Raw genomic sequence first — 239,718 nt, forward strand, 5'->3', positions numbered from 1 at the left:
ACTCCCAGACTGTCCATCACTCAGTACCAGCCATTCTACTTTGAAAAATATTAAGGGCCCATTGACCTCTTTGCATCTCCACTTAGTACAAGCTGCCACAAACTGTCACCCGGATTTTGGCAGCAGACTTCTAACTGGTCCTCCTGCATCCTCTTGCCCTCTTCCATCCTTCCTGCACACTGTAGCTTGAGTGTTCTTTTAAAAACCCAAATCTGATCATTCACCATCTCTAAAACCCCAGTGGCTTCCCACTGCTCTTTAAATATAGAGGCAGATATGAAACAGAACTCCTGGGGGGCCAGGATCGCTGACCGGGGACAACTTGCTTTTAGTTAATTTAATGCATTCTTGCTGTAACATTTTTTGTAATGGTTAATACCTTACTTTTGTTTCTGTGAAAAGGAGACTTGATTATTTTGATTTCTGGTAACCAGAAAACTGCAACCCATATCATTCAGGAGGGGATAGTCTTTTTAACAGAAACTTTTCAAATACCTTTGCACAGGGACACACATAACTTCCTAAAGATCTTGTAAAGAACATCTTGAGCCAGATGGGACCCTGAAGACGAATTAGCCAGAGCAGAGGTTGGCCAACTATGGCCTATGGGGTATATCTGGCCTGCCACCTGTTTTTATAAATAAGTATTTGTTGGAACACAGCCACACTCATTTATGTATTGTCAATGCCGTTTGTAGTCCAACATCAGAGGTGAGTAGTTGCAATAGAGATTGTATGGCTTGCAAAGTAGAAAATACCTGCCCATTGACAGAAAAGGTTTGCTGACCATGCTCTAGAGGTTCTTCAGTATGGCTGCACATTAAAATCACCTGGGGTGCTTTTAAAAGGGATCACCTCAGAGATTCTGATTAAATTGACCTGAGGTGGGGGTCAGCTGGATGGCTCAGCTGGTTAGAGCACGAGCTCTCAATAATAAGGTTGCTGGTTCAATTCCCGCATGGGATGGTGGGCTGCGTCCCCTGCAACTAAGATTGAAACCGGCCTCTGGACTTAGAGCTGAGCAGCGCCCTCCACAACTGGATTGAAGAACAATGATTTAGAGCTCATGGGCCCTGGAGAAACACTCTGTTCCCCAAAATTCCCCAATTAAAAAAAAAATTGATCTGAGGTGGGATCTAAGCATTGGAACTAAAAAGTAAAATTTTCCTAGGTGATGCTAATATGATGCGAATATGCAGCCACAGTTGAGAATTACCGATCTAATCCAGTGCCTTCTCACAGATGACGACTCAGGTCCAGATGACAGGATTTGTCTCTTTTTTGTGATGAAAAACAACTATTAATATCGACAAAGCTCTGTAAAGCACATCCATCTACATTATCTCATTTGATCCTTAGAACAAATTTGAGGTTGAAAGAGCAGGAAGCACTGCTGTCCCTGCTTCACACATGAAAGAGTGGAGGCTCGGGGAATTTAAGTCATGCCCCCAGTCTCCTGTTTAGTAAACGGGAGCTAAGACTCATGTGCAGGTCTTTTGACTCAAGTCCACTGACCACTGATGTTAACTACACAACTTACATATTTATATTTATTTTGGCACAGAAGTCCTATTTGCTTTCAGTATCTCTAGACATGGGACCATACCTACCATCCGCAGAACATTTCGAAATCTGCCTTCCTAAAGCAGACTACGCTCTGTGGAGCCCCTAGGATTCCTCAAGCTCATTGCGAGGGTACAGTAAGGAGAGGATATGTCCAGATGTGTAGATTCAATCTCCATGCCCTCACTTCCACCACAGCAGGTATATTTTTTTACCCGTTCTGGTGTTAGGATTCCACATACAACTTTGTTTGAATAGAGTTTCACTTTTGAAGACCACTGATCTGGTTTAGACCTTTGTCCACTGTTTTCATCCAAGATGGCATGGTCACTCTGTCCCCCAATTCCTGTCACTTTTTACATCAACAAGTTCTTCCCTATTGATCTAAATGAAGTTCAAAATAATAGTTTCTCACAATAGCACTAGTGGTATTGTTTTGTGAGAAATGAAGGACAACACGTTTAGCAGACCAGACGTGCCACGTTTGTCAGGGTAACTGAAGTTCTCCATTACTGCTTCTTGCCTACCTCATGCACACCGTATCCTCCGTATTAGGAAAGCACCGTCCTCGTCCACTCTCTCGCTGGGCCACAGCATTTCTCCTGCCTGCTCATTATGTCTGCCTCCAGCCCAGTACACAGGCTCTCCACCTCGTTTCCACTCTTAGGTTTTGCTTTCCTGTGGAAGTGAGGCATTAATGACGGGGGTGGCGTGGGATGGAGGGAAATAAGACATCTTCTTGCATTTCTTCATGTTTCCAGAGAGGAAGGAAGTTTTATTCCCCTCTCCACTGAGGTGAGAAGACCCACACTGGGCAGGACACATCCAGCTTCTGATTCTATGACCTTATTACACCTTTCCAGGGGAGAAGGAGTGGCTAATCTGATTGGTCAGAGTCCAGGACATTCAAAGGACTGAATTTTTATCAGGACTGGGCACGAGGTATGCTGTGGTCCCGAACTGGGTCCTGGTTAGTCAGGATCTATTCTCAATGTTGGCAGGAGGACTACAGTGAGAGGGAGCAGGAAACCCCAACTGTGTATCTATTTTTAGTTCTAAGAATGACAGAGACACCCAGGATCACACACACAGCATGACCTCATACTTCAACACTTATTTGAGGAGGCAATACCAGTGAATCCTGGAGCCAAACAGCCAGAAGCACCCTATTGCTCAGGAAAAGCACAGTCCCTAACGCTTAATGAAAGACGTTGTGGCCTTAAATAAACATGAGACACCTCCACCTTCTCTTGTTAACAGTCATGTCTCTCACTTTACTAATTCACAAAATATATGGTTCTTTCTTACATACATACACAAACACTTTTAAACATAATATCAAATTCAAGAGAATCAGATGGGACAGATAAATAAATTTAGGAAACGAAGAGTAGGGAAGAAAAGGCCAGTCACCAGATTTTAAAAATGATCATCTGAACTCCTCTGGACATTCAACTTGATATATTATCCTAAATATCCCAAGTCACATGGTCCACAAGGTCTTCCTTTAGGATTCTGAAGCAATCAATAGCCATACTTGTCATTAAGATGGGTCCTGCCATCTCCACTTTGGCCTAGATCAGAGTATAAAGAAAGAAAGAAATACATTCATTTTTCCAAAGTCAGGTGGGAAAAGATATCTAGACATCAGTGGGCCAAAAAGTAAAGCAGATAAAGAGGTTTCTTCTATGATAGAAATGTGACTTTTTGTATATAATTTCAAAATATGGTCCTCTTTTCACTTCGACCCTAACATTTATTAGCAGATAAAGAAGCAAACATTTCTAGGACCATATTTTGCCGTGTATACTGCTCCTGTCTATTATGCGCACCCACGTTTTTGGCCCAAACTTCTAGGGGAAAAAAAATCTTTCATTTTAATTTTTTAATTCAAATTTTTATTTGTTTATATTTAGGTACTTGTTTTTTTGTATTATAAAGGAATTTTAGCATTAATTTATTTATTTACTTATTGCACTTTTAACTCTTAAGCATAAATAAAATAATTTAAAACATTTATATAGTATGGAATTGATATAATACTACCCATGTATAATGTGCATCCTTATTTTTCCCTCACAAATTTGAACAAAACAGTGCGCATTATACACAGCAAAATACAGTAATTACTAAATATATTATAAACTCAAACCAGAGAAAGAGCAATTGTGATCTTTACATGGGAAAACAAGCATCTCCTATATTGCCGTAAGGGTATATGTATGAACATAAACTGGGACAATCTCTATAGAATGCAATTTATAATACCTAAAAATGTTCATAGCCTCTGATCCAGCATGCTAACTTTACGAATTTTTTTCTAAACACACACCTCCACACTTGCACAGTAACATATGTTAGAGGTTACTTATTGTAGAGTTGTTTTATAATATGGCAAAAGACTGGAAACACAGCAAATATTCATTGAGGGAACTGATTAAGTAAGTAAAGGTATATCCACACCATAAATAACTATGCTACCATTAAAAAAAAGAAAAAAGTCTGTAAGTAACTGGGGAAAGGTTTCCATAGACTGTTAAGTGCAAAAGAACAAGGTATAGAATATGCTTCCATTTGTATAAAAAAAGTGGTGAGATATTATGTATGTTACTGGTTGATATATATCCTTAAATCTTCTAATCTACCTATTCCCCCATAAGGGAGCTTTTTCCACTACAGACTCTCGTAACTTTCTTATTATGTACCTTCAATATGTAATACATACTCATAAATATAAATAAATAAATCTTAGAGGAAAGAAAAGTACAAACAATCTACCTTCAGGTGGGACCCACACACAGTAGTCTGGGTCATCTTCTGGATATTTGGAGGAGAGTGTTGATAGAAGCTACAAAGAAAAGATAGGTTCTTTTATTCAGAAGAATTTTAACTCTAGGAATTATTGTCCCTACACCTGTCAGCAAACAAAAAATAAGACAACAGTTTCCATTAATGATCTTGACATAAGTAATCAAAATGGGGGAGCATTCCCTCTGAACCTTGATTTTTTTTTTTTTCTGTAAAGCCTCACTGAGCAGATTTTCAGCCAGTGAGAGTGAAGTGGTATTTTTTAAAAGGAGCAGTTAACACAGATCTGAGTTCTAAATGGTATAACCCCCATAGAGGGAAATTTGGCATTTGCCTTTTGATCGAGATGCAGAAACAAGTTAGCGTAACAAGGCTGACTGCTACACTTTGAAAGGCCTGCTTGCAAGTTGGCCTTTAGCTGACATCTGGGAACTTGGATTTCAGGAGGGTTCCACTACCCTAATTGCTAAGAGCGGCTCCCTGTGCCTAAACTGTTTGTAAAAACAATGTGGTTTATGCTGAACACCTGCCTTCCTTCTGGGGGAATGGAGTTTGAGTACATGTCATGCAGAGGATAATCACGTGATCAGGCCTCACTAAAAATCCTGGGCACTGAGCCTCTAATGAGCTTTCCTAGTTAGCAACATTGCAAACTGTCACAACTCGTTGCTACGGGAATTAAGCACATCCTGTGTGACTCCACTGGAAAAGGACCTTTGGAAGCTTGTGCCTGGTTTCCCCCGACTTCACTCTCCATGTGCCTTTTCCCTTTGCTACTGTGCTTGGTATCCTTTTGCTGTAGTAAATCACAGCTGTGAGCACAACCACATGCTGAGTCCCGTGAGGCCTCCTGAGTGATCTAGCCTATGGGTGGTGTGAAGACCTGCCAACAAAAGCTAGCAGTCCCATTTCTGGGAACGTGCTATATCCACAAGGTTATTCATCATAGCCCTGTAGTGATAAAGGACTAGAAATGATCCAAGTGTCCACCTATAGGGGACTGGTTAGAGTACATCCACACTGTAGGAAGCTCTTGGTATAAATAATGATTTCCACAAAAAATGAAAAAACCAAGATGTAGAATGCACTACATTACATTCTAGTTTTTATGTACTAAAAGGAGGAAAATAAAAATATATTACTCAAATGTCTTTGTATGGCATACTAGAATATGAAAAAAAAATTCACAGATTAATAAAAGAAGTATGTGAAAAGTTATAGGAAGCAGAGTGGATGGAGACAAGAATAAAGAATTCAAAAAATAAAAATAAAAGAGAGCCCAGTCTTCTAGAAGAGGAGGTATAAGGCAGTTGGGAACTCTGCTAAGATAATCCCTAAAGATTCACTCCTCTGGATGTGCTCCATGACATGGGGATTCATTTTTACTTCCAGAGAAGTGAAGATTATGACTAATGTACTTACTTTGCCTGGACCAGCAGCTTTCTTTTTCTTCAATTCATCTCTGCTTTTCTCATATGCATCCTTTGATGCTAATTTAAGAAAAGGAAAAAATAAATAAATAAAAGAAGCAATAGCTATTTCCGAAAAATTAAAACAGAAAAGAAAAATTCCTTCTAAGATAGCACTACAATTATTGAACAAAACATATAACAATCCAATTCTCAAAAATCCCTCTACTATTGTAAAGACTATATATTAACAGAGAATTTCCCCTTCACTAATAACCCTAGTTTTCAAATGCTAAGGCTATTCTACACTTGAAATATAATCATACCATTTTCAAAGGTAAAGGAAAGTGGGTACTATTCTAGTTTAACCATTACAGTTAAAAGCAGTAGAAAACCAGGGGGAAAAAGTCCTTTTAATAGGCCAAACTTTCAACAGATTTCTTTTAATAGTTTTGGGATCGCTCCCATGATAGGCACATATTAACTCCGGGAGATGTAAACTGTGTAGGGCTTTGCATGGCCAGAGGGAAGCCTAAAGGCATTAGGTGCTCTGTGGGTCAGGGAGAGGGAACACAGGAGGCAGACGAGGAGTAAAGAAAGGCCAGTGAGATGGCATCAGACATTCCAACTCTGTCCAGGACCCTGGCAGCAGCATCCACCCAGAGTCTTAAAGACTGTTCTCTGTGCTGCGTCAGGCTAACTGCCACCTCTTCTGCGACACCAGTGGCTGCTGTGTGCAGAGCACGAATGGAGCCGGCTGTGCTACTTGCCTGAGGGTTCCTCACATGATGATGCAGCTGTTTCACGAATCTCTCGATAATCTGTGTTCTGTTTCTCTTGGCTGAGTTGAGACATGTTTTCTATAAAATGCAGAACCAAAGCATACTGTTATTATTTAATTTGTGGTGGGGAAATAATGAAACAGAAAAGCAAGAAAAGCTGAGCACATACATAATCATCCAGTTTTACTATCAGTAGCTTCAACTAAATTAAATTTTCAATAACTGTGCCTGCAGGCATCTTTCAGAGAAACACCGACTTTCCACTTTAAAAACTGGCCACCTCCAACAGGTTGGGGGAAGGAGTCCAACAGGTTGGGGGAAGGAGGTTATCACTTTGTGAGGGGTGAAATGTCTAACCTACTGCATTGTTTTGTACACCTGAAACCAATAAAAAATTGGCCACCTCTGAGATAACACATTTCAGTAATACTTACCAAAGCCTTAAAAATATACATATTCCTAGAAATTTTATTTCCAGGAACATATTCAAAGAAAATCAGATATGAGCACCAAGATTTATTATATACAAGTATATTTATAACAGCAAAAGTTAACAAATAATTTACATAAGAACTCCAACAATAGGGAGCTGATTAAATAAATTATGGCATAAACATGCGATGAACCATTATGTCCCTTACTAAAACCAGATTTTATAAGAATATTTTAAAACAGAAAAAACAGATTCTAAAACAGCATGTATAATACGCTCCCAATATTGTAAAAACAAACAAAAAAGGCCTGGAGTAATCCTAATCAGCTGCAGATTTACTAATTAATGTATTGCATAAACCAAATTTTAAAATCTGCTGTTTTCATACATACATATTTGTTTTGGCCCCTTAAAAAAATTCCTGACCTACTTATGGGCCCTCATAATGTACGGCTCAAAGACCAGACTCAGAAAAAAGTATGTGTAAGTATTTTTTTTGAAAAGGCCAAGCATTTGGAAAATGCAAACAACAAAAATTTACCTCTCACCGAGAAGGAAATGGGGTTGTTTTTTGGTTGTTTGTTTTTTAAATAACTGAAGGTGATTCAAAAGAAGGTCTACAAACCAGGCCTGGTGTTTTACACAGACAAGCCTGGTTTGTTTTAGAAGAAGACATGCACACAATTAATGCCAGTTTTTGTTTGTTTGTTTGTTTGTTTTTTCCTTATGTTCCCTATTTTCTGTGCAGTCTTAATCTTGCTAAGTAGTTTGGGTAACCTGCAGGAAAATAACCCCTGCAGCTGACAAGGGATAAGAGGATACTAAAAAGAGAAACATCACCTTTCGGGATAGGAATGTGGGAGATTTCTCTTTTCTTCTTTAGGCTTTTATGTATGATTCAGGTTCTAAGTGAGCATATATTCCCTTTATAATCGAAAAAAAAAAAAAACATTTAAAAAATCAATCAATTCCCTTTTCCATCATTTTTCATCAAACCTTTGCTGAGGTGGGTGACTTCTATGTGCCAGGTTCTCTGCTAAGTACCATGTACAAAAAGATGCATAAGGCGTGATGGTTCCTGAGAAGTATGTCCAGTGGATACAATTATGCTTAGCGTCTGTTTTAAGGTTGAGGGGTAAAAATGAGTAACGGAGGCTTATCCTGAGACCACATGATCAGGCCCCATCATCCACCATATTCCACTGCTCTCCTATCATACAGTGGGAGCAGCTCAGGATTGTCCACAGCAGCTGGGGTTACAGATTTCACAGCTTTCAATTTTCCATAATTCTGGAATAGACTGGAAATACCTGCCCTTATTTTCCAATGAGAATAAACAGACTGGCAGTCAAAGAAGGACCAAGAAAGTACGGTTCCACAGAGTCGACTATATCACATATCACTACGTATTATACAGTCAAAATGCACAGGCAAGAATTGGCTTTGCAATACATAGATAATATAGTATACAAATGTATACTTGAAACCTATATACTTTTACTAGCCAATGTCACCCCAATAAATGTAATACAATTTAAAAAAAAAAAGAAACTAAACTACAAAGTTATGTATTATTATTCCCATTCTACATACTGTAGAATTTCTCCTGGTCATTTAATAAATTTCATTTTTGCAGAGGTTAAAAAAAAATGACTTTGCTTTTTCAAAGCTTTCCACAATTAATGCAAACATCCCACTGAGTATCACAGGAAGGAGAAGAAGAATGTTACCATGGTGTTTTGTTTCTTTAGAACATGTGACATGTGTGGGAGGACTTGTTTCCTGCACTGCTTCTGCTGGCTCTCTCTCCTGCTGTGGCCTACTGCTTCCAGCCTCCAATTTTTCCTTTTCCTGCTCTTCCTTTTCTTTCTCCTCTTCTTCGTCCTCTTCCTCCTCCTCTTCTACTTCGGGCTCATCCTTCATTCTCATTAGAGTTGGAGGGAGTTCAGGACGTTTTGGGGGCAACTTCTACAGAGGAAACAAAACCATGAACATGCAGTTCTACATAATGATACTGAGGCCAATCTCTTCAAGGGGGTTAAGCGAAACGTGGAGAACGTCTAATCTCACTAGGTTGACAGACCCTGCAGAAGTTTGGTGGAAGTAGGGCTTTCACATAAAATTTTATCCATCTATGGACCCTTTAATATCTTTATTAGTTTCTAGAGTCAAAAGAATATTAAATACGAAACACTTGAAACAGCTTGTAGGGAACTAAATAATTTCCTCCAGGTGAGTTCTGCTGCAGGAATTCTGTCCTGTCACCCCTTTGTGATGTTAAAAGATCTTAATTCATTACAAAATCTTCTAGGGAATAAATCAGACATACATTTCTAAGAAATAAATCATTTGTGCAGCCTTTTCATTTTAGATTTAACACAATTTCAAGGAAATAAGACATGTAGTTCAGTAAAACAGACCTGAGGAAAAGGAAGATATTTCTTGAAGAATAAGGCCATATATTCTAATCAAGACCTTTTAATAAAAGTAATTATTAGAAAAAGTTGATCGCAGCTTAAGGAATAGAGAAAAGGTATCAAAGTATATGTTGGGTATATCATGTTTTAAATATAGAATTTAGTTCAGTAATCCTCTAAGAAGAGCTTTTTAGTGAAGAGTTTTTCTTCTAACTAAAAACATAAGTACCCCCACCCACCCTCACAGAAAAGCTTCCATCTCTCACTCAGTAAACCACACTCACTCAGAACATGTGGCTAGGATTTCAGACCTCTGCCACCAGAGGGCAGTTTCCCCTAATTTCCTAATTTAAGCTGCTGTGGGCTGAACTGTGTACACCTAAAATTCACATGTTGAAGTTCTAACCCCAGTACCTGAGAATGTAACCACACTTGGAGATAAGGTCTTTAAAGAGGTGACTAAGTAAAAATAAGGCTGTTAGGATGGAGCTCTAAACCAATATGACCGGTGTCCTTATAAGAAAAAGGGTACAAGTGCACCAAGGGATAACCACGTGAAGAGGCAGAGAGAGGGCAGCCACCTGCAAGCCAAGGAGAGAGGCCTCAGAGGAAACCAACTGTGTTGGCACGTTGATCTCAGACTCCTAGCCTCCAGAATTAGGAGAAGATAATATCTGTTATTTAAGTACCCCGTCTGTGGTATTTTGTTATGGCAGCCCTAGCACGCCAATACGCAAGGCTTAGCTCTTTGGAGTGATGAAAACCTTTTAAAAGCTGAATGTACAAATAGGGACATACATAAAGCAAAAAATGTATCAGTGAGGTATTAGAGGATAGTAGAAAGATCACAAAACTCAAGAGACAGAAGACCTGGATTTGATTGCCAGTCTAATTACTAACTGACGGTGTGATCTTGTATATACTCTGACCCTGTTTCCTCATCTGTGAGAGGTAACAATTCCCATATATCATAAGGTGTTGGAAGGATTAAATGAGGTAAGGAAAAACCACATGGCAGTAGCAGGTGCACAGCCTATGCTACTAACCAATGTTAGCTGAGTCTGAAAATTACATCTATCCACCAGGAGAAAATTAATGCAGGAGACCTTTCTTAAGTGCAACATTCATCACAAATTAATCAATTGGTACTCTAATTTACATAATCAGTTACATGCAAATTCATTGGCATGAATCTATTCTCCAATACTTGATCACCCTAAGTGGAAGAGATATCTCCAAGAACCAACTCCTAGGAAAGATGTGATCATATCAACCCCACAGCCCTTTTTCACATTACTATGAGAAAAATGACTCATACTATGGAATGAGTCATTTGAGCTTGGAAAAGCATAGAGAAAAGAATTAGCTCAGGTAACTCAAGAGCGAAAAGTTTAACACCCTGACCCACAACTTACCCCTACTGTTCCAGTTTTTAATTTGAATTTGCTTCCTCCTTTCATGGCACCAAAGAGAGGCAATGTAAGCTTTTTAGCTTTGTTTTCAGCATCTGTAGTCTGAGTTTCAGCCCTGGGAAGAAAGAATAATTATATGTTATCTATTCCAGTGAGGCCAAGGATTTATCTAAAAACATCATGACACTGACAAACTTGGCAAAACAATTTCCACAAAATGAGTATATAAGCATACACCAGTAAGACAGAGGTAGTCGAGCCAGCAGAGTCTGAACAGATGACACTACAGATTGTCACAGACACAGATTTCTTAAGTAATGGCAAAATAAGCCTACTACCTTAGTCTGGTAATGTACATGTTACATTACTTCACTTTCATAAAATGATGCCTACAGTACAAAGGTCACTGGTAAAGGAGAATAGGTAGGCACGACCCCCTCTAAGTGGCAGGAAATGGATCCATGGTGTAAAGCCCTATTTTCCACCTACCAACCTCTGAAAAGGACACACAGTGCCTTACTTACCTGAAGTCCACACTTTTCATAATCACACACAACAGCTCTGGGCACAGAATTTTTTTTTTTTTTAAGTGTGTGGATGAAGGGGGTGGAAGGCAAAATACGCCATGTAGTGAGTAATGATAAAGACACAATGAGAGACCCCACAACATTCTCATTGGCTGAACAGAGTTACAAAAGCCAAGCCCACTAGGGCAAAACTGAGGCAGAGCCAAAATGAAGAGATTGTAGAAATAAGAAAAAAGTGGGGGGAAAAAAACAACAAAAATGAAAAGGATGGCAGCTGAGTTGATGAGGCACTCAGAGTAGACAGGTGACAATGACAAGATAGCCTGAGGCAAAAGCCCTATGCTTTTCTTTCACCTTGACCATAGGACAGCCCTGCGTTCTAAAATATAAAAACAGCAGCAGCACTCCTGACTCACAGTGATCCACACAAGAAACTGACGACCTGAAGCCCCATCTGCCACCATTGTCTTCCTTTATCTAAGTCTTACCCTCTCAGTGGTGCTCTTGCGCCTAAACTCACCATCCCCTCTCCTGCAGGGACAGACCCATTGCTTTACTAAGGCCAGAAGAATCCTGCCTGCTTGGTCTTAAATACCCTTTGCCAAATCATTATTCTTCACAGCCCCTCCCCACTGGCCTCAGGAAGGTGTGTGCATAGAAGGACAAAGGCAAGAGCAACACAGTTCTTTTTCAGCTCCATTAAATAGCTTGGCTGGCCTGGAGGACATAAGAAGACGCCCAAAGGAGAAGACAAAGCAGAAGATGGAATCACAATCAAGACTTGCCTGTGTGGGGGAAAAGTGGAGTTAGGTGGAAAGTTTGGAAGTTCAACCCTCAGGTGACAAGAGGGGGGGAGATACACATCACTTGAAGGCCACCATCTAAAGTAGAAAAAGGGGGAGAAACCAGGCAGACACACAGACAGCAGAAGGGGTGGTTCTGGGGGAAGCTGATCAATGTCTCCTGGCTCAGAACACCTCAAAGGGCTGACTTATCAAGTTAAACAATTACAGAGTTGTATTTAAAACTCACTGTTAATTTGTTGACCCTGGATTATGCCTCCTGAACTTTTAACTTTTCTCCACAAAAATGACGTTACAAATAATTGCTAGGTATAAAAGAAATAATAAAAATTTTGAAAATTATATATATATATATATATATGTATATGCGCTAGTACTTTGTTAAGTGCTATTCATTTAATCTTTCCAACATCATTATTTCTAATTTATAGATGAGGAAAGCAAAGATCAAAGAAGTTCCATAATTTGCCTCAAAATGCCCAAAAAGTAATTGATAGAGCTGAGAATGAAACCCAGGAAGTCTAACTCTAGTGCTAACCTACCTTCTCACTACCGGTAAGGTAACTCAAATATCATTTGGGTCAAGCAGAATTTTGTGGACTCATCTATGAATCACTGTTAAATATCCAAATTGCGCATCAATCTTTGAACAAACCTGTTAGTATTTGGGGATAAACTTTCTGTACAGATGATCCAGGGCTCCAGAAATATTTTATCTTTACACCTCTATCGGAAGAGGTACCTCTCAGTATCTAGACATTCTTCTGGGAAATATCCCCAGCATCAAGTTGTAGGTTTCGTGCTCAGGGGTGAGGGGCTGAATAAACGCTTACTGACGACCTAAAGCAGTAACGTCCAACAGAACTTGCTGCAATGATTAAGATGTTCTATATCCCCATCGTCCAACACAGTAGCCACTGGCCACATGTGGCCATGAACACAGGAAATGTGCCCATGTGACTGAGGAACTGAATTTTTAATTTTATTTAATTTAAAGAACAAATGTGATTATTGGCTGCTGTACTGGACATCACAGATCTAACGAAAACAAGAAACTTTCTATAGTTAACTATCTCCGTAACTGAGTGAGCTCATCTAGGCAGTACCACTTTTTGAGATGTCCACCGGGATTCTGCTCACTGAGGGTTGCTTATCGCTAAAACAACCTACTCAACATTTTCAATATTTGTTGAGACCACATAGAACAAAATTTTAAAATATTGTCAAATTGAAAGACTGGAAATCTCTCTCTCTCTCTCTCTCTCTCTCTCTCTCTCTCGAACACTAGCCAATTCTAAGAAAAATTAGTCTCAAAACCTTATTTACAAATTACTCAAAAATCTTCTAGATGTCTACAAATGGAGTTGAGTTAATCTCTTCGAATAATCTCCCAAATATCAAAGTTAACGTTAGAATCAACTTTAGGGGATTATGCTTTTCCCTCTTTAAAGGAAGAAATCACACTTTAGAAAAAGTATATTAAACAGTTGTCAACTGGTTCTTAGGAATGACAGATACAGGTGTTAAAATGACAATCTGCACTCATATATTTTATCTGTGGTTTTAAAATCATATAAAAATGGCATTACATTGTAGTATTTGTATTTCTCTTATGCATGAGGCTTAGCATCATTTTAATGTCATTAAGAGCTATTTGTATTTCTTTTTCAGTGGCCTGTCAGTTGACATCCTTTGCCCATTCTTCTCTTGGGTGGATGATTATCTACTTACCATTCATTGGTCTTTACCTACCACGTTTCCCCGAAAATAAGACCGGGTCTTAGATTAATTTTTGCTCCAAAAGATGCATCAGGGCTTATGTTCAGGGGATGTCATGCTGAAAAATCATGCTAGGGCTTATTTTCCGGTTAGATCTTATTTTCGGAGAAACACAGTATTAGGGAAATTAGCCTTTTACATATGTTGCTCTTTAAAGAAGTTTACCCTGCACTAAAAGATGAAGTAAAAAATCCAGAGGCTTCCAATGAAAGAGGAATCAATACAGTTTTCTCTAAAAATCCTATAGTAGTCTATATTTCACAGATTAAGTAGATTGGTAGTTACTCGATGCAGTTACTGTCTTCTGTGCTTTAAAGGGTTTCTTAATGTTCTATTTTTATTCAAAAATGATTATCTAAGATAAAGATATAATTCAAAATGTTACCCATGCAAAAATGCTTATTTAAAATTCCAAGTGTGTATCAGAGCGAACACTTTGGAGTTTATATAAATGTCGCATCATTGTGTTATACACCTGAAACTAATATAATCTTGTATGTCAACTGTAATTGAAAAATAAAAACATTTAAAAAATTTTTAAACAAACAGTGATTACACAAGAAAAAAATGTTTATTAAAATTCCAAATATAACTAAGACTTACTTTTTCAGTTCTGGAATCTCTGCTGGCTTTACAATTTTTATCAACCCTTTAAGTCTTTGCTGTTCTTTCCTCAGTTCAAAAGTTCTCAGGTGAAGTTTCTTCCGGGACACACCATCTAATGCACTCCCTGATTTCATTTCTGACATGAACGCATCTAAAGAGTCTTGAGATGGTGACTCTGATAGAGCTGTCAAGAAAGGGATAACACATGTTTAGAAGGATGACCCCAAATGTTTTAAAATTCAGCCACAGTTTCAATAGAAAAATCACCGACACAGAGCTGGACGAAGGACATTACTGATATTAGGAAAAAGGAAACAGGTCATATATAGCTGAGAGATCGTGGGGAGTCACCTGGCCTCAATGCGCCTCATTCCCTTCATCTATTAAAGCAGTTACACAAAATAATTTATAATGCTCTTTCCAGTTCCCAAATGCTGTTGCTCCTAAGAAAGGCTCCATATTCTATGCGATGTATCTTACTAACCAGTATAGCCCAGTGCCTAGCACAGGGCACTGTATATGGCAGATGCTCAGTAAATGTTTGTCTAATAAGTCATTGTCTTACCTTTGCTTGAAGCTTTCAGTCTCTCAGAAATTTCAGTGAGTTCCCTTTCAGCATCATTTAACTTTGCAACCTGTAACAGTCAAATTAACAAGGTTAGTAAATATTTTTCTCCTTTCATTCAAAATATGGTCGCTTTCTTCTCTCATTTTCACTGTTGTTATAAAACTTTAAGAGAATTAATTCAGAGTCCAGTTAAATTTGTTCCCTATGGAGTTAACATTTTCATTTATTTAATTCTAATTTAATTAATTTCTGAATTAAACGACTAAGAATTAAACAGAATGAACGTATAGAACACTTATTTTACTCAAAAGAAAAAGCTCAAGGTATTTGACAAATCAAAAGGATAGATGCTGGGTAATGTTTTAAGCTCGAATACTACTTAATACAGTGAATACTACTTAATACCTGCTACCTTATGATAATTTAATGAAAGACATACTATTTAATAAGACTATCATCAAACTATACTTCTCAAAATTCCTTTCGCGATATTTGACTTCCAGAAGTTTAAATTCAATTCATCTTAGAATGTCCCAATTTGGAACTTTTCCTTTCTTTTTTTTTGTGGGGGGAACATCACATCCAAAGAATGCACCCTAATGGACCAATATCCACCTTGAGGTGGATAGAGTCTCTGGCAGCAAGCCAAACTTTTTTTCCAGCTTGCATAAGACTAGTTGTCTGTTACCACCAAATTTGCAGATCACAAGTTATACTTGACTATCAGATGTCAATGATACTGCTTTAAAAATTTTAATAATACGTTATTTTATTCAAAAAATTAAACTACCATAGCTATTTCTATAAATAAAACTTGCCAATGATTCAAAGGTCTCTGGCTTCTCATCAATCTTCCCAGCCTTCTTCATTCGATTCAGACGCTTCTTCTCAACCAGACCAGTCCGATCAAGAAATGTGTCATCATCACTATCATAAAAGTCTTCATCTTCCCAGTTCTTGGCTTTCCTTTTTCGAGATACTAAAGTAGATAAAATAAATGATAATGAGTTTTTTAAAAAAGAAAAAGAAAGAAGGCAAGCAAACAAGCAGCTTAAAATATCACCATCGATTATTAAAAGACAATATTCACCAAGGTGCCAAACTGCATATGAAAACAAAGAACTAAACCTGGAAGACACTATGCTAAGTGAAGTGAGCCAGACACAAAAGGACACACATTGCATGATTCCTAACTAACACGAGGAAACTAGTCAAACTCAGAGACACAAAGTAGAACAGTGGTTACCAGGGCCAAGGGGGAAGAAGAATGGGAAGCTAGTGTTTAATGAGCAAAAAGATTCAATACAGAATGATGAAAAAGTTCTGAGATGGACAGTAGTGATGGCTGTACAACAATGTGAATGCACTTAATGCCTCTGAATTATACACTAAAACATGCTTAAAGTGGTAATTTTGTTATGTATATTTTACCACAATAAAAAATTAAAACAAAGGGCTAATTTATTTAATAATAAGCAAAAGGCTCTTAAAAATCAATGAGTAAAAAAAGAAAAAACAAATAAGGAAAAGGCCAATAAGCCAAAAGAAAACTTGAAAAGGAATAAGAAAAGAGTTCATAGTAAAAGAACTACAAATGGTCAACAACATTTGAAAAAAATGTTAAACTTTTAAAAAATAATCTTTAGAAATACAAATTAAAATAATGAGAAACCACTTCTCACCTATTACACTGGGGGTAAAAAAACACAAAAAAGATTAATAATAACCAAATTGTCAAGGGTACGGAGAAAGGGACTCTCAAATAGTTGGTAGGAATGTACATTGATATAACCTTTTTGATGTTCAATCTTATATCTGTCAACATTAAAAATACATCGATCTGGCAATTCCACTTCTAGGAATTTATCCTGTAAATATCAATGCAACTTTATTTGTAACAGTAAAAATCTGAGCCCATCAACAGGAGACTATGGTAGCTATTAGTTTTTTGTCTACCCTACACCATCTTACTCCACTTGTAATGGTAAAAGTACCCCCTTTCCTCTAGAAAATTCCTTCCCCGTTCCATCTGGATTAGGGGTAGTCATGTGACCAAAGTCAGATCAATCAGAATCCTTCCTTCATATTTATATTTAGATATAGGGAAAAAGAAGCTCTCTTTCAAATGAGGTTATTAAAGTGACAGGGTATAAGCATCCAGCTTTTCCATGGTGTAAGAATCTGTCTGCAAAATAAAACCACACACTCTTGAGACAGACTTGTGCACGCACACGACACACACACACACACAGAGTTATATGTGTCCTGGTAATACTGAGTTCCGGTTTGGTAGGACTAAGTTCTGGTCCCAGAACTTAAGGCCCCAGTTCACACAGTTCTTCCTTCAATCCTGTGAGTTATTCTTTCCAGCTTCTGAAGCCAATAACCTTTCCCCCCAAGCTATATGAATTGGGTTTCTATTATTTGCAACCAAAATAGTCCCTTTTAGTATCAGCCTGATAATCTCAAGGTTAAGATGGTACATTGAACATACATAATGAATTTCACTCTCTCCCCAGGCCCCACTAAAGAGATCCTTTTTTTAAAGACACTTTTTTTAATCCAGAAAGACAGGGAGGAGAAGGAGCAGCAACACCAAACTTTTGGATATTAGAAAGCAGGCAGATGAGTGGAAACTAACTTAGCAGAACTAAAAAAATGAATCCCAAAGCAACAGTGGGGAAAGTTGAGAAGGAATCTGATTATACTGCAGAATCCTCAAAAGGATCTGGAAGTAGTGCTAAAATGAGGAGGACCAGTAAAAGCTGGGTAAGAAACCTCAGCTCCTCCCCACTGCCTACTCACCTCCTTCCCACCCCTAGAAATGACCAGAGGCTAATCTCTAGAAAGCGTAGGACAGAAAGTCTCTGGACTGTGGGTTGACTAGTCCAGTTGAGGGCATGGGTACTATATTCCATAAACAGTACTGTCCTGAAAATAGCTGAATGCTGAGAAATGGCTCAGCCATCTTCTACCACTGAGCTCTAGGAATGCTGGCAGCCAGTCCTTTCCTGTCATGCAGGAGAAGAGTACTCTCTGGGGAATTTTGACAGCAGAAGAGGAATACTCTACAAATGCTTACATGAGGAGTTCCCCAACAAAAAGTCCACCCATACTATTCTATAGTGTTGCTCAAAATTAATGAGCCCCATCTATATATTACAAATATATATATTTTGTCCCCAAATGAGAATCTACAACCAAGAATTACATGACACCTGAGAAAAACCTCTAACACGGAGCATAGATACCAAAACACACAAAAAAAGCAACCTGGAGAAAACAGATTAGCAGAGAGGTGAGATAATTACAATCCATGAAACAACAAGATATTATGTTTTAGGGGCGGCCGGATGGCTCAGTTGGTTGGAGCGCGAGCTCTGAACAACAATGTCGCCGGTTCGATTCCCACATGCTCCAGTGAGCTGCACCCTCCACAACTAGATTGAAGGCAAGGACTTGAACTTGGAGCTGAGCCACCAGTGGGCGGCCAGTTGGCTCAGTGGTTGGAAAGCAGTGCTCATAACACCAAGGTCACTGGTTCGAGTCCCATGTGGACCAGTGAGAAGCAACGGCTTGAGCTTGGAGCCAGGCCGCCAGTGGGCAGCCAGATGGCTCAGGAGTTAGAGCGAGGTGCTCATAACACCAGGGTCTCCAGTTCAATTCCCAGTGAGCCAGTGAGCTGCGCCCTCCACAACTAGATTGAAAAACAACGACTTGACATCCTGGAAAAACACACTGTTCCCCAATATTCTCCAATAAATAAAAAAATTTTTTTCAATAAAAATAAAGACAATATGTTTTAAAAATGAAAATTCAAAGAATGAGCTTTGGAAATTAAAATCTTGATAGCAAAATAGATTGAAAGTTGCAGAAATCTCCCACAAAGAACAGAAAGACAGAGATAAAAACAGAAGGAAAAAAAGACAAAAAACTTAGATGGTCAGTCCAAAAGGTTCAATATCTAACAAAATTCCAGACAGAACAAACAGATGAATTAAATGATTAATAGTATAATTTCACAAATGCTCCTAAACTGCTAAGATTAGAATAAAAAGACAAACAAACACCCAGAAAACTAGGTGAATAGACCCAAAGAAAGGTACATCCTAGTTAAATTTCAGAACCTTGAGAACAAAGGGAAAATCGTACAAACTTCTAGTGAGGGGTAAAAAAAAAATGACACAATAAATCAGGAATCCGAACAGTTTAGGACTTTTATAGCAATGCTGGATGTAAGGTAATAAGAGCAATGCCTTCAAAATTATAAAAAAAAATTATTCCCAATTTAGAATTCTATTTCCAGCCGGACCCTGAACTGAGAGTATAGCTGTAATAACTATATTTTCAGAATGAAGGGTTTAATAGTGTACTTGCTATATACCCTTTTTCAGGAATCCATGAGGGAATGTCCACCAAAACAAGAAAGTAAACAAAGAAAAATGAAAGATGTGAAATCCATTGAAGACTATTATCATCCATACCCTCTACTGTTGTACCAGCTTTTTAACTTGCTAAATCTACGAGGGGCATGCACCACTAAAACAAGGGAATAAACCAAGAAATTTGAGAATATGAGAATCAAGAAACAGAAATTCCAACCCTGGAGAAAGACAAAGGAAATCTCAAGGATGACAGCAAAGTTCCAGATGACAGCTCTACAGCAGATCTAGACAGCAGTAAGCCCCAAAAGGAGAACAGTACTCTTCGGGAAAAATGTCTCCAAAAAAATTGGAACTGATAAATTACTTAATGTGATTGACCACGTGGAAAAACATATTGAAAGGCTGTTGAAAGTTGTAGGAAGAATGAGTAAGAGGTATAAAAAAAAAAAAACAGGGGCGGCCGGATGGCTCAGTTGGTTGGAGCCTGAGCTCTTTTACAACAAGGTTGCCGGTTTGACTCCCCCATAGGATGGTGGGCTGCACCCCCTGCAACTAGACTGAAAACGGCAACTGGACTTGGAACTGAGCTGCGTCCTCCACAACCAGATTGAAGGACAATGACTTAGCGCTGATGGGTCCTGGAAAAACATGCTGTTCCCTAATAAAGTCCTGGAAATACACACTGTTCCTCTTCCCTTCCCCAATAAAATCAAACACATGAAAAACAAACATGATTCTTTTTTTTAAGTTTGTTTCTTTTTTTTTAAAGATTTTAATGGGGAAGGGGAACCGGACTTTATTGGGGAACAGTGTGCACTTCCAGGACTTTTTCCAAGTCAAGTTGTTGTCCTTTCAGTCTTAAGTTGTGGAGGGCGCAGCTCAGCTCCAGGTCCAGTTGCTGTTGTTAGTTGCAGGGGGCGCAGCCCACCATCCCTTGCGGGACGGGCAACCTTGTGGTTGAGAGGATGTGCTCCAACCAACTGAGCCATCTGGCCACCCAGGAGCTGAGCGGCAGCTCATTGACTTCATTCTCGTTGCAGAGGGTGCAGCTCGCTGGCCCATGTGGGAATCGAACCGGCAGCCCCATTGCCCAGAGCTCGCGCTCTAACCAATTGAGCCACCTGTCCGCCCCACGATTTTTTAAATTAAAACATAGTTAATATAAAATATATTAGTTTCAGGTATACAAGACATTCATTCAACATTTACATACCTAATGAAGTGATCACCATGTAAGTCTAACAACCATCTGACACCGTGCAAGGTTATTACGAAATTGACTGTATTCCCTATGGTATACATTACATCCCCGTGGCATATTGATTTTTTAATTAGAAATTTGTAATTCTTATTTCCCTTCACCTTTTTTGCCCTTCCCTTCACACCCTTTCCCTCTGGCAACCATCAGTTCATTTCCTATGTCTGAGTCTATTTCTGTTTTGTTTTGTTTGTTCATTTAAAACAAACACAATTATTATCTTTAGGAAAAACAAAAAGAATTAAAAATTGCTCAGTTGTTACTAATATTTGTACAAGCATAATCACGTAAATACTAACTTAACAGAGTCAACAGGGGACTAGATGACTAGGGAAGAGGGCTGAGGAGGGATAGAGCAAGCAGTAGGTGTATTTTGTTATAAGCCTTTGTTTTATACTATACATAAGTTACTTTACAATAATAAAAGTTAATTTTAGAATAAAAATATAAGTCTCACTAATACATAATGGTATAGCCAGCCAGTTTTTTAAAAATGAAGTAAACTTAATGCAATGATATGGATAATATCCATGACACATTCTTATGTTAAAAAAGTAAGTCACACACACACAAAAAAAAGTAAGTCACAAAAGAGTATATATAACTGCATTCATGTAGGAGTTTTTGTTAAACGATATAGTTCTGAACAAACATCTGTATGCACAGAAAATGTCTGAGAGAATATAAATGGCTATCTTAGGGTATTGAGATAGGGACTTTTTTCTTCTCACTTCATAGAATTGTGTACAATTTACATTTCCCCCCTAAAAAGAGGTTTTATTATCTTTTACATGTTAAAATTTCCTTCAATTTAAAAAAATTTTTTTTTTAAGAAAAAAGTGTTCTCACATACTCACCTGCCTCCTGTCGCAGCAATCCCAAGGTATCAAGGATTCGACAAGCTTCCAGTGAGCACTGGATCATTGCTTCTTTTTTCTTTCCCGAGTGAATGGCCTCAGCCACCAGCTGTTTTCCCGTTGAATCATCCACAGGTAATCTGCATTGGTTTGAAGGGAATTACAGCACAGCACTAAGCTCCAATTCTCACAAACAAATTAATATGTTCTGGTAACAGTCATGTTTTTCTGAGATGGCTTTTCAATCTTTTGGTTCATTTTATCCTATTCCTGCCAAGGTTAGATTGCAAATCTTTTCCTTCCACCTCTTACCCATTCTACCCCATTCTCCAATAATATAAGTGTTACTAAACTATCAAGGCCCACGATCAGGAAGAGCCTAAAATTAAAACTAAAGTTACTCTTTGAGTTGTTGTCTATAACCATAAATGAAACCTGAAACTGGCCACTTTCCAGAAATGGACATTAATGAGAAAAGAACATACCTCACCCTGCAGAGCCAAGTGCTATGTCCCTGTTCATCAAATTCATACTCTAATTCTTCTCCTGTGGGAAGAAGAAAGACAAAACAATTTTAATAGGATCTGAAAATTACCAGTTGATACAAAGGGAAAAGAGAACAAAAGTTAGATAAAAATATCAAGTTCCCCTACCACATTGAACACTAAATTCCAAAGCATTTCAGTTCTCATTCCTAGGGATTATCATCTGACAATAAAGTTAGGATGAGCTTGAGGCAGAAAAAAGCAAACTCAGATCAAAACAATCAGCTCTCCATACATAGCTTTGTCCATTGTATAGTAGCTTTCACATTTTTTATAAGTTGTAGACTTAAATTGTTAATTTGTCACAATTGCCTGGTTTTTCGAAGCATAAATATGAAGCACAGACTGCAACTAGTTTTTACATACACATATATATATTCATACACTCATACACACATACATATATGCATGCACACACATATACACTTAAATGTTCTCTCAAAGTATCTCTACTGAAACAATCTTCTGTGGAAACATTTTTTAAATACTATAAAGTCAAAATCCATGTTAGAAATTACAAAAGATCAGGTGATTTAGAAACAAAAAACTACAAGAAGTTGGTTCAATCTCCCACTACCAAAATCCAAAATGTTTTGAGAAGCATGAGTCAAGTCAGGAAAAAGTACTTCCTTTCTTCCAAGATGAGAAGAAAGACTAACAAAATTATTACTATTTTCAAAATAAACCTGAAGCAACTGAACACAAGGGCAAGTACTGTACAAGGGGGACAGTAGATAAAACACAGCATTTCTTAATATCTGAAGAAGCTAGAAAACAACACTGTTGTGGATACATTTTACTAGTGGGATCAGAATGTTTACATACCTTCTCGGTCAAAAAAACCTTGGAGGGCCTTTTTTGGATCCTTTATATAGAAGGCCTCCCTTTCCTGCTGAAATTCTAAGACAATGGGGTTCTCTTCAGCCTCATCCTCTATAGCATCTTCTCCTACAGGTTATGGGAAAAGAAAGAAAAGATGATCAGACGTAAGAAGAAACTATCTGAATGACACCCACTATCCTTTCAGGCTACATAAAGATACAGTTATTAGTGATGAAAAGAAGGGGAGGAGGGAAGAACAACCAAAACACGACCAGTATTAACATCTTCAGGTTTTCTAAATTGTGTGACAAGTTAAAACTTGTTTTCATGGCACTTTTTTTTTTCTCCACCACTATACTTTAAAAGCAAAATTACCTACCACATTTTATATGGAAAAAAAAAATCTAAGCTCCTTAGCCTGGCTTTCTCATTCTCTCACACCAAAGTCTCCTACTTTACCTCCAATATAATTTCCTAATACTTCTCAAATGGACTGGTCTATTCATTATTCCGTTAAAATCATCAGTCACTGCCCTGAACACTACTCCCAGTGCTCAGCTTCATAAGGGCTACTACTCCTTTCCTTCAAGTTCCAGCTTCCCAAAGGTCTAAGTCAATGATGCCCAACGGAAATATAATGAAAGCCATATACGTAATCTAACATTTCCTAATAGCCATGTTAAACGAGAAAAACGGGTAAAATTATCATGTAATCAATATAAAAATATTATGAATGAGATATTTTACATTCTTTTTTCACACTAAGTCTTTGAAATTCAGTGTGTATTTTACACTTAGGGCACAGGTGGACTTGGACTGGCCACACTGTAATCGAGGCACCTGGCATCGATTGTATCCACTCACCACTGACGATGACATTGAACATAGCTAGCTTATTTCCATCACTACATTTTTTTGAGCTTGTTCTTATGTTTTAAGAGGTGCCAGGGGTACATTTTTGCACTGAAATCTAAAGTGTTTCAAAAAACACTTCACAAAAATAAGTCCTTTGTCATTATTTACTCATGTGTTTGTACATTTTTGTATGTTAACTTATGAATGATTTTTTTCAGTAAAAAATACATATTCAAGAACCAAAAACAAACAAACAAACAAAAAGCGCAGCTACTGTCTACCATATTGGACAGTGTAGGTCTAAGTTCTCAGTGATTGCTCCCTTCTCTAAACGCTTACTCTAGCACGGTTTCTAGCTTTTGTTTGGCATTTACCACAGTAATTTCATAATGTATATCCCATCCTTCCAACATATTAAATCCATTTTCTATCTTTTTGTATTCCTAGCTCCTGAATATCTGTTCCTAGCTCCTTTGGCTAAGGGACCAGCTTTCTCTGATTAGATATTTCATATTTCAGGATATTTACACAAAGTACACAAAATTCAAGGGAATAGCCTATATTGAATAACATTCCATTTTACTTGTTTGAATGTAGTTCCAGCCCCTCCAGTGATAATCAAGATCAGTACTTAATAAAAAACATTTTTTTAATGGTAAAAATACCAAATTAATTGTATGATGAAGAAGAGTTTTCTAGAAGGGAGTGAACTGTAAAACACAGTCAAAGAAATCCATAATGCCCATAATTCAATTTTCTGACATCAGAAAAGTTAATGAATTTCTCTGGGTTTTGGTAACTTCATGTGCAAATTGTATTTGTCCCATCTATTTCAAAGAATCATGAAAAGCTGTATGATTTAAAACAAAAAAAAAAAAACCATTTGAGGGTACCATTTGAGGGTAATGAATTTAAAATAGTAACATCTGGCAGCAGTTTGCAGCTCTTACCCATTCCCCAGGTGCAGCCCATTTCATCCTCTTGACTACTAGCATTTCTCTTTCTTTCAGTGGTATCCATTTCCTCTTCTCCATCTGAGTCTTCTCCTAGCATATTCTTCTCCAACATCATTTGTTGCTTCTTGCGCAATTCTTTCAATTGCGTTACTGTCAACTCGGATTCTGCCTCTCGGTCTTCCTCGGGTCCCTGATGAACCAAGTGAAAGAATTCTTTTAGAGTTCAGGATTGTTGAAGTCACTTTCAGAAATATGGCACTGTGTCCAGAGGTCTGGAGGTAAGGGACCAGATTCCTTCACTTTTGTCATCGCTAAGAGAATCTCCTTCCTCAGCGAAAGCTGAAGGAGCTCAGGGAACCAACCCGGCACGCTCCAGAGATTTCAATTCTAGGTTTTTCTACTTACCTGAAGAAGAAAGAGCCGGGTGCTGCCACCAAAGCGAAGAACATGCCCGACGTGAACCCGACAATATGTGGAGGGTGGGATGCGGGTTTTGTTGAGAAAAGTGCCGTGGGTGCTTCCCAGATCGTAGAGGTAGAAGCCAGGCCCGCGGCCGTCGCATTCTCCGTCGGGGCCGGACGCTCCGTGCTGCAGCACGGCGTGGTACCGAGACACCGAAGGGTGCTCCAAGCACACGTCGCAGCTAGACAGCCTCCCGAAAAGGAAGCAACTCTTCCCTGTCAAGCTACGCGTGCCAAGGATGGTACCGCCCTTCAGGGTCTCTAGGCTGTAGGGGCCCGTGGCGGGGCCACCCCACGGCGGCTCTCGGTAAGGGGGACCCCGGGCCGGGCTGCCAGGGACAGGAGCTGCTGTGGGGGGCCGCGGCTGCTCCTCCGGTGGACTCCTAGTCTCCGCGCTGTCCGGCCGGGCCGGCGGGATGTGAGGCTCCCCGGAATCGGGGTCCGGCGGCGCCGTAGGCCTCTCCTTCACCTCCTCAGGGTTTGAAGGATTGGTGGCCGGGAACTTGCCCCGCACCACCGACGGCACAGGCAGGGCTGGCTTCTTGAAGTCGCCATTAAGTTCTTGCAAAGCCGTTGGCTCGGACAGAGGAGGGCTATCGGCCATCCTTAATCGGGTGCCGTCTGGAAATTTGATCCTGGGAAACCTCACCCTTCGGTCTCTACGTTCCTCTCCACACCTCCCTCTCCCCAGCTCCCAGCGGCGTCTCTGGGCCGCGATGGTGGAGTTGCTGGGTCACGACCCAGAGCGTTGTGAAGAGCTGCGTATCACGGGAAGGTCACAATAAAAGAAAAACAAAAAGGCAGTAGGGGGTGCTGCCAGAACGGGGACATGTTTAGAGGTTACACATCGGGCTGTAATGACTTCCTATGGCATAGCCTGATTGGAAGAAGCGCTTCCGGCAGCCATGGACCACTAATCAACAAACCAGCCTTCCGGGCCAGAAGTGATCCTCGCCTCAGGCCTCTCGGAGTCGGGCTGCCGCCTAACCCCGCTCCCGCGACGCGGCAGGGAATAGTGGAGTCTTCTTACCTCGATCGCGGTCCAGGTCCAGACCTCCTCGTCTCCCAGCTACACCGGGCATTAGGCGACTCCAGAACCGTGTGATTGGCGCCTGCGCTTGCCGAGGAGCTCCCGAGGGACCGGGGTATTCCTTGGGCTTGGTCCCTGTTCTTCGTGCTTCTTTCGGTGAAGTTAGGGAAGAGGGCGATTTTTTTTTTTGTCCCTTCATTTATTTATTCGTTCATTCTTTTATTCTTTCAGAAATCAATTGTTGAGGCAGCATAGTGTAGTGGTTAAGATTGCTGACTCTGGAGCCTATCTTTATTTCCCCCCTTGGCCATTTAAGACAGTGGGCCTCTTCCACATATGAAAGATGGGATAATAATACTACCTACTTCGCTGGGTAAATTGAATTAAACAATTAAGGCAAAGCCTGGCACATACTAAGCACTCAGTAAATTCCAGATATTTCTGTGAGCCAGACACTGTACTAAGATCATAGTTTTAATGATAAATGGGAAAATAAAATCAATCATTTGAAATAAGTACTAGTTTAAGTCCAAGGATAAATGTTGTGATGGAGACATGCAAAGTGCTATGAGAATATAATGGAGGGAAATGTCCTGGGGAGGTTATGGAGGGTGGTGACTTAAGCTGTACTTAAGAATGAGAGAGTAAAAATCTACCAGGGATATGATGGGTGGCAGGGAATTTCTGGCAGACATCTCTGACAGCTTAAAGGGTCAACCGTGCAAATGCATGGCATTGTCAAGAAACAGTACTATGATACTGTTAGAACTAAGTAGTATGATATTGTTAGAACTCCTGCAGGAAGCCCCTCTGTGCTTCCACTGCACCGTGCCTATGCCTCTAGAGCAGCACTTACCACACATTTTCATATTGAAATGTTTTTTTTTTTTTATGTTTTTCTCCTTCATCTCAGGTCAGGGATCTTGCATTGGTCTTTGTCTCCTCCCATAATGCCTGGCATTTGGTTAATGTTTGTTGAATTTGAAGAGACATATGGGCAATGAATCTGGAAAGGTGGGTTGAAGCCAGATATGAATTTCGTTGAATGGTAGGCCAAAGAATCCTGACTGGCTTTTTCCAATAGGTAATGGGAAACCATTAATCTGAGTTTTTAAAAGATTAAGTCTGGCAGCACTGGAGAATAGATTAGATACAAGGAGAGACTACAGGAAGGGATACCAGGTAGGAGTCGGCAGAAATCTCTCAGATTCTTCCTATACGTATATTGGAAGTTGGACACATTAAAACCATTTAGATTACTGGTCAATACATTTTCCACCAGAACCAGGTAAAAGGTTCCCATACCCGACTCACAGAATAACAATCACCTCTTCCTCATTTTAACTACTCCCTTTTGTCCTACTGATGCAGAACGTGTGTCAAGATATTCTGAGAACTATTCCAGGTCTCATTTAAGTATCTGACTTTGCAAATTGTTCAGAATTGGGAATGATAATTCTAGGATTGAGTTAGTGGGATAAGATGGAAAATAAGGACACTAGAATCCCAGATACTATTGTAGCCATTAGTCTACTAATGACACAAATTCCACCTTGTGGTTCAGTCCAGTAGGAATTGTCATTGTGTGAGATTTGATGACTGTCATCTAACAGTTGTATTTCTCTTAATTTTTTCAGGGAGAACATCTTTGGTCCTATAGTGTTGCTAACACATTTTTCTAAGTGGTCTTGAACAGCGTACTTTTTATGTAAACAACAGGCTAGAGCTCCTATTTTTCACTTCAGAAGCCTATAATCTACCGTTGTCAGATTTAAAAACGCTACTTTTAGGCTATCACCTATATTTAACTTGAAAGCTCTTCCTTTCTTATTCCACAATGTTGAGATATTGGGGAGAGATACCAATCTCATCAAGCCAGACCAACAGAAGTTCCTTTGATTTGCTGCCACGGGAGTTCCGTCTGGTGGAAGTCCATGACCCACCCCTGCATCAACCCTCAGCCAATAAGCCCAAGCCCCCCACTATGTTGGACATCCCCTCAGAACCATGCAGCCTCACCATCCATACCATTCAGCTGATCCAGCACACCCGACGTCTGCGCAACCTCATTGCTACAGCTCAGGCCCAGAATCAGCAACAGACGGAAGGTATAAAGACTGAAGAGAGCGAACCTCTACCCTCTTGTCCTGGGTCACCTCCTCTTCCTGATGACCTCCTGCCTTTAGATTGTAAGAATCCCAATGTACCATTCCAGATTCGCCACAGTGACCCAGAGAGTGACTTTTATCGGTAAGTCAAGGCTTTGCTATATCCTACTTGCCTCAAAAAAATCTTCCCAACAATCCTGTTAAGCATGTAATAAGATTACCTTGAGGAAACTGAGAATAAGAGTAATTGACTAAAGTTGCTCAGCTAATTAATGGAATGTCTAAGACCTACAGCCTGATCTTTGAAATCCAGTCTGTATTTTTTTATTTTCTGATGCAACAAATATTTATTGAGTGCCTACTATGTACCAAGCACTTTACTGAGAGAAAGGTACTACACTAGTATGTGAAACAGATGATGGCCTCATAGTTCTCAGAATCTAGTCTTTCTCTTTCATTTAAAATGTATATTACGGATTTAGCTCAGTGTCCTCAAATTGAGATTCATGACGTTATTCTGGTATTATTAGAACTCCACAAGAATTTCTTAATTGTGTATTTTCATTTTGATAACACAGTTTAAGAAATAATAATACAAAAATGTTCTTTATCCTTGCTACTCAAAATCATCACCTAGACTGGCAGCATCAGTATTACCTGGGAGCTTGTTAGCCATGCAGTCTCAGGCCCCACCCAGACCTACTGAATCAGAATCTTCATTTTAACAAATCTCCAGGAGATTCATGTGTGTATTTAAGTTTGAAAAGCCATGCTTCAGATCCTCTGAATGACTGACTTATAACCTACTGCTTTTACTAGATTTAAGTGTATAAGTTTGCATTTGGTACCAAATAATTACTTTTCTTTTCATTTTGAAATTTGTCAGACCTACGGAAAAGTTTAAGTAATAGTACAATAAAAACCCAAGCAGCCTTATCCTGGATTCACCGATTGTTAACATGCTGCCACATTTACTTTGTCCCATATACACACAAATATGCCAATATATATAAACACTTTTTTGCCAGATATTTTAAAGGTACAGACATCACAATATTTCATCTCTAAATTCTTCACCTTATCTTAATAAGGAAATTTTCCTACATAATCCCAATATCATTATCACACCAAAGTAAATGAACACTAGTTTTAAATATTATACAATAAATCCATATTCAGATTTCTCCAGTTGTCCCCAATGTATCATTTGTAGATAGATTTTACCCAGTTGAGGACCTAACAAAGATACATGCATTGCATTTGGTTTTATGACTTTTTAGTGTCTTGGAGCCAGAATAGCTTCCTTTTAAAAAACATGGTACTATTATTTTTTAAGAGTTCAGGTCATTTGTCTTGTAGACTTATCCCACTTACTGGATTTGCTGATATTTCTTCAAGATTAGATTCAGGTTAAATTTTTTTGGCAAAAATACTGCATCAGTAATATTGTATATCACTTACTGTATCTGCCCATTGATGATAATAGTTACTACTATCTTAATAGCCCCAAACTAACGAGAAAAGAGCAGAAATAGCCTTAATATGTAAAAATTGCATTTGGGCCAGATGATGTCACAGTGAAATCACTGGAATAGTGAATGGGAGAGGGATAACTGTCATTACATGCATGGCACATGTTCTTATAGATAATGCCCAACTTAAAAACTCTTGCTCTGTAGCAGTCAGTACCGTATTTACATTTTGAGGGCAATTTAGTTGAAACAAAATAATATCCACCATATTAAATTGATGGTATTATTTAGAATTTTGTAGTTTTCTGTCAAATTTCTAATTGTTAAGAGCTATAAACATCAAAAGTTTATACCCAGTTTGTTTTATACATATTTAAGAAACTGTGTAACAAATAACTTGCAATACCTCTGGGGATGCCAAAAGAATTATTTTCCTTTGAAAATATGTAAGTCTATGTATTACTCAAGTAAAGCAATACTGATTTAGCCCTCTATTTATTAGGTAATTTTAAGGCCTATAGCTTTTGGCCCAGAGAGACCGTCCATGGGAAATGATGATGGGAATAGTCAATGAAAAGTTATTTGGCAGTTGGTTTTCTTATTTTCCAACTGTGATGTGAATTGCAGTAGTTGCTACTGAGTAGATAATAGTAAAGTGGGCGGATAGCTCCTCAAGCACTGCGCAGCACATGGTGACGATGCCAGGTACGGACCAGCGAAGAGTAATTTTCTGTCCCCTATTTTATCTATTTTTATCTATTCATTTACTTCCTTTGTCAGAGGCAGAAGATGGATAGGAAATTTCAGGAAACTGGTAAATTATTAGAGGCTTATTAAAAGGTATTTTGAGGAGATGAGACAGCTTTTTGAAATTTTTTTCTTTGAAAGGTGAAAATTTCTACAATAATGATTAGGTGCAAAATGGTGTACTATGAAGAGATGGGGGCTGGAGTCAGAAGCTCCGCCACTTATTAATGATAATCAACTTTCAGTAAGTCAGCCCTCTCTAAGTCAATTTCCTCACCTGCCAAAGAGGAATAATAATATGGACCCTTCCCTTTTCACAGCATAGGACAGGGTAAAAATGCTTTGTAAGCTATAAATTGCTTTTATAAAATTGAGTCGCTTTCCCAGTTTTACAAATGGTCTGCTGTTGTTATATAAGCATCTCCTAATTGGGACTGATTTTCTGAAAGGCCATATATTGCCCAGCATGTGAGGAAACTATGTTCTGGTAAAACAACTAGAGCACCATTGAGTAGTGTGTCTGAGCTATACTGTTAAAGTTAATCAGATCCTAAAAGTGATCAAAATTGAGCAGGTGGTACAAGAAGGAAACTTCCTTTTATACCATTTATTGTAGGCATTTATTACAGAGCAGCTCAGAGCTATGACTGGGTTGCTTAAACAAGCCCTGACGGCAGCAAAGATGAAAGTGGGCTATGTAACCTGCATAGAATTGCCCTGGAAAGCTGGGCCAGTGGTGTGATGGGAATTGTAAAGCTCCTAGGAAGACAGGACGGGACAGCCCTTTGCAAGAGCACTAATAACACCACTCCCATGTCTCCACTTTCAGTGGGAAAGGGGAACCTGTGACTGAACTCAGCTGGCACTCCTGCCGGCAGCTCCTCTACCAGGCAGTGGCCACAATCCTGGCCCATGCAGGCTTTGAGTGTGCCAACGAAAGTGTCCTGGAGACCCTAACTGATGTGGCACATGAGTATTGCCTGAAGTTCACCAAGCTGCTGCGCTTTGCTGTGGACCGGGAGGCCCGCCTGGGGCAGACTCCTTTCCCTGACGTTATGGAGCAGGTATTCCACGAAGTGGGCATCGGCAGTGTGCTCTCCCTCCAGAAGTTCTGGCAGCACCGCATCAAGGACTATCACAGTTACATGCTGCAGGTGAGGGGCCCCTGTGGAGAAGTGGGTAACGATGTGTCATCTAGGGGTGTTCCGCAGGATCCACAACACTTGAGGTAGAATGCAGAGCACAGGGTCTTAGAACAGAGTGGACGTAACCTACTTTCTTCATGCCCTTAGCTGAGATTCACTGGCCTCATCTCTGGCCTGGCCAGACCCAGGGGTCTCCTTTAGTCAGTGAACTGTTGATAATACTTCCTCTGGAAGAAATTATAAAGGCAGATATATGGAGTCAGAATGTGGTTAGCAAGCTTTTCCTCAACAAACATGTATTGAGTGCCTGTTGTGAGTCAGGCACTGTGGGATAAAGCAGCTAACAATACAAGTTCCTTGAGCTTGCATTCATATTGGAGGGAAACAAAAACAAATAAGTAATCAAAACAATTTCAGATGGCACTAAGTGCTATGAAAAACAAAACCGAGTGAGGTGATACTGCCCAACAATGGAAGAGAGAGGAAGAGACACCATTTTTTGGTTAGAACCAGAAATCTCTCTCTTCAACACTTGTGGCCTTATGCAACTCATTTGTTCACTGTTTTGGTTTCCCCAAATCAAAATATCATGAGGAATTTTTAACACCCAACAAAAAAGTATTTGCTAAGTGATCCAAATGTCCTACACCATTCATTATCCACCTAGGGTACATATGTCAGCTATTAATTTTTATAGCCAAAAATGTGATCTTTGGTCCCAGTTCTGATTTATCTTTAACAGTCTACTTTTCACCTTTATATAACACTTAATGACACACGCACTCTGCAAACAAATTTTCTTTACATGTCTGTCATTTAGAAATGCAAACTCAACACCTTAAGCAAATTCCTTCATTGGCAGTGAATGCTTTATTCATATTCATATTCTGTTGGCTTTACCATGGGATGTCACAGACTATCCAACTTGCTTTTAACATTTCCTTGGAAAATTGTCTCCTGCTTGCCAACAGATTAGTAAGCAACTCTCTGAAGAGTATGAAAGAATTGTCAATCCTGAGAAGGCCACAGAGGACACTAAACCTGTAAAGATCAAGGAGGAACCTGTGAGCGACATCACCTTCCCTGTCAGCGAGGAACTGGAGGCTGACCTTGCTCCTGGAGACCAGGCGCTGCCCATGGGAGTCCTCGGGGCTCAGAGTGAGCGCTTCCCATCTAACCTGGAGGTCGAGGCCTCACCGCAGGCTTCAAGTAAGAGAAACAACTTACTTTGATGCTGGGTGATCCACCAATGTCGGTACTTTTTGCATTGTGGAATCATACTCTGGAGATGGAAGAACAGAAGTGGGAGTGGGCAGGAGAGTGAAAAGTCTAAAAACAAATATAGCTTCACTTAGAAATACCAACATTCTTCTCTTTGTGATTAGAGGACTACTATAGCTTTACAGGCACTCTAAAATAATTCCTGGTTAGAATTGTGTTGTCCTGCTGATTACCAGTTAATTCAGCTGACCCAGCTGGGTGGGCAGGTGTCCCCTTCATTCCTTAGTTTATGTGTTGGTTCTTCCTGGTACTTGTACTCAGTTGATTAATAAGAACTTCCGGATAGATGGAGGAGTGTTAATTGCTCAAGGACATTTGAGTAGTTGGACTTCTTTGCTAGAGTAACAAATTGGAGCAGAAAGGGATTGAAATAGTGGAGGCAGCTGGCCACTTCTTCCAGATGGACTCTGATAACCTTAGGAACAGGATGACTGGATCCTTAAGTCAGTTAGATTGTAAATTAGTCTAGACACTTGGTTCTTTATCAGTTGTCATTTCATCAATGCACAAATGATGCAAATAGTAAATCCTCCAGTGTGGCCTAAAGAGGCCACAGTTTTTCAAGTGTTGGGCAGAGAGCCTTTCACCATGAAAGAAGTAATAACCACAGAACAATATTGCTAGAACACAGAGACAGGAGGGCCTTGTTGCAGACTTAGGGGCCATGTTGCTTTTCAGCAGTATGGGAACTGCCAGCATTTGGTAGTGACCATTAACTTTTCATAATGTGAGAGAAGACTAGGGTCCCAAACAAAAGGCAGGAAAACAAGACAGCCCCATAAAAAGAAGGAAGGCCAGGCAAACTTAACAAGAGTCCATGGTGGTGCCCGCCTCTGGGCCATGAGACAGGAAATCGTTCCACATGCATAGTTTTACTTCCCTGGTTTAGAAAAATGTAGGTGGGTGAAGCAGGGTAAAGGAGGGTAGAGGAAGTGGAAAGGAAGATATATTCAGAGTTGGTAACTTTTTGAAGCAAAGAATTAAACCATATTTTCCAGCCAAGGAGAGAGTCAGTATAAACTGAGCTCAAAGGCTGTCACTCTGCCCTGGATGGTATGTTCATTTACTTGGTGCCAGCCTTGGCTTACCACTAGTTATATCTTCTTCCATTTCTAGGTACAGAGGTAAATGCTTCCCCTCTTTGGAATCTGGCCCACGTGAAAATGGAGCCTCAGGAGAGCGAAGAAGGCAATGTCTCTGGGCACGGGGTGCTGGGCAGTGATGTGTTTGAGGAGCCCATGTCGGGCATGAGTGAAGCGGGGATCCCCCAGAGCCCTGATGACTCAGACAGCAGCTACGGTTCCCACTCCACTGATAGCCTCATGGGGTCCTCCCCTGTTTTCAACCAGCGCTGCAAGAAGAGAATGAGGAAAATATAAAAGGAAAAGAGGGAGATTTTGTCCGAACCTACAAACCCAACCGAAAACCTTGATGTATTCAAATGTTTCCATCAATAGTCACTTAATCACTCTTATTCCTAAGCGCAGTGGATTTTCCTGATTTCAGAGAAACTGGACTTAAGCAAACAAGTTTGCATTTTATCTTTGCATCCAGTTTTTGTAGTTTTCCGCGGCAACCAAGCCACATTTTGCACACATATGATGCTGGGACGGTCATCAGGAGACCAAAGCCCTGTCCCCGACTGCCGTCTTTACTGTGTGACAAGACAAGTTGCTTCGCTTCTGTAGAGCCATTTCTCTTGTACAATTGAAAACAATCATATCACCGACTTACCTTGCAGGGACGTTGTGAAGATTGAGATATTATTAAACCTCAAAGCTGTGCTTGAACAGACTCACTAAAGTAAATATATGCTGGTATTAAATGTCAGTTTTTCCATTTGTTTCATTTTTGGTTCAAGTCATTGGGAATCCAGTCTCATACCTAACAGGAAATAGCTAAATTCTGCACAATTTATCTATCAGTAGCGTTTTTAAAATGGTTTTTATAGTAAAATAAAAGTTTATTATAGTAAAATAAGACCGGGTCTTATATTAACTTTTGCTCCAAAAGATGCATTGGAGATGATTGTCCGGCTAGGTCTTATTTTCGGGGAAACGTGGTAGATGTCAGCATGTTAAATACTGCTAAGGTTTGTTTTTTGGGTGCAGAATACCAGTCATCTAATATTTAATTCATTCAGTTAGGAAACATCTACTGAGTACTTATCATGTGCTAGGTGCTATGCAAGGGATCCAGGGGTGAGTAGACTTTGTGCCTGCCTTTATGAAGCTTGTAGCATAGGCCAGACAAGTTACTCTTTAAGAAAAAAGTAGTCAAAGGCACTATGGGGGAAAGCAGGTATTTCAGAGTTTTGCTGTACAAATGGTTTCCTCTTAAAGAACAGGCTTAAATTTTTAGACCAGTGGTTCCTACTACAGAATATTGAAATCCATACTTCATGGTAAAATAAAGTACTTTTATTTATTTTTTAGAATATTTTAAATCTCCAATTTAGGAAAATAGGCACCAGATGGCCCAGGTTAGGGGTCTCTGACAACGCAGGTCATGTGAAGTTTGACACCTGAGATTCATCTGGCCTGGAACTGTCACAGGCTGTTGGTATTAGAACTGATGCAAACAGATCCGAGTTTCTGAGTCAGGTCTTCAGCGTCCCACTTCTAACAATTTCCCAGGTAATGCTTATGCTTCGGGTCCAGAGACACACGTTCAGAACCACTGAACTGAGTACAGATTAGGCAGGGAAAAGGTTCCCTAAGAGGAATGTGCTACATTTTAAGATAACTGAAGAATTTGGGGGTAGGTACACCCTTACCATGATGGTTATATATGGAATGTACACCTGACCCAAATCCATGGCCTTGGAGGACATCACCAAGGATACTTTGCATTAAGTTCAAGTTACAACACCAACAGCCTCGCTCTATACCTGGTTACTAGGTATGTGTACAGGGGAAACAAACATCACCTTACCAAGACATGTTTGGACGTGTAGTTTTAAACCTCTCTTGAAAAGAAGTGAATCTATTTACCATTATATAATTTTCTTATTTGAGATTATGATAGGCAGGCTTACAACAAAGTTAAAATTAAAAACTCTTCATCCAAGTCACCATCGAAAACAAAATTCTTATTCATTGTTTTGCCTACTTTCTTCAACAAACGTGGTGTCTTGCAATGAGCTACCCAGTGTGAGGCACATTTCATACCAACATTGACTGATTTCCAAGGAGACTCCAGTGCCACTCTGGACAAGCTCATGTCTCCCCTCTCTGCTCTTATAAAAGGAGAGGAACTTGTAGGTCAAGGGCAAGGTGCTACGAAAGTAGAGGCTATAGATCCAGCCTAATAATAGAGATCTGAAGAGAATAAGTTCTTTCTATTCCATCTGTGAGCAGCAAAAGTACGTGAGTTCAAATCATAAAGCTTGAAGTTGTACACCTGAAGGAACATCAGCATCCAGGAACAGGTAGAATATCCTTCCTTGCCAAAGTCCCAGGGAAAGGCCAAGGGGAATCGGCATGTACGTGCCAGGTCCAAACGTCTTTTATCCCTCGCTTCATCTGAGCCAGATTTCCCTAGTAAGAGAGGCTGCTATTCTGAACACAATCATCCTTTATAGTAAGCCCCAATCAAGTAAGGACAGCTTCTTCACAGAGTTCCAAACTTTGGGACTTCTAGAAACTATTTGTTGTTTCTCTTCCAGTACTGTGCCATTGATTCTTGCATAAAATTCTGGAAAGCTGGCTCTTCGTGGCTTTCCTCTGTAACTACAAGGAAAAAAGACGGTCAATTCTTTTTAAACGCTCCCATTAGGTGGATTAGAGTTGCTGTCACCCATCGTCAAGAAACTACCCTATTTCTAAGAAACTGTTTACTCCCAGAAGCACACTGTATTTATCACGTTGCCCAAAATGTACAATTTCTTTTATCTGTAAGTGGGAGAATACCTCCCTCATAAAATAACTAAAATGTCCCACTCCTAAGTATTTTTATCCAAGAGAAATGAAAACATACATCTACACAAAGACCAATTAATGACTATTTACTGCAGCTTTGTTTACAATAGCTAAAATCTGGAAACAACCCAAATGTCAATCAGGTGGTGAATGTATAAACAAATTATGGTACATCCACATAATGGAACATTACCCAGTAATAAAAAAACCACTACTGATACACGCAACAACATGGATGGGTCACAAAAGCAATACACTGAGTGAAAAAAGTCAAATGCAAGTGCTATACTGTGATTCCAATTATACGACATTTTGGAAAGGCAAAATTATAGGAAAAGAGATCAGTGATTGCAAGGAACTAGGAGTGCAAAAGGGACTGAATAAAAATGGGCATGAGGGTCTTTTGGGGCAACAGAAGTACTCTATCTTGATTGTGATGGTGGTTACAAGACTATACATATGTTAAAACTCATCAAATTACTTTAAAAAGGTGGGTTTTACTCTATATACTTCAATAAATCTAATTAAAAGAGGCAATTTACATGGTAGCATCCAACACACTGGAGTAAAGAGATATTTGCTCTTGGTCGTAGCTAGGACCTAAAAGGGTTTTTCAAGAAACAGATTCTGTCCATAGCCCATAAAACTATGCCAAATGGAACCCTTTTGGGTTTCCAGAGCCATTTCTATCCTCAGTGTTACAGTCCTTTCTGACTTGTTTAGATCTGAGGCCTCTTTATGTATTCTTAAAACAATAATTACAATAAATAAAATCCTAGATTCCTCAAATTGAGTTAGGACCCAATGAGAAGACAGAGACTCCTAAAGGCTGTAATCAGCTCAATATTAACCACTCAGTAGGAAGGCCAGGAACTCTCAATACAGGGAACTCTCTCCTGGTGCTGCGTCCTTTACCATCTCCTCTCCCCATCACTGGAAGAAGTAAGGTCTTCTCCCAACAAGAAGCTCCTGAGCAAACGATGTGAGGAGAAGCAGCTCGTGTGCCTTCATGAGCCATCTCAGCCACCTCTTACCTCTGTGGTCAATGTCATCAGTGTCACTGTCTGCTTCCTCATCCTCTGCATCCAAGGTTCCCCGAGTCAGGATCAAGTCAGAAGGGTCCCGCACAGGAGATAATCTATCTACAGAGACAACAGCAGCGGCATGTCAGGAACACATGCCTCCTCAAAAGGGTGCTTTTGAATCAATAAGTAACTATGATTATAAACTTGACAGGTTGAAAGTGACATTGACAAAATGCAGGATCCTACCTCTTTTAAATATATCTTTAATGCCACTTAACATTTCTATTAGTAGTTTAGTTCACAAAGTGCTTTCACCACCCCAATAACCCAAGGTCTCATTTTTAAGCTGAGGAAAATCATTCTCAAGTAGCTAATCTTGGTAGGAATGTTTTTACTGACTTACAGCTTGGAAGAGACTATGGTTTTTCTTATGAAAGCTAGACATTTGAGCAGATCCAGTGTGCTGGTGAGTCAAGGGGAAAAATGTGGAGCAGTGAGGAAGCTTCCTGATGGAAATTAAGTTCAGAGAGGGTCTGAAGAGAACAGAAGTGAAATACTCTAGAGTGGAGGAGCCAGGGTACTATTCAAAAATACGAGGGATGGGGAAGAATGGAAAATTGAATATACTAACGTAGGCAAATTCCCTACACAGGGAAAGGGAAAAAGGGCTGAGCACCAATAACCAGGAAAAAATCTAATCAGATAATTCCTGGGCAGGGGATTCAGCCTGCGGGGGCTGGGTGCTACGAGAACCACGCCAAATGGAAAGCCATGGAGGACATGATTACGCTCTCCCTAGGAGCCTAACAGGTTAACAGGCCTGAGCAGGGGAATAAGGGTGGCTAATAGCAGCAACATCCAGGGGCACAAATCTCAGGTGGCCTATGGCCCGAGGAAATGATGATGACATGGTGTCTGACAGTCAATGCTTCCTTCTGTGCCCAACTAAAAATGTCACAGCTATACTTGTGATTTTCCTCAACTAATTTACTGAAACTCCCCCAATCTTTAACGGGTTATTTGAGTACAGGAAACCCTTTGCAACAGTAGACTGAACAGCTGCCATTTCACGTAGTCATGAGTGAGTCCAAAGGACCACAGCACATAGAAATTTATGTTGCTGAAGTATGCAACTAGGGTGACATGGGCGAGATCACTTAGTGGACCCAGCCAGTTTCCAGCATCTCCCCCTCCAAGAGGCTTTGCTGTTCTCCACTAGACATCTAGCAAGAGCTCTCATGAACAGAACTTCACTCCTTTAAAAGCCAGTCCATCAATAAGTGTGAATGGGTGGAGGTATATATATTTAAATATGAGCACCAACCTAGAAACCCCTAGAGAATCAGTAACAAAACTCAAACAGTAAAAATAGTAAAGTAGCAGAATAAAAGACCAACGTACAAAAATTAAGTCTTCATAAATACAAACATAACCAGTTAGAAGATATAATGGTACAGAAAAGCCCATTTTCAACAATAACAAAGAAGACAAAATCCTTGGAATAAATTTAACAAGAAATATGCAAACCCCACATAAGGAAAACACTCCTGAAAGACACAAAGTAGACCTTACATATTCCTTGTTCTTAGACAGGAAGACTCAACATCATAGAGATGTCAGTTCTCCCAAATTAATGAATATAACACAATCCCAATAAAAATACCAAAAACTTTTTTAATCACACTAGATAAGTAGATACTAAAGCTCATGTGGAAAAATAAACACGCAAAAATAGCCAGGGAAACACTAAAAAGAAATGTACGAGAGGGACTAGCCCTAGCAGGTATTAAAACATACTATAAAGCCTGTACATAATTAAAACACCATGGTATTGGCACACAGACAGTCCAGAGACTAAAACAGGTAGTCCAATATACCCAAGTATACACAGAACTTGAGTATATGATACCAGTAGCATCTTAGATTACTAGGGCAAAGGCCAATAAGTAGTGTCAGTACAACCATTTATGAGAACAGTTAACAGACCTATATATCTCACACCATACCCAGGAATAAACTCTAAATGTAGAAAATGAAACCATACAAGTACTGGAATAAAACATGAGTGAATTCCCCTTTAACAGAGATGCAGGTATAAACGATTCCCAACTGAGACTCAAAATCCAATTGCAGTAAAAGATAAATAAATTTGACAACATCAAAACAAAATTAAAAGTTGTACATGGCAAAATAACACCATGAACAGGGCAGTTGACAAAGGGGAGAAAATATGTGCAACATGCATCACAGAAAAATGGATTCTATCCGTACTACATTAATGGGTGTTAAAACTAGTGAGTGACCATTTGAGTATTAAAAGGATATTTATATAGTCTCAAAGCCTCAACCCCATAAAATATTTATTACGAAGGGAAAAATAATAACTTTACGTTGGAAAAAACCTGGAAGACACCACTTCAAGCAAATGATCAAAGCTAACATCATCAGTAGTGAGACAAATCAAATCATGTGCCTCCTGATATGATGTATGGAAAACAACACAATTTCATTTTTGTAAAGTTCTGCCAAAAATGCACCACCTGAGGAAATATCCTAAAACACAAATTGAAGAACATTCTATAAAATAACTCACCTGTACATTTCAAAAGCGTCAATGTCACAAAATACAAAGAAAAACTAAGAAGCCATTCCAGATTAAAGGAAAATAATTATTTTTAAAAATAACAAAGTAGTCATCAACAATCTTGCCAAAGTAAAGCAAAGAAAAGGAAGAAACCGAAGTGATATAGTTTCATTCAACTGTCACAGGTTTGCTTTTCCAAATCACTTTATATACAGAGGGTGCCAAAAAAATGTATACACATTTTAAGAAAGGAAAAAACTGTATTAAAATTAAGCTGAGGGTAACCACTTTGAGCACCTCTTGTAATTGCAGAAGTCAAATGTGACTTATATTCAACTTTTATTAATCGGTATATACTATAACAATTTTAATGGTAATACATTTCCTTTCTTAAAATGTGTATACATTTTTTTGTCACCCACTGTATATATAAAAGATAAAAATATATAAATGCAAAATGTACATATATAAATATATACATATAAATAATAAATATGGATAAAGTGAATGTGGTAAATACAAAGACAGACTAAAGAACCATTCCAGATTAAAGAAGACTAAGAGATATGACGACTAAACGCAATGCAGAGCCACATAGATAGACCTAAAATATAACCTTTACTTTATCCTTTTCTCTTTCTCTCTTAAATATGAATGCATTCCTGCTGAGTAGAAATAAGAGCACCCTCCTTTTAGTTCCTAACACCAAGAGACCCTCTAATACCTGTGGCAGTTCCTGAGTCCAAGGTTACAGAGCCCATGTCTTTCCGAAGGCGTTCCAGTTGTTCTTTCTGCTGCTGGCTCTGTGCACTGGCCTGTAGAGAGAGAAGTACCATCATACGGAGAAAGAAGCTCCAAGTTAGATGCCAGACTTCTAACTAGAGATGACCGATTACACAAATACTAGAGACTACTTAAACATTGAGGCAGGTAAGCAATGGCTGATAACGGGAACAGAAACACTGAGCATTATGGGCCCAGATTAGCAGAAGTTCGGGCTGGAGGGCTCTGCAGACTGAATTAGAAGTTTCAGAAACTGGACGTAAAAAAAATCAAAAGAAGCCTCAAGTAGACACAGCAGGAAGGCTCGGTGATAAGGAGCCCACAGCGGCCGCTGGGGACAGGACACCTGATCACTTGGGATATGAGTTGTGAAGCCCCTCTCTGTTCCTAAACACAATTCTAATGGGGCACACTAAGGACTGAGCACATAAAACAGGAAAAACCTCATTTTTAAAACTTCAAATAAAGAGAAGAAAAATAATTAAGGGGCTTTTCTGCATCCAAACAGCATACACAGAAATTTACATTTACACATTTAAATTAAGAAGTATCTAAAAGATACATTATTGTATTATTGGCAGGAGAATCAGAATATGAGATTGCTTTTTAATGACTCTAAAATACACAAACAGCCTCCTTTCTTACCAGTGATTTCTTCAGACGTTCATATTCAGGACGATACTCCCTGGAAGAGAAACACGTTCTAAATTCCTGTGCTTAATCATCTCTCCTGCCCGCCTCCATAGCACTTCTATTTTCCTAGGACTCTGACGATATAGAGAGACCTTACTTCACTGAACATCAGACATAATAAGTGATACTCACTGAGATTCTGTCCCTATGGAATTAAAAGCCAAGGTGCCTGCCCTCACCCTGAAACTAGGAAGAAAATAAAGTCTGACTGCTGGGCTGGAAAGATTAACTCTGGAGACCATGATTGATAAGCTTATCATTCATCTGGATAAACATCTGAGATGAATAAAAGACGCTAGGCCTGTTAGGTCCAGGAAGCCCAATATATAATTATGTGGTTTATCAGGGCAACAACAAAAGTATACAAAACAGAGTCTAACCCGAGGCTTTGATCACACACACACACACACACACCCTTCTGATGAATCAAAATAAAAATAACGTGTCTGAAAACTACAATGTGGTTGTTAGGATCTTGCTAAGTATGAAACCAAAGGAACATACTAGTATGCAGCCCATTAATAGGCTACGGGCCTAAGGAAAAGTATCTACATGCTCTGACTCTACTTTCCTTTGGGAAAATGGAATTCCAGTATTAACCATGACAACAGTTGCAACAACCATTTATTATGAAATGTGCTCACTATGTGTCAGCAATTGCACTAAGTGCTTCAGATGTTTTCCCTAATAATCCTCACAACGACCTTAGCAATAAATGTTATTATCCCTGATCTACAAATGACGAAAACTTGCTAATGTCACTCATTTATTAAGTGGAGGAAACAAATCTAACTCATCCCTGTCTGACTCCAAAGTCTATGTTCTTATTCGAGGGTCAGCCCATGTGGCAAATGGGCCAAACCAAGCCTGCCGCCTAGTTTTATAAATAAAGTGTTGCTGGAACACAAGTACGCCCATTCATTTCCAAATTGTCTGCAGAGGCTTTTGTGCTACAATGACAGAGTGGAGCAGTTGCAAAAGAGATCACATGGCCCACAAAGCCTAAAATATTCCGGCTTTTTACCAAAAAAGTCTGATGACTCCTGTTCTTGATTGTTTAATACCGTGAAGATTTTATATTCTTATTAAAAAAAAAAAGCTATTGGGGACTTTTTACCACTAAGCGTGGTCAGATCTAGTACACATATACATGGCAAATACATACACTAAGAAAACCAAAACGTTTTGCCTGGCACAACTGCTATCATATCAGAACTGTGGGTTATGAAGAATGTCATCAGTAGGATTTTCCTTTACCCTCACCTTTCATATTCTTCTGCAGCACTGGTGACTTGCACGAAGAATTCGTCCAAGCCTGTACCCGCAACAGCAGACACGCCCACCACCTGCCGAGAGCAACACTAATGCTACTGAGGAGTCAAATATCTGATTTTACATGGAGGATATTATTTCGTTCAAATGTCATAAAACTTCATAAAAGAAGTTTCGATACTTCAAGAAGTCTCTGGCAAAGAGTAAAGGTAAAACAAAACAAAGCAGCATGCCTACTCAAAAGTCATGGAAATAAGCCTATGGAAAGTAGAGAGCTGAAAAGGAACGGTAATTAGAAGCAGGACTTTTTTCTATTCCCCATCAAATCAAACCACTGTCTGTTCTCTATAAACATTTGCTTGGGCAATTAACATACTCTCTGCCACCCATACCCGCTTTTGCTTATACAAATCTTACCTTTCCTTCAAAGCATACCTCTAACACTGTATTCTCCGAAATCTCTCATTTCAAAAGTGATCTGCCCTCTCACCACCATCAGGCCCAACTTCCCATCTTTCTTAAGGTACTTATCACAGTATATCATGTTTCAATTCTGTGTGTAGCCCTCTCTTCTAACTAGACCATAAACTCTCTTAGGGCAGGGTCTCTATCTTATTTATCTTCTAAACCTCCAGTTTGTAATAGGTGATGCTTTAAAATGTACTTTTCAGAAAGTAATGAACTTCCTTTCTAAGAGGTTTCAAAGCCAGCCCTGTGGATTAAAAGGTAACCTGAAGAGAGTGTCAGAATGAGAAGAGAAAGTGTACCCTTAGTGAGCTGTAAAACTCATCCAACACCAGGCTCATTGAACGAGTCAGGTTACTGACGTATGTGGTCTCTTGATTCAAAGCATCTTGGAAAGCCTCGAAATCTTGCATCCATTCCACTGCAAAGCTGTGATCAATGATGTCGGTCTGTACCAGAGAGAAGTCAACCCGTCAGCAACCAGAGATGCATGTAGACATCAAACAACTTTTTTTAAGTGGTGACAGGAAAAAGCAATTATTCATAGATTTTCTGTCTCTGCTTCCCCCATTTCCTCCTCCACTGCAATAAGCCACAAAGAGCCAAGACTGTTGTATTGTGTAAATAATTCAATGAAGATATGTGTTCTCTCGGATGAAGGAGACTCTTTGCTATCCACTGCCAAGTGACCACAGCCACAGTGGATGCCAGCACATGCCAGGCCCTGAAGTCAAGCAGTCTCTTTTATCCTAGCCATCAACCAACAGGGAAGTTTTGTTTTTGTTTGTTTTGCTACTTTCAATAGACTACCAGTTCCTTTCCCCACTCCCCTCTTTACCCCGTCCTTCTTGATTCAGAAGGAAAACCTATATGCTATGGTTGAGGGATTGCTCTATCTAGGCTAAAATAACTTTGGATGAGAGTCAGTGATAAATATTCATTCAATTTGATTGAATCTTCTTCCTAGAAGTGCTCATGACTTTGTTTCAGTTAAGCTTGAATCTGTTCTCCAGCATCTGAAATAATCCTTTTCACCTACCTAAATCTTCCAGTAACACAAGGTTCTGATGAAAAAGAAATACAGTACTGAATCACAACAGTAAAGATCCACTTACTTTATTCATGACCACAATGAAAGGCAGCTTGGTTTTGTACAAGATGCTGAAAATCAAACATTAAGACATTAGCAAAGGTACTTAAGCTCGTTTACCCACTGTCCATCTGCTGGAACCGAGTAAAGAGAACAGGAATGGGTTCAAATTCTAAATACAGGTATCCATTCTTACCCGCCACATATTCTCCTCTCCCAAGAGGCAAACCGTCACCACCATCAAGTAAACACACACACACACACACACACACACACACACACACACACACTCTCTCCTCCCTCTTTCTTGGACTAATAATGCTTGGCTACTGATCTTATTTTCTAAGAGATTTTACTCACAGAAAACAGGATCAGTAGCCAAGCATTATTACTCCCAACAACCAAACAAAAAAACTGTCTTTTAAACAATTAATATGAAAATGAACAAATGCTGTCAGTCATCAGATATCTATTTGGACTAGGATTTCTTGCACCTAATAAAAAGGGACATCCCTAGTCGTATGAGAAGGGACAAATGGTGACGGCTTTTGTGTACACCCAAAATCAAATATTCGCAGCTTTAAGTATGGTCTGCCATGCTCCTAGGTTTAATGCATTAACATAACTTAATGGGCACGTCCTTCCTCTCCTCGTGGCGCCACACTGGAGGCAAAGCTGTGCATTTTAGAATCATGGCTAAATCTTCCTATTCATAATCTCTCTTCGTGTTATACTTTCACTCTCTCTATCGTAACACAGAAAAGGAGCTCTATTCGATATAGACTTAGGTTTCATGCAACTGGGAGCAACTACCAGAAGATTCACATTCATAAACCACCTATTTCTGTAGCAAAGGAAGAAGAGGAGCAGCTGCTGACAGAGAATGCCAGCAGCACATGCACCCCTTTTCTGACTCCCCAACTTACAACCACTAAACTGAGGCGCAAATCTGAATGAGCACAAATCTAGGGGTAAGTACTCAGGACTCCAAAACAAAAGAGAAGATGACGACTCAAAAACATACCTTGATGTAATATCATGAAAACCAATCATCATTTACCTGCAGGCATAGAGCATATTGGACATGAAGGTCACTGGGTTGGAACTTCTCGACGTGTCCATCACATAAATAACAACCGTTGGAAACGAAGATGCCTAAACCACAAAACATTCAAAGCTTTAGCCAGAGGGCTCCTGATCTGTACCCCAGACTTTTCCTACTTTCCTTAGCTAGAGAGAACCACTGTAGGCAGGGTGTACAGAGCTTCTGGAACTCTCTTCCACGTAAGATCCCAGGCAATAAAAAGAGGCTTATCCAATCTAGCTCTCAGTAGTAAGTCCTACAATACTCACCAGGGCCTCGGTGATGATTGTCCCAGAGGCTGACCACGTGAAGACTTCAATCTGTCCAGGTGTGTCAATCAAGACATATCTGAATCAAGAAAGACCATTAAAGAAGTATTATACTTGTGCAATGCTGAAAATATTCCATCACACAAAACACCAAACATCTGGTTATCCAAAATTGGGATAACCTCTTCACACTGCCAAGTCTAACTTCCTCCCATTGCCTTTAAAATGCACACGCCACTCCCCAGGCTTTGTTCGATGTCTACTATTCATGCTAATGGACAAGAGCAGCAGTCTATACATTCCTGCAAATGATCACAGGGAAAACACGGTGCATTAAAAACGAGAGATAAGCAAAATCAGAATGTAAACCTCTTGGGAAACCATCTGGTTGCTTAGGGGTGGGGGTGGGGAAAAGTGGAGGGGAGGGAGGACTAGAGGGATAGGCGAGTGATAGCTAAACACAGGGTTTCTTCTTGAGGCGATGAAAATTGTCTAAAACTGACTGTGGTAATGGTGGCACAATTCTGTGAATACATTAAAAGTCACTGAATTGTACACTTTAAACAGGTGAATTGTATTGTATGTGAATTATATCTCAATATAAAATTGTTTTTAAAAATGAGCAAAGAATTTGAATAGACATTTCTCCAAATATATACCAATGGCCAATAAGTATATATATTTCAATAGGTACATGAAAAGACGCTCAATATCATTAATCACTGAGGAAATATTAATCACTGAGGAAAGACAAATCAAAACCACAATGCAATCCAACCTCACGCCCACTGAGATGGCTAAAATAAAAAACAAAGACATTGACAAGAATGTGAAAAAATCGCAACTCTGGTGCACTGCAGTGGGAATGTAAAATGGTGCAGCCAGCAGGAGCTGGGAGAAAGGCAGAATAGGGAATGACTGCCAACGCGTACAGGGTTTCCTTTGGGGATGATGAAATGTTCTGAAATTAGATAGTAGGGATCAATACACAATTTTAGGAATATACAAAAAACCCACTAAATTGTATAGAGTGCACTTTATGCTATGTGAATTTATGTCTCAACGAAGCTATGAATTTAAAAAACTACCTGTACTATGATCCCATTTTTGTAAAACCCCTTATCCATCCAATCCATCCATCCTTCTATTTATGTATATATTCACAGAAGCAGGTGGAACGATAGTCATTGATAATAATAATCATGGTTATTTCTAGTGGGAATCTAGTGAATGAGTTTCATCTTTTAAATGTTATGTATGGCTTAATACTCTTGTAATGAGAATATATCCTTTTTTACAAAAATAATGAATTAACTTTCTTTTTTTAAAAAAAGCAAACCTATCAAAAATTGAATTGTGGGTGATACTAAGAACAAATATTTTATTTTGATACTTTTTAAATAAAAAACACTTATTCTCTCTGATTTATGTAAATTATATTCGTTGAAACAAGGGGTAGAACAGTGTTTCAGAGACTTTAATGCCCACAAGTATGGTTTCCCAAGAGGAAGCAGGTAGACAACTGAATCTGGACAGTTTCAAAATATCTCCTAAGACGCCACGGGCATATACCAAAGTAACTGAGGGTGGGATACTACTAAATATAGCTCTACACAGCAGCTTAATGATTTTCTTGCCTAGCTTTTTTTCACATCTAAGTTTCATCTCAGTCTACACCCTTTCAGAACTTGATGCGATCCCGAAATCCTTCACAAAGTCTAGGATATGTCCGCTACAGAGTAATAACATGGTGCTAAAATGAAATCACTTACTTATACATGTTCTGGGCCTTCTCAATAAATTTCATCACCTAAAAGAAAAAGAGGCCAGTTACAACAGGATCTAATTTCAACACAAAATCACAGGGCCTTGTCCAGGGTGGCCTGCCTCCAGCTATTGAATCTTTGTGTTCTCAATCTTAGCACCAACCAATAAATCCACTGAACCAAAGAAACACCACCATATCAGTGCTGCAACCCCCTGAAGCACAGAGCAAGGACCTGAGACACTGAAGACTTGATCTACCACTGTTAAGTCACTTCTCCTGGTGCTTTGGCAAAATGTTAAAGCCTGTCTCATGGAGTGACAATCAGGGCTAAAAAAATCGATTTCAAAACACTCTTATAGAAGAAGGTGAAAGAAAACCTAAACAATGACAAGTACTTGTCACAAGTTCAAAGTCCCATTATTTTTCCATTCCGTGCCTGCTAGCCCATCTCATACACCCCTTTTCCCATCCCTCTTCTCCATCCTCAGGGTAACACTACAAGCCAATGACAGATCAAGAAATGAACTTAGGTCTCTTGGATTTTCGTATTGTTGGCTGTCACAAATATTAAATGTGAAGTGTTCATAACTCTGATCATCCTCTCATAGCCTACTTCTCTGTTTACCAAAATGCCTACTTATTTTCTGTATTTATATCCCTGTTTATTGCCCTTCTTCCGCAATGTTATCAAGCTAAGGCATTTCAGAGTCACAGGTTTTCACACAGTCATGCCTATGTAAATAAAAACAGACATACCTGATCAAATCTGGTAGCAAAGAGATTGAGTGAGGTCACGATGCCACCATTGGGCCCAAGTCCATATCTAGACACTAAGTTGAGGATTTAAATTGCTTACAGATCAATTTAGAAGATAAAGCTCACACCTAGGATATCAGTCACACAAACAGCCTTATATTAGTGGTCCATTAATGGATACTGGCAAGCGAATCCTTGACTGTTATATGCCACACAACCTTAACTTCATAGGGAAACATTCATCATCAAAGTTTTCCTCATTTATTTATTGCTTTAGGGATGGCCAGGCAAAAGGACGAAATTAACTGAGCAAAACGTAATAGATGCGTCATGCAGTGACAGCCTGCTGGCATTAGCAGTTAAGGTCATCTATATAAGGCTCCTTGCTCTGACCCTCGCTAATCAAGCAACCTGCTGATTATAATTAGTCTTCTGACCTAAATTTACCTATAGGGAAAGTATGTATTTCACACAGGAACATATTTAGAATTGACTATACTTACCCTAACCTACCCATTCCTGAGTTTCCCAGTCTGAAAAGGTGGTGACCAATGGATCCTTAAGGCAACAATACTTTCTGGAATCTAGGCACACTACCAGCTAGCCTCTCATTCTGAGCTCTCTACAACAGCCTGCAATCTAGGAAGATGGTAAGAAAACTGAAAACACAAGCTAAAATAGTGTTTCTAATCACTTACAATACTTCTCCCCACATCCATCTTCCATCCTCCTAATAAAATTACTTTGAAGCACTCAAATGCTTTTGTTAGTATAGTTCACAAGGAAATGAAAAAACACTCTTGCAAAGCCACAAAATATACAGACGGTAACTACCCAGAAATGAGTCAATACCAAAGTAGATGTAGAAAAGGATACTGTTTCATGACTTCTTTATACTTCACAGTGTCACGAATATCTGGACGGGAAAGAAAGAATTAACTGGAATTCAACATATATGAAATAATACAGCATGAGACCTTCCACCAATAATATTCTAAGCAATAGGTCTCTCAAGTCATCTCTGCTTCCTCTGAGGAAAAAAAATTAAGTTTATCCCTCAGCATCTGAGTTACTTTTTAAATTTGTTTCCTAAATTTTTAAGCTAAGATCATTGAATTACGATAGCAAAAGAAGCAAGATTTTGAAAAGAAGCAAGATTTTGAAGAGAAGAATAGAAAGGCAAAAGGTGTCCTGTACCTTCTCTACCAGCAAGAAACTGAAACTAGACTCTTAGGATTCGCTTGTCAGCATCGTCTTCTAATTTCCCCAGCTTCACACTGGTTTCCTCCCTCGTAAAGGATAACTGCCAGGTAACCCAGGAAGAATGTTAGGCTAGGAGCTCTCAAGTTATGGTAGAGACGGTCAGAGACCAGGAGAAGATTTATGCAACTTAAATACCTTGTCAGTGATCATAAGCATAGAAAAAGGGAGCTGAATCAAGGAAAAAAACGTTTATTTCTTACTAATTCCTTAGTGGTAACAAAGGTAATGCAGACATGATTTTTAAAAAAAAGAATGAATCTGTCCAGTAATATCTAACTAAACCCATCTACCAGTCTGTAAACCTATCCCATCAACTATTAGAATTAGAATTCTATCCTTTGAGTAAGATGAACAATTTTTCCCCAAATTCTTCTCAAAACAATCTCTGCTTCTTGATACAAGGCCCTCTATTAGTTTGTGCGGGGTACAAGCAGCTTAATAGGTTTAAGAAGAATAAGAAGAGGATTGGCACACAGTGATAGTCTAGAAATCAAGAAACCTAGATCCTATCTAGAATCATGACATTGAATCACATCCATTCTTATTTAGAGTCACAGATTCCTCTTAAAGTCTTATAATTGGGAAACTTTCCCCAAAACAATGTACATGTGCATATATACACACATTTTCCCATGTAACTTTGAGAGTGGAAGCAAGGTTCCTACAAATCAGTAAGTGAACTACCACACAAAAACCCTTATACTCTAACTTTAAGAAAAGAAACTAAAAAGGTATATGTATGTATCAAAGCCTTTTGAAGGGTTTATGGCCTAGAAGTGAGAGGACTGACTTCCTGTCACTTCATTTTCCCAAATAACAACAGCCTGACACCCTAGGGTCAGAAAGAGGGGAGAAATAATGCTGAGTGGTAAGGAAATACATTTGGGAAAGAAGTAAACAAAGAGAAAATGTGAATAAGGGAGAAGCCTGTTTAGGGATTCTAGCAAATCCAAGCAAAGGAGAGTAGATACCGTGTTTCCCCAAAAATAAGACCTAGCCAGACCATCAGCTCTAATGCATCTTTTAGAGCAAAAATTAATATAAGACCCAGTATATCGTATCGTATCGTATCGTATCAGACCCCGTCTTATATCATATTATATAAGACCTGGTCTTATATTAATTTTTGCTCCAAAAGACGCATTAGAGCTGATGGTCCAGCTAGGTCTTATTTTTGGGGAAACACGGTAGTTTAGAAAAAATGAAAGCATTGAAACTGGCAAGCTGGAGGCTTTCCATTCTGAGGCAGTTTACTTACCAATATTGGCAGGAAAGGGAACTTCATGCACAGCCGGGTCCAGGTTGATCACATAAGGTGGAGAGCCTTGGCAATGCAGGTGTCCCGTGAGCCTCTGCAGCAATATGGGGAGAGGGATTGAGTGAGACAAAGAGGGCATGATAAGGGGATAAAGGACATTTCCTTCCATCTGAAACATTCACTTCCAACGTTGAACTCTGTTGAAATGCTACCTTTCTTTATTACCCACTTAACAGAGCCTCCCCTACTCTTGATCATTTACTTGTTTTGTGTGGGGGTTTTCTCTATCACCCCCAGTATAACAGTAGTTTCCTGAAAGCAGGAACCTTGTCAACCTCATTTTCACTGAACACGTACAGAATATTTATAAGAGTTTATTTGACAACAATTGCCAGGAAGCAAGATCTCAGATTCTCCTGAGAATGGCAGTTTTACAGTTTCTTTTATGCATTTGGAATTAAGAAGGTAAACATAAAGAAGATTAAATAACTAAAAGTGGGAGAAGGCGGGGTGTCAGATTACAGGATAGTTAATAAGATTACATGCTCTCTCGAAAAAGAGGCATTTCAAAGGTGTGTTGTTAACCAACCTAGATGCACAAAAACAATGGACAGGGCTTGCTTAAGGCAAAGATAAACCTTTTACTAAAGCAGTTATATGCCTGGGCCATCACTACTCACCACGACCTGCCCCATTAGGAATTTATGATCAGATCACCCTGTGAAGTTACTTTTCATCCACATCTAAAATATTATATAATAGGCATGCAAGACATATGTAATTCTTTAGAAATCTACACTGAAAGTCTGGGTGGTAGCACTGTATTAATCACTATTTACTTGTAAGCCTCTGCCTCCCAGGAGTTGGCAATATTATCGCTAAAACAATTCCAGTACAACTACTTAAGTTGTACCAAGTACTACGCACCGATAGTGTACAAAAGAGAGCGTTAATTAACCCAGGCTCAGGTCGAGAAGGCTTCGCTCAGGAAGGAACCGGAGATGCTGGCAAGTCCCCAAAGCCACGCGCTGCTCCCCTCCAACACCCCAGAGACCTCCCTCCCATTCCCCCACCCGCCACAGACAACCTCAAGCACACCAACTACGCCCGCGCCGTGTACGTCACCTGTACAAAAGTGGTTTTCCCAGATCCCGCCATTCCCAACACCAACAAACACACTGGGGGCCGAGGACCCCCCGAAGCCTGCGGCGCAGCAGCAGCCGCGGACGCCGCCATCTTTCCCCTGGCCCCGCCCCCTCTACCATAGCGACGCAGCGTGGCTAGAGAGACTTCCGCAATGTTCTGGGCTGCGAACGAGGGTAGATCTGCACCTGCCAGAAAGGGAAGAGCGAACGAGCGCCAGAGCATCTTCCTGTCCCGACCTGGCTCGGGAGTCAACTAGTGGCAATGGCGGGGAAGTGTAGAGTGTGGGAAGAGGACTGGAGTGGGCCAGAAAAATTGGAGCTCATGGTCTTAGGATTGGGCCTGGGAAGGGCAAAGCTCTGGTTCCCATGGAAACAAGAGGACCTAGGATCCCAAGGGCAGGACCCCCACACTACGAAAAAGAGAGTGCGTTTCACTTTTCGCCCACCAGGAGCGGGGAACACAGCCTACCGAGAAACGAAGGCTAAGGTTTATTCGGCGGAAGTTAAGCAGCCCAGGGCTGGACCGGCCAGGACTGGGTACCTACGGGGTTGCTGGGCAGCGCCCAGACCCGTTGAACACAGAACCGAGAAATTGCGAAAAGTTTCCTCAGCGGGACGCTGTATCCGTGTGTCGCAGTCCCCTGACACTAGCTCCTTGGCAGTCACCCTCAATGAACTACAGCTAGACCTTGGGGAGAAACGCTGGGATTCCAGTCGCAAGTAGGTACTAAAGGAGCGCTTCCCTCCACGGAAGCGTCCTGGGAAACCGAAAAGGTGGTGCTAGAGCCGAGACGTTTGTTCCTGCTCCCGACCACCGAGTATGTGCTGGTGGCCCTTTGTAGTTGTTAACTAAGTCATAGATCTAAGTTTCACACCTTGGCTGGCTCTGCCACTTGCTAGCGGTGTAAATCGTGGCCAAGTCATAAATTCCCTGAACCTGTTTTCCCTTTAAAATTGAGGTAAGTGGGGATGAGGGAGAAGGTGAGGGGATTAGAAAGCACAATCAATAACCACAAGATTGGCACCAGGATACAAAAGACAGTTGGGGAATAGAATCAATAATGTTGTAAAGATTTTATAGGGTATCCCACGGACACTTGTCTTATTAGGGAGACTGCTTCATGGACGGTGTGTCTGACCACTGCAGTGTACATCTGAAGCTGAATAATATCAATTATATATATATATATGTGTGTGTGTGTGTGTGTGTATATATATATATATATATATATATATATATGGTCACAGGATGTGGAGTACAGCATAAGGAATAGAGGCAATGGAACTGTAACAGCTATATATGATGTCAGAGGGCTAGTAGATTGGGGGAGTGGGGGTTATCACTTTGTGAGGGGTATAAATGTCTATTACATTGTTTTGTACACCTGAAACTAATAATAAAAATGAGATACATTACAGGGCGGTACTGAATGCATATTGTAAATTGTAAAGTACACTCCCTCATCTTTACCCAAGCTATATCATACCCCATGCCTCCTCGCAGTGTCACTAAATAAGTGCTCAAAATATTTTCTTGTATGAATTAAAGTACAATTGTGCATTTTTTATTTCCTAAATTTTAATGAAGAACTGATGGGGGAATGTCTCACTTGTTCTTCCTTCAGGTTTGTTGAGGACTCCAGTGGTCCCCCTCCACCGTATCTTAGTTTAATAAATAATTTTTTTGAGCCAGAGAAGCTAACAATGGCACTGATGGGGCTTAAAGAAACGACAGTGGAAATGATGACGCTGGACAAGCAAATAAAACAAGCTCAAATTTGGCAAGAACCGCTAATGAAGGAAACTTGGCAGCTACTCAGTGAAAAGTTACATGTCCAGGCTGAAAATAAATTCTTTCTGGAATACCTGACCAACAAAACTGAGAGGTATAGAAGGCAATTTGAGAAGCTGTGGAACAGCTATTTGCAAAGAAGTGGGGAGACTGAACAAAGGAGACAAGAATCAGCCTCCAAATATGCGAAACAAACATCAGAGCTTAACACAGAGCTCTTGCAGAAGGGCAAGATCCAATCTGATTTGAACCAGCAGTTGCAGGCATTGAGGGACGTTTCACTATTAAAGGAGAAACAGGAGAGAGCAATGCAGACATTAGAGGAGGAGAAAAGAAAAGTCCAAGCTGAGACAACTGGAAAGAAACAGGAAATCCAGGTCCAGTACCTCCAGGAAAAAGCATTACTGGAGAAACAACTGAGTGAGCCAGATGTTAGGCAGTTGGGAAAGAGAAAAGGAAAGAAGCTTAACAGGAAGATCCAGGCCTTAGAGTTGGCAGCAGAGAATTATACTTTTGAGTTGTACCGCAGTGTCCGCAGAGAGAACCAGCAGTTACAGAAGGAACTATTGCAGCAAACCTGGCAATGCCAGAAGTTGCAGACTACTCAAAGACAGTTCAAAACTCAGAAGCGGCAGCTGCAGCAGGAACAGTGGTATGTGGAGGGCTTAATCCGGGGGAGGCAACGACTGCAAGGCATGCGCCAAAAACAAGAACCCCTCCCATAGGCACCAAAATCAAGGATTAACCCACAGTAATTCCTAAAATATCGCTGATTAAATAAGGACTAGAGCAAGTGTTCTTAGGTGCTGCATAAACTTAGGAAGGCTTTTAGATCTCATTGCTATGGTAAAATAGCCATCATGATGTTTTAGTGTGAAGGTTGGCTAATAAAGATGTCTACTTTCTGCTGTGCTATGAAGGAAATTAAATAGGGTGATGTTACAGAAAGTGTGTTCAGGTGGAAAAGACCTCTGACGTAAACTTCAGTTTGAGACTTGAATGAGAAAATGAAGTATACAATGCAAATGGGGTAAAAATCATTCCAGGAAGAGGGAAGAGTGAATACAAAGGCCCTAAAATGGGAATGAGCTTGGTAGGTTCAGAAAGGTAGTGTGGCTAACATGTTGTTGGGGAATAATAATCAGAGAACATGGGTGGAGCAGAGGAAGATGAGGCTAAAAGGTCAGCAGTAGGAACACAAAGCGCCTTGTAGAACAAGGAAAGGGAGTGACTTAGATTCTAAGTGCCCTGGGAAACCATTAGGCTTTTAGCACGTGAATGAAGTCTGATTTACAGTTTTAAAAACTCACTACAACCTTCTTACGTGGAGTGAATCCAAGCCAGTAAAAAGCAGAAAAAAACAATTAAGAAGCTCCTACTGTAGTCTAGGCAAGAGTTGATGATGGTTCCAACTGGGATCGTAGAAATAGAAGTGAAGACATGGGGGGAGCAGACTATTGGGTGAGGGAAAAATCAAAGGTTAAGATGAAGCAGAAGAAAATGTTCTAAACTTTTCCCTTTGAAGGAGGTAAGCAGAATATATTTTTTTGATTGTTAACTGATTTTGAAAATGAAATATTTCAGACATACAAAAAAATATAAAACTATGACAAACTTACTATACACCTTAAGAAATAAGAACTTCCAAATTCACTCGTAGTCCCTCTGGATGCCAGCACTATACTAAATTTGGTGTTTATCATTCCTGTGCATGTTTCCATACTATGTTTATATATATTAAAATACATATACTAAATATAAATATTTGTATATACTGTACTTTTATATTTACATATATCCATAAACAATGTAGAGCATTTTCGTGTGTTTTTAAATGTTATAAAAATGGTACACTTGATGTATTCTGTAACTTGCTTTTCCCAGACATTATTTTTGAGATATATTCATGATACAAGAAGCTCTAGTTAATTTCATAGCTGTATAGTGTTCTACTATAGGACTACGTCACAATTTATCCCTTCTCCCGATGATGGACAATTAGGTTATGCATTAGAGTAGGTTAACAGAGACCCGAGAATGCATAATGTCTCAAATAACAGACTTTTATTTCTTGCTCATCTAATAGTTTGATAGATGTTCCTGGTTGGCAAGTAGTTCTTCACGGAAGTAGTCTTCAAGGAGTTAACTCTCTTCCTTTTTGTGCTCTGCCATCCCCTACAGCCCATCATCACGTGCATCTAACCCAAGGAAAGGGAAAGCAAACATGGAAGTACACTCACTCACTTAAAAGTTGTAGCATGGAAGTGACACATGTCACTTCCACTCATGTTCCACTGGAGAGTTGGCTTCCCCTTCCCTGCGGTGAATGGCTGGGAAATGGGGTCTAGCCATTTGTCTTATAATCCTATAATTTTGCAAGTTGAGTGCAGATTTTGGTGGACAGCTAGTAATCTCTACTACACATTGTTTCCAGTATCTATTATAAACTGTACTGCAGTAATCACTCTTGTTTATGTCGCCTGGTACACCTGGGCAAGAGGAGTTTCTCTATTATATACCTAGAAGTGAAACTGCTGAGTTTTTGGGCATATCTTCAATTTTGCGAGCTACCACCAAATCATTTCCCAAGTGACTGTATGAATTAACATTCCAAACCATGCATTCGAGTTCACATTGTTCCAAAACCTAGCGGTACCTGATACTGTCAAACTTAAGTTTCTGTTATTCTAATGAATTTAAAAACTTAAAAACTCAATAGTATGATCAGGAGAGTCTATACTGAGTCCTGCTGATCACTGGCCTGATCAGAAAAATGAGTGCCTGCAAGGACCCTGGATGACATTGGGCAAGTTTCCTATACTAATTCACTTTAATCGCAAATTATTCATTTTACCCAGCAGATTTCAGGAGCTAAGGAATGACTGAGACAACTGCATTTGGTACTTAGTTTAAACTCACTCCCATCCCTAGCCATCTTTTTACCTCCATACACTGTATCAGCAAGGAGTCAAGTAGCAGGTCGGAGTCAATGAACAACTGGAAACATCAATCTAACAGAGTTGTTTATTTCTTTTGTCATTGCCAAACATTTCCCAAGTCTTACTCACCAGAAATTAACACAGCTTCTTCACTTCTCCTCCCTGACAATCCTTATCTACTGAAAGGGCTCTAAGGGCACAAATGCCAATGAAAATGTAGAGTGGATGAATCACACCATGTCCTTCACTTGTTTCAAAATTACCTATTTTGGCAATATCCAAATAAGGTTTCAATGCCACCTTATTTGAAAGTGGTCTTCACAAAAGCCCACATTTAAAAGCTATATGGAAGATCACACAACAGTTAGAGTGGTAATAGCCTTTCAGAATTTGAAAAGGTAGTACTTGTCAATATCAGGGTTAAGGGTCCCTTTTTAATATGGCCTATGCCACAAAAATTGGCAAGAATATATAAGACCAATATGTATGGAAAAGGGAAAGAGAATCCAGAAACACGACAACAGAGCTGCTCTAACTGATGGTCCAGAGCAAGTCAGCCTCAGAGAGAAACAGCCCATTAGACATTATCAGGTAGGCATGAGGTACAGAAAAAGAACATTTCTTTCCAACTCCAGATAACTATCTACATCTGGTGTCAAAGTCTCAGGATATAAAGAGGATAGGACACATAAAAGAGGATAGAGGACGATATTCTCAGAAAACTCAGAGGTTGACTAAAGGGAGGGTCGAGGACTTAGCAGGGTGTAGACTAACGAGGGAGGTCAAGTCCAGGAGGAAAGGAATGTGACCTTGGCTACCAATCTTAGTGGGATTATCAGGAACACTGGGATTCTGTGTCAAAACATCAGGGGCAATCAATGTGGCATTTCTCAATTCTTAAAGCTGAGGGAGCACAACAAACTCCAGGAGGGCACTGATGATAGCGAAAGATGAGACTTCCAGGCCCAGGAAAGCTAAGGCAGTATTTATTGCTTCTTCTAATTTCTTCTTTCCAGTCATTTTAATGTTTGGGACACATTACTCCCAAGACTGCTTTTCATGCCCGTGGGTCTAGTTAATCACTGCTACTTGGGACACACAAAACATTTCCCAGTAAACTAGTGTAGGGAAGTTCTAGCTTTTTCATCCTAAGTCCATTTTCTTACTTTCAATCCTAAAACCATACTGAAAGAACAAAACAGCCTCCACACAGTTTGTTTCCCAAAGAGACAGGGTAACCTTATTATATATGAGTGACAACATTTCCAGCTTCTAGGCTTGTTACGTCACAGATAGAAAATAATTCATCAGTGTGGTTTTTAAAAATTAATTTGGAATTGTTTTATAAGCTAGATGATGTTTTGTGACTACTAAATCAATGGAGTTTCCAAGAACATTCTACACCCCAGGAAGGAAAGGACAACCCAACAGGTTTCTTAGTCTTGTATAGGGCAAGAGGGGCCTATAGTTGGCCTAATGAGGGGCTCTTTGGGCAAGATAAGAGAAAAACAAGAGGACTCCAATGAGGAACAGCAGGAAAATCTACCAAAAAGGGTGGTAGTGGGGGGGGGGGGTGTCAAAATGAATAAGTAGGGAAAACAGTGACATTTATACAGGAGGAAGGAGCTGAGACAGTCACGGCCTCACACAAACAGCTGAACGAGTACATTTCTCTTCACTCAGCGCCCCCTCTGACCCCGTCGTCCCAGCACAGGTCCCTGTGACAATAGCACTCGCATCCCCTCTCCTAGGAGCACGTGCACACTGACTGCCTATTTCCTTCCTCGTTTGTGATTAGTCTTTGGGGGCTTTCCTTTCTGGAACTGTGCTGGCACTGGCCCCTGCTCTGGTTCTTTACAGGAGGTCGACACTAGCAGTTCCTCATTATTCCTCCTCTGATCCTTCCCTACTCTAAGACTCCGCTCTGCCTCAGGAAGCTCGATGCTAGCCTGCTGCTGCCTTCTGAGAGACCGTCGGCTCCTGTGCTGCTGCTGCCTCCGCTTTTCTTCTTCTTGCTGCCGCTGCTTTATCTTCATCAGCTTTTCAAAGCTTTTCGTGGTTGTTGGGTTTACAACAAACCAGTCCTACAGAGGCAAAACAGAAACATCATCCAGTCAAAACACAGTGGAGAGCATACAGAAGGGGTATGGTAGGAGTTTTTTTGAAAAGGCATGATTAGGGCAGAACACAATGAGGAGGAAACAGACATGACACCATAGCTTAGAACTCTGTATTTTAAACTGGAGAAAATCAATTCAGAGCAATCATTGTAAGTATTGAGACCTGTGTCTTAATCATGTGTAAGACCTGATTTGGGGTACTTCAGTAAGTGATCATCCTACCCATTTACCTCCTCCGTAAAAATCTCATGAGATGTAAAGCACTGGGCCACAGATTTTTATTTCATGAGAGTATAGTGGTTCAGAGTATAAATTTTGCAGCCAGACCACCTGGGCGCAAATCCCAGCTTTGTTTCTAGCTCCGTGACCATGGGAAAATTACTTAATCTCGCTGGGCCTCAGTTTAAAAATTAACGGTTGGGAGACATACAATCCAATTATGAAGTATTTGCACAAAAAAGAAAAACAAAAAAAGAATGTCACTCTACATCAAGTGATCTGATCAGTCTTCCAGGTCTAACTACCAATTTATACGAAATACCCAGGACAGAACACCACCACCACAGGAATGCAATCGGCAAAATCCAGAATGTAGGTAAACGTTCATGACAAATGACCCAGTTTCTTCAACAAAAAAATGGAGGAAAAAAACAAAAAGGGAAACCGTCTAGACCTGCATTGTCCAATGAGATAGTCACTAGCCACGTGTGGCTAATAAGGTCTTGCAACGTGGCTAATCCAAATTGAGATGTTTTCAATGTAAAATATACACTAATTTCAAAGACTTAGTATGAAAAAAATGTAAAGTATCTCCATAATTTTTATTGACTACATGTTAAGAAGATAATTTAGATACTTGGTTAAATAAAATATATTATTCAAGTTAATTTCATCTGTTTATACTTTTTAAAATGTGATGACTGGAAAATTTTTAACTACATGGCTCACATTACATTTTTATTGGATAGCACGACTCTAGATTAAAATAGACAAATGCAGTACATAAACCTTTTTTTGTAGATCCTGATTTGAATAAAATAACTGAAAAAAAATTATGAGACAATCAGGGAAATTTAACTAATGCCTGGAAATATGATGATGTCAAACAATCATTGTTAATGTTTTTTAGATGTAATGATAGTTATGGTTTTATTTTTTAAAAATCTTTATATGTTTAGACACATGTATTGAAATAAGCATTTACAACTGACATGGTATGTGGAATTTGCTTTAAAGTAAGCCTGGAAGGGCTAAGAAAAGTGAGTTATAAATGAGACAAAATTGGCCATAAACTGATGACTGTTAAAGCTGTTCGTTATACTATTCTATCCATTTTCATGCATTTGAAAATTTATTAAGAAAATGTGAGGCAGAGAGGAACAGGATAGAGATGTTTTACCACCACAAATAATTCATAAATACAGCCATAAATCATTGAACAAATGTTTGGGGAGCAAACCCCAGTGAAATTTGTTGTTTCCAACTTTTTAGGAAGAAACTAGAGAAATAAGTGAACTATTGGAAGGCCATATTTTGTCAGGAGATATTTATCTTTCAAATACTTCTTGAAGCATAAAAAGGTATGCTGTTATTATAAAAAAGATATGACTGCCTTCCGAAAAGAAAATCTCAGATACAGAGAGGGATTCCCAAAGTGTAAACCAATAAAGCAAAAGGAACCACGTTTGATGACACTAACCAAAGCCCACGTGGTTAAGAACTATTAAATTTGACGGCAGACAACAGCTGAAGGCACTCGCTATTTTTCCTCATCAGGCAACAACAGTTTCTGCAGTGAGACATTCCAAGAGAATACTGACTATATCTGGAGCTTTTGCAGAAAGGATATTTAATTACATAGTAAATAATTTCTCTGTTTACCTGTACTACTGAAAAAACTTTCCCCAAGAGAAAACTCTTTACCTTCTGAACTTTATTTATTTTTTAATTTTGAAAATTTACAAACCTTCAGAAAAGTTGTAATAGTTTAATAAACACCTAGATTTGCCGTGTTCATCTCTCTTCCCTCCCTCCCTCCCTCCCTTCCTTGCTGCTAAACCACTTGCAAGCTAGTTGCAGCCATCGAGCTACTTCATCTCTAAATACTTCAGCATGTACCTGCCTAAGAACAAGGGCTTTCTCCTGTATCACTTCAATACAATTATCATTGTATTGGGAATATTAACATGGATACATTACTAGTATTTAATATAGTCAGTATTCTCAATAATGTCCTTTATAGTTGTTTCTATGCAGTATTTTAAACAGCATTAAAAACACATTGCTTGAAGATGTTAGGACTCTAGAAAACAGAAGTATAGAGATTGTGAGAAAGAAGAATGACAAAGGTGTAAATTCACCCTAGTTCCCCAATGCCTGATTTAATTGGCTTTAAGAGAATTAGCAGAGCTCAGGGATTCTCACACAGTGATTTCAAATGCTTTCACAGAAAAACATAATTATGCATCTAGTTCTAGAAAGTATTTTAACCACTTTAAGAGTTACTTTCCTTGACAGTCCGGGATCATAAATACAGACACAGAATCCAGCTCTCCTGGGGCGTATGTATGGGGTCCATGGAATTACAAAAACACTGTGGGAAAGCACGGACCTCACCTCAGCATGGACAGAGTTGATGTGATACTTGACACCACTCTCTGACACAAATTCTTTTTGACATAGAAGACACTTGTATTTTCCAGCCACAAAGTTTCCCTATTTTCAAGAGAGAAAGAAAAGGGAATTATTGGTTAAATTCAGGAATACATACCTGGGCCATATGTGGGAATTGTTCGAGATGAAAGGCGGGGATTCTACCTTAGCAAAGGTAAAAAAGTAAGAAAATCCAAAACAACAATATATTTAGGAAAACCAGTTTGGGCAGACTATCACCACTACAAATCTATCCTAACGCAATTCTATCCCACCCACCCTCCACCCCCTTCAGTACGACAAGTTCTCCCACTTATGCAGCACATTTTTTCTATCTTCCCTTGTTTCTTTCACTTCACTTCCAGGTTCTCTTGGTTCCTCCCCCAAAATAATTAAACTACTGAAGTTCACAAAAGACACCAACGTGCAATTCTTCCCACTCTAATCCATTGCTGCAAAGAGTGCCTTGGAAATCCAGAATTAAAAGTACTATCCTTAACACCTAGTTTAAGGACTGACTCAGAAACTAAGATCAAGATGACAGACTCCTAAGCATTGCTGGATAGATGTGCTTTGGATGCCTCCAACTCCCTGGTTGCCTGAGAATTCCGTTCCCTCCTGAAGCTCCAGGTTTCTATAGTGCTCACTTTGTGTGAGGACATACTTCTGAAAGGAACTGGAACGAGGCAGCAATCCCCATGGCTGGTGGGTTGTAGGGCTCAGGTGGAAGAAGTTAAATCCCTGGTAGGGATTCAGAACTGATATATATTCTCCGAATTCTTTAATTGATTATGATTTATGGCTAGGTTTTGGCCTTTTCTGAATCTTGGACATACCCTGGCATCCCATCCAATAACAGACCAAGATTCTTTGGGTCATAAAAAACTAAACCAGTCTCTGAAGATAAAAGAAAACAGGACAGCTGTTCACCTAAACTAAATTCTGTATCAGACTATTTTAGAGGTCATGTTAAGGTAAGTACTTCAGAAAGTTACAAACCAATGTACAAGAGCCCAGGTGAGCTTTAAGGCCAGATACACTACTGTAGACAGCCTCACAACCCTGAAAAAAAGAAGAAATAACGTGAAGACTATATGAAACAGCATCCTTCTCTTAGCAATCGAGTCACTTACACTGACCAACTTTACATATGGCAGAGGAAGCCCAATAAATTGTATCACAAACCAAACAAAAATAATTCACATGCATGCCACAAAAGCAAGAAGAAAAACCAACAAAAGGTAATAGAAAAAGAGATGAACAAGTTGTTTACAAAAACTGAAAACATTCCCTTCCCTGGTACTTTCTCTGATAAAGAAACACAGAAAATTACATAGTTAGATTTTTTTTTCTTTTTTTTTTAAATCTGCTTTCTTTGGTACAAATGTGTCTTCTATTTCTTGTATATCTACTCCTCACCATAATACTGCATATACAGCTAGGGTAGATTCAAGATGGCTGGAAATTCTCCGCCACTCTTCCCATGAAGAAATGGAGTCTATTTACCTTCTTCTTGAATCTGGGTTAGTCCTTTGATTCCTTTGACCAATAATATGCCATGGAAAGATGCTGAACAAATTCTGAAGCTAGGCCTTAAGAGATCTTCAGCTTCCACTTTCATGCTCTTAGAATACTCTCTGAAAAGTCTGTCACTATGTACCCTACTGATAATCCAACCACCCTGCTAGAGAGAGAAGCCATGTGGAGAACCAAGCTCCCAGATGAATTAGCTGCATAGAAGCCATCGTGGACACTCGAGTCCCAGTTGAGCTTCCAGCTGAATGCACCTCTGAGTGATCCTAGCTGATGCCATGTGCAGAGGAGAACTACCCTGGGCCCTGACAGAATTACTGATTTACAGAAATGTGAACAAATAAAATACTTGACGTTTTAAACCACTAAGGTTCAGGTGCTTTGTCACAAAGGAATAAATAACTGGAACAACAGCAGATGCTTGATAAACATTTACTGAATAAATGAATGAGAAAAAAACACCTGGTTAGGACACTGAATGCGATGATACTTCTTGATATCTGACTTCCATTTATGTAGTACTTCCTGGCTGAATGTTGGCAGCCCAGGGCGAGTATATTTTAGCTACAAGAAAAGAAACAAGACAAGAAAAAAATTCACTACAAATAAGACCTTATTATAACTTTCCCCCTCTGCCCCAGCAAAGGAATCCAGTTTCCAACCAAAACACCCCAAAAATTCACATCCAACTCTTCAGGTTATATAACTCTGGAGTTCCACAAGTATATTTTCATATGCAAAACAAGTGTAATATGTAAGACCCTTTCAAGTTCCTGAAACTGGTAGGTATAATTGTCTATTGTTTAGTCTTAGAATACTTTGATTTTCAACAGAGGGCAGGAAACTTCATCTACAGTTGGAAGAAAAAAAAGCTAGTGATAGAGCATTATACAGTTACAATATTTGTTACAAAAAAAGAAGGGGATACAAATATGCACTAAAAATATAATATGTAGTATGCATATATATATATATATATATATAGAGAGAGAGAGAGAGAGAGAGAGAGAGAGAGAGAGAGAGCGCCAAATAAATGTATACACATTTTAAGAAAGGAAAAAAACTGTATTAAAATTGTAATACTCAATATATACTAATAACAAAAGATAAATACAAATCATGTGTATACATTGTTTTGACACCCTCTGTATAATGCACAATACATATATATATACACACACATTTAATATATTCAATAGAAATATATGTAGATGAGTAAAAGGCTAAAAGGCTATAAATCAAAATGTTAACAGTAGTATTCTCTGGTAGAAGTTTGAGTAGTTTTAATGTTTTCTTCCCTGTTTATCTGCATTTCTCATTTTTCTTCAATGATACATTAATTTTTGATATTTTTAAAATTCTAACAAAAAAATTAAGGTTCAATATAAAACAAGATGTGAGCAAACTCAGGGAACAGAATGCAAAATCTTTGCATATACTGCAAAAGTAGGATTATTCTTAGCACTTCCTTTCACGTGCTTTGATACAAGTTAGTCTCTTCTTACAACTATAACTGTAGCTTCCAGAAAAAAGTGCCATAGAGAGTTCTTACAAAGCCCACCATGGGTAACAGTTATCTTTCCGGTGAACAAACAATCCTCCTGCTGGGGAAATAGAAGTATCTGAAAAAGGCTGATTCTCTGAGACAGAAAACCAGAACCAAAGTCTGCAGGTAACGTGCGAAGTAAGGAAGGCAGCTTAAAGAAACTCTGGTGAAGCTATTATATAAAAGAAATCAGAGCACAGAGCTGGCTTTAATTAATAAGCATTTCCTCTCCATTGCAGCTAGCATACATGGGTCCATCTAAAACCCTTTCATGCTGACAGAGAAATATTTATATAAACTATTATATTCATATAATAAACTCATATTTATGCAGCTATGAAAAAGAAATAAGAATAAGCTCTATGAGCACATTTAGAGTGATTTCCAGGACACATTTTTACGTGAAATAAAGCAAAATACAAAAAAGAAGGAGATACAGAAAATATTCATGTATCTGATCATCCATCCCATAAAAACATAGAAAGGATAAATCAGAAACTACTGAGTCTGGTTATCTTTGGGGTCAGTGGGTAGGAATAGGATGGAAATAAAAGGGGACTTGGAACAGGAAAGTTGGGAAGAGGGACAGGAACACTTCTTTGTGAAGACCTTTTTGTATAGGTCTGACTTGTAAGACTATGATAATGCTTCACCTACCCCCCAAATAAATGAATAGTTTAAATTACATAGGATGTAGGGGGAACCCAACATTAATGAGAGTGACGTGTGAACCTAATTATTACACACAAGGAACACAATGATGGGGTTGGGGGACAAAAAGCAACCTAAGTAAATGGAAAATAGTACTTTGACTATATTTATACTAGTAAGGCTAAAGACGAAAAGAACTACACACAAATATTGTTCTCTAGTTAGCAAATCTAAATTTGTTTTTTACAGGGGTATGGGTTAACAGTTCTGAAACTACTTTATGTTATACCAGGATTGAGCATAGTACATATTGTAGACAACGAGAGCCAGGTTTCTCACTGTAGGAGAAAGGAGTTACAAATAAGGAGAGGAAGGCGAGAATGAAACTTGCAGTGTTGGACTGGAATTAAAGGTATCATGGCTTTAAATATATAGAGATACACAAAGAAACAAATACGGAGTGTGTATATGTGTCCACGAATACACATACATACATACATACATACATAGACATATACATACATATATATCCTACCTCTATCCACCAAGAGGGCCCAGGAACATGATACCCCAGTAAGAATGAATACACCTAGCGCTCAAATCTTGGTTTCTAAATGTATTCTCCAATAAAAGGAACCAGAATTCCATAAAAAAATGGTTTATTCCAAGGCTAGGGCATGAAAAATGCAACATGAGCCTACAGTATCTCATGGTGTCTCAGAGAGTAAAGAAAAGCTCAAAAAAATGACAGGGGGAATATCGAAAAGATATAGGAAACCACTTTAAAGAGATCTTGATGGCCAAATCTGGGAAAATTTGAGAAGCAAGATAAGTAGTAATAGCATTGGATCATAGGCCATAGAGTAAATATCCATTAACTCATACTAATATAAAAGAAGTTAACTGAAGGACAGATCTGTCTCACAATAGAATTCCAATTAATAATTGTATAAGAAATGGTTGAAACAAAAAATCATAAAACAAACACCACAGTAATCATTGTTACAGGCATTAATCATTGATGGATGCTAAAGTAAATAGATAGAAGTATGATAAAACACAGTCTCAATCTTCCCACAAAATATTCACTAATTACAAAGGGGAAAATTGTAATTTTTGCCATGGATGAAACTGGACAACACACCCGCATCAAGGGTTTAGCATTCACCTAAACTAAATATAAACTACTATATATGAACTAACAAAGTGGATACACACTAGGCAAGGACTAAGGAAAAAACCCATCTGGGAATTCAGGTTCCCTCTGGAAGTAGTCCAAAATTAAGAGGCTCCTTAAGGAACTTCGGAAACCAACTGTTTCTCTAGGACATACATGAATCGAAACACTGAAGCTGGATGAGATGTACTCCATCTTCAAGGATAAAGAAACAAAATATCGTTTATCGTGTACTCGCTCAAGTGCATTTACTTTTCTGCATGTAGTAAGCACAGTGTCAGACATAAACCACCCAAATGAACACAAGTTTCTACCTTACCTTCCGATCATCAGGTACCAGATCCTGAAGAACCTTCCTCTTAGGCCATTCCTTGGCCAGTTCAGCGGAGGCCAGCTCCTGCAGGTGGTATACAGCTATCTTGGCAGAACGCCTCTGAACTCGGCCCCCACTCTTTGACTCCAGGCTCATCTCCTTTAAGCACTCTGGCTGCCCTGACTCTGGAAAGAAGGAGATCTGCAAGAATGAGACATAGCAAAACACAGGTCTGAGAAGTGGCTTCCATCAGAGCCAGTGACGGAAGGCTCCCCTTCCTGCCAGAAATCAAAAGAGCTATTTATTAGCTTGCTACCCAGTAGCATGAAGCTCCACCATCTTAATGTACATTTTACTGGTAAAAAAGCTTCTTAGCAGTATAAAATCTATTCCGTTGTAGTAAGTGAAAATGGATCAAAGTCAACACATCGATATGCAAAGAAATGAACCTTGGCCTCATAATATATACAGGAACTCATAATACATACAAAAATTAACTCAAAATGGATAATAGCCCTAAACGCAAATAATACAACTTCTAGAAGAAACCAAAACTTTTGAAAATTTGGGGATCTTGGGGTGTGGTTCTTTTTTTATTTTTTAATTACAGTTGACATACAGTATATTAGGAGTGTGATGATTCTTTCATGTCTCCACTTGGCTAGGTTACAGTCATCAGGTTCTCAAACACTAATCTAGGTGCTGATATGAAGGTACTTTGTAGATCTAATTAAAGGCCATAATCAGTTGACTTTAAGTAAGAGAGATGTCACAAAAGAGGCGGGCGAGATTCAAAGCACGAGAGAAAACTCGACACAGCTGCTGACATGAAGAGGAAGGAAGGGGATGCTGAGCCAAGGAGTGCAGACGGCCTTTAGAAGCTGAGACCCACTCCTGGCCTACAGCAAGCAAGGTACTACAATTGCATGGAACTGAATTCTTGAACAATCTTCACGAGCCTAGGAACAGATTCTCCCCTTGAGCCTCCAGAAGGGAACAGCCCTACTGACACTTTGATTCCCGCCTGCTGAGGCTCCACGCAGGGGAGCCAGCTGAGCTCTGCTATACCCGGACTTCCGGCCTAGTGAGCTGTGAGATAATACAGTTGTGCTGCTTAAGCCATTCGTTTTTTGGTGTCTTTCAACAGCAGAAATAGAAAATTATACATTGGGTTGGGCAAAAATATCTTAGATACAACAAAAGCATGATCTATAAAAGAAAAAAAAGATAAATTGAACTTGATCAAAATTAAGAACTCTGCTCTTTGTGGGAATGCAGACTGGTGCAGCCGCTATGGAAGGCAGTGTGGAGGTATCTCAAAAAATTAAGAATATAATTACCATATAACCCAGCAATCCCTCTCCTGGGTATCTACCCAAAAAATCTGAAAACATTTATCCGTCAAGATGTATGTGCTCCGATAGTCACTGCCGCTTTATTTATGGTGGTCAAGACATGAAAACAACCAAAGTGTCCTTAGATAGATGACTGGATAAACAAGATGTGGTATATATACACGATGGAATAGTACTCTGCCATAGTAAAGATGAAATAGTGCGATTTGCAACAACATGGATGGATCTTGAGATTATTTTGCTAAGCGAAATAAATCACACAGAAAAAGTCAAGAACCATATGATTTCACTGATATGTGGGATATAAAACTGAAACAAAGGAACAAAACAAACAAACAAAAACTCAGACACAGACAATAGTTGTGGTTACCAGAGAGTAAGGGGGTAGAGGGGTGGTAGATGAGGATAAACGGGATCAAATATATGGCGATGGAAGGAGAACTGATTCTGGGTGGTGAACACACAATGTGATCATAGATGATGTATTACAGAATTATACACTTGAAACCTATGTAATTTTACTAACCATTGTCACCCCAATAAATTTTAATTTAAAAAAAAAAAAGCTCTGCTCTTTGAAAAACACTGAAAAATAAAAAGACAAGCTACAGACTGGGAGAAAATATTTGCAAAACATATCTGATAAAGAACTTGTGTCCAAAAAATGTAAAAATTTCAGAATATAATCAAAACTTAGTAGTAAAACAACAAAAACTCCAATAATAAAATGAACAAAGGCTTTCCATAGATATTTCCCTAAAGAAGACATTTCACTCAAGATTGACATTGCCAATAAACACACAAAAGGATGATCAATATTATTAGTCATTAGGGAAATGCAAATTTAAATCACAGTAAAATACCATTACATACCTATTAGAGTGGATTTTTAAAATGGAACTGACAATAATAAGTGCTGACAAAGATGCAAAGTAACTGGAATTCTCACCCTTTGCTGGTGAGAATGCAAAATGGCACGACCACATTGGAAAGCAGTTTGGCAGTTTCTTATTAAAGTTAAATATATGTTTATCATATGACCTAGCAATTCCATTCCTAAGTATTTACCCAAGAGAAATTAAAACCTATTCTCAACAAAAACCTTTAAGTAAATGCTCGTAGCGACTTTATTTATAACTGCCAAAAAAATGGAAACAAGTCAAATGTTCAACTGGTAAATGGATAAACAAATTGTGAAACACTCATACCATGGAATCCTAGACAGAAATGGAAAGGAATAAACTAATGATACATGCCAACACATGAGTGAATCTCAAATGCATTCTGCTAAGTGGAAGAAGCCAGACTCAAAAGGTTCTATACTGTGTGATTCCATTTATATGACATTCTGAAAAAGATAAAACTATAGGGACAGAAAATAGATCAGTGGTTGCCAGGGTTAGGGGTGGTGAGAAGAGCTGACTACAAAGGGACACAAGAGAATTTTGGGAAGATGATTAAATTGTTCTACATCTTGATTGTGGTGGTGGTTACATGACTGTGTATAACTGTAAAAACTCTTATACCTGTACACCAAAAGGGGTGAATATTAATTACCATATGTAAATTATATTTTGAAATTTAACTCTTAAAAAAACAACATGAGGTGGGATAGTACAGAAATATAATCATGAAAAGAAAAGTCAAGACAAAAAAATTGGTATACAAAAACCAGCCTGACAGATTACCACAAAAGTTGAAGCTAAGGGGAGATGCACTAAGCTTTAAAAATGAGTTTGCTTCTATCCAGACTATACAATGAACTTTGATTTCTCTAAACTAAGAATGTTCAAAAGGCAGAAATAAGAGAACAAAGGAAGAACAAGGAAGAGAGAACAAAAGTATTCAAAGATTAAACAAGAATGCAAATGAGGAACCAAGGACGTATGGAAAGATGTAGGGTAAGCAGTTACCACAGAATATATCCCCAAACAGGGTCTGGAAAGTAATCAGTACTCACAGGCCCATGTTCTGACCTCAGGTGATACGCAAGTCCAGCCTTCGATCTATATGGCTTTCCACAGTGGTGACATTTCAGGGTCAACTTCTCCAGCTCTGCAGCCCCTTTGCCACATTTTCTGACATGGTACATATATCCCATGATGCTTGTGAAGGTACTAGAGCAACTCTGAACACAGGAGAGAAAGACCCAAACCATAACCTTACATCTTTTGACATGACCTCTCAATTTCTAAACAGCCACAAGGCACTGAACCACCACTCCACACAAATTGACCTTTGGATGTTATTAGACCCTCTCCAACATTTCCCATTGGCGCAACCCTTCCTTGTCCCTGGTCCAAAGGCTGTCCTATCTACCACCAAGCATCATATGCAGTGTTTCGTCAACATTCAATAAACTAGAACTGTGCGCCTCCTCCTCTGTGTCAGAGCTCCCTCCTTAGTCTCCGATGCAATTCCACCCCAGTATGAAATACCCAACCATATCAAAGTTCCTCACGGTGAGGATCCTCTTCATCACTCCAAAGAAAGGATGGTAAAGCAACCCCTTCCAACAGGGAAAAAGAGAAACAAATACATTTTTGGAGATGAGAGAGAAAATAAAGAGCTCTTAATGATTCAGGAGACCCAGAAAAACAGGATCTCTCATGCTGGAAGATGATACAGAACCAGGTCTACAAGGGAGAAGGAGGAGAATGGAAGAGAATGACAGAAAGACATGGACCCAAGACTTCCGGGATAAGGAGCTTCTGTCCTTGGGCTCTTACCTCGCGCATGCACCTGAGCTTTCCCAGTCTCTTCAGAACTGTTCGGAGCCGTTCCCTCTCACTTGGCTCATCGATTTCATCTCCAGCCTTCAAAATGGGCTAGAAAGCAAGAGAAGCAAACAAGCAGATGATTCATGGAAAAGGCAGATCCAGAAAAAAAGTTGTGTCATAGAAGAATCAAGGTCTGGACTAGCACCTAAGCTGCTGATCATGAAGTCTAACTTATCAGACTCCTAGCTGTCTGCATCTTCTCCTAGACAGACAAGGAAGTGACTGTAATGGACCTGAGAGTTCTAAGCCTCTACCTCCCCGGATATGAACGTTTGGGGCCAACCTAAACACACAAATACCTATGTATCCACTACAAAGGTTTCACTGGATGTAACTCTTCTATGAAAAGGGTCTTCTTACCCCTCTATGAAGTCCCAGAGCCTGAGTCATCTCCACTGAGTTATCTACAATCTACAGTCATTTAAGACATCAAACACCAAGTAGGCTCATATAGGACAGAAGACACTCTTACCAAACTATTATGATTTGCCATGACATGATACTTCATCCCTGCCAGTGAACGAAGTTGTTTCCCACAGTGATGGCAAGTAAACATTTCCTACAGAGAAAAAATACTGCTCAGGGCCAGACTGTTCAGAGAAATAGAACGTCCCAAAGTCCTACTCCAGTGTTCCGGTCTGTATCTCCTGTATTTCCCAAACTCCACAGTCAATGAATCTCAAAATCCCACAAGCTCAGTGTCATGTCCTCCAGGGCAAAGAAGTAAAGGCAACTCATTTTTTAAAAAAAATAAGAACTCCCATGTACTGAGTGCCAATATTTTCCAAGTAATGGGGAAGGAACTTAGCATGTATTTTTTCTTTCTTATCCTCTTATGGACTACACGAGGTAGTCCTCATTTAACTCTATTTTACAAATGAGGAAACATAGAAAGCCAAAGGACAAAACTAGTAAGTAGCTGAGTGAAGACTCACATCCAAGTCTGTCAGACTCCAAAGCCTATGTTTGCCATACGACACAGTGATGCGTCTTCTCCACAGTACTCAGCATATCCAGTACAGAGCCAGATGTCTCAAGTTGGAGTAAAAGATCACGATATAATAGTTATGAAATGCCGCAAAATAGCTAACCTGTTTGCAGTTTTCCATGTGTTTCTTTAAGCCCTCTATAGTCTTCCTCCCCACTGCCTGGCAGGTAGGACAAGAGACACTGCCTTTATCCACGATTTCTAAGTACCACTGCTCCTCTAAACTGCCTACAAAGAAGAGAAGGGAACATGGTATAATCTGTAGTATTCTCCAGAAACAAAAAGCACAATCCCAGAACTTTGGAAAAGTATCACAAAATGGTATCACAAAACTTCTAGAAATAATTTTTTTCAAACTGAGAAGTTTCTGAAAGCCCTAATCGATTCCCCAAGTTAAAAACCACCTGAGAAACATCCACAGCCCAAGGACTTAAAAAAACTGGACAACGTTTTTTTCCAGCTATATTGAAGTATAACTGACAATGGGTAACACTTTTCACAGCAGCATATAGTAACGCGACAGTGAGATACGTAACCGCCAATATGCTGAGTGCTTCCGTATGTGCCTGAGACTTCACTAACTGTTTTTATCCCATTTAATTCTCACAATTCTGACTACCTTTATTATCCCTATTCAGAGACAGGGAAACTGAAGCTTGCATAAATTAAGTAAATTGAGGCAGATCAGAAAATTGATGGAAGCGCCAAAACTTGAACAAGGGTCTGTCTGATCTCCAAACCCATGCCCTGAATACCTGCTTCCTTAAAGAAATGCTTTGGTACATCGTTCCTGTACCAACAACAAAAATCAGAAAGGAAGAACTAGATCCCACAAAGCTTCCAACAGAAAGCATACCTGCTGCATAGGCTGGTGGTTCCTTCCGAATACGACGAGCCTGGGGTTTGGGATTAGGCTGTGTTTTGGGCCGTTGCTTCCTCCCTGACGCAAGACAGAAACTTGAAGCCCAACATATCAACTTTGCTAACCCCTGTCAAGTACCTAAATCTCTTCCCTCCTCTTCTCAATACCCTATACCCCACTCCCTCAACCAACAGATTCCCTGAAATCATGACATCCTCCCTTAAAATAAGGCGGGATGGAGGCCATGCCTTGCCAAAATAGTCAAAGGGTTCAAAAGTGCTTCGAGGGCCAAAACCTAAGGTCTGTCTCCCTCAAATAAAGCCCAGACACCCAGGTAAAAAGAATGACCGAAGTTTCTCCCTTACCGTAAAGCTTATGCTTCTTCTGAGGAAATTCTCGATAGTCTTCATCTTCTTCCTGCCTGGGTTTCCTTCTTCCTTTGGTTGATACTCCACCTGACCCTGAAATACCATCCAAAAACAGAAAAAACCCTCCATGTGGTTTATCGGGGAACAGCTGAGCCTGCCTTCGAAACATTAATCACAAGACATCAATCACATTAATCAAAGGGAAAGATCATCAGCAAGCAGGGCCCTCATAGCAGCGTTTGTGACATTTTTAGGGAAGTTGGTATAACTTTTCATTAATTGACTCAGCTTCCCCTTTGCCTTTTGTTCTGTTCTCCATCCCAAGTGATCAGTTGTTCCCTGGGAATAATAAGGGCCTTCAGGCAGGGTGCTTTGTGTGATCTTGATTTGAGGCTAATGTTGAAGCAGAACTGTCCAAGATAAAGGACTACTAGTATGGACCCTTGAGACTATGACCAACAAGAAAATTCTACCCAGAATAACTCTTACACCAGCCCCTCAACCCTCAACAGACAATCAAACTAGAACAATGGGAGAGAAGTTCAAATCATGAAGAAGAAAGACTGATACGAGTATAACCTAGAGAAGTAAGAGCAGCAGAATTTCCCTCTGTAACATAGAGGAACAGTTCGCGAAGCAACAGTAAGTGATAGCCTAACACCTTTAAAAAATTTGAATCACTAATGAGAAACACATATGTGGTACTTAACACTTTAAGGTACTTAACAGCTACCGCAAAATATAAGTTTAGAGAGTGCTCTGTCTTTGGAATAAGATACTAATACCTTCAACATGGGGAGTAGCAGCTGGCTTGATCCTTCTCATCTTCATCCAGTAGGTAGATTTTCGGAAGGATGCTGGGAAATCACTCACTGCTTCACACGAAGAGGCAGACGACGAACCACTGAAGGAGTCATCGTGAGGAATAGTGTACTGGAAACTATTATCCTTTATGGAGCACTGGGTCCTGCTACTAATAAGACACAAAGATATATACCACAAAGGAGTGTCTGGAGTAAGGTTCCTATTCATTATTTTATATCATAAGAAGATAACCAACTTGGTTACCTGTGCAAAAAACTAAGAAGCCTGATAATAAAACAGAATTTAGATTGTAATCATCAATTACAATGGTTGATCTAACACAACACATACAACTATTATTATAGTTCAGTGTAATCAGGAAGAGAAAGCAGTCCACATAAATGATCACTCTGCAGCCCAAGTAGGCATTCCTTACTAGATTCATCAAAGAGAAGAAAGGCATCAAATAGGGTGTCCTGTGGCCAGAAGAGCCCCTGGATCTGTAACCAGGTATGTCCAGGCCTTCCCATTTCTCTAACGAGACAGTAACTAAGTAATATGCCTCAGAATAAAGAGGGAAAAACCAGTTTGTAGGCCCTAGTCTGATCCATCGTCCTTCTTTCTTAGCCTCCTCCCTAAATCCTGACGTCAGGGCCACCCCATCTTACTTAGGCCACGATACTTAGCTCCCATGGCTAAAGGAAGGGTGCCATATTGTCTAAGTTAAGCTGGCCAGATAAGTCTGGTATACAGTTGGAACCAAATTCCCAAATCTAAGATCAGTCAGTATGTAGTTAAGAAACATTAGTGAGTAACAGCAAAGCATCTTCTGGTGGCTCAGGAAGTCACAGAGCAAGAGTTCTCAAAGCCTGAAGCCCACGTTAGACTTAGGGTTTAGAAAGGTCATTCTGGATGTTGTATGGAAGATGACCCACGGAGGGAGAATGAAGGAAGGAAGAAGAGTTAGCAGCTTGTTGTAATCGTATGGATAAGAGATGATGAGGGATTGAACTAAGGTTTTATAGTCAAGATGTTGACAGATTCACAATAACACTTTAGTGATAGAGCTGATAAGAATTACACACAGAGGTTTGTAGGAGCAGAGAGTTGGAAGAAATGCAGGTGACCACTCTTAGCAAAATATGTAAGTAAAATGTGATCACTGCCTACTATGGAATATTAGGTAGTAGTCAGAAGCAATAAACCATTTCTACACATAGAGACGTGAACATAACTGAAAAGCATACTGTTGAATGAAAAAAGACACAGACCAAAATCTATAGTACAAGGTTAATTTAGTAAATTCAAAACAAATACACATGTAAACAGCACTAGCTATTTTATAAGAATTCATAAGTATTTAAGGGTAAATATCAAAGTTGTTAACATGTTTGTCTGTGGGAGGAAGGGGATGGAAATGGGGATTAAAAAACAATAACAGGGACTAATGATGTCAGTATGCGACAAACGGGAAAGAATGATTTCCAGCTAATCTGCACGAGGTCTAATAACACAAACTTAATACAGAGAAGTCCTGGTTCTGGCATGGTGACATAAGCCCACCGCAGCGCATCCCTCCTACAGATTACAACTTAAAAACTCTGGACTCGGAAAAGTAAAAATCAGAGACTGACAGAGTAAATAAAAAAGCAATACCCTACTATATGCTGTCTCCAAAAGGCACACACTTTAAACATAAGGACATATAGATTGGAAGTCAATGGATGAAAAAATTAAACGATGCCATCAGCAAACACAAGAAGGCTGGAGCGGCTATTTTTCATATCAGATAAAACAGACTTCAAGACAAAGAGTACTGCCAGAGATAAAAAGAGACACTTCATAATGATAAAAATAGCAAATCATCAGGAAGACATAATTACCCATTGTATGTGTCTATAATAGAGGCCCAAAGTACACAAAGCAAAACTGACAGAATTAAAGGGAAAGAGAGACAATTCTACACTCTCAGCAGAAAATTTCTCCTCCTCTCAGCAATTGATAGAACTGGACAAAAATTCAGGAAAGACATAGAAGATCTGAACTGCACTATTAGCCATCTTGTTCCAGTGGACATTTACAGAACACTACAACATCCAACAATTACAGGATATACATTCATGTCAAGTATACACCTTGCATTAACCAAGATAAGTCATATGCTGGCCCATAAACTTTAAATTTTAAAAGATGAAAATTACACATGTAGTCTCTGACCACATCAGAATTAAATTAGAAATCAAGACTAGTAAGATATCTAAAGTAAAAAATAGAAAAATCTAGAAATAATCAACTTCTAAATAATTCATAGGTCAAAAACGAAATCACAAGGGAAATTTGTAAACTCATATTTTGAAGTGGTTAACAAAAACGCACATGTCAAAATTTATGGGATGAAACTAAAGAAGTACTTAGAAGGAAACTTGAAGCTCTAAATGCTTCTATTAGTAAAGAAGATCTAAAATCAATGACTTAAGATTTTATCCTAAGAAACCCTAAAGAGAAGAGCAAAGTAAATAAAATGAAAAACATAATAAAGAGGAGAAATTCATGAATTAGAAAACAGACAATAAAGAAAATCTGGTTCTCTGAAAAAGATAAAATTGACAACCTTATAGCTAGACTGATGAAGAAATAAAAAAGATACCACAAATAACCAATATCAGGAATGAAAGAGAGATTATCACAGATCATACAGGCATTAAAATAATGAGAGTACTTTGAACAACTTTATGCCAATAAATTGACAAATTAGTAACAAGCTTCTTGTAAAATACAACTTACCAAAATTGACACAAGAAACTGAAAATCTGAGAAGCTCTATCTCTACTAAAGAAATGCAATCTGTTATCCAAACCTTCTCAAAAAGAAAACTCCACGCCCAGAAGGTTCCACCGTTAAATGCCGTTGCAATAAGGTTTTTATGAAAGGGAATAGGAGGGCATAAGGATCAAAAGGGAAAATGTAAAACTGCTCCTACTTGCAGATTATGTTTTCTTACAAAGAAAATCCCAAGGACTATATACAACAATAACTAGAACTGAAAATGAATTTAGCAAATGGCAGGATACAAGGTTAACACAGAAAAATCAACCATATTCTTAGATACTAGCAACGAGCAACTAGAAAATGAATTTTTAAAAATAATACCATTAGTAACATATAAAACACATAAAATACCTAAGAACAATTCTAATATATACAATGAAAACTACAACACAATGATGAGAGAAATTAAAGACGTAAATAAAAGGGGAAAATACAGAATGCTCATAAATCAGAAAACTTAATATTGTTAAAATGGCAGTTCTCCGCAATTTGATCTACATATTCAAAATAATACCAGTTAATACTACAGCAGGTTTTTATAGAAATTGACTGATTCTAGAATTTATATAAAAAGGCAAAGAACCTAGAATACACAAAACAATTTTGAAACAGAACAACAAAGTTACCCTATCTAACTTCAAGACTTACTGTAATGCTACAATATCAAGACAATTTAGTATCAGCAAAAAGACAGTTATATATACATCAATGGAACAGAATTAGGAGAGTCCAGAAACAGACACACACATATATATGTTCAATTGATTTTTGACAAAAGTGCCGCAACAATTGACTAGGGAAAGGGAACTCTTTTCAACAACTGGATATACAAATGAAAAGAAATTAACACTGACCCTTAAGACACACCAGGCACAAAAATAAATGAAGTCACAGACCTAAATGTACAACCTATAAAATTTCTAGAGGAACACAGAGTAGAAAATCTTTGTATTTAGGGATGGCAAGGTTTTCTTAAATAGAATATAAAAAAGCATGAAACATAAAAGGAAAAAATGATAAAATTTAAAACTTTTGCTCTTCAAAAGGCGCCATTAAGAAAATGAAATGCAGGCAGTCCACCTGTCTTGAGAGTCCGGTAGTTCCAATTTAAATGTGAGTCGGCATCAGGATAGCCCCCGTTGCTCATGTCCCGAGGGCCGCAGCATCTCAAGCTCTGCGACATGTCAATGTTGGCTGAGTGTCGGCGGAAGCAGAAGTGGGCTGTGGATCCAAGAAACACTGCATGTAGTAATGATGATTCCAAGTTTGGCCAGAGGATATTGGAGAAGATGGGGTGGTCTAAAGGAAAGGGTTTAGGGACTCAAGAGCAAGGAGCCACAGGCCATATAAAAATTCAAGTTAAAAATAACCACCCGCGACTTTGAGCTACAATCAATAATGAAGACAACTGGACTGCTCCTCTGGATGATTTTAACCAGCTTCTGGCTGAACTGAACACTTGCCGTGGGCAGGAAATAAGAGACTCCTCAGACAACAAGGAAAAGAAATCTTTCAGCCTTGAAGAAAAGTCCAAAATCTCCCAAAACCTTGTTCATTATATGAAATTCACCAAAGTGGAGGATTGATCATCTCGGAGCAAAACAGATCTTGACTGCATTTTTGGGAAAAGGCAGAGTAAGAAGTCTCCCGAGGATGACTCCAGACCCGCCACGCCAGATGGGAACGAAACCTCCGCTATGACGACCAGTGCCTTAACCATCCAGGAGTACCTTGCCAAGTGGATGGCAGAGCTAAAGAACAAGCCACCGGTCACGGCTGCAGAGCCAGAGACCCAAATGGAAAGGCAAAGGAGGAAAAAAAAAAGAGGCAAACGATAAAAATGTAGAGAGTTATACCCAACCCAAGATGAAGAAGAGAGACCAAGATGAGCAGCAGCTCAGAGACCCTCACTGGGATGAGAATTCTAAGGATAGAGTGGATTGTGTGTGGCCACTTGGTAACCAGAACTACCACCAAAGCCCAAAAAGAGGAGAGGAAAGAAAAAGCTACAGAAGCAAATTGAGGCAGCAATGCATGCTACACTAGATGAAACAGCAGTGAAAAGAAGAAAGGTTCCAAATAAAATTCTCTGGAGCCAGGGCCTTCCAACCACTCAGACGTCAGGGTGCTGCTGCTAGGCAAACAGATACCTTTGGCCTGAAGTCAGAGCAGAGATCACCCAAGAGTGTGTGCGTATCTTTTAACAAGCCCGTGGATCGATGTGTCTCGCCCTCTCACCACATTTTTCCCACATCATATTCCCAAAAGAACGAACTTTGTACTGTTCCAAATCATGGCTGTCATAAACAAACTTTCTTTTTAGACTCTGAAAAAAATAACAAAGAAAGAAAATGAAATGCAAACCACAGACTGGTAGGAAGTATTCAAAACACATATATCAAACAAAGGAATTATATTCAGGATCTATATTTTTTAAATACTTATACATTTAATGGGCAAAGATGAACGGACCCCTCATAAAAGAGGACACATGAATGGCCAATGAGCACATGAACAGATGTTCTACATCATTATTCATCAAGAAAATGTGAATGAAAACCCAATGAAACACCCCTATCCACCCATTAAATTAGCTAAAATTAAAGACTTACTCTCATACACTGCTGGTAGGAATGTAAAATAATACCACCATTTTGGAAAATAAGCAAATGTCTTATAAACATACTCCTGACACATGACCCAACCATCTTAAAATGCTAAATACCACCTTAGTAAATAAATACCATCATTGGTACTTATCAAGAGAAACAAAAACATTTTCCCCCACAGAGACTTGTACATGAATGTTCATAGCAGTTTTATTATAATACCCCCAAACTGAAAATAACCCAAATATGCATCAAGGTAGAAGGCCAAACATGTTATGGTATATCCACAATGGAATTCTCGTCAGCAATAAAAACGAATTTTCATTCAAAATCATTATTCTGAGTGAAAGAAAACATGCAAAAAGACAACATACTACATGATTTCATTTATATAAAACCCTAGAACATACAAACCACTGTACAGTGACAGAAAACAGGTCAGGGGTGTCTGGGGACAGGAGTAGAGCGAGGAATGGATTGCAAAGGGACATGAAAAATCTTTTGGGCAAGATGGAAATATCTTGGTTGTGGCAACAGTTTCACAGTATTTGACATACTTACATACGTCAAAGCTGATTCTATTGTATACTTTAAATATGTGCAGTCTATTGTACTTCAATTATACCTCAATAAAAGTATTAAAACAATTTTAATGGGAATTGGCAGTTCTCTAGGGCCAAAATCCACCATCTCAAACAATGAGAACAATCTCTACCAGAAAGACTTGATAATATGAACAGGCTATTAAGAAGAGTCATGTCGCATGTGACTCCTCTTAGGAAATTACCCTCACAGAAATTTCTTTACTGTCAGTGTAGGACTCAGATATAGCCATGTCCCCTCTCATGAACAAGCATGAGCACAGCAAAACAATCAATAGTTCATATGATCAGCATAGTTAACATCTTGGGGTTTAAGTCCACATGATTAAAGAATGGCCTCCCTCCTGGTCTCTGACTTTTATTTTTAAAGGACTCAACAAAAACAATTCTTAAGTATTTTATACTATCTGTAGTTCTTAAAAACAAGATTAACCTCAAATTTCCTTTTCCGTAACTATGGTGGGAAAAAGCTTCTGGTTCAAACAGTAACTATCATAACTGTAGTGACTTTATAATTTGTCATCTGTGGCACTACCTTTCAATCTCTGCTTCTGATCACCAAGATGAAAACTTTAGCCTACTTTCAACTCCTTCCTGATCTACCAAGAATTTTTAAGAACCCCTAGTTCATTCTCTAGGTACAAATATTTAGATTTCATTAGCAAAGTATTTGAGTTCATCTCAGTATCCTTTGGAGCCTCCTTTTATTCTACCCAATCCTTAGATGCTGATATTCTCTGTGGTTTCATCCTCTACTCTCTTCTAGTCTCATTTCTCACCAATGGTTCAAAGATTTCACAATCTCCTAGGGAGCCAGTTAAAAATAAAAATGCCAGCGCTCTAACCCCAATGATTCTGATTCAGATTAATAGATGAGAGCCCATTAACCTTTATATTTTTTAACAATTACCCATTTGATAGCCCATTAAATTATCTTACCTGTTCACATCCTATTCCCTCTTCTGAAAAAATACCTTTCCTTTCTGGCTAACTGCATTATTCCTTGACTCGCAAGTTTGTTTAGCAGTGACGTGCTCTGCAACCCTTCCATTCCAAACCATCACTCCCCTTCCCCAAAGGCTATATTCAATTCTTTTTTAAAAATACTAAATTACACTGTGTTGTGTTGAGTTCCTTGCCTATCTCCCCTTTTAGACTGTTATTTCTTTGTTTTTCATGTCTGTATATCTAACCTACTACACAGTTGGCACAAGGTAGATATTTAGTAAATGGTATCTGAATGAATTAATCCTTTACAATGAGTATCTAGTTAACAACAATCGTTTTCGTATTAACAAACATGGAAAAGCCGCTTCGCACATTCAGTATACAAAATAATACACCAGTCTTGAAACCAAGTGGTTTGAAAATACAAGGATTTCTTAGTCATTTTTATCCGTCTTTCCCAGGTTCATCAGTAGTACATTCATGAACATATAAATGCAGGTCTACACTGTGTCATACTTTCCATTTTCATTATAATTCATGGGGTTTTTTGCAAGCTAGGTTTAGACCTGCACTGTCTTATCAGGTAGACATTAGCTACAGGTGGTTATTTAAATTTAATTAAAATTAAATACAATTTAAAATTCAGTTCCTCCCACTAACCACATTTCAAACACTCAAATGCCAGACATGGCTAGTGGCTACAGTGCTGCACAGTGCGGATACAGAAAATTTTCATCATCACAGATAGTTCTATTGGACAAAGCTGGAGACACAATTATAAATGGACCTCAGAAAAACCTCACTTACTTCTTAGCTCCCCCGATCCTCGTGCTCCTCTGCTTCTTAAAGGATGTGGGTCCCGAAGTCTAGCAAACGCAAGCATACGAGTGAACGCTAGGGACCCCTGAACCTGGACCACAAAAAGACAAATCCCCGTGTGCCCAGAATAAATGAAGCTCTCCCGGGGCAACTACCTCCCACGGAAGGCGGCATGACTTTTCAGGAAAAGTGTGCCATCCTATCTTCCTACAGAGTCACGGCAGGTGACAATAGCAGAGCCTTCATCTCCCGCATTCTCAAAGCCCTGTCTGGATAGAGGCTCTAAAAGGCAGGCGGAAAGAAAGGACAACGGATATGGGAGACACTGGAGATGGAAAAGGAATAGAAACGAACGGCAATCTGGCGAGGAACGGAGTCCAAGGAGGTGAGGAACAGGCAGTGGAAAGTGGGGGAGAAAAGAGGGGACAAGTTAGATCTGACCTAGAAGGGTGGGGCCTACGATGGGCTCTGATGAAACCAACTCTGAGCCTGGGACAAAAGCGAGGGACCGCGTGTTACGGGCTCAAGAGCGCTACCCCTGAAGCATAACGGTCAAAGGGAGGAACTCACGGCGGGGACTGCACCGAGTCTGGAAGACATCACTCCCTCTCCACGCCTAACAAATACACCCAAAGGCTCCGGCCAGACCAACGCCACTTCCGTTCTCCTCTCCCCTCCCGGATGTGCAGGCGGCACCGCGGATCCCAATTCTGAACGTTTACTTCCGCTTAGCAGCTTCCGAGGGGGCTGCGGTCGGAGTGAGTCACGTGACGAGTCACCGTCGGGTTCCTCTGAGACCCCGCCCCGGGGTTGCGTAGTGGGACCCCGGAGACTGTGCGTGGAGGCGGAGCATTACCTCAGGACTCCTCCCTCGCCTTCCAATCGTTTGCGCACCTTATGTTCCTCTACCCTCCATTCTCCACCCAGCACGACGAGTAGTCTTTCGAGATGCACAAAGAGATCGATTATCGCCCCTTTATTTATTTTAGAGAAATTGCAGACCCATCCCCTCCCACTCTTCCCTCAGGTAGAAGAGAAGTTCTTTCACTGCTGAGGGCGCTACAATTGGAGGCTGTGGCTGAGCAGGAAAGGAGCCAGGAAAGCACAGCTCGTTGAAGACTTGAGCAAATAAATGAATAATGGGGGCGGGAATCATTTCATCTAGTATAAGCTTTAGGGCTCCAAACTTGCTCTGCTTTGGGGTTTTTTGTGTGGTCCCTAGAAGACAGGGTGGAGTAACTCAAAATCTTTAGACAAATGATGTCTGGGTGTCTCCCTAGGGGAGCTGTGCTGGAGTCTCTCCTTTGAGAGACTATGATGGATTCTCTCAGAGGGACTTCTGTGCGTTTCCTCCAACAGATTGTGTTGGCTCTTCTCAGAGGGCCTGTGCTCTCTTCTCTCAGAGAGAGTGTGTCCTCTCCTCTGAGAGAGACTGCGATGGCTTTTCTCAGAGGAACTTCGACATCTCCTCTCAGAGGGGCTGCGACATCTCCTCTCAGAGGGGCTGCGACATCTCCTCTCAGAGGGGCTACGACATCTCCTCTCAGAGGAGCTTTGATGGCTCCTCTCAGAAGGACTGCAATGGCTCTTCTCAGAGGGACTGAGATGGCTCTTCTCAGAGGAAGTGCATAGAGTTGTTTCCCTACAGAAGCTGTGGGGGGTTTGTTTCTTATTTGTGAGTTTCTCTTTGAAGTGACTGTGTGAAGTTCTCTTCACAGGGGAACCATGCAGGCTTCTCCCTCGCACCGGAACTCTGGTTCTTCTTTTGGAGTTCTTGGACTCCTGGCTAGAGACTTCTTTTCTGTAGAAGTTTTTCTGAGGTCTACTGAGACTGTCATGTTGCACAGTACCCAACGACTGTCTGATTGTGGTGGTTTCGAAAGTGGCACTTCTTTGGGAAACTATGAGCCTGGGCACTTGGAAAGCGCTATCCCCTTTTGGTTGTTGAGCTGATCTGAATTGGTCTGTTTCTTCCCACAACATGCTCTCCTGCTTAGTGGTTGGGTCTGTTGGCCTTAGCTTGACAAAGGGCACCCTGTCTCTTTTGCTGTCTCTGGCTTTTTGTTTTGGATGACAGTTTTTGCTTGACCACAAACGATCCGGCTTTGTCCTCTCCTCAGGCTTCTGCCCCACAAAAGCCATAATTCTTTGTGCTGTTTGGATTGCCTGCTTTAGGCCCCGAAAAAGCAGTTGAACGAATTTGGGTTGGGAGGATTTCTTACGTTGTCTTTTTAAAGAGGCGGTAGTTGTCTGAGGTGCTCCACTCCTTTTCCTTCTTAACTGGGCTGGTAATTCCCTAGAGGGACTGCATATTATGGTTCTACTGTTCGTGTAGAACTTCTTGTGTTGGGTTCTAATTCCCTTGGGAATTCTTTTCATTGGATACTTTGAATCACAGGTCTTTCTGATTCTCATTTTAGCCCACTTTTCATCCTGATTGCTTTCAGAGTCACTCTCTGGTAGAGAATGAACTTGAGTGAATTCATAGTGCCCAGGATCTCCGATATCTGTCTTTCCTACGAGGTCAGGGCCGCCACACTGCTTTCGCCTAATGTGGACTTGTACAGGAGCAAGGGACTGGGAAGACCCAGAATGGAAATCTATTGTAGAAGAAGGACTTTTGGAAGCTCGAGTACAGATTTTCGCTTTCCTTAGCAATGGTGATATAGGGCTCCTTGGTGTGATAGGCCTGTCTTTTCTATGATACTTTGGGACTTGGGATCTTTTCCCAGTTTGCAACCTAAAGCCAAGATGCAATCTAATCTCTCCATGGCCTTCAGGTGTGCTTACAAGGTACAGCTGTGGAAAGACAAGAAGATAAGGCCCCAAAGCGGCCTGTAATTTATGACTGCAATTAAAGCCTGAACATCGGCCACACTGTAGGCAGACAGGATATTTTAGGACCAGACCTGACGCTGGTGGTGGAGGTGCACTGGGGGGTATTTGACTCCTTAACAGTTTGGCTGCTATTTTTAGCTGCAGATCTTGTAGCAATTGGAACTGTTCTGAGAAGTCAGTCTTGGTCAGAGAAAGATGACTTGACTTGAGGGAGTGTTGGGACTCCAAAATCCTTGTCTTTGAATCACTCTGTGAATTCTCACTCTCTTCCACTAGAACAGGATCTTTCATAGTGAAAAATACATTGAAGGAAGACTCTGACTTGACTGGGGCAGGAAGCTGGCCCCCTGTATATGAAATAGGCATGTGCTGAATGACTTCCTGGGCTACATCACTGAGCTTTGAGTTTGTTTTCTTTATTCTCACTCTTCTTCCAGAACATTGCTGTATGATGGAGGACAGGGAAACACGTGTCCACATCCTTAAGGCCATTCTTTTCTCATGACCATGGCATGAAGTACGTCTCTGAATGTAGTTTTTGACCACGGAAGGCTGAGAAATAGTACCTTGACCCTTCTCTAGCAGACTCTGGGAAAATTCCATCAATTCAGCGGGAACCCCAAATAAATTCTGAATAGACTGACAGGTATCTGCAGTGGCGCTTTCTGTTAAAGATGTTTGAGAACAAAGATTTCTTTCCATAGTAGTCCCCAAGACATTCCCCAGCATTAGCATACTGGAGAGATATTGTCTAGGTAATCGCTGCCTCCAGGAGTGACTCTCACAGACATTCTGTCGTCTGCCCAAGACAGACCAGATAGGGCCTCTTTGAGCCCCTGATCCTGCCTGGAAGGTCCTAGATGACCTCCAGCTTTGTGGTGGGTGTTGGGAGATGCCCTGCAGTGAGTTCTCCGCCACCTGCTTCCTCTTAATCCTCTCCTTAGATATGACATCCACTCCCAGGATCTCAGAATGTAGGGTTCCTACAGTGTTAGCTGTCTTATCAGAGGGTTGATTATGGAGAGACAAAGGAAAGGTTGAAGACTGCATCATAGCAGGGACTACCAAGTACTCTTCAGGCTGCAAAATATCTGTCCAAAGGCTTTTTATATCCAAGGCTCTTGATAGCTCTGTCATCTCAGAATCCCAAGGGCCTCCTAATTCAGATGTTGTTTTGACAGAACTCGAGGTGACTAAGTTTGAAGAATTGTGTAGAAACCTAGAGAAATAACTCCCTATTTGTAACTCTTCTCCTGATGTTAACACCTCAGATTCCCTATTCTGATACACCTGTCTTTGATGCAAATCTTCAGATTCCATAACTTCAGGAGTTCCTATTTTTATCCCTATAGATTTCACAGCCTGAAGCCCTTGTTCATGAGTCAACCCTGTAGGATCCTCTAACAGAGATGTTGGCTGTAAGGTTAATTCTGCAGATTTCACTTCAGTATTTGGCCTTTCCGTTAATTTTACAGGTTCTACCAGTTCTTGAAAATGTGACCTGGGGAGTAAATCCAAACAATCCATGACCTCAAGCCCTAATCCTAGAGCTACTCTTATTGGTTCTACAACCTGAGGAATTGGTCCTGGTGCTAATTCCTCAGATTTTACAATTTGAAGTGATGGCTCTGGGATTAACATAGTCTTCACAATTTGAAATCCTGTCAAGTCCATTATTTCCAAAATTTGGTGTGTTGGTTCTGGGATTAATTTCTTAGATTTCACATTTTGCAACCATAGCCCTGAGGTAAACTCTGAAGGTCTCCCATCTTGCAGTTTTGGAGTCAATTCAACATAGTCTGCCATTTGAGTGGTTGGCCCTGGTGTTACTTTCACAGAATTTACAAATTGAAGTGGTGGCCGAGGAGTCACTTTCACAGGTTCAACAACTTTTGGGGGGGCTACTGGGGTTACCTCTACTGATTGATCAACTTGAAGCTGTATCTTTACAGATTCTGTGGCCTGATCTAGTGGCTTTGGTCTAATCCTCTTAAATTCTGTAATTTGACCCACTGGGACTATCTCTGAATATTTCTTACTTTGATTTTGTGACTGTGTTAGCCCCGTTGATGCCTCCCCTTGCTGCCAAATCTCAGAGCTGAGCTCTACAGATTCTGCATTTCCTGCAACTTGGCCTGATCGCTTTGGGGGCAACTCTAATGATTTCTCCCTTTGAAGCCATTGCTTAGAGGTCAAACCCACCGGTTCTGGGACCTGATGTTGTAACCCTAATATTATCTCTGAAGATCTCACATGATGCTGTGACTTGGGGGTCACTTCCATAGGTTCCCTCACTTGCAGCACTGTTTTAGAAGTCAACTCTGCAGTTTCAGGAACTGGATATCCTAGCCCTAGAGTCATCTCTGAAGATTTTGGGACATGATATAATGACTTAGTAATCGAAGCTACAGATTCTTCCTTTTGCAGTCTTTTCTGTGAAATGACCTCGACCGATTCTAGGACTTGAGGATAGGGCCTTCGAGATCTCTCTGCAGAACCAGTGGCTTTACTGATTGACTTTGGGGTCATTTCAAGGAATTCCTCTTTTTGTAACCTTGCCTTGGAGGCCAACCTCGTAGTTTTCGTAATGTGATTCTTGGGCTCTGGGGCAATCCCTTCAGATTCCACAATTTGCTGCGGTGGCCTTGTACATAACTCCCCTGAATCCTTCACTTGAGTCCATGACTGAGAGATCGACTTCAGAGTTTCTGGGATTTGATAGCTTTTCTCTGGGGTTAATTCTAAGGATTCCAAGTCTTGATCCCTTAGCACTGAAGGCAGATCAACCAATTCTGGTACTTGAGCGTACCAGAGCTCCAGCGGCATCCCTGATGATTCCATGGCTTGACCTGTAGGCTTTGGAGTCAACCCCACAGATTTCTCTACAATTTCTGTACCTTGATGTGCCAACCTTTGTGCCATTTCTGAAGATGCCATACCTTGATACATTGGCATTGAAACCAAATTCACAGATGTAGGGACTCGATGCCTTGACTTTGGAATCATCTCTGCATATGTTGCAAATTGATGCCCTGGACTAGGGATTATCTCAGAGGAGTCTGTGATTTGATAGCTTTTTCTTGGAGTTAGCTCCTCAGATTTCACTCTTTGAAGCAGTGATCCCAGTGCTAACTTTACAGATTTTATAGGTTGCTGCAGAGACATTGAAGACGATTTCATGTGTTTTATATGTTGCAACTTAGGTTCTGAAGGAAACTCCAAAGATTTCACATCTTGTTGCTGTGATTCTGGAGACAAATTTGAAGATTTGACACTAGTCAGCACTGGTCCTGCTACGAACTCCTTAGTTGGCTCTGGTGCCAACACTACTGATTTTACACCTTGCCATGCTGAAGTCAACTCTTGGCCATTCATACCTTGCTTTGGGGACCCTGACATCAACTCTGCAGGTTTCACTTCTTGAAAATATCGCTCTGGTGCGAAAACCTCAGATTTAACACATTGTGACCTGAGGCATGATGTCAACCCTAAAGAATTCACACTTTGAGGTGGTGGGAATAGGTCTGACTTCATAGATTCCACATCTTGAGAACATGGCTCTGGTATGAACACCTCAGATTTCTGCCTGAGGCAAGAAATCAACTTCTTAGAATTCATATCCTGAGGTTGTGGCCCTGGATTTAACTCCACAGATTTCTCTTTTTGAAAACATGACTCTAGTGCAAACTCCTCACATTTCAACTCCTGTAGCTCAGAGCCTGAAATCAATTTCACAGAATTTGCACCACAAAGCAATGGATCTTTGTTCATCTTCACAGACTTCACATCTTCAAGCAGTGGCTCTGGTAAAAATAATGCATATTTTGTATCATTTAACTGAGGGCCCAAAACAGATTGCCCAACTTGTTGCTCTGACCCAAGATGGTTCTGTAAAACTTGGACTTCTGGATATTTTGTCCCTGGAGTTAACTCAGAAGATTTTACACCTTCCAAGAGTGGCCCAGGGTTGCATCCCGTACAATCTACACATTGTGATTTTGACCCTGGATTCAACTCAGAAGAATTTACACACTGCAACTGTGGTCCATTGTTGTATTCCATAAAATTTATACACTGAAGCTGTGGCCCTGGATTCAGTTCAGAGGATTTCCCACCTTGTAACTTAGGCTCATGCTTCAGTGCCAGAAATTGCTCATCTGGAAGCTTCTTCTTGGTGCTCAATTCAGATCTTATTTCTTGCAGCTGTGGCCCAACACTGAACTCTAATGATTGCATACTTTGAAGCCTTGTTTCCAGGCACAACTTAGAAGATTTTACATCTTGCAACTGTTGCTCAGGATTGAATTCGGTAAATTTCACATCTTGAAGCTTTGTCCCTTTGCATAATTCTGAAGATTTTGTATGTTGTAAATGTGACCAAGGATTCAACACCATCAATTTTACATTTTGAAGCTCTGGACATGGATTCAACTTACAAGATTTCTCATCTTGCCCCTGCTTTCCAGCGTTGAACTCAGAAGATACAATACTGTGAACCTTTGATTTCAAGGCCGACTCAGAGGGTTTTGCAACCTGAAATTTTGGGCCACCGTTGACCTCTGTAGAGTTCACTATTTGAAGCTTTATTGGCTCAGAAGATTTTGCACCTTGCAACTTTGCAGCAGGGTGGGACTCCACAGATTTCACACCTTGAAGCTTCCTCCTCTGGGTTAACTCAGAAGATTTTCCACCTTGTAACTTTGGACCATGATTGAACCTTAAGTAGTTCACATCTTGAAGCTTTGTCCCTTGAATTGACTCAGGGTTTTTACTTTGTATCTCTAGTCCAGAGTTGAAAAATGATTTTATTTCTTGAAGCTTTGTCCTTAGGGTCTTTTCAGATTTCATACCTCGAAAAAGAGGTTTAGAACTGAACCCCTCAGATTTTACATCTTGAAGCTTTATACCCATGATCAGGTCAGAACATTTTATGTCTTGTAACTGTGGACCTGAGTCCAACTTTACAGATTTCACACCCGGAAACTTCCTTTCCAGGGTCACATCAGATTTCACACCTTGTAGCTTTTCCATAGGGATCACTTCAGAAGATGTCACACCCGGAAAGTGTGGTCCAGACCTGAAATTCATAGATTTTACATCTTGAAGCTTCATGCCCATGATCAACCTAGAAGGTTTCATATCTTGCAACTCTGGGCCTGACTTGAATACCATTGATTTCATTTTTTGAAGCTTTGTCCCCAGGATCAGCTCAGAAGATTTCACAACTTCCAACTGGGGACGGGGGCTGAATTCTTTATGTTTTACATCTTGAAGCTTTGTCTCTGAGGTCCCTTCAGAAGATTTCACACCTTGTAACGATGACCCAGGGTTGACATCTATAGATTTGACACCTTGAATCTTTGTCCCTACAGTCAATTTAGAAAATGTTATACCTTGCAACTGTGAGCTAGGGTTTGACTCAGTAAATTTCATGTCTTGGGACTTTTTCTCAAGTGGCAACATAGAAGATTTTATACCTTGCCACTGTGACCCAGAGTTGAAATCCTCAGATTTCACACCTTGAAGCTCTGTCTGAAGAGCAAACTCAAACGACTTCATATTTTTCAAGTGTAGTGGAGAGTTCATCTCTACAGTTTTATCACTTTGTAATTGTGACCCTTGGCTTAATACCCCAGATTTCATGTCAGGTTGCTGTGGTTCTTGTGTAAGCACTACAGAGTTTACACCTTGAAGCCGGGCTCCTGGGGCTAACTGTAAGTGTTTCACTTCTTGAAGCTGTAGTCCTGGGGTCAATTTAGGAGATTTCTCATCATGCAAGTGACACCTTGATTTGAACCTTGAAGTCAGGTCACGTGATTTCATACTTCTACACTGTTGACAGGGTTTCAAATCACAACTTTCAGGCTGATGTTTCTGGAGTGATGCTTGGAGCTCTGGATTTGGAGTCAACATAGATGACTTCATATCTCTTACCTTCATATCTCTAACCCGCAAAGGTTTCACCTCTGCTGGTTGGACACGTTGAGATTGTAACCCAAGATTTAGCAAAGATTTCACACATTGAAACTCTGGTACAGGTATCCACTGAACAGATTTCATACTTCCAAGCTGTGGCTCTTGGTTTAAATCCACAGTTTTTATACCTTGAAGCTGTGGCTCTGATGTTGATGCCAAACATTTCCCTTTTTGCAGTTGTGGTCTTGGGGACAACTCAGGGGTTTTCACACTCTGCAACTGTGGCCCAAGACTGAAGCCCATCTTTGTTGCACCTTGAATTTTGGGCCTTAGAGTTAATTTAGATGACTTCACTACTCTTGACTGTATGAAGGATTTCGACTCTGCAGATTTAACACCTTGCAGTGGTAACCCAAGATTTAACCCTATAGCTTTTGCACCTTGGAACTCAGGTCCTGGTATCCACTGAATACATCTCATACTTTTAAGCTGGGGCTCTTGGTTTAACTCAACAGTTTTCACCCCTTGAAGCTGTGGTCCTGAAGTTGACACCGAGGGTTTCACTTGGTACAACTGTGGTCCTATGGTTAACTGGCAAGATTTTATGCTTTGCAACTGTAGTTCAGGTTTGAATTCTTTAGATTTTACACCTTGAAGATTTGATTCTGGAGTCAATTCAAATGATTTCCTACCTTTCTGTAACTGTAATTCAACATTGACGTCTACTGATTTTCCATCTTTAAACTTCAGCTCTGGCATGAACTCCAAAGACATCCCATCTTCTGACTTAGACTCTCTCTCCAATTGCTCTGAGTTCACATGTTGCTGCTCTAGTGAGATTACAGATATCTCACAAAACTGTTCTGGCGTTGAAGGTAAATCCACAGATTTTACTCCTTGAAACTTTTGTATTCTGGTTACATTCACAGGCTTTACTACCTTCTTCTTTAGCCTTGGTGTCAATTTCACAGGTTTTACATACTGCAGCTCTGGATCTGAACTCGCCTTTACAAATTTGAAGCTTTGAAGCTTTAAATATGGGGTAATATCTACAAATTTCATGTTTTGCATTTGTAACTCTGAAGTCAATTCCTCAGGTTTCATACCTTGCAATTGAGGCCCTGGGAGCGATGGCCCTGGTGCAAAAGGCACAGAAGTCTCACCTGGCATCTTTGGTCCAAGTTTTAATTCCACAGCTTTCACATCTTGCGGTTGTGTTCTTGGGACCAACTCCACAGTTTTGAATTCTTGAGTTCTTGAATGCATAGTCAACGGAAGAGATTTCACACCTTGAAGCTTGGAATCTGGGGTGACTTTCACAGATTTGATATCTCTTTGTGGCCCTGAGGTTATCTCCACAGATTTCTCACCTTCCAGCTGTGGACTTGGGATTAGCAATGTAGATTTCATTCCTCTTAGACATTGCCCTGGAGTTAAGGCTAAAGATTTCATATCTTCGAGCTCTGACTCTGAGATCAACAAGTCAGATTTTGAACCTTGCAGTTTTGAGCCTGGGGTCAGCTCCACTGGTTGCACACCTCCCACCTGTGGCCCAATGGTTAACACCAGAGATTTGACATCTCCCAATTGTGGCTTTGGTGTTACCTGCATAGATGTCATACCTTCCAAATGTGACCCTGGGGTTAAATCCACAGACTTCGTATCTTCCATCTGTGGCTCTGGGAGTAGTGCCTCAGATTTTAAACCTTGATGCTTTGAGATTGAGGCCCACTGCACAGGTTTTACACGTTGCGACTGTGGGCCTAGGACCAATTCCAAAGATTTCATACCTTGTAACTGTGGTCTTCCGGTCAACTCCGAATAGTTTACACTTGGCAACTGTTGCCCAGGAGTCAACTCCATAGATTTCACATCTGTTATCTGTGGCTCTGAGACTAACGTAGGAGAAATGTCACGGTCAAAGCTTGACCTTGGGCCTACCTCTACACATTTTACACCCTGAAACAGTGGCTCTGGTACTAACACCTCAGGCTTAACCCCTTGCTGTTCAGGTCCTGGGGTCAACTCCATAGAGTCTACTCCTTGCATCTTTGGCTCTGGGGTCAATTCAAAAAATTTCACACATTGTAGTTGTGGCCTTGATTTTAACTCTGAAGATTTCACACCTTGAGGTTGTGTTCCTGATGTCAGGTCAGAAAATTTAACATCTTGCAGCCATGGTCCTGAATTAAGCCCCACCTGTTTCCTACCTGGAAGCCCTGGAGACATCTTTGCTAATTTAGGCCCTTGAAGCCCTAACTCTGGAGTCATCTTCACAGAGTTTACACCCTGAAACATGGATGCTGGGGTTTGCTCCCCAAATTTGACACCTTGAAGCGTTGGCCCTGAAGTCAATTCTGGTAATTTGACATCTCGCTGCCTTGGCCCTAGGTTCAGTACCTCAGATTTCACACCTTGAAATTCTGTTTCTGAGATCAATTTCGCAGATTCCGTGCTATGAACTTGTGGTCCTTCGATAGACAGAAGAGATTTCATATTTTCAACTGGGAGCCCTTGGTTTAACTGCAAAGGTGACTCTGTGGGTTCTATAAACCCGGCAGAATTTATATCTTGAAGCTGTGTTCCTGGTATAAACTGCACATGTCTGAAACCTTGATGCTTTGGTTCTGGGGTCAAATCAGAAAGTCTAATATCTTGCAAATATGGTCCTGAGTTTCGTTCCACAAATTTCATACCTTGAGGTTGAGATTTAGGAGTCGACTGTACAGATATAACACTTTGATGCTTTGGCTCAAGGATAAAATCTGACAATTTGATTTCTTGCACTGGGGAACCTGGGGTCAGTTCATCAGATTTCATACCATGGTGTGGGGGCCCTGAGATTAAAGCTAAAGGTTTTTCTCCTTGAAGAAGTGGCCCTGGAAATAACTGTGAAAATCTGACACTTTGCAATTGTGGCCCTACAGTCAATTTCACACCTTGGAGCTGTGTCCTTTTAGTCAAATCCTCTGATATACTTTGTAGCACTGGCTCTTTAATCAGTTTCTCAGGTTCTACCGTTCCAATTTTAGTTGACTGCTGGGTTAAATTAACATATTTCACATCCTGTAATTGTGGCTCTGGATCCAAATGCTTGGACTTTACTCCCTTGGGCTGTGGCTCTGGAGTCAACTCCATAACATGTGTTTTTGGTCCTGTAATCTGTTTAGATCTTACCACGAATGGGGATGATTCAGAGGTTAACGTTACAGATTTCAAATTTTGCAGTAGTGGCTCTGATTTCTCATACTGCACCCCTGGTCCTAAAGTCAACTCCAGAGATCCTTTTTCTGAATATGGTGAAACTGACATTGCATCCTGCATGTTTTCAACCGGAAGCAATGGCAACCCCACAGTTTCTGTGTTTTCATCTCCTGACCTTAGGGGAATCTCTGACAACTCAGTAACTTGAAGATGTGGACTTAGAGTCATTCTTGCAGATTCTATAACTTGACCTGTTGGCTTTTGTGTTAATGCCACTTGGAGTAAAGCCTCAGAAGTCAACCTCACAGTTTCCGTGTCTTGATAGCCTAGCTCTAGAGTCGTCTCTGAGAAATTTTCAGAATGTGGCCTGGGCATCATCCCAGCAGTTTCCGTGATTTGCTGTGGGATCAACTTCACAGATTCCTCCTCTTGTGACCAGAGCTCAGAAGCTAACTCTGCAGGTGCTGTGTCATGATGCCTTGATCTGGAAGTTAGACCCACAGATTTCATTGCTTGTAAATGTGGTTCCATGTTCCTTGATTCAACACGTGGTAACTGTGTCCCAGGAATTAGCCTTTCCGATTCTTCCAGTGGTACAGTTAAATCCACAAATGTATTAACATGCATTAATGGCCCTAGAGTCAACTCCTCAGGTTTTGTACTTTGGGGCTGTTGTTGTGAAGTCAATGGCACAGATTTCATACTTTGAAATTGTGGTTCTGAGATCAACTCCTCATAGTTCGTAACTTCTGTATATGGTCCTAGATTTAGATTAACAAACTTCATACCTTGGGACTCTGGGGTCAACACCTCTGATTTTATACCTTGCATCTCTGATCCTGGTACAAACTCCAGAGATTCTTGTATTGTGTGTTGTGACCCTGGAGTCTCCCCCAAGGCTTTTACACTTTGGATCTTTGTGTCAAGAGTACCTTGGGATGACACTGAGTTCCTCTGCCTAGATCTGAAGTCAGCCCCACACATTGGCCCTGGGGTCATTTCCACAGTCTCCATGATTGTACATTGTGGCCTTGGACTCGTCTTTCTTGGTTGTTTGGCTTGATGGTCCAACAATGTGTTCATTTTCACTGACTCCATGACTTGATATGGTAGCTTTGGAGTCATTACCACTGATTCTATGATAGGTAGATGTGATTTTGTAATAATCCCCATAGAATGCATGACTTGAAGCAATGCTGCAGGAGTTATCTTCACAGTATCTGTAACTTGAGTCCATGGTCTTGAGGTCATCTTCTTTGATTCCATAACTTGATGCGGAGACCTTGGAGTTACCTCCACTGATTCAATGGTTTGATATGCTGGTTTTGAGCTTACACTTACTGTTTCCATTGTTTTCATTGGTTTCACAACTTCATTTGACTGTGGGCACAAACCCACAGATTCTATCACGTCTGAATGTGATGCTGGGATCATCCCCATTGAATCCATGACTTGAAGTAATGCCAATGGAGTTATCTGTATGTTACCTCTGCCTTGATGCGGTAGCCTTGGTGTCAACTCCACATTAGTCACTTGGGTCTTAGGCTGCTGTATGCTTTTTTCTGGAAGACCTATGACCCTCTGCTCTATACTAAGCTCTAGCACATGTTTTGGGTCCTTCTGCAGTAAAGTAGTTTCCTTTTGAATTATGCCAACTCCTAAATTTGTGAGAGGTGACATGGTCGTTGATGTAACTGAGGGTTTGGATCCAAGGATTTGGTGGCCATCCCCAGGTTGTGACTGCTTACCTGGGATAAGTGACTGTGAAATTTTTGTTTCTGTTCTATTTAATCCAGATTCCACTCCAATGTTCACATGGAGCTGAAATGATGGAAGGTCTGGCGATTGATCGTTGATATTCTGATCAGTGCTTTGATGAATGGGCATAAATAACTGGATTTGGGGTTTCTCTGGTTCAGGGACTCCTCCTTGTACCTCAATTAAATAATTCAGAATTTCCCATGATTCCCTCACAGGCAGAGGTACTGTTTGTTTCCGCAAAGTACAAACCTTCCAAGCCATATGACCCTCTAACTTCCACCTAGCCAAAGGAGAGAGCTGGATTGAAGCCCATCCTGGGAATTGTGGTCCCTCCTTGAAAATATAATGTGGCCAATGATCTGTTGTCAGATGATTCTTGCTCTTTCTCTCGTCCTTTGTTTTCACTTCTTGTTTACAGAAATCTGGGGATTTAATAACAGAGTTGATAAAAAAGCTTTGAGTGCCTAAGGGTGAAAGAGCTGTCAAATTCTGAAAGAGTTTTGATTTCCCCAGCTTTGAGAGGCAAACAGGAGGTAAGGATGTGCCTTGGTTTAACACAGATGACTGCTTTTTGGATAAAATAGGTAAACTATGGCTTCGGAATTGCTGGGTTGTTCCTTCAGAAAAGACAGACTGGTGAGACAGGCTGGAGCTGTTGCATGATGATTCAGAGGAGGTGCTGTGGTTTGTAGATTGTTTTGCCTTCTTACAGTCACAACTGGGTAGGAAAGGCTCCTGAGCCACAGAAACAGAGGAAGTGGAGGAAGAAATCATATCCTGTGGTTCAGGCAAACACAATTCCCTAAGAGTTGATCTAAGGAATAAAGACAAAAGTTTTGTTTAGCTTTGAAGCAGGAAAAGGTAGGAAAGGGGAAAGATAATGGCCATTACAAATGCAAAATATTTTGGCCTGAGGGAGAACAAAAAAAAAAAGGTAGCTTTCCACAACATCAAGTACTTATGGAAAGAATTCCTCCACCAGGACAAAGGGAGGCATTTGTCCCCATTCCAATCAGACGTGATCCATAAACAGTGCTTCTTAAACTTCCTTTGAACCCAGAACTTTCCCCCATTGCCAAATCTAACTCTCCTTTCCTCCTCCCTTCTTCCTTCCTTCTCTTCCTCCTCTGTCTTTCCCTCCCTTCCTTCCTCTTTGTTAAAAGCTCTACCACCTTCAATCCCTACTCAGAAACTACATTTCCTGACCTTGCACTTTGCAGATGTTGGAAGATCTGTTGAAAACTCCTGTCCATTGACCAGAACATATATTCCTGGGCCCATCCCATAGGGAGTCCTGAAAAGCTGGATGCAAAAGAGTATGTCAGTGTAATTGAAGTGATATTAAAGGTACTGGTAAGGAAATCAATGAGAAGAAAGACTTAACTTAGAAAGGAGACAGCTATGGTAGTGAGGGAAGCAAAACAGAGTCCCAAGTATCTTACTCCTGACTTTTTTACAGTTTAACAGTAGGATAGGCTGAAAAGAGAAAGAATAGACACCATAAAGATTGATTTTACTCACCATGTCAAGTTAGTTTCAAAGCAACCCATCCTGAGGTCTTCTTCCCACTGTGGAGCTAGAAGTGAGGGTAAAGAATCTATTAGTATCATGACAATTGACATCACCTTATCCAACCCCCTTGTTCTGCAAATAAGGAAACAAAGATGAAGTCATGCCCAAGAATGTACAGCAAATTAGTGAAAGAGCTCAGATTTCACCTAGATCTCAAGTTGGTTTTGTAAACTGCCTGCACCATGTAGTAGATGTAAGCCACTGGAAAGAGTAGGAATAATCGTGGTTGTAGGGAGTTGGAGTGGGGGAAACAAAGGTCATAATTCATATTGTTCCTCCAAAGGAGTCTAACCAGTGTCTATGGTAGAGGAAAAAGGTACTGAAACCTCCTACACCAAATTCTTGGTACAAGTTACCCCTTCTCCATTCTCCACTCTCATCAAGTTTCTTTCCTGATACTTTGAGCTTTACACAAAATGAGATGAAGAAAGGATGTATGGAAAGAATTATGGAGCTATTTATATCTCTTTGGAGGTAGAGATGATAGAAAGAATATGCACCTTTCTTTCAATTACATCATTTTTTTCAACTTCCCTCCACTCGCTGTTAAAGGCTAGAGTCTTAAATCAACCCACAGCTGATCTATCATTAGCCTTGAGCAGAAAAACACAGGATAGACTCTTTCTTACCTGTGAATTTCTGGGTCTTTTTCAATTTATGCTGCTTTGAAGTCTAGAGAGGCACAAACAGAAAAAATAAAATCAGTTAATGTTCTAAGTTAGAGAATTTATTGACAGTGCATTTCATCTTATAGACACAAATGTTGATGTAATTAGCACCCATAACTTCAGCCACAACTACCACTTCATTCATTTATTCATGAATCATTTATTGAGTACTAAGTTCTTGGTGCTGTGTGGAGTGCTAGGGCTGCGAAGATAAATATGACTCCTGTATTCTAAGAACTTACATTAGTAGGGAAAACAGATATCTACACAGACAGTTACAATACTGTGTGGTAAATCCTGTAACGAAAATGAGTGTTAGGGAATACAGAGGATAGTCATGAACTATTTGGGAGAGAAGGAAAAGTTACACAAGAAGTTGCCATTTGAAGTGGAGTTTGAAGAATCAGCAGAAGGTTTTTAGGTGAAGAAAGAGCATTCCAGGCAAGTGGGAACATCACCCAGATTAAAACGTCATGATGGTCAAGTGCACTTTTGCTAAGTAGTGAGAGATGAACATGAAAAGGTAGGTAGAAGCCAGATTATGCCAAACTGTAGAATTTTTATTTTGCCCTGTAGGTTGGAATTTCCCTACCAATAGTTAGTAAACTCCTGGGGTTTTTTGCAAGGGTGTTCCAGGTCATTTCAAAGGCAGAAATGACATTTGCTACAATTTCAAATACTAAAACAATTTTTTATTTCTTCCTTTAAATCAGAACATCAGTGTCTGAGCGTATATTAAAAGAGAGTGTACAACAATTACTAGGGAATTCATGAATATGTTCATGATTCAGTCACTTATTTTATTACTCAGTTGAATACCCCTAGCTCAGCGGTAGCTTTAACTTTTAAACAGTTTTAAATTGACTTTATGCTTAATCATACATTATTTATGCCCACAATGGACCATTGGTTAAAAACAACAAGCAAAACGAAAACTGATGTTGAAATACAGGTTAATATATTTACAAATGATCTTTCTATATATTTATCTCAAAATGATCTCTACATATTATCACAGATCTAAATAATCCCCTACTACAAAACACTTGGAAATGCTGAATACAATACAACAAATACCCTTTCAAATGCAGAATTTAGGTCTTTACAAGAGAGTAAGGGAAATCTCTAGGCCAAAAGTAAAGAGAAAACTGAAAAACAAGAGTGGAAAGTCAGCTGATACTTCAATACCCTGGGTCATTTGCAGAGTCAGTCACTAAGGGACTTGGGATAACAGCAACGTAGGGACAAAACATAAGGCCCTTGTGAAGTGAGTATTTGGAATTGAGACACTGTGTGTGGGGGGAGGGGGAAACCAGGATTCTTACATTGGTACACACTCAGTAAAAAGGTAGCTAGAGAAAAATCTGCCCCCCAGACAATGAAGCTTGACCTCTGTGGGGAGTATGGGGGAAGCCTTCTCTGAGAATTTTAGCCAAGAGTCTATCCTCATACTAGTTTGGAATACTAAATTATACTCACTGTGTAGCCAAGAACCCTCAAACAGAAAATAAAAGTGGTCCTGGATTGGTAACGCCCCTAGTGCAAAAGGCAAAAGTAAATATAAAATCTCTTTGGAAATTGAAGTAGAAGAGGAAGGAGAAATAAAACAGTTTGAATAACTATACAATAATAAATGAGAAATACCTAATGAAATGGTTAAATTATTAGAAAAAAATATAAAATACCAAAAGTGGTCAAAAAGAAATAGATCATTTGAGTAGACCAATCAATATGAAAGTAATTGAAATGATAATCAAAGACATTCATAAAAGAATTCACCAAAGTTTCTAAATACCAGAACAACTTACAAATATCACTAGCATTTCTCTACTGCAGGAAAAAAACTAGAAAAATATAATTTTCAATAATAAAAGATACATCCTTCACAATAGCAATAAAAATGACAGAGTATCAAGGCATTAAGTTAACCAAGAATATAGAAGACCTTCATGTAGAAAACTCTAATAAGGGACATAGAAGACAATCTGAATAAATGCAGAGACATTCCAAGAGACAGTCTCTTGGTTAGAATAATTTAAAATTATACAGATATGAGAACTCCCCAAATTATACTTTAATGCATTCCCAATCTAAATTTCATTTGGAATGTTTCAAGAACTTGTCAAACTCTCTAAAATTTATATGGCAGAAGAAATGTCCACTAACCGCTAAGTCAACCTTATAAAGAAGGGCATAGAAAGAACCTGCTGTACCAAACACTAAGACACTACAGATCTATGGCAATAAATGCAGGAACAAACAAAACAATGGAACACAATAGAGAACTTAAAGATGGACTCATGTGTATACAGCAAATGGATATAATAAAGGGAGTTCCACAAATCAATGGGGAAAAGATTCTTTAGCAAATAGTGATAAGAACACTGGCTCACAATTGGATCATTTCTTTATACTATATATAGAGGTGGACGTCAAATGTATTAAAAACTAACATGTGAAGCACTGGAACATTGAAAAACATGTAGGAGAAAATCTTTGTGACCATGGGCACAGAAGGACTTCTTAAAGAAAACTTCAAAAATACAAAGAATAAGACCAAAAATATATATATAGTACAAGACCCTACCACATTTAGCTGAAACCTCAAAATGACAAAACTGCCAGTCACTCCTAACCCCAGGGAACTGCAAGGAAAGTTGTCTTGACACTGAGAAGTTCAGAGGACTGAAGTGAAGTCCCTTGGAAGTCTTAACCACAGGTTGACTTCTGTGTAATTTGCAGCTCAAGTTCACATCATCCACATAGTCCCAAAAAATCCTCAAGCCATGAATTTAAAGTGGTTCTTGCCTGATAGTGCCACAGTCAAAAGCAAATGAAATACTCTCTGAGGAAGATCTTCATCCTAGGCTTCAAAAACTCCCACGGATATTGCATTTCATTAAACCTAAGATGTTACTGATTATAAAATGTACCATTATTTTACAAACCACTAGGCATGAAAAAGAAAACACTGCCTAAAGTGTTAAATATTTTAAAATAAGCACACGTGTAGATACAATAGAAAGCAGAAATAAACCTACACGATGTCAGGTGTTGAAATTATTGGATCTAGATTAGAAAACAACGAAGTATACTACAAGTAAAGAAATAAAGGCAAGACTAAATATATTTGGAAGGAACAGAAATTCGTAAAAGGTGATCTAGCAGATTTAAAAGAGAATCAAATGTCACTTCTAGAAATTAAGAATGCAGTACTGAAATTAAAACCTCAATGGGTGGATTTAGCAGCATTAATAAAATACTTCTGAATAGAGCATTAGGTAAGTATGCATATTAAAATTCTTGGAGTAACCACTGAAAGAACAGAATGTATAACTTCGAAGGTAGTAGAAGGGGGAAAATGGAGAGAAAAATAAATAAATCCAGGATTTCTGTTTATAACAATGGTTTGAATCCTCCTAATGAAAACTAGAAAAGCTGGACAAAAAAAATAAATAAAATTAACATCTATTTTGAAGTCATTGGAAAGCTATCAAGGCATCAAGAACCAGAGGACTCAAGATTCCAGAGAAAAAGGAAGGGTAGAGAAGTGAACCCAGATTTCCCCCTCAAAGCATTTGTCAATTCTCAAGCCATGGCTGACAGGCTGAAAAGCTAAGCAAAATCTTCAGTAGCTTTATGAGCTAGATGAACGAAAAATGACTTTAGGGACCAAGGAGGAGTGGCCTTAGTAAATATCTCAAGCTTTCGGTTGAGACCCCCAAAGGGTTATACTTTGGAATAGGAATAAACTAGAACTAAACAAAGCTCAAAAGTTGAAGCTCAGCCTCTGATGATTTCAATCCCTGATTAAGATGAGTTTACTCTAAATAATACTTCCAGAAGCAAAAATAACTACTGTCTGGAGGAAAGTAACTTTACCCAAAACCTTGAATTATCTCTTCAATTGAATATGTCTGTATTCAATTAAAAATTGTCATGTGTACTAGAAGACAAGACTGAATGATTGAAAACTAAGAGACAAATATGGACAATATATACAAACTTATAGGCAATCCAGATATTGTTAAAAGATGTGGACTTTAAAAATATATATAATTTTTTATTTTTTTTTGTAGAGCTGAGCGACCGAGGCTGCGAGCGAGATGCCGGTGGCCGTGGGTCCCTATGGACAGTCCCAGCCTAGCTGCTTCGATCGTGTGAAGATGGGCTTTGTGATGGGTTGCGCCGTGGGCATGGCGGCCTGGGCGCTCTTCGGCACCTTTTCCTGTCTCAGGATCGGAATGCGGGGTCGGGAGCTGATGGGCGGCATCGGGAAAACCATGATGCAGAGTGGCTGCACCTTTGGCACATTCATGGCTATTGGGATGGGCATCCGATGCTAATCAAGGCGATGGTTGTCCACCTCTACCCCCTCCCATCAGTCCTGGCCCATGTACAGTAATAAAGACTTTGAGTAGCAAAAAAAAAAAAAAAAAATATATATATATATATATATATATATATATACATATATATATATATATATAATTTTTATGCTCAAGAAATCAGATGACAAGATGCAGAATTTTAGCCAAAAACTAGAAAGTATTTTCTAAAATCTAATGGAAATTCTAGAACAGAAGAAAAAAAAAATAGAGACCTGAAAATCGGTATACAGCAGATTAGACACAACTGAAGAGATTCTGAATAAAATATCTATATTGAAGCATGGAGAGAAGAAAGGAGAGAAAATAGATACAAGAACCAAGAGACAGGGGACAAGATAAAGGGCATTTATGAAAAACCCACAGCTAATATACTTAGGGTGAAAGACTGAAAGCTTTCTCTCTAAGCTGAGGAACAAGATAAGGATGCTTGCTTTCACTACTTCTCTCTAACATTGTACTAGAAGCTCTGACTAGTGCAATTAGGTAAGGAAAGGAAATAAAAACGCATCCAAATTGGAAAGGAAAAAATAGAACTATCTCTATTCATAGATGACATGATCTTATTTATAGAAAATCCTAATGAATAGAAAGAGAGAGAACTATTAGAGCTAATAAATGAATTTAGCAAAGTTGCAAGATACAATATCAACACACAAAAATCCGCTGTATTTCTATTCACAAGCAGTGAACAATATGAAAGCAATATTATTCACCTAAAATTACTTATCATATATTATGAAAAAGGGAAAAAATGATTTTCAAATTCCTAAGGGGGTTGACAAATTTTGACAATGAAAGAAGTCTGAGAGTCAAAAAAGGTCGGGAAATGCTGCTGCAGGCAGTTGGCTGGTTGTTAATTGTTTTAGTTACTTTTAGCAGTGAGACAATTAGCTTTGGGAGGTTTTGTGTGTGTTGTGTTTTTGTTTTGTAGAGGCAGGGACTATGCTTCAGGCTGGAAAATGTTTGTAGGAGACCAGCAAGGAGACTGTAAATAGTTCGAGAGAGGAATTCCTAGTTAAGAAAATGACACTGGATTGCTGTACTTAAGAGATGTTTCTGAGGAAAAAATTGAACGAACTTTGTGGCCAAATACGTTGATAGCCACACATATCGCCAAGATCTAAAGTCTAGGCTAGCATTCTGTCCAGTAGAATTTTCTGTTGAAGGGAATATTCTATATCTGCTCTGTCCAACAAGGTAAACTCTAGCCACGTGTGAGCACTTAGAACGTAGATAGTACAATTAAGGAACTGAATTTTAAATTTTATTTAATTGTGATTAATTTAAATTTAAATGGCCACATGTGGCCAGTGGATACCAGAGATACAGATCATTAATTTGAGCTGCTTGATGAATATCTCCACATACATTTTACAAGAACTTCAAATGTCGTAGTTCATTTTCTGCCTCCTACCACACTTGCAACTTCTCCTGTCTAATGTTTCCTATTGTTTAAAATGCCATCATCTTGTCAGTCATTCAGGGTTAAACTAGAGATGTCCTTCATTCATTTCACAAACATATGGGAAACACTTACTTCTCTCAAGCAATAGGCTAGGCACAGGGGATACAAAGATGAATATAGTCCTTGTAGGAAAATAATGATAACGTTTATAGTTAACGCTTTGTGTTTGAGGTCCAATCAGGAAAAGAATACTCAGGCTCTTCTTTCTTTTTCTGCCTCACCTCCCACATCCAAACGTTCACCACACTACACCCTTCGTCTTTCATATCTCTGAGGGCAGAGATTTGTGTCCCTTCCATTTACTGTTGTATCCATCACGGTGCCTTGTACGTGGTCACGGTGACATGTGGGAAACATTTGGAGAAGGAAGCCATGTCCTCTTTTCCACCTTACTGTTCTGCTTCTTACATTTCCTTTTCCCTCCTTCATACTAAGTCATTCCTATGGCCTCCTATTGGCTTAGCTATGCCAGGGAACTACCATATACACTTACTGGAGTGATTTTCAAGTCTCACTCTCAAATTGTGGTCCTCGGTCCAACAGCAGTAGCGTGACCTGGGAGCTTGTTGAAAATTCACTCTCAATGCCTACTCCACACCTGAATCAGAGTCTGTGTCTAACAAGACCCCCAGGTGATTCATATGCACATTAAAGTTTGAGAAACATTGTTCTAATGCACAGATCTGAGCACATGTTTAGCTGGCTTTAAAATCTTTGATGTCTTTCAGGTGCTTAGGGAGTAATATTTATACTTCAAAGTATTCAGCCTGGCATTTGAAGCCCTCTGCAATTTGAACTCTGTCAATTTTCTAACTCTTCCTCTCACTGAATTCCCTACATTTCTACACTCCATCCAGATAGGGGTCTTCACCTCTCCTCAAACACATCCAACACTCTTTTGCTCCCCATGCTTTTCCCCAATCTATTCCTTCTGTCTGGAGAAAATGTTCCACTACCCCCCCCCCCCACCAAATCCACCTTCAAAAACCCTTTCTCTGAAGCACAACTGAAAGTGAGCTCTCCCAGAAGGCATTTTATAGATTCCCCCTAGTTCAAAAATACTCTCTTCACCTCCCATCTCTTTAGCAATATTTATACCCCTATTACCTCTTATCACTTTCTCTTTCCTTGAGTTATGTATATATCTGACTGTCTCCCCCACTTCACCTCAAGTTCCTAGAAGGAGACGATGGTGTTTTATTCTTCTTCAATGTCTAGTATGCTGTCATATAGTAGGGGCTGAAGGTTTGTTGAAATGAATTGAAGGGAAAAGGATTGAGAGTGACTTATAGGAAGATATTCAAAAGCACTATCTCAACTCCTCTTCCCCCCCCCCCCCCGTCCAATTTCCCCCATGGCCCACAATGTAGGAGTTTCTGTGGCTTCAGGGGTACGGGCAGGGAGCAATGAGTTTCAAGAGAGTGTTGCATCACATACCTCTGAGTTTGACTCCGCTGCCACCTGCTCCCTGCTCTGTTCCCCAGAAAACAGCACCCAAAACCCCAAAACAAGGAGACCAAATAATAGTAGAAGGCTGACATTTGGTGGCAGTGGGATGGCCAGTCCCCAAATTAGTGCCATTACTTAACGCCATGCCCCTCTCAGCCCAACAGTTTTCTCACTCAAGTCTTTGATTCCGTATGACATCACAATGGGCATTCCAAGGTAAACCTGACAGGGTCTAGCCATCCTTTTCCTGCAGCTGTCCATGGCTTTGCTTGGACAGTCAACGCGCAGGGATGAGCCCCTTTGCAACTCTTCTAGGATCGGGCTGGACAACTTGTCCTACAGTATAGAGACAAGGATTCAAAGGAATGGGACTTCCAAATGGCCTGGCCTGCCCTGAAAGCATGTTCTCTGGAGCCAGTCATTCCCTAGAGGTCCAGGTGTCTTATGTTCCGAATCACAAATTAGAATGGGTCGAGTACATGTAAGAAGCTGGGATATTTTACGTAGGCATTCTCAGAAAATCTGAGATACATGGTTTCCTACCTCTAATGCTTGACACATTTCCTAGTTGCTGTTGCATTGAGACAGAGAAGAGAGGTCACATAGGGAATTTAAATGACCTTAGAGGATCCCTCTACTCCACAACCCCTGGTCTAATTTTCTAAATCTAGAGCATTTATTTTGTCATTACACCCAGAGTTGACTGCATTTTCAAGGTTTAATTCACTGTAAACAAAATTTACAAGGAATCAAATTATGCTATAACAAAGATAAAAAACTGGCCAGGACATCTTTTTTCTTATAGGAAAGTTAATGTGGAAAATAAATTCTATTAAATAACTATTGAATAGCAGGCACTGTCTTAGGGGAAAAAAACATGGTCTCTTACCTCACAGAATTTTCAGTCTATTGGGTCAAATATTCTTGAAAAACCCATTAGCAAGGAAACGGTTAAGTAAATATGCTAAATCCGTATTAGGAAATACTCTGCAGACACTGTAAAGATTATAATTATAAGGAATGAGACCTGTCATACTGAGCATGCATTATGTGGCAGGTACTAGTTATATGCCAGCCTGGAGTTCTAAGAAAAGATTAGGGCTGGATGTACAGTTTGGGTTCTTAAAATATATAGGTACACTTTGACATGCACCTTTTTCTATATGTATGTAAAAATGTATTTTTTTTTCTTGAGAGTCATTCATGCTATTTTCTATAGCTGAGATTAATTCATTTTTACTACTTCATTGCATTCTATAACCATGCCATAACTCACTTATCCATTATATTGACAGGTATTTGTCTTGTTTTCTGTTTGTGGCTATTACAAACAATGTTGTTTAAACATCCTTGTTCATGCATCTTGGTGGAAATATATTCCTGTTTCTCTATGGCAGTGTTTCTCAAGCTTTAACATGCCTCAGAATCATCTAAAGGGCTTGTTAAAACACGGATTGCTGGGTCCTCCCCAAGAGTTGCTGATTAAGCTTGGAGTGAAGCCCCAGAGTTTGGCACTTCTAGTAAGTTTCCAGGTGATGCTGATGCTGTTGGTCCAGGACCACTTTGAGGATCCCTGCTCTAGGGTATCTACCCAGGGGTAGACTTGCTAGGCTATAGAATATATGTAACTTAAAGTTTAGTAGACAGTGTGTCGTGCGGGGGACTCTGCTCGCTGGACCATTTATCACGCGGGGCGGCCTGCGGGGTCTCTGGTCCCACTCCCCACACAAGAACGCAGGATATGGCTAGGCCAAAAAGGAACACCCATGGGGCCATAGGTAGCGAAGTCATACCACTATACTCTCGCTGGCGGCTGGGTTGGAGACACAGGAAGCAGGAGCCACACTGTTTGCAACCCTCACTGCTCCACTTGCAGGCTCAGCCACCATCTTCTTGCTAGCCCCCATTTCCTGCTAGCGTAGCCACAGCAGTTATATTAGTGCCCAATGGCTCACTGGTTACAGCTGACGGCCAACTAGCCACAGCTGATGGCCATTTGATCACAGTCGATGGCCATTTACTACCTGAGCCAGCACCTTTCTATGTGAGGCCAAGAGCCTGGAAACTGCTTTTTGGGGCTCTGTCCCCACACAGTGGCAAACTGTTTTTCCTAAGTGGCTATGTTAATACTTCCACCAGTGGAGAATGACAGTTCTTGCTTTATTCTCATGTCAACATATGGTATTGCCAGGCTATTTAATTTTAGCCAATCTGGTGTATGTATCGGTAGTGGTATTTCACTGTGGTTTTAACTTAAATGCCTCTGATGAATAGTAATTGCTAACTTGCGAACACATTTTCATAAGTTAATTGGGCATTTGTCTTTAAATATGTTGCTGCATTCCAGTTGCTAATATTTTGTTTAGGATTTTTGTTACCTATTTTCCTGAATGAGGCCAGCCTGTAATTTTCCTCCCTTGTTCTGTCTTTATCAGGTTTTTGGTATCAAGGTTAAGCTAGACTCATGAGTTGAGGAATATTTCGTCTTTTTTTATACTCTGAAAGAGTTTGTATAAGATCGGAATTATTTGATCCTTCAATGTTTGATACAAATTGTCAGCAAAGCCATATCAGACTGGAGTTTTCTTTGAGTGAAGGTTTTTGACTACAGATTTCAATTTATTTAAAGGTTATAATACTATCGAGAATTTGTAGTTTTTTGAATCATCTTTGGAGAGTTTCATTTTCTAATAATTTTTCCATTTAATCTGCATTTTCAAATGTACTGATATAAAGTTATTCAAATGTCTGCTTTGTTTTTATGATATTTGTTATTTGTGTCTTCATTTTTATTTTCCTTTTCCTTGATCTATTTGGCTAAAGATGTGTCAATTTTAATTAATCTTTTCAAGGAGCCAACTTTCTGTATCTCTGTGTCCTATTTCAATAATTTCTGCCTTTGTCTTTATTATTTTCTTACTTCTACTTCCCCCACCCACAGCTTTATTGAAATACACTTGATATATAACTACCTCTACTTTCTTTGGATTTATTTTGCTGGGGTTTTTTTCTAACTTCTTGAGATGATTGCTTAGATTATTCACTTTTAGCCCTTTCCCCCGATATAGGCATTTGAGGATATAAATTCCCCCTTAGTACTACTTTAGCTTCATTCCACAAGTTATGATACGTAGATTTTTTGTTCTTTTCCAACTATTATCTAATTTGTATAATGATTTCTTCTTTGATTCATGGGTTACTTAGTAGTTCATTTTTTAAATTTCTAGATATATGTGGATTTTCTAGTTATCTAACAGAGTTGCATTGTGGTCATAATATATACTTTAATTTCAATCCTTTGAAATGTTTTAAGACTTTATTCCCAGTTCAACTGAAAAAATTTGATGTGTGCTTAAAAATAAGATGTATTCTACTGGTGTTAAAAACAGTGTCTCTTCAGAGCTTCTTCTTCTGTGTGTGTGTATGTTGGGGGCAGTGGAAACAGTATATCTGTGCCCATTTGGTCAAGCGTGCTAATCTTGATGTTCAAATCTATATTATCCTAATCTTTTCTCTGTTTTTTTCCACCAATTACTAAGACAAGTGTGTAAAATTTCCCACTATGGTTGTGGATTTGTTAATTCTCCTTTGAGTACTGCAGATTTTTGCTTTATATATTTTTAATTGCTATTTAAAATCATAATTTACTCCTGATGAATTAAATCTTTTATCACTATGAAAACCCTCTCTATCATTAATAATACTCTTTGCCTTAAGTTATTTTGTCTGATATTAGTATTACTATAGCCATTTTCTTTTAGTTGGTATTTGCATGGTGTATCTTTTCCCATTCTTTTACTTTCAACCTTTCTGTATCCCTTTGTTTTAATATTAGATAGAAAATTTAAAAAATCTAAATATAGGCTATTTGCAAGAGATACATCTAAAACAAATAGTTTAACAGAAACATGTATTCCATTTACATTTAATGTAATTTCTAAAGTACTTGAATCAAAATCTACCCATTTAGTTTGTGCCTTTTATTCTGTCCTGTTTGATACTTCTTTTTCCCTCTTGCTTTTTACTTAGATTACTAAATATTTTTTAATTAACTACTCTATTTTCCTTTCAACTTCATAATTAGAAGTTATACTCCCTGTTTTTGTTCTTTTAGTGCAGGGATTGGCAAACTATGGCCTGTGGGTCAAATCTATCTTGCTGCCTGTTTTTGCAAATACAGTTTTACTGGAACACAGCCACACCCATTTTACATTTTGTCTATGTCTGCTTTCATGCTGCAACAGTAGAGTTGAGTAGTTACATATAACAAAGACCATAGGGGACCTGCAAAAACTAAAATGTTCACTATCTATCCCTTTACAGAAAAAGTTTGCTAACCCCATATAAAATGCAATCTGGATAATTAACTTATCAAATTCTTGAATGAATCAAAACCTTTATCCTCTTTATGGATAAATCAAGGCCCTTACAATATTTTAGCCTTATTGACCCCTTCCCACATATATGTTATTATAGTCAAGAATTTTTATTTTTTTTAATAAACTTTATTTTGGAATAATTTTAGATTTACAGAAGAGTTGCTAAAACAGCACAGTGGGTTTCCATATGCCCGTCACCTCATTTTAGCTCATGTTAATATCTTACATAACTTTGGTACATTTGTTAAGTCTATGCAATTAACGTTGGTATATTTACTATTAACTCCAAACTTCATTCAGATTTTACCAGTTTTTCCACTAATGTCCTTTATCTGTCCCAGACCCACCACAGTGTACCACGTTGTGTTTAGTTGTCATGCCTCCTTTGTCTCCTCTGGTCTGTGATAGTTTCTGTCTTTCCTTGTTTTCTATGACCTAGACAGTTTTGAAGCATACTGGGCTGGTCTTTTGTACAATGTCCTTAAATGTGGATTTCTCTAATGTTTTCCTTAAGCTCAGACTGAAGTTATGTGTTTTGGGAAGAATACCACAGAGGTGACGAACCCTTCTCATTATATCATATCAAGAGGCACACGGTATCACCCGGTGATGCTAATATCCATTACTTGGTTAAGGTAGTGCTTGCCAGGTTTCTCCACTGGGAAGCTACTATTTTTCTCTTTCCATACTCATTCTTTGGAAGCAAGCCCCATAGTCTAGCCCAGCCTGGGGTTGTAAGGAGTGGGATAATATTAAGCTCCATCTCCTGGAGTCGGGTCCATCTACATATACGAGTATTAGTTGGAATTCTTGCAAAGGAAGATTTGTCTCCTCCTCTTATTTATTTATTCAATTATTTTGTTATAACAGTATGAACTCATATATACTTACTTTGTACTTTGTGTTATAGTCCAATACTACATTACTTATTTTGTGGATCAAATTGTTCCAACTTTGGCCATTGGAAACTCTTTCAGATTGGCTCCTACGTCCCTTTGACATGACCCCACCCTTTTATTTTTATGTGCACTTCTTCACTTCCTGGCACTACAAGACGCTCCCCATTCTTCTTCCTGTCTCTTTTTCCCACATCATAGTATCTTAACCGCTAGTTTACAAGTAAGCCCAAGTCTTCTCTCTCCTAGGATGGAAGCATTTCACACTGTCTACATGCAGTGCCTGTCTTTTCATACCTAAGATTTGACCCAACTATCCAAACCATACCTGAATTTGGATCGATCTTAGACATTTTGCTGTGCTTGTAGGGCCTATCCCTGGAGCCAAGTTGGGGCCCCTCTATCTCCTACCTGGTCTCAACATCCTCCTTCAACCTTACTGTCCCATGTGACCTGGCCACAGCCTGGCTAATATACAAGACCACCTTAGTTATGAAAAGAATAGCTGATCTGGAAGAGAGATCATAGAGATCATGGGTTGCATTTTTTACATATTAAGTCTGAAGTATATGCAACATCCAAATATTTTCTGCTTCTTCACCTCTTACTTTTAATCCAGCATATACCGTGTTTCCCCGAAGACCTAGCTGGACAATCAGCTCTAATGCATCTTTTGGAGCAAAAATTAAGACCCAGTCTTACTTTACTATAAGACCGGGTCCATAATATAATATAACACAATATAATAAAATATAATAATATAACATAATATAATATAATACTGGGTCTTATATTAATTTTTGCTCCAAAAGACGCATTAGAGCTGATTGTCCGGCTAGGTCTTATTTTCAGGGAAACGTGGTATGTGTAGTGAAAAATGGCTTCCTTCATCTTCCACAATCCAACCAAGTTTTCTGGGATAGACTCATTAGTCATTTCAGCATAATTACTGCCTTGTGTTAATAATAGATTACTCTCTCGCTGTTTTTGCCCTCAGATCTTTGCTTTCTCCAAATAATGGCAGAAGTTCTCACCCTACCAATTGCCTCTGGATCGTTCTTTAAAAATCTTTGCACTCCTTTAGCTCTGCCTGGAGCTCAGGTAGCATTGACAATAATCTGACTCTCTGATATTGGATTCACACACCAGTGCAAGCCACCAAACATTCTCAGGTTTTCTTCCCCTCTCTCCACCCCCACCTCCTTTCTTCCAACATTTTCCTTGATTCTTGGCCTGCCCTGTAACCTCCCAAAACAGTGCTGGCAGCTCTCTGTACCCAGCGTGCTGTTTCAATCCACTTCAACTCTCTCTGTCTTGTATTGGAATTGTTCATACGTGCCTGTGAGCTCCTAGGGGGCATAGAGGTCAGATCTCAGTCATCTTCATCTCCTCCACACTGCCAGAATGTACTCAGCCTCTAACGTCCCCCACGGGGAGCCGTACTGCACCTTCTTCATAACACCTGAACATCATATGCAACTGTATAAGAATTGAATTCACTTGATGTCTTTGTACCATCCAAGTAACTGGCAAGTAAAACAAAACAAACAAACAAAAACCTCTGGACTTCTAGAGTCCTCCTGCATCCAGCCTTGGGTAAATCTGGCCCTGTCTCATCAGCCCACATGTGGGAGCGGGGCTGCTGCACATGTTGGCCTCATCAGTAGGATCAAGGGGTGCTTCAACCCACTCCAGCCATGGGGAGCTGGGTCTCTTCTCTGACTTGACCCTGCTCATGATGCCAAAATGAGAGGGGAATTTACCCAATGAAAGCACATGGGAGACGGTTGTGGGTAAAGAGAAGAGAGCCTTTGCAGAATCCTTTCCTGACTTGACCATCTCAAGTTGTAGCATTAGGAAGAGGTGTTTGTGGAGGATGAAAACCAAAGGGATGACACTCAGATGGCACTATGGGAGTAGTGGTTGAGGAAAGGGGCTTTGGTTAAAGATCTAAGATAGCAATGTAAACATAGATGTAGAACAAGAAAAGAGAGGTCAGATAGAGGCTGAAGGCCCACAGATATATAGAGGGCCTTTGAAAGGTCGATTACTTTATCCTCGTAAAACCAAAATCTGTTTGACTTGGTAGTCACCCTCGAGCCTAAAGAAAGGTTCAAGTGAGCTTCAGAGAGATTTTGTCCAAAGGGCTCCTGGGTGTCTATTAAGCTGGATATTTCTTAGGCACAAGGGGGAGCCAGTTCTCTACTATCAGAGTAATACAACGTCATCTGCCCAGAAGAGCTGGCATGGGTCAGGGATGAGAAAGGGTGACTTTGACTTGTCAAAACAGGTGACAGCTGAGGTCTAAAATGTACAGACTGGGGTTTCTAGTGTTTATTGGGTCCCACCACCAAAGGCTGTTCAGCACCCCCCGATTTCCTCATGTCCCTCTTATAAACACTGGACAAGGGATGCAACTCTGGTCTAATGTGTGGATGTAGCATTCATTCCAAGGATAAAGAACCTGCCTAATAGGGGTTGTCTTTTTCTGGGTGTCCTATGTTGGGGTCACAACTTCTTCCCTCTTCCCCTGGAATTATCTAAGTTCCTACTTCTCCTTGTTTATGTGCTTCTGTGTAGGAGTAGAGTGTGTTACGTATGTTATGTATGTGTGCGCTTACAAGCATCTACATGTTGGAGACGGGATACAGAGATGCTGGAAGAGGTTTGGGGTAGTGGCCATGAAATGGGGTGGGGGGGTAGGGGAGAAATAAAGAAACAAACCTGATGTTGGGGACAACCCATGCCACCCATCTTTTCCCACATCTGATCTATTGATTCGGATCTACTGAATTCGGAAAGTTAACTTTCCAAGGCTGACATTTAGTTTTTTTAATTTCTGAAATCAGAATATGCCAGTGAAAGTGGAGACCACCGGGTCAAGAGCATGAACTTCCCCAAAGTAGAGACTTTCCCCCACCCTGGGCTGTTGGTGCCCCTGGAAACTGGGCCTCTCCTCCCACCACATGGGCTTCTGGCCCAACAAACTCCATGGGCTAGGCTGGGCTTCACTGCCCAGAAGCACCAGTTCACTGCAGGGCAGGATCTGGGCTCTCCAGGGGGTCTGCGCTGTGCTTCCGACCTGGCCCAGTGAGGGCGCTCCTGACAGCTTCACAGAGGGAGCAGCAGCCAGCTGTGCCTGGGCGTCAGGGATAGAGCACCAGCTATAGGAGGCTTAGCAAGGCTACAGGGATCACCTGTGGGGAAGAGGGAGGGAGAACTGGAGCTTGAAAACGTGAGGTCATCTGAGGAAGAACGCTGGAAAAGCTAGAACATTCAGTGTGCAAGTCAGAAGCCACCACATTGGACGCAGAAATAGAAGGGAGTTATCAAGACCACAAATTGTAATGAAGTGGGTGGGTCAAGAGCAGAAGCCTTCACCCTGACCCAGAAAACTCCTATTCATCCATTAAGACCCAGTTCAAAGACCCCTTCTCACTCTCTTTCCTGATTCCCCTCATAGGCATGACTGAAGACCCTTTTCTGCACCCCTGTAGGACCCTTTTCATACCTCTGTGACTATTTGTCACCATCATGTCTCCTCCAGGAACAGAGAGCTCTTTGGCAGACTGTCACTGAGATTTGTAAACCCAGTGCCAAGCAAAGTTCCTGACACATTGAAAGTACTTTAGTATTTGCTGAATGACTAACAGTCAGCAGAATACCTGTTCCTTCTTGTGTGCAACCTGGATGTGGAAGAAGATGAGAGCAGCCCGAATATCATCTGACAGTGGCTGAAGGAAGTGGATCACCTGGAGGAGGCTCTCCATACATGAAGCCTTGGGCTGTCCAGAGAACAGCGGTGGAAGAAGTGGTAAGGTCAGTGTTAGGCCAGAAGACCAGGGGAGCTGAGAATGGTGTTAAGGAAGGAGAAAGAAGCAGGACTGGGGGAGTCTAGGAACCCAAAGACTAGAGGCTGTACAGAATTTATCACTATAGGCAATCCGAAACTCACAATCCCAGCTATAAAGAAAAATCAGGGTAAAGGGGTTGGTGCTGGGCCTTGACTGGCTGGTTTAAACTACAGAATTAATGGCAAGTTGGTCACATGTTCAGCCATGTCCCATTAATCCCATGAATTGGTAATCTTAAACTGAACTCATTCCCTCTGATTTCCTTCCTAATCATATCCATCCTTTATACTGCTGTCAAGACCGTTCATCTGCAAGCACTGCTTCTGTTTTGTCACACCCTCCCCTGTGTCTAGCTCAGCACTGTCCAACAGAAATGTAATATGAACCACAGAGGTAATTTAAAATTTTCTAGTACTGCATTATAAAAAGAAACAGGTAAAATAAATTTTAATCATTTTATTTCATCCAATATCTCCAAAATGTCATTTCAACATGTAAACAATATTAAAAATTATTAGTGAGGTGTATTTGACAATATGTTTGTACTATGTACTATGATTGTAAAATACACACTGACATAGTACAATCACGGCACATCTCAATTCAGTATGCTACATTTAGCCTAAGAGAAAAAGGGATTTTTTTTTTCCAAAAAGAAATACAGCAGAGAACATTCAAATACTAATATGGATATGTCACAAGGACACAGGGGCCAGCTTGAAGGAGCTCTCATTTTGAGCATTAAAATGAATAATGACAGGAATGGATTAACACACATTTACCAACAACAAAAATGCATGAGTTCATACCGATACTAAACAAATGTTTATGGGGCGGGAAGGGAAGAGAAAGATTTTCTTTACAGAAGAACGCCAACTAATAAATATAGACAGAAGGATAAAAATAGAAAAATCACCATTTTAAAACCACCATCTCGTAGCAATAACTGAGTCAACCAAGAATCGTCAGTGGATGCTAAAACCACTGGGTGAAAGACTACTGAGGAATAAGATATGAAGAAATCTAACAGACACCATCTTGACCTAATGATGAAACCAATAAAGGGACAAACTGAGATCAGACACCTCCTAATGTGGTACACTGATAAAGGCACAGCCTCATCTACACCATACTCCTTGCCAAAAATAATTTAACCTGAATATAATGAAGAAAGAATCGGGCAAATCCCAAGTGAGGCACATTCTGGATAACAATTGGTCTAGACTTCTTAAATATCACTGTCGTGAAAGACATAAAAAACGGCTGAGGAACTCATCTGGATTAAAGGAAACTAAAGAAACCTGGTAACTAAATGCAACGTGTTATCCTTGATTGGATCCTGGATCTAGAAAATGAAAACAATACAGGGATAACTGGGGAAATTTGAAGAGTCTGTGTATTAGATAATTGTATTGTCTTGTCATTTTCCTGAGTGTGATAATTATATTGTAGTTATGTAGGCAAATGCCCTTGTTCTTAGTGGACACAGTAATTTGTGTCAAGTGTCATAATATTTCCAATTATTTTTCAAATGATTCAGTGAGAAAAGAGAGATGAAGCAGACGAGGCAAAATATTAATGATTGGTGAATCTAGGGAAAGCATATGGGTATTCATGGTCCAATTCTTGCAATTTTTCTGTAGGTTTGAAATTTTTCAAAATAAAAGTGTGTGTGTGTGTGTGTGGGGGGGTTACATCAAAAATATTTCTACAACTAAAGATTTACAAGCCTTGATGGAACTTTTCTTATTTCAAATAATTTCAATATGTTTAGAAAGATAAAAACCGGAATTGAGTAAAAGACAACACCACCAAAAAAAACCTGATAGATTTAACTACGTAAAAATATAAAATGTCTCTATATCAAAAACATAGAAATAAAAAATAATCAACTGGGGGAAATATAGAGCAGAAAAAAAAAAGCTACTGTTCTTGTTATGTATACTTCCTCTTACAAATTAGTAAGAAGAAAAATATTGCCAAAAGAATGGATGAATGTTCCTCAAAGGTATGAAAAAGCAGTACAATGAAGAAGAAAAAAATCAGTGGCTAATATGTAGCTTTAAGCAGCCAATCTCCATAGTAATTAAAGAAATATAAATTAAAACAACACTGAACTGCCTTTTGTTTTGTCTTCCTTTTTTTGCTTTGCTGATTAGTGAAGATTAAAAAGAACAATGCTACCCAGTATTTTAAGGTGTTGGGGAACAAGCAATTTCACAATTTATTTATAAACCTCTTTGGAGGTTAATTTGACCATGTATCAAAAAGCCATAAAATTTTACACACCCTTTGACCTAGCGATTCCACTTTTGTAGGTTTATCCCAGGATTTATCTTAATGAAATAGTCTAATGTGTGTATAAGGATGTGAAGCATTTTAATAAAAGCCATAATATTGAAATTATCTATAATATCTGACAATTGGGGTTAGAGTAAACAAATTATGGTATATCCAATTTGGTGAAATAATACATTGACATTATAAATGATGATGTAGATATTTTGGTACAGAAAGGTGCTCATAATTTGAAATGAAGAGAAGCAAGTTAAAAATAGCATGTGAAGCATGGCCCTATTTTTGTATAAATATATTTGCATATGCATAAAGAAGTCTAGAGGAACATTTTCCAAAATTTGTCTAAGAGTGGATTTTTGGAAAAAGGTAGATTATGGATGATTTTTCCTTCTTTTGATTTCTGTGTTTTCTAAAAATTTTACCATACAAATGTGTTGCTATTATGATTACAATTTTCTTTAAAAATACAGTTTTTTAGAAAAGATCCCTACCCTATCCCCTATCCCTGGAACAGTATCTAGCATGAGATAGGTGTGTAAAAAATATTTGTTGGATGAAGGAATAAAAGAATCTGGCTGAACTCACGGATATGGTTGAAATTTATGCTGTATGGTGAAATAAACAGACCTGGGTTCAAGTCCTGTCTTAGCTGTGGGGCCATGATTACAATCCCTCAGTCTTTTAGCTTCAGCTTCCTCATCTGGGAAATGGGGACATTAAACATACAATCCTTAGGTGATTGTTCTGAGAACTGAGATAATAGATATGAAATATTTTGTAAAGTGTGAAGTCCTATATATGTATTAGATATTATGACTGTACAATGGAACCTATAACATAGATATATATACCATCAATATACAACATAAAGGAGGGGACTAGATAATGTGGGTTTCATTGGAGAAGACTTAGAAGATGTGAGATCTCCATGGAGACAATAAATGTAGAAAGCCAAGGAGTAGGGATGTGACCGATGAACACCATTTGGAAGGGAAGATGAAGATACATGATGGAAGGAGCATGGATTCCTTGCTCAGGGAAGAGGGGCTTCCATTGAGTTCTGAGTGCATGTAAGGTAGCTGTTGTCTAGTAAGAGGTAACACACAAGGGAGGCCATAGCTTAGCCCAGGGCTGGGAGTTCAGGGATCAAGGACTGAGCAGGGGTTCAAAGAAAGGAGCATTTGACTGAAATGCCTGTTTAGATAGGGCAGGATGGACATTAAATGAAGAACCTCCATGGGTTGGGAGTAGGAAAGTGTTTGGATAGTAGACCAATTGGTTTGGATCAGGAGGAATCAGCAAAAAAGTCTGGACTGGGGTCCCACCAACACCCAAGGTGTGGATGCACTCTACTCCATCCATGATGACAAATGACGCTGAAGGAATGCCAGCCAACCAGATACTCTTGGCCTTTTTTCTCCAGGCTGAGAATGGGCCAGAGGTTAGGACGTGAGAGGAGAGATCACAGTGAAAAAAGGCCAGAGACCAGAGAAAGATGCACATGGAGCAGCACAGGAATATGCTAACAAAAAGCCTACCATGACCTTCTAACTTGCAGACCCATTACCCTCACCATGTTAACATGTCTCACAGAGCCTCCCCTGCTCTCAGGACATTCCCCATCTGGCCACTTCCCCCCTCCAAACGCACTTCCACATACCTGGTGCTGGGTTGCTTCATCAGGGCGGCAATCTTGGGGCTTTGACTACAGGTCACCTAATGAACCCTCTCAAATGTCCACAGGATTTCCAGAAGGCATCTAGGAGAAAGGCCACAGCTAGGTCCCAGCATGGGCCTATGCCCTCTCAGAAAGCCTGGGCATCTCCCTCCGCAGGGAAGGCACAATTAACTCCCTTAAAACTAAGTTCAGCTGGTCCCCAGTGGAGGTGTAGTGAGTAGAGCCAATCTGCCTTCAGGAGGGGCAGAAAGGGCTTCAGTGAGCAGAATACCAAAGGGCAGAAAGACCGCTGGGAGGAGGATGGGATGAGAAAGCTGGTGGGGAGGGAAGTGAGCAGTCTGGCAGCTAGTTAGAGGCCCTGGGAAGGGAGTAGGCGCACAGCAGGATGAGCTCTACCCTGCATGACCTGGACCATCCCCAGATCAAAGACTCTCAGAAGCTAGGTTAGCTTTGGATATCCCAGGTGGGCACAGGGATTAGTTCTGGACCTGAGGAATCCAGGGTCCGTTGGAAACAATCCAGACTGTGACTGTGTGGTAGGAATAGCAGCATGGCCCTGCTAGCTCCTTCCCTGGGGAAGCGTGGCAGGGCATCAGTCTTGCTGCCACCAGCCCAGTCTCTGAATTTGGACTGGCCATTCCCCGACCCACGCCATCCCACCCTTTGCCTCTGATCTCTCTCTTGTCCAGATCCTTCCTACCTCTGCGATGCTGCAATGCCCTGTTCCACCGTCTTGTGGGCTGCCAGTAACAGGGTCTCCAGCAGGGTCTTGTGGTGCTTCCACCATTCAACTGAGAGGAGCTACTGAAACGCTCGGGCGGAGGAGCTGGTGAAACCCAGAGGAACTGGGAGAGGAAGGAGGGTCTTGGAGTTCACGAGTTAGTGGCTCCTGGACATGCGCTCTGGTTGGTGGCCGCCAGGCATGCATTTGGTAATACTGGTGGCCCTGTGTGCTGTGGGGAGGAGTGCGAGGTTGAGGTCTTAACTGAGAGAAGGGGAAGAGAGAGGGAAAGGGCTACCTCTGGTCATTTTTATGGTACATTCAGGACACCGGGGGGGAAGCCACAGTGATTGGGTCTCCTATTAGCTGGGGATGAGGGTTTTTCAGAGAGCCCCCTCACCTGGAACTTTCTCTCCACCCCACTTTTTAATAGCCGTTTGTCCATCCAAACATCACATTTCACATTCTTTGGACATTCTAATGCTACACATATGTAACACGACACACCAAACAGAGAGTACAGTAAAAAGAATGCTAAAAGCAGTGTCTGAGGAAAGGAGAGTAAAAGAAAACTGCAGACAGGAGAAGAGAGGAGCGTCTGGGAGATGAGAGATACAGAACTTGTGTGTAAAATGGAATTCCTGCCTTCCTATCTCACAAAAGGAGGATGAAGGAGAATGTCACAGATGTGCCCATTACTGGCACAGAGGACAAGGGGCAGGGATTCGACTAAAGCCCTGGTAAAGTCAAAGGAAGAGCAGAGGACGCTAGTGACCTGCATCCACGATCCAGAGGATAGGAACAGGAGCACTGGAAGCTTCGAAGGCCCACCCCAATTTTGGAGAGGATCAGAAAGGCGGAAGAATGAAACTGCATCCGGTGTTTTTTTTTAAGTGCATATTTGAAATTTAAACATAGAAACGAGACATAAAGCAATTCACCATTCCCTTTAATACTTTCTACACACAAATGCACAAAGCTTCTTTAAACAGAAACTGCCCTAGACCATTTAGGTGTTTTATGATTACTGATTTAAGAGACAGGATCAGGATGGGGAAAAAACATTTTAAGGTAAACAAGGGAAATGAGAAAATAGGATATGATTTACAACATTTTAGTTGACACAAAATAGCAGGGGTTTAGACAAGATGTAACAGAACCTAAAATCAGAGGCCCTCAGGAAGGGACAAGCAGGTGGGGGCAGGGGGTAGGATTGGGGGCAGAGCCTACCCCAATAGCAGGATTAAGCACAAAAGCTTCCTGTTTTTCTTGCAGTTTCTGCATCCACTCTGCTTTGTTGGAATGTTGAACTCGGGTCTTCAGTGGGGTCCTTTCTGGGGTCTAGAGAAAGACAGAGGTGGGGAATTGTATGTGACCATCTAAAGGGCCTCAGATGGGAGACAGGATCAAAGACCATCTTGGGGTTAATGTCAGAGGTCAACAACTTTCTAGAGAGATGTACTTTAGAGCGCATAGGGGCCCGTGTCCCTGAACTGCAAGGACAAGGGTTAATAAAACATTCAGCAATTTAATCCCACAGCAAACCCAACACTCAAATTTAAAGTTCCAGCCCAAGACCAGAACTTTATTGTACCCCGGTCCTTTCACATGTCCCACTGCCATGGCCACACTAGCTACACACTCTGGTGGCCTCTGAAGGGAATGCCTGTCATCTGAAAGTCAAAGTTGCCACCGTATTTTCAGTCTTAGGGTCCATCAGAAGCCCTTCCCATTCCTGGAAACCTGGAAATTTCCCCCTTCACTACCTGAGAGAGGGATCACAGTTCCTACTGGAAGTAACCAAGCTGCAAGGGAGCACCTAACAGTTGGCAAACATTTCTTGAATAAATTAACCAGGAACAAAATACCCAATGTGCTAATGAGGCAAGAGAGCAACAGGCTTGTTATCTGCCTAGGTGCAACCATGGAACTCAAAGAATGGGGATCTTCTGTAGTTGACCTCTACTAGCTTTGCTAGGGGATAATCTGTGAATCACCCTTTGTGTCAGGACCTCAAAGAGTTACCTCTGCACTTCTATCATTCCATCCCTGAAAAGTTTCTATCCCTTCTGGAACTATTTATTTATTTATATATATATATATATATATATATATATATATATATATATATACACACACACACACACACACACATATATATATATTTTTTTATTTGTATTACTTCTAGGGCAAACAAGTTTCACATATTACATACCCATTGTGTAAAGTATTTTCCTAAATTTGTCCTCAAACTACTACTGAAATTTCCTAGAGTCCTAAGACAGAGGAGACCTGAGCAAAGAACAAAGGCAGTGTTTATCATATGGTTTAAAACCGAGATTCCCAAACTTGGCTGGTCACCAAAATCACCTGGGATGTTTTGTTTTTAAAAAACTATCCATTTCTGGGCACCACCCCCGCTAAGAGTCAGCTTCAGTAGTTCTGGAACAGAGCCCAAAAATCTGTATTTTTAAAATGCTTCCCAGACGACTCTGACGATCAGCCAAGTTTGGGAGCCACTGATTTAAGGAACAACTGGAAGATCTCCACGCCTACACTGTTTGAAAGCCTTCATTTCACTTAGTCACGGTGCCTGAAATTAGCATCCACTGCAGCAGATACATTTTTGGTGAAGGAGAGGCCTCCATGAAAAGGATCAGGGTTAAGCGTATTTTGGACTCATTTACACTTTTGCATGAATTACGCGACAAGCTTGGAATAGAGCTGAGAAAAGTACCTCAGAAAGAACCCAGCTCATCCCTGTCCCAAAGACCACCACTAAATACACAAAGCTGCTCTTGAGGAATCAACAAGCCTCCAGCGACAGGAAGCCCTCAGCTTCGTCAGGTGGCCCACTCCAGTGGTTTCTTTAGCAGTGTTCCCTAAGCCTGGCTGTGCATCAGAATCTCCAGGGATGCTTTAAAAAAATAGATAGTTGAGAGCCTCACTACAACATCAAAGCTCCCACACCAGGGGCTGGAATCCTTTTTTTTTTTTTTTGACATTCCCAAGGCAGCTCATCCACAGAACCACACCGAGCACTACTGGTTTCATATGCTGACCTTCTCTGAGATCAAAGTGGCCACTGAGACAGAGAATAAGAGGGAGGTGATTCGGAGGCACAGGGCTCTCAGGAAAGTGGAACAGAGTGCGGGATTTGAATAACCAGAGGGGACCAAAGGGGTGCCTGAAATGATGGAGAATGAGCACTAAAATTAGGGAGCTGGGCAAAGGAGAGGAGGCCACTCAGCACCCATTACTCCTTCTTTGAAAAGATGCTTGGGGCCCACCTCAAAGGAAAGTACGGATTTTTGTGGTAGGCTTTTTCCTGACCCCATTCTATCTCCTGGCCCTTGTTTGCCTTTTCTCTTCAATCCGTTTTAAATGTATGCTTTCTTGTATTTTATGTATCCTTTGTAAGCTGCCTTCAATCGTTTCTGAAATGAGAGAAGAATTAAATAAACCAACCAACAACAAAAACAACAAAACTCAGAAGCTTAGGGACATCCCATATTTACTTTAATATTCTGAGATTTGGTGAACAAAACCATATTCTCCCTGACCTCTCCTTTATGATTGTACTATAGATTTTGACAGGTTCCCTCCCGGTCTCCACAGGGGCCTGGCCAGTCACCACCTTTCATTACCAAAGACTCACCTAGCCATGCTCACTGGGTTGAAACCAACCAGGACTGGCAAGAAGACAGCTGGGTGATCCATGCAGTATCCATCTGGCCTGCCACAAAGGAAGCCTGAGGGTAGGGATAGAGAGGAGGGCCTGATGGGGGTGGGTAGGTTACTCTAGCATTGCCCAAGGCTCATATGTATCAGAATCTCCCAGAATGCTTGTTAGAAATGCAGATTCCTGAGCCCAGTTAAGATCTACTAGATCCAACTTTAACGGGGAGAGCTCATGGACCTCCATTTTAAACAAGTTCCCCCAATGGAATCTTCTGCATGGTAAAAGTTGAAAACTACTGAACTAAATTGTAAGCTCCTCGAGGTCAGTGTCATGTTCTCCTTCCATATCTAGCACGGCTCATATCTAGTTTCTGTTCAAGGAATTTGTAGAATCAGAATGCTGCAGAGTTAAGAGGAAACTTGCGGTCATCTGGTCCAGTGCTTCTCAAACAAATTACCTGGGAATCTTACTAAAATGCAAATTCAGACTCAGTAGGTCTGGAGTGGAGCCTGAGATTGTGCATTTCTAACAAATCCCAGGTGATATTCATATTGCTGGTGCAAGGACCCCACTTTCAGTAGCAAGGAACTAGTCCAGGGGTCAGCTCTTTCTGTAAAGTGCCAGAGAATAAATATTTTAAGCGTTGGGTTCCTACGATCTCTGTCCAACCACTCAACCCTACCACTGTAGCATGAAAGTGGTTATAAACAAGATGCAAACACAAATGGCAGTGTTCCAATAAAACTTTGTTAAAAAAAAAGCAGGCAGCAACTGGACTGACCTGCCAGCAGAGTTTGCTGACCCCTGGACTCGCCCATCTATCTCGGTTGTTGAATGGATTGATACATAGTTATTCTGAAATAGGATCCCTTTCCTCTCGACCCACATTCATTCAACTGGATCCTAATTAGTGAGAGTAAATTGAAATTCCTAGTGTAAACCCTTTCTGTTTTCTAGCACCCACCTTGTCAATCTTTCATGCTATTCCATTCCCACCCACTTCCTCCCCGTAAAATTCATTGATCTACCCAGTCCATCTTCACAGTTGCCGAGTCCCACCGAAATGCCCGAGATGATCACCCTCTTCTTCCAGCAGCCACCTCGGAGAGCAGGATAGGTGAGGTAATGCCACCAGAAGGAGTCCAGGGTACAAACTTGTTGTATGGGGATGTCAGGGCCAGAACCAGGGGAGGGAATGGGCTTTGGCTGGATGTTGGGTATTTCATGTCCCCATGAGAAGGAGCAGACAGAAATCTCTCATTGAATGTCAGTGGAACACATAGACCTTCTTCAGTTTTCCTTAATCCTGTGCAGGGCACTATCTTCTGTCCCTTCCTAGAGGCCATCACAGACCTATGAGGACAGACTCAAGGTCAGTGGCACTGGTTGGGAAGTAGAAGCCTGTGGTCTATTAGGGCAGGCTGCTGTGAGCGAAGGGAATAAAGAGAAAACTATCATTGAATGAGCACCTACCACTCGTTGGGCACCATGATAGATACTCTGTAAGGTTGAAAAGATCCAATGCCTACAAGGGTAATTTGGCAACAGAATTATGTGAAGTGGGCCGAGTGTACGGTAATAAGGAATTGTAGGGCCAAAGCAAACTGGACACAATCTCCATCTGAAAGCACTCAAACTTAGTTTCTAAAAAACACTATTTAGGCCAAACAAAAGATTCATTGGCCAGCTGGGCTTACCTGTCATCTCCTGCAATGAGGTAGGTGTAGGTTTCTCTCCCAGACCTTTCATCAGCTGGTTAAATGGGGAAGAGCACATGAAGTAGTAACAATAGGGAAGGAACAATTCGCTTGGATTTTCTGAGAGTGCATAGATGTGGAGATGCTAGCAATGGACTGGTGGGGGTTCAGATGAGCTAAGAAGAAATGGGACTCCCTGGTAAGATCTAGCTTCTGGAGGAGAAGGGCTGGAGGCGTCCACCTAGGAGTTTAGCTATGATGACCCTGATGGTCCTGAGGGTCACCCCAAAAAGGAGGGGGGAGGGAAACCAGGAATTAGAGGACTCACTGACATGAGGAATGCCATCCTTCCAGACATGCCCCCTTCACTCAGCACCGCCAGCCCCCCTCCCCCTCGGGCTCCTGAAGAAGGAAAAATGCCCGGGTCACCCAGGCCCAGCTCAGGTTGGCGGAAGCATACTCTTTTCTTTGTCAGTAACAGAAGAGGAATTGGGGAAACTCCTTAATTCTCCTCTTGTCACAAAAGTGAACAGAACATAGGCAGTGTGATATAGCAAAGAGAGTACTGGATTTGAGACAGAAATTTCAGCCTGACTCCCAACTCTGGCTTAGCTATTTATTCGATGGCGATCACTTTCTTCTTATTCAGAAAGGACTGAAAGCAGCTTCCTCATTTAAATATCAATAAATAAGCAAATAAATTAAGAAAACAGCTTTATCTAGCAATTATTAGTTGGGGGTATTTGGGCAAACTACTGTGGTTATCCTCAGTCTTTGTTTTCCCAGCTGAAGATGAAAACAGACAATAATACCAACTTTACAGGTTTTGGTCAAGGCAATGGGTGTGAAATTGCATTGTCAGTTATAAAGTATTATGCAGATGATAATAATTATTAAAATTACTATTGACTAATAAGATGACAGTAAGGATCCAAGAGGGAGGCCTAGGCGAAAGGAGAACTGAGATTTGTAAAAAAGAGAAATGGAGACCAACAAAAGAGCAACGTAGAGGGAAATAGAAGTTGAGGCAGAGAGCAGATGGAGAGTTCGTACCTTGAGCACTTCTTGAAATTTTCCAGCCACTTGTACCGTGGAGTCAGAACTGATTCTCTGTGAAGTTGCTGTAGGGAACAGGCCAGAATCAGAAGACAAGAAAAGGACAGTGGATTTGGGGTAGGGGTGAGGTGGAGGGGTTCTCTGGGTTTCCAAAATTAGGGAGTGTGGTCTGAAAGGGCAGAAGTTGAGGTGGGATTGGGGTTGGCAATTTTATTCGCAGTGTCCGGGGCATGGGGATGGGCCACCTGGTATGGGGGCATGGCTTGGCCCTCCGCCTAGAAGATCTCAGCATCACACTGCCCAGCAATCAAACAATTTGCTCAGTATCTGTTTTGTCCAGGTCCCAGGTCGGTGGGTTTGACTTCTCCATGGTTGGCACTGCTGCCTCATCCCCAGACAACTAGAGGGAAGGGGGACAAGGATATAGGCAGGAAGCCAAAGCCTCATTTATGCCCACTGAACTGGAGATAGGAGTGGCACAGTGTTTGCACTTATACACACACACACACACAACACAAACCATGGACTTAGCTTACACTTGTACTCTGGGCCTATTAGTGAAAGAAGATCAGAAGGGAAGATGGGAAGGAGGAAGGGGACAGCAGAAACCCAGGGTGGAGGGACGTCCAGATGAGAAATGATTCTAGGAATCATGCAGAAGGTCAACATGAAGAAGAGTACATCGGATGTGGAGATGCTAGCAATGGACTGGTGGGGGTCAGATGAGCTAAGAAGAAAGGGGACTCCATGGTAAGATCTAGCTTCTAGAGGAGAAGGGCTGGAGGCGTCCACCTAGGAGTTTAGCTATGATGACCTTGATGGTCCTGAGGGTCACCCCAAAAAGGAGGGGGGAGGGAAACCAGGAATTAGAGGACTCACTGACATGAGGAATGCCATCCTTCCAGACATGCCCCCTTCACTCAGCACCACCAAGCCCCCCCGGGTTTGTGTTTGTCGGGCTCTAGGGTCTCCCCCCGGGCTCCCATTTGCCAGGCTCTAGGGTCTCAATCACATGTTGAAACCGTTTTGTGCCCAGCATGGTCCCACGCTGTAGACACTGTCCTGCCTGCCTCTTCAGCCACACAAACCCTTCTGTCACACCAACTCGGTTTCCAGTTGGCAGGGCCTTATCTGAACCCAAGTACCCTGGCCTCTCTGAGCACCTCTCTCTGCACCCTTTCCTGGTCTCTAGGCCCCTGGCTATATGGTAACCCCGGGGGGGAGCACCAGGGGTCCTTGTCTGCATGAACCTAGCCTCCCCAGCCTCTGCTTTGCCCCTGGAGAGGGAGAGACATCAGGTTCATTATTCTTGCCCTGTGGGTACAATGCCCTCTTCTCTGGATGGCGTGCAGCCTGGAGGCGCAGGAGCATACTCAGGCCCAGTCGCGGGCAGTGAGAATCCCCGGGGAAGAATGCTCTGGGACCAGGATGCATCAGGAGGCCAGAGATCAGGGTCTTCGAGGTCAGCAGGGGTCAGAGGACCAGGGCCATGACTTGATCACATGCTCAGTTCACACAGTCCTCCCTGCCCCCACTTGCCCCATTTCACTCTCTCCTCTCAGAAGGAAGACGACAGAAGCTTTAGAGCCCCAGGGGCACGCATACTGACCTGGAAAGCGCAACACAGAATGAGAAATACTGCAATGAGAATTAGAACCCAAAGTACCTGCCCTAAATAAATTAGCCAACATTTATTTACATTGAACAATGCACTTTTCACATACAGTATCTCATTAGGGACATTAACACTAAGACGACAATACTAACACCCTCATTTTTCAGATGATTAAATTGAGGATCAGAGAAGTTGTCTATTGCTAAAAATCACACAGCTGACAGAACTGGGACTCACACCCAGATTCTAACTGCAGGTCTCATGCTCTGCCAAAGCATGAACTAACGTGAGGATTTATAAAATGTTTATTGAATTAATGAAGTAACTAACAAATTGGTATAAATTAATAATCTCTCACTTACACAGTGTTGTAAGATTTGTCAAGCTCATTCCCCAACATTGTCTCACTTGATCACCACAACAGCCCTGAGGCACTTTGGATGCTCTGATTTACAGGTGGGAAACCTGAGGCTTAGATTAACCAGTTTCCCCAAAGCCACACGGTAAGTCGCAGAGCTAAGACAAGACACATAGGTCGTTGCGCTTAAAATTCTTCCTCTGTAAAACCAGTCAGTACTCTTAATAATCCCAGTATCTCCAGCTCTTAATATGCCAGACATATGGGAGACACTCAATAAATATTTGCTCGATAAATAAAAGAATGAATGAGAGAGTGAAGGGAATCAATATCACATTATAAATGAGGAAGAGACTTAAAAGCTGACGCAGTCTACAAGTAGGAGATTGTTAAAACAGTTATTATCTCGATCATTCTGTCCCCTCCCGCACTGGAGATGGCATTCCTCCTCCCAACTTGGCTAATTCCATCCAGGAGGGAGGGGCCTTCCCAGGTACCCAAGACCCTCGCACCTGTGCCTCTCCCATCGCACCCGCGGGCTCATGGGATTGAGCCGGGATCGAAGGGATGGGGCTCCCGGGGCCGCCAATGGGAGGGTCGTGGGAGGAGCCCCGAGAGAACCGGGTGGTGGGACGGGAGGAGGGATGACGGCGGCAGGAACCCCAGCGGGGCGGGGCGGGCCCGCACGTCCCGGCCAGGCTGCGGCGGAGCGAGCGAGGCCAGCTCTGCAGAAGGCGGCGGCTAGTTCGCCGGGACGGCCACATCCCGCTGCAGGGGCCAGCGGAGGCAGCCGCACTGCCTCCCGCCCCGGGTACCCAGGCCAGCGGCCAGCCGCGCCGGAACCGCCCCTTGCTCACCGACAGACAGCACCGCCGGTCGGAGCTCTGGGGGCCCCGCAGCCCCGCAGCCCGCCCCCGCTACGCCTCCGCCCTCTGCTTGCAGCTCGGTCCCGCGCTGCCCGCGCTGGCGGGCCCGCTTCAGAATGGGGTAGGGGCAACATCACCAAGTCGGGCGATGGGCCGCCCACTGGGCACCGAGCAGCCCCCCGAGGCCTGACCGACCGCAAGGACCGGCGGAGGTGGGTGTGGGTAGGGCAGAGCCAAGCACTGGGGGAGCCCGGGTGATGCGGGGGCAGGGAAGGCGTGGGGAAAGAGGGAGCTCTGGGGCTGCTCTTGGCCATGGGGGGCCCGGGAGAGCTGCTGCCCACCAGTGCGTTCTGGGCAGTCCTCGACCCTCGCCCTGCCACCTTCAGGAGCCCCGCCTGGATGTCAAGCGGATGCCCCAGTGCCTCCTAGCGGACTCGGTGGGGACCATGGCTTCGCTGATGCCCCTCTCCCCGTATCTAAGCCCCACCGTCCTCCTGCTGGTCAGTTGTGACCTGGGCTTTGTGCGAGCAGGTGAATAAAGGGGGACGGAGTGGGGATTAACCAGAGCTGGTCAGTGGGTGGAACCTGTTAACCTGTTAACACACTGGCACTCACAGACCGGCCTCCATCTCCTGTGAATGTGACAGTCACTCACCTCAGAGCCAACTCAGCCACTGTGTCCTGGGACGTCCCAGAAGGCAACATCGTCATTGGCTACTCCATTTCCCAGCAAGTATGAATCACCCTTCTGCTCCCCCAACTTGTGTCCTTGGATCTCTTAACATTCCTTCAGTAATCTCCCTTCCCCCCCCACCCCCAACTTCCCTGGAGAATCGGGGGAAGAATCTCCCAGATCTGGGAGAATCTGGAAGCTTGTGTTCCCTGGCTCAAACTGCACTTTTTATCCTACTCCCTTGGAGCGCTTGGATGTTCCAGAGTCCTGGTTGAGTCTGTGGTCTGGGACTGGGGTGAGGCTGCCCTCCTCTCTCTCATTGGCTCCTTGCAGCGACAGAATGGCCCCGGACAGCGTGTAATCCGGGAGGTGAACACCACCACTCGGGCCTGTGCCCTCTGGGGCCTGGCTGAAGACAGCGACTACACAGTGCAGGTCAGGAGCATTGGCCTTCGGGGAGAGAGCCCCCCAGGGCCCCGGGTGCACTTCCGAACACTCAAGGGTTCTGACCGGCTGCCTTCAAATAGCTCAAGCCCAGGTGAGGGTCTCAGCTATTCCCCCACCTCCTAAGGCTTTGCATTCTCTGGCTTTTTATTTGGACTTTAGCCTCTTGTTTACTTCCTCAAAGCAAGCAACAGTCTAGCTTAGATGAATATAAGGATGACTTAATTTGTTGTACTGCCAGGAAACGAAGGAAAGGAGGCTGGCAGGAGATCTGGTATAGACAGGCTGGTAATGAATCGTTTGGGGGAAGGGCTTTTAAACTTCCTTTTACCCAACCTCAGATCACAGCAGCTTCAGCCTGACTGAGTACCTGACCTGCAGCCCTCCTGCTTTTTGGCCTCTGACCACCTGTCCACCAACAGCTTCCCAGAGAGGGACTACCAAGGGCAACCCTGTGATGGGTCTACGCTGACTCTAACCCCCAGCGTCTCCATCCTTGACTGTCTCTCTAGCTACTCTGCACAACCTGGAGTCTGTCTCCTTCCTTCTCAGGTGACATCACAGTAGAGGGTCTGGATGGAGAGCGGCCACTGCAGACAGGGGAAGTGGTCATTATCGTGGTGGTGTTGCTCATGTGGGCTGGTGAGTAGGCAGCGGGACGGGGACCAGTGATTGCGAGAATGGGGCTCAGTGAAAGCAGGAGGTGGTGAAGGTTGTTGGGAGAAAGGAGGGTGGGAGAAATGGAGTGGGAAGATGCTTAGTTGAAATTTGAAGAGAGGGAGAGGAGGCTGTAGGAAGCGCAGAGAAGAAGATTAAAAGGGTGCATGGGTACCAAGAATTCAAGGATTTTCTTCTCAGATTTTCTTGAAACTGTGGCTGTCTCACCGCCCTTCAAGGCTGTGAGTGGGGAGGTCGGGATCAAGCTCAGATTGTATTGTTGTGTTTCAGCTGTCATCGGGCTGTTCTGCCGTCAGTATGATATCATCAAGGACAACGATTCCAACAACAACCCCAAGGAGAAAGGGAAGGGGCCAGAACAGAGTCCTCAGGGAAGGCCAGTGGGGACAAGACAGGTGATGTGGGGCCAGTGAGGGAGGGAAGGGCGATTTTGCCTCTAAGAGCAGCCAGGGAAAAGGAGAAAGCCAAGAAGGGGCAGGAAAAGAGGGAGAATGGAAATTTGGGATGGAGGAAGCTATTACCTTCCTGCAATTAGAGACTCAAGCCATTTTCTTTCACAGAAAAAGTCACCATCCATCAACACCATTGACGTATGAGTGAAGAAACAGAACCAGAAAAGAGATGCACTACGAACCTGGGGATGGGGATGGGGCCAGGGAGAGCCTAAGATGGAGATCTGCCCAAGACTAAAGGATCCCACAGTCTCCCAGAAGATAGTGACACTTCCACAATCTCAGGCCTGGTACCCATCCTCTTTCCACTGTGAGAAGGGCCAGAAGGTATGTCTGTTAGGGTCTGTGCCTCTGAACCTGGGGAGTGGATATCAGATGGGATAAGTCCTTCCATTCCCCAGGTCCAAAGGAGAATCACTTGTTAAACCCAATCCCATTAGGTCCCAAATGGGGCCCCCATTTCACTTGTATCACGACTCTCAGCATCCTCAACTGCCCCCACATCTTGCCTCTGGATCTCAGAGAGGGGTGTTTCTGTGGGTACTCCTCCTCCCCAGCAAATAAAAGGAACGGTCTGAGCTTAGAGACAGACGCTGCACTGCACTACTCCAATGTCTTCCATGGAGCCTCAGGTGCTCCCCTGTCACCTGGCAGTACCCCCAGCTGCTGGTGATCTCACCCCTTGGACATTTTTCCAATAAAGGTTCTTGGACAAACTGGAGCTGACTGTATAGTCTACCGTATAGTATGCTGAAGAAATTTCCCTACCTTCTCTCCTCTGACTACAAGGGCCCTTCACACCACCAACCTGACAGGAGCAGAATCTCATTTAAAGGTGTTTCCGTTGATTCTCCAGCCTGGAATGGGTGGAGAGGGGCCAGAGAGGGGTGTAGAAAACTAGAGCCCCAGTTCCTTTGGCTTTGTTGAGTGAAAAGGGTAAAAAGAAGATATAAATTCTTCCCGTACCAGTAGAAACTATGGTTATGTTACATGAGAGGGCCAGTAACCTTTTTATCTTCACTGGCCACGTCGGCAGTCCAGCTTCTCACCATTTATTCCTCTGACTCCTCCATCAACCCTGAGCTAATTTTCAGAAAAGGACTGAATGGTGTCTTGGGACAAACGAAAGAGCAGCTACACTAATGGGCCCCTTCATGCCACACACTTCTTTCCAGTGTGTTCCTGTGCCTATTCTTCCCTGCCCTCGCTTTCCCTTTTGTCTCTGTCTCTGTTCATTCGGTCAAAGTCAATAACTGTAAAGCATAAATGACTTTATGTTCACTCTTTGCCACTAGATCCAGAAGAGGATTCTGGAAATAAAGCTGAAGGGTTGGAACTCCCCTATCAAATAATTTGGGCTCTGGGACCTACTTGTTTCCTGTGAAAATAGGGTCTGTCCTCAACTCTTTCCTAAGTTCCAAGGGCATTTGGTGCGAGTGAGAGAAATACCTGTTGACATTTACAACTACTGTGGGGGAAGGCTTCAGAACTTAGAATCTGTCTGGACAGAACATACTATGCTTTCTGGAGGATTTCAGGTCTTCTCAACTTTGGATCTTTCCAGAGGCTTATGAATAATGCTCCTTTTCTGCATCTTGATTTCTCTGATATGTTACAGGAAATTAGACCAGTAATTCTGAAAGGGACCCAAGAAGTCAATATCTGGGGCGGCCGGATGGCTCCGTTGGTTAGAGCGCAAGCTCTGAACAACAGGGTTGCCGGTTCAATTCTCACATGGGCCAGTGAGCTGTGCCCTTCACAACTAGATTGAAGACAACGAGCTGCCACTGAGCTTCCAGAGGGGTGGCCGGATGGCTCAGTTGGTTAGAGCGCAGTGCAAGCTCTCAACAACACGGTTGCTGATTCAATTCCCACCATGGGATGGTGGGCTGTGCCCGCTGCAACCAAAGATTGAATATGGCAACTGGACTTAGAGCTGAGCTGCACCCTCCACAACTAAAAGGACAATGACTTGGAACTGATGGGCCCTGGAGAAACACACTGTTCCCCAATATTCCCCAATAAAATTTAAAAAAAAAAAAGTCAATATCTTTTCTACTTAACCAAGCTCCAATCCCAGGTATCACAAGACTTAACCTTAACCTATCAGGTGAGGAAGCTCTGGTTTGCCCCTCCCCAACTATGAAAGTATCCTGATCTAAGCAGCAGTCTTTAATCCACCATTACCCAATTTGGAAGTAGGTTAACTGACCTCTTCCTGGCCACTGGTTCCAAAACACTCATTCATCATCATCATTTCTTGGGATGGGAGTGTCACAGGGTGTGGTAGCATGGCTTCAAGATAGGGAGCTAGGAGTTGAGAAGGAACATAAAGGGTGTTTAAATGCGCCAGCTCTGGATTGAATCCAGTTACAGTCCTTAACTGACTTAGCTTGGGATAGTGACCCCTCTAATCCCGAGTCTCCTGTTACGTAAAATGGGACTAATAATGCTCTCCTTTCAAAAGGTGGCTTTGAGATTAAATGAGATAATGCATGTGCAACACTTACACCTGGCAGACACATACTGAGTATTCACTGTTAGCTATCATTAGCCTTGTGATCCCCTGCAAGTCATATAACCTATTTGGGTTCAATTCCGCCAAAGTAAAAGGCCTAGAATAGCAACTGCCCTGCTTTCCTTCAGGGTTGTGAAGATTAAAAGAACGCATTCTGCCACGCTATCGTACATCAAAGAGCAAGAAAGACTGCGATTACGTAGTCCTGGGGTTTGCAGAAGGCTTGGGCGCGTGGCTTCAGCTTGAGTTTGCATGCAGCGACGGGATTGGCCAAAGAGAGGAGTCGTCAAGTCCTGTCTGGGTCCCGCCCTAAATATCACTGCGCCTGCGCACTTACTGGTTGCTTCGCCCCGAACCTACGTGATGACCTTGCGGCGTGCGTTGCGCTCTGATCGTGTTTGCGTCAGCGGCGTAGCTGCGGCTGCGTGGTGGGTTGTCCAGGTAACCACGGGAGTTGTCGGTGTCTGGTGGCATCTGAAAGACAGGTGTTCGTCATGCAGCTGAAGCACCTGAGGACCCTGCTGAGCCCTCAGGTGAGGAGTTGCGTGCCTTTTCCCTCCGTCGCCCGCCTTAACTCTCCAAAAAAAAAAAAAAAAAGTGAGGGACTGAAGATTAATGTTGAGCGCCTACTGTGTGCAGAAGACTGAAAACTATAGCAATGATTCGGACTCTGCTCGGTCGACAGTGTTCAGTAGGCGAGATGGGATCGCTGTTGGGTTTCCTCTAAATCCGTTGTGTGCCAGGCCCCGTGCAGGGGCTCGGAGGGGTGCAGAACTAGCTCAGTTTTGCCCCTGCTTTCAAGAGGCTCATTCTAGAGGGAGAAACGCACATGTAAACAACGAACATAGATCTACACCAGATTAAAAAAGCGCTTTAGGCACAAGTCCCAAAGGGGGAATGCGGAAGACCGCACTGGTCGTTCTGATGGTGAAGATCTCAGATTTAGAAGAATTTGGGCACTGGGTGAGGAACCCTGAAACATGGTGAAGAAAAGCTGGGTTTTGGAGTTAAGAGAACAGGATTCAAGTCCTAGTTCCACCACTACTTTGAATAAATGACTTGATACTGCTGCCTTTAGCCCTTCTCCCACAATCTCTCTCAGCACTCACCCAACTTCTTCATTTGGAAAATGGGAGTAATAATAATAGCAACCTTAGGGGGATTGGGGAAGAGTTAAAGGAAGAAATATAAACAAAAGAACATTGTAAACTGAAAAGCAGTGTAAAAACTGATAGACAAGAGAGAAGCACATTCAAAATTCAAGGGACAAAATAATACAAAGCTAATAAGAATAATCTGTCATAACTGTCCAATCTGTACCAGGACAGCATAAGAAAAGAAGTTAGAATTGTGATTTATGGAGTCAGGCTTACATGGATTTAAATCTTGGGCCTGCCACTTACAAACTGCATGTAAACTTAAGCAAATTACTTAACCTTTCCATGCCTCAGTTTCCCCATCTGTAAAAGATGTATAATAAACAACATCTATCTCAGGTGGTAAAACGAGATGATGCATATGGAGCTCTTATCAAAATGCCTAGTCTATGGTACCAAGTGCTTGTTAAAGGTTAACTATTATTGTTCCCTCTCTCATTTAGTCCTCATGACAGTTCTATGAGGTATATATTGCAGAGAAAGGAGAACTGGTTGATTATGGGAATCAGGAAGGCTTCACAGAGGATGTAGCGTTAGGAGAATAGAAGGAAATTAGAAAAAAAGAACGATGCGCTCATTGCTCAGGAAACTGCCCTCTGAATCTAATTTAAAAATTCCTTTAATGGAGTAGTAATTGAAAATGAAATTCTCCTTCTTCAGTCTTTCAAAATAAGATGATATTATGATGCAGGAAAGGGCTGAATGCCCAGGATTGGACAAAATTATGAAGGAAGATGATGGGCAACGGTTGTTGAGGAGCCTTCAGCCCTTCTAACCTAAGTTAATCAAGAACCGCAGGGTGATAATGGTGGTTCTGTGCCTATTTTCTGACTTTGGTTTGAGGAGATAAGTGGGTTAAGAGTGAAAAGTAATGTTTTAAGCCAACGTTCTAGAGTCCAAGTCATTAATCAAACAATTGAAGCAGAAACTAATTTTTTTGTTTTATATTTTCATAAATCTTTTTTATTTTTCAGTTATGGTAGACAGTCAATATTATTTCATATTAATTTCAGGTATACAGCATAGTGGTGAGATATATTCAGAGGGTGCCAAAAAATATATACACATTTTAAGAAAGGAAAACTGTATTAAAATTATAATACTCAATATATACCGATAACAAAAGATGAATACAGGTCACGTTTGACTTGTGCAATTACAAGAGGTGCTCAAAGTGGTTACCATCAGTGTCCAGACACTTCTGATTATGACGAACTACCACTTGAGCAACGTTTACCCAAGTGTCCACTTGTATACATTTTTTTGGCACCCCCAGTATATAATTGATGAAGTGATTCCCCTGGATTAGTCTAGTACCCACCTGGCACCATACTTGGTTATTGCATTATTATTGACTATATTCCGTATGCTGTACTTTACATCCCCAAACTAAATGTTTTATTTCAAGGAGGGAAATCCTTAGGGTAGAGCCACAAAGGACCAGGGACAGGTGGTGGAAGGGACAGACATGGCAAGAATAATTCACTGGGAGATGATTGCTTCTAACTTGGACTTTTGTGAAGTGAATAGTTAAGGAAAAAAAGAAAAACAACAACAAAGTGACTGTTCATCCTAAGTCTCAACTCTGATTATTTTATTCCCTGTTCCAGAGCTTTCACTGTCTCTCCCTTTCCTACCAAATAAACCCAAACTGCTTAGCCTAGCTTTGAAGATCCTTCTTGAGCTGGCCTCAGTGTTTTTCCTACCTTACCTCCTCGATTCTTCTGTTTATAATATAGTTTCAGCTAAATTAAATTACTATTTCTTTTTTTTTAAAACAGGATATTTACAGAAGCTCAAAGTATCTCTTTTTTTTATTTTATTTATTTATTTATTTTAGATTTTATTGGGGAAGGGGAACAGGACTTTATTGGGGAACGGTGTGTACTTCCAGGACTTTTTTCCAAGTCAAGTTGTTGTCCTTTTCAATCTTAGTTGTGCAGGGCGCAACTCAGCTCCAGGTCCAGTTGCCTTTGCTAGTTGCAGGGGGCGCAGCCCACCATCCCTTGCAGGAGTAGAAACCAGCAACCTTGTGGTTGAGAGGATGCGCTCCAACCAACTGAGCCATCTGGGAGCTCAGCTGCAGCTCAGCTCAAGATGCCGTGTTCAATCTTAGTTGCAGGGGGCGCTGCCCACCATTCTTTGTGGGACTCGAGGAATTGAACTGGCAACCTTGTGGTTGAGATCCCGCGCGCTCCAACCAACAACTGAGCCATCCGGGAGGCAGCTCAGCTCAAGGTGCCGTGTTCAATCTTAGTTGCAGGGGGCGCTGCCCACCATCCCTTGCAGGACTCGAGGAATTGAACTGGCAACCTTGTGGTTGAGAGCCCACTGGCCCACGTAGGAATCGAACTGGCAGCCTTCAGAGTCAGGAGCATAGAGCTCTAACACCTGAGCCACCGGGCCGGCCCAAATTACTATTTCTTGACCATACTTGCCATTGCTCATGCCATTCCTTCTACCTCAGATAATTTCCCTCACTCAGCTGCATTCCTTCTTCAAAGCTTAATGTTGTTCATATAAACATAAAATTATCTTAGGCTTCTTCAAACTTTAGGTTGGTACAAAAGTGATTGTGGTTTAAAAGGTTAAAACTTGCAAAAACTGCCATTACTTTTGCACAAACCTAGTATTGTAATGTTTTGCACATACCTCTCTTAAGGACTTTTCCTGGTTTTGCACCTTCCTGTTACACCCTGGGACAGGGTCCATGTTTTGCTCCTGTCTCCCTCTCAGCCCTTGGCCACATGCCTTTCTCAGTAAGGTACTCCAAAAATATTAATTGAATGAATGGCCAAAGACCAAAACTTACATTAATTGAATTTACTTCAGTAGCAGACGTAGGGTATGAGGGAACAAGGTCATTGCAGGAACACATTGGTACGATTGACTAAGAATGTCACCTCTTAGTGCATTTACATTATGGGTTTCTAGAAGTGCCTTGTTCTCACCGTCTAGGATTTTATGGCCCTAGAGACCAAGGTGGATCCTGGGTATCTCTTTGTTTTACGGACTTTTTAAGCAAAGTTGACCAGTCACACTAGAAGCAATGGAACTAGAAATGCTTTTGGCATTCTAGACCAGCACCTTGGTTTATTTTTGCCCCCTTTACCTCTGCAGGATGGAGCTGCAAAGGTGACCTGCATGGCGTGGTCCCAGAACAATGCCAAATTTGCTGTGTGCACAGTGGACCGAGTAGTGTTATTGTATGATGAGCATGGAGAGCGGAGAGATAAATTCTCCACCAAACCAGCTGACATGAAGGTGAAGAGGGTACTCATGTGGGCCTTAACTTGGGGCATTCCAGACCTGGGAAACTTCCTAATTCACTTCCTAGCCATACACACAGGAAGTGGCCTGCCGCTGCTTTTTCAGTGTAAATCCCTGAAGCCCACAGTCACAGGTGCACCTTTTCTTCTCTTTTCTCTTTCACATATACTCATTCGTTTTCTTTCATGCTTCTCTCTCTCTCTCTTTTTTTTTTAACTCTTAGTATGGCAGGAAGAGCTACATGGTGAAGGGCATGGCGTTTTCTCCTGATTCCACTAAAATTGCCATAGGACAGACTGACAACATCATCTATGTCTACAAGATTGGAGAAGACTGGTGAGGATAGAGGCTGGGAAATGGGTGACCCAAAGAAAAGGGGGAAGGCAGGAAGAAGTGCCTCCCTGGGGAGGGGGGATAGAGAGGACGAGGAGCCACACTGGGGCATGGCAGGCAGAAGCCAGCAGAGTCTACAGTGGTTGCCTCCCTAGCTTTGTCCCATGTTCCACAATCCCATCCCTGGAGGAATCAATTTAAGGTCAACAGGAGGTCCTGTGAGAACCTAGGGAGCCGCGGGTGGTGTCGCATCTTTGTTACTGGTCCAAAGCTTTCAGGGCCTATGGAGCGGTAGGAAACACCAGTGAGCCAGGAGAGTATCTGCTCTTTCTTCCCTGCCCCCAGCATGATGTGTGTTGATGTATTTACAGAAGTGGTTTTTAATACGCTGTCTCTCCTTTTATTTGGCAGGGGTGACAAGAAAGTCATCTGTAACAAGTTCATCCAGACGGTACAGTTCAGACTAGTCCCTGGGAAATTAGGCTGAACAAACGTGTATTAAGATACCTGCTTATAACTTTAACCAGGAGTTACCTTTTGTAACATCTGTATCTGACTTTTCCTGCTGCAAGGACGGTGCCCCCTGCCTGCTCATCCTCATCCACTTCCCTCCGTAGAGCCCCGCTGTCTCCTCCTCTCCTTCCCTGTAGGCAGCTGGGTGGTGGCATGTGGCAGGGTGTCCAGGTTGTTCAGGTGCAGGTTGTTATAAGTGTGCTGACCTCCATGGACAGGGTTATCCTTTCCATTATTTCTTCCTTACAGAGTGCTATTACTTGTCTGCAGTGGCCAGCAGAGTACATCATTGTCTTTGGACTGGCCGAAGGGAAGGTAAAGGAGGAAAGAGAGACACAGGAGAGGTGGTGGGTGGAGATGATGGTTCTGGGGAGAGGAATATGGTTCATCTTCTCCCTTAAGGGACAATGCATAGGCACCCCTTTTTTGTTTTTTTTTCTTTTTCTTTCCTTAGGATCTGGGTGAAATTGCAAGTAGCCTAACCAGACTTGTGTTCATTCTCCCATTTTCAGGTTCGTTTAGCAAACACTAAAACTAATAAGTCATCTACCATCTATGGGACAGATTCTTACGTGGTGTCACTGACAACGAAGTGAGTAAGGAAGAGTGGGAAATCCTGAGAGCTGAAACATTGTAGGAAAAAGCCATGGGGAGGGACATCTGGACTGGGAGACCATAGTACAACAGGTGGGAAGGACTGGTAGCAGGAACCACTGGTAGGGTTGTCTTTGACAGAGAAAGGGGACGCTCGGTGAGACAGAATACTCTAATCTCTTCCTGTGTTTCTCTCCTTCCCTCTTTTTCCGCCTTTTTCAGTTGCTCTGGGAAAGGAATTCTCTCTGGTCATGCAGATGGCACCATCGTTAGGTATTTCTTTGACGATGAAGGGTCTGGAGAGTCACAGGTATGAATAAAGGATGCTCTGGGATAGGGAATAACGAAATCCCAAGAGCTCTCCTAGAGTAGGCTGAACATTAAGGAATTTAGATTGAGGTGCTGGGGGCGTTGGCTAGAGGAGTGATACCTCAGAGAGAGGGATGGTGGGATTCAGGCACAGAAAGGATCTGTGTTTAGGAGGCTAGAGCTTAATATTTATGGGCAAGTATGAGTCAGGTGGAAGGGACCTTGAGACAAAGGGAAATAAAGACTCTGAGGATAATGAAAAATGAGAATTATTCTCATTTTTGTAAAAAAAAATAATGTATATAAATTCATAGAAGAAAGTTGTTTACTCTTGAGAGGGAAAAGATGGGAGATAAAAGGAATGTTCATGTTTTACTCTATATAATTCTCTATGGTTTGAATCATTTACATTAAGCATTATGTGTGTAATAATTAAATGTATCCCTCCTTAAAAACAAGTGTAAGGAGCCATAGCTCCCTGTGGGCCCACACAGTGTTGGTTCATGGGTCAGACATCTCCCTTTGGAGGCCCTCATTGGCTGCCTTTAAAGATCTCCGACACACAAGTATTGTGCAGTTTCCTCTTGAACACAAGCAAGATCAGTAAGTGTGTATACAAGTTGGACAATTAAGTTTGTGAACTTTCCACCATGTATGCATATATGTCTTATGCATGTGTGTGCCCCTATACCACAGAAAGACAGTTTGTGAAGTCTTCAGGATTAGGAAGTGATGGGGTGGAAAAACATTGGGAGGAAGACTTCTGCAGAGTAGGCTGGTCAAAGTGAGTGTGTCGGGTGCTAGGAATAAGAAATTTCCAGGGTGGCGTCCACAGAGTCAGAGCGATTAAAACCCTCGTACTTCTGTCTTAGGGGAAGTTGGTTAACCACCCATGCCCACCCTATGCCTTGGCTTGGGCAACCAACAGCATCGTGGCTGCAGGCTGTGATCGGAGGATTGTGGCCTATGGCAAGGAAGGTCAGGTGCTACAGACTTTTGATTATAGCCGTGACTCTCAGGAGCGGGAGTTCACCACAGCGGCAGCAAGTCCTGGGGGCCAGTCTGTAGTGCTGGGAAGTTATGACAGGTGGGTCCCCCTTCCAATTGTGTCTTCTGCCTACTGTTCCCGTGTGTACTCTTTTGCCTTAGCCCAGTTATTCTCAGCCAGAGTGGGAGACTAAATCAGAATCAAGTGGATGTTGAGATTCTCAGGTTTTAATTCATGCACTTTCCTCTCCCTGCTCCTACCATCCATTGGCATGCTGGCCGTTCCCAAATGCGCATGCTCTTAAGTCTATGCATCTCCCTGGGATTCCACAGCAGAATTTATCTCCACTTTCTTTGTGTTCCTAATGCCCCTTTTCAGACCACTGGGTTAGTGTTTGTCACACTGTACTATACTTTGGTGTTTATATCTTTCTGGCTAAATTGAAGAGCCCTTGAGAAAGGGGCCTGTTGTTTACTTTTTTTATCTCCAGTGCCTAGGTTAGCATCTAGTACGTAATATACGCTCATTTGGTGAATGAATGAATGAATGAATGAATGAATGAGGGAAGAGTAGATGAACAGCTAGGGTCTGGGTCCCATCACTTCCTTGGAGTGCTTTTAACTCCAACTTTGTCAGGTCTGTCTTTCTATCGCCTTCAGTCTCATTTGTGTCTCTTCCTGTTCCTTTCTTTCTTCTCTTAATCCTACCTTTTCCGTATTTCTTTATTGCTAACAGCTCATTTTCCTCACCAGCCACAATCTCCTTTTGTTTTTTCCACTCCCATCACTCTTACTCCATTTTACTTGTGACCTGATTTTCCCAACTAACTTCCTTTGAACCTTTTTGTTCTCTCCTACTACCTAGACTCTGTAAGTTGTCGGTTCTCTTTTATTTCCTTCCTTCTCTGATTTAACAAGACTAATTTTCTTCAGCTACCAGCCCACTTTTGCTCTTTCTCTCATCCTTCATCTCTTCTAAAAGCCACATCCTTTATTTCAGACTTCGGGTGCTCAACTGGAGCCCTCGAAGAAGTGTCTGGGAAGAGGCGAAGCCCAAGGAGATTGCCAACTTATACACTGTCACTGCCCTGGCCTGGAAGCGGGATGGCTCCCGACTCTGTGCAGTATGTCACTAGTTAACCCCTTTTGGCATTGGTGACTTTCTCCAGACTAGGAAACATCTTGCCTCATCCCAAAGCACGCTCTCCTGACACTAGAGACTCTCCTCCTCCCTTTTCACCCCATCCTAAAAACCTGACTTTACAGACAGGAAATAGAAATTCATACTTTCTTGGAGGCCGAAAGGGACAAAGAGTTGTATTGGATGATTTCTCCCTTGCATCCCATCACTGTGTGATGCCCTTAAGTCCTGTGATTGCCACCTCTTTTCCTACTGGTACTTCCAAAGACTACCAGCCTTTTTATTGCCACCTTGTCTGTAGAGTCTAGAAGCTAAGTTTTGAGGGTGCCTCTAGATACCTTCTCGTGCCTGTGTACCATGTGTGTTCCCCTCTGTGCTGTCACTTTCCCTTCTAGGGCACACTCTGTGGTGGAGTGGAACAGTTTGACTGCTGCCTCCGAAGGAGCGTTTACAAGAACAAGTTTGAGTTGACATACGTGGGACCCAGCCAGGTGAGCAGCTAAAAGTCTGCTGACCAAGATCTTGCCGTGGCTCATTCATCCTTGGAATATTTCCCTGCCTTCTGGCCACAGCCACAATGTCAAATTTAACCTCTGGCAGAGCTGTTCTGGGGAACAGAGTATGTCAGGGCAACTCTCTGGCAACTTTCCTGCTGTAGTTCTTCCAGCTTATTATAAGAAGAGGTTTAAACACCAGACTTAAGAGGTGTTTATTGCCACTTACATCTTCCTGGTTTAAAACGTCACTGCCTGCGTGACGTCAACTAGGGAAGGTGATAAGTAAGATTACAAGGGTGAATTCTGTGGTTTTAGAGCCTCTGAACTCACTGTGTATGATGTTGTAAACTTATTTCTTAGCTCCAGAGCCCACTTTTCTCTTTTGTCTATCTCTACATTCCTTTCCTTCCATTTATTATTCATTGATTCCTGCATTCTTTCCTTTTCTCCGGAAACATTTATCCATTCTCAGTGTGTCAGCACTGTTGGGCATTGAGAATTCAAAGATAATGCATTCTTCCTTAATTGAGAAGATCGTTCCAGCAAAGGAGACAAACATATCAAAAAATAATATAGTACACTGTGGTAAAAGTTACCATAAAGCTTTGTACAAATAGCTATGCGAACATAGGGAGAGTGACAGGTTTTACCCAGTGGAACTTGCAGAATCGTATGTATTATAAGCATCAAAAAAGATAACATAGGAAAGCAGTTCATAAATAACAAAGCATGATTAAGAGTGAGGTGTCCTTATTACCAGCAGTATCCTAGGCCAGGTGAGGAACAAGGTATTAGCTTTGTTTGGCACTGTGGAGGTGGATGAAGGGCACAGCACGTTCACGCCTCTTCTGAGTTGGGGGAAGCCCAGGTAGCTCAGACATGTTCCCTACCAAGGTGATTGTAAAGAACCTGTCATCAGGGACCCGAGTGGTACTCAAGTCACACTATGGCTATGAGGTGGAAGAAGTGAAAATCCTGGGAAAAGAACGTTATCTGGTGGCCCACACGTCAGACACGCTGCTGCTGGGGGACCTGAACACGAATCGCCTTAGTGAGGTAGGAACTATCTTGAGTTGCTACTTTGGGGGAGCCAGGGTTCCTAGGGGGGAGTTCTCCATGGGAGCTCTAACATTCTGGTGTTGGGGACCTGGATTCAGGCAATGTGACCCAGGAGGTTTAGAATCCTGGAATCACCACTGTTGGACTTTTTTTACCCCATCTCTCAGAAACATAGGGACTAGGGCAAAATCTGACATAGCACCTCTTTTGTGCAATGTCAAAAGCCTCCCCCAAATCGATCTCTCTGCCTCCCCGCCTGTCATTCTTTCAGCATTGTCTTGGATAGTTATCCACATTGTTTGTTATGTCTTCTCCCCCTTTACAGGTAGCTTGGCAGGGATCTGGTGGCAATGAGAAGTATTTCTTTGAAAATGAAAATGTGAGTAGAGCTTGATCCACCATCACCATCTCATTAAGCCTCCTTCCAGCTCCCTTGTCAGAGGATGGCAAGTGTCAAGGCATCGAGGAGACATCAGATAAAGGAGGGGTGGGGGTGAAATAGGCAGAGGAACAGAGTAGACAGAAAAGTGGGAATCACTCTGAACTGACAGAGTACCTCCCTCTACTGTTTTCCTCCTTGTTCGTGCAAGCTTTCCGCCATATAACGATTCCATTCATCCCCAGGTATGCATGATCTTCAATGCCGGAGAGCTAACCCTGGTGGAATACGGGAGCAATGATACCCTGGGTTCTGTCCGTACTGAATTCATGAACCCTCACCTCATTAGGTAACCCCACAAGGTTCTCTCCATTTTGAAAGGCAAAAGAATTCCTTTTTGACTTTGACCTCCTGTGTCCTCGGGTTAATCTGAACACTTTATCCCATGTGGTACTTCAGAGCCCTGGATAAACATCCTAACTGCCTAAACCCATTTTGCCTCATCTCACCCTTCATGTTTCAGTGTCCGTATTAATGAGAGGCGTCAGCGAGGAATGGAAGAGAATAAGAAATTGGCTTATCTTGTTGATATTAAGACTATTGCTGTAGGTAAGATTCTCTCATAATTGAAATAACAAAGTAGATGTTTATAGTACACTTCCGTATCACAGGATTGTGTGCAGTAGAGGACCCAGGAATCTGAGAGGCACCAGGTAGATGAGTGACCCCACTCTGCCGCGGGTGTGTGAAATGTTCACATATGGGCGTGTGTATATCTAGATGTCTGGATATAGATAGATTGGTATGTATACAGCCGCCCACATAATTATTTATGTTCTCTAGGTGTATATCTTAGGGCCAAAAATGTGTGAGTTGTAGAGAAGAACAATTAGCAAATTTATGAATTTTCCTGTTTAGACTTCACAGGATCATAGACTCTTGAAGGGGCCTTATTTTCTATACATTTTGTCATTAGTAACTAGTGATGACAAACTTTATTTTCATTTCACAGATGTTTGCGTTTATAAATCTCATTTTATCTATTAATTGTTCATTTTTTTATCACGAAATGTTTCAAGCATAGAAAAGAAATATAGAGAATAGCATAGTATTCTCTAAGAAGTATAGAGAATAACATACCTATATAATGTAGTTGTAAAGAAGAGAGTTCTGGAGTCAAACCTCCCCACTTCTGTACTTAGTACCTGTGTGATCTTTGGTAAGTTACTTAACTTCTGTATCTCAGTTTCCTCATCCACAAAATGGGAACAAAACTAGTACCTACCTCATATGAAACGTACTTAGACTAGTGCCCAGTGCATAATAAGAGCTTAATAAAAGTTGGCTGTTATTAGTAGGAATATTTGTATACTTGTATACCTAGACCCAGTTCTGTCAAATCCTAACATTTCGTTGTATTTATCTTGGATCTTTTTGATGGACAATTAAGTTGTTGGTTTTTCACTGTTGCAGTGTTTCAGTTCAGTACGGTTTTTACCTAGAGAGGAATTGCTGAATCATAGAAGAGACACATCTTCAATTTCACTAAATATTTCCAAATTGCTCTCCAAAGGGGTTGTACCACTTTACACTCCTACCAGCAGTTAGAGTTCCAATTCCTTTCCAATACTTGGCTCAGTCTGATTTATGTGAAATAATATCGCATTGTATTAGTTTTGTTGTTGTTGTTCATTTGTTTACTGGCTGTTTAGACTTCTTTTCCTGTGGATTGCCAGTTCATATCCCTTGCATATTTTTAAAATCAGGTTGTCTTTTTTTAATTGACTTGAAGGAGTTCTGTGTGTGCGTGTTTATCGCCTTTGATCATTATTTGCATTGCAGATATTTTATCTCAGCCTGTGACTTGTCTTTTTCTCCTTTTCAGCATCTTTTAGTGTTGAAATATTTTAAATTTTAAATGTCCATTTTATTACTTTTTAAGAAATAGTTTGTGACTTTTGAGGTCTTATCTAAGAAATCCTTCCCTCCTCCCTTGTATATTTTAACTTTTTTTGTTGTGTTTTTCTTTTATTTCTTCTTTTTTAACATTTAAAATTTTGCTTTTCACTGAAATTTATTTTTGTGCATGATATAGGTAGGGATCTAATTTTGGTTTTTTTCCATATGTTTAATCTTTTATTGAAAGTCCATTCTTCACCCACTAATTTGTAATGTCTTCTGTCATAAATCAAGTTTTCATATACAAATATCTTAAGATATTTTTACATTTCGTGAATTTTATGTTTCATATCAGATTGCTGAGCTCAGAGTTGTATCTATAATGGAAATAATAATATTATTATTACTTAGTCCAATGGACTAAGTTCCAGTGGCAATAATGAGCTATGAGACTTTGGACAAGTCACCTCCCTCTGTAGGTCTCATCTTCAGTGTATGTAAAATGATAGAGTTCTTCTGGGCCACTGATCCCTTTGAATATCTAATGAAAATTATAGATCCTTTCCCAGAAAAATATATATAACAGATAATTTTGTATATAATTTCAGTCTTCACAGAAATAGAGTCCCCACAGCTCTACTTATAATTGGGGCATTAAAACATGGCTTTATTGTTTTGCTTTTTAATTAAAGGAAAATTTATTTTTAAGTTGGTCTTCCCAGTTGTAGACATTAGCTGGCATTTGGTTTTTAGAAAAGCTTCAGCATATATACCAAAGGCAGGTACCGTTGCTTGTTAATAATGTATATTAGTAAGAGTTGTGAATGGGCTTTGTTCATGAGACTCCCTGAAAGTATCTTAGCGAGTCCTGGGTGGTCTGTTCTAAGTGTGATCATTTCTTACTTTGTCTATAACATTCAGACCAAACACAATACCCACCCTCTGCACTGATCAGCCTAACCTTAGACAGAGGTTCCTGTGATTTTTGTTTGTGTGCCTTCACCACTGTTTACTCCTCGGTGCTCTTACATCAGAGGCACTCAAATGTGCAGGTAACTCCTTGGAGCAAATATGATCCTCCAGGTCATTTCATTCATCAGCTCTCTTGCTGGTGGGCTGTAATTGGGGTATATCCTGAATGTGCTCAGTACTGCCTTCCAGAGGATTTTGTGAGTAATAAAAGCCAATTGCTCTGGAGTTCTGATCTACGAGGCGACAACTCCAGGGGTCCCAGAGAGGAATCACATTTTTTGATGGGTCTGGACCTTTTGAGTTAACTACAGCGTTAAACAAAATGTGTACAATTTTGGAAGAAACCCAACATCTTAAGCGTCTTAGCAAAGTTATGTTGTATTGGTCATTTGTGTTCCTCAGGACGTAGTCTAGATGCACACAACATTCTTAAAGCCCAACATACGATTGTAAGGCCAGACTCCTGCAGACTGCCTCATGCCCTGTATAGGATGATGTGGAACGTCTCTTCTTAACCCTGTCTCCTTTATCTCTAGTCGATCTGATTGGTGGCTATAACATTGGCACCATCAACCATGAGAGCCGTGTGGATTGGCTGGAACTTAATGAGACTGGGCACAAGCTTCTCTTCAGGGACCGGAAACTTCGCGTAAGGAGGGTTACTGAGGCCTTAGCCATTGACTGGTCCATAGAGGATGTGGTACTAGTCGATACCAGGGATTGTGGGAGGCAGGATGGGACCTAATTTCTTGGTGCTATGCCATTAGCATAACAAAAGGCACAGAATCAACATTTTTTGACTCTGATAGCATCCCTATGTTACCCTTAAGGAGATTGTATCTTGCTGGCACCAAGGTCAGTAGGGAAGTTTGCGAGTTGGTTTGTCTGTTACTTTTCACAAGTCTGTGCCCTCATGAAGCTTCCTCAGCCCTGCATTCCTCTTCCGATGCCTAGCTGACCTTTACCCACACGTACGGCTCCAGTGCTCTTCAGCTACGCTTGTCTGACAGCATTGCAGCTGACTGGAGGACAGTCTCCTACTGCCCCTGTGGATTCTGGTCTCAATGTGGTATCACCAAAAGGTTCAACCTCAGGGGCAAAGAGACTATCTGGTGATTTTTCATTTTATTTTCATTGTGATGTGAAAGCCACGTCACAAATTTCCAGACCATTTAATTTGTCTGATGGCCTATCTTTTGTAATCCAGGCTGGTAACTGCGGCCCAGAGCTTTGCTAAGAATGAAAGTCTGACCTTCAGCTAACTTAAATTCCTAGGGTGAAGGCCAGAGTCAGAATATACCAACTCAGCATAAACTTCAAGGGTTGCAGGTCAATACACTTTGAAATTCATCATGTACCTGACCGGTGGGTTAGCTCAACACATTTCACCGTTAGGGAAATGGTCAAGATCGGAAGACACCCCATAACCCCTTCTCATCGTGCTGTCTTCCTCTTCCTTCTTCAGTTGCATCTATACGATATTGAAAGCTGCTCTAAGACAATGATCCTCAACTTCTGCTCCTACGTGCAGTGGGTCCCAGGAAGTGATGTGCTGGTAGCTCAGAACCGAAACAGCTTGTGTGTGTGGTACAACATTGAGGCGCCTGAGAGGGTCACCATGTCCTCTATCAGGGTACGTCGACACCCAGGCTACCTCAGACACAGTGTCAGGCTGATTAATTAGAATACTGAGGCAGCTCCAAAGGTTAGTTGGTTTTCTCTGCCCACCACCCATAATCTCTGTGATCGAGTTGGTAAGTAAAGCTTAGACTCCTTCCCCACAGTGGACCAGGCCCTGCGACCATTCTTGTTCAGACTCCTGACATTCTATTAGACCCTTGGAGACTAGGTCTCTATTATAGTGGCCCTGGAAATTCACCAGGTCATAATGAGGAGTTTCCTTAAGCTGGAAGATTCAGCTCGGAGGGGCAGGGCTATGTCACTTTCTTGTGTGCTGATTCTGTTATGAGCCATTCAGAGTTCAGTTCCTCTGTTTTTCAGACTGTAGATGAGACCCTGTCCCACTGTATCACACACACTCAAAGGAATCTTCCAAAATCTGGGAGGAGCCTATGAAAGCAGAGAAGACAGGCTCCTGTGCCAGGCTAGGATGCCTGGTGGGTGTGGATAGGGCACGTGATACTTTCTTCTTGTTCTTTTTCTACATCTCTTTTTTTTCTCCTTTCTTGTCTCATTTTAGACTGAGTAAGGTTGGGTATTTTGGTTTGTTTCGTCTTTTTTTTAAACACCATTTTTCACTATTTTGCTTTGGAGTTATGCATCCTATTTCGATAGTATCACCCTTGAAAGTTTACCTTGTACTTAAATTGACAAAGTCTAGAGGTAGTCAGTATCATCCCCTCCCCTACAGACAATGCAAGGACCTTACATGGCTTCAACTTTGATTACTTCTTTGTCATTGTCGTCCAGTATTTTAGATCTCTTTTGTTATCCCCAAAGTTAGACATTATTGTTTTGTACAGACAGACTGTTCAGATTACCCGTTTCTCTGTTTACCTTTTCTTTTTGCGTTGCTAATCTTCCCTCTTGAAGTTATTTTTCTTCTTGAAAGAAAGTCTTTTGGTGATAAACGCTCAGTTCTGATTATCTGAAAATGTTTTTATTTAGCCTTTTTCTTGAAAGATTCTTGGACTCAGTACCCAATTCTAGATTGACAGTTAATTTTTCTTAGCCTTTTGCAAATATTGTCCCATTGATTGACTTCCTTTGTTGTTCTGAGAAGTTTATTAACAACCCTTTCCGTACAGGTGATCTGTCTTTTCTCTCTGGTTGCTTTAAAACAAAATTTTTTTTTAGGTGTTTTGAAGTTTCACTACAATGTGTCTGAATATAAATTTCCTTTTATTTATCCTGCTTGGTATATATTGTGCTTCCTGTATTTCTGACCATACATATTTTCATCAATCTTGGAAATTTTTCATCCATTACCTTTTCAAACATTGCTGTTTTCTTGCATTCTCTATTCTCTCCATCAGAACACTAATTAGGCACATGTTAGATTTCTTGTCTTTTATGCCTTTTTAACCTCTCTTTCACATTTCCTTTCTCCTTCTCGCTCCATGCTACATTCTGGATAATTTCTTTAGGTACATTTTCCAGTTCATTAATTAGCTTTCATCATTGTCTAATCTGCTATTTAAACCGTCCATTGAGGTTTTTATTTTAAAAATGTAATTTTTCATAAGGTCCTGTATTTTTTTTTTCAATCTACCTGACCATTTGTGATAGTTTCTTGTTTCTGCTTAACTTTTCATTTCATCTTTTAGATCTTTAAACATTTCACACATAATTATTTTATATTTCATAACTGTTTTTATAACAACTGTTATTTTAATATGTGAAATCCTTGGAGGTCCAAAACTGTTATTAGTTGTTATTGTTTTTACTCCTTTATATTGGTTTGTTTACTTGTATTTTGTTTTTATTATTATTATTATTATGAGCTCATGCCACATTGACTCTTTTGGAATCCTGAAGACCTAAAATGGACATTTTCCTCCAGAGATGATTTGTGTTTACTTCTGCAGGAATTAGGCATATTAATGACCTGTACCACTTTTATTCCCTTTACTGAAGAGAGCATCCCAGGTTTAAATGCGGAATTCTCAGATTTGGCCTCCTCATCCTGCTGGAGGACCCAAGGTTTATTCTCCTGACGCTAGGTTTGCCTTCAGAGCAACTGTATCCTTCCTACTTGCTCACCTTCCATATTTTTCTGCTCAGGTTTTTGCTTATTGACCTCTTTTCTTCTCTTTTCCTTTCCTTCCTTCCTTTCTTTCTTTCAGGAGAAGGTAGGGGAGAGGCTAGGAAGCTTTCCTAGTGATTTCTGTAGTTGAACTCAGCAATGCATTAAGAAGTATGCCAGCTTCAACTTGTATTTTAAGGGGCGGATCCTTAAGAATACCTGGCTATGGTACTGCTGGAAGCAGAAGTGGATGCCACGCTTTATCACCTTACCTCCATGCATTAGTGCCCTCACAGCTAGGAGTGTACTTTAACCCAAGCATAATCCCATAGATAAGGAATTTTTATCTTCTTGAGAGAAACTAAATGTTAGGAAAACAAAGGCCACCGTAATTCCCCCAGTGTGTGAGCACTAGGGTTGGGTGAGGGTGGGTCGGTTCTGCAGTTCAGTCCGTGGAAACACTAATCAGGAATTCGGGTCGGGGGGAATTAAATTTCTCCAGGGTGATGTTGTCGGTCTGGAGCGGGGCGGGGGCAAGACTGAGGTGATGGTGACGGAAGGTGTGACTACAGTGGCCTACACACTGGATGAGGGCCTCATTGAGTTTGGAACCGCCATCGATGACGGCAACTACACCCGGTGAGGGGCTGTGCTGCTAACCAGCAAGGTGGTGGCAAAGTCTGGTTCTGAGAGAGGAAGACCTGGGATGGGTTGTAAAACAGGCCCTATCTAAACAGGACTTGGTGATCCAGGGAGGAGATGAGACAAAAAAGACAAATAATGGCCTGGACTTCCCCTCCCCTGCCCCATCGCCCATATTCCTTGGTATCTTCCTGACCCTGGACTCGTTCTTTGTGCTTTGGTTCCTTCCTTCTTCAGGGCAACGGACTTCTTGGAGACTCTGGAAATGACCCCAGAAACAGAGGCAATGTGGAAAACTTTGAGTAAACTGGCGCTAGAGGCAAGGCAGCTACACATTGCTGAGAGGTGAGGGGGCCTGTAGAGCTGAGGGGCGCAGCCACTAGGAGGACTGACCCCGTGGGTGTTTTAAATGTGGGCAGCTCCTACCCAGTGTGAAGGCACTGCTTCCCTTCCCATGCCAACAAATGTACTAGAACCCTTCCATAGTACAGTTATTCCAAACATCCTCCATCCTGGATTGTAAGAGTATGTCTTCTACTACCGTTTTTTTCCTCCCCTTCTGGTAACTAGGTACCCCTTCAAAGTTTTTAATACCCATCCATGCGTTGATGTGTGTAGTCCAAGTAAGGTATAGGAGTGAACATCTCCCAGCCTTGGTTTCTCAATTTTCTCTGTAAAATGGGGATAATAATAGAATTCAAAGGGTGGTAAAGAAAATGGTAGTGGTCGTGAAGAACAAGTGAGAGAATCTATGCAAAGAGTGCTTTGTACAGATTTTAAGTGTGCAACAAATGTCAACCGCCGCTGTTGGGTTGAGTCACCTTCGATCCCTTTTCCCCATGCTTCCTACAGCTAGACTGTCAGCAAGTCCTAGGGACTCTGTTCCAGGGTCTTCAAAACATATATTTGAATCTCTTACCTGCCCAGCTGCACCGTCTCTACCTTAGAACTGGCCACCACCATCTCCTACCTGCAATGTTGCAAAAGCCACTTAAGTAGTCTCACTGAGACTGTTCTTATACCCCTAAGATCATATACCCCATAGCAACTGATAATTTTTTAAAACATAAATTAGATGATATCATTTACTTGTTCAGCACCTACCAGTAGCTTACTGTAGTAGTAGAAAATCCACACTGTTTGTCACGTCTTAGGGCCTCACAATACCTGGCTTCTGCTTCCTTTGCTTACCATGTACTGACTTGCCCATCAGTCTCCAGCTGCACTGGTGTCCTCTTGGCTATTTGAGCATGTCAAGTCCACTCCTGCCATAGGCCTTTACACGAGCTGTTCCCTCTGCCTGGAATAATTTGTCCCCATCTTACCATTACTTCCTCTTTCGGGTATTCAGGTCTCAGCTTAAATGTTAGCTACTCAGACAGGCCTCTTACCAACTTAAATAGTCCCCTCAGTTACTGTCTGATATCACTCATTTTATTTTATTTTTCATTCTCTCAAATTATCTTTGTTTACTTGTTTACTGAGTGTTTGTTTCCACTAGAAAGTGAGTTCCCTGAGAGCAATGCCCTCATCTGTCTTATCCCCTTTGTGTCTCCAGTTCTGGTGAGAACAGTGCCTGGCACATAATAGTATCACCTACTGAACCAATGAATTAATGATGCTCCTATAATAATATGACTATTGTTGCTTCCATACTGCAGGTGCTTTTCTGCTTTGGGCCATGTAGCCAAAGCTCGATTCCTGCACGAAACCAATGAGATTGCAGATCAAGTGTCTCAGGAATATGCAAGTATTATCCTCCTGATTCATTCGGTCTCTCCAGCTGAGATTTCTCTTAGTCCTCAGCTCCATGATTCCTAGCTTTCCAGCCATGGCTAATGTCCTCTACCCTGCCCACCCCACCTGCACCTTCAACTTGGACCATTTTGGAGGTGCTTGCCAAATCTCAAGCCCCTAAGCCCCGTGAAGGTTTTCAGCTTCCCAAATCTTTTAGTGTCCACGTCTCTCTGGCCTTCCTGTCTCAGCCTGCAGACAGAATGGCTCCTGTAGCACTGACAACATAACCAGAACCTCCCTTTCCCCTGCAGGGTGGAGAAGGAACAGACTTTTATCAGGTCCGAGCACGTCTAGCCATGCTGGAGAAGAACTACAAGCTGGCTGAAATGATCTTCTTAGAACAGGTAACGGGAGAAGAGGGATTAGATGGAAGAGGGAATCAGAGCAAAACAAGAGGCAAACTCGGGAGGAAAGAGCACTGGGCAGCTGGGCTTCCAAAAGTTTGGGGAGGACTTTTAGAAGTTGATACCAGTAGTTTCATTCTCCAATTTCCTCTTCTGTATTAGTCCTTACAATTTCTCTTTCACTCATAAAAAGTCTATACTCCAGAACCTGTCTTTGTAATTCTTGTGCATGGAGATAGCTCCCGGTTTTGTGGGGCCCAAAGCTTCTATAATCTGAGGAGCTCTCTTTAAGAAAAACTGCCCTGGAAGGGGCCCGTGCAGATAAGGTGCCCTGAAGCTTAAGTTTTTTTTAGTTGCACAATAAATCCACCTCTGCTTGTGTATGAGTAAAGGCCACATGGGCTGGCATCTTAGGCAGGCTGAGGAGAGCTTGCTCATTTCTGATCCTCATAGCGTCCTGGTGTCCCTCTTTCCTCTGCCCGGGTTCCCCTAGAACGCTGTTGAGGAGGCCATGGACATGTACCAGCAGCTCCACCGTTGGGACGAGTGTATCGCCGTGGCGGAGGCCAAGGTACCGGTCTGTCTTCTCCACAGTGGTTCAAACCTTGGTTCCACCAGTATCAGAAAGCGCCTCTTGTCAAGGAGGCTGCAGGAACTGGAACCGGGGAGGGGCTGGGAGCTGATATGGTGAGGAGTTAGGACACGTGTTCAGGAGGATTTCCGTTGTTATAGTGGGATTGGAGAAGCATGGCATGGACCGTGGCAGGCGGGAGGGATGTGAGTCCTACTTCTTCTGTTGCATGTCCAGGGGCATCCCACGCTGGAGAAGCTGCGCCGAGGTTACTACCAGTGGCTGATGGACACACAGCAAGAGGAGCGAGCAGGTGAACTGCAGGAGAGCCAAGGGGATGGGCTAGCAGCCATCAGCCTCTACCTCAAAGCCGGGCTCCCTGCCAGAGCTGCTCGGCTGGTGCTGACCCGAGAGGAACTGCTAGCCAACACCGAGCTGGTGGAACACATCACTGCAGCCCTTATCAAGGGGGGACTGTATGAAAGGGTATGGCTGGCTTCCTATTCCTATCCCAGAACCCCAGGGCTCAGTGCCCCGATCCTATCTTGGAGTGTATAGCCCTCCCTGACTGGTGGCTGATTCTCTTCCTTTTGGGGCCGATACTTGATTCTTTGTGTAGTGGGGGTATCATTGTGACATCGTATGTGTTACCAGGCAGGTGATCTCTTTGAGAAGATCCGAAACCCACAGCGGGCCCTGGAGTGCTACTGTAAAGGCAGCGCCTTCATGAAAGGTACGGCCCTGCCATCCCCGGCCGCCGCCGCCATAGGCTCTGCCCAAATACCTGTCTCGGTGCATCTGTTCAGGTTGACTGGCTTTAGTTCTCCCTTGCTCAACTTCTCACCTATTTGCCCCTCCTCATTTCCCTGTCTTACTTTTCCTGAGTCCCGTCTATGGCAGTCTGAGCTGAGTTCCCTCTCCATCTCTGGCAGCGGTGGAGCTGGCTCGATTGGCGTTCCCAGTGGAAGTGGTGAGACTAGAGGAGGCGTGGGGGGACCACTTGGTACAGCAGAAGCAGCTTGATGCAGCCATTAATCACTATATTGAAGCCAGGTATGGACGTCCGGGGGTGCAAAGGCAATTGGTGCTGGGGCAAGTAAGGGCACCAAGGACTAAAAAAAATGAGATCTCAAAATACAGAGTAGAGTATGCTTGAGGTGTCTGTTTACCTCCATCCATCTTCCTCTTTCCTCTGACATATTATGTCTTTCCCAACTATGCCAGGTGCTCCATTAAGGCTATTGAGGCTGCCCTGGGTGCCCGCCAGTGGAAGAAGGCAATTTATATATTAGATCTGCAGGACCGGAGCACTGCGTCCAAATATTATCCTCGTGTGGCCCAACACTATGCGTCTCTGCAGGAGTATGAGGTGAGGAAGAGCCCCTTTCTGCAGCTTGAGGCATTGCAGTACAGATAGCAAGGAGAGAGCCCAGAGCAGGAAGTGGGGCCATCGCACCAAATCCTTCTTTCTGGGGCCCAACAGCATCACCACCCTGGATGGGAGAAAAGCCATTTACTGACCCTATTTCATTCTAACATGACACAGACCCCTCTCCCAAATATATGAAGCGAGTCTGTAGCTCTCCTTTGTCAGCATGAGTGATTCTTCATGTATAATTCCAACTTAGTTAAAGTACAGAATTGCCTTGCCTTGCAGAAAGGCCAGGCCTTTTAAAAAAAAATTTTTTTTTTTCAATTACAGTTGACATTCAGTATTATTTTATATTAGTTTCAGGTGTATAGTACAGTGGTTAGACATTTATACAATTTATTGATCTGGCAACCATCAGTTTGTTCTCTGTATGAGTCTGTTTCTGTTTTGTTTATCTTGTTTTTTAGATTCCACATATAAGTGAGATCATATGTTATTTGTCTTTCTTAGTCTGACTTATTTCACTTAGCATAATACCCTCTAGGTCCATCCATGTTATGGCAAATGGTATGATTTCTTCTTTTTTTTTTTTTTTGTATGGCCAGCTAACTTTCCATTGTATAGATGTACCACATCTTATTTATCCAATAGTCTATTGTGGCCACTTAGGTTTTTTCCATATCTTGGCTATTGTAAATAACACTGCAGTGAACATAGAGGTGCACATATCTTTTCGAATTCGTGTTTTGGATTTCTTCAGATGAATACCCAGAAGTGGGATTGCTGGGTCATATGGTAATTATATTTTTAATTTTTTGAGGAACCTCCATGCTGTTTTCCACAGTGGCTGCACCAATTTGAAATCCCACCGACAGTGCACGAGGGTTGTCTTTTCTCTACATCCTAAGGCGAGGCCTTTTTAGACTCCCGTCCTAATGTCCTCATACTGTTTTCGGCTGGTCTTTTTTCAAAACAGTAGAAGGTCTGAGACACCCATAGTCATCTTTTCTCCTCTGTGATTGTACGACAATGGTATCCCACGCTCTACTCCCTCCCAGCTGAGTTTGTTCTTTCCTCCTACAGGGTGCTTTAACTCTTGCTCTGACCTTTTGTATCTGCCTCTCTCAACCACAGATTGCTGAGGAGCTCTACATTAAGGGGGACCGGACAAAAGATGCGATAGACATGTACACCCAGGCCGGCCACTGGGAGCAGGCCCACAAGGTAGAGCAGGGGGTGAAGTTCACGATAAGAGAATTCCGCCTTTGTGGTTGTGGTGCCACTTTTCTTAGTCTCCGATCTCCCACCTCCATGGGTTCCCAGAAAGCTAAGAAAGTACCAAAATATAGTCTGGGTAATTTGGGTCCTTAGCCACAGGGAGAGGTAAGGATGAAGAGAGGCCCATGTTCCCACACCTGTAAATCTGAAGAGCAGAGGGGTTTGGGAGCTAGGGAATCTGGAATACCACTCCTGACACCATAGTGACATGGGGAATTGTGTTCTCGCTCCTGCTCTCAGAATCTGGTGGGTAAGGTAGGAGAATGGAAGTGGGAACATGTGCCCCCAACACAGGGCATCTCTGACTCTCCTGCCTTAGCAGAATATAGTTCTTAATTTACTCCTTATGGACTTGGAATTCCCTGAGCTAACTAGGAGAGTGGCAGTAACCAAAGTCCTGTGGTTGACAATTCAGAGTTCCTGAGAAAACAGGTTCCCTTAAGCCCCACTTCCCTGACTGCTCTGCATAGCCCTCTGCTTCCCTTGGGAATTGGCACCTGAGGCTACGTTTGCTCTGTGTGCACAGCTGGCGATGAAGTGCATGCGACCAGAGGATGTGTCGGTGCTGTACATCACCCAGGCTCAGGAGATGGAGAAGCAGGGCAAGTACCGAGAGGCGGAAAGGTGAGCCGAGGCCCCACAGGAGGCGTGGAGGGAGATGAGGCTTCAAGGCTGGAGAGAGGGATGAGGTCTGAGGGTGTGTGCCCTCTGCCCAGAAGGTAGAAGAGACCCACAGGACCTCTTAGGAATGATTCTAGCAGCAGGAATGTGGGTCTAGGAGGCCCCAGCTGTATCTCCGTCTCTTCCCTAGGCTGTATGTGACAGTGGAAGAGCCTGATCTTGCCATCACCATGTTCAAAAAACACAAATTGTATGATGATATGATCCGCCTGGTCGGGAAGCACCACCCAGATCTCCTCAGTGACACACACCTACACCTGGGCAAGGTGAGCCCCTTTGTCCCTGCCCATCGCTTCCTCAAACAGGCTCCGTGTATCTCCCCGCCTCTCCATCCTGACCCACCTTTCCCCAGGAGCTGGAGGCTGAAGGCCGACTACAGGAGGCTGAGTATCACTACCTCGAGGCCCAGGAATGGAAGGCAACAGTGAACATGTACCGATCCAGCGAGCTTTGGGAAGAGGCCTACCGGGTAAGGAATCCAGGCTACACTGGGGGGCAGCCATCCTTCTGTGCCACTCTCAAGTGACCATCTAATTCTAAACCAGCTGTGGTTTTCTTTGAAAAATGTCTACACCTATACAGAATTTCTCATGCCATTTTAAGGTTTTATGACAACCTGAAATCCATCCGTGGACCCTAAACAGGTTGAGAGACCCTGCAATTTAGCTCTCTTCCTGTTCTAGCCCAGGTCCCTGATCTTGACAAAGCTGAGGTCAGGTCAAAGATGAGAAGGGAGCAGCTATGTACCCCTGCACGGGAGGACTGCTGAGTGGCTTTGCTTTGCAGGTGGCCAAGGCTCATGGAGGAGCTAATGCCCACAAACACGTGGCCTATCTGTGGGCAAAGAGCCTGAGAGGAGAGGCTGCAGTCAGGCTGCTGAATAAGCTGGGACTCCTGGAAGCTGCTGTCGACCATGCTGCCGACAACTGGTGAGGCTCTAAGCCTTCTCTCCATGGACCCCGGACCGGGTCCAGACCGAGCCTCCACCTAGAGAAAGGAAATTGATGTGTATCTCAAAAGCAGTTCTAAAAGCTGAGGCAGAGTGAAGAAATGTGGTAAGGAGAGATCCCTGGAAGGACTTGACAGAGAGGCAAGAATGAATTAGGAACTCTGTCTCTATTCCCTGGGGGCTTAGAACAGTGGTTAATCTTTGGGTGTTCCAACTAAGGAGAAGGGTGGAGAGAGAACAGCTTTTAAAGGTCAAATGCACCCAGCCCATAACTTACTTCTGAGGAATGGAAGCGTGATTCCCTTAAATGCAAAATGAGCTTTTTTAAGCACATGTTTGGAATGCGAGAGTAATCCTGCATCAGGTCCGTGCTGAGCGAGCGCAGGCAGGCTTCCTCTTTGGGGGAAGCTTTTCTGCTACTGTAGCTGTGGCTCGGGATAGGTGAAGGGAGCACCAGGACCCGCAGTACTGTGAGGCTCGCTCCTCTTTTCCCCTCCCTCCTGCCCATCTCCCTTCCTCGTACTCGCAGTGGAAGCACAGGCTTTTCCAGGTGTCTCCTGACATACGTGATGGCGACGTGGTCATCACAGCGCTGCCTGCCTGTCTTCCTTTGCGTTTCTCTGTGCGTCTCTATAGATGGTCTTTCTTAATCGGTCCTATTTCTTCCCCTTAATTCTTCCCCTTTTCTCTCGCCCTCTGTTTTTCTTTTCCTCTTACAGAAGGAAGTATAGAGTAGGCAAACTTTATCTGCACCTTCCTTTTCAGCTCCTTTGAATTTGCTTTTGAACTCTCTCGGCTGGCCCTCAAGCACAAAACCCCTGAGATTCATCTCAGATACGCTATGTACCTGGAGGATGAGGTATGGATGTGATACTTCTCTGTTGCTTTTGGTCCTGACCACAGAGCCCTCCTCTCCATCCCCTAGCCCACTGCTGCCAGGCGTTCACACCTCCTGTCTCATGGCTGCCTGTGATGCCAGTCTCCTTCTCAACATACAATGATACCTCGGTGTTCGAACGTCATCCATTCCGGAAAACCGTTCAAGTTCTGAAACGTTCGAAAACCAAGGCACGGTTTCCCCATAGAAAGTAATGCAAAATGGATTAATCCATTATAGACCTTTAAAAATCAACCCCTAAAACTGCAAATTTAGTATGAATTTTACTATCTAATGATACCATAGATCCATGAAATTTACAGCATTCATAAACCGAAATGTTCATCAACAGAGAAGTTCGAAAACCGAGGTACTACTGTATATGGCTGCCTTTCTCTCCCTATAGGGTAAATTTGAAGAGGCTGAAGCTGAATTCATCAGGGCTGGTAAACCCAAGGAAGCAGTTCTCATGTGAGTTACCGCATAAATTCCTTCATCCTGTCCTCCCAGGCCTGGCCAGCCCCGTGACCTTTCATTGTCATCTTCACCTTCATCTCAACCTAGTACCAGTGAATCTTACATGCCCTCCACCCCCACCCCCACCAGTGACATGGCTGTTTGCCTCCCACTGTTACGGCCTCAGTCCTGTACTTAGCCTTTCCTGTGTCCCCATCTGGGAGCAGGTTTGTCCATAACCAGGACTGGGAGGCCGCTCAGCGTGTGGCCGAGGCTCACGACCCTGACAGCGTCACGGAGGTGCTGGTGGGGCAGGCCCGGGGGGCCTTGGAGGAGAAGGACTTTCAGAAAGCGGAAGGACTGCTGCTTCGGGCCCAGCGACCAGGCCTGGCCCTCAATTATTATAAGGTGGGGAACCCAGATTCAGGGCCATGAGGGGAGGGTGAGAGCCCAGAGCACTACGCTGACCTCTGGTACTGAGAAAGCTCAGAAGGTTAGCATTGGGGAGGGGAAGGGGCGAAAGAGGAGGGAGACGAGAGGTCCAAACACCCAGGAAGCAGTGGGCCATGGCATTGTGTAGCGGTAGGAAGCTGTCATACCTGCCTCTGCCCTGATACCTGGAACTCCGAATAGGAGGCTGGATTATGGAGCGATGCCCTGAGGATTTGCAAGGACTATGTACCCGGCCAGCTGGAGGCTCTGCAGGAAGAGTATGAGCGAGAAGCTACCAAGAAGGGGGCCAGGTATGAAGCCAGGGGGCCAGGAGATGTTGGCAGGGCTGGGGATGGGTCAGAAATTGCACACAGGATAGGCCATGCTGCCCCTCCGCCTTCCTGGTCACAAGCACTGTCATCTCTACAGGGGCATGGAGGGACTCGTGGAACAAGCCAGACAGTGGGAGCAGGCTGGAGAGTATAGTCGTGCTGTCGACTGTTACCTCAAAGTGCGGGACTCAGGAAGCAGCAGCCTGGTGGAGAAGTGCTGGATGAAGGTGAGACCTACCACACCCTCCCTGGCCCCCTGCTTCCCCGGGCCTCCAATCACACCCAGCGTTCCTTCTCAAACACCCGTCTTTTTCCTCCTGTGTCTTTGTTTTCAATCAAGTAGCAAGTATCTATTGAGTGCTTGCTGGATGTTAGATCCACAACCTATGAAGGCTATAAGACAGAAAGAACCCCGACAGCCAGAAATTGGGGGAAGTCAGACTAACATGTGGCTCCATTAATTAATACTGTATCTGAGTGATCACTACAGTGTGTGATTCAAACTGAAGTTCAGAGAAGGGTGAGATCTCCGCAGGCCGGAGGGTTAGGGAGGCTTTGTGAGGGAGGAGGCAGACCTAGGACCAGAACTGGGAGGGCAAATCAAGACCCTGGAGCTGGGGCCAGATGAAGGCCATGAAGAAAGCAGAGGCTTCTCTACCCAGCAGCTCCTGAAAAGAATCCTCTAGCAGATTAAGCCAAGCCAGTATGTTTCATCAGCTCTAAAACATATATATATAATACTCATGTTTTAGTATCTTTGGATTCAGGATACATGTACCGTTTAAATAATGCAAGGCAATGTGGTATTAGGATTTATGAAGGGGCGAGATTGATCAGCCCTCTAAATAAAATATTCGTCCAATGATACCCTTGCAAAATTTCCTGTAGGCCCCTGAGGCCTTGTAATTGAATAGCCCCTAAAAATTGGAGGGGAAGAAAGTAGAAAGAAGGACTGATGATTGGTTATGAGAGTTTAGCAGATTTTAACCAGCAAGTACTTATTAAGCATCTGCTGTGTCTTACTCTGGAGCATTGTTTACTTGGGTCTGTGCATGACCATACCTTCTTCAGATTAGTCAGAGGATGGCTTCTTGGATGGGGGCACTTTAAGCTTTGAAGGGTTTGGCCGGTAAAGAAAGAGAGGCAAGAAGGCAAGAATAAGTTGGGTTATTCACAAGACCAGGAGGTTTAGCATAATCTGTAGCTAAACTAGACCATGTGGAAATTAAAGTCTGGTGAGGATGTCAGCATCACAGTGGAAACAGAGGGAGCTTATACGACACTTGGGTTTGTGAAACTACTGAGTTTTAGGGTTGGAAGTTGTCTCCAAGATCATCTAGACCAGCACTGTCCAATAGAAATTTAGTGCAGGTCCCAGAGGTAAGTCACGCATGTCATTTAAAATTTTCTGGTAGCCACATTCAAATAAGTAAAAAGGAACAGATGAAAATAATTACAATATTTAGTGTAACCCACTAAACCCACTATATCTAAACTATTATTTCAACATGTAATCACATATAAAACATACACATTTATTGAGATATTGTACATTCCTTTTTTCTTACTACGTCTTTGAAATCCAGTGTATACTTAAGCTTACAGCTCATCTCAGTTGGGACGAGCCACATGTCACTAGTGGCTAGTGCTCTGCACAGTACAAACCTAAACCGACCATCACTTTTACGCACGAAGAAACTGAAGCTCAGAAAAGCCCAACACAAACATTTACAGCATGTCCTGGACTCCTATTTTAGGGTTTCTTTCTCTATACCATGCTACCAAAGTTCTATTGGTGACAAAGAACTTGAGAAACTAGGTTGTCAAAGGTGGCAGGGCCAAATGTAGTGACCTTAGACAGCAAAGAGAATGTTGGAAAGAGGGTGAGCTAAGAGATACTGGATGGGAACTGTGATGGTCATTTAAAGGCTCTGATGGACCAGGAGGCAGGTTTTTCCCAGGAGGGTGGAAGGTGAGGAAGAGTTTAAGAGAGAAAGTTGGCAACTGGAGGGAAACCACAGATCAGGCCGAGGACCCTCAGCAGTATTTGTCTCTCCAACCCATTTCCATCTCCTGTTCAACCACTCAGGCAGCTGAACTCTCCATCAAATTTCTGCCTCCCCAACGTAGCCTGGAAGTAGTTCGGGCTGTAGGACCCCAGCTGATTGGAATTGGAAAGCACAATGCAGTAAGTAGGGTGCTGGGACTGAAAAGACGGAGATTCCACAGATGGGTGGGATGGTGATACCTACACCCAGGAAGCTGTGTGAGGTGGGCCTCTTGGCAGGTATGGCATGCAGTTCGGGGCAAACGGGAGACTAAGTAGAGGGGAAAGATGACCTCCAGTCTCTGATTTCCCACTGCAGGCGGCAGAGGTCTATCTGAACCTGGACCTAGTCAAGGAAGCCATCGATGCTTTCATTGAGGGTGAGGAGTGGAACAAGGCGAAGCGTGTGGCCAAGGAGTTGGATCCCCGGTATGCTCACGCCCCCTTCTCACGGGGAAATTCTTCCTTCCTTCCTTCTGCAAAGACTCGGGGAGAAAGTTCTCATGGGCAGGGTGTGCATCCCGGGACCAGGAAGTGTGAGATCTCTGCACATCTTCACAGGTATGAAGACTATGTGGACCAGCATTATAAAGAGTTCCTCAAGAATCAGGGCAAAGTGGACTCGGTGAGACTTGCGGAGTTAGCAGGAGGCAGAAGGCATGGAGAGGCTCAAGAGAGTCTCTCCCGCTCCTCCCCCTCATGTCCTCTCTCCTCATGTAACTGTCTTCACTTGACCCATAGCTGGTGGGTGTGGATGTGGTGGCTGCCTTGGACCTGTACATGGAGCAGGGCCACTGGGACAAGTGCATCGAAACAGCTACCAAGCAGGTACTGCTCTCTCCCTCCCCTTCCCAGCTCTGCCGGGCATGTTCTCTGGACTCCCCACCTGCCCCACAGCTGTTCCCTCTCTTACTGCCTCCAAAACCCAAAGATGCCTGATCAGCCTTGGAGAGCTCAGTCTCCCACACTCTGAAGTTTGGGTCAGAGACCAAGTTGGGCCTGGCTTGCATGTGCCCTTAGCCTCAAATCCATAGCCTCAAGTCACCACCCACCCTCGCTGCCTGGTCTCACTGATCCCAACCTCCCCCCTCCACCGCTTTTCCTTCACCCCTGGACAGAACTACAAGATTCTGCACAAGTACGTGGCTCTGTATGCGACTCACCTGATCCGAGAGGGTGACTGTGCCCAGGCACTGGCCCTGTATGTGCAGCACGGAGCCCCTGCGAACCCACAGGTACCCGCTTGCTCCCTGGGATGACTGTTTCCTCAAAGAAGTTGTTTCCTTCTCCTCGAGAACCGCCCGTCCCCTTAGGGACTGTCTCCTCAAAGGATTCTTTGATCAGCATCATGCCCAGCGACCCCCCCCCCCAAATCTCTTCTGAAATGTACAACCTCTTGGGAGGGTTTACCCTTTGAAGCAGCACCAACAACCTCCTCAGCTCTTAGCCAACACACAGGGGACGGTCTGTCAGAGATGGAGCCAGCTCACACCGCTAGGGCCTTAGTAATTCCTCCAGTGAGTGAACGCCCCTCTCCTAGCTGAGCCTCACAGCTCTGGAGGATTAGCCCATCCGCGCCATGTGTGTTCGTGTTCACACATTTGCCCCAGTCAAAGCACCGGTGAGTAAGAAATAGTTATCTTCTTACTCTTCTTTCTCTGCCCTAAAAAATCATCCGCTTTCTCCATCGTTGGCCCCTAGCTCCTCCCACACACACACATTTGCAGCCTGTTTGACTTTCTTTGAACCCATCTGCACTGACTTTTTCCCATAGTTGTCCCCTTCTCACTCAGCTCTGTCTGCCGTCTACCTTCAGAATTTCAACATCTACAAAAGGCTCTTCACGGACATGGTGAGCTGCCCTGGGACTAACAGTGCTGAGGCGTACCATGGCTGGGCCGATCTTCGGGACGTCCTCTTCAACCTGGTGAGCAGCCGGGTCAACAACAGGGAGGAGCCTCCTCCGCCCGTCCCTGGCTCCGGGTCTTCTTTCATGCACATAAAGCTTTACCCTCCGATGGACTGTACCTGGCTCTGTGCAGGTGGCCATCAGGGGACCACTCTGTGGCCCTGCTACTCCTGACCCCTGGCCGGGCTGTGCTCTTTTCCTGCTGCAGTGTGAAAACCTGGTGAAGTCCAGTGAGGCAAACTCTCCAGCCCATGAGGAGTTTGAGACGATGCTGCTCATCGCGCATTACTATGCCACTCGCTCTGCAGCCCAGAGCGTCAAACAGCTGGTGAGAGGGAGCAGGGAGGCCACCCACTCTGAGGGACGCCACCTGCAAATGTACGGAGTGGAGTGAATTCCGGTTCTGGATTCTCAAGCTTCTCTCCTAACTTTGCTTCTGTTTAAGTAAATCTTTAACCTTGCTGAGATGGTTTTCTGCCTGCACTCCTTTGACTTTCTTAGGTCTCTGTGCCCACATAGCTCTGCCTCATTATGCTTAAATATTCAAATCGCATGACTCTGTATTCACCTCTCTAATATACACATACCTTTGGCTTATTCATGATAGTAATTGTGTCATTATCTCATGTACTTGAATGATAGAATTCTAGAAGTAGAAGGAAATTTAGAAATAATCTATTCCCAGTTCTACCTGCAGATGAAAAAACCTAAGACCCAGAACTGCTTGAGATCCAGAGCAGTTTAATATTGATTGTTGCTTTTCTGGTTCCGTGTCTGCCTTAGTTATAAGATCATTAGTCTGGTAGCTCAGTCACTATGCCAGGATCATAATGCTTTGACTTTAATCCATAGGAAACTGTGGCGGCCAGGCTTTCTGTTTCACTCTTACGTCATACACAGCTGCTACCTGCAGACAAAGCCTTCTATGAAGCAGGCACTGCTGCCAAGGTAAGCTGGGACGCAGAAGAGTGGGGTTGAGGAAATAAGGAAACCACAACTCGGAAGGTATCCCATCTGCTCAGGTAGAGCAAAGCTGAGTGTGGGGCTGATGTTACGGAGAATATCGTTTTCCTCTATCTTCCTGGATTCTTTCCCCGGCATCCTGGAGAAGCAGCATCCATGCCCAGCAGCTCACTCCCACTTGCAACTTTTCTTTGTTGCAGGCAGTTGGCTGGGAGAACATGGCATTCATCTTCCTCAACCGCTTTTTGGATCTGACCGATGTGAGTAGGAGAGTTGTGCCCAGAGGTTGGGACTTTTTGCATGTCACCAGCTGTTCCTATCCCATGGCTGCCCACTCTGCCACAGGCAATCGAAGAAGGGACTCTGGATGCGCTTGACCACTCTGACTTTCAGGATACAGACATTCCCTTTGAGGTGCCACTCCCAGCCAAGCAGCACATACTGGTAAGGCCGCGGGACTGGAGAACGGGAGGCCTCACCAGAGTTGAGTGCATTGAGGAGAACACTTCGGGTTGGTCCTCCAGCCCTTTGTACCGGGCATCAGTCAGCAACGTCTTTAGAAGGGCCTCAGCCCTCACTGTTCCTTCAGTAAAAGTAGAAGTAGAGGGGAAGCTAAGGTGTAACTGTGACCCCCAATCCAAGGGGGATCATTTATGGGTGAAAGTATGATTGATGGCTTAGCAACACGCCCCCACTCACCACCCTCCATGTGCCCTGGCCTGCTGTGCATGAACCTGCTGCCCCCTCTGCCCTTCCCAGGAGGCTCAGAGAGAAGAGGTTCGAGACTGGGTGCTCACAGTCTCCATGGACCAGCGGCTGGAGCAGGTTCTGCCCCGGGACGAGCGTGGTGCCTATGAGGCTTCTCTGGTGGCGGCGAGCACTGGTGTTCGGGCACTGCCCTGCCTCATTACAGGTACAGAACCCGTGTCATGCAGGGCGGCCTGCGGGGTCTCTGGTCCCGCTCCCCACATGAGAGCGCAGGACATGGTGAGGCCAAAAAGGAACACCCACGCAGCCACAGATAGGGGAGTCATACCACTATATTCTTGCTGATGGCTGGGTTGGAGACACAGGAAGCAGGAGCCACACGATCCACAACCCGCTGTCCTAACTGCAATCCGCTCTCGCCAACTCAGCCACCATCTTCTTGCTAGCCCCCATTCTTCTGCTAGCGTAGCCACGGCAGTTATATTAGTGGCCAATGGCTCACTGGTTACAGCTGACGGCCAACTAGCCACAGCTGACGACCATCCAATCAGTTGATGGCCATTTACTACCTGAGCCAGCAACTTTCCACGTGAGGCTGAGAGCCTGGAAAAGGCACTCCTGGCTCTGTCCCCACAACCCGACGGCACCCCACTTCTGTAGTGGGTAGAAAGGAGGGGAAACAGCAGAATCAAGGAACTATTTTACTGATTGAGTCAAGGATGCAGAAAACAAGAACATCCTATTTTTCACCCCTAAATGACTGTTTTCCCCTTACTCCCTCTCAAACCCCAGCTCACCGTTTCTTCTTCCAACATAGGCTACCCAATTCTGAGGAACAAAATTGAATTTAAGCGGCCCGGGAAAGCAGCTAACAAGGACAACTGGAATAAGTTCCTCATGGCTATCAAGGTTTGAGCGCGACTTGAGGGGTGGGGCAGGGAGAGCAGCACTGAGGAAAACAAACCACGAGAGGGTGGGCGGGAGTGTCAAGAAGGCAGCTGCAGCTTCTGAACCCTGCTGCGCGCACCGAGATGGAGCCGCTTTCCTCTATAGCAGGAATGTTTTTCTCAGGACTGATGCGTTCCTCTGTGTTCTGTTTGCTCACAGACCTCCCACAGCCCTGTGTGCCAGGATGTGCTGAAATTCATCAGTCAGTGGTGTGGAGGGCTACCCAGCACCAGCTTTTCCTTTCAGTAACGCTCAGGAAGAGTTCTCTTCCTTATTAAAGTCTTGTAAGTAACTGAGACCACTGTATTTCATTAAGGTCACCCCCAGCACCAGCCCAATGCCCTTTCCCCAAAAATCAGAATCAAGTAGAAGAGAAGTTCTTTTATTACAACCATTTATATCATCCTAGGGGGCAGTGGAAAACCGTAGACTGAGCCTCTGGATCAGGAGCTGCTTGATGAAGGGAGAGCCTGGGTCAGAGGGCAAGCAGCACAGCAAGAGATTAGACCCGTTCTAAGAGCAGTTCCCTGCCCCCACCCTTTCCCAGGCCACAGCCCTGGTGGCCATTACCTGTCCTAAGCCCAACTTTTCTGTGATGCCTGAATTTCTTGATGTTGATCTAGTAGCTGCTCATTATCCTGCCTTTTATGTTTAAGATGTTCAAGCTCTGTCAGTTCCTCCAGCTGCAGGAGAGGCTGGGGTTAGTACTCTGTCCTGAATTTTCTAGTTCAACATCTTTACAACAGTCAGTCAGTCTGTACTGAACGAACCCTTCCTGTTTGTCTTCCTCACCTGCTCCTCCTGTAGCCCTTCCTTCCTGCAGGGCCCAACCCCACGGAGAGTGAGTGCCGCCACACAGCAGTAACCAGATAGAACAGCCTCTGCGGCAGACATGAGCAAAGAAGGGATCCAGAGAGCCAAGGCTGTGTCCTAAAAGGTGGAGAGGAAGGATGGGGGACCAGTAGGAGCAGGGCAGGAGTGGCAAGTTGGGGCGATTAGAAGGGCAGACCAAGGCTTTGTGGACTGCAAAAAAGCTGAGCACCCACTTACATAGATTCTCGTGGGGTCAAAGGGGCAGTCCGTGTGTCCAGGCCCCTCGTCCAGTGGTAGCAAGGGATTCAGCAGTCCTGGGTGGCAGTCGGCAATGAGAAGGCGGCCACCATTGGCCACAGTGAGTGCCACAGCAAGGAGGAGGCCCAGGGAGCAGGCCGTGGACAGGAGCAGGTTGGCCACAGCGAGTACCAGCAGGGCCCAGTGCTGGCAGGGGCAGAGCAGGTGAGCAGCTGGGGACGGCTCCGCTCCCACGGACTAGATACCTCGGCTTCCCTATCTGAGGCTCCTCCTCCCCACTTAAAGAAGAAGCCGTGTCAGCCCCCATTTCCCTGACTCAAGGTCCCCTCATTAAAGCGCCGGAAATCCCCCCTCACCAGTCGTGGGTGTAGAAGATTCCTGGATGCCAAGAGGGCCACAAGTCCCACGGAAACACTCTGGAAGACACAAAGCCTGAGGCCGCAGCTGCTCTCGGCTCTCCGCCCGCCCACGACCCGGCCCCGCCCGCCCCGCTCACCAGCAGCCCCGAGCCCACGGAGATGACATTGGCTGTGGTGTACTCCGGCGTGACGGCACCGCGGGGATTAGCTACGTGCCGCAGGACTGTGCCGTGCAGCACGGCCCCCAGGAGGAGGTTCACGTGGCCCACCAGGATCAGTGCGAGGCCCACGCGCATAAGCCGCCAGGGGCCCCGGGCTGCGTCTACGAAGCATGGGGAAGGGGCAGACCTGAGCCGAGAGAGGAACCGGGAGAGCCCTCGCGGCTGCCCTAAGCTAACCAGGGGCCACAGGACACGTCCAGGGTGGGTGCAAGGGACCGAGACCCAACGAGCCGGAAGTTACCGAATCTGCAGAAGCGGCAGGACCTCATCCCGTCCCTCTGCGCAGGGCCGCCGGGCAGCTCTACCTGGCCCTGGCCCCTCCCTCGCTCGCAGGCCAGTTCCGCCCGATCACTACCTGAAGGCCCAACCTCCGCGCCCCGGGCGGGGCTCCAAGCCCCCGCTCCCCCTAGCGGGGAAGGCGCAAACACACAGGAGGCTTTTAGCAAAAAGTAGACTTTTATTACAGCAGCAACTGAGGCGAATCGAATGGCCCCCTAGGGCCACAACTGCAGCACCACCCATCTCTCCCGCCCTGTCCGCCCCAGCGGGATTGTAGAATTCAGCTCCCCCAGCGCCCGTGGGCCTCCTTTCCACACAGGCTGGGCAGGAGCCGGCAGATCAGCTACTAGCCCCCAACTAGAAGGCGGCTGCTGAGAGGGCCCAGGCCCACGTCTGTGCAAAACAAGTAAACAAAGTGCAGAGGGGAGGAAGAGAGGGGGAAGGGGAGGGTGATGCTCAGAACCAGGGAGCCCCAAAGCCCTCCTGAATAATAAAGGAGGGAAGGGGCTTCACAGGGTAATACTGACTGGGGGCAAGGGACAGGAAGGCCGCAGCAAGTCTAGGGACTGCCACAGCTCAGATGAGGGGCCTGGCCCGAGTGAGCTCTAAGAGGAAACGGTGACAGCGGCTGAATTGAGGGTGCTGTTCCTGGCAAAATTGAACTTGTTCAGGGTCTCCTCTAGCAGAGAAGTCAGCCGGCTCTGGTCAGCCTGGGGGAGAAGAACTCGGTGAGCCGGACTTAGAGAGCAGAACAGAGGCAGCTAGCGCCGCTGAAGGCAGAAACCTCACCTCACTAATGAAGCCCAGCTGTACCAGCTCAGCCGCCAACTCAGGGATGTTCTCATCTGACAGAGAAACAGGAGAGGGTGAGTACAGGGTAGGAGTGAGGGGCACAGAGAGAGCCCCCGTCGGGTTAGCCTTGCTGGGAAAGACCGATACAAGCAAAATCGTCAGATCCACCCTTACACTTTAGGGGCTACTATATCCATTTTATGAGTCAGTGTGTTATTGCCCTGTCACCTTCCCCACCCCTGAATGTGTCCCTCACAGATAAGGCTCACAGACTCTCCATCCTCTGAGGGAAAGGAGACACTCACTTGGCATCAGGTCACAGCTCAGGTGCCGGTTCAGTTTGTCCTCCAGCTTCAGTAGAAGCGTCAGCTGGAGAATAGGATAATGAGAAAATGAGGCTCCTCTACCCCACCCCCTGGCCACCCAGCCATGTGCAGCCCTGGCCCTGAGTCTTACATGGTGTTTGACTCCCTCCTCCACTGACTCAATGTTGCATTGCATCAGCACCACCTAAGTAGAGGGGACAGAGGGTTACTAGAGTAGGGACCAGTGAGTGACAAGGTTGCCAGGGTGGAGAAACAAATTCTTCCTCTAACAAAGCCTCATCTGAGATGTCCTCTCCCTTCCACCACGACCGCACCCACATCCAAATCCACATGGCCCCACCTTGCGCGTCTCCACCTCAGCTGGTTCAGGTGTTGGAGTCTTGACAGAGGGGGGCACCACAGGTGATGTCACCTCCTCCTGCTGTGGCTGCTGGGGCCGAGGCAGCCCAAAGGCTGTCAGGGGGTAGATCCCATTCCTAAAGGGAGGTCACACAGGTCACGTGGGCTCTGTGGATGCCTTAGGACACCCGCCCCCATTTCATCAAGGAAGCCTTCTCACTCTTCTCTCACCTGACATCTTCAAGGAATTTGTCCAATTCCAGAGCTGGGGACTGAGAGTACCTGGAGGAGAAAAAAAGTAGAAGGAAGGAAATAAGCAAGACAGCACAACCATTCCCAGAGAATGAAGAGCTGACAGAAACTGCAGGATGGCAGTGACCAATCTGTCCCTTTCAGACCCTCTCAGTTAGTTACTCACAAAGTCTGAACTGGTTCTCTTCCTGGTCCTGCAGGGATTTCAGCCAGTACAGCACTGGTATCCATGTTTTTGGTGATCTCCTCCAGTGCGTTCTCTGGGATCATGTCTGAGGGCATGATGGGATGGGAAGTTAGGGAGAGCTAGACAGATTAATGTCAGAGAAGGCACAAAGGTCCTGGAAGTAAAAGAGGAAGGACAGCGTGCAGTGATAGGTACAAGTTTCCAGACTGGAAGAAAATTCCTAGGAAGGCCAAGGGGACTCACGTTGGTGTCCCACAATGCAGTGGGCAGCAAGGAGTTTGAGTGAGGGCACTTCAAACAGTGCTGGGTGGAACAGAAGTTCTCTGGCTGTTGGTCTGCGAGCAGGCTCAGGCTGCAGGCACTTTTGAATGAACTCCTAGAAAAGGGAACAAGGAAGTGGAGCAGGCATTTGGCAAGCACCCTACTGTGTTCATCTTTATCACTCTCACTGGACTTAGCACAAGGCTTTCTACATACCAGGTGCTCAATACTGGTTGAGGGAACAAATTGCTAAATGTATCAGAAAGACTTTGAAAACCATAAGTATCAGATGAAAGGTATCATTCACTGTCTTTCTGGTTTTAATTATTTTTCTGCTCTCCAAGTTTTCTCTTTTCCTTACTATTCAAACTTGTGTTGTCTGTTTCCTTATTTTCTGCTTTATTAGTCCACTCATTGCCTGCCTCCCTTCTCCAACCCTCACCAAATTTACCTTCTCTCTTCCCAAACTTATCCATTGCGGTCACCATCTGACCACAACTTCCTTTATCCACTACAATCATTTAGTAAATGCACTGGATTTCCCCATGCTTCCTCTAAACACCCCCTTTTCCACCTCACATAGGTCCCATGACAATTAACCTGCTTTCCTCCTTTCGATCTTGAAGGCCAACAAAGTCATATCCTTGAACACCCCACCCTAACACTGAACTAGACACTTATTCCACACTGGCCTCAAGACTTCCCGCTCGTCTTCCTTCTTTTCTCTCCTGCTTCTTTTCACACTTATCTAATGAGTTACAAACTATCCCTGTTTGGACCCTTCTGTCCTGACTTTTCTCACTATAGTCTATCTACTGACGCTTAACCCTTACATCCTTTAAATCTTAGCTTATTTCAGGGAACTTTCCCTAACTAAAACTACAGTTGGCCCTTGAACAACATGACTTGGAACGGTCAGGTCCATTTACGATTTTTTTAAATAAACACTTGTACTGTTTTCAATCCACAGTTGGGAGTCCAGATGTGGAGAGCCAACTGTATGCATTGATTTATACCATTTTATATAGAGAACTTGATCATGTGCAGATTTGGGTACCTACAAGGGGATATGGAACCAACTGCCCATAGACACTAAGGGGACAACTCAAGTTTCTGGGGAGTCACAAGTTATACATGGGTTTTAGACTGCATGGGGGATCGGTAACCCTAACCCCTGCATTGTTCAAGGGTCAACTGTATATAAAAATAAAACCCCAAATGACTTGATTCGATTAACTCAAACTGATTGATTTAAAATACCAAAATGAATGAGAGTGTAAACCAATTACTTGAGGAAACCATCAAATTAGTTTACTTTCACATAGACATACCTGAATTAACACACCACCTTTAACCCCAATATTACCCATCTTAAACCCCCGTTGTGTGTGCACAAAACACATGGTAGGCATCACGTAGGGGAAAAGTTCACTGCTTTTGCCTGGCCTTTCTGCTTTATGTTCTTTTCCCCTTAGGAGACAGCATATTCCCAGTAGGTAGAAAGGAAGAAAAACTGAAGACATTTCAAAGTCTGTTAAGGAGGGGGTGATACTGAAGATTCTTACCCTCTGTAATGGGTCTTCTAGAAGCTGGATGGCACTGCTAATGGCTTCCTGTGGCACATACGAGGACTCCCCATTGCCCTGAATCTCTAGCACTGCCATCTGCAGTGAGGGGGAATAAAAAAGGAAAGTAGAGACCTAAGAACCTCAATGTTCCCACAATCACTCCCTCAAGACCAGTATCTTACTTGTCCTCCCTCCATTTCCCCCTTCCATCTTCTAAGGTGACCCCTTTCCACCACCACCACGACTCCCCCTTGTGGTTTCCTCACCTCCAGTGCACACATGCCAAAGGAGTAGATGTCCACTGCTGTTGTCACATTAGTGACTTCTAGGAAAAACAGAGAAGGCTTTGGTGAATCAGAGGATGGGTGGCAGAAATGCCTTTAAAAAACTTTTTGTATGCCAGCAGAGAAGGACTAGAAGTTTCAGTCATGTTACCTCTGTGCCTCAGGTTATAAGGTGGGGGATGGGGAGAGACAGAAATACTGGGATGTCTCACCTCCATACTCTGGTGCAAAGAAGTGTAGATTCTTCTGCTCTTCCCGACAAGTCTTCACATGATTGTTGATAGTGTCAGGAGCCACTGGGAGTAGGGGAGATACCCACAATCTGACCACCATCAACAAAGCAGTCTCATTCCAGAGAGGCCCCCAAAAGCCAAATCTCTCCTGAAGTTTCTAACCCTCAACAGGCGCAAACTTACCCCTTTCCCGTCACGAACTTCAGACTAAACATGAACATCAGACTAAACATGACCTCTACCCACCTTCCTTTCTCAGGTCTACCGCTTCTCATCTAAGATCCCTAATTCAATAGCGACAAAGGCTCCACACTATACTAACAGGTCCTTGGGGGCTGTGGGCTAGTCAAGGAGCAACATAGGCTAAGGAAAAACTTTTGCTTGTGACCTGTTCACCTTCCCCCAAACCCAGGTACATCTAATCCCTGATCACATGAAAATTTTTGGTCAAGTTCTTTCATCCACACTGCAAATAAAAGGCAGCCCATCCTAATCTGGGATAGACAACCTCAGAAACTTGGATAAAGAAGGATAAGAAGGATACAATCCAATAGCCTCCTCCTGCCCACCTCTGCTGACTCAAACTCAGAAATAGCTCAACACTGACCAATACATTTGAATCCACTTCACATTTAATCCACCAAAAATTTTAACTTCCTGCTCTATCGTCTTATCAACCTCCATATTGCCTGCCACAAGGAACCAGGACCAGGCCCCACTTGGACTCACTCGGATCATAAACAATGAGTACAAGTCACAGAGAGTCTGGGAGCACAATATGAATTAGGGAACCAGCCTGATGATGAGGGGGAATAAGAATCCAGGAGGTTAAGTAGCCAGCCCGGCAGAATCCACAAGAAACAAGCAGGTTATGGAAGGGCAAGCTGGTGGAGGGCTGGCAGGGTGGAAGCCAAGCAGGCATAATTAAGCAGGGGAGGTGGGGGAGGTAAGCTCCCATGACTGCATGCACCGGGCAGCAGCACAGGGGAGCAGAGGGAGCACAAACAGAGCCCCAAGTGGGGCAAGGGAGCTCTCACCATTAGCAAAAATCCTATGAAAGACTGTTGGGAACAGAGCAGCCCGTAAGCGGGAGGGAGGAAAACAGAGAAAAGTTGTGAGCGATGGAGCAGCCAAGCCCCCAGACAAATGGCCACACAAACACCACACAGACACGGCACCACAGATGTTGTTAGACACTGCACACAGATACACAGCAAATGAAAGCACTCACAGCAGCACAGCCTGGAACCTCCTTTGGTAGGGTCCGGCCCCAGAGGCCCAAGTTAGACCTTCCACCCACTTCAAGCCCTTTCCCAAGCTCCAATCAAGATTTTGTATTCACCCCTTTCCCTCCAAAAAGGTGCAAGATTAGACCCTACCCACTTTCCACTAATTGACTGGCCTCTCCCTATGAATCACCCTTCGAAAGGTCCTTTCTCTTATCACCAGCCCACACCTCAGAATTTTGCTCTGCTCTGCCCATTGCTTTCATCTTACCCCCATCGTTCCCAAATTCCCGAGGCTCCCCTGCCCAGAACCTCTCCCTCCCCTCACCAGAGCCAATCTTGATGAGTCCGTTGTGCTGGATGAAGATGGTGTCACAGGTCAGGTTCCCATGGATGATGGGGGGGTCACAGGAGTGCAGGTAGCTGTGGGGGCACTGGGCTGTTAGAGGGACCACTGGGAAACTGAGGGCGGGGGGACCCAAGAGTTAAGAGGAGGAAGGGCGTGGTGGTCTCTTGCGGGTCACACAAAGCTAATCCCCACTCTCTGCATCTCCATTATGCCTGCTGAGTTAAGTAGCTGAATAAGCACTAGGAGAAAGAGGTGGGAGGCGGTATAGTGGTTAGGGCATAGGGTGGACCCTTTAAAAGATCCATGGGTACCTAGTCTTACTAGTATATGACTCAAAGAAAGTGGGGAGAGGCAGCAAAGAACAGGAGAGTAGTGCCCTGAAATCTGTTTGGAGGAACTAAATCAGGAAAGGTGGGAAAGACACTAACCAGACCCCGCTTACCTCAGGGCAGAGAGGATCTGTGTGCACCAGCGCTTCCAAGCCTGGAACACAGTGATCACAGGGTCAGCAGTAATCCCCTCAACCCTCCACAGTTCCCTCCATCCCTTCCTAATCAGCTTTATAATTAACGTACTCTTTTGTAAACCCCCAGGCCAGCGTAAGACTTTGCTCTCCCCCCATACCTTTTCATTCATAGTCTTGTGGTTCTTTTTGGTCTTCTTCAGAAACTGCTTAAGACTCCCAGATGACATGTATTCTGTGATAAAAATGACCTGAAAAGACAAAGCACACAAACAAGGCCTTTATAGTAGAAATGACCCCCTACCCAGGGACGTATACAGCAGATACATATTACAATTGGAAGCTTGGTTTTTTGTTTTTGTTTTTAAGTTTCTCTTCTTTTCTTGTTAGTATCACTTCCTTAGATTTAATAGGACAATGAAAACTACTGAGCTATGCGAAGGAGGAAACAAAAGTTCACTCATTTCTGCCCAGTCAATGCCCTCCTCTGAAACCAGCTGATTCCAGTTGTGTTTCAAAACTACCTTGTTTTAATTTCTGAATGTAAAAGGAACAATAAATGTAACTAGTCTCTTCGCAGCAAGCTCAGGAAAATGTTCTTACCCTGGCCTTGTTCTCTTTAATGTCAGCCCAATACTTGTGAAACTTAACAATGTTGAGATGTTCCAACTGAATCAGATTATCAAACACAGCGCGGACCTTTTCCTGGGAGCAGGGGAGACATTGGGAGAACAGGGTTAGAAATCATTTTAATCCTGCAAAGCTCTTCCCCATCCCTCCCCAGAAATGCTGACCCTAACGTACTCTCCTCAGTCAGCTTCCTCTTTCTAACATGCTTTCTAATGCTTTCTAACACCAGCATTCTAACACCACGCAGGCTGCATCATTTCACCATTACCTACCTCCTGCAGCTTGTAGTTCTTGCGCTCAGAGAACTGTACCTCATTCCACACAACCTCTACGCCCTCTTCTGTATCCATGGCCAGATATGCACTGTCAATACCTGGTACATTCCGTTGATTCACCTGAGAAGAAATGCAAATGAAAGAGAATTAAAGTTACCTCATGAGCCCTCAACTTTAATACTCCATATGATCATCTTCTGCGCTGACCTGCTGAAGTTTGATCTGCCCCTTTGAGAATCTGCCCCTCTCCTTCTCAGCTCTTCGAATTCACTGTCCCAAAAGTGACACTACCATCACCTTACCTCTTCTCGCCTCTTCTGCCAGCGCCCACAGGGTGACTCTTCCAGGATCTCAGACTCATCTTCACTTTCTTCTTCTTCCTCTGGGGAAGCAGCTGAGGTCGTGGAAGTCACAGGAGGTGACACTGATGTCAGGCCAGGAGCTGAGGATGAGGATTCTACCTTTGGATCTGAGCCACTGCTGAGTACTGTCTGGGACTCCCCCTCCGACATGCTGGAATGAACACTCAGGCCTGCATTGATGGGGGTAAGGATGAAGGGAACAGGCAGTGAGGGTCAAGACAGATCTATAAAGATTTAATCCTAAAAATCTCACCTGGAGTTAAGAAGAAAATAGAACATATACCTCCTTTGTTCCCTTTAAATCCAAAATCAGAGTTAGTCCTGTCTGAACACTGAAACATTTAACTACTCTCCTATTGTAAAGAAGGGAAGTTATTTAGTTGAAGACGACCCACCAAGGAGATCCAAACACGAGATTTATGGCACTATAACCCACCCTTAGTAACACCCAAAGGAACAGCAAAATGAGGGGCCCCATTCCTTCTCAGCAAATACTCAGCCAAATGGCCTTCCCTTTGAATCCTCACTTATCCCTATTTGCTCAAGAACTTGGCTACAAGGGCACTGTTCAGAACAGATGGCTCCAGACCCATTCTTCCAGTCCAAAGACTGGCCCTGTAGCAATCTCAACCAATTTATTGCCCTGAAATCCTCAGTTGATTTATTCCACTAGAACTAAACTTGGCATTCACTACCCATCCCTCCTACACACAGAAAGAGGCTGCCAGTCCATGATGAGGCCACCCTTGGGCCAGGTGACAGGCAGTGGTTAGTGACTTCATCCCTGATGACCTCACCTTCCTTGTGATGTGAGTGTGATAAATGGGTATTGCTTAATGACAATTTTTTTTTATTTACTCATTCAACAAATATTTATTAAGCACTTGTTGTGGGCCAAACACTGTGCTAAGTGCTTGAGATACCACAGTGAACAAAGTAAAAAAAGATGCTCATACTCATGGAGCCACAAACTGAAGGCAGATCTAAGACTTGAAACTTCCAGTTTTCATTTCATTCACATGACTCAAAGGTACCATCCCCTGGGGCACTGGATCTTACATACTCCTGTCAAGTACAAATAACTCAAGATGCAGCCTTTATAGGAAAAAGTACTATATAACATAACATTTTTTTCAGAGACATGGCTACTTGAAGAAAAAGAATTCTCAAAAGCTAAATGTCACTAACTTGTTCCAATAGTCACTGGACAACCATCAAATGTTATTCCACATCTCTAAAAACAAAGGCTGTGAAGGAGTTGGAACCTGTGTGTGCTGGACTCAAGAGAGTGCTCTCCAGTATGAAAATGATATCCTAGAGTGTCAAGTCAGTTCAGAATACAGAAGCCTCTGATCAACACTAATCTGTTGAAAAACTCTCGTTTCTTTTTAGAACTTTCAGATGCCTCCTTCTGTACATCTTTGCCCACAACCTATACTTTTCAACTCAAATCAGGAGATTTTTTTTATTAGATGACATTCTAGTATATACCAGAGGGCAACAAAACACTACGGGTAAAATCTGGCAAGATATTCTTTCCCTGTGTTATCTTCTAGGTTCTTGACTATCCTAGATTTTATTCAACCAGACAGGAAAGCTACAATCTGCACGTCTTAGTAATCTACCAGAAAAGGAGTTAGAAATCATTTTCTTTCTTCTTCACCTAAAAGAAAAGTAGCTAAGAAAATAGTAACAACATTCATATGGGTTACTTTCTAGAGCAGCTATATTTACAGAACGCATCCTGAATCCAAACAGCTAAGTAAAATTTCCAGCTAGACTACAACAGAAAGTACTAGCAGAATTCTAATACAGAAAGCCTGTAGCCAATGGGCTCTAAGGAAACTTCTGGACCCAGGCACAGACAATCCACAGTAGGTCACAAGAGAAGCCAAACTTTCATCAGTCATAGAGATGCCCTTGGAATGTGCTTGCCCTCTCCCTCCCCAATCTTCCCCCAGTCGGCAAAATGAAGGCAATGCCCAAGATCCCCTAGCACTTCCCCTACTGAAGAAACCTTGCAACACTGGGAGTTTTGTCCAGGGTCGTTCAGAGGTTTAAATGAGATCACAAATGGAAAAGGCCATTTACGTCCCTAAATGGAATCTCCTGGCTGCCTCCAGCCACCCCGCGATGCACGGTGTGTTCAGATCCACCTGTAAAGTTCGTCTCTGAGACTTTCCATTTTTTGGACTGTAGCCGCTCTGCATTTCAACTCCTCGGCAACAGCTCGCAGGCCACAGGCCTCTCGGCTGCGCTCGCCGGGAGCGAACCAAAGAGGGCCTCTGAGACCTACGGGGTTGTGCGGTCACATGCTCAGCATGCTCAGGGGAGGAATTTCACACTCCAACAGGTCGCCCTGCCCGGTGTGCGCACAGGAGCGCGGGCCCGTCAGGCCGGCTGGGGGAGCAAGCGCCGGCCACCTCATCACAGGCGGGCCCCGCGGCGCCGCCAGGGGCGCAGGCCACGCCCCCGCGCAGTCCGCGCGCCGACCCCGCGAGCAGGCGCGGCCCCGACGCTCCGCTTCCGCAGACCGCTGGGCCCGCGGCCGCCGCCCCCGCCGCCGGCCCCGCCTCTCGCCAGCCGGAGTTCGACACGAACGCCAGGGCCTCGCACCCCGCGTTGGCAGAATTCCGGCTGCCGTCGCCGCCACTCGGAGGAGGTCGCGGAGGGTCGGGCAAGAACTGTGGGGCCGAGATGGCCCCTCGGCTCCGGCGGGCAGGGCCTGGGCCGCCGAGTGAGCGGGGCCGCCTCCAGACACCCGCCTGCCAGGGTCTCACCGTCCCGGGCCGCGGAGGCCTATTCTTCCGTTCTCTTGCCAGACCCCCTCCCTCCCCCTCATTCCCCTCGGTGCTCACCTCCCGACTCGGCTTCCCGCAGCCTGTGCTTCAGCTCCAGCTCGGGTTCCGGGGCCGCAGAGAAGACAGACTCCCTCACAGCTGCGCTCCACAGCGCAACCGAACTGTGGGCCCGCCCTCGCGGCGTCCCAACCAACGGATGGGCGGTGCCGCACTGCCGTTGGGTTGCAATTGGACAAAGCAGCCGGGGTGGGCGGTGCCCCAGGGGTAGACGGTCGCTCTCAGGGATAGTCTTCAACTGGGTGTCCTCTTCAGCCTGTCCGGCCGAGACCTCTCTGGGGCTTTGAAATTTCTGGTCTCAACTGGGGCTCAACTCTCTGTCCACCCTTCCGTACACTCCAGATGCCCCCAATGGTTCTGCTGGGCTAAAGGAAGGCCTTCTCCCTCTTCTTGAAGGCGCCATGACAGTTCTAGTCCGACTAATAGACAAAAGGAGCGAAAGACGTAGCCGCAATCCAAGAGCACCCACCCACTTTGATTAGTTGGGGGCGAGACTGCGTAGGACACCAATTCAGAAAGCTTAAAAAAAAAAATCACCGAATACATTAACTCTGAAAATTAATAGTTGACGCTTCGTGATTGCATAGCACTGATATTTGCTAAAACTTTGCAAGAGGTTTTCACAGATGTTACCTCTTTGATCCTCATAACAAATTGAAATTATCATTCAATGATAGTTGACAAATGCAGAAAACTAAATCAGAGGCATTAAGCTATTCACCGAAACCCAACTATAGAATCCAAAACAGTAAGATTCATTAAATAAGACTTGAAAAGATGTTTGGAAAGAATTTAGATTGCAAAGAAGAGGAAAGAAAAGATGATTCCAGGTGAGCCTGTTGATCTGGGGAAATTAAACACCGGAGCCTGAAGTATAGAAGTTCACTCTGCCATTAGACAGGTATTATGGAGAGAGGAGGATAAACCCATCATCACCACTTGGGAATGTCATTATCAAATTTCACTGTACTTAAAGGGAATCTCTAATCCTATTTAACTGATAGAAAGAAGGATATCTGGCAAAAACCATAGTTATGTCTTCACCTCCAAATATTTTAAAAAACAATCTTTCATCCTTCCTTGATTCTTTTGAAAGAGAAGCCTCAAACACTTAGAAATCCAATGAAAGTTATGGACCTTGCTTTGGATTTTTAACTAATGCATTTGCCCACCAAAGTTAGCATATAATTTCAGGGAGTTGAGGTTAAAAATCTTTGTATTAATCTCAAAGAAAGGATGTTCCTCCTCTCCAGATTAACCTCCTCCCTGTGCACTCCAAAGCAATTGGAACACTTTTTCCATGGCAGCACATATAGCACTACTTTAATTTTTTAACCATCGTAGAGTATTCCATTGTCCAAATATGCCAGTGTTTAATAACTAACAATGAACATTGGGGTTATTTTCAACACCTTATTATAAATAAAACTGTAATGAACATCCTGCTACACACATCTTTGCCTAATTGTGAAAATGATTTTTATGTATTCTGAAAAGTGGAATTGCTTGTTAAATCAAAGGCTAAGAATATTTTAATTTGAATAGATACTGCCAACTTGCTCTTCAAAAAGGTATCAAACAACAATATCACCAAAAATGTGTTAGGGTTCCTGCTCCCTAACATCCTTACCAATATTGAGTATTATCAATCTTTTCAACTTTGTTGATCCATTAAGAAAAAAACCCAAATCCTGCTGTTTTAATTTGTATATTTTTAATTAGGAGTGAGGTTAAACATCTTTTTAAAGACTTTTTTTTTAGAGCAGTGTTATGTTTACAACAAAATTGAGAGGAAGGGACAGAACACTTAAGGTTTCTCCATGTCTTTTCATGGCTTAATAGATCATTTCTTTTAGTGTTGAATAATATTCCATTGTTTGGATGTACCACAGTTTATCCATTCACCTACTGAAGGACATCTTGGTTGCTTCCATGTTTTGGCAATTATGAATAAAGCTCCTATAAACATCTATGTGCAGGTTTTTGTGTGGACATAAGTTTTCAACTCCAAAGTGTGCAATTTCTGGATCGTATGTTAAGAGTATGTTTAGTTTTATAAGAAACCACCTTCTATCTTCTAAGGTGGCTGAGCCTTCTGCATTCCCACCAGCAATGTACGAGAGTGCTTGTTGCTCTGCATCCTTGCCAGCATTTGGTGGTGTTAGTGTTCTGGATTTTGGCCATTCTAATCAATGCGTAATGGTATCTCATTGCTTTAATTTTCATTTCCCTGATGACATACAAGATGGACCATGTTTTCATGTTTATTTCCCATCTGTATATCTTCTTTGAAGAGGTGTTTGTTAAGTTTTTTGGACTTTTTTAAAATCAGGTTGTTTTCTTATTGTTGAGTTTTAAGAGTTCTTTGTATATTATAGATAACAGTCCATTATCATATGTGTCTTTTGCAAATATTTTCTCCCATTGTTTTTGACTTGTCTTCTAATTCTCTTGATACTGTCTTTATCAGAACAAAAGTTTTTAATTTTACTGAAGTCCAGTTTATCAATTATTTCTTTCATGGGTCATGTCTTTGGCGTTGTATCTAAAAAAAGCACCACCATACCCAAGGTCATCTAGGTTTTCTACTATGTTATCTTCTAGGAGTTTCATAGTTTTGTACTTTATATTTAGGTCTATGATCCACTTTAAGTTAATTTTTGTGAAGGGTGTAAGGTCTGTGCTTAGATTCATTTTTTCACATGTGGATGTCCAGTTGTTCTTGCAGCATTGTTTTCATATATTTATCGCCCAGTTGCATTTCCCCTTCATTTTCGTGCCTATTCAAGTTCTTTGTGTATTTTTTTACTGGGTTTATCATCTTTTTTTTATTTGCTTGTAAGAGCTTTTTGTATATTCGGAAAACCCCATTGTTTTCCCAATCTCCTACAACGCGAATGTCATCATATCTCTATCTCTACTAAAGTTTTACTCTCAGTTTATTATAAACTTCTACTCCAAAAGCCCTTTTCTCATTCCTCATTCTCCATGACCTCTTTAGCATTTGGGACCATTGAACAGCATATTCTTAAAACTCCTCTTACTTTTCATAATACTGACTTATTTCATTTCTCTCTCAGTTCTTATCCTAATATTTTCTCCTCTATCTTTATTTTCTGTTCTTTCCTCCTAATTATTAGTGTGCCTGTTATTGTGCCCAAAGTTGTATTCTTTGTTCTTTCTACACCATTCTTTAGAAAATATATCCATTGATGAGCTTCCAATATATCATTTGAATGACATTTATGTTTATCTCTAGCACTTCTTGCTCAAGCTGCAAGATAATATTGGATGCTCCACTGTCACTTCAAACTTAATTTGCCTAAAGATTTCCATTGCAGGTCAGTAATCCACCTCAAGAACCAATTTATTGGGAATAGAAGCCAGATGGGTGACAGAGTGGAAAGGAAACTTCTTATATACCAATTTTGCCTTGTCAACATTTGCCATATGTAAATATATTTTATTCAGAAAGGAAACAATATTTAACAAATCATTAAATGATGGTAAAGAAAAGCAATGCCTTAAGACTAACCATCTCTATTTGTCTAATTCTCACATTCCCAAGAGACCTACTGACCTCATCTCCCAAGTGGACTATAGCTAGTTTTGTGACATGCTGGTTGTGCAAATCTATAACTTTTCTAAAAATCATTGAATTCACAGTGATTGAATTTTATGGTGTGAAAATTATACCTAAATAAAACTGTCTAGAATCTTTCAAGATCTTGGTTTCCATAGATCAAGGCAATTGGAAAATCTGTTTGGTGTCTGCTCTAAGCTTTTCTTCTTCATTGTGAGACTCACTAATCCTGCCTCCAATCTGATCATTCCTCTAGGAATCCTTTCTTCCAAAAGAGCTGCATTTCAACATTAAGGCATAATCAAAGGAACAAAAATGTTCCTTTGCCTCAGGCTTGATATTTACATTTCTGTAGACCCTCAAACTAACAGAAGCCTAGATTTCTTGATAATTGTGAATGATCTGAGGTGCTTAAAACATACACGTTCCCAGGACCATCCCTGGATCAACCAAATCTGAACCTGGGGAACAGGGAGGTCTTGGGTATCTGTATGTCTAACAATCTTTCCAGGTGATTCTGATGCAGGTAATCTAGCCTGTCATTAGCGTGAAGTGTGGTAACCATCCCCCTAGCTTATGCCTTATCTCTGGGAATGATTCCTTGGGAACATTGCTTCATAATTTAAGTCTCTGAGCTTCATTATTTAAGTTATGAAATGGCTACATTATTTAACTCTATACCTCTGTCATAAGAAGTTGGGTCAACTTCTAAGATAAACATAATAGATAAATGGGGGCACTGGGGAATAAATAAACAAACAGCCTATCTAAATTAAGACTTCACCTGAGATTATTTGATTTTCACAATTGTATTCAATTATGTTCAAATCAAATTTATTATTTATTTTGCTCTGTATTTTACCAGCATAAAGGTAATACCTGTCTTATCTGATAGGGATGTTGTGAGTTTAAAATAATTATCAGGTCATTCTACAGCTTTTCCTGGGCTAAAAACCCCTAATATAAACCTTTTCTGTTTGTTTTCACATACTTAATTTACCTTTGTTGTACGAATAAAGACAACTTTCCTGAATCCAAAGTTATTTCCTGTAAAAACAGTTCAGACTGTAAGGAAAGGCTTAGAAGATCCCTTTTAGCACTAGTAATCTAAGACTCCATTATTCTACAGCCCACAGCTGTACTACCAGGCCTGTATCAGAGAGCAGAACTCAATTTAATTAAACAAATACTTATTTATGTGCCAGGCACCAGGTTAGGCAGTAGGGTCACAAACGAATAAGACAAAGTTCCTGTCATCAAAGAGTTCATAGGTATTTGGGGCAATCTCTGGGTAAACAAAAAAATTACAATACTTAACAAGTGCAACAGAAATATATATTCAGTTCCATAGGCTGAATAGAGAAGGCCATGATTAACTTCATAGATGAAAGATACCTAGAAGATGTGGTAGGCTGAATGATGGACCCCAAAGATATGCACATCTTAATCTCTGGAATTTGTGAATGTTACCTCATATGGCAAAAGGAACTTTGCAGATGTGATTAAAGATTTTGAATCCAATATATGGTGATGGAAAGAGAACTTTGGGTGGTGAATACACAATGTGATATATAGATGATGTACTATAGAACTGTACACCTGAAATCTATTTACTAACAGTTGTCACCCATATTTAATTGAAAAACTTTAATTAAAAAAAAATTTTTTTTTGAGAATGGGAGATTATCCTGGATTATCAGGATAGGCCCTAAGTGTAATCAAAGTGCCCATAAATAAGAGGGGTAGAAGGAGATTTAACTACAAAAGGGAAGAAATGTAACCACGGAAGCAAGAGGTTGGAGTGATGCCAAGGAATGCAGGCAACCTCCAGAAGCTAGAAAAGGCAAGAAAATGGATTCTTCCCTAGAGCCCCCAGAAGGAACCGGGACTGCTGACACCTTCACTTTATATCAGTGAAACTGATTTCATCTGGCCTCCAGAACTGTAAGAGAATAAATCTGTGGCGTTTTAAGCCACCAAACTTGTGGTAATTTGTTACAGCAGCTATAGGAAACTAATTCATAGGGTCTCACAGGCAACAAGGCTGGTGCCTGTTTTACCTGGGTTTCAAAGGATGAATAGGAATTCAACTAGCAGTGAAGGGCTGGAAGAATAGTTCAGAGAAGACTGAACTCTCCTTTTCTCTGACTCTCCAGTCTCAGAAGATAGGAAATTGGACCATAAATCCTATGATTTTCCACTCCAAGTTTTGTGACATATGCCTCACTTTTTAACAGGGAGAGTTGAAGATTTCCAACATAGGTGTTATTTTTCTTCCCTTTACCTCACATCTGGTTTTTCAGTTTGAAATTTAATCTTTGTTTTTACAAGGTTTCTTACATCTGGGAGAGAAGAGACTCTCCAGGGAGAACATTCTTGAGAGAGTAAATGAGAAAACGAGAGAGAGAATCTGATAAGGACACTTTTTATTTTTGGAGCAAGCTTGGGCAGAGAGTGACAAAGCCCTCTCCGAATACAAGTAAAAAAACTCCTTGCCTGATTTGTTTGGGACTAAGAGAAACAAAATAGTGAAAATAAAAAGTTAGTGAGAGCTCTAAACTGGGTATAACTGAAGAGAATAAATCAATTCACCCAGAACACAGCACAGAGACACGAGGATATATTTATTCTATACTATATATATTTATATATAGTATATAGTTAAGAGAGAGGGAGGATAGATCAAGAACCCCAACATATATAATGAGACTTCTAGAAGAAAATAAAGAGAATGATGGTAAAACAGTGTTTGAAAATATAAGTGATAGGAATTTTGAAGTACTGATGAAAGACATCAGTCCTCAAATTTTAAAAATAATCTTTTAGTACTAATAAAATAAACACAGGCAAATCATAGAGATAATTGCACAACTTCAAAGATAAAGAGAAATAAAAGATACCAGAAATGGGAGAGAGAAAAAAAAACAGATTACCTATGAAGCAACAGTCAGACTGATAAACGACTTCCCCGTAAACTTAGAATTCAAGTTTGAGGGCAAAATACATTTTGATATAGCAGAAACAATTAAGAGATTTAAGAAAACACCCACACAATCTCACTGAAAGACCTATTTATAAATAACAATTTATAAAATTGGGTAAACTTCCACTTCTGACCATGATGGTATAACAGGGGCCAAATTTATCCTCCTGCCTTAATCATCTAGAAACCTGGACAAAATCTAGGAAGCAATCGTTTTCAGACATTGGATAACAGGCAACACAGGATAGTGATCCCTGAGAGAACAGAAACAAATGAAGTGAATCCTAAGAGGACCTCAGCTTCTGCCTAGAAAGAGTTTTCAGGCCACTTTGTAGAGAGAGGAAACCCTAACAGAGCCTGACCATCACACTGCATGGAGAAGACAGAGTTTGGAGGTCAGGGAGGCCAAGGGCAGAGTACCAGAAAGAATGGAGCTATACACAGACAGAACTACGGAGCTCTGCAGAAAGAGCCTCTCAAGATTTGGGCTGAGTACTGAGCTAAAACATACACATGAGGATACTATCAAGGTTGAGGAAAGAACCATTTGAGAGGAGTAGACGGAACGATTTTCCAGTGGAGGAAAAGCCATTTTGGCGGACAGGGTAGCAGGATTCCAGATGGCCGATTTCCTTTTATTGCTGTTTGTTCTTTAGTCCCTAGCAAATTGTAGAGCCAAGTGATTACAAATGTGAGGTCATTTGTTACTTTGAACATGAGCCTCAGTTAAGAATTTTGCCCTTGTGTTGACTGCAAGAAGCAGCAGAATTTTTCTAACACCATGGTTTTCTTAGACCAATCTGTCAGGCTCAACTCTGTGTCCTCAGTTCTCAGCAACCCGTATGGCAAAGGGATTGTCTTACCAAAAGATTTTGAGGAATCCCTAAGGAATGGTTAAGTGAGCCACATATCCTCCCTGGAAATGACTATCGCTTTTGCAGGGGTCCTTGTTCCAAACCACTGCTGCTCTTGAACTTTGCCAGCTCTCCTCCAGGCTCTGCACACGGCCCCCATCCCAATGCATAAAGATCTCCTCACTTTATTCCCCAAAGCTCAGCTCAATCCAGGCTATTTAACAAGACACAGAGGCACAGACATAAAAACAAAGAGTAGTCCACTACTGTCACTAGAAGTGGCTATTCTTCAGATTCCTGATAAGGCAGAGCCAATTCAACCTGCGCCTTTCCCCCCCAACTCCCCACAGGACTCCCCAGACTGTCACATCTTGAAATCCTAATGCCAGCAATAGGCATGGGTCCAAAAGAAAGTCTTTCTTTTTCAGTTCAAGGCCTGCTTCTTTCCACTCTAGAATGTCTGACTGAACAATTGATTATCTTTTCCTTAGGAGGAAAACTCACCTCCACCTTGGCCTGGTTGATGCAATCCCAGGAGTCATTGACACTTTCCAGACTTGGGATAATTTGGCTTTACATAACACCACTTGTGAGATACCAGTGGTTCAGGCCAGTTCTCTTATGCGAGGTATGAAGGAAGCATTGGCACCCTCTTCAGGATGGCTCCAGTTTTGTGATCACCTGTAAGCAAACAGATAAAAACATACATAAGTTTCCTGAAAACAAATAAGGATTTTAGGAGACATTCCAGTTCATATTCTTATTTAGGGGAAAGAAGTGATCTCTCTCTCCCTGGAAGGGCACTGTCTTGCGAACGACGCAATTTATATTAATAATAAATAAACTAACCCCAGGATCTCAGTCTGAAACATCTGAATTTTGGTTAATGGTCATTCCACAATTATCTTTATGTATGTATAGAGGACCCATGCTAATGATGAAAGGCAGATTGCTTCCAAATGTCTCTGAGAAAAGGCAGATTGCTTCCAAATGAATTTATGTCTTGCCTTCTAGAAATACAAAACTGCAATATAAAAGTTTCATTTATTGGGCACCCTTTAAAATTTATGACTACAAAGAGGAGTCTGGCCTAGGCTCAGAAATAGACTCTTTCCCCTCTCTTTACTAGTAACTTAAAATATCTGTATTTTTTCTTTCTTAAGCCCTAAATCTTACCCCCATACTTTTTTTCCTTCCTTGAACCAATCTTTCACATTTAATCACACACAGGAAAGAATATAGTATCAAAACTACTGAGCTTCCAAAGGTAATATTTTATAACTAATATAATGTCATCAGAAACAGGATGTGAAAGAAGTTTATATGAAGGGTCAAAATCAGATTTAGGAACCTCAAGAAAAGCCTGGGGTAGGGGGGAGTCTAGAAAACCTACTTCCCAACTTCTCTTTTCTCATTCTCTCCTCACTTAACATCCTCCATATGCAAGTCGGGTTTTTCAATCTGTGGTCTGTTACCCTCTGGGAGTCTTGTATTTCCAAGGCACTATGAGTCTTCCATGAGAATTTTTAAACTTTGTGCTTTAAGTTTTATAATATAAGCATATTAGCATATTTTGGATCATCTGAATGAACACTTTTATTTTTGAATGATCTTGTGTTTAAGTTTACAGTTGAATTGGTGTCACATTATACTCTGAAGTTAGCATTTAACTTTTAAGGCAGTGTTGCCTGGCCTGGGATCCCTTGAATTCCTTGAATCTACAGAAATATGTCTTAGTGGTTCACAATTTCTCATATTTGAAAAACACAGGCTTAAATCACCTTCTCCTCTTTTCTCCTTTCTGTTTTGGGAGGTAATTGGAAAGAGGCTCATGAGAAGCTAATAGAAACGGACAAAAGAGGTTTTAAAAATGCCTCATATTTTCAATTTATCTTTGATGTTTGACCAATTTGGGAGACAAAATATAATCAATCTAGTGATTTCTTTAAAAAATAAAGCAAAGGTGATACTGGGATACATAATTGTGAATATGTGTAAGAATTACCAAATGCTTAGAATTTGTTATTTTCTATCCACAACAAACCAATCCCATAGCTTTATCCCTTGTTGTAGAATGAACTTGGTATATATTTTAGAGACCCCTTTTTTTTTTTTAATTCAGTCCAGCCCCTAAAATAGATGTTCAGGAGCTGCTTTTGTTACATGTGTTTGATTAGGCAGATTTTTGAAATGCATAGTTTAAAGACAGGCTCAAGATGGAATACCAATCTGAATACCAATACTCATTCTCAGATGGAATACCAATCTGAGAATATAATGTTTTGGGTTTTTATTTCATTAAAAACATTTTTTTTTCCTATCAAAGCATGAAAACTTTGTTTGTGTTCTTGGAAGTATACTGTAGTGGTTTCGGGGGAAATGGAGATGGAGTGGAGAGAGGATAATCTTCATATTCTTTGTCTCTTTTCCCACCTGTTTGCATGAGCCCCCTTAGTATCTCCATTTCCCCTCTCCGACACACCATTGCTCTCCCAATGCCTCACTCTTTCCTTGAGTCATATTTTCTTTTCCACTTTTTTCCTTGTCTATTTGTCTTCCATTTTGTTTCAGGCAATCTATTTTTTGTGAACATCATTTAATAATTTAATGTTATTTCCATCCCTTATTTAGCATGTGTTTGTGGATACTTAATCAATGGTAGTCTTTTGGTTGACTAACAATATAACATTTATGCAAACTTGGCAATTTATATTCAGCTCCTCTTATCCCTAAAGCAATTTGGAAAAGTATGTATTGTATATCTGTTTTATAGATGAGGAACTGAGCCTGAGAGAGAATATGTTACTTGTGAAAGACCACGTAGCTAATATTATGTCAAAACTCATGCTTTTTTCATTCTTAAAAAAATTAAAAAAGAGAAGAGGCTTATGTTCTTTTAACACTGCCTTTGTCAGAAATCTCATCCAGGATCATGATGACCTACAGTCCTAATTAACATCTTCTTCTACCCATATAGTCTAACTTCAACCCAGTATTTTCAATATTTGTGTATGTAGTTGTCACCTTAAAATGAACCAACCATTTCCCCCTCCCCCGCTCCCCAACTAGTACCCTCTCACCACCACACCATTTTGTTAATGGCTCCACCAGTTTTTGTCATTCAAGGTCAAAATCTTGGTGTTCATTCATTCATTCAACAAATATTTAAATACTGTTGAGCACATACAAGAATTGTGCTAGGGATGCTGGCGCGGTTTACAACAGTAAGTTTGATGCAGTTTTTGCCTTCATAAAGATTTATAGTCTATCAGGAAAAAAACAAGTGGGGACCCAAACTAATGTAGACTTCCTGAAGGAAGTGATGATAAAAGGGTGGGGGTGGGGTGGGAAGGTTTATTCCATGGGTGACAGCCTGAGAAGAGCAAACGCAGCTTTAGAGGAACCCAAAGACATATTGCTGAAGCACTGAGTGGTAGTGGAAATGGAAAGCAGGAGAGACATGCTAGAATCGGTTCAAGCATGAAGGGTCTGGTAAACTATGTTAAGGAATTTGGAGTAGGTCTCTTGAAGAGCAGGAGGAAGCCATTAGTTTTGTATTTTAAAAATCAATCTGCTTATAGTTTGGAGAATTTTTCCTTTTCATCCCATCCCCTGAATCCAATCTATTGCTAGGAGTTCTTACTGTCTAATTTGTTCCTTCATCTCTATTCCCACTGCCACCACCCTAGTCTCAGCCCTCCCACCTCATGCTTGGATTAAGAGCCCTTTAACCAATTATTCTCCAGAGCCTGCCCCCCCCCCCATCTATACTGCACACAAAGACTAGCCTAACAGCCCTAAAATGCTATACCAGGATAACAGTTAAGTCCAAATCACCCATCTTGCTTGCCACTTACTACCATCTCTATCCTTATTTAATACTAATACTTAAAATCACTTTCGAACGAGGCCAATCACTTTCCTCAAAAATCCTCCCCAATGCATTTTAGTCTTTCCTCACCCCTGCAACCTCCTAACGTTATTCCCTTCTCCCCCAGCATAACGCGCTCCTGAGGATTCAAGCAACAGTGCGTCCTCCTCGCCTTTGATTTCTTCCCATCTAGCATAAAATGTGCCAAACATTTCTGCACTGCATTAACTCGACTGATGTCATAGAGGTCGTTTTCTCTTTTGTCATAAAAGACTCTTCCACATTCTACTCGAACAGGCCTCATAAGGCCTGGCCAGGTACTTCGTGCGCTCGGAAAAGCTAGTCAACTTGAACTGAACTGAATCGGCCGGGGTTTGCGGAGTCTGAGTGTGCGGTGGAAGCCGAGGGTGGGGGGGAGGCCTGACACACTAGAAGATGGACCGGAAGCGCCGGGTCCCAAACAAAAGAGTTTCACACAAACATGCGAGAGACCAGGGTAGGGGAGCAAACACGGGGGACAGCAGGAGACCGCTACGCAAGACCAGCCGCCTTGGGGACCGAGGGAGTCAGGCTGCGGCCGTTGGTGGGCGTGGCCGCGCCAGTCTCGCGGCAGCGACGGTTGGGCGGGCCGTTGTCCCCGCGGGCGGGGCGAGTTGCTAAGGAAATGACTGTCTGCAGCGCCGTGCCGCGCCGCCCCGCGCCGGCCGGGCGGGGTCTGGAGCGGCGCCGTTTCCGCTTCCGCCCCGTCTCCGTTTCTAGTCCCGTTACCGCCTCCTGGCCGGCCTCGCGCCTTTTACCGGCACCTTGCGTCGCCGCGCCGCTGAAGCCGCTCCTGCCATACGCGACCGCAGCGCTCCCGGCTCCGGCACGGGTCGCGGCCCGCTCACCTGCCCCTGAGGCCGCCGGCCAGCCGCCGCCATGGGTGCCTACCTTTCCCAGCCCAACACGGTGAAGTGCTCCGGGGACGGGATTGGCGCACCGCGCCTGCCGCTACCCTACGGCTTCTCCGCCATGCAAGGCTGGCGTGTCTCCATGGAGGTGAGGCGGGAGGGGCCCATAGGCTGGCCGCTGCAGGGCGGGAACCCGTTGGAAAAAGGGAGCGGGGGGGATGGGGTCATTCCTGGGGAAGGGTCCAAATCGAGACTGCGGCCTCAGCCGCAGTTTGGGGGGGCGGTACCAAGAGCGGGCCTGGTGCCGAGAGGGAGCTGCCGGTGCTTGGGGACCGTATGTCTGTGGCCAGCTTGGCGGCGAGGTTTTGGCCATGTGGGGAGAGGCACCTTCCGCCCACTGACTGCCCTCTCCCCGTGCCTTCGCGCCATCGCTCTCGTGCCAACCCAGCCCTCTAGGCTCATAAACGGTGTGACGTTTTGTGTGGGAGTAAAGATGAAAAGAGGGACTGTTTATTCATTTACTTTTGCGAGGGATTAGGCGAATAGATGTGAATGACGGTACTTGAAATTAAAAAAAAAATTTAAATACGTGAGAGGCTTCGTTGGGCTAGGAGTTTGACAGTGACAGAAAGCCGGGGCACATAGCCTGTTTCAACTCAAGTTCTTAACGCCTAGTTGCCTGGCCCTGGGCACCGCATGTTAGTTTCAGAAGGTTCCACCTGACCTCCAAGAATTGTCACTCGTTTGTATTCTCATCAGGGCCTTTTACGGCCTTTGGAAAACTTGAAACGAGTCAGTAGTACTCCTTTTTTAACAAAAAATATGCTTGATATTTTCTCGGGATTTTTCGAAAACTTACTCAGTAATTTGCCATTTGCCTGTTCTTGTTGTTAATAGTTTCCATGATTTTTCAATCATTTCATCAATATATTTTTGTCTTAACCTGCAGAGAACTGATTTTTTTCTAGAAAACTTCACTGGTTAAAAGGAAAAAGTCTGGATAAAAAGGAGTACTATAGGCAAAATGGATGTGAAACTACAAAGGAGAACAGGGCAAACTATGGTAGGAAGGAAAGGAAGAAAGAGGTGTAAGATGTGTTTTTGTAAAGAGGATTGTTTGATCTAGGCAGAGGGGCCAGGGAAATGCTCTAATTATGTCTGGGATTGAGGGTTTATCCACTTACTAGGTGGGCTTCAGGTAACAGCCAAATACGGTCTCCCTTGGGAATTTCTTTAAATCCCTCGCTCCTCCCTGTGGTTAGCTCTGGAATGACAGTATGTAAACTTAAAGGTTTGTTTCATACTCAAATTTTATACCCACAGCAGAGTTTAAAAACAGTTTTATCATTAGGTATAAATTTCAAGATAGGAGGGGATCCTATAGTTCATCTCGTTTTGGCTCCTACATTTTACAACTCAGAAGTTGAGGCAAAGAAAGGTTAGGACACTTGTGCTTTGGTGGAAAGAATTTCTAGGATGAAATTGTTCCAAGACACTAAACATTTATAATCTGTGTTAACCTGAAGTATAACGTTCAGATTTCACTGGTGCACAGTATCAAGCTTACTTGGTACTTGGTAAATGTAATTGACTGTTAGAAATATGCGAATATAGTTTGAAAAGGAAAACATTTATGCAAGGCTGGGGTTTGGGTTAGTTGATAGTTTGGAGGTTCTATTTCTATGGCATTTTCTGTTAATGTAAGATTTGAAGTGACTTTCATCTCAGTAAGGCTTTTCCTTCAGGTTCCTCATTCTGTATTTTCCATTTTCCTCTTTGCTGTGGTTTTTCCATTTCTTTAGTACTCTTCTCTGGTTTTCTTTATGAATTGAGTTGCTTGGATATTCAGTTTTCCAAGTTATTTGCCTAGTGATTCTGTGCCCTTTGCTGCTTCTCTGCAGGGCATTTCCCTTTATTTCTCCTCTGGTAATTAGAAAATGACTTTTTCATCAGGGGCTGTTTGATTTTTAGAGATCTTGTTAGACTAGTCCTTAGATCCTAATGTTCCTCCTGAGAGGTAACCACTCAGGGTTTTAAAATCTTCCTTTTACATTGTTTCTGAATTTACCTTTGAGTTGTTAAAAATACCTAATCAAATCATCTTGAAGCCCTGTTTGAGATGCTTTTCTGCTTCCTCAATACTTTTCCTTCTGGCTTTGTTTCCTTTCTCCCCAATGTATATGATAGTTTCTTTGGAATGACAAGAAAATAACTATGACTTCTAGACTCGTATCTGTGAATCTTAACTTTTCACAAAGTGTACTTCTGTTCCTCTTAACCTTTAGGGTGTAATTCCACCAATTAAGCCTGTTTGCTTGATCCTAAAGATTCAGTTGAGGTAAGTTTATTACATTAATACACATTACAAAGGTTGCTAAAATCCTGACACACAAATTCAGCTTTAGAGAGTATTATTTTATCCCTTCTCTTGAGGCAAGGATGGCAACTATCAACAGCTGGCATTTTATACTTTCTGCCTCTCTCCAGCCCCTGTTGCTGTGGAACCAGGGTGTTTTGAGGAGGGGTAATCAAAATACCACAGTTGATGTTCCCTTCCCTTCCTCCTTCTCCATGGTTTGGAGGGACCCTCAAGCTGGTTGAGGTATGTATTTTGGGGGCTATGAGGTAGGTTGTGGAAGGGTGCCTGAGAAATACATATGGAAAGGCTGTGTTTTTGGTGGCTATTAAGTCCAATCTGAAAACAGTTTTAGTTGATGCAGTCTTAAAGGGACAAAGGTACTTGTAGTTTTTGGTTGTGAGGTTCTCTGGAGTGACAAAATTCCTTTCTATGGGGAGTTAGGATTTTTTTTTTTTTAATTCTGTAAATTATGTTTGCCCTTTTTTAAAGGCAGTATCAATACCTAGAATATAATTTTGAGTAGGCTAGCTGTTCACTGCCATATAAAAGCCGGGTTATTAATGGTCATTGAGGGTCACCTAGAATTGAATGTGGATAATGTTGAGCAGAAAATTCTTAAGATATCTGCATGACAGTTTCAATCATTATATTAATAATGAGCTACTAAAATGAGCTACCTCTCAAGCATGTCGTGGGGTTCCACTTGAGAGAGGGCATCTGAAGCTGAAGAGCATTTATGTCTGATCCTCACATTAGTGTTTCATCTCTAGCTTAAAGCACTTTTTACTTACTGAACCAGGTCAGAATTCCTTTGTCTAGGATACATTTAAGCAACTTACATAAAATGGCATTCTTTTCATTTGATTAACATGCAGTACCTCTTCTTCACTAACCTAATTCAAGGTTAGTATGAAGTGATATCAAAGTTATGCCCATGGAGAAATTGATTTGTACTATACTATTCCTTTATAAGTTCTTAAGTTACTGACTTGAGGGGTAATCAGAACTTATTCCTCAAGATTTCAGGAATATTTTACATAAATTATTTCTTGCCCAATCCTCTAGCAGTTGTTACTACTACTACTTCACCCTTGATCCGCTGTTGGGTTATCATCTTGGAATTGCACTTTGAGAGTTAAGGACTTGATTTTGAGTATAGAAATTTAACAGACTTGATCAGTAGCTCTTCCCATTTTAAGCCTCTATTAAAAATTATACTTTCTGGGGAGCCCAAATCTTGAGAACTGAACTTAAAGCATCACTGATGTTTAATGGCACATTACAGACTCATTACTGATTCCAGAGGAGTTTTTCTCCTGTTTCCCTCTACATCTAGTTCAAAGAAAGAGTATATCAACTTTTAATCATATATGTTATTTAAAAATGTATACTTGTATAGGCCACTTTTTAAACAACTTTGAGATAATTCACATACCACATACATTTAAAGTGCATTTCAATGGTTATTATATTCACAGAGTTCTACAGCCATTACCACTATCAATTTTAGAACATTTTTTATAACCCCAAAAAGAAACCTTGTAACCATTACAAAGTCACTCCCTGTCGCCCATCCTCTAACCCCTGGCAACCACTAATTTACATTAGGTCTTTATGGATTTGGGTATCTGAACATTTCATATAAATGGAATCATAAATATGTCACCTTTTATGCCTGGCTTTTACTAAACATGCTATTATTAAGGGTCATCCATGTTATATCATCAGTCTATCAGTGCTTCATTCATTTTTATGGCTGAATATTTCATTGTCTGGCCATTTGTTTATCCATTCATCAGTTGATGGATGTTTAGAATTCCATATTTGGCTATTATGAATAATGATGCTACGAACATTCATGTAGAAGCTTTTCTGTGGAAGTAAGTTTTTATTTTTCTTGAGTATATACCTACCTAGGAGCGGAATTGCTGGGTCATGTAATAAATTCATGTTTAGCATTTTGAGGAACTGCCTATTTTCCAAAGTGGTTTTAGCATTTTACATTTCTACCAGCAGTATGTGAGGGTGTCAGTTTTTCCATATCCTCCCTATACTCGTTCTTACCTGTCTTTTTTTCTTGTAGCACCCTAGTGTAGGAGTAATGGTATCTCATTGTGGTTTTGATTGAATTTCCCTGATGGCTAATGATGTTTGAGCATCTTTTCTTGTGCTTGTTGGCCATTTATATAACTTTGGAGAAATGTCTATTCAGATCCTTTGCCAATTTTTAATTGGGTTGTCTTTTTTTCTCTTTTTACTAAGATGCAAGAGTTCTTTCAATATTCTGGTTACAAGTCCCTTATCACATAGGATTTGTAAATATTTTCTCCCACTCTGCCTTCTGCTTTGTTGGTGTCCTTTGAAGCACAAAGGTTTTTAATTTTGAAGTCCAGTGTATCAATATTTTTATAATTTTGGCTCTTACATTTAGGTGTGTGATCCATTTTGAGTTGTTTTTTGTGTGTGGTGTAAAGAAAGGATCCAAATTCATACTTTGGCATGTGGCTATCTATCTAGTTGTCCCAGCACCATTTGTTGAAAGCCTATTCTTTTCCCTTATTGAATTATCTTAGCATCATTGTTGAAGATCCATTTCATTGATATGTATACCTATTGTTATGCCAATACCACATTGTTTGGTTACTATAGCTTTGTGGTAAGTTTTCAAACCAGGAAGTGTGGCTTCCAACTTTGTTCTCTTTCTTGTTTCTTCTTTTCTGAATCCCTTGCATTTCCATTTGAACTTTAGGGTCAGTTTGTCAATTTCTGTACAAAAGGCACCTGACATTTTGATAGGGATTGTGCTAATTTGTAGATCAATTGAGGAATGTTACTACTTTAATATTATTCAGTCCGTAGTTTTCTTGTGGTATCTGCCTGGTTTGGTATCTGGATAATACTGGCCTCATAGATGAGTTGGGAAGTGTTGCCTCCTCTTCTATATTTTGAAAAACTTTATGAAGAATTAGTATTTAAATATTTGGTAGAATTCACCATTGAAGCCATCTGAGACTAGGCTTTTCTTTGTGAGAAGTTTTTCTTCTTTTTATTTTATTTTATCTTTTTTTAAATCTGTTTATCTTTTTTAGCTTTATATTGGGGAATATTGGGGAACTGTGTGTCTTTGCAGGACCCATCAGCACCATGTCAATTCATTTTCAGTCTAGTTGTGGGGGCACAGCTCAGCTCATAGTCAAGTCTGTTTTCAGTCTGTTATGGAGGGTGCAGCTCTCTGGCGCATGTGGGAATCAAACCGGCGACCCTGGTGTTATGAGCATTGCGCTCTAACCATTGAGCCGAGTGGCCGCCCCTGTTGTTTTTAAAAAACAAACGGATAGATAGATAAAATTTTCAACTGTGGTAAAATACACATAACACGAAATTGGCCACCATAACCATTTTAAATGTACAGTACAGCAGTGTTAAGCACATTGTTGTACACCAGTCTCCAGAACTCTTTTCATTTTGCAAACTGCAACTATACCTGTTCAGTAACTCCCTATTCCCCCTCCTCCCAGCCCCTGGCAACCACCATTCTACTTTCTATGAATTTGACTAAGTGGTTGGAAAGGAAATTTCATTTTCGTATTACTGACTTTTAAACTTATGTGCATGTATTACCACTGTGCTATAGATGGATGCTTTGCATCCCCCTAAAATTCATGTGTTGCAACGTATTGCCCATATAAAATCCCCTCATCTAAAGGCAGATCTTTTTGTGATTAGCTTATCCCACCTAGCATAATGTCTTCAAGGTTCATCCATATTATAGCACGTGTCACAATTTCCTTCCTTTTTAAGAAAATAGAATAATATTCTGTTGTATATACCACATTTTGTTTATCCATTCATCTGTTGGTAGACACTTGGGTTGTTTTCTACCTTGTGTCTATGAACATCGGTATCCAAATATCTCTTTGATACCGTGATGGGAAGTCAAGGTATCTGGTGAGTGCCCACTTCCTGGCTCGTAGACAGCTGTCTTCTAGCTGTGTCCTCATAGGGCAGGGGAGTTCTCTGAGGTCTCTTTCATTAGGGCTTTAGTCTCATTCGTGAGGGCTCTTACCTCATGACCTCCCAAAGGCTTCATGTCCATATAACATCACATTGGGGATTACATTTCAACATAGGAATTTCAGGGGGACACAAAATATTAGGTCTAGAGCACAGTGGTATACATGCATATCATTTTAAAAGTCAGTCATACCAAACCATAATTTCCTTCCCGACCACCTTCAGATTTTTTATCTTGATTTGTAAAGATGTAGATAAATTTATGTATCATAAATCCAGATGGTTGATTCAACAATACAGGTATATTTTGTTTGTGGATATATTTATAACCTTAGGAGATTGACATCAGGAGGATAACCAGGCCTTTATTAATAGAGATCTGTTGATTGTCTGGAAGTGGCTGTGTGATTTAGTAAGGCAAGGCCGAAGAGCCCTGACTCAGGTGACCTGCACAGTCAGAGTTATCTCTTCCAGACCATCTCAGTGGTTATTGTGTTATGATATGATATAATCTGTGGGTTTGGGTTAGGAAATGAAGAAGGGGGATGTTCTTAAGGTATTTGTCCTGAGGCCATCTGGGAACTCACCATATGTGCAAACATGGAAGTCCTTCTGTGTTGCAGAACATAATGTTAGGCCCCCGAGTTATGAGGAAATTTAAAACAGTCTTTGCTTTCATGTTGGTTTACAATCTAGTTTTGGACCTAGATTGTCCATTCCCTTTTCCCCCGTGGAATGTTGGATAACAATACAAGATAGCATATACTGAGTGCCAAATTATTGGTAGAGGCAATAAATATTAAAAGAGTTTAGAGGGGGGAATAGTCATACAGTGTTGGTGTGATTCAGAAAGATCTCTTGGAGGTGGTGAGACTAATTGGACCTTAAGGAACGAGTGTGACAGACAGATGAGGAGGAGGAGAGTGGGAGAAAAAAGAGTATTAGAAGGAGGGATAGGAGGAAAGACTGAGGCAAACATTTTTACTACGTATACTGGGCTGGGGTGGTCAGTGTCAAGAGTGGAGTAGTTTCTTTTGGGGAATGGTTATGAGAGCTAAGAGACTGGATGGTAGAGATGGGTAGGAATGGTGATTGAGTGCCTTAAATTTCTGGTTTAAGTTGTATGGAATCAACCTTATATGCAGTAGAATCCATTGAAGGTTCTAGCAATAAATATTATATTAGGAAGATTAATTTGGCAGCTAGGTGTATGTAGGCTGGATTACAAGGGCCAGAGAGTAGAGATAGGCGAGGAATTAAAACACTATTAAGGGTAACATAATCCAGGAACAGAGTCACTAAGGAAAACTCAGCAGGACTCAGTTGTGGATGATGGAAGATAGCCAGGAAGTCAAGGAGGACCTGTAATCGGTGTTGCTGGGGAGACTTAAAATTCCATCTACAGGAATAAGACCGGTAGGGGAAGCTCTGATATTTTTTGGACACTGCTGAGTTCCCGTTTACATATGTTAAGTTTGAAGTGAAGGGACATCCAATAGAAATAGGTATTTGGAGGTATAGAACTACAGTTTCTCACAGAATCCAAGAGAACTTTCAAGAAAGCTGACATGGTTTGTACTATTGGATTATATCCAGTGCTTCGGTAAAATAGCTATTCGGGTTGCTGTTAAGGTTATGGCCTGCTTGGTTGAGTAAGATCTTGAAGGAGAAGAATTTGAAGATAAGGAGTTTAAGAGGAAATGTTAAGCTAGAAAGAGAGGAGAAATACTACTTTTGAGGCAGAAGGGAAGGGGGGAGATTAGATAAATTTTGCGGAGAAATTTTGAGGTAGAATAGGGAAGATGAAGTAGTGCATGAAGTAGTTGATCTAAGTAAAGAAAGAGGTTAGCTCATCTGCTAAGAGTGAAAAGAGAATAACACTGATAACTTCAACAGTGTGGGCAAGGTTTGTGACTGGCTGTGGTTGATATATTTAAGAGTTGATGGAGGGGTGGCCGGTTAGCTCAGTTGGTTAGAGCATGGTGCTCTTAACAACAAGGTTGCCGGTTCGATCCCCACATGGGCCACTGTGAGCTGTGTTCTCCACAACTAGATTGAAACAATTACTTGACTTGGAACTGATGGGTCCTGGAAAAAAACACTTAAAATAAACAAAAGTTAAAAAAAAGAGTCAATGGAGAATACAGGAAAAAATACAGGAAAAAAATGCTGAATGGAAGTAGTGACCACAGTCAACATGATTTCATGATATGACTACAACACCCAATGGCTCTGATTCAGGGGTAAAGAAAGCAGTTGGTCGGGTTATACAAGGTTGGACGAGGTTTTCTAGATTGCTGAGACAGTTGAAATGCTTGTCTCTGGCTCAGAAAGGGCCAGAAAGAAAGGCAAGGCTAAAGGTAGGGAGTCTATGAGCAGAGATGTAAAGGGAGAAATTGAAGTGCCTGGAGAAGGTAGAGCAGTTCCAAGTGATAATATAGATGCAAAGCCTCACCAAGAAGTGGAGGAGGAGATAATGTGGAGTAGTTCTAGGACCTGAGACCTCAGGGCATGAGATGAATCTTTATGGTGGGCATTCCTTTTTGAGAATAAGGACAGAGAAGAAAACTGTGAGCCAGGTGCTAAAGTTGAGTAGAATATCTGTGTTAAAATCCAGTTTACAAAGCACTTTTATATGTTTTGCATCATCCTCAAAATATTCCTGTGATGTGGGTTAGGTAGATGTTGTTATTCCACGTTAAAGGATAAAATTGAGGCACGCAAAGGGATAGCTGTCCAGAGATCATGAAGTACATGGTAGCTTGGCAACTCAAAGCTAATTCACAGGTTTGTTTTGTTGTCGTTATTATTCAGAATGGAGCAATATGGCTTATTACATAAAAATTTAAAAATGTAGAAAATATTACCCAAATCTCTCTCTCTACTGTTTGATACATGATCTTCTGGACTTCTAGCGTATACATACAGGGACTTTTTTTTCCCTTTTATCACTTAATATATTGTGAACTCATTTCCAAATTAACATATATTCATCATTTCTTTTTTTTTTTAATTAAAGTTTATTGGGGTGACAATTGTTAGTAAAGTTACATAGATTTCAGGTGTACAATTCTGTATTACATCATCTATAAATCCCATTGTGTGTTCACCACCCAGAGTCAGTTCTCCTTCCATCACCATATATTTGATCCCCCTCACCCTCATCTCCCACCCCCCACCCATATTCATCATTTCTAACAGCTTCATATGTTCCATTCTGTAGGAGGGATGTGCCATTTGTAATCTAATCTATTCATGGAAATTTAGATGGTTATAATTGTTCTATTATAAATAATGCTGTAATGAGCATTCATATATATATGTGTGTATATATATATATATATATATACACACGTATATATTTTTATACTCGTGTGTGTGTATATATATATATATATATATATTTATACTCTTGTCTTATTACTTCCATAAAATAAACTTTTAGAAGTTGAATTATTAGATCAAAGGGCATGCACATTTTAAATTTTGATACATGCTCACATTACCAAACTGCCCTCCAAGAAAGCTGTACTAATTTATATTCCTTTTGGTAAGGATATGAGAATGTGTTTTTATTTCACTCTTACTACCACTGGATATTAATCTTTTTCAACCTAATTCGCACAAAAGGATATTTTCTTGTTTTTAATCATTTCTTTGCTTCCAATTGAAGTTAAACATTTTTCATATGTTCACTGAGGCTAGATCTTCTGCTTCAAGAGTACATGCTCTCTGAGGAACAGATGAGGAAGTCAAAAAGATGGTTTGCATAGCGGTGTGGTTCAAAAGAGATGGTACAACTGTGATCTAGAGTGGCATTGCCAGACGGAGAAAGGCCAGTGGATTGTCTTGTTCCACTGGGAAGAAGTGGACAGGAAGACAGGAGGAGCAGTCCTCCTCCCCTACCAAAAAAGTGGAATTAGTTGGACCAGTTGCACAAATTTTAGTAATAAATTTTAAAAACATTTAATTTACTTTTGGAAAAGCTAAACATTTCCATGGTTTAGTCTCGCTTCCATCCCTCTGCACCCTCATGCCCTCCCATGGTTAACTGCTTTTATTAACTTTCGGTGTATCTTGTAGTATGAAAAGACAAATATCTGTTCCTATGCTCCCTCTTCTTAGACAGCAGCTTACTAAATATATAAATATATCACTCTGCATCTTGCTTTCTTTATTTAACAAAATATCTTGGAGATCTTCCATGCATATTATTTTTTCTTTTTCTTTTTTTTTTTTTTAAGGAAAGCAATACTTGTAGAACTCTAGTACTAATTTACTAAAACAATTTTAATTTAATGTTACTTAAATGTGTACGAATATAGAACTGGACATAAATTCCATGCCAGCAAACCACACTACAAAATCAACACAATTAAAATCAGTGTTAATATGACACAATTGTTTCTGCTGAAGCCAATGAGACACAGCATGACTTAGTTAGCGACTACTGAGGTACAGTTTCTTAGGGGTTTAGCACGCCTGTACTACCTGTGTCCCATGCAGATGCACTTCTCCCTCTGCTTTTCTGTAATCCAGCCCAGTCCTCCTTACTTTGTTCCACTTTTTCTATATGATTTACCTATTTATTGTGTTTATTGTGTATATCCCTCATTAGAGTGTAAGTTTTTAATGAAATCCTGGTCTTTATTTTATTTACCAATATTTATCCTAAGCACTCAGAACTCATCCTGCACATAATGGATACTCAGATATTTGATTGATGAATGAATGAAGGAACGAATGAGTGAACGAACAAATGAATTCTTAATCACATTAAAGTCTGAGAACTACTGGTAGAGGATGCTGGGGAAATAAACAATCATAAAAGCAGACAAGAAGGTGCTGACGTGGTGAGAAGAGAGGAAGGCCGGGTAAGATAAACTCTAGCTTAGAGGGAACAGGAGGCCATCACTGCTGGTGGCAGAGTGCTTGGAAGAGAGATGTGACCTTTGGTTTGTGATGCTCTCCAGCTCCTTGGGACGAGGCTCAGAGGCAGGTAGCAGTGACCTTAGTTAGATAGGCCATCAAGGGCCATCCCTGATGGCCCGTTAGCTTGGGGGTACTTTCTCCTGGAGACAATCAGAGGGAATACAGAACTAGGTATTTTTTTTTTTTTTTTTAAGAACTAGGTATTTTTTGATTCTCTCATTCCCTACTTTAACATAACTTTTATTTTCTAGACTTGTATAGTAAAAGTATACTCTTATTTCAGGGATAACAGAAGAACCATTGCATTCAGATTTCCTAAGTATTAATACAGTTAGAAATTTTAAAATGCTAATGCCCGAAGAGAAAGGAGAACTATTAACATAAGAATAATCAATCAAAGTAAATAAATAGTTGATTATATCCTTTTTGTTTGTAGAAAGTAACTGAAAGGAAGGTTGTGTTGTTTTCCATGATGGGGCAGAGTAAGCTGTGGCACATTTTTATCAAGGTCTGACAGACTTGTTTGAACTATGGCTTAGCTTGGAATACTAGTTTTGGGGAGTAGAGTCTTGTTGTTAGAAGAATTTGATCAAGCCCAGACTTCCAACCGAAATGTTGGTGTGGCAGGACCACTGCAAACTTCTCTTCGGGTGTGCTGTGCCATCAGAGTTGAATGATATTTCAGTTGCGGCTGGAGGTAGGATATGGGCAGGCTGATTATATAGGGCATTGTAAACTCCAGTTAACAAGTACTAAGCACAGTGTAGATTCATAGTATGATTTGTTGGGAAGACACTCTTTTGTAAATATATCCTCCGCCTAACCTGAGGGTAACTTCTTGTATGAGTTAAATTTTGAGGGAAGAAGAAAATAATTTGTATAGATAGTATTCTGGGGGGAAGGACAGAGTGTAAATGTACACAGCTCTGCGTATTTCTAGTACTTTCACTTAGGTTGCATTAGGATGAAACGTTCCAGGTTGGTAATGCCCTCCAGTCTCATTTTGCTATCTTCTCTAACATTTTCTTCCTTGAGGTTCACTGATTCATGGACTGGGTCTAGAAGTGACTTTAAAGATCCTTTATTCTGGTTCTTCCCATAGTTGCCACAAGTCCAAAAGGGTCAGGTCTAGAGTTCCAGCAGCCGAACATTCTGCCATCTGGACTGAGGGCTCCTAGGCTGAGGCTGCTGGACTTCCGAGGCAGTGACCTGATTCATCTCTCTCCCTCCAGCCTTGCCTTTTCCACCCTCCCCTCCCTCCTTTACCCTCCTTCCTTTCTCCCTCCCCTGTACTTCTTTCCTTAGTTTATCATCCCATCTTCCTTTCTTATTTCTAGGCCATGTAGGTCAGCTAGGGAAGGGTTAGTGAGACTAAGGTGTGAACGTGATCCTTGTGACCAGAGGTGCGCAAGGGAGAATAATACCCTCTGACCTTGAGAAATGCTAATCATGCGCTGCTTTTTCCTAGGATGCTCACAACTGTATTCCTGAGCTAGACAGTGAGACAGCCATGTTTTCTGTCTACGATGGACATGGAGGTAACTTGCGTAGCTCATACTGGGAACATGCTAACACCCCAATTCTAGACTTTACAGGACAAGAACCAGGTCTTTTGTTCTTTTACTTTCCAAGGTTCTGGTCCTCAGGTATCATTTCCTGCCTGGTGCTGTTTTTGTCTATTCTACCATTCCTCCTTCCCAATAGGATATTGTATTGATTCATAATCTCACCATGCCTTGTTTTAATCCAAGAAAGCCTCTTCCTACATTAGTATTTATCTTTTTTTTTCACTGACAATTAAGTATACAAGTGAGAAAAGACAAGGGATATAGTAAATATGGCCCTGAGAGAGGTGATGGTGAAGTCTATTTTCTTAGTCAGAACTTGGTGAAGTCTATTTTCTTAGTCAGAACTTCCCAAACGTTGTCTTTCATATAGTTTTCAGCTGTGCTGAGGTATTCATCTCCTCAACCCTTAGAGTTCACTCCAATATGGCATATAGATATTATATCACTGTTTATGTGTGGGAAGCAGTGCTCTGGGTGACCTACCTTTCTTCTAGGGGAGGAAGTTGCCTTGTACTGTGCCAAATACCTTCCTGATATCATCAAAGATCAGAAGGCCTACAAAGAAGGGAAGCTACAGAAGGTCTGTCTTTCCACAATGTTCATTCTTCACTCCCGTAAGCTTTCCCTTGTTTTCCAATACTTGGCTTTTCCTTTCTCGTTGCCACCTATCTTCTTACTGCATTGTCTTCCTCAAGGATTCTGTGCCTAAAATGATCTTATTCCCACTTTGGCTTTTTTAGAGCTGCCTTGTTATTCCCAGGTCTCTGAACTGTTTTTATTGATATACACGAATGTCTCCTAATGTGGCGGATGACACTCTAGGTTGCAACCCATCCTGTGACCTGGATCATATACAGCCAATTCATTCTATATCTGTTCTTTTTCCTACACTTGCCTCATATTGTTTTGCTTATATTCAGGCTTTGGAAGATGCCTTCTTGGCTATCGATGCCAAACTGACCACTGAGGAAGTCATTAAGGAGCTGGCACAGATTGCAGGGCGACCCACGGAGGATGAAGATGAAAAAGAAAAAGTAGCTGATGAAGATGATGGTGAGTGTGGTATCCCTTCTTTGAGAGGCACTCAGTATTTTCCAGTACTATTCTTTAGTACATTTGATTTATATATAAATTTGAAGAGAGGATGACTTCCTGGGGACCCTGTGTGGAGAGTCCTCACATTGATGGATCCTGTTCTCCAGCACCACAGGTGGTTATGAAAAGGAGGACAACCTTTGTTGAGTGCCTCGTGCCATAGTTGGAAGCATTTTTATATGCATTATTTTCTTGTCATTGTGATGGGGTCTTTCTGGTTCCTACTAATGTTTACATGACCTTTTTTTCAAAACCAGAGCTGTCATTAGCCCCCGCAGCTAGTCATTAAGCCTGGGCTGTAGGCCTGAACTAGCATTATGGCTCCCTGGGTCCTCAGCCAGAATAGCGTTTTCAACTTACCAATAAAAATTGAGAGGTAATAAGGAAAATATAGTAACTAGTGTTCCTTTGGCTAAGAAGGGGGTGAAAGACAAAGACCAAAGGAAGTCTATGGAGACAGATGTTACTTGAGAAGGAAGCAAAAGGGTGTTTTTCTGAGACTTGATAAGTGAAAGGAGCCTTGGGAGTAGGAAGTGGTGGGGGAAGTTGGAAGTCAGGCTGCCAGGGCAGTGGAGGTGGTGAGCGGGACTGACCCCTGAGGAGCCTGGAGCGGGGGCGCTGATTTCACCTCTCACCTGCAGTGGACACTGAGGAGGCCGCACTGCTGCATGAAGAGGCCACCATGACTATTGAAGAGCTGCTGACACGCTACGGGCAGAACTGTCACAAGGGTGCTCCCCACAGCAAAGCTGTCACTGGGACAGGCGAGGAACCAGGGTCCCAGGGCCTCAATGGGGAGGCAGGAGCTGAGGACCGATCTAGGGAATCTTCAGAGGAAAATGGCCCCACAGCCAAGGCCCACACAGGCCTTTCCTCCAACTCGGAACGTGCGACAGAGGCAGGCCAAGGTGGTGAGCCTGGCACTCCCACGGGTGAGGCTGGGCCTTCCTGCTCTTCAGCCTCCGACAAGCTGCCTCGAGTTGCTAAGTCCAAGTTCTTTGAGGACAGTGAGGATGAGTCAGATGAGGCGGAGGAGGAAGAGGAAGACAGCGAGGTAAGGGCGTGTGGGGGCAGACAGATTCAGAAGTTGCAGAGAGCTGTTTGGTGGCAGTCCATAGCTTTGACTCTTTTCCTTCTACTATTTTGACATCATCCCCCAAGATCCCCAGTGTATTCTGAGCTTTTCTTGAATTCGTTGTCTCCACCAACACAAGTACCATTAGCCCTCTTACCTCTTCCTTTGTTGATACATTAACAAATAGATCTAGTTCTGGCCTGTCAGAGTCTGTCTCCTAGAGAGAGAATAAGAAGATGGTGGTGGTTGTTTTGGTTAGTTGGATGTTTTCTCTTCTAGACAACTTATTTTCTGGTCACGTGGCCTGGAAGGTGCTTTCGGCTGACAGCCCTGGCCTTCCCTAGGGCTTCCTGCTAGTGACTGCTGAGCCCGGTTCGGGATAGCAGTTATACCCATCCTAGCCCTCTCCCCAAATTTTCCATCATGATCATAGAGGTGCATCTTTCAGTGTTTTGAGGACCTGTGTTCAGTCAGGGCCTCTTGGTTTTGAGTCGGAGTTAGGGGAGGAGGGCAGTAGGTCATCCCAGTCTCAGTGGCCTGGGATCATCCCTTTGGCAGGAATGCAGTGAGGAAGAGGATGGCTACAGCAGTGAAGAGGCAGAGAACGAGGAAGACGAGGATGACACCGAGGAGGCTGAAGAAGACGACGAAGAGGAGGAAGAGATGATGGTGCCTGGGATGGAAGGCAAAGAGGAGGTGTGTGGGGAAGGGGAACAGTGAGTTTAGAAAACCCAAGAGGCAGGTGTGAATCCCCTGATTTTAATTTGGGGGGGCTCCCCTTGTTATCTTAGTACTGAAGTCATGGTCATGGGGGTATTTATTCTGCAAGGGGAACCAAGTCTTTGGGGTAGAATTGTCTCAGAAAAGAGAGGGAGCATGCTACTGTGTTTCTCCGAAAATAAGACCTAACCGGACAAGCAGCTCTAATGCTATTACTTAAGACCAGGTCTTATATTACTTTTTGCTCCAAAAGACACATTAGAGCTGATTGTCCAGCTAGGTCTTATTTTCGAGGAAACACGGTATAGTCTTTGGAAAGATTAAAATCTGTGCTTCTCCTGTTTGTTAACGTTCTCTTGGTGGTCCTAGTGAGAGGAGAAAGCATAGGCGAATTGTCAGGGGAGCACTAATGAGGAGCTTGTGTCTAGAAACTCCCACGATGCTCTCTTTCTTCCTCTTAAGCCCGGCTCTGACAGCGGTACGACAGCAGTGGTGGCTCTGATACGAGGGAAGCAGTTGATTGTAGCCAATGCAGGAGACTCTCGCTGTGTGGTGTCTGAGGCTGGCAAAGCTTTAGACATGTCCTATGACCACAAACCAGAAGATGAAGTAGAGCTAGCACGCATCAAGAATGCTGGTGGCAAGGTCACCATGGATGGACGAGTCAACGGGGGCCTCAACCTCTCCAGAGCCATTGGTAAGGGCCACAAGACTATGGGAAAGACTTCTGGGTCTTTTTCTCTGTTCTAGATTATGTAGTAGCAAGCTTTAATCTTCATAGCCCTGTACCTTTCCGATTACTTTGTATCTACTACCTCTGTCCTTAAATGTCTCTGTAAGGTAGGTAAGATAGATGTCATTTCTGGATGATGAAAAAGATAGGTGAGTGACTTACTTAAGGTTAAATAACCTAAAGTCTGGGCTGGAAACTAGAGAAACTGTTCCATTCAATTCTGGAACTTTGTAAAGAATGGAAATGAATGGCAAGGCTTCAAACACAAGTCTGTGCGATGTACCCAGACTACTCATCAACCAACTATTCCTTTACTTCAGGAGACCATTTCTATAAGAGAAACAAGAACTTGCCACCCGAGGAACAGATGATTTCAGCCCTTCCTGACATCAAGGTGCTGACTCTCACTGACGACCACGAATTCATGGTCATTGCCTGTGATGGCATCTGGTGAGCACTGGCACTTGCCTTAAAATTCCCTTTTTTTCTGCAGCATTACTCCCTGCATAGGGCTCTGAGTTGGCTTTGGCTTTATCATCCCTCTAATGGTGACATTCAGCACCTTTTCTCAAGCTATTCTAGGATTAGAGCCTCGGAAGACAGCTTGGTGTCAAGACCCCCGAGCCTCAGGCAGAGCTGAAGACAATCTCTATGGGTGCTCACATTGACCCAGAGTGTCACCTCTAGCTACGTTCCTTTGCTCTGCCTTGGCGGGACTAAAGAGGATTCTGACTCTTGCTTTTTGACTCCAGGAATGTGATGAGCAGCCAGGAAGTTATAGACTTTATTCAATCAAAGATCAGCCAGCGTGATGAAAATGGGGAGCTTCGGTTATTGTCATCCATTGTGGAAGAGGTGAGTCCCAGGGTGGAGGAGAGAGTGTCTGGTCTGGACAGCGTACGTTTTCTGTAAGACCAGAGCCTGGGGGTATCATTCGTTAGTGAGAGATGCTAAGCCCTAACTAGAAAGTTCCACTTTCCCTCATTTCCCTGACTTATCCTTATGCCTCATGGACTAGCAGATCGGCTGTTTGGTGATACTTGTTGATTATTTCCCTCCTTTTGCCACCCTGTCTGGCAGGGCCAGCCCTCTAGTGGGACTTAAGGTTTCCAGGAAGGTATCTAAACCCTGAAGCTGTGCTACCCCATCCCTTTTGTAGCTGCTGGATCAGTGCCTGGCACCCGACACTTCTGGGGACGGTACAGGGTGTGACAACATGACCTGCATCATCATTTGCTTCAAGCCCCGAAACACAGCAGAGCTTCAGCCAGAGATTGGCAAGCGGAAACTGGAGGAGGTGCTTTCTACTGAGGGGGCTGAAGAAAATGGCAACAGTGACAGCAAGAAGAAGGCCAAGCGGGACTAGCGGTTGTCCAGAGCCCTGCCCACCTGGACTGTTTTCTGAGCCCTCTGGACCTGAGACTGAGTTTTTGTCTTTTTCCTTTAGCCTTAGCAGTGGTTGTGAGGTGTGCAGGGTGGAGCTGGGTGGCTTTACTCAGCCCATTCCAGAGGGCTCTCCCTCCACACAGCAACCCGGGAGCCTCTGCTGTCCTCCCCAGCCTGCTCCTTGCTCCTTGGGGCTCATCACCAGTTCTGTGCCTGTGCTCTGTTGTGTTGGAGGGAAGGACTGGCGGTTCTGGTTTTTACTCTGTGAACTTTATTTAAGGACATTCTTTTTTATAGGCGGCTCCATGGCCCCGGCCGCTTGCACCCGCTCCTCTGTTGTACACTTTCAATCAACACTTTTTCAGACTAAAGGCCAAAACCTAATCGTGCCCATGGTGTCCTTTATTCTCTGCTGCTGTCCTGTCTGGGCTGCCCAGGGTACCTGGGCCCCAGGCTTGACCTCATCGGTAGCATCTACCTAGCCCCTATCTGTGCGTGTGCGTCCCCAGAATCGAATCTGTCTGGTAGTGGGGGACCGGCTATTGTAACTCCCAGGGCTGCTGACAGGCTGGCCTGGAGTCGCTCATCCCACCCCCTCCTGGAGTCAGGAGTGATTTCCTTGTCCCTCTACGGAGGGGTCAGGACCGGCCAGGCGGCCCTTGAGACGAAACTGCTAGGGGCTGGGCCCCTGCCCGCCTCGCCAGCCGATTTCTAGCTGACCTCTGATTGGCTCGCCCGCTTCCTTTCGTCACAATCACTTCCTGGTCACATTGTGAAAGCTGTGCCGCCTCCGCTTTCTAGGGACTACGCGTCCCGTGTGGCTCTGCGGCAGCGGAAGCGGAAACGAGTACGGAGGTACCAGCTGGTCTCCGTAGGGGGGGTAGGGGGCTCCATGAATGGACGCGGCGGCGGCGGCGGGAGCGGCCTGAGCTGGGCGCCGGGGCCAGGGCCGGGGGCTGCCCGGTGCCCGCGCCGCTGCATGGGGGCGGCCCGCGGGCCCTAAGAGGAAGGGCGGACGGCGGGCCGAATTGGGAGGGGCGGGGCCGGACGGCCGCAGGCCGGAGTCGCGTCGGGCTGGAGCCGGTCACGATGCCCCGAAGGAAGCAAAGCCACCCGCAGCCCGTGAAATGCGAGGGGGTCAAAGGTCAGGGGTCAGTGGCCGCGAGCGGGGAGGAGCAGGGGTGGGGTCAGTGGAGTGGGTTCAGGTCGAGGTGGAGGGGGGACTCCTGAGGGATGGAGTGGGCGATCCGGACTCCGAGCTTCCCAGCGAGGTACTAAGGGAGCCCGGGAGGGTGTGAGACCAGGGAGTGCGGTCCACGAGGGCTGGCCCCCGGTGTGGATGAGGCGCACTGCTCCTGAGGGAGAATCCACAGGACCCCTCCCCTCTCCAGTGGATACCGAAGACTCCCTCGACGAAGGACCCGGGGCCCTGGTACTGGAGAGTGATTTGCTACTAGGCCAGGATCTGGAGTTTGAGGAGGAAGAGGAAGAGGAAGAAGAGGAAGGTGACGGCAACAGCGACCAGCTCATGGGCTTCGAGAGAGACTCTGAAGGTGGGTTTGTGGGACTTTGTTTAGGATTAGTGATCATTGGAACCCCAACCTTTCAGGAGGCGGGTTAGGGTTTAGTGCCAGTGAGTAAAACACCGTTTTCTGCCACAACTTAGGACTGGTTTAGGGTAGATTTGAGCTACATTTCTTTACTTGCCTGATTGTCCAGTTATCTCCGTCACTTTGTTGAGGTGAAGTTCTGGGGCCTGGTCCAAAGGTGGTATGAATAAGACAGTGAATGAATCACATGAAGCAACTGGTTAAAAGTAAATGCTCGTCATAACCTTGTCCCCCTCCCTGGCCCGTTCTTTATGAGTTTACTTCTAAGAGGTTCAGGGAAGCAACTTCTCATTCAAGCTAGTACTTAGATGTCTAATCTAATTACCTTTCACCTGCAGTATGAGCTCCTTTTATATTGAGGTTTTAGTCTCTACCTTCCACATTCCTCTTCCATGATCTTAGTATCAACTCCATCCTAATTTGCTGCACTATCTACCCACTTATGCCACTGACGTTTTTGAAAGTCACCAGGAGAATACATGTAAAACAATCCATCCTTTAGGCTTAGAAGTGTTATTATTGTATGCCTCGTTTCATTTCTACTTCCCTCCAAAAAGTCTTTTGAGAGTTTTTATTTTATAATCAGCTCCATAGTAAAAGGCACTGTACTAAGACAGAGCTTAGAAAAAGGTCTTAGGCCTCTGCTTTGTGTATTTTTACTTTCTATCCCAAGAATCAGTTCATTACGTTATAGATTCATTTCGGTCTGTGGTCTTTTTTCCATTAAGTGAAACTAGGTACAACTGTTTTCACTACGTTAGTCCAGCTCAGCAATAGACAATTCATATTTCATTTTCGGGATCATTGAAGGAAAGAGAAGGGCAACCACAAGTGAGAAAGGGAATTTGGGGCCTGGTCCTACCCCCATGTTGATGTCTCTTCTCACGTCTTTCTCACCAGGAGACTCTCTGGGGGCCAGGCCTGGGCTTCCCTACGGGCTGAGCGACGACGAGTCTGGGGGCGGCCGGGCATTAAGTGCCGAGAGTGAAGTTGAGGAACCAGCCAGGGGTCCAGGGGAGGCCAGGGGTGAGAGGCCAGGCCCAGCCTGCCAGCTGTGTGGGGGGCCGACAGGTGAGGGGCAGTGTTGTGGGGCAGGAGGGCCGGGTGGGGGGCCCCCGCTGCCCCCACGGCTACTATACTCATGCCGCCTCTGCGCCTTCGTGTCCCACTACTCGAGCCACCTGAAGCGGCACATGCAGACACACAGCGGGGAGAAGCCGTTCCGCTGTGGTCGCTGCCCCTACGCCTCAGCCCAGCTCGTCAACTTGACGCGACATACCCGCACCCACACTGGCGAGAAGCCCTACCGCTGTCCCCACTGCCCCTTTGCCTGCAGCAGCCTGGGCAACCTGAGGCGGCATCAGCGCACCCATGCAGGGCCCCCCACTCCTCCTTGCCCGACCTGTGGCTTCCGCTGCTGTGCTCCACGTCCAGCCCGGCCTCCCAGTCCCACAGAGCAGGAGGGGGCAGTGCCCCGGCGACCTGAAGGTAAAAAGCAAGGGACCAAAGATCCTGGGACGTGAGTGGGTATCCCTAGGGGGTACTTAGATTCACAGCCCAGGTCTCAATTGTTCCCACAGATGCTCTGCTGCTTCCAGATTTGAGCCTCCACGTACCGCCAGGTGGTGCCAATTTCCTGCCAGACTGTGGGCAGCTACGGGGTGAAGGGGAGGGCCTATGTGGGACTGGATCAGAACCACTGCCAGAGCTGCTGTTCCCTTGGACCTGCCGGAACTGTGGACAAGAGCTGGAGGAGGGGGAGGGTAGTCGGCTAGGAGCTGCCATGTGTGGGCGCTGCATGCGAGGAGAAGCTGGAGGAGGTGCCAGTGGGGGGCCCCAGGGCCCCAGTGACAAAGGCTTTGCCTGTAGCCTCTGCCCCTTTGCCACTCACTATCCCAACCACCTGGCCCGGCACATGAAGACACACAGTGGCGAGAAGCCCTTCCGCTGTGCCCGCTGTCCCTATGCCTCTGCTCATCTGGACAACCTGAAACGGCACCAGCGCGTCCACACAGGAGAGAAGCCCTACAAGTGCCCCCTCTGCCCCTATGCCTGTGGCAACCTGGCCAACCTCAAGCGTCACGGTCGCATCCACTCTGGGGACAAACCTTTTCGGTGTAGCCTTTGCAACTACAGCTGCAACCAGAGCATGAACCTCAAACGCCACATGCTGCGGCACACAGGCGAGAAGCCCTTCCGCTGTGCCACCTGCGCCTACACCACAGGCCACTGGGACAACTACAAACGCCACCAGAAGGTGCACGGGCATGGTGGGGCAGGAGGGCCTGGCCTCTCTGCCTCTGAGGGCTGGGCTCCACCTCACAGCCCCACCTCCGTTTTGAGCTCTCGGGGTCCAACAGCCCTGGGCACCACTGGTAGCCGGGCTCACCACACAGACTCACCCTGAACTAGGTCTTTCTCCCCCAGGGCCCTATGGCTTAACCCTGACCCTCCTGTATGTTTTATACATATGGACCAGAAAAACCACCTTCTCCTTCCTCCCCCGCTGGCCAGGGGCTCCACATAGACTAACCTAAGCACTATATGGACCAGCCCAGATCCCATGGGCAGGGGGCCCATATGGACCAGGGGGCCTTGCCTTGACTGATGCACTTAATGAGCTCAGTGAGAAGGGCCCTGCATTTGCCTCCACTGCTCCCAGGGGCTGTGGAGGAACTGGCTGGGGGACTGCCCAGCCTCCCACCTGTTTATTTAACTTATTTCAGTGCTTTATAATAAAGGAAACACTAACAAAGCCATGTCTATGCTGAGTTGACAGTGGCAAGCACAGCTCAGCCTCACCCTTAGTATAGTAGGCCATGCTGTGATGGAGCAGGGGCAGTGAGAGGGAACCAGAGGTAGGCAGCAATCAGGCTGAGTTTAATGACAGGAAGCTGGGCCAGACCATACACAGACCTCTGCCCATCCCCTCGGCCCATGGCCCCGAGAAGCCAGAAGCAGCTGGGGGGAGCTGTGGTTCCTCCCCAAGGCAGGTAGCCATGGTCCCGTGGACTTTGTGCAAAATACTAAATGCTAATTTGGCATTGAGGGCCAGCTCTGAAAAGGGGATAGTCCTTTGTGCAGCTAGCCCAAGAGGGAAGGGAAAAGAAGTTAGGAGGCCCCTGGCCGAAAGGAGAAAAGGGGAAGGTAGGAAGGAAAAGACCCCCAGGCTTGGGGGATACAGGCACAGGGCAAGTTTTTGAACACTCCTCTGGGGTAGAGGCAGACATTCTAGCAGTGGAGATCACAGATCCTCATCTCCAATGCCCTCGAAGGCGAAATTGCCGTGGACGTCACTGGCACTGGCATCTGTGCTGGGACTGCCAATCCCCCGCAAGCTCACGGCACTCAGCTTGCTCTGTAACAAAGGCAGGGTGGGGTCAGGGCTTGAGCCTCCCCAAATCCCCCTACCAACACCAACCTCACCAACCCTCGTGGGAAACTCACTGAGAGTTTGACCATGGACTCCCGGCTGGCATCAGGTGACTCCTGGGGAAGAGGAGGCAGAGGCGTCAGAGACCTCATTGGGGGAGGTAAGGCAAGCCTGGGGGCCAGGGTACTAACAAGGAGTAACACTTACAAGCAGCGGTGGGGACTTCACTGCTTGCTGGCTGTCTGAGCGTCTCAAGGTGCCCCCCACCCGCCGGCGCAGCATCTGGGGATGGAGATAACAAGGCACTGATAAGGGCAGGAGCACTCCCTTTGCAATCCCCATCACTTCCCCTGTCCCAGAAAGTGTCACACCAGGAACAAAAGGCAGGGAGAGCACAACCACTCCGTTGCCTGGTCCGTATTTGCTGCTCACCTTCCTGATACTGCCACCAGATTTCTTCACCATCAATTCATCTACCATGGACTGTAAGCAGATACTCATCATGATAGCCTGAGGGCAAGAGGAGAGCTCAGCCTGACTAGAGCTGTCATCCTGAGCCCAGCACCCCTAAGACGGGCTCCCACTCACATGGAGTCCTGGAAGCCCTAGACTTGGGTATCTAAGAGAGGCGGTGCAATGGGGTCCAGAGGAGGCCTGAGGGTGGGCTCACACCTGGGGGCTGGTGATGGTGACCCACTGGAGCCGGTCCTTGCTCATGAGGTATTCAAAAGCCAGTTCCAGGCGCACCTCGCCCCGGCCCCGGCCGGGGCTGCTTGTGCCTCCGCTGGGCAATGGCACCTGGGAGAGGAAGGGGAATTAGGCCGAGTTCATTCTGACCGATCGGCCTGCCTCCCTGGCCCACTGCAGCCCATTTCTGAAGCTCAAGGCTTGCCAGGCCCCATCCCAAAGGCCTCCCCACTCCTACCCCAACTCACAGAGGAGGTGACCCGCCAACAACGCATGCGGGTGACTCGAAAGGAGCCTTCGCGGAGTTGCTGGCCAGGCAGGCGGAGCTGGAGGCTGAGCTCACTGTTGCCTGCGCTCACCACCACGGGACAGTCCTTCTCTGGGAAGTCAGCCACACAAGCATCGAAGCGCAAGTAGCCATAGTGTCGCAGCGTCTGGGCCAGCCGCAGGAACTGAAACCCAGTCACCAGGCGGGCGGGTCAGGGGGGAGTGGAGCAGCTCGGAGAAAGCAGCCCCGGGAAGGGAGACGGGCAGGGCTCACCTCCTTCTTGGAGACCTTCTCTTGCAGAGATTTGAGCTGCTGGTGCTGCTCCTTGGTGACCAGGATCCACCCACGCTCAATGTCTGACACCGTCTACAAGTGGAGACAAGGGGTGAGGGGGTTCAGGGATCCCTGTCAGAGGTCCAAGGAAAGGGTCCAGTTACCTCTGTCCAGCCTGACCCCTAGCCCCACACTCTGTGGTGAGTCCTTGACCGAAATTAGCTTATAAAGTAGGGACTGTAGAGGTTGTAACGCCTAGGAACGATTGTATTCTAGCAACTTCCCCCATGAACTGGGAGAAAAGACATAAAAGGAGTTTTCTTGGAAGAGTGGGACACCAGAGTCATTTTCAGGGGAAGGGTTCTGAGGCAGCTCCAAGCTCACCTGAGCATAAAGCAGGTTCAGGCCAACCCGGTTCTCCATGACATCGTCGTCATAGGCAGAGTCCCAATAACTGTGAGGCCAAGGGGTGGAAAGGGGTAATGGGGCTAAGCTGGGGTAAGGCAAGAGGTAGAATGGAAAATAGGGCAGAACAGGAGCAAGCTGAACTACTGGGCTAATGGTTGGCGGGAAGCAGTTTGGGAGGCCTGCTACGAACACCCAGTGCTACACCCTTGTCCAGATTCTTCTGTCTCAATACGTGGCCCAGTCATCCATCCAACCTAGCACCCTCCCCTCCTCCAAGCCCAGCCCTGACCTCTTTCTTAGCACAATCTTATACTCTTGACTCCGAAGACTGGTAACAGACACATAAGGCAGCTCAAATTCTTGCAATTTCCGTACAACTATGGGTTAAAGAAAAAGAAAATGTCATGAGACTCAAGGGGAGGGAAATCAAAGAGGGAAGCCCTGAGGAAATGCCACATTCTAGTGGGAGACAGGGAAGCTAATTCACTCCTGGAAGCACAGGGAAACGGTCAAGTACGGAGAAACTCACAAGAAAAGGCTCCATCCTCTTTTTCTCGAACTAAAAAGAGACTAAAGTATCCGATCAAGTCATCTGGAAGATCCAGCTTTGCAGCCACAGCCTGAGGGTAGGGAAGGAAGTCCAGCTCATCACACTGGTTGGTTCATTCACCTCCCCCACAAGCCTGGACCCCGAGGTGCAGGGGCAGGTGCAGAACCAGCGCCTCACCTCCAGGACATCCTCAGTCTGATCTGAAGTGAGCACATTGACCAGAACTTTCTGCCCGTTGCTCAGCAGCACTTCCAAGGATACCTCTTCTGTGGGGACCTGCTGTGTCTCCTGGTGAGCACAGACAGGAATAGAAGGCACCATTTTGTTAACCCCTGCTCAGTGTCCAGCTCTCACCTATCCCCAACTCTGTCTAGGTCCTTCTGGTGTCATTATTCTCAGCTGCTTAATTAAGGCTCGGTTTCCTTGATTTCACTGGTACAGCAGAAGCCCCATTCCATTAAAAAAAAAAAAAAAAAAAGGTGCCAGGATGACTCCTCTGTAGCCACTTTATTAAAATGACACGGCCCTACAGCAAGGTCCTTCTCTGAAATCTTGGTCCCATCCAAAGTCTTACCTGTTGTGCCCGACGCAGGAAACTATTGAAGGTCTCACTGCTCCCAAGCAATGGATCTTGCCGAACTGTGGGGAGATGAGAATGATGTTCAGTAACTTAAAGACTCCTTGGCTTCTCCCAGTTCTCGTCTTGATAGGTCCCCCAGACCTCATTTCCTGGGCTGATAGGGGCCTGTCACATCCCCAGCTGGCCTCACCTCACTGTTTGCATAAATTCTTCACCTGCCCCACCCCTGGCTGCCATCTATTTGAGTCCAGTCTATAGAACTAGGGAAGTAATACTGTCAATCTAAAGCATATCAGATACAAATTAAGTTCTCCCCATGGATCTAAACCTAAATTGCTTTAAGATTATTTAGTATTAGTATTTCTAACAGATGTTAGTACCCAAATTGCTTTGCTATTGTCAAGAGTATCCTCGCATGCTACTTTTCCCTGGACCTACAGAACCAGCCGGTTGATTCCCCCATAACCCTCCACACAGCCATCCTAAAGTTCTCTCCGACCACTCACCAGCTTGCATGTACTTCTCTAACTGTTCTCGCCTCTGTTCTACTTCAGCAGGTGTCAGAGAGAAAAGCTTCTTTGGAGGAAATGCAGGAAGCACATTGGCCCCATACTCCTTCCGAAGCTATTTAGAGAAAGAGAGAACCCTTCACATAGACACAGCAAATAAGAATAGGCAATCCACACTCACAATCTTCTCTTGGTCTCCCCTTCCCTTCCCTCAGTCTCTTCTTCCCCATCTGCCCTGTCATCTGGGAAACACTTCCTTTGACAGAGGTCAAATTCTAAGAAAGCTGTTCCTCCCTTCTAAATATAAGTTCTTTCCTATCTTACTGTGTACAAGTCATCCCCTTCACAGTGTGGGGAGGGTTTGTATGGGGCCACGGCCTAGGGAGCCCATGATGGTCTAGCAAGACTGTGATCATTGAACCGTCAGAGGAAGAAAAGGGCTTTAGAAGGAAATTTTATGTGCACAAATGATTAAGTAATAGCTAAGTTTGTCCACTATAAGTATGGGACTTACAGGGACTTTACAGATCAACAAATCCGTTTTTCTGTTGTAGGAAATGAGGCTCAAAGAAACTAGGTGACTTGCTCGGGGTTGCACAACTAGTTATCAGTAGAACCAGTACTCTGAACTGAGTTAAATACAGCTCACAATATGGTGAGAACAGAGAAACACTGCATCACAGATACATAAGGAAAACGACCTGCTCCACACACTGAGATGGGCCCCAGAACACAGAAGGTAATCAGTTAATGGTTTGTATGAGCAGGGAATAGTATTTCAAGTTGCAGCCCAGATGACAGAAGGAATGTGCTTCGGCAGTGGAAAGGAGGGTAAGGGGAGAGGTGGCTTTTTTCATGCACAGGCAAAGGCTGAAGCCAGGGGACAGAGAAAGCAGGAAGGAGAACGTAAGTATAGGGAGGAGCAGTTAGAGGGCAGACATTAAGCTTCTTAGGGAGTTCCCCGGAAATGTCAAATGATAAGATAAAGTAACAGATCCTTCCCTGTGGCAGTGATTAAAGGGGAACGACATACAGCCTATAGGAAAGCGATGAGGGGGAAAATGGAGACGTTGACGTCCAGGTGTAGGGAAGGGCTTGAAGGTGCCTCAAGGCAGGGGTGGTAGTCCCACCTGCTCGTGCAGCCCCAGGAGCTGGCTGTAGCGCACCCGACAGTGCAGGACTCCATTCACGTGAATGTTATAAGCCTGAGGACACAAAAGCAGGCATTTTAGGGTTGCCGTCGGGGCGACCCCCTTGAGAACCCTGGTCAGAAGTTGCCTGGTACAGCTCCGCCTGAGTAGAGCGCCGAGACCTTCCGAGGGTTTCTCAGTTCTGTTTTCCCTGTGGCCAGGTTCTAAAGCAGAAGCACCAGTCCGGGGGAAACTCGGGCGCTCGTGTCGCAGTCTCCCTCCCCAAGAGGCCAGTGACGCCCACCAGAGCAGCCGCGGCCCAGCTGGGGGAGGCGACGCAGTTGGACAAAGGACCTACAGGAGCTGGGGCGACCTGTGGGCGAATCTGAGACGTGGTATAAGTTCCCAGCTAAGCCGTCAGAAGTCGGCGGCCTGGGACCAGGCCCGAAGGGTAGATGCCAGGCTTCGGAGGCCGCTCGGAGAGGGCTCCGGCCCGTTATCCCCGCCCCTGCCCGGCCAGGCTCCGGCCGCTCCTCACCACGTAGGCGGAGCCGCCGCTGTCCCCGCTGCGGGACTCGGTTTCAGGAATGGAAAAGTGCATGTTCCCTGCGACAGGGCCCAGCCGGGCTCCGGACTGAGGGCCGTAGCGGCTTTGCACGCTCGCCTCCGCTGCTCAGCGCGTTCCCGCAGCCTCACTCGCCATTTTTTTTTGGGGGGTGGGGGTTGGGGTGCTGAGATCGGATGTGGGAAGGGCGGTGGGACATCCGCTCTGGGGCGCAGCACCCCGGGCATGCTGGGAACTGTAGTCTAAAGGACAAGAGGAGACTACCGGGACTGGAGCCCCACGTTGAGATGGCCCTCATCGCCACCCGTAGCCCGGGGCGGAGCTCCAGGGCAGGTCCGAGATTGTACTCGGCTTCGGGCTGCGCGTCGCGAGTGTCGGCCCAGGAGGCGCTGCAGTTCCTGTGACCGCGGCGGGCGGAGCCTGGGATTCAGCGTGATGGCTGCCGTGGCTGTGGCTGTTCGCAAGGGTGAGTGAAGCATCTGGGAGCACAGACGGGTACGCGAGACTACGGGCTCCGGACAGCTACTGCTGGACCCTGGGCCGGTCTCGGCACTGTCGTAAAGTTCCGGCGCCGCGCCGGACGCTGGTCCGCACTGCCTCGGGCGCAGTCCGGAGCCGCGTACCGCCTGGTTTCCGAGTGAAGGGTGGGTGCTCTTCCTTTCTCCCTCCCCCGCCTACCCTTTGATCCTGCCGCGCACTGCGTCCCCACGCGGATCCTTGACTCGCCTCTTGCCTGGTGGCAGAGCCGTGGTCATGCCGACCCAACAGCCAACTGCGCTTTCTACGAGTGTCCCCAAGCCCTCCCTGAGCCTGTCCGGCTCACTTTGTGCCCTGTTTTCTGATGCAGACTCGGCATCTGGGATGAAGGCGGAGCTTTCTCCTCGGCCTGGGGTAAGTGTGGGTGCCCTCCCAAGCCGCCTGTCAAGCACTACGCAGGAGGCTCTGTCAGCTTTATTCCGCCCCAACCTCCATCCCTGTTTCACTTTATTTTTCGGTAAAGTCAGGAGATTTTAGAGTTCTTTGCGCCTTAACGGTATGTGGCTCTCACCCTGGAGGAGAAGCTTGGATCCCTGTGGGAGGTAAGCTTTGTAACAGGTAGCTGGTGAGAGTTAGGGAGTATTAGGAACTTTACCTTGTGGGAATCTTGTGAGAATCCAGTAGTGTTTATTTACCTTTGGAATTGTTGGGGAAGAGCAGTATTCTATGTCTGTGTCTCAGGCAGCGGGGAGGGAGATGACCCAAGAAGAAAAGCTGCAGCTCCGGAAGGAAAAGAAACAGCAGAAGAAGAAACGGAAGGAGGAAAAGGGGGCAGAACCAGAAGGTGGTTCTGCTGTATCTGCAGCCCAATGTCAAGGTGCGGGATCTTTTTTTAAAGGGCTGGGGTTTGGAGCTGGTAGAGGGATGGGTGGCATAAAAGCAGAGGAGAGAGGACAGAGTTGGTTTCAGCAAGTGAAAGGCGAAGACATTTAGATAAACAGAGAGAAGCTTTGGTGGGGGCATAGATATTATCTGCCTGGGGCTTCTTCCTTCTACCTTTAGTAGGTGTAACCTTCCTTCTACCTTTAGTAGGTCCTACCAAAGAAGTGCCAGGACCTGGCAGTCAGTTGGGCACTGCTGGGGAGAAAATTCCAGCTGGCCGGAGTAAAGCTGAACTTCGTGCTGAACGGCGGGCCAAGCAGGAGGCTGAGCGGGCCCTGAAACAGGCAAGAAAAGGTGAACAAGGAGGGCCGCCTCCTCAGGCCTGTCCCAGCACTGCCGGAGAAACCCACTCAGGTATCTTCCTTTCACTTCATGACCTCTATTGATTCTACTTATTGTGTTAACTCAAGCTTCCCTATGGTAAAACAGCTCTCCCATTCTTCGCTTTGGTTCCCAGATTTGAAGATTCTCCTCTCAATCTTATCCTACCCCTATTTTCTCTTCTACTCTTTTCTCCCATTTTTCCCCCTTCTTCTGCCCAATTTTTCTTGATGTCTCCTACGTCCTAAAAGCAAGTTTCCCATTGTTACCTATAGAGTCTTGAAAACACGATCATTATCTTTTAGGAGCGAAGCGTCTCCCTGAGTGCACTCAGGTCAATGACCCCACACTTCTGAGAAGGCTTGTTAAAAAACCAGAGCGACAACAGGTAAGAAGTAAGTTTGGTGTGTGGCCAGAAAGAGCCTAGGGAGATGGGACAGAGGGAGAAAGGTGCTCAGGGAAAAATGAGACCCTGGAGAAGGATAGATATTTGGGTCAAAGTAGTTTTAGTATTTGCTCCTTTCTAGCTTCATCCCATGAGTTTTTTTGTGTGTGTTTTTTGCCAGGTGTTTTCACATTTTATTGGCTATAATATACACCCTAGAGCTGCCTCGGTCCCTCTCCTCCCATCCCCCCGCCACGGGGTCAGGCTTTTCCAGGAGCCCCTGCCTTTGCTGCCTGGGCCCGCTGGAACGCCTGCTGCAGCTGCGCAAGGGTCTCCCTCTGTTGCTCTGACTGCCGCTCCAGGTCGCGGAGCTGGGATTCATACCGCTTAATTTTAGCTGTGATATAATCCAGTCTCTTCCCCACTGTGGCTCGAGCCTCCCCCAGCTCCTGTTTGACCAGCACGGGGCCCAGAAGTTTAAAGACCACGTTGGACCCATCCAGCAGGGCCAGTTCCTCCTTCACGATATTATTTTCTGTTAGTTGTGCTTCAAGCTTCTGCCGCCCTGACATGGATTTACTCAAGTCCTGCTGTAGCTGTTGATATTTCTCCACTTCTCCCTGAATCAACTCAGCCATGGTGGAGACAAAAGCGTTCTCCCTTCAGTATTCATCATCCCATGAGTTTTAAACTTTGGGCTATTGGTCTTATTTTCTCTCTCTCTTTTTTTTTCTTAAGGTTCCTACACGAAAAGATTATGGGTCCAAAGTCAGCCTCTTTTCCCATCTACCCCAGTACAGCAGACAAAACTCTCTGACTCAGTATATGAGGTAAGTAAGATTTTATGAAATTCATCACTTTTGAATCTGAGGAGTTTTAGCAATTCTGTACTGAAAGTAACTGGAAATTTGACCTTGGCTCTGTGGGAAGAAGCATGAACACAAGACAAAACTAGAGGAAATGGGGTGTTTGTGCTAGTGAAGGAAGTTCCTTTTCATCAGGGGCAGGTGGGCAGTAGGTGCTCAAGCTCCCTTGCAAAGTGTGTGACACCGTCATCCCATCAGCATCCCATGCTCTGTGATCCACCCAGCCATGGTGCGACTCGGCCTGCAGTACTCCCAGGGCCTGGTCAGTGGCTCCAATGCCCGGTGCATTGCCCTGCTTCGTGCCTTGCAGCAGGTATGCCATGCCCCGTCTTGGTCCCTCTTAGGACCCAGCCCTATCTCCCCTAACAGGACCCCAGCTTCTGTCACCCAAGTTAATCTCGAGGGCGGGGTAGGGAAGAGGGAATGATTCCACTCAGAACACTTTTCTCAGTGAAGCTTACCCTGTCCCCCTTTCAGAGACCTTTATTAGGGGGTATTTTGCTGACCAACTTGTGTACCCTACAGGTGATTCAGGATTACACAACAGCACCGAATGAAGAACTCTCAAGGGACCTAGTGAATAAACTAAAGCCCTACTTCAGGTAAGGACAGCTACTACAAGCCCACTTCCAGCTCACCTACTCCTTTTCTTGTGTTCTTTCTCTTGCTCTTCTACTTCTTCTTCTTTCATTGTTCTGTTCTCTGTCTTTTTAAAGAATTTTTTTATTAATGTGAAAGCTTTGTAAGTTGTGAAGAGTTGCACAAATGTAAGGTGTTGTTGTTTTAGCTTCCTGACTCAGTGCCGTCCCCTGTCGGCGAGCATGTACAATGCCATCAAGTTCCTTAACAAGGAGATCACGGGTGTGAGCAGCTCCAAGCGGGAAGAGGAGGTGATGAGTATGAGGAATGAGCAAGGCATGCACCTGGGGGTAGAGCTGAGAAACGTTCAGGGCTCCCAGGAGGGGCAGCTTAGCCATTCTGCCCTGGTCAAGGGTGAAGGAAGTGCTTGGGCTGTTTGACTTGTGCCACCTTTGGGTCCCCTGTAGGTTCCCCTTGAGCCCATCATTATACACATGTTCAAGCATCTGGCATGATCATCACAGGAAGAAATGTGTCCATTTCTTGTTCTCTAAGTGTCTTACTCCATTTAGGCCAAGTCAGAACTTCGATCAGCCATTGATCGGTATGTGCAAGAGAAGATTGTGCTTGCAGCTCAGGCAATTTCACGCTTTGCTTATAAGAAGATCAGTAATGGAGATGTGATCCTGGTATATGGATGGTATGGTCCAGATGCTATGACTGAGAAAATTGGGGAGGTGAAATGATCTGAAGAAGGGATTACCCCTTTGTTCTTTAGGAATGAGCTGGCCGTCAGTTAGTGAGATTATAACTGAATCCTCCTCTCCATTCACTCCAGCTCATCTCTGGTATCACGAATTCTTCAGGAGGCTTGGGCTGAGGGCCGGCGATTTCGGGTGGTAGTGGTGGACAGCCGGCCACGGCTGGAGGGAAGGCACATGCTACGTTCTCTAGTCCGTGCTGGGGTCCCTGCCTCCTACCTGTTGATTCCTGCAGCCTCCTATGTGCTCCCAGAGGTGAGCGCAGAGGAGAGGGACTCCAAAGTTGTAGCAAAAGGTTTTAGTAGTATAGACAATTATGATTATTACTTAGGTTTATAATTCTTTGGCAATATTAGAATTACATAAGCGCTGTTGATATTTAACGGGAAAAACATCTACAGCATGTCGTAGCAGTGTAGCTATTAAAGAATATATTAAACTAGCAACTCCTAAGCGGGAAGAGGACAAAAGTAACTTCAGAGTTTAGTTTTTCTGTGGGAGGTCAATGGATCGTTGATCAGGTGGTTTTCAAGAAGAGCCATCGTTAATAGTTGTTACTCATTGTCTTAATATTGCTGTCCTGGGCAGGAGTGGGGAACCTTACTCTGCATTGATCACAGATGACATTTTTTTTCCCCCTCTCTACTCTCCAACATAGGTTTCTAAGGTGCTATTGGGAGCTCATGCACTCCTGGCCAATGGGTCCGTGATGTCACGGGTAGGGACAGCACAGTTGGCCTTGGTGGCACGCGCCCATAATGTACCAGTGCTGGTCTGTTGTGAAACATACAAGTTCTGTGAGCGTGTGCAAACTGATGCCTTTGTTTCTAATGAGCTAGGTAAGGAGGCCCAGGAGGGCACAGCGAAGGTTCCAGGGACCTGAAATTTGAGGAGAGGGGAGGTTGAGCTATAACTTGTTTTCTAAAAGGACATAAATGCATGCACCTCCCATTACAGATGACCCTGACGACCTGCTGTGTGAGCGAGGAGAACACGTGGCCCTGGCTGACTGGCAGAACCACCCATCCCTACGGTTGTTGAATCTGGTCTATGATGTGACTCCCCCAGAGCTTGTGGATCTGGTGATCACAGAGCTGGGGATGATCCCGTGCAGTTCTGTACCTGTTGTCTTACGAGTCAAAAGTAGTGACCAGTGAGTGGGGGAACACAGGCTAAATAAAGGACATACTCCCTACACTCAGCAACTCTGCTGCCTTTGTCTTTTTTTTAGCATCGCCACCACTTAGTTTAGGAGTCCAGACTCCCCAGTCCCTCTTAGCACCTGCTACCAACCTCAGACCTTTATGGAGATCCTCTCAGGTGCCTAGCTCCATGCCAGTGCTTTGGGGCCAAAGTGAAGGTCGGTATGGAGACCAAAAACTATCCCAAGTCAACCATTTACCAAGCATCTGTGTGCCAGACACTGAGCTAGATAGGAGGAATATAAGGACCAATAAGAGTTCCAGATTTACTGTTATGAATTAATGTATTAATATTTATATTAAACTATTTATGTTAAATATTTATATATTAGTATGTGTTTGGTATCCTTAGTATTGAGTACTAATTTCTGTGTCAGGAACGGTTCTAATGCCTTTCTTACCCATTTAAGGAAGATTAATCCAACTCTATGAAGTGAGAGTTTAGAGATGAGAAAACAGGCCCAAAGGGGTGGTTATTTGCCAAGGCAACACAGCTAAGGCACAGAGAGGTTAAGTTACTTGCTCAACATAACACAGTAACTAAACCAGAATGTGATCTTAGGTATTTTGGACGCAGAGACTATGCCCTTAACTCTTGTGCTCTTAAAGTTAATACTATCGGCCATTAAGAAACACTCATCATGGTGGAGGAAGACAGACAATACTGTAGTATGAGACAAATTCTACTAGTACTGTGTTTCCCCGAAAATAAGACGCTTTAGAGCTGATTGTCCGGCTAGGTCTTATTTTCGGGGAAACACTGTAGTATGAACAGAGTTCCTTGGAAGCAACGAAGGATGATCCCATATTTAGTAAGGTTGGAGAAGACTTCACAGGTAACATCTGACCTAGTTCTTGAAGGATAAGAAGTTTCCCAGTTAGAAAAGAACAGGAAGGCAGATCAGAGGAAATAGCTTGGACACGAAGACAGAATAGGCCTTAAAATTTGTGGTGAGGCTAGAACCGCGGCTTCTGTGGACAGAGTGATAAAGCTGCAAAGGTAGGTTGTGTTGGGGCCAGATCATGAGAGTAACCGTTGTGGTTAGCATTAAAAAAGGAGTCATCCATTTTGTGTATGTGTGTTTTACTGAAAAATTTCAAGCAGTACAGGAGTGAACTAGTATACAAAGAATCCTCAGCGCCAGATACAATAATTGTCCAGATTTGCCACATTTGCTTTCTTTTGTTCCCTTTTTTTCCTCACTGAAGTTTAGAGTAAATCCCAGATATTACCATTTTGCTCCTACAAACTTCGGTATGTGTCTAAAAATTACGGAAATGTACCATATTACTACATTTTTTTGTCCAATCCATAATCAAATTTCCTTCTCAAAAATGGCTTTTTACAGTTGGTTTGTTTGAATCAGGATCTGAATAAATCCACACATTACATTTGGTTATTGTGTTTAATTTTCCATAATCAAAAGCAGTCTTCCCCACCCATCCTTTATTCTCATTATGTTGATTTGTTCCAGAAACCAGGTTGACTGTTTTGTATTGCCTCACATCAGGAGGTAAATAATGGTTGCTTGTTCCATTTTTAGTGATGAGTGGGTCCAGGCATTTTAAAGTTTCCCAATAAGCTTTCACTTAAATGTTTTATCCACTGGCGATTGTTGCCTAAATTTTGCCATTAGGGAATGATGCAAAATGGTGATTTTTTTTTTCTTAATTCTATCATTCCACATTTACTAGCTGATAATCTATAAAGAACTTCTCTCTCATCAGCTTTTATTCTGAATTACAGTTCATACTGGAAAGGCAGGATAAATGCTTAATTCCTACCTTTTATTTGCCAGTTTTCAGGAATTGATAACTAGTTACTTCCAGTGGTATACAATGACTAGTTGATTTTTTTTTTTTTTTTGCTTTTGCTTTTTAAAAAGATTATTATACCAGACAGCCGAAAATAGCTTCCTCATTTTGGGGATCCTGAAGCAACTAGCAAAAACACCTCAGAGGTTCACTTAATGTTTTTATTTATTTAAAAAAAAAGATCATTATGAACTCAAAAGATTTTTTATATATTGAGCATACCACTCAATAACCAAAATTAAGCAGAGGTTCAACAGAGGCAGCTCTCTGCTTTAGAAAGGTAGCTGGTAGAGATTAGAAGCAGAGAAACAGATCAGTTAAAAGATTGCCTATCAATCAAAATTACAAATGCACCTGAACTTTGGTCCAATAATCCTGCTTCTAGGAATTTATGCTGTAAGAGACTGTTAGCATGAGAACTGCTATCTTCAGGTCAGGGTTAACAGCCCCTAGCCTGAAACAACATAATTATAAAATTCCAGGATGTGGGCAGTTGCAGCATGGCGACTAGAAGTCCTGTAGCTTATCTTATACTCCTGGTCTCCTTGTCCTGCAGTAAATCTTATACTCTTTGAAGCTATGCAAATCCTGTAGCTTATCTTATACTCCTGGTCTCCTTGTCCTGCAGTAAATCTTATACTCTTTGAAGCTATGCAAATCCTGTAGCTTATCTTATACTCCTGGTCTCCTTGTCCTGTAGTAAATCTTATACTCTTTGAAACTATGTAAGTCCTGTAAGTTTATCTTGTACTCTCAGAAGCTATGGAAGGCCTTGAAAATGCTATATAACCCCTTGGCTTTAAGTGTTGGGGGTCCTTGTTAAAAACCCGCTGCGTCGGGCAGAGACGGGGACCCCAGCCGGCTGGTAATAAACCTCGCTGTGTGACTTGCATTATTGTGCGGGTTCTCTGTCTGTCTGAGGGGGACAATTCCGGATCTTAACATTTGGGGGCTCGTCCGGGATGCCCCCCCTCAGGGGAACAGACAACTCCCGATACCGAGGTTTACATAGGGAACCGCGGAAGGAGGTTTGGCCACCTCCAATAGGGGAGGACTGAAACAGGTCCTCGACCGGAGAGACTGAAACAGGTCTCTGCCCGGTCCCAAACAGGGGAGGACTGAAACAGGTCCTCGACCTGAGAGACTGAAACAGGTCTCTGCCCGGTCCCAAACAGGGGAGGACTGAAACAGGTCCTCGACCGGAGAGACTGAAACAGGTCTCTGCCCGGTCCCAGTTGAGAATTCTCACGGGAAGGAAAGTGCGGGTTACGACCCTGGAGGCTTCGTTACTTGAAGTCGTGGGAGACGTCCCCGACGAGAAGGTGGCCCAGCGACGTCCGCAGTGGACGCCGTTTGGACGGGCCCTAGGTAAGGATCTTGAGCGTGGTGAGACTGGTGTGATTGAAACGGCGCCTGTGGATGTGGTGTGGTTGACCGGCCGGTGGGTGTTGAAGAGTCCCGTGCGAAGTTGTGTATTTGCTGGCACTGTGTCTTTTGTCCTTTCTTTTGCCTTTTCTTGGTTTCTCTTTGTGACAATTATGGGACAGGTTCAGGTAACACCTAAGACCCTGCTCCTGAACCACTTTCCTGAAATCCGCGCCAAGGCTCGTAATCATGGTGTGGAAGTGAAGAAAGGTAAGTTTGATACATTCTGCTCTGCAGAATGGCCTACTTTTAATGTGGGCTGGCCCCCCCAGGGAACTTTTTCCCTAGACATTATTAAGAAGGTCCGAGATATTATTAATCGGCGCCATCCGGACCAATATCCCTATATTTTGATGTGGCAAGCTTTAGTAGAGAGTCCTCCCTCCTGGCTTAAGCCCTTTATCCCCGACAAGCCAGAAGATCCCCCCCGCCCCCTTAAAGTCCTGACCGTTTCGGGACCCTCCCGCCAGTCGGCAGTGCCCACGGCCGGCCCGAAACCCCCGGAGAAGCCGACCCAGGGACCCATCCTTCAGGAGGGGTCAGACATATACCCCTCCCTGATAGACCTAGATCTGGAAGAGACCCCCCCTCCTTACGCTCCGGTGGCGCCGCTACAGCCGCGGCGCGCGCCCAGCCCGATGGCGCCGCCCCCGCCTGAGGCTGCCGCTCCTTCCGAGCTGCCTCACTCTACCGCCTCCCCAATGGCTCCCCCTCCCCCGGGTTCCCCTGCCCCAGCTCAAGGGCCGGCGAGGGGATTGAGGCCTCGCAGACGCCGGGAAGAGACCCCAGAGGAGGAACCGTCCTCCTCCACCTCCGCTGGGGCGCCGATTCTCCCCGTGCGAGCACTAGGAGGAACTGGTCCAGATGGGGAGCGAGCATACCAGTACTGGCCGTTTTCTAGCAGTGATCTGTACAACTGGAAGGCTCAAAACCCTCCTTTTTCTGAGGACCCGAAAGGCCTAACTGACCTGTTCGAGTCTGTCATGCACACACACAGTCCCACTTGGGATGATTGCCAGCAGCTTCTTAAGACCTTATTCACCACCGAGGAGCGCGAGCGAATCCTCACCGAGGCCAGAAAAAATGTCCCCGGCGACAACGGAAGACCGACGACCTTGCCGAACCTGATAGACGAGCGCTTTCCCCTGAATAGACCGGATTGGGACTTTGGGAACGCAGAAGGTAGGGAGCGTCTCCGAGTCTACCGCCAGACTCTTATGGCAGGTCTCCGAGCGGCGGCACGCCGCCCCACCAATTTGGCCAAGGTAAAAGCTATAATGCAAGGGGATAATGAAAGCCCGGCCGTGTTTTTAGAACGCCTCTATGATGCTTACAGACAGTACACCCCGTTGGACCCCCTGGCAGAGGAAAACCAGTCGGCTGTAATTATGTCCTTTATAAACCAGGCTGCCCCAGATATTAGGAAGAAATTGTACAAACAGGAGGGACTGGGAGAAATGTCTATCCGGGATTTAATGAAAGTAGCGGAGAGAGTCTTCAACACTCGAGAGACTCCCGAAGAAAGGGAGGATAGAATTAGAAAAGAAAATCAGGAATTACAGGAACGAATCAGGAAGGAAGACAGAGAGCATCAGAGTAGGGAGAACAGGAGGCAGCAGAGGGAGATGGCCAAGATCTTGTTGGCAGGCGTGCAAAGCACAGTCAGGGTGGGACCGAGTCCGGCCGGACCAGCCCGACCGTGGAGACCGCGGCCCCGACTGGATAGGGGACAGTGTGCAAACTGCAAAGAGTATGGACATTGGAAGAGGGAGTGCCCCAAGCGCCAGGGCCAAACAGGGCAAGACGCACGGGTCCTGCTGGCGGGGATGGAGAGTGACTAGGGGAGACGGGACTCGGATCCCCTCCCCGAGTCTTGGGTAACTGCGTATGTGGAGGGGAAGCCAGTAGGATTCCTGGTAGACACAGGAGCCCAGTACTCAGTTTTGAATAAGCCCACAGAGCCCTTATCTCAGAAAACCAGTTTGGTGCAAGGGGCAACTGGGTCCAAGGCTTATCGGTGGACTAGTAGGCGCCAAGTGGACTTAGGCCGCCACCAAGTGACCCACTCCTTCCTAGTTATCCCTGAATGCCCTGCCCCCTTACTGGGGCGCGATCTCCTGACTAAGATCAGGGCTCAGATCCATTTTGAGCCGGATGGCATTAAGCTATTGGATGGCCAAGGACAGCCCCTCCACATTTTGACCCTGTCTCTTGTGGATGAACATCGCCTGTTCGCCCTGCAGGACAACCCCTACAACCCTCCCTCTACAGAATGGCCCCGTGATATGGATTATTGGCTTAAAACATACCCTCAGGCGTGGGCGGAAATAGCGGGTGTGGGCCGGGCGGCCCGCCGAGCACCAGTAGTGGTGGAACTTAAAGCCTCAGCCCAGCCTATCCGGATCCGCCAGTACCCCATGTCTGCAGAGGCGCGGAAAGGGATTGCCCCGCACATTAACCGTTTACTGGAAGCTGGAATACTGAAACCTTGCCATTCTGCCTGGAACACCCCACTTCTCCCCGTTAAGAAACCGGGGGGAAAAGATTATAGGCCAGTCCAGGACTTGAGGGAAGTAAATAAGAGGGTTGAAGACATCCATCCCACGGTCCCCAACCCTTATACCTTACTAAGTCACTTGCCCCCTTCACATGTCTGGTATACTACCTTAGACCTAAAGGATGCGTTTTTTAGCATAGCCCTGGCACCCAGCAGCCAACACATTTTCGCCTTCGAATGGAATGATGGCAATACGGGAACCCCCGGGCAGCTGACCTGGACTAGACTACCGCAAGGCTTCAAAAACTCTCCAACTCTGTTTAATGAAGCCCTAAATCAGGATTTGGACTCGTTTCGCCAGAGCCATAATTCAGTTACGCTCCTGCAGTACGTAGATGACTTGCTTCTGGCGGCCCCCTCCGAAGCTGAATGCCGACAGGCCACTGGAGACCTCCTCCAGGAGCTGGGGCAGTTGGGCTATCGGGCCAGTGCAAAGAAGGCTCAAATATGCAGGCAAACAGTCACCTACCTGGGGTATAAACTAAAAGAAGGAGCCAGATGGCTGACAGAGGCCATGAAAGAGACTATTCTTAGACTTCCAGTCCCGACCTCAGCACGAGAGATCCGTGAGTTTTTAGGGACGACAGGCTACTGCCGGCTGTGGATTTTGGGGTATGCTGAAATAGCAAAACCTCTGTATGAGGCAACCAAGGATAAGGTCCCTTGGGCCTGGGGGTCAGACCAACAGAAGGCCTACGATGAACTCAAGGTCGCTCTCCTAAGAGCCCCGGCTCTGGCATTGCCAGACCCCCTGAAGCCCTTCACTCTCTTTGTTGATGAGAGGAGGGGAATAGCGAAAGGGGTGCTAATGCAGCGTCTGGGGCCCTGGAAACGCCCGGTTGCCTATTTATCCAAGAAGCTAGATCCAGTTGCAGCAGGATGGCCCCCGTGCTTAAGGATCATTGCGGCAGTAGCCCTAATGGTGAAGGATGCTGATAAACTCACTTTTGGGCAACATCTGAAGGTAGTAACCCCCCATGCGATCGAGGGGGTCCTGAAATATCCCCCTGGTAGGTGGATGACTAATGCCCGACTAACACATTACCAAGGACTCTTGCTAGATGCACCCCGGATCATCTTCGCTGAACCCACCGCTCTGAATCCAGCCACCCTGCTGCCGACCCCGGATCTGAGAGCTCCCCTGCATGATTGCCAAGAGATCATGGCAGAAGTCACCCAGGTGCGCCCCGACCTCCAGGACACCGCACTACCCAACAGTGAGTTGGTATGGTACACTGATGGAAGCAGCTTCGTTATAGATGGTGTGCGGAGGGCAGGCGCAGCGGTGGTAGACCAAGGGGGAAACATCATTTGGAATGCCTCGCTTTCCCCGGGGACATCAGCACAGAAGGCCGAACTGATCGCGCTGGCGGAGGCGCTGGAACGGGCCGAAGGGAGACGAGTGACTGTCTACACCGATAGCCGCTACGCCTTTGGCACTGTCCATGTGCATGGCGCTATCTACCGGGAAAGAGGCTTTGTTACAGCGGAAGGAAAGACTCTGCGCAATCTTCCTGAGGTACGAAGACTGCTGATGGCTGTGCAAATGCCCCGGGCAGTCGCAGTTGTCCACATCCCTGGGCACCAGTCTGCCCAGACCCCGGAAGCTGAAGGAAACCGGCGAGCGGATGAAGCCGCCAAGGCAGTGGCAGTAGCTTCATCAGCTTTAGCACTCACCCTGCCTACACCCGAGCTCCCGCGTCTGCCCCCGCGACCTGACTACACTCCAGAAGACCTGCGATGGATCCAGAACCACCACTGCCCGGAATCTGATCAGCAGGGGTGGCATCGGGATACAGAAGGAAGATTGATACTGCCGGCACAGCTAGGACTGTTTCTTCTCTCCAACCTGCATCAAGCCACCCACTTAGGAAAAAAGAAGTTGCTGACAATTCTCGAGTCCGCCCGCCTCCGGTTTCCCCGACAAGCGGCTCAGATTCAAGAGATTGTAGATCAGTGCATTGGGTGCCAGGCTATGAGACCCAGTAGGAAAGGACCCCAACATACAGGTACGAGGGTACGGGGAAGAGCGCCGGGACGGAGTTGGGAAGTGGACTTTACTGAGGTAAAGCCTGGGAGGTATGGGTATAAGTACTTGCTAGTAATGGTTGACACATTTTCGGGCTGGGTGGAAGCCTTCCCCACGAAACGGGAGACTGCCCAAGTGGTTGCTAAGGCATTACTAGAAGAAATTATTCCCAGATATGGGGTTCCTGAGGTTTTAGGCTCCGATAACAGCCCAGCTTTCATCAGTAACGTCCTACAGGGACTAGCCCGAGCGATAGGGATCAATTGGAAGTTACATTGTGAATATAATCCCCAGAGCTCAGGGCAGGTAGAGAGAATGAATCGGACTCTAAAGGAGACCTTGTCCAAACTAGCCATCGAGACTGGCGGGGACTGGGTGACCCTCTTACCCTATGCCATCTTCCGGGTCCGGAACTCACCATATGTACATGGTTTGACACCTTTCAAAATTCTGTATGGGGCACCCCCCCCATTATTGTTCGTACTCTACCAGATCATGACCCCAATGTGGCCCCAAGTTATCTGGCCAGTTTAAAGGCCCTACAAGGGGTCCAACATGAGATATGGCCCCTAGTGAGTTCCCTGTATGAAATTAAGGACGCCCCGAACCCGGAACATGGCATCGTTCCAGGGGATTGGGTATGGGTAAGGAGACACAGGTCCCGGACACTGGAGGAAAGATGGAAAGGTCCTTATGTGGTTATTCTGGTTACCCCCACTGCCTTAAAGGTTGACGGCATTGGGCCTTGGGTCCATCACTCTCACGTGCGCCGAGCCAGCCAGCTGGAGAAGACGCAAGCTAAGGAGTGGATCGTACGGCGACACCCTGATAACCCTCTGAAGCTGCAGCTCTCCCGACCTCGGGGAAGCGTCAAGCCCCCTGCCTCAGCTAACGATGGAATGGCTGCTAGCCCTAACTCTGCTCAACATCTGGGAGAAGAGCCACGCGGGGATCAACCCACACCAACCCCATAAGCTAACATGGACCCTAACAGATGGACAGACCCAAACAACCCTTAATAGCACCACACATACTGCCCCCATCAATACGTGGTGGCCAGACTTGTTTTTCGACCTGCGTGACATTTTCGGCACTAAACGTGGACGGCAGTATGACTACTCAGTCAGGTCCAAGCGGGCTGTAATTGACACCTCTCAAGGACATAGTGCACAAGGGTTTTGGGCCTGCCCAGGGAACCTAAGAAACAATTGGAAAACCTGTGGCGGCCCAGACCGCTACTATTGTGGTAGTTGGAGTTGTGTCACCTCCTATGACGGGCCCCGACAGTGGGACGTTGGGAACAGGGATCTAGTTAAATTCTCCTTTAGGGACCCCCACAACCGGGTGCCCCAGGTACGTGTCCAGTTTAACCAAGACGTGGCGCGAAGAGAGCGTGGTTGGTTATCAGGATTAACTTGGGGGTTCCAATTAGATATAGGCCGTTGGGCATGGATAGGTCCCCACCCCGGCGGTCTCCTAACTATTCGACTATCGGTGGAAACGATCAGCACTCAGGTGGGTCCAAATAAGGTGCTGGCCCCTCTCGTCCCTACCAAGAACCCAGGTATATCAAGGGATAAAAACACCGCAGGAGGGACTGCGGGAACCCAGCCAAAGACCTCTGTAACTCCTTTGACGCCTGCTACGCAGCCAACCGAAGACTCATTGCGGAAACTGGTGCGCACTGTATACGAGACCCTTAATGCCACCAGTCCTAACCTCACAACCTCCTGTTGGCTGTGCTATGATATAAAGCCCCGGTTCTATGAGGCAATAGGACTTAATGCCACTTACAACGCCTCTAACGGTAAGAACCCTTCTCAGTGTTCATGGGGAAATCGTAAAATTGGCTTAACCATGCAACTAGTGAGCGGCAATGGGACCTGTCTAGGGAAGGTGCCCCAGGCTAAACAAAGTTTATGTGCCTCCATAGACAGCTCCCCTAGTTGGAAAAGTGACACTAAGTGGTTAATCCCCAGAACTGATGGATGGTGGATATGTTCAAAGACTGGCCTCACCCCGTGCTTATCTACCTCGGTCTTTAATGCCGCCAATGAATTCTGTGTCCTAGTAACAGTGCTGCCCCGCATCCTCTATCACCCTGAGGAGAGTATGTATTCGCATTGGGATAGTGACACAAGTATGAGAAGTAAAAGAGAGCCCATCACCGCACTAACCATTGCCACCCTGTTCAGTTTGGGAATAGCCGGAGCTGGGACCGGCATAGCTTCCCTGGCTACTCAACAATCAGGAATGACCTCCCTAAGGGCGGCCATAGATGAGGATATAGAAAGGTTGGAAACCTCGATTAGTCATTTAGAGAAGTCGCTCACCTCTCTATCCGAGGTAGTACTCCAGAATAGAAGAGGACTTGATTTGTTGTTCTCATGGTCCTAAGACAACAGTATGAGACAGTGCCCACCCGTGAGGACCTCTACGGCTGGCCCGTACATGAGCAAGATTCCTCATTATGAACAACACACAGGGGGGAAATGTAAGAGACTGTTAGCATGTAAGAGACTGTTAGCATGAGAACTGCTATCTTCAGGTCAGGGTTAACAGCCCCTAGCCTGAAACAACATAATTATAAAATTCCAGGATGTGGGCAGTTGCAGCATGGCGACTAGAAGTCCTGTAGCTTATCTTATACTCCTGGTCTCCTTGTCCTGCAGTAAATCTTATACTCTTTGAAGCTACGCAAGTCCTGTAGCTTATCTTATACTCCTGGTCTCCTTGTCCTGTAGTAAATCTTATACTCTTTGAAACTATGTAAGTCCTGTAAGTTTATCTTGTACTCTCAGAAGCTATGGAAGGCCTTGAAAATGCTATATAACCCCTTGGCTTTAAGTGTTTGGGGTCCTTGTTAAAAACCCGCTGCGTCGGGCAGAGACGGGGACCCCAGCCGGCTGGTAATAAACCTCGCTGTGTGACTTGCATTATTGTGCGGGTTCTCTGTCTGTCTGAGGGGGACAATTCCGGATCTTAACAATGCTACTCATATAGTTGCATGTTTGGAGTAATTTAGATACATAGTTATTTATATTAATAGCGACATTGTTTTGTTAAGGTCCGGAATTGTCCCCCCTCAGACAGACAGAGAACCGGCACAATAATGCAAGTCACACAGCGAGGTTTATTTCCAGCCAGCTGGGGTCTGAGTCTCTGCCCGACGCAGCGGGTTTTAACAAGGACCCCAAACACTTAAAGCCAAGGGGTTATATAGCATTTTCAAGGCTTTCCATAGCTTCAGAGAGTACTAGATAAACTTACAGGACTTACATAGCTTCAAAGAGTGTAAGATTTACTACAGTACAAGGAGACCAGGAGTATAAGATAAGCTACAGGACTTGCATAGCTTCAAAGGGTGTAAGATTTACTACAGGACAAGACCAGGAGTATAAGATAAGCTACAGGACTTGCGTAGCTTCAAAGAGTATAAGATTTACTACAGGACAAGACCAGGAGTATAAGATAAGCTACAGAACTTGCATAGCTATAAGGAGTATAAGATAAGCTACAGAACTTCTAGTCTCCATGCTGCAACTGCCCACATCCTGGAATTTTATAATTATGTTGTTTCAGGCTAGGGGCTGTTAACCCTGACCTAAAGATAGCAGTTCTCATGCTAACAGTCTCTTACAGTTTATAATTGCAAAAGACTGGAAATCTAAATACTGTTAAGATCCGGAATTGTCCCCCTCAGACAGACAGAGAACCCGCACAATAATGCAAGTCACACAGCGAGGTTTATTACCAGCCGGCTGGGGTCCCCGTCTCTGCCCGACGCAGCGGGTTTTTAACAAGGGACCCCAAACACTTAAAGCCGAAGGGGTTATATAGCATTTTCAAGGCCTTCCATAGCTTCTGAGAGTACAAGATAAACTTACAGGACTTACATAGTTTCAAAGAGTATAAGATTTACTACAGGACAAGGAGACCAGGAGTATAAGATAAGCTACAGGACTTGCGTAGCTTCAAAGAGTATAAGATTTACTGCAGGACAAGGAGACCAGGAGTATAAGATAAGCTACAGGACTTCTAGTCGCCATGCTGCAGACTGCCACATCCTGGAATTTTATAATTATGTTGTTTCAGGCTAGGGGGCCCCTGACCTGAAGATAGCAGTTCTCATGCTAACAGTCTCTTACATGCTAACAGTCTCTTACATTTCCCCCCTGTGTGTTGTTCATAATGAGGAATCTTGCTCATGTACGGGCCAGCCGTAGAGGTCCTCACGGGTGGGCACTGTCTCATACTGTTGTCTTAGGACCATGAGCTGGACAGTATTAACACGATCTTTTACAAAATTAATAAGCTTGTTTAATATGCAAGGGCCCAAGGTTAGAATAAGCACAAGCAAGATAATTGGGCCCACTAAGGTAGATACTAAGGTGGTGAGCCAAGGAGATCTGTTAAACCAAGCCTCAAACCAGTTCTCCTGAGTTTCCCTTTCCCGTTTTCTCTTAGCTAACCCTTCTCTCACCTTTGCCATGGATTCTTTTACCACACCAGTATGGTCAGCATAAAAACAACATTCCTCCCCCAGCGCGGCACACAGTCCCCCTTGTTGGAGGAACAACAAATCAAGTCCTCTTCTATTCTGGAGTACTACCTCGGATAGAGAGGTGAGCGACTTCTCTAAATGACTAATCGAGGTTTCCAACCTTTCTATATCCTCATCTATGGCCGCCCTTAGGGAGGTCATTCCTGATTGTTGAGTAGCCAGGGAAGCTATGCCGGTCCCAGCTCCGGCTATTCCCAAACTGAACAGGGTGGCAATGGTTAGTGCGGTGATGGGCTCTCTTTTACTTCTCATACTTGTGTCACTATCCCAATGCGAATACATACTCTCCTCAGGGTGATAGAGGATGCGGGGCAGCACTGTTACTAGGACACAGAATTCATTGGCGGCATTAAAGACCGAGGTAGATAAGCACGGGGTGAGGCCAGTCTTTGAACATATCCACCATCCATCAGTTCTGGGGATTAACCACTTAGTGTCACTTTTCCAACTAGGGGAGCTGTCTATGGAGGCACATAAACTTTGTTTAGCCTGGGGCACCTTCCCTAGACAGGTCCCATTGCCGCTCACTAGTTGCATGGTTAAGCCAATTTTACGATTTCCCCATGAACACTGAGAAGGGTTCTTACCGTTAGAGGCGTTGTAAGTGGCATTAAGTCCTATTGCCTCATAGAACCGGGGCTTTATATCATAGCACAGCCAACAGGAGGTTGTGAGGTTAGGACTGGTGGCATTAAGGGTCTCGTATACAGTGCGCACCAGTTTCCGCAATGAGTCTTCGGTTGGCTGCGTAGCAGGCGTCAAAGGAGTTACAGAGGTCTTTGGCTGGGTTCCCGCAGTCCCTCCTGCGGTGTTTTTATCCCTTGATATACCTGGGTTCTTGGTAGGGACGAGAGGGGCCAGCACCTTATTTGGACCCACCTGAGTGCTGATCGTTTCCACCGATAGTCGAATAGTTAGGAGACCGCCGGGGTGGGGACCTATCCATGCCCAACGGCCTATATCTAATTGGAACCCCCAAGTTAATCCTGATAACCAACCACGCTCTCTTCGCGCCACGTCTTGGTTAAACTGGACACGTACCTGGGGCACCCGGTTGTGGGGGTCCCTAAAGGAGAATTTAACTAGATCCCTGTTCCCAACGTCCCACTGTCGGGGCCCGTCATAGGAGGTGACACAACTCCAACTACCACAATAGTAGCGGTCTGGGCCGCCACAGGTTTTCCAATTGTTTCTTAGGTTCCCTGGGCAGGCCCAAAACCCTTGTGCACTATGTCCTTGAGAGGTGTCAATTACAGCCCGCTTGGACCTGACTGAGTAGTCATACTGCCGTCCACGTTTAGTGCCGAAAATGTCACGCAGGTCGAAAAACAAGTCTGGCCACCACGTATTGATGGGGGCAGTATGTGTGGTGCTATTAAGGGTTGTTTGGGTCTGTCCATCTGTTAGGGTCCATGTTAGCTTATGGGGTTGGTGTGGGTTGATCCCCGCGTGGCTCTTCTCCCAGATGTTGAGCAGAGTTAGGGCTAGCAGCCATTCCATCGTTAGCTGAGGCAGGGGGCTTGACGCTTCCCCGAGGTCGGGAGAGCTGCAGCTTCAGAGGGTTATCAGGGTGTCGCCGTACGATCCACTCCTTAGCTTGCGTCTTCTCCAGCTGGCTGGCTCGGCGCACGTGAGAGTGATGGACCCAAGGCCCAATGCCGTCAACCTTTAAGGCAGTGGGGGTAACCAGAATAACCACATAAGGACCTTTCCATCTTTCCTCCAGTGTCCGGGACCTGTGTCTCCTTACCCATACCCAATCCCCTGGAACGATGCCATGTTCCGGGTTCGGGGCGTCCTTAATTTCATACAGGGAACTCACTAGGGGCCATATCTCATGTTGGACCCCTTGTAGGGCCTTTAAACTGGCCAGATAACTTGGGGCCACATTGGGGTCATGATCTGGTAGAGTACGAACAATAATGGGGGGGGGGTGCCCCATACAGAATTTTGAAAGGTGTCAAACCATGTACATATGGTGAGTTCCGGACCCGGAAGATGGCATAGGGTAAGAGGGTCACCCAGTCCCCGCCAGTCTCGATGGCTAGTTTGGACAAGGTCTCCTTTAGAGTCCGATTCATTCTCTCTACCTGCCCTGAGCTCTGGGGATTATATTCACAATGTAACTTCCAATTGATCCCTATCGCTCGGGCTAGTCCCTGTAGGACGTTACTGATGAAAGCTGGGCCGTTATCGGAGCCTAAAACCTCAGGAACCCCATATCTGGGAATAATTTCTTCTAGTAATGCCTTAGCAACTACTTGGGCAGTCTCCCGTTTCGTGGGGAAGGCTTCCACCCAGCCCGAAAATGTGTCAACCATTACTAGCAAGTACTTATACCCATACCTCCCAGGCTTTACCTCAGTAAAATCCACTTCCCAACTCCGTCCCGGCGCTCTTCCCCGTACCCTCGTACCTGTATGTTGGGGTCCTTTCCTACTGGGTCTCATAGCCTGGCACCCAATGCACTGATCTACAATCTCTTGAATCTGAGCCGCTTGTCGGGGAAACCGGAGGCGGGCGGACTCGAGAATTGTCAGCAACTTCTTTTTTCCTAAGTGGGTGGCTTGATGCAGGTTTGAGAGAAGAAACAGTCCTAGCTGTGCCGGCAGTATCAATCTTCCTTCTGTATCCCGATGCCACCCCTGCTGATCAGATTCCGGGCAGTGGTGGTTCTGGATCCATCGCAGGTCTTCTGGAGTGTAGTCAGGTCGCGGGGGCAGACGAGGGAGCTCGGGTGTAGGCAGGGTGAGTGCTAAAGCTGATGAAGCTACTGCCACTGCCTTGGCGGCTTCATCCGCTCGCCGGTTTCCTTCAGCTTCCGGGGTCTGGGCAGACTGGTGCCCAGGGATGTGGACAACTGCGACTGCCCGGGGCATTTGCACAGCCATCAGCAGTCTTCGTACCTCAGGAAGATTGCGCAGAGTCTTTCCTTCCGCTGTAACAAAGCCTCTTTCCCGGTAGATAGCGCCATGCACATGGACAGTGCCAAAGGCGTAGCGGCTATCGGTGTAGACAGTCACTCGTCTCCCTTCGGCCCGTTCCAGCGCCTCCGCCAGCGCGATCAGTTCGGCCTTCTGTGCTGATGTCCCCGGGGAAAGC

At 43.4% G+C, this 239,718-nt stretch overlaps 16 protein-coding genes and 1 pseudogene across 34 annotated transcripts; 9 read left to right on the top strand and 8 right to left on the bottom strand.

Moving 5' to 3' along the window:
- Positions 1-2,085: 2,085 nt before the first annotated feature.
- On the bottom strand, positions 2,086-26,009 carry SLC4A1AP (solute carrier family 4 member 1 adaptor protein). Of its 3 annotated transcripts, XR_004424820.1 has the most exons (16): positions 25,191-26,009; positions 24,780-24,975; positions 22,978-23,100; positions 22,093-22,153; positions 21,608-21,747; positions 15,926-16,086; positions 15,105-15,174; positions 14,537-14,723; positions 12,137-12,232; positions 10,828-10,939; positions 8,726-8,963; positions 6,551-6,640; positions 5,794-5,861; positions 4,342-4,411; positions 2,977-3,137; positions 2,086-2,241 (listed from the first exon to the last, which is right to left on the bottom strand). XR_004424820.1 is itself a non-coding variant. In XM_033124771.1 (15 exons), the coding sequence occupies exons 1-15, from the start codon at positions 25,848-25,850 to the stop codon at positions 3,088-3,090; spliced, it is 2,322 nt and encodes a 773-aa protein (XP_032980662.1). In that variant the 5' UTR covers positions 25,851-26,009; the 3' UTR covers positions 2,807-3,087. The 3 variants fall into 3 exon arrangements, 2 of the variants coding, with proteins under 2 accessions (XP_032980662.1, XP_032980663.1); XM_033124771.1 differs by lacking the exon at positions 2,086-2,241 and having other exon boundaries at positions 2,807-3,137; XM_033124772.1 differs by lacking the exons at positions 2,086-2,241; positions 12,137-12,232 and having other exon boundaries at positions 2,807-3,137.
- Positions 26,010-26,151: 142 nt separating this feature from the next.
- SUPT7L (SPT7 like, STAGA complex subunit gamma) lies at positions 26,152-34,856 on the top strand. 4 transcript variants are annotated; one of them, XM_033124775.1, is made up of 6 exons: positions 26,152-26,432; positions 27,190-27,290; positions 27,914-28,526; positions 31,433-31,757; positions 32,720-32,957; positions 34,146-34,856. In XM_033124775.1, exons 3-6 carry the CDS (start codon positions 28,114-28,116, stop codon positions 34,406-34,408), a joined length of 1,239 nt encoding a protein of 412 aa, XP_032980666.1. In that variant the 5' UTR covers positions 26,152-26,432; positions 27,190-27,290; positions 27,914-28,113; the 3' UTR covers positions 34,409-34,856. The 4 variants fall into 4 exon arrangements, with proteins under 4 accessions (XP_032980666.1, XP_032980665.1, XP_032980668.1 ...); XM_033124774.1 differs by having other exon boundaries at positions 26,152-26,391; XM_033124777.1 differs by lacking the exon at positions 27,190-27,290.
- Positions 34,857-35,410: 554 nt separating this feature from the next.
- GPN1 (GPN-loop GTPase 1) lies at positions 35,411-52,553 on the bottom strand. Of its 2 annotated transcripts, XM_033125193.1 has the most exons (14): positions 52,385-52,553; positions 51,260-51,353; positions 49,615-49,654; positions 48,739-48,805; positions 47,987-48,024; positions 46,215-46,293; positions 45,922-46,016; positions 44,887-44,932; positions 44,074-44,220; positions 43,298-43,380; positions 41,987-42,026; positions 41,283-41,373; positions 37,984-38,091; positions 35,411-36,760 (listed from the first exon to the last, which is right to left on the bottom strand). In XM_033125193.1, exons 1-14 carry the CDS (start codon positions 52,493-52,495, stop codon positions 36,675-36,677), a joined length of 1,125 nt encoding a protein of 374 aa, XP_032981084.1. In that variant the 5' UTR covers positions 52,496-52,553; the 3' UTR covers positions 35,411-36,674. The 2 variants fall into 2 exon arrangements, with proteins under 2 accessions (XP_032981084.1, XP_032981085.1); XM_033125194.1 differs by lacking the exons at positions 48,739-48,805; positions 49,615-49,654 and having other exon boundaries at positions 35,412-36,760.
- On the top strand, positions 52,554-55,910 carry CCDC121 (coiled-coil domain containing 121). The gene is made up of 2 exons (XM_033125192.1): positions 52,554-53,124; positions 54,030-55,910. Exons 1-2 carry the CDS (start codon positions 52,667-52,669, stop codon positions 54,919-54,921), a joined length of 1,350 nt encoding a protein of 449 aa, XP_032981083.1. The 5' UTR covers positions 52,554-52,666; the 3' UTR covers positions 54,922-55,910.
- A 1,302-nt stretch (positions 55,911-57,212) lies between these two features.
- Positions 57,213-82,835, bottom strand: ZNF512 (zinc finger protein 512). 5 transcript variants are annotated; one of them, XM_033124879.1, is made up of 14 exons: positions 82,662-82,788; positions 82,080-82,138; positions 74,266-74,450; positions 73,478-73,573; positions 73,107-73,190; positions 72,354-72,478; positions 71,735-71,821; positions 71,212-71,310; positions 70,443-70,610; positions 67,134-67,328; positions 63,903-64,004; positions 62,907-62,969; positions 61,872-61,970; positions 57,213-59,219 (listed from the first exon to the last, which is right to left on the bottom strand). In XM_033124879.1, the coding sequence occupies exons 1-14, from the start codon at positions 82,689-82,691 to the stop codon at positions 58,908-58,910; spliced, it is 1,704 nt and encodes a 567-aa protein (XP_032980770.1). In that variant the 5' UTR covers positions 82,692-82,788; the 3' UTR covers positions 57,213-58,907. The 5 variants fall into 5 exon arrangements, with proteins under 5 accessions (XP_032980770.1, XP_032980769.1, XP_032980772.1 ...); XM_033124878.1 differs by having other exon boundaries at positions 74,266-74,453; XM_033124881.1 differs by lacking the exon at positions 82,080-82,138 and having other exon boundaries at positions 74,266-74,453; positions 82,662-82,835.
- On the top strand, positions 78,243-79,428 carry LOC117033024 (PIN2/TERF1-interacting telomerase inhibitor 1-like; annotated as a pseudogene).
- A 19,294-nt stretch (positions 82,836-102,129) lies between the features above and the next one.
- On the top strand, positions 102,130-102,490 carry LOC117033025 (reactive oxygen species modulator 1-like). Its single transcript, XM_033124884.1, has one exon. It carries the CDS (start codon positions 102,157-102,159, stop codon positions 102,394-102,396), a length of 240 nt encoding a protein of 79 aa, XP_032980775.1. The 5' UTR covers positions 102,130-102,156; the 3' UTR covers positions 102,397-102,490.
- Positions 102,491-113,659: 11,169 nt separating this feature from the next.
- Positions 113,660-126,655, bottom strand: GCKR (glucokinase regulator). The gene is given in 22 exon segments (XM_033124439.1): positions 113,660-113,748; positions 113,751-113,796; positions 113,798-113,827; positions 114,296-114,478; positions 118,112-118,150; positions 118,152-118,206; positions 118,443-118,541; positions 119,161-119,227; positions 119,230-119,305; positions 120,412-120,475; positions 120,477-120,515; positions 122,840-122,933; positions 123,907-124,054; positions 124,057-124,216; positions 124,561-124,591; positions 124,594-124,624; positions 124,883-124,948; positions 124,951-124,962; positions 125,614-125,670; positions 125,862-125,926; positions 125,929-126,018; positions 126,598-126,655. Coding segments are annotated over 22 exon segments (1,599 nt in total).
- A 1,639-nt stretch (positions 126,656-128,294) lies between these two features.
- FNDC4 (fibronectin type III domain containing 4) lies at positions 128,295-131,423 on the top strand. Its single transcript, XM_033124201.1, has 7 exons — positions 128,295-128,667; positions 128,842-128,986; positions 129,073-129,188; positions 129,462-129,666; positions 130,125-130,214; positions 130,521-130,645; positions 130,811-131,423. The coding sequence occupies exons 2-7, from the start codon at positions 128,866-128,868 to the stop codon at positions 130,844-130,846; spliced, it is 693 nt and encodes a 230-aa protein (XP_032980092.1). The 5' UTR covers positions 128,295-128,667; positions 128,842-128,865; the 3' UTR covers positions 130,847-131,423.
- Positions 131,424-133,576: 2,153 nt separating this feature from the next.
- On the top strand, positions 133,577-166,630 carry IFT172 (intraflagellar transport 172). Its single transcript, XM_033124659.1, has 48 exons — positions 133,577-133,753; positions 137,498-137,641; positions 137,871-137,983; positions 138,392-138,431; positions 138,743-138,808; positions 139,006-139,085; positions 139,310-139,397; positions 140,269-140,483; positions 141,384-141,507; positions 141,920-142,015; positions 142,916-143,077; positions 143,406-143,459; positions 143,705-143,808; positions 143,983-144,068; positions 146,867-146,979; positions 147,796-147,963; positions 150,539-150,675; positions 150,916-151,023; positions 152,340-152,424; positions 152,727-152,819; positions 153,313-153,390; positions 153,628-153,876; positions 154,045-154,123; positions 154,323-154,443; positions 154,615-154,759; positions 155,897-155,986; positions 156,567-156,664; positions 156,852-156,987; positions 157,074-157,190; positions 157,508-157,650; positions 158,436-158,529; positions 158,954-159,018; positions 159,231-159,411; positions 159,637-159,746; positions 159,865-159,994; positions 161,857-161,955; positions 162,134-162,243; positions 162,376-162,439; positions 162,556-162,642; positions 162,933-163,049; positions 163,631-163,741; positions 163,932-164,051; positions 164,576-164,671; positions 164,887-164,946; positions 165,032-165,130; positions 165,446-165,599; positions 166,212-166,303; positions 166,502-166,630. Exons 1-48 carry the CDS (start codon positions 133,715-133,717, stop codon positions 166,589-166,591), a joined length of 5,250 nt encoding a protein of 1,749 aa, XP_032980550.1. The 5' UTR covers positions 133,577-133,714; the 3' UTR covers positions 166,592-166,630.
- Positions 166,631-166,711: 81 nt separating this feature from the next.
- KRTCAP3 (keratinocyte associated protein 3) lies at positions 166,712-168,379 on the bottom strand. Its single transcript, XM_033124662.1, has 7 exons — positions 168,235-168,379; positions 167,910-168,094; positions 167,770-167,829; positions 167,393-167,599; positions 167,135-167,272; positions 166,913-167,025; positions 166,712-166,812 (listed from the first exon to the last, which is right to left on the bottom strand). The coding sequence occupies exons 1-6, from the start codon at positions 168,260-168,262 to the stop codon at positions 166,918-166,920; spliced, it is 726 nt and encodes a 241-aa protein (XP_032980553.1). The 5' UTR covers positions 168,263-168,379; the 3' UTR covers positions 166,712-166,812; positions 166,913-166,917.
- Positions 168,380-168,430: 51 nt separating this feature from the next.
- Positions 168,431-178,822, bottom strand: NRBP1 (nuclear receptor binding protein 1). Of its 2 annotated transcripts, XM_033124660.1 has the most exons (19): positions 178,678-178,822; positions 175,760-175,989; positions 175,455-175,577; positions 175,156-175,257; positions 174,714-174,803; positions 174,532-174,572; positions 174,069-174,163; positions 173,552-173,575; positions 172,494-172,577; positions 172,264-172,322; positions 171,995-172,093; positions 170,412-170,544; positions 170,148-170,253; positions 169,961-170,011; positions 169,731-169,866; positions 169,521-169,574; positions 169,370-169,433; positions 169,062-169,117; positions 168,431-168,982 (listed from the first exon to the last, which is right to left on the bottom strand). In XM_033124660.1, the coding sequence occupies exons 2-19, from the start codon at positions 175,967-175,969 to the stop codon at positions 168,878-168,880; spliced, it is 1,632 nt and encodes a 543-aa protein (XP_032980551.1). In that variant the 5' UTR covers positions 175,970-175,989; positions 178,678-178,822; the 3' UTR covers positions 168,431-168,877. The 2 variants fall into 2 exon arrangements, with proteins under 2 accessions (XP_032980551.1, XP_032980552.1); XM_033124661.1 differs by lacking the exon at positions 173,552-173,575.
- An 11,808-nt stretch (positions 178,823-190,630) lies between these two features.
- PPM1G (protein phosphatase, Mg2+/Mn2+ dependent 1G) lies at positions 190,631-209,128 on the top strand. The gene is made up of 10 exons (XM_033125333.1): positions 190,631-191,006; positions 203,632-203,701; positions 204,226-204,311; positions 204,652-204,784; positions 205,468-205,880; positions 206,460-206,597; positions 207,084-207,318; positions 207,675-207,804; positions 208,107-208,209; positions 208,514-209,128. Exons 1-10 carry the CDS (start codon positions 190,887-190,889, stop codon positions 208,718-208,720), a joined length of 1,635 nt encoding a protein of 544 aa, XP_032981224.1. The 5' UTR covers positions 190,631-190,886; the 3' UTR covers positions 208,721-209,128.
- A 533-nt stretch (positions 209,129-209,661) lies between these two features.
- ZNF513 (zinc finger protein 513) lies at positions 209,662-213,098 on the top strand. Of its 2 annotated transcripts, none has more exons than XM_033124473.1 (4): positions 209,662-209,884; positions 210,132-210,293; positions 211,251-211,838; positions 211,931-213,098. In XM_033124473.1, the coding sequence occupies exons 1-4, from the start codon at positions 209,830-209,832 to the stop codon at positions 212,755-212,757; spliced, it is 1,632 nt and encodes a 543-aa protein (XP_032980364.1). In that variant the 5' UTR covers positions 209,662-209,829; the 3' UTR covers positions 212,758-213,098. The 2 variants fall into 2 exon arrangements, with proteins under 2 accessions (XP_032980364.1, XP_032980365.1); XM_033124474.1 differs by lacking the exon at positions 209,662-209,884 and adding an exon at positions 209,931-210,011 and having other exon boundaries at positions 211,931-213,097.
- A 110-nt stretch (positions 213,099-213,208) lies between these two features.
- On the bottom strand, positions 213,209-218,944 carry SNX17 (sorting nexin 17). 3 transcript variants are annotated; one of them, XM_033124475.1, is made up of 15 exons: positions 218,667-218,944; positions 218,129-218,203; positions 216,996-217,113; positions 216,484-216,548; positions 216,087-216,197; positions 215,889-215,979; positions 215,649-215,736; positions 215,336-215,405; positions 214,952-215,044; positions 214,659-214,862; positions 214,396-214,521; positions 214,156-214,233; positions 213,931-214,005; positions 213,798-213,839; positions 213,209-213,708 (listed from the first exon to the last, which is right to left on the bottom strand). In XM_033124475.1, the coding sequence occupies exons 1-15, from the start codon at positions 218,727-218,729 to the stop codon at positions 213,595-213,597; spliced, it is 1,413 nt and encodes a 470-aa protein (XP_032980366.1). In that variant the 5' UTR covers positions 218,730-218,944; the 3' UTR covers positions 213,209-213,594. The 3 variants fall into 3 exon arrangements, with proteins under 3 accessions (XP_032980366.1, XP_032980367.1, XP_032980368.1); XM_033124476.1 differs by lacking the exon at positions 218,667-218,944 and adding an exon at positions 218,487-218,621 and having other exon boundaries at positions 213,210-213,708; XM_033124477.1 differs by lacking the exon at positions 218,667-218,944 and having other exon boundaries at positions 213,210-213,708; positions 216,996-217,135.
- Positions 218,945-219,001: 57 nt separating this feature from the next.
- Positions 219,002-224,229, top strand: EIF2B4 (eukaryotic translation initiation factor 2B subunit delta). Of its 5 annotated transcripts, none has more exons than XM_033124470.1 (13): positions 219,002-219,159; positions 219,541-219,584; positions 219,912-220,047; positions 220,260-220,466; positions 220,739-220,821; positions 221,557-221,648; positions 221,883-221,997; positions 222,210-222,286; positions 222,472-222,574; positions 222,836-222,963; positions 223,102-223,279; positions 223,683-223,863; positions 223,982-224,229. In XM_033124470.1, exons 1-13 carry the CDS (start codon positions 219,129-219,131, stop codon positions 224,179-224,181), a joined length of 1,575 nt encoding a protein of 524 aa, XP_032980361.1. In that variant the 5' UTR covers positions 219,002-219,128; the 3' UTR covers positions 224,182-224,229. The 5 variants fall into 5 exon arrangements, with proteins under 5 accessions (XP_032980361.1, XP_032980362.1, XP_032980363.1 ...); XM_033124471.1 differs by having other exon boundaries at positions 220,263-220,466; positions 223,982-224,225; XM_033124472.1 differs by lacking the exon at positions 219,002-219,159 and adding an exon at positions 219,184-219,337 and having other exon boundaries at positions 223,982-224,225.
- On the bottom strand, positions 220,833-221,544 carry LOC117032842 (prefoldin subunit 6-like). The gene has a single exon (XM_033124478.1). The coding sequence runs from the start codon at positions 221,454-221,456 to the stop codon at positions 221,079-221,081; it is 378 nt and encodes a 125-aa protein (XP_032980369.1). The 5' UTR covers positions 221,457-221,544; the 3' UTR covers positions 220,833-221,078.
- Positions 224,230-239,718: the final 15,489 nt, after the last annotated feature.

Source organism: Rhinolophus ferrumequinum, chromosome 13, assembly GCF_004115265.2.
Source record: "Rhinolophus ferrumequinum isolate MPI-CBG mRhiFer1 chromosome 13, mRhiFer1_v1.p, whole genome shotgun sequence".
NCBI classification, from domain to species: domain Eukaryota; kingdom Metazoa; phylum Chordata; class Mammalia; order Chiroptera; family Rhinolophidae; genus Rhinolophus; species Rhinolophus ferrumequinum.

Coding starts and splice junctions, on each gene's coding strand:
- SLC4A1AP (XM_033124771.1), bottom strand. CDS start 25,850: ATGGCCGATAGCCCTCCTCTGTCCGAGCCAACGGCTTTGCAAGAACTT. Junction 23,101..24,779: donor GGGCTGCACCTGGGGAATGG/GTAAGAGCTGCA, acceptor CATAACCTGTAG/GAGAAGATGCTATAGAGGAT. Junction 5,862..6,550: donor ATCATGTGAGGAACCCTCAG/GCAAGTAGCACA, acceptor TTCTTAAATTAG/CATCAAAGGATGCATATGAG.
- SUPT7L (XM_033124775.1), top strand. CDS start 28,114: ATGTTGAGATATTGGGGAGAGATACCAATCTCATCAAGCCAGACCAAC. Junction 31,758..32,719: donor ATCACAGTTACATGCTGCAG/GTGAGGGGCCCC, acceptor GCTTGCCAACAG/ATTAGTAAGCAACTCTCTGA. Junction 32,958..34,145: donor GGCCTCACCGCAGGCTTCAA/GTAAGAGAAACA, acceptor TTCCATTTCTAG/GTACAGAGGTAAATGCTTCC.
- GPN1 (XM_033125193.1), bottom strand. CDS start 52,495: ATGGCGGCGTCCGCGGCTGCTGCTGCGCCGCAGGCTTCGGGGGGTCCT. Junction 46,294..47,986: donor AAGGCCCAGAACATGTATAA/GTAAGTGATTTC, acceptor TTCTTGATTCAG/ATATGTCTTGATTGACACAC. Junction 36,761..37,983: donor TGATGACATTGACCACAGAG/GTAAGAGGTGGC, acceptor TTTTCCTTGTAG/TTACAGAGGAAAGCCACGAA.
- CCDC121 (XM_033125192.1), top strand. CDS start 52,667: ATGGCGGGGAAGTGTAGAGTGTGGGAAGAGGACTGGAGTGGGCCAGAA. Junction 53,125..54,029: donor CGCTGGGATTCCAGTCGCAA/GTAGGTACTAAA, acceptor TTCTTCCTTCAG/GTTTGTTGAGGACTCCAGTG.
- ZNF512 (XM_033124878.1), bottom strand. CDS start 82,691: ATGTCTTCCAGACTCGGTGCAGTCCCCGCC. Junction 74,454..82,079: donor AGGATCGGGGGAGCTAAGAA/GTAAGTGAGGTT, acceptor GTGTCTTATTAG/TAGCAGGACCCAGTGCTCCA. Junction 70,611..71,211: donor AGCTCAGGTGCATGCGCGAG/GTAAGAGCCCAA, acceptor TCCTGTGTTCAG/AGTTGCTCTAGTACCTTCAC.
- LOC117033025 (XM_033124884.1), top strand. CDS start 102,157: ATGCCGGTGGCCGTGGGTCCCTATGGACAGTCCCAGCCTAGCTGCTTC.
- FNDC4 (XM_033124201.1), top strand. CDS start 128,866: ATGCCCCAGTGCCTCCTAGCGGACTCGGTGGGGACCATGGCTTCGCTG. Junction 129,189..129,461: donor GCTACTCCATTTCCCAGCAA/GTATGAATCACC, acceptor GGCTCCTTGCAG/CGACAGAATGGCCCCGGACA. Junction 130,646..130,810: donor GGCCAGTGGGGACAAGACAG/GTGATGTGGGGC, acceptor TTTCTTTCACAG/AAAAAGTCACCATCCATCAA.
- IFT172 (XM_033124659.1), top strand. CDS start 133,715: ATGCAGCTGAAGCACCTGAGGACCCTGCTGAGCCCTCAG. Junction 143,078..143,405: donor ACACGAATCGCCTTAGTGAG/GTAGGAACTATC, acceptor CCCCCTTTACAG/GTAGCTTGGCAGGGATCTGG. Junction 154,444..154,614: donor AATCACTATATTGAAGCCAG/GTATGGACGTCC, acceptor CAACTATGCCAG/GTGCTCCATTAAGGCTATTG.
- KRTCAP3 (XM_033124662.1), bottom strand. CDS start 168,262: ATGAGGTCCTGCCGCTTCTGCAGATTCG. Junction 168,095..168,234: donor CTGCCGCTTCTGCAGATTCG/GTAACTTCCGGC, acceptor CATGCTTCGTAG/ACGCAGCCCGGGGCCCCTGG. Junction 167,830..167,909: donor CCGTGGGCTCGGGGCTGCTG/GTGAGCGGGGCG, acceptor TGTGTCTTCCAG/AGTGTTTCCGTGGGACTTGT.
- NRBP1 (XM_033124660.1), bottom strand. CDS start 175,969: ATGTCGGAGGGGGAGTCCCAGACAGTACTCAGCAGTGGCTCAGATCCA. Junction 174,804..175,155: donor TTAAAGAGAACAAGGCCAGG/GTAAGAACATTT, acceptor TTGTCTTTTCAG/GTCATTTTTATCACAGAATA. Junction 169,867..169,960: donor AAATTCCTTGAAGATGTCAG/GTGAGAGAAGAG, acceptor ACCTCCCTTTAG/GAATGGGATCTACCCCCTGA.
- PPM1G (XM_033125333.1), top strand. CDS start 190,887: ATGGGTGCCTACCTTTCCCAGCCCAACACGGTGAAGTGCTCCGGGGAC. Junction 191,007..203,631: donor GCTGGCGTGTCTCCATGGAG/GTGAGGCGGGAG, acceptor GCTTTTTCCTAG/GATGCTCACAACTGTATTCC. Junction 206,598..207,083: donor GGATGGAAGGCAAAGAGGAG/GTGTGTGGGGAA, acceptor CTTCCTCTTAAG/CCCGGCTCTGACAGCGGTAC.
- ZNF513 (XM_033124473.1), top strand. CDS start 209,830: ATGCCCCGAAGGAAGCAAAGCCACCCGCAGCCCGTGAAATGCGAGGGG. Junction 209,885..210,131: donor GAAATGCGAGGGGGTCAAAG/GTCAGGGGTCAG, acceptor TCCCCTCTCCAG/TGGATACCGAAGACTCCCTC. Junction 210,294..211,250: donor CTTCGAGAGAGACTCTGAAG/GTGGGTTTGTGG, acceptor CTTTCTCACCAG/GAGACTCTCTGGGGGCCAGG.
- SNX17 (XM_033124475.1), bottom strand. CDS start 218,729: ATGCACTTTTCCATTCCTGAAACCGAGTCCCGCAGCGGGGACAGCGGC. Junction 218,204..218,666: donor GCGGCGGCTCCGCCTACGTG/GTGAGGAGCGGC, acceptor TTGTGTCCTCAG/GCTTATAACATTCACGTGAA. Junction 214,234..214,395: donor TCACCATCACCAGCCCCCAG/GTGTGAGCCCAC, acceptor TCTTGCCCTCAG/GCTATCATGATGAGTATCTG.
- EIF2B4 (XM_033124468.1), top strand. CDS start 219,447: ATGCCGACCCAACAGCCAACTGCGCTTTCTACGAGTGTCCCCAAGCCC. Junction 222,575..222,835: donor GCTCCAAGCGGGAAGAGGAG/GTGATGAGTATG, acceptor TACTCCATTTAG/GCCAAGTCAGAACTTCGATC. Junction 222,964..223,101: donor GTGATCCTGGTATATGGATG/GTATGGTCCAGA, acceptor CATTCACTCCAG/CTCATCTCTGGTATCACGAA.
- LOC117032842 (XM_033124478.1), bottom strand. CDS start 221,456: ATGGCTGAGTTGATTCAGGGAGAAGTGGAGAAATATCAACAGCTACAG.